The 288,358-nt window shown below is 42.7% G+C and overlaps 1 protein-coding gene and 1 non-coding gene across 2 annotated transcripts; both read left to right on the top strand.

The window, feature by feature from the left end:
• The first annotated feature begins 94,733 nt into the window (after window positions 1-94,733).
• On the top strand, window positions 94,734-215,350 carry LOC126263328 (cytochrome P450 4C1-like). The gene is made up of 8 exons (XM_049960418.1): window positions 94,734-94,799; window positions 101,730-102,313; window positions 147,675-147,848; window positions 155,444-155,723; window positions 166,568-166,743; window positions 182,991-183,141; window positions 192,422-192,660; window positions 214,129-215,350. The coding sequence occupies exons 1-8, from the start codon at window positions 94,734-94,736 to the stop codon at window positions 214,367-214,369; spliced, it is 1,911 nt and encodes a 636-aa protein (XP_049816375.1). The 3' UTR covers window positions 214,370-215,350.
• On the top strand, window positions 202,582-202,654 carry Trnaa-cgc (transfer RNA alanine (anticodon CGC)). The gene has a single exon. It is a non-coding gene; the product is annotated as a tRNA-Ala (tRNA).
• Window positions 215,351-288,358: the final 73,008 nt, after the last annotated feature.

Below are 288,358 nucleotides of genomic sequence, written 5' to 3'. Positions count from 1 at the left end.
TGTCTCCGCAATATCCTTTCTTTCAGGAGTGCTAGTTCTGCAAGGTTCGCAGGAGAGCTTCTGTAAAGTTTGGAAGGTAGGAGACGAGATACTGGCAGAAGTAAGGCTGTGAGACCGGGCGTGAGTCGTGCTTCGGTAGCTCAGTTGGTAGAGCACTTGCCCGCGAAAGGCAAAGGTCCCGAGTTCGAGTCTCAGTCGGGCACACAGTTTTAATCTGCCAGGAAGTTTCATATCAGCGCACACTCCGCTGCAGAGTGAAAATCTCATTCTGGAAACATCCCCCAGGCTGTGGCTAAGCCATGTCTCCGCAATATCCTTTCTTACAGGAGTGCTAGTTCTGCAAGGTTCGCAGGAGAGCTTCTGTAAAGTTTGGAAGGTAGGAGACGAGATACTGGCAGAAGTAAGGCTGTGAGACCGGGTGTGAGTCGTGCTTCGGTAGCTCAGTTGGTAGAGCACTTGCCCGCGAAAGGCAAAGGTCCCGAGTTCGAGTCTCGGTCGGGCACACAGTTTTAATCTGCCAGGAAGTTTCATATCAGCGCACACTCCGCTGCAGAGTGAAAATCTCATTCTGGAAACATCCCCCAGGCTGTGGCTAAGCTATGTCTCCGCAATATCCTTTCTTTCAGGAGTGCTAGTTCTGCAAGGTTCGCAGGAGAGCTTCTGTAAAGTTTGGAAGGTAGGAGACGAGATACTGGCAGAAGTAAGGCTGCAAGACCGGGCGTGAGTCGTGCTTCGGTAGCTCAGTTGGTAGAGCACTTGCCCGCGAAAGGCAAAGGTCCCGAGTTCGAGTCTCGGTCGGGCACACAGTTTTAATCTGCCAGGAAGTTTCATATCAGCGCACACTCCGCTGCAGAATGAAAATCTCATTCTGGAAACATCCCCCAGGCTGTGGCTAAGCCATGTCTCCGCAATATCCTTTCTTTCAGGAGAGCTAGTTCTGCAAGGTTCGCAGGAGAGCTTCTGTAAAGTTTGGAAGGTAGGAGACGAGATACTGGCAGAAGTAAGGCTGTGAGACCGGGCGTGAGTCGTGCTTCGGTAGCTCAGTTGGTAGAGCACTTGCCCGCGAAAGGCAAAGGTCCCGTGTTCGAGTCTCGGTCGGGCACACAGTTTTAATCTGCCACTAAGTTTCATATCAGCGCACACTCCGGTGCAGAGTGAAAATCTCATTCAGTTTTGTTATGATTCAAATGTATATCTTGCGTATTTCAGTTTAGTTAATACTCAGATCCCTGACAGTAAGTAATAAATTCCATTCGTGACCATAAATTAATCATTTTATTTTGCACTAAGACGAATTGCACATGATGGTGAACATACAGTATCCAATTCATTGGGCAATTAAATATAATATGAACAAATCGTGACTGAAGACGTTTTTATTTACACTTCCTGCGTGTTGAGTAGAGTCACTCTTCACTGCTGCAAAATCTGCCTAAAATTAAATTAAATTTGACCAGCCTGGCAGTGAAAGAAGTATATGCATACAAAAGCTACAAAATAAAACTTATGAAAGTCATTGATAATACCAAACTCACCAAATAATGCTTAGTCCGGGATTTTCGTCCTATTTATGTCAAAGAGAAGATCAAATCAAGTCTCCTGCAGTCCGCACGACCAACAAGATAAATGGGATACTGTGGAAGAATGGATGAGATCTGTAGTAAACTCTCAGTAGAAGAAAACAGAAGAAATTATTATGTGCTCTCATGGCACATATTTAGAATTAGCTAATACTCTACACCAATTAGAACTAAAATATGCTGAAGAATATGTTGAAAGCATTGTTGACCAAATACAAATTGAGATCACACACAGGCTGCAGAAGAAGTTAGAAGCCCTACAACTAAAACTTCATTAGCACGAAGAAAAGCAAGAATCTGATGCAGTACAGTTCTACGAAAGGAACTACATGTACTCAGGAAATAACTAAAACACAATTTAAAATACAGATTATGGAAAAGTAACGTAAAAAGAATCGTCAGACATATATCAACAGTAGGTGACTTAGCTGATTAGCTCTGAACACACTGTTTTAGCAAACAACACAAATGAAATCACTCAGAAAAAAGTCAAGTAACTGCCAAGAAACCCACAGAGCAGTTTTTGAGGAGGAAAAACTTGTAACAGTGTAAACATTAAACTCAATGATAATAATGCCATGATTAATCTTAAACAAGATCCATCAGTAGAATTCCAAACTAATATCAGAATATAGTTAATAAATACAATTTCATATCCACAAAACAAAAGGAAGGTCGTACGTTATAATAATACCACTGCTCTGTGTCTGAGAGGGGAACATAAAACCGATAAAGTTCACGTTCTAATGGTGCCTACTGTTAATACAAACCCATCAATGCTTCACAATTGCTAAATGGCTACAGAAATTGTATATATATCCTAAGATCGTCCTTCCCCAACTACTTGTCCATCTCCCCCTCCTCTGCTCTTTGTGTCCCTCACCTCCTTCCCCTCTCACACTACACGTATTACATCTCCGTCTGTCCTTCTGCTACTTCCCCCTCTCTGTGTCCATTTACCCCTCCACCTCTCCGTCTCTTCCCCTCTCTCTTTCACCTTGAGTTTTCTTAACTGTTATTGCTAAGAAAACCATGAGTGCAAACCTAAGTCGCTTAAAATGAATGGGTAAATCGTTTGGAATCGTCGATGTATGGCATGCGAGAAAACCTCCACAGTTGCTGGGTCTGTGAGGGTAGTAGCTTCAGTGACAGTACTTCACACAGTTTTAATCTGTCAACACGTAGGATTATAAAGTTTCGGACGATTCAGAGTCTGTACTCAAAAGCCGATATACCATAAATACAACTTTCCTGAATTCAGTTAAAATCGACTACGGAATAGACAACATCACAATGTTTTGTACACAGTTTTTGTTAAAGTTATATCTAAAGAAAAGGAATACATATAGAAAACAAGTTCCCTGATGACTTAAGTGCCCTGCTACCGCAGATAAAACAGACTGCGAAAAACAAAAGGAAACCGTGTATCCTCACAGTAGAGCACAGCATTTTCTTTCTTGCAGTCGGTTTTAACAGTAAACCTTCCAAATGTTTGGAATCTTTGGAATGTCGTGTTAAAATCTGGAGTATATCGGCGGAGAACTTTTCGACATTGGTAACTGTTAAACAACGTCTTGTCTTCATACAGCAATAGAGATAAATACTTTGTATCAAAGCTCACTGCAGCAGACGTGCAGTATACTGATGCACCACTAAAACTCCTTCCTGCAGAGAATGGTTTCAGAAGGAATTAATTTTCCTCTAGGTGCTGCAAAAACTCGTCTTTCCGCCATCCACAAACACGAAACGGAATCGCACGTTGCTTTGTTTCCTCCAACGTACATAGGAATATACCTATATGCACATCATGCAGCCAGGAAATGAGCCGTATAGTGAAAGAGTCCCATTTCGAAGATTCCGATCACCAAGCGCACATTGCACACACCAGTACTTTTAAAATGCGCAGTACCGTTCGAAAGAGCATACTTGTGCAAAAGTAAAGTATAGTTGCATCGTTACAGTACCAGGGTCTACAGATATGATAGAAGATGCCCATTGATAGACTTAAATGTTGCCTTACGAACGTTATATTTCATCACTTACACGAAAGCACCTCAAAGTACACGCTGAAGGTTCGTATACTGGCAGACAATCTGAAGAATATTGATTATTGTCTCTATGAACTTTCGAGCTTCACAGTAACGTTTTTCGCTAATATTGGCAACAGATTACGATGTATTTCACCTTAGCCAGTTACGTAACAACAGCGTGGAAGAGAGGATTGGGGGTAGAAACTATCAGGCAAGTAACTTTCTTACTCGATCCCAGAGACGATCACGCTCCACATTGCAACCAGTACTCTGCAATCCTGTCACGTGAGCTTGCGATGTAAGAAACGACTCGAGCCGTGAACCACCAACTTTCAAGCTTGAAGGTGAGGGTCTGTGGCTCCAATTGCATCGGGAGTGGGGAGAAGCGCGGGGCAGTTTCCATCACGGCCTCCCATTGGCTGCCGTAGAGGAAAACTGTACAGCGCCTCGCGGGCTGCGCCGGAACCTGTTCTCGGCGGAAACTAGGCCGCCGCCCAAGGCAATGCCGTAAAACGGCCTCGCCTCACGTTTCTCGGCTGCTTAAGGCTGTTGGTGCATGACTATCGCTCTGCAGTGCGCAGGTCAGGAACGGTGGGCGACTTTCTGGCCTGTTTATGATGAAAGGGAAAACACAGGCGTGGCATTTTCTGGCAGCAGCCAAGAATTTAGGACGCAGTAACCATTAGGAGCTATAAATATCTATGAACAGGTTTACTACTTGTTTAGCCCTCGGCCCCGCTAAGCTTTTATTTCGACGCTAGTCATCGATGTTTACTGCGCGTAACAAAATGAAAAGTGTTTTTCGGTTTTTGAAATTTATTTTTAGGTCTCCGTACTTCAGTCGGTTAAAACGGAACCCTTATAGTCACTTTGCTGTCCATCTGTTAAGATTTCTTTCTCTCAGGAGTGGGTAGAGGTATCAAATTGAAATTTATGATAAATTCTAATGCTACGGTCCCTTGGCGGTGTAATAAATTTAAGCTTATACCTCGTAAACTCACCCATCAAAACCTGTAGTCGAACTATCTACACAGTCCAGTCACATTAATGTGACCACCGCTTACATTCGATGTCAACGTCCAATAACCGTTCACAGAAGACAGATGGCAGCACTAGCAGTGAAGGGTATACTGGACGTTCGAAGAAAATACCGACGAGCTTTAGGGACAGGTTCCTTACTCTAAAATAAAAAAAATATCTAGTAAACATGGGCTCTAAAATGAGAACCCTAAAAGCTATAAGCACCTCTTCAACTTCATTTCCATGAAACACAAATCTTCTATTTCAAGCTCTTTGCTTTCCACATTTGAGGAGGAGCTACTATGGACCAAATCAATAAAATAACGTCAGGTACACATGGTCTCTAAAATGCACACCTTAAGAGCTATGAGCACTTTTTTCAGTAGAACAGATGTGTTTCACACTAGGAAAGATGAACAACTCTTCATAGCTCTAAGCTATGCATTTTAGAGTCCATGTTTACCAGACCCTTTTTCTTCTGGCGTAAGAAATCTGTCCCTAAAGTTTTTTGGTGTTTTTTGGGACACCGCGTATAAAGCGTGTTGGAGGGACGCGGAAAAATAGTGCGCTTGTCCTCCTAACGTGGAAACAAAGCGATTCTCTGACGTTCGAAAGGGCATGATATCTGGCTTTCGCCTGTGTAGAAGGTAACTGGTTGATGCAACCATGGTGACTGCAGTCCATCGGCGACGATGCTGAAGTTTGCACGTCAGTACCACAACTATACGTGCACTGAACAGCGAAAGGTGGTCTTTTCTGATGAATCACTTTTTATACTCCATCGGACAGATGGCTGTTGGCCTGAAACATCTGAAAACGACCACTCAGCATGTGTTACGGTCTCGGAAATGTTTTCGTGGATGATCTCGTCATTCTGGAAGGTACAATGAAGCAACAGAATTATGCATGTCCGCCGCTATTCCGGAGGTAAAATAGTCCCCCATTCGGATCTCCGGGCGGGGACTACTCAAGAGGATGTCGTTATCAGGAGAAAGAAAACTGGCGTTCTACGGATCGGAGCGTGGAATGTCAGGTCCCTTAATCGGGCAGGTAGGTTACAAAATTTGAAAAGGGAAATGGATAGGTTAAAGTTAGATATAGTGGGAATTAGTGAAGTTCGGTCGCAGGAGGAACAAGACTTCTGGTCAGGTGACTACAGGGTTATAAACACAAAGTCAAATAGGGGTAATGCAGGAGTAGGTTTAATAATGAATAGGAAAATAGGAACGCGGCTAAGCTACTACAAACAGCTTAGTGAAAGCATTATTGTGGCCAAGATAGATACGAAGCCCACACCTACTACAGTAGTACAAGTTTATATGCCAACTAGCTCTGCAGATGACGAAGAAATTGAAGAAATGTATGATGAAATAAAAGAAATTATTCAGATAGTGAAGGGAGACGAAAATTTAATAGTCATTGGTGACTGGAATTCGAGTGTAGGAAAAGGGAGAGAAGGAAACGTAGTAGGTGAATATGGATTGGGGCTAAGAAATGAAAGAGGAAGCCGCCTGGTAGAATTTTGCACAGAGCACAACTTAATCATAGCTAACACTTGGTTTAAGAATCATGATAGTAGGTTGTATACATGGAAGAACCCTGGAGATACTAAAAGGTATCAGATAGATTATATAATGGTAAGACAGAGATTTAGGAACCAGGTTTTAAATTGTAAGACATTTCCAGGGGCAGAAGTGGACTCTGACCACAATCTATTGGTTATGACTTGTAGATTAAAACTGAAGAAACTGCAAAAAGGTGGGAATTTAAGGAGATGGGACCTGGATAAACTGACTAAACCAGAGGTTGTACAGAGTTTCAGGGAGAGCATCAGGGAACAATTGACAGGAATGGGGGAAAGAAATACAGTAGAAGAAGAATGGGTGGTTTTGAGGGATGAAGTAGTGAAGGCAGCAGAGGATCAAGTAGGTAAAAAGACGAGGGCTAATAGAAATCCTTGGGTAACAGAAGAAATATTGAATTTAATTGATGAAAGGAGAAAATATAAAAATGCAGTAAATGAAGCAGGCAAAAAGGAATACAAACGTCTAAAAAATAATATCGACAGGAAGTGCAAAATGGCTAAACAGGGATGGCTAGAGGACAAATGTAAGGATGTTGAAGCTTATCTCACTAGGGGTAAGATAGATACGGCCTACAGGAAAATTAAAGAGACCTTTGGAGATAAGAGAACCACTTGTATGAACATCAAGAGCTCAGATGGAAACCCAGTTCTAAGCAAAGAAGGGAAAGCAGAAAGGTGGAAGGAGTATATAGAGGGTCTATACAAGGGCGATGTACTTGAGGACAATATTATGGAAATGGAAGAGGATGTAGATGAAGATGAAATGGGAGATACGATACTGCGTGAAGAGTCTGACAGAGCACTGAAAGACCTGAGTCGAAACAAGGCTCCCGGAGTAGACAACATTCCATTGGAACTACTGACAGCCTTGGGAGAGCCAGTCCTGACAAAACTCTACCATCTGGTGAGCAAGATGTCTGAAACAGGCGAAATACCCTCAGACTTCAAGAAGAATATAATAATTCCAATCCCAAAGAAAGCAAGTGTTGACAGATGTGAGAATTACCGAACAATCAGTTTAATAAGCCACAGCTGCAAAATACTAACGCGAATTCTTTATAGACGAATGGAAAAACTAGTAGAAGCCGACCTCGGGGAAGATCAGTTTGAATTCCGTAGAAATACTGGAACACGTGAGGCAATACTGACCTTAGACTTATGTTAGAAGAAAGATTAAGGAAAGGCAAACCTATGTTTCTAGCATTTGTAGACTTAGAGAAAGCTTTTGACAATGTTGACTGGAATACTCTCTTTCAAATTCTAAAGGTGGCAGGGGTAAAATACAGGGAGCGAAAGGCTATTTACAATTTGTACAGAAACCAGATGGCAGTTATAAGAGTCGAGGGACATGAAAGGGAAGCAGTGGTTGGGAAGGGAGTGAGACAGGGTTGTAGCCTCTCCCCGATGTTATTCAATCTGTATATTGAGCAAGCAGTAAAGGAAACAAAAGAAAAATTCGGAGTAGGTATTAAAATCCATGGAGAAGAAATAAAAACTTTGAGGTTCGCCGATGACATTGTAATTCTGCCAGAGACAGCAAAGGACTTGGAAGAGCAGTTGAACGGAATGGATGGTGTCTTGAAGGGAGGATATAAGATGAACATCAACAAAAGCAAAACGAGGATAATGGAATGTAGTCGAATTAAGTCGGGTGATGTTGAGGGTATTAGATTAGGAAATGAGACACTTAAAGTAGTAAAGGAGTTTTGCTATTTGGGGAGCAAAATAACTGATGATGGTCGAAGTAGAGAGGATATAAAATGTAGACTGGCAATGGCAAGGAAATCGTTTCTGAAGAAGAGAAATTTGTTGACATCGAGTATAGACTTAAGTGTCAGGAAGTCATTTCTGAAAGTATTTGTATGGAGTGTAGCCATGTATGGAAGTGAAACATGGACGGTAAATAGTTTGGACAAGAAGAGAATAGAAGCTTTCGAAATGTGGTGCTACAGAAGAATGCTGAAGATTAGATGGGTAGATCACATAACTAATGAGGAGGTACTGAATAGGATTGGGGAGAAGAGGAGTTTGTGGCACCACTTGACCGGAAGAAGGGATCGGTTGGTAGGACATGTTCTGAGGCATCAAGGAATCACCAATTTAGTATTGGAGGGCAGCGTGGAGGGTAAAAATCGTAGAGGGAGACCAAGAGAGGAATACACTAAGCAGATTCAGAAGGATGTAGGTTGCAGTAGGTACTGGGAGATGAAGAAGCTTGCACAGGATAGAGTAGCATGGAGAGCTGCATCAAACCTGTCTCAGAACTGAAGACCACAACAACAACAACAACACCGCTACTTGCAATTTGCTTTCCCTCGGCAGTGTACATCCATGGTTGGAAGAGAAACACGTTGAGGTTGCCACCAGACTTCCTGGATTTAAACCCAACCGAGAATCTTTGCGACCACATCTTTTGGGCTATTCGTTCTATGCCGAGAAACCTAGCGCAGTCGGCATCAGCATTGCAGTCGGCATGGCTCCACATCGTTGTCGGTATCTTTCAGAACTTCGGCTCTCTTCCTACACTTCTGGGCCGGCCAATGTGGCCGAGCGGTTCAGGCGCTTCAGTCTGGAACCGCGCGACCGCTTCGGTCGCAGTTTCGAATCCTGCCTCGGGCATGGATGTGTGTGATGTCCTTAGATTAGTTAGGTTTAAGTAGTTCTCAGTTCTAGGCGACTGATGACCTCAGATGTTAAGTCCCATAGTGCTCAGAGCCATTTGAACCATTTGATACACTTCTGGCAGCCGTACACACCGCAAAAGGCGATATTCAAACTTTTGGCTGCTAGTGACATTAATGGGACGTGACAGTACATATAGCTAATTAAATTTGTACGAAACCCTTTCCCCACGTACCACGAGGGTTGTAGACCAGTCCCAGATGATGTAAGTGTTTCTAAAATTGACCATGATTGAATTTCATTCGTACAGTTGTTCTATGACATCTTCTTGATTTTGTCTGCTGCTACAGTTCGTTCAACGCAAGAGATTACTGCGCCTCCTTCGAAAAATTAAGTATGAAACGTATAGGGGGTAGTACTAGTCTTTTACATATGCATCCTTTAATGTGACCCATTACCGAACAAAATGACTTGCTGGAGACCACGATTTTGGAAGTCCATATTTTGTCTGTTGAGAAAACGCTCGGACATGCGGATTCGAAGATCACTTTGTCGATATTCTTGAAATGCCTGCCACACAAATGTTTCTTAATCAGAGGAAAGAGGAGAATATTGAGTGGGGTGGAGGGGAGGAAAGCGAGCGAGAAGAAATTAGAGAGCCCAAAGAGGTAGGAAGCATGGCCACATCCTTTGCAGAATGCGTTGTGATGATATCGTGCAGCGAAAATGACCTTCTCCTAGAAACACTCAGTAACACTTTGCCCAATGCTGATTCGGTCTTCGCCTTTCTCATTGATGGTCAATACAAATCTGTCACCTAAGGTACTCTGATATGGGTATTTGAGCGATTACATGTACCTGCAAACAAACAACAAATATGTTCGCAACATTTATTTTAACTGATATAGCTTTACGACTACCCCTCGCATTAGATTCCCCGAGGACAGTGCTGCTGAGGAAGTATGACACAGTAGTGTCCAGAAACGTACCGATATGCCAATCATCTTGTTCGTATTCTGTAATAGTTTGCCACAACTTTTTTTACAAAAGTTTTACACTTGGAAACGGAACTACAGGATGGCTTTTTCAAAACCTCGTACTTGCCTCGAATTGTGACGCATAAGTTTGAAATTTGGCTCAAAAGTGTCCACAAATTTTCTTTGAAGTGGTGCAAAAGCGTGGCTCCCGGTGACGTCGACCTCTGGCTCGGTGGTGCTTCAGACAAAGTAACACAAGCGAAAGCCACGCCACAGCTCAGAAATTCGTGTGAGCTGTAAGGTGGGTTAATTACGTCATATTGACACAAAATTTCATTAAAATTCTGCCCAAACTCGCCTTGGACGTGTCGCACGAGATGGACGTCAAAATCTTACTTATCCACATTTCACCCCTTCATTTGACGTCACTGCGATAGAGATCAGATCCGCGAGACCCATCGTTGAAATCACGCGGTTTTCTTATGGATGGCCGAGGACTCGCCGCCGCTCGGGATCGACACGAAAACCTCACGGGCGGAGGCCTAAAGGTCGTCAACGAGAACACATCTTCGCCTTTTACGTTGATTTCCACACATTTCGTGGTTGAAAACGATAGTTGACACCCTAGGATGTTTCAATTTTTCTCAAAGGTCATTGTGAGGTAGCATCCCCATTGAACATGATCGCACCCCTTTGGAGTGCAGCGCGACAGCAACTTTTGCTCTCGCGTGCAGTTTGGAACCACTGGGGACCGTTCAAAACCGTTCGACGAAATCTGAACATGCTCCGAATCAGCAGTGGGAGCTTACGCTTTTTCAGCCCTTGTGTTTTCCGCCCCTGTGGCGTGATGACGCAGGAGTGCAGTATTAACATATACGCGAATAAAGCGGCAAAGGGTCCCTCGAAGACCGTCCAGTTCGGTAACATCCTCGGTTCAGTTGTGCTTCTTTCTTGAGCATGTTACAAACATATCTGTCTTAAACTTTGACACCAGTTCAGCCTGGTGGCTGCTCTAGCGTCTGAAAGAAGGCGAACTGCACAGAAGGGGCGTCAAAGGGGTCGCCTTACTCCTAGGCGCCAGATCCGCCGCAAGGCTGATATGGTGTCGAAATTTCTGAAGGTACATTTCTAACGCACTCAACAAAGGTGCATGGATCGAACCGAGAGTCTTGCCTAACTGGGAAATCTTAGTGGGACCCTTTACCGCGTTATTTACACAGATGTTCATTTTGCATCCCTGCATGATCACGCCACAGGAGTGTGGAGAACAGGAGGGTTGAAAAAGTACATGTACCTTTTGCTGCTTCGGATCATGTTAAAATTTCATCGAATGGTTTTGAATGGTACAACCTGTACACGAATGCAAAAATTGCTGTCACGCTGCACTCCAAGTGGATGCTATCATGTTCAACTGGGGTGCAGGCTCACAATGTCCTTCGAGAAAGGTTGAAACGTCTAAGGGTGTCAGCAGTGTCGAAGGTTGACAAGAACATCTTCCTGTTTCTCATCGCACTGCGAGGCCTCCAGGACCGATGAGATGTCAACACGATCGTTGATTACCACTGGATGTAGCACAGAGTGTGTGTGTGTCAGTCATTGCATAGAAATAAAAAAACACAACGGAGATTTCAGGGGCAAAGGAAAGGACATTAGGGCATCGTCTTTGTATTAGACCTGAAGAGCATAATACTTCGCTACAGTGTTAGAAGTGCCTTATTTTATCAACCTTTTTTTGATTCTTTTGTGTTGTATATTGTGAGGTAGCGTCCTAATGGGCTCACATTCAGTCCCGCAGTATTATTAATCACTTTGGAATTAATGCGATTTTGTTTCGATGTTAGCTTCAGTTTTGTTTCCAATTAATAAATGAGTGACTACGAGGTCCAGGGATAACATTTTTTCAGTAGTTTCTTTTCATAACTTTATCTTGCAGTTAAGATTCTAACAGTGCATGTGTTCGCATGGGTAGCTTTCTGGGGCAGCGTTTTGGTGCATCGACTGTGTTGTGCGGGACGAATTGGAAAGTGTTCCTTGTTCCTGCGACCGGCAGAAGGCCGGTCAGGTGACAACCCCCAGATAAGCACATGGGTAATGCGCAGTCGCTTTCAAATGCTGTGTGAGCAGCCCCCGAAAAGCCTCGCAGACAGAAGGGGTCTTTGTTCCGTATGGACGGTGCCGCACTGACACTCAGGCCATTCTCAGAAACGCAACAGTTGCAGTGCTCGAACGAATAGGAGCCAGCTGATGCTTCTTTTAGAGTCTGGCCCGCGACCGACAAATGCGAGCGACGGAGCTTTCAGCATCTTCACCGGACTCGGGCGACCACATAAGCAACGGAAAATAACGTGCTCGGTGTTCATCTAAATTTTAGGAGGACAGAAAGTTTCAAATCGGCATATCGCTGGAGGGGTGGTTTTGGACGCGCTTTCTGCCTTAGGTAGGAGCGAATAGGACTGGCTTTTCACTCCTTGACGTGCAGGAGGGATTTTAAATTTTATTGAAAACTAGCTGTACCCGGCCACGCGTTGCTGTGGTTGTCTGTGTAAATGGAAAAGAAAGAAAAGAGAAAGAACGCGTTTCTGATATGTACGGAAACTGGATATACGTCCTAATGTCCCCTCTACTGCCTCTGTCCTTGTTCCCCTCACCCTTTCTTTGTTCTTCTCCTCCTCCTAGCTCGTCTCTCTGCCCGTCACCTCCCCTCCCTCTCTCCGTCCATGTTCTCTTCCCTCCCCCCCTCTCTCTCTCTCTCTCTCTTCCTCCATCTCCTCCTGCCCTTGTAGCTCCCCCTCTCTCAGTCCATCAACTCCTCCCCCCATCCTCTGTCCATTTTTTTCTCCCTCGCTCTCTCTACATCTCCTCCCACCCCATCTCTCTCACCATCTTTTCCTTCCAGTTTTTCTATGTCCGCCTCCTAACACACTTCCGTCCATCGCCTCTTCCCTTTGTCTCTGACGCTGAGCGTTGTTTATTATTATTGAAAATTCAGATTATGTAGTAATATTCAGATCGCAAACCAAAAGCCACAAATTCTGCCCATGATAAGGAGATTGCAGCACTGCATTGATACCAGTGGTCAACACTTCAAACACCTTCTGTAAATGGACGTTGATGCCACCTTTTTGACCTTCGTTGACCTTAAAAGACATTACTGTTACACGTGATTGGATTCGTTTCGACACACGCTATCTGAAAATAAATACCAAACTATAGCATCCCATTAAAAAAAAAGTTGACCTTCATATCTCTGACTTGATCAAACCTAGCAACAAAAAACCAACGTCATCTTATGGCCCCCGTTGTCCGATGCAACATTTGTCCCATAAACGTTTCAGCTACTATCAGAATGCGGCGCTGCTACCGGCAACACCTATATAAGACAGTAGTCAGATCGGTTACAGCTGCTACAATGGCAGGTTATGAAGATTAAAATGGATCTGAACGTTGTGCTATAGTCAGCACACGAGCGATGGGACACAGCATCTCCGAGGTGGCGATGAAGTGAGGGTTTTCTCGTACAACCATTTCACGAGTGAACCTTGAAAGTCAGGAATCAGGTAAAACATCAAATCTCCGACATTGCAGTAGCCGGAAAAAGATCCTGCAAGAACGGGACCAACGACGACTGAAGAGAATCGTTCAACGTGTCAGAAGTACAACCCTTACGCAAATTGCTGTAGATTTCAATGCTGGGCTATCAAAAAGTGTCAGCGTGCGAACTATTTAACGAAACATCGTCGATATGGCCTTTCGGAGCCGAAGGCCCACTCGTATACTCTTGATGACTGCACGACACAAAGCTTTACGCCTCGCCTGGGCCCGTCAACACCGACATTGGACTGTTCATGACTGGAATCTTGTTGTCTGGTCGGACGAGTCTCGTTTCAAATTTTATTGAGCGGATGGACGTGTATGGGTATGGAGACATCCTCATGAATCCATGGAGCCTGCATGTCAGCAGGGGACTGTTCAAGCTGGTGGAGGCTCTTTAATGGTGTGAGGCGTCTGCAGTTGGAGTGATATGGGACGCCTGATACGTCTAGATACGACTGACAGGTCACACGTACGTAAGCATCCTGTCTGAGCACCTGCAGCCATTCATGTACATTGTGAATTCTGACGGACTTGTGCAGTTCCAGCAATACAATGCGACACCTCACACGTCCAAAAATGCTACAGACTGGTTTCAGGAACATGCTTTTATAAATCAGATCTGAAGACGGTCGTTATAGACCTAAACCGGTAGTTTGACGACAAAAAGTTTGTGACTATAGACGTAAAGTAAAAGCAATTTGTTCTATTTCGGATCACTGCTCAATTCGCGTCTATGTCGCAGCTTGTGGCACTCTTGTGAGTTTAGACACTTCCACTAGCCACTAAACTCCTCAGACATGAACATTATTGCGAATATCTGGGACTCCTTGCAACGTGCTGTTCAGAAGAGATGTCCACTCCCTTGTACTGTTACCAATCTATGGACAGCCCTGCAGGACTCATGGTGTCAGTTCGCTCCAGCACCACTTCAGACCTTAGTTGAGTCCATACCACGTCGTGTTGCGACATTTCTGCGTGCTCTCGGGGGCTCTATACGATATAGGGAAGATGTACCAGTTTCTTTGGCACTTCAGTGTATATCTTAAAAATATACATAGTTAGCATAGTTAGGTAGCGAAAAGCACGCCCGTATTAAAATTCAACGTTGTGTCAAAACTTCACAGCAGCGATCAAGAAGATTCGGAGATTAACTATTTTGAATAAACCAAAATTTACATTTTTATATGCATTCATAAATTATTCAGATTGGAAGGTGCGTATCGCGTGTGCCTAGCGATTAGTCAAGGACTGTGACGAGGCCTTGCACCTAGGCTCGGTGGAGAGTAGGTTGTATCCACTTGGTTCCAAGTTTTGGTAGAGATCGGCCGCAGTGTTCGACAATCGGCGCGACTTGGTGTGGAGATTGTTGCTGGGCGACACAAACAGACAACGGGCGCAGAGCTGTGGCTGTACCCCAACGCTGGCGGCTGCAGCCTGCGCGTAAACCACGGTGAGGTTTGCGTAATGCGTTGCAGTGAGCGAAAATCGGAGGGAACAGAGACTGAGCTCAGGTGAAGCAATGCCGGGCAACATTAAACTGTGAGGCCGAGCCTGGCGAAATTGTGTTCATTTTCTTCCTTTCGACTCTTAACCGGCCAGAGCTGCACCGTTACTCACTTCATGAAAGTTATTTGCTAGTTCGCGTGCTATGTTTGAAGCACTTTCTTAGTTCAGCCCTGATCTTCACTTAATACAAATAATGTCAACCTTTAACTGTTTCTCTCGCCTGTTAAATTTATTTGATACACTGCATCAGCCTTTGAAACTGACTACACTGAGGTGGCAAAGTAATGGGGTACCTCCTAACATGGTGTTGGACCTAATGTTGGCCAGCGTAGCGCAGCGGCCAGACGTGGCATGGACTGCACAAGTTTTTGGAAGTCCCCCACAGAAATACAGATCCTTGCTGTCTCTGTAGTCGTCCATAATTGCGAAACTGTTGCCTGGAGAGGATTTTGTGCACAAACTGACCTCTCCGTTATGTCCCATAAATGTTCGATGGGATTCATGTCGGGTGATCTGCGCGGAAAATCATTTGCTCAAATTGTCAGCGATGTTCTTCAAACAAATCGCGAGCAATAGTAGTCCGGTAAAATGGCGCATTGTCATCGCTAAAAGTTCCATCATTTTTTGGGAACATGTAATCCATGAATGGCTGCGGATGATCTACAAGTAGCCGAACATGATACGAGGGGTGTCCAGAAAGTAATTTCCTATCGGTCGCTAAATGGAAACGACAGTGAAAATCAAACATTTTATTTGCAAGAATTAGCTACACTTTCCAGATACTTCTCTACATAGTCGCCGCTGCGACTTTGACATTTAGCGCGTAGCCTGCGACCAGTGTTGTCTTCGTATACAGCGTTTCATGTGAACAGAGGTGATGCTCAGTCCGAGCCAATTAAGGCTGTGTTGTTGGTGATCGAACACATCGAAAAGGCTGCAGGAGCGTCTTCACTACCCGTGCAGAGTGCGGCTGAGAATTGCCATGAAGAAGTAAGCGCTTGGCAGTTGTGTTAGGTGGGCTGCATTCATTAAGGCGAAGACTCTCAACGGGCCCTCCTACTTGGCGGGTGACATCGTTGTTCTAGGCACCTTAACTCGCTCACAGTGCGCTCACAATTGAAAAGAGCGTCTTGATGCGATCGGCGGTCATACTAGAGACACTACCCAACACGTCTCTCCAAAGCTTCATTGGGTTTTCACTGTGGTTTCGGGACCGATCGGAACTTACTTTCTGGACAACGCTCGTAATATCCAGTCAATGATCGGTTCACTTGGACTTGAGGACCCATTCCATTCCAATCAACTACAGCCCACAACATTATGGAGCCACCATCAGTTTGCACAGTGTCTTGTTGATAACTTGGGCCCACTTCCTAGTGGGATCTGCGCCACAATCGAGCCTTATCATCAACTCTTACAAACTGAAACTGGGACTCATCTGACCACGCCACGGTTTTCAGTAGCCTAGGGTCCAAGCGATATCGTCACGAGCCCAGGAGAGTCTCTCCAGGCGATGTTGCGCTGTTAGCAAAGGAACCGCGTCGGTCTTCGGCTGCCATAGTCCATTAATTTCACATTTGGCCGCATCATCCTAACAAGCACGTTCGTCGTACGTCCCACATTGATTTCTGCGGTCATTTCACGCAGTGTTGCTTGTATGTTAGCACTGAAAACTCTACGCAAACGCAACTGCTAGCGGTCGTTGTGATAAGTCCGTCGGCCACTGCGTTCACATGGTAAGAGGTAACGCCTGAAATTTGGTATTCTTATCACACTCTTCACCCAGTGGATCTCATAATATTGAATTCTCCAACGATTTCCGAAATGAAATGTCCAACGTATGTAGTTGCAAACACCACTCCGCGTTCAAAGTCCGTTAATTCCCGTCGCGTGGCCTTAATCACCCCGGAAACCTTTTCACATGAGAGTCACCTGAGTACAGGAAGTGATAACTCCTACAATGCACTGGCATTTTATACCTTGTGACACGATTCTGCCAGCCTCTCTACATGCCGAGATCGCTATCGGATGATTTCCTCATCTCAGTGTATACCATATGACAAATTAAAAGGTAATGAACAAATGATGGAAATGCAACCACTTAGTGATTTCCTCGTTGAAGTGGATGCCAACACATGCGCCCATGACTTGTGTTCATCAGGCTAAGGTGCCCTGTAAGAGAAGATTCATAAACACGTTAGCAAAGTGTAATACCTGATCTGTCGTTCTGAAGTTCAACTGTTAAAATCCGTTGGCAGGTTTCTCCCTAGGGTCTTCTGTACACTGCCGACATTCCCAAGCAACCCCCACCTGTCCACCTTAAATATGCTGATGACACCACCTTCCTGGCTCTCTATCCTACCCTTCAACAGTCTCAATGCACCCTCCAAACCCAACTCGACCAGTTCACCACTTGGTGTAACCAGTGGCTCCTTCATCTCAACCCCTCCAAAACCCAGTCAATCATCACAGGCCACACCACCCACTCCTTCCGTCTCCATGATTTCTACATCACCATTTATGGTCATCCCATCCAGCTCACCCCAACCCTCAGATACCTTGGCCTCACCCTTGACCGTCATCTCATCTGGACCCCTCACCTCCTGACCATCGAGCAGAAAGCCCATTTCCACTTCTACCTCCTGAAACTCCTGTCTCGCCAGACATGGGGCTTGCATCCTTCCACCATCCTCCACACCTACAATTCCCTCATCCGTCCTATCCTCTGTTATGCCAGTGTTGCCTGGATCTCCGCCCTCCGCCCCCCCCCCACTTTTACAAGGCCTTCCAAATCCTCGAATGCCATGCACTCTGCCTTGCCTTCTGTATCCGCCTTCCTTCCCCCACACAACTCCTCTATGACCTCATCCTCTTCCCCCATCTCCTCCTTTTCCTCCAACATTTCCGAATCCTTTACACTGTCCGCAGGCTTGATCCCCCCCTCTCTGGTTTCATCCTTCCTATGCACCCCCCCCCCCCACCTGTGTCACACCTCTATGGCTATATCCCGCCCTGTCTCCTCCTCCACACCCTCCATCTCCTTCATCAGGACAAGTTTTAGCACCTCCCCCTTCCAGATGAACTTCACCATGACATCTACCCTTCATTCCAACTGTAACCTGGCCTTGTTCCCTCCCCCCACCCCCCACCCCTAGGGCCACCCTTTTTCCCTCATTCTCCCAGAGCAGATTTTCCTCCTTCCCTCCCTGAATCCCTGTGCAGCCTCCTTGGCTGTTTTCCTCTCCCGTCCCTACCCTCCCCAGCCCTCCTTTGGCGCGCCCCCCAACTTATCCCCCATTCTCTCCCCTCCTCCTCCCCTCCTTTCCGCTTCTTCCCATTTCCCTTTCCCCCCCCCCCCCCCCCCCTTGCAGATCCTCCCAGGTTTTTATTCGTTATCAGTGTGCTATGTTAGTGTTGTGTTTCGGCGCCGTTATACAGTAACCTCTAGTAATGTGGGTTTAATTGTGTGCTCGAACTGTTTTTCGTCCATGACAGTTCCTTATTACGCTGTCCGTCATGTGGCTGTTTTACTCGTTCTACGAACTTTTATACTCTCGCCGTACTTTGCCTGGTGCCTTTTAATGAAGTGTGTGGTGTTTTTGTGTAACATACTTTTTTAAATTTTTATCTCCGATTTACAGTCACCGCTTTGATGCCTTCTTTTCTTATGTTCCGACTTTTTTGTTCCAATATTCCGCCATGTTATCTCCTTAATATTGCTTTTAAATGTCTTTCTGTCTATTTATGTATCCTGGCTGAAGAGCAGCGCTTATGCTGCTGCCATTCTGCCCCTGATGGGGAATGGAAACGACAATAAAGGGAAGAAAATTCTCCCTAGGACCGAAGCTAGGGTTAATAATGAACTTGATATTCATAGAACGTCAGACGATACCGCTCTCAGTGCTGAATAAGTAATTCAATCACGTTATTAATAAACAGCGCTAAGCCATCCATAGTTCTCGCTATAAGGCGAAGTGAACCCCTTTAATAAAAGCATATACAAGGAGAGTAAATAAAGTCCATAGCAAGAAAAAAGATTCACAAAGCAAGAATAGTTGTTTCTTGATTACCGACAAGCCCAACCGCTTCACGTGTGCGTCCTCTGGTGACTCCACATGTTCTACATTCGTCATCCACTTTTGGGGTATATCTCGACATTTGTGGCCTCGAGTGTCTGATACTAGATTATTTGTCTCAGCGTCATCTACGTCGCTTTGGAGAATCAAACTGTATATGGGGACCACTTTCGACGCGTTTTTCATGTATTTTCTGCAACTTCATCATTACTTTGTGACAAAAAACGTGATGTGATGGAGAGATACCATTGGGATTTCAGAATACAGCATATTATAAGACATTAGAATCGACTGTAATGATTAAGAAAGATAATGGAGAGTATAAACTTGTAGGCCTGAGTTATTGTAGGCCAGAAACTCCGGCACTGCCGGCAAACAAGAGTATAGTTTGCTGTAATGCAGGTAGAGTAAAGTTCACTATTTTCCCGGGAACATTTTTGGCACGCTCTGAAGCTTTCATGGTATTTGTTCACTCTGTGCTATACAAGGTGAACAATGCAGGCACTTCTACGTGCTATATCAGTGGACAATATGAACATCAATTTACAACTGTTAAGCAGGTAACCGTCACTCCATCTCGTTGCACCTCATTTCCATAAGTAGGAAGTTAGCATTATCTTCAGCCTTGTCGCGGAACGGAACGAATAAATGAGACTGGCAGTTGAATGCCAGACGCTGTGACGGGAATCGGCCTGCGAGCTGAGACCGTGAGAAAGCGGTTCGCCAGGCTCCGCGAGGGCGACAGGAAGCCACAAGATCCATTTGCAGAAAGATGGAGGGATGTGCTACGGCGAAACTCCTCCGACAGGCTGGTGTCGTATCCGGGCCGTCCTTGTGCCACGCGCAGCTGTCTAATGAGCGTAGCACGCGGAGATAATGGGAACCGCCAGATAATGGGAACCGCCTCGCAGCCCTGCATGCGAATTGTGTATATCCTGTCAAATAACAAATAGAAAGCTTGGAAGGTGGAAGAAAAGGTACTGGCGGAAGTAAAGCTGTGAGGACAGGTTTGGATTAATGCTCGGCTTGCCCACAAAAGGAAAAGGTCCCTGGTTCGAGTCCCCGCCTGCAACATGGAGTTAATCTGCCACGAATTTTCGACAAATAAGATATTCAAGACATAGATCCAAAGAGGATCTGTCTCCCACTAGGTCATATGGGTAGATTACTTTAATTTTCAAACCTATAAATGTTATACAAATAATACAGTATTTAAACCTGAAGAAGCGTGGAGGGAGGCGCCAGCTCCTGATTGTCCGACGCAGACATTCTTTATGTGAGCCAGTTTGGAGACGATACCGCAGGAAAAAGAACAGTTGATCCTGGGCTCTGACGAGCGATGGACGCACAGAACTTCGTCATCGATAGGTCTGAGTAGTGATTTACAACACTGGTGAGATGTTGAATATCAATCACCTTGCTCGAGTGGCATTGTGCTTTCTAAAAACAAATAAACTTTGTCTTGTAAATAGCGCATGATTATCGTTATAAAATCCAGTTTTATCTTGATGTAGCTTCATTTATTCCTGTTCAGTAATCGCTGGCATTTTATTACTTCCTGCTGATGTTGTTGTCCCTGCTGTATAGAGAGTATTGAGTGTATGCTTTCTACGACACGGCAGAGAAGTGAAGAAGTACTGTAGGTTGGAAACAGCATTACAGAACTGATCTCTGTGCACTGAATTGCGCAGGAAATTGAAACTACATGTCCCACCCCATTATACAACTCCAATAATATCCACTTTCACAACATCCAGAGACACTGCGATCATCTTTTGTCTAATGCCTTATGTGAACAAAACACCTGCTGATCTTTTTATAGGGTGGTCAGAAACAGTCTGAAAAGCTTGTAATTGTGTTGCGGGGTAAGGTCTGCTGAGAAATAGTTGCTGAGACATAAACTCGATACCTTAAGCCATTTCTGAGTTAATTAGCATTAAAGTTCGTCAATCCGATCGTTGCCTGAGCAAATGCAAGTGACCTGCCAGGTACAATTAGTGTCAATTGTCCTCATACCGTTGATGACAGTGAATGAGACTGCTCAGTCTCTCGCTCGGATTCGACCCATACTGCCGTCCCACGTCCAATTTTTGTATCGCTCTCTTGTTCGGTTCCGGAAACCATGCGAAGAACACGTTTGGCGATACCATCTCTCGCGTGCCTCTTGTTTTTGCACACGCCACGGCATGACTGGCTGACGTCAATGCTAATTAACCCGGTAACGGCGCAACTTATCGATTTGTTTACTTAACAATTATTTCTCAGTACAGCCTACCGTGCAACAGGTTTTCAGACCATTTCCGACCACTCTGTACACAGCGTGATTCCTTCATGGTGTTGCAAACTTCCAGGAATAATGCAGAAGCGTGAATGTATTAATTTGAGGTAAGGAACCTTGGTCCGGAAACTACCGAGTCGGAAGTTATAACAGGAAAACGTTCTGACACCTTGGGCGGTGGAGTAAATATACCGGTGATTTTTTCGCCGAGGTTGTAGGGTAGGTACTATCATAGCTAATAGTACGGACCATAAAAAGAAGAAAATGTCTAGTAAATATTGACTGCAAAACATATGCCTTCAGAGGCACATTTGGTCATTGTCTACTCACTAAGGACCCACAACTTTTAAGGTAAATGCTTTAGACTGCTTCTTTAGAGAACGTTTCTTCTTTTTTTCGTTTTGCCCATAATATATCCTCACAAAATTATGGAAACAAAGGAGATAGAAATAGAAGAGCTGTATTTCACAGTATCGTAGAAGAACAAGTGCTCATAGCTCTTAATATATACATTTTAGAATCCTTGTTTACTAGACTTTCTTTTTCCTGTTTAATTCCGTACTAGGACTTCAAGTTGCCTACCCTACAATCTTACCAACAACTGCACGTATACGTGTATTCTACTGTCAGAGGTGTCAGAACGGTTTTCGCTTGTAACTTTCGACTCGATGGTTTCCATTACCTCAGACTGATACATTTACCATTCCCCAGCAGTTCTGAAAGTTTTTGTTTGTATCGTCGTCAGGGAATCGCCTTGTACGTGGCGAATCATGTCATTGTGAATATGAATACATCGTATACCGTACGAGAACGAGTAAGCTACAGCGAACTTGAAAACGAATGATGGAAATTTATGATGTCAAGAGAAAGTGAATAATGAACTGATTGAGATTGTTGTCTGTTGATTATTGCAAAATATGTAAATGAGTTGACTTCGAGCTTTTGTTGCAACGATAAATTGTAATTTATTTTGTAGGCACTGTTTCTTAGCTTTAATATACTTTGAGAGTGATATTTAAAAACCAACGAATCTTACATATTGATTATAATATTCACACCAGTATAGAAGCATCGATAATTTCAGAATGCCATTCTTTCAATGATATGCTTGGGGCCAAATCAAATTCCTCAGTTGCCCAAACACCAGACTGAACATTCGTTTTCGATCTGCTGCTGTGTGTGTGTGTGTGTGTGTGTGTGTGTGTGTGTGTGTGTTTGTGTGTGTGTGTGTGTGTGTGTGAGTATCTGTCTTGAGTTCCGTAACACAATGAAAACGATTGCAGAAAAATTTTGAGAGAACAAAGACAATGGAAATTTCTTAACACCAGTCTCCTAAGATATTTTCATAATTACGGGCATATGAATACCACAATTTTGGGGCATGTTGTTAATAAATCAACTGGACCTTTAAATCCCTGAAACGTCTGACGTACACCTTCTTGTTCATTTTCGTCTAAAAAATATTAGAAAAAAGTGGACGCACCAACCGTTTCAAACCCCATCTTTTCTTTGCAAACTAGCTCCTCGTGCAACAGGTGACTTTTTTTTATGAATAGGCACCATTCTCAAAGTGAGTGGTCCTAATATAAACGACACACAGTAAATTTTTTCCAATGCAGCCCTATTTATTGCGGAGCAGCAATCAAGGTTCATACTTCGAAATTATTGAACTTTCTCGAAGCTCTATCCGGCAGCTGGGCAAATTCATTGAAGACAGATGAAATTGCTGTTTATAGACCTAGATTATTTCTTTGTCGCCTAGTCTTTACGTGTAGATTCCAGGCAATGCCACATTCGAGGGAAATTAGTCCTTCAGCATAGCATATTCACTCTAAATAATAAGAAAAAAACTTTGACTGTTGTACTGAAGTGTTACGACAATACCAAACGTTGTATGTCATTCACTAAAAAAACTGTGTTCAGTGGGTGGCCCTGCAAATTTGGCGAATTTACGAGACGTTCCACTGCTGTATGTATCACTATATTCCCTTTTGAAACATACGTTTCAACAATTCTGTTATGGTTAAAGCACAACTAACTTTGTCTTCTTCATAGGACAGCATTTTCGTACTATGATAGGTGCATCCTCACCTTTCTGCAAGCATTTCTCGTTTTGATACTACAAAAGCTTTCCCATTTTATGTGTTCACGCAGAACGTTGAGGACTGCTGGTGCGGACAAATCCGTAAATTTGCCCGTCACGTGCTGTGATTCTCATCTTTTCTTTCTTCACTAGTTGTTTCGATGTCCGATGAATAATGTCGACCAGAGCTCAGAGAGTTGTAGAGGCTGAGGCAGCACCTTGAACCACCGTCAGCAATTAAATATTGTCGGCTACGTTACTATTCTATTACTAGTATTAAACCAAGTCACCGGAACATTGTCGTCACTGACAGCCCTCGACAGATATATTTAACAGATCTCTTATAATTACAAAAAATCAAGAGTTAGAATTCTTAACATGCCTTCAGAAAGGTTGGTTACTTGGAGCCTCACATGAGAGACGTCACCAGAAGCGGAAGTAGCGTTCCGTGTGCCACTGAAGTGTGAAAGAGTGGCAGTTATTTTAAACACATCCAAATGACACGGTAGTCTAACATAGTCAGCACAATATACAACAAAATCGGTGACATTGGAATAACACCATGTAAGACCGCCTCTGGTCTCGATAATGGCAAAGGAAATTAGATCACAAGTTTCTTCCACATCAGGTTGAAGCCATTCATTGCTGATTGGATGCTGAATACTCACCAAATCCGTGAATCGTCATTGCTACGTTTTACCCACTGTTACAAATAGTTCCTAACATTTCTAGGAGGCTAAGATTGGGTCACTGGTCGATCCTGTCGAGTGTGGATAGGGTTCCTACATTGCTGGCCATTAAAATTGCTACACCAAGAAGAAATGCAGATGGTAAACGGGTATTCACTGGACACATACATTATAGTAGAACTGACATGTGATTACATTTTCACGCAATTTGGGTGCATAGATCCTGAGAAATGAGTACCCAGAACAACCACCTCTGGCCGTAATAACGGCCTTGATACGCCTGCGCAAGAGTCAAACAGAGCTTGAATGGCGTGTACAGGTACAGCTGCCCATGCAGCTTCAACACGATACCACTGTTCATCTAGAGTAGTGACTGGCGTATTGTGATGAGTCAGTTGCTCGGCCACCATTGAATAGACGTTTTCAGTTGGTGAGAGATATGGAGAATGTGCTGCCCAGGGCAGCAGTCGAACATTTTCTTTATCCAGAAAGGCCCGTACAGGACCTGCAACATGCGGTCGTGCATTATCCTGCTGAAATGTAGGGCTTCGCAGGGATCGAATGAAGGGTAGAGCCACGGGTCGTAACACATCTGAAATGTAACGTCTACTGTTCAAAGTTCCGTCAATGCGAACAAGAGGTGACCGAGACATGTAACCAGTGGCATCCCATACCATCACGCCGGGTGATACGCCAGTATGGCGATGACGAATACACGCTTCCAATGTGCGTTCACCGCGATGTCGCCAAACACGGATGCGACCATCATGATGCTGTAAACAGAACCTGTATTCATCCGAAAACAATGACGTTTTGCCATTCTTGCACCCAGGTTCGTAGTTGAGTACACCATCGCAGGCGCTCCTGTCTGTGATGAAGCGTCAAGGGTAACCGCAGCCATGGTCTCCGAGCTGATAGTCCATGCTGCTGCAAACGTCATCGAACTGTTCGTGCAGATGGTTGTCTTGCAAACGTCCCCATCTGTTGACTCAGGGATCGAGACGTGGCTGCACGATCCGTTACAGCCATGCGGATAAGATGCCTGTCACTTCGACTGCTAGTGATACGAGGCCGTTGGGGTCCAGCACGGCGTTCCGTATTACCCTCCTGAACCCACCGATTCCTTATGCTGCTAACAGTCATTGGATCTCGACCAACGCGAGCAGCAATGTAGCGATACGACAAACCGCAATCGCGATAGGCTACAATCCGACTTTTATCAAAGTCGGAAACGTGATGGTACGCATTTCTCCTCCTTACACGAGGCATCACAACAACGTTTTACCAGGCAACGGCGGTCAACTGCTGTTTGTGTATGAGAAATCGGTTGTAAACTTTCCTCATGTCACTACGTTGTAGGTGTCGCCACCGGCGCCAACCTTGCGTGAATGCTCTGAAAAGCTAATCATTTGCATATCACAGCATCTTCTTCCTGTCGGTTAAATTTCGCGTCTGTAGCTCGTCATCTTCGTGGTGTAGCAGTTTTAACGGCCAGTAGTATAAGTGTTCGACAAATCAGTAACATACCTTTGTTTACGTTCGTGGTAACCCTAGTGAGTGGGGCCATATCTCAGTAGAGACACGCCCCCAAAGCACCTCCGGCCTGAACTACACCTTTCACACGTTATATGCCCATCGGTCCTTCGGTGCACTTGTTGTCATGCATCCTTCTAAAACAGACAATATGGCAACTCATTTGACCACAGTACACCCTATAACTATGCGACCTCACAGTTCCTGTGTTTTTTGGCCCATTGAGATCACACAGCTTAATGTGACACTATGAGCAATGACCTGCTGTCAAGTACCACACAGCAAATGATCACTGTGTGTAGTCCCCAACACAATGTTCTCTGGCCAACTGGTTCAGATGGACCCTGTGAGGTGTAGATTGAGCAGTTCAACATAGCCGTAATACACTAAAAGTCTGATCCCCGTTGACCTACAGGGAACGGAAGCTCTCCATATAGCGATGCAAATTTAACAGAAATTAATGTTTCACAATGTGTAACGTCCTATTAAAAGAAAATTACTAAGAGTGGTCGAATTATTCATGAATGTGTTATTACGACACCTTACATGAAAATATGAATGGGTGAAAATCATAATTGTGTAAGTAGCATAGAGTTTGTGAGAAAAACGACCTTTCACATTTCAGTGTTTATATAAAGTCACAGGTTATACAAAATGAAACAAAGGATTTGTACAAAGTTTTACACTTGAAGAACATATTTATATATAAGTATCTGAAGATCCTTGACGCAAGAAGACATAGTTTAAAATATCCATAAAGTTCACTTGCACCATTATGGTTTCAAAATGTCTTCATAAAATGACACTTCTATCACTATGCCTTTAAAGAATAAACTTTGTCCTCTTACTCGGTTTCATTCACTTCATCACTATCACAGTTGGTAGGGTAGGATTCTTCATCACCTGGCTGTGCAGTGTACTGTGGAAAGTGTGAAAGACGGTGCACCTCTGCCACGGCCACAAGGGCGACCACGGCGCTCTGGTTGGTTTTCTGGTAAGCTCTGAATCGGTGTTAGACTCTTATAGAAGTTGTGGTACAATAGAGGAAGAAACTGTAACAACGACGTAAAGACATTAATTTTTTCTTACTTTATACATACTGGTCCATGTCGAAGTAATGGAAGTTGTTCAGTTATTGTTCCACTTCTACTTGGACGTGCAAGATTTACTTTTCGAAATTTTATGTCTTCATTCAATGTCTCCTTGACGAAGAAAGCTTTCGGTTCTGCTTTTCTGTATTGCATCCATCTCAGTGTCAATCAGTTAACCTTTTGCTTCTCAGTGTCTATTTTTCTGTTGATGAGAAGTTTTGCATTTAGTTCTGCAGATAGGAAATTATCTTCCTGCATTTATTTCACATGAACCGTCATCCTGGCATTTGCTACAAGCTTCATTCAATCCTGTGGCACAAATATAAACTCGGTTAGCTTGTTCTTCCTCTCAATGTGAGAAAAATCAGCATCATTTTCAATGTAACTATGTCTAGGCAAGAGGAACTTAAGATCAACAATTTCAGTAGAAGTATGAGCAACAATATAGAACCAACATTGATTTCTGTTTTGCCCACCGCGACTGTCACTGTATTCAATATCATGTTTAATATCATATGGCAGTGATTTTGCATGCTTCAGTGAGCAATAGCATGATCTGTTCTACAGTCATGCGTTCCAAGATTAAAGTCCAGAGCTGTCTCTTGTAGTAAATAACATTGGTTGTTAGCACTGGAATTGGCAATGTTTTTTCAAGGTCGAAAGTAAGTACACGTTTGAGCCTTTTTTGACTTCTGTATATCTCCTTTCTGAGCGGCTCTTGCTCGCTCAACTTTCCTTAGGTGAAGCTCTTTCTCCAGCTTTAGATTGTTAATTTTACTGGTATCTATCTCTGCTTTAACTGTCTAATCGGTGACAAGTATTGCAGGGGTCACTCCTTAGCTTATAAAATGATGGATTAAATTCTGAATTGAACATTTAAATGTAAAAGCAGGCCTTCACTGGCAAAATGTTTTCTTCCTGACACTTCTTAGTACAAAGCATATACATTTCTGAGACAGATAACTCTGGCGACAGGTATTTCCTGTGAGGATTATGTGTTTAGTGACTTGTGTAATGAGGAGAGCTTTTTATGTGGTTCCTTACGGTAGTAAGGCGATCTTCTGGTACTTTATTTCCAGGAGCATGTTTACCACGTTGATCAACCGGAGATAGGCCTTCCACTCTCGGTTTGTATAATGCAGCCATGGTAAACCGGCGATTGCTTATAGTTAATGTCTTCAGGAAGAAACCCTTACATACTCGATTACCGTTCAGGATAATGACAGTACTTCTTGACTTCTTACAGTTTCGTTTAGGACGTCTTGGATTGGCAGTTGAAACACATTTTACTATGAAGGACGCTTGTTATTGCCAGGAACGAGTTATCCAAAACTCTTCATGGATAGTTCTTGGACTTTCCTTTGTGAAAATCCTGCATTCATATCGGCAGATTTGTTGAAATGGCTGGATGACACTTGCGTGTATAATTTTTCCTTGTCCCAGGTTTCTTAGGCGTTTTCTTCTATTCACTTTCCATGACCCCTACGTTCCTTTTTCTCTTTTTTGAGCAATGTATTCTTGAGTTTCTTCATGAGGGGCTTCTACGCCCAACTTTTCAACTATTATGAATTATTTTTATTGTTAGGGTTTTTCCTGGCTTGTTATGATCGGAGATCGGAAGATGGTGCATCTGGATAGAAAAGGAAATATACCATTGAAGCATCGATGTAAAGCAAATATTTATATAAAAATCAGTTTCATACATAAAATTCCCAAAAAAACTCTTCGTTACTGTGAATGTAATTGTGCCAAAGGTATGCTAATGTACCTCAAAGATGTTAAGCATTTCAGTGACATGCCAATAAAAGTAACAATATTTTTGCGACAGTATTTTTCACGTGGAACATAATTTTTATTGACAATAAGGAGAAGCTTTTACGCTAGTTATATGTGTGCTTATATACTAAAAAATGGTTTAAGACATTTCTAATGGCCAAAATAATTGAAAATTTCAAACAAAACCTTATGTACAAAATACTTGAACTTTAGTAACTTGAACAGGAACATAATCTTCGTCTGCGACTGAATCATCATCTGATAAATCTTCATCAGTCGTTTCTGAACGGCGCTGAATGCCTTGAAAGGTAGAACTACTCATTTCTGATCGAGATTTCATCAGTAATTGAGAGCCTAAATCGCGATTCGCCATGTTGTTGCTCCTACCTGTTTATTTACGTAGCACTATAATCTTCCCATCTGTTCTTAGTTTATATTTGTAGCTTGATCGTAATCACAGTGATCAAAATATATGTCTATGTTAATTGCATCAGCAAGTATGAGAGGAAACAGATGTGAGGCTCAGGGCAAAGACAGAACAGACAGAACTGCGAGGGGAACCATTACAACACCAAGTGTCAGTAGGTATGTTACATATTTCTCCCTTACTGCATTTAACACTACTAGGGATACAGTCTATTTGTTTTGCTGATCTCTAGTCGATAGCTATGGGAGAGGTTGGGGGGGGGGGGGTGGCTGCACTGTTCTCGTAGCAGGTGACTGATAGGAAATAGCCACCCCTTCTTGGCAGTATTTGCTTCGACTTGTCAAATGGCATCGAAGAATGTGACATCGGTAGCCACCTGCAACCGAAATAACAAAATAAGACCATCACCAGAACCCAGCAGTTAGTCGTCATGAAGAAGACAGCTGAAAAGACAGTCTAAACGTTGGTAGTTTTGTTGTTTTAGTATTTCAAATGATCTGGCTTAATAAGCAAAATGATTTTATTCGAACTAAAACTTACCGTTGAAGCCTACGAACTGATAAATGCACCTAATTTATTGCCACTTAGGACAAAACGGAGGCAGTTCAAATACAGCCACAAAAGGAAGTAATAATTTTCATCGGGAAGAAACCGGCTGTAGAGGAGGTAACGAGTTCCAGTCTCAGCGCCATTACAGGCCAGTTAGTAAAAAGCCAGCTACCTTACACTTGGTTTCCTTTATTTTCCTAGCATATTTTCCTATAATTTAATGTCAAGCAGTTGTTTCACACAAGCATTGAGAGTATCCAAAACATTTCTATTATCTTAACACTGGGTGTCATTACATTTGCATTATAGACAAATAAGGACATTAAAGTAAGTAGCCAATACATACATTACTGCAGTGTTTTGCTTCAATACTCACGCTGTAACGGTCCTTTCACACTACAAGTCTCTTACATACTTACATGCACTCACATCAGAGATAAATAAACGAGATAATATACTATGCTCACAGTATTGTCAGTCTCGAATAAGGAGCTGCTTTGTAATTTCAGCCAATAGCAAGACAAACAAAACAGTTAGTGGCCAGTGCTTCCTCACTACTTACGGGCAAGGACCATCCATTACTGCAGAGTGTAGTTGCAAAAAAACAGCATGCATTCAGTGGTAGGAATCACTAGTGAATTTCGAACACCTACCAGCTGTCCTACTAGCGCAATGACTGTGTGCAGGGAGTTAAAAAGAATAGGGTACAATGATCGGCCAGCTCCTCGTGAAGTCACTCATTTCTGTAGTCAAGGGGCCTTCAGGTATCGAAATTAGGGATGCCAGTGCACAGTGGATACCTGGTAACGAATTATTTGGAGTGATGGATCACACTATGCCCTATGGCAATCCAGCGGGAGGGTTTGGGCTTGGAAAACGACTGGAGAACGTTACCTCCATGAAGGGCAGTGCAAATAGTGACGTACTGAAGAGGTCGTATCATGGTATAGTGAAAGGGTTTTTCGTGGTTAGGGTGTAGCTCCCTTATTGTGCGTAAGAAAACACTGAGTGGAGAACAATATAAACTCATTTTATTGCGTTGTGTACTGCGTACCGTAGAAGAACAGTTTGGACACGATGATTGTCAGCATCACAGTGCACCCTGTCATAAAATAGTATATATAAGTCTATGGTCTCTGGACATTCCTGAAATGGATCCATCTGCACAGAGTCCCAATCTGAACCCAACGCAATTTGTAAAGGTAATATCCAGGGTACCACAGCGAAGTGTGATAGGACCGTTACTGTTTACAATATACAGGGTGAAAATTTTAAGTTGACAAAACAGAATAACTCGAAAAATAAGCTTCACACGACAAAATGTGTAGAATCGAAAGCTGACTTTCGAGGGGGACATCTTCTGATGCTAAAATTAGCACGCCACCCCAGCCGCCTGTTGGTGGGGCGGGTGGCAACCTTAAAATTTCAAATGGGAACCCCCTTTTTTATTGCAGAGTCAGATTCTACATAAAAAACTACGTACATTTTGTCTTAAATATTAGTTTTGATTCTTGGTAGTTGGCGCTGTAATTCAAGAAAATCCATGTTCTCATTTTTGCACGGAAAATGGTTACGGATAAATAAAAAATAATTATTTACTTCGTAAATTTTGATTGGCTGAAACTAAAACTCTCCCTCTCTCCCCATAGGATGGAGTTTGAGAGAGAGGAATCAGAGTTTTAGTTTAATCGAATCAAAATTTACGAAGTAAATAAGTATTTTTTTATTTATCCGTAACCATTTTCCACGAAAAAAGAGAACATGGATTTTCTTGAATTACAGCGCCAAGTACCAAGAATGAAAACAAATGTTTAAAACAAAATGTACGTATTTTTTTTAAATGTAGAATCTGATTCTGCAAAGAAAAGTGTGGATTCCCGTTTGAAATTTTAAAGTTGCCTCCCGCCCCACCCCCAGGGGGCTGAGGTGGCGGGCTAATTTTAGCACCAGCAGATGTCCCCCTCGGAAATAATCAACTTTGGATTCTACACATTTTTTCGTGTGAAGCTTATTTTTCGAGTTATTCTGGTTTGTCAACTTACAATTTACACCCTGTATATAAATAATCTAGTAGAAAGCGTCGGATGCTCTTTAAGGCTAGTCACAGATGATACAGTTGTACCAAAGTAGCAAGGCCAGATGGTAGTAAGAATTTGCAGAACGACCTGCAGAGAATGGATTATTGGTGCAGGGTCTGATTGTTGACCCTGAACGTAAATAAGTGTAACATATTGCGCATACATAGGAAAAGAAATCCAGTATTGTACAGCTACACTATTCATGACAAACAGTTGGCGACAGCGTCTACAGTAAAGTATCTAGGCGTAACTTCCTAGAACGACCTTAAGTGGAATGACGACATGAAACAGATCGCGGGAAAAGTAGACACCAGACTCAGATTCATCGGAAGGACCTTAAGGCAATGTAACTCATACACGAAAGAAGTGGCTTTTAAGGTGTTTTTTCGCCCGATTCTTGAGTATTGTTTGTCTGTCTGGGATCCCTATCAGGTGGGCCTGATAGAGGAGATAGAGAAGGTCCTACTAAGTGCAGGGCGTTTCGTCACGGGATCGTTTAGCTGGCGAGAGAGCTTTACGGAGGTGCTAAACAAACTCCACTGGCAGACATTGCAAGAGAGACGTAGTGCAACACGGAGAGACTTACTATTGAAATTTCTGGACAGCACTTTTCACGAGGAGTCGGACAACATATTACTTCCCCCACATACATCTCGCGTATTGACCACGAGAAAAATTCGAAAAATTAGAGACAATTCGGAGGCTTACCGACAACCATTCTTTTCGAACAAGGTTGGTGGGATCAGATAGCGACACAGAAAGTACCCTCCGCCACACACCATTAGGTGGCTTGCGGAGAATGATGTAGATGTAGATGAATGTCTTTCGGATGAGTTAGAACGCTCACACCCCAGCGTCCAACATCGCAACCTTCTGTGAGCAAAAATAGGCTGCGATTATCCGACAGGCATGCAGACATCTCATGGTCAGTGTTCGCAGCAGAGTTCCATCCGACATGAAGCCTAGTGGGGTACACTCACCAGACTAATGTCAACTAACATATTTCCAGTTACTTTTGATCAGATAGTGTAAAATGAACGGGAGGAAACAGATTTACAGGAGGAATTTTACAATTCTCTGACAAAGGAATAACAATCATTAACAGATATATTGTCCCTTGAGCTCTGATAAGGAGTCGTTAAATGTTTCTGGGCGATTTATAATTACTGTCGCAGATGCGCACACGCAGGAAGAACTTATAATTTAGCCGCGCAGGGTAACCGTGATGTCTGGGGCGCCCTTTCACTGTCCGCAAGCCCCCCCCCCCCCCCCCCCACCCGACGGAGGTTCGAGTCCTCCCTCGGACACGGGTGTGTGTGTTGGCCTTAGTGTAAGTTAGGTTAAGTAGTGTGTAAGTTTAGGGACCGATGACCTCAGCTGTTTGGGCCCATAAGATGTTACCACGAATTTCCAAAATTTCCAAAACTTATAATTTGGCACTGCTGGAAGTCTGTGCGATTCTGAGTGATGGTAGGGTCAACGGAAAGACACAGGTTTGCCAGAACGACTGCTGATAACACTTCTATAGATATAAAAGCACAAATGAGACTTCAAAGTCAGTGCAACACAGATGAACCAAAAGTTTAGCTTGGAATATTAGGTATGTTTACTACACTAATCAGGTTACTTTGTCTGATCCGTGTATGAATCACATGCAGCAAGGACAAAAAACTGTAACAAATATTGTCTCGTTTATGCTACATTCTGAGTTCAAGTAAGAGCGACTTAAAGCCGCAAATTATAACGCACCCTAGCGCTGTCGAAAAAAGACATAACACTGAAATTTAAGCCAAGTTATTGACTTACGTAATTGTTGACACCAGCCTAATTTCAAATATCCTTTTGTTTCCTCCTTTTTTCACCATTACTCAACAGAGGGACACAATAAATACTTCTTAACAGTAGATGAAGGCTCAGTACTGAAGCGAAATGGGATAATTTTGCATTTCTCTGCATGAACTTCACTGCTGGTATTTCTTACTATGGGTTCTTATTGGGTGTCTGTACAACGCATGGAACTGGAACACAGGTGTGTATGCGAAGTATCTGAAAGGGAGCAGAAATGGGCATTTCCATTAAACAGGACAGAAGGTTGGTCGGGCCATATCGGTAAAAAGAAGGTTGAACGAAATCTTGTTTAGCAGGTGCATGTATGCGTAATTCACAGCGAAAACCTTCTACTCGCCAAGACGAAATATGCGTTATATAAGATGTGAAACGGCTGTGCCTCGCCCTCAAATTCTGGCCTGGCCTGTAGTCCGTACATTCAGGACAGCAGCCCACAGTCTCCGAGCCGCAAATGCTCCCATCCAGTATATTAAGTGCGTTTAGAATTATTGCCATCCGTTGTAGGAGCACTTTTATGCAAGTGTACTGATGTTAAAAGTGCATTTTCAACGACCACATACATACACTATATCACCCCATTTTGCCCAGACCGTCAGTTACATAAGATCTGAAGGAAACGATTCCAGCGCAGTTACGATCACAGAAACACACACACACACACAAAGTGTGGTCTTATACTTGGCACTGATGAGTGATGAGATATGCAGTCGATATCGGATTACCGAATATAGCCCCAAGGAAAGTGAAATGTAATTTGTCCTCCAAATAATACCCTGCTACTGAGATATAATATTTATACTTGGTATCTAGTTGTGAATAAAACAACCAGCGCACTAAGCTTTAATAATAGTGCCTGTTCTTAAATCTGCAACACTCGGGAAATGTCACACTTAAATCAATTGCCTTTAACTAATATTGTCTTCTCGTCCTTAGCTATGTGTCATATAATGTTGATAATTTGCAGGCTAAGTCCACCTATGTGCGACTGAATCAAACCAGTTTTATAATGCCTAAACTTTTCGCCTTGTGTCATCATCACTGGCCTGAAATATGTGTATAACAAATTTCTATACATACTAGACACTAAGATTTTACGACATTGCCATGCCTGTTTTGTTCATAACTGTGACGCAACATTCCTTCAGGCATGCATGCATGCATGCATGCCCCAAGGAACACGCACTGCGACAACTACTACAGGCATTATGAAATATATGAAACGTTTCCACAGCTGCGAATATGGACAACCATCAGCTGTATAATGGATTGACAACAGTGAAATTTTGTGCGGGACCAGGACTCTAACCTGAATTTCCCTCTTATCGTGAGTGAACGCTTTAGCATTAGGCTACTAGAGCACACTTCAGGGCCAAACCGAAACTTCCGTATGTCGTCAACTATTTCACACAACCTGCGCTCGTACATTTCATGTACTGCATAATGATTGTAGTCGCCGGAGTAGCTGTTCCTTCGGACTTGCATGAATGCTCGAAGGAACATTGCATTGTACTTCCGGACAACAAAAAAATGGTTCAAATGGCTCTGAGCACTATGGGACTCAACTGCTGAGGTCATTAGTCCCCTAGAACTTAGAACTAGTTAAACCTAACTAACCTAAGGACATCACACACATCCATGCCCGAGGCAGGATTCGAACCTGCGACCGTAGCGGTCTCGCGGTTCCAGACTGCAGCGTCCGGACAACACAAGCACTGCAGTATTGTATTTAGCCACCGACACCGGACAAGCGACTTTCAGTTAAAATGTTTCTCCTATCTGGGAATATGCATAATGGATGTACGAGAGTAGACTGTAGAGACATAGCTGACGACATGTGGAAGTTCGGGTCTGGTCCTGAAGTACACTCCTGGAAATGGAAAAAAGAACACATTGACACCGGTGTGTCAGACCCACCATACTTGCTCCGGACACTGCGAGAGGGCTGTACAAGCAATGATCACACGCACGGCACAGCGGACACACCAGGAACCGCGGTGTTGGCCGTCGAATGGCGCTAGCTGCGCAGCATTTGTGCACCGCCGCCGTCAGTGTCAGCCAGTTTGCCGTGGCATACGGAGCTCCATCGCAGTCCTTAACACTGGTAGCATGCCGCGACAGCGTGGACGTGAACCGTATGTGCAGTTGACGGACTTTGAGCGAGGGCGTATAGTGGGCATGCGGGAGGCCGGGTGGACGTACCGCCGAATTGCTCAACACGTGGGGCGTGAGGTCTCCACAGTACATCGATGTTGTCGCCAGTGGTCGGCGGAAGGTGCACGTGCCCGTCGACCTGGGACCGGACCGCAGCGACGCACGGATGCACGCCAAGACCGTAGGATCCTACGCAGTGCCGTAGGGGACCGCAACGCCACTTCCCAGCAAATTAGGGACACTGTTGCTCCTGGGGTATCGGCGAGGACCATTCGCAACCGTCTCCATGAAGCTGGGCTACGGTCCCGCACACCGTTAGGCCGTCTTCCGCTCACGCCCCAACATCGTGCAGCCCGCCTCCAGTGGTGTCGCGACAGGCGTGAATGGAGGGACGAATGGAGACGTGTCGTCTTCAGCGATGAGAGTCGCTTCTGCCTTGGTGCCAATGATGGTCGTATGCGTGTTTGGCGCCGTGCAGGTGAGCGCCACAATCAGGACTGCATACGACCGAGGCACACAGGGCCAACACCCGGCATCATGGTGTGGGGAGCGATCACCTACACTGGCCGTACACCACTGGTGATCGTCGAGGGGACACTGAATAGTGCACGGTGCATCAAAACCGTCATCGAACCCATCGTTCTACCATTCCTAGACCGGCAAGGGAACTTGCTGTTCCAACAGGACAATGCACGTCCGCATGTATCCCGTGCCACCCAACGTGCTCTAGAAGGTGTAAGTCAACTACCCCGGCCAGCAAGATCTCCGGATGTGTCCCCCATTGAGCATGTTTGGGACTGGATGAAGCGTCGTCTCACGCGGTCTGCACGTCCAGCACGAACGCTGGTCCAACTGAGGCGCCAGGTGGAAATGGCATGGCAAGCCGTTTCACAGGACTACATCCACCATCTCTACGATCGTCTCCATGGGAGAATAGCAGCCTGCATTGCTGCGAAAGGTGGATATACACTGTACTAGTGCCGACATTGTCCATGCTCTGTTGCCTGTGTCTATGTGCCTGTGGCTGTGTCAGTGTGATCATGTGATGTATCTGACCCCAGGAATGTGTCAATAAAGTTTCCCCTTCCTGGGACAATGAATTCACGGTGTTCTTATTTCAATTTCCAGGAGTGTATGTTCGGATAGCCTAATGCTAAGGCGACCGCTCGTGGGAAGGAAGAAATCCAATTTTGAATGTCGGTGCGGCACAAATTTTCATTATCGTCATTCCATTATACACAGATGATGGTTCCACATATTCACAATAGCCAATACGTTTCATGTACTGTAATTTTAGAATATAAAGCGTTTGGAACTTTTTTACTTTTTGTAACGTAATATTAGTAAAAGGTTTGTGTACGGTGTCGTACATGAATGCGTGCTTTGCTGGTTTCAAAGCTAGTTTTCTGTTTCTGGTATTTGAAATTTTTGCTAGCACAGCACTGAGGACATGAACACACTGTAAGTAAAATTTTTTGATACCGTTTATGGGTGTAAGTATCATGTCGGAGTAGTTCTTACACAGTCAGCAACAAAAAGCAGCGTCAAAAAATGTATGTGAGCCTACAGTAATCGATTTAATACACCTCAAACAATAAAAGCATACGTAACGCCATAGAAACAGGGAATCAACGGTAGCATACGAGTACGACTTGTCAGGTTTTCATTAAGCTTCCTTTCATTTTTTGTCTACTGATACTGTTGTAGTGTGCACCAATAACTTACGCACCCAGCATAAAGGTAGCAGGAACGGAGCCTCGAGCTAGAACTCCGTGGCTATAGGAAAGTGGCCTGCTTGCACATTTACCACGGTCAGTCGCATGGGGACATGCGTCATCATCGCCTCCTTCCAAGGATTAGATGTTATAGTCAGCTGTTCCGGTCTTTATCATCCATCTTTATCATCCATCCATCTATCTATTCCACTCTTTCCAATCAGCAGATCATTCATCATCTTTTTTGGCAATCTATCTGCTAGTATTCTGTCAACATGATCCTTCCTTTTTGTTCTATTCACCTATCTTATCACTATCTGAATACATTTTTAAAACTGATCTTACTATTACATTCCTGATTTTATCCATTTTATTAAAGCCCCTCATATACCTCACGAGCTGTAGCTCTGTTGACTGTATACGTGATTTTTCATTTTTGTTAATATCCACGATTCACAACCATGTACAAGAGCAGGTACAGACATAACGTTATAGAATTTCATTTGGTATCCCTTCTTGTTCTCCTTCCCCCCTCCCCGAAGTTTTTCCAAGTGTTTCGCAAACAGCTTGATATTTGTTAGCTTCTTCTTAATACCTATGTCCTAGTGAAAACTAATATCACATCACATCCGAGATAACTGAACTGGGATACTTCTTCTAAAATTTTATAATTTATTGTTATTTTCCATGTGACTGGATTCTTCCCTTTGAAAACCTTTGTCTTGTCTAATTTGAAGATGTAGCTGTAGTATATTCCGTTTTGGCTTCATTTATGTAGTGCTCTTTGTAGATTATCTTCTATTTCCTCTATAATTATCCAGTCATCAGCATTTAACAGAGTATTTCATAGTATACTAGATCCTATTTTAGTTTCTAACCATGCTTCATCTTTCCACTTCGGTGCTAGGCCGTCAACATATAAATTAAATAAAGTGGGTGATAGAATACACCCTGTCGCCCACATTGATTTATAAAAATTTCAGCTGACTTTTCGAATCTGAACTTACAACCATTTACGTATTTACACGCGGATTCAGTACAGCAGTAATAAACCGTTTATAAAAACCTTTTATTTCAAATATTATCCACAAAAAATTAGTGACAACAAACAGGAAAGTCAGAAACAGGCTCGAAAGCTTGTGTGTGTGTTAAAGGGGAGGCTATGCAGAGACTCAATTGTTAGGAAAAAATTCGATACGCTGCGCCGTTTCAGAGTTAATTTGCATTGCAGTTAGCCATTTAGGTAGCTGCGTGGGTAAATTCAAGCAACCTGCCAGATACAATCAGTGCCAGTTGTCTCATGGCGCAGATGATAGAGCACATGACTACTCAGCCTTTGGCACGGGTTCGATACATACTGCCGTCCCATGTCCAACTTTTTTATCGCTCTCGTTTTAGGAAACTGTGCGAAGCCTACGTTTGGAGAGACCGTCTCCTGAGGGCCGCTTGAATTAGGGCGTGCAACGGCCTGATTGTCTACCTTCAATGCTAATTGTCTCGGGAAAAACGCAGCTTATCGAATTTGCTTATTAAAAATCATTTCTCAGCGTATCCTACACTACAACATTGTTAAAAGCTTTCCAGAATGTTTCTTGCGACCCAGTATCTAAAACAGAATAACTGTGGTAACACGTGAGAAACAAAAACTATTATTTATTAAAATATGGTACAACCAGATATACTCAGCTTTTGTTTGTGATCAGGCATGGCACTGATGTAAAATTCTGAACCTAATATGACTTAACACAGTAGATGATTGCTAACTCATCTAACTAAGGTTCAGTTTGGACTGTAGTCAGAGAATTTATATGTTCAGTCTCTTGAAAGATAAACACATACCCTATCATTTTGTCTCATGTTCGACACTCAATTTTAAATATCCGACAGCTGGCACTACTCAGAAACTGATGAGTGCAGGTGACAACTGTAGCCAGTTTCGGGCTTCATCGCTCTCTGAGACGGCAGACGTGAATGTTGACATGTGAAAGACATATTTGAATGTCTTCTTGAGGAAGGACTAAGTAGTTCTCGGTAGGTGGGCTACCTAGGGAGCGGCTGACGACACTGTGTGTATGGTGCCTCGCTGAAACTGCTTGCTGGGCGGCGTTCTCTGAAGACTGTCACAGTGCAAACCGTCTGAGGCAGCAGCAACATCCAACTCCTGGCGGCGGAGGGCTGGGCGAATCTCAAGAAGGTAGCTTCTTTAACTTCTTGCTTCCTCACTCGGTGTCGTGTGATTATGATAGGTGCACACATCTTGCTCCCCTTAGCGTTTTACCATGGAATCGCGGTAAACCATGCCCAAAATCATGGCGACGGGCGGTGAGTCAACCTTAGGGCACGCCCCGGTCCTTAGGCTCGTATTTCGGACCGGAAGCGACTTCGACTTCTACATCTACATCTACAACTACATTTATACCCCCCAAGCAACCCAACGGTGTGTGGCGGAGGGCACTTGACGTGCCACTGTCATTACCTCCCTTTTCTGTTCCAGTCGCGTATGGTTCGCGGGAAGAACGACTGCCGGAAAGCCTCCGTGCGCGCTCGAATCTCTCTAATATTACATTCGTGATCTCCTCGGGAGGTATAAGTAAGGGGAAGCAATATATTCGATACCTCATCCAGAAACGCACCCTCTCTAAACCTGGACAGCAAGCTACACCGCGATGCAGAGCGCCTCTCTTACAGAGTCTGCCACTTGAGTTTGCTAAGCATATCCGTAACGCTGTCACGCTTACCAAATAACTCTGTGATGAAACGCGCCGTTCTTCTTTGGATCTTCTCTATCTTCTCCGTCAACCCGATCTGGTATGCATCCCACACTGATGAGCAATACTCAAGTATAGGTCGAACGAGTATTTAAAAGCCACCTCCTTTGTTTATGGACTACATTTTCTAAGCACTCTCCCAATGAATCTCAACCTGGCACCCGCCTTACCAACATTTAATTTTATATGATCATTCCACTTCAAATCGTTCCGCACGCATACTCCAAGATATTTTACAGAAGTAACTGCTAGCAGTGTTTGTTCCGCTATCATATAATCATACAATAAAGAATCCTTCTTTCTATGTATTCGCAATACATTACATTTGTCTATGTTAAGGGTCAGTTGCCACTCCCTGCACCAAGTGCCTGTCCGCTGCAGATCTTCCTGCATTTCGCTACAATTTTCTAATGCTACAACTTCTCTGTATACTACAGCATCATCCGCGAAAAGCCTCATGGAACTTCCGACGCTATCTACTAGGTCATTTATATATATTGTGAAAAGCAATGGTCCCATAACACTCCCCTGTGTCACGCCAGAGGTGACTTTAACGTCTGTAGACGTCTCTCCATAGAGAAAAACATGCTGTGTTCTGTTTGCTAAAAACTCTTCAATCCAGCCACACAGCTGGTCTGATATTCCGTAGGCTCTTACTTTGTTTAACAGGCGACAGTGCGGAACTGTATCGAACGCTTTCCGGAAGTCAATATAAATAGCATCTACCGGGGTGTCGTCGGTTGGCTGCAGCTAGACGCCGTTGCTGGAGGCAAGGTGGTGGATGACTGCAGTTGCCTTTGTATCTCCCACAGACTACTAGTTGCACTGAAGTCTTATAAATCAGAAAAATAAAGCCGCCTATGCTATTTGCTTATAAATGCATTAGCGCGTTGCGGTCGTAGCTGATTTATAAGGTGCGTTGCGACACCATGAGGAATTTGGGTTTTATAAATGGTATGGCTAGCTACTATATGACTTTACCTTGCACCCAAACTTTTTTGTCATACTTACAGGTTGTACTGAGCACCTGATCATTTATGTTAAAAAATTCGTCTCGATTGTTATTGGAGACCGGGCTCAGGATCTTGAAATGGCTTTAAAATTGACTTTTAGGTACGAAATCTCCTCCCTTGTAGTCTTTCAGCTGGAAATTGCCTATTATGCGGAGTGGCTTTGTACTGTTTTACAGCGGAATGGTAGCTTAGCGCAGAAATAAAATTTTGCTAGAACCAGCTGGAACCCATTCGCCGGCTACGCAACGGTGTCGTAATTGATGTCAACTCTAGGAAGAAATGAAGTATAATCATAAAGGGCGCTGACTGCCCCGCACTGTGCAAAACAGGACGCCAGGAACACCTGATTCAGCACTTGGACAACAGCGCAGAGCAGACTCAAAATGCTCAAATGTGTGTGAAATCTTATGGGATTTAACTGCTAAGGTCATCAGTCCCTAAGCTTACACAGTACTTTAACCTAAATTATCCTAAGGACGAACACACACACCCATGCCCGAGGGAGGACTCGAGCCTCCGCCGGGACCAGCCGCACAGTCTATGACTGCAGTGCCTTAGACCGGAGAAGAGACTCAACGCTCTTTTGTAACACGACTACACGTAGCAACTCCACTCAAGGATAACACGAGAACGCCTTTCAGGCCGCAAATTTTTCATAAAGGAACGCTCTGAAACCCTGAAATTAAACTTAAGGTCAGTTAAGAACGCAGGCAGTCTCGGAAAACGGGAGCATATTCCCTCATCGGTATAGGGGATCACGTCATCGTCTGCTATAAAATCTTCACCTCCATTCCACTTATTGTCTTACGCCATTCCACCTGCATCACGGATGCTGATGAAAGGTCAGTTCCGCTAGTTGCAGGATACCCTGTTGAAAAAAATGGAGGGAGTAAGATTGGGTTTAACGTCACGTCGACATGCAGGTAATTAGAGACAGAGCACAAGCTCGGATTGTGGATAGCCGGACGTGGATTTGAACCGCCGCCATCCGGAAACCGAGTCCAGCCCTGTCTAATACAACGAAGTGTCGATATTCGCCGCGAATCTGGAGTTTACTACTACGGTTCTTAAGCAGTCTGGCTGTGGAGGGAACTACGACTATGAGCTACATTCCTGCTGGTCACAACAGGAACTGACTGAGCATGAGAGCCTCGCCGATCAGCCAAGACAAAACCTATCTGTCCGTTTGCGAGCTGTTCGACTTGGGAGCGAGACGCGTTATGTCGCCACTTCTCGACAGTACAAGTACCACCTTTCTGGCTGCCCTTCTTGTTGAAGTTGGGTCTTCTGCCTACACGTCATCTCGATATTCGACAATAGAGGCATGTAGATTCCTGGGGCTGAGCCTAAGCCCAGATTCAGCCAACGAGATCTCTGGGGCCCCGGCAGACTTCCACAGCCGCGCCGTTCTTATGCGACACGCCAACCGTCTGACCCTCTTACGACGGGGCCGCAATACTGACCTGCGACAACTTCAGAGTTTGCGACTGCGGTGTCCTCGCTGGGCACTGACGTTTTACTCAGCACCTTCCTGCAATGCGGGTCAGTACGGATGCTGTTGCTAGACAGCGCTGGGAAGAGGACTGTGAACTGAATGATGTCTCATTAGCGCTCAGGCACTCCGTAGGAGTCCACCACCGCACCTCCACTTTGGTATGCTACACTCATGTAGGAGGCCACGTCTGGTGGAGTCCTACAGTGCTGAGAAAGAAATTTTAGTTTGTCATTGTCCTTGCTATACTGCTGAGAGTGTTTTGTCACGTGTGACTTGAAGGTCCGTGCACCTAGTTCGAGAAATCCGTTCATTTCAGAATGAAATGGTGGGTTTTGAAATGCGAAATGCCATTTATTTCATAAAAAGTCTGAATTCTTCAGATGAAAATTGCCATTGTTAATAACTACAGCTTCTGGCAACCTCTCAGTGGACAAAATCTTTAAAAAAAAGTCTGAATTGTCACAGACATAGTCGATGATATTTGGATCACAAATGCGTTTGGCATCGTACTGAGACACAGTGTCATTCGTGTAGCATCAGAAGTACTTTGGATGCGATCGCTTCCGGAATGATGTCTCGTGTCTTTACTGATTCGGAATGTACCAGGATAACACGTCTGTAGACTCTAAAATGGTTCAAATGGCTCTGAGCACTATGGGACTCAACTGCTGTGGTCATAAGTCCCCTAGAACTTAGAACTACTTAAACCTAACTAACCTAAGGACAGCACACAACACCCAGCCATCACGAGGCAGAGAAAATCCCTGACCCCGCCGGAATCGAACCCGGGAACCCGGGCGTGGGAAGCGAGAACGCTACCGCACGACCACGAGATGCGGGCTCTGTAGACTCTGACAGCATGTATCATCGTCCAATGTGATTTAAGCGCAGGCTGACTACGCACTCCGTGTGAATATAGTGTACTGTTTAAGCTTAGATAAAACTGGATGTTTTTGGCACAAGCTTTGCAAGTATATTAGAATTCAACAAAAATTTTCAGTCACTGAGTAAATCTACTGAAAAAAAAATATATCTACTGAACTGAAAATCTTATTCTGCCGTATTGGCAGATGGGAATATACATCTGCGTTCGCATTTTGTGCTGCAGAACTGAAAGTTATTTCATACTCATAACTTGGCAAAAGTAACGACCGGCGATGCAACAGTTCAGCTGTCCTGGAAGGAACAGTATTATTTGGCCCAAAAATAGTAAAAAAATGGTTCAAATGGCTCTTAGCACTATGGGACTTAACATCTGTGGTCATCAGTCCCCTAGAACTTAGAATTACTTAAACCTAACTAACCTAAGGACATCACACACATCCATGCCCGAGGCAGGATTAAACCTGCGACCATAGCAGTCGCGCGGCTCCGGACTGAGCGCCTAGAACCGCGAGACCACCGCGGCCGGCAGTAAAAAAAGGCGCCATAAAATAAATGGATCTACAGTTGACAGTACTGTGTATTCGTGCGACTTCTTGGCAGCGAAAGTCTTTGCAAGTGCTTATTTCTCAGTTATAATTAAGCGTCAGAGAATCTGTTTACGGAATGTTAATTTTAATCATATGGCGTGCGCAAATGCCCTTGTTGATCGCATGGCTGCACCTTCTACCTGCGCAGCATAAACACGTAAATCGTCTGTACGCTGGAGCGCGTCAACAGACATTGTGTCGGCTCATATGTTCAAGCTTGTGATAACTGAGCGACAGCTGGCACTGTAGCTCGGCGTGTCGGTCAGAGGGTTAGTTTCACGCTGGAATAATAAAACTGAATGAACGATTGAACGGTGAAACTGAACAGGTGTCGTGGGAAGCCCGGTCATGAGAAATGCAACGAACATTAACAAAATGAGATCAGAGAAAAAGCGAGGTGGCGCAGTGGTTGGCACACTGGACTCGGTTTCTGGAGGACGTCGATTTGAACCCGCGTCCTGACATCCGCTTTTAGGTTTTCTGTGGTTTCCCTAACTCACTGCAGGCAAATGCTGGGATGGTCCCTTTGAAAGGGCGCAGACGCTTTCCTTCCCCATCCTTGACATATTCCGATTTTATGCTTAGTCTCTTGATATTTATTAACCTTCGTCTTAATATCTATGTCCTACTAAAAACTAATATAACATCCAATGTTACTGAAATGGGATACTTGCATATTTTCTCATTTATAACTATTTTAGATCTGAGTCAATTCATCCCTTTGAAAGCCTTTATCTTTGTCCAATTCGCGGATGCAGTTGTAGTATATTCCATTTTGGCTCAATTTGTGTAGTGTTCTTTGTAACATATCTTCTATTTCCCGTACAATTATCAGGTCGTCAGCATATAACAGAATATTTCTTGGTGTACTAGATCCTATTTTATATACAATCTGTATTTCATCTTTTCCCTTCGTAGCTATGTCATCAACATAAAAATTAAATAACGTGAATAATACACGACGAAGTTGTCGAATACAATGATTTATAAAAATTTCTGTCGTCTTTTCGATCCTGAAGGTATAACCATTATCGTATTTACATGTAGATTCTGTATGGCATTAATTAGGCGTATAGAAGAACATTTTATTTTTAATATTTTCAACAAAGATTATTTGTGGCAATAAATACGGTGGCAGGAACAGTCCGAAAAGCTCGTATGTCGCAGGGGAGGCTGTGTTGAGAAGCACGTGTTAGGAAATAAATTCGACATTTTGCGCCGTTTCCGAGTAATTAGCGTTAAAGGTAATCGGTTAGGTAGCTTATTGCGCTAATTGAAGCAGCCCGCCAGATACGATTAGTGTCGTTTCGTTACATAGCGTAGATCAGGGGCGGGCAGGAATCCTGCACATGTGCGGTGCACTTGCACGCGTGCAGTTAACAGGTGTTCCGCGTGCACAGAGGGGCAAGCTGGCCACCCGCTTATCTCCCATCCCCACCATACCTTCTGTCCGCTCCTTGCTCTGTAATGCGTTTTGTTTCCTAGCTTGCTTTATTGAGTGAATGAATAAGGTTAGTAGGAGTGCTTGAAAGAAATCATGGTTTGAAAGTGTACCTATTACCTACGATACGTTTTATTTAATTATCGCCCGCATCTCGTGGTCGTGCGGTAGCGTTCTCGCTTCCCGCGCCCGGGTTCCCGGGTTCGATTCCCGGCGGGGTCAGGGATTTTCTCTGCCTCGTGATGGCTGGGTGTTGTGTGCTGTCCTTAGGTTAGTTAGGTTTAAGTAGTTCTAAGTTCTAGGGGACTTATGACCACAGCAGTTGAGTCCCATAGTGCTCAGAGCCATTAGCCAGCCATTTAATTATCACAGGTGGAGTTTACAATACGTTTAGTATCTGGCACAAAATTTCTACATACAGACAAACACAAACAGTTACGTAAATTTTCATCACTGATGTTTGCTCTTAACCGAGACTTATTAATTCAGCAAATGGTTTTCCAGCTCTCACTATATTAAGCGCAGTCTTATAACTTGCACATACCGCTGGGCTATTATTGTTGTCGTCCTGAAAACTTGAAAACAGTGCTCCATAAAATGTTAAATCAGTTAGATGAGAGACATGCCGAGAGAAAGTCGCAGATCTCTCGTGACAACAGAAACTACGACAAATTCAAATGGCTCTGAGGACTATGGGACTTAACTGCTGTGGTCATCAGTCCCCTAGAACTTAGAACTACTTAAACCTAACTAACCTAAGGACATCACACACATCCATGCCCGAGGCAGGAATCGAACCTGCGACCATAGCGGTCGCGTGGTTCCAGACTGTAGTGCCTAGAACCTCTCGGCTACTCCGGCCGGCCAACTACGACAGATTCATCTGGTATCGTCAGATCGCTCTTCTTAAGCTCAGTCAATTCCCCATCCGCTCAGAATCCGACAATAAATTGTACTCGTCCTTGTGAAATTTGTTATAATGGCCTTCAATACTAAACTTCCGTTGACCAGCGAGAATACTGCCACATATTAAACATTTCGAATTTTCACGTTTTTGCACAAAGAAAAAATGATTCTCCCATTACTTTTTAAAAGATAGCAAATCTCCACTTCTCCGTTTCTTTAAATACAACGTTCACTAGATAGTGCTCGCTTCGCATCAACGTCCGCAGCTTAGCCTGGCACTACACTACCGCAACCTGCCGGCTGTCACACAGCCCCGGTCGACGCCTGCACGCGAGCAGCACACGTGCAGCACTGTGCGCTCATGAGCCGCGTGCAACGTTTGCCCGCCCCTGGCGTAGATGATAGGGCGCACGTCTGCTGAGCCTATGGCACGATTTGGATCCTTACTACAACCCCACGCCAATTTTTTGTATCTCGCTCTTCTTCGGCTTTAGGAAACTAAATGAAGAAATCGTGTTGTGAAACCGTCTCTTACGGACCGCTTCAATCTGGGCGCGCAGTGGCCTGATTGTTTGTCTTTAATGCTAATTAACTCCGGGACCAAGCACCGAATTGAGTCTGCTTATTAAAAATTATTTCCCAGCATAGCCTACCCTGCAACACCGCTAAAATCTTTTCAGAATGTTTCTTATGACCCTTCATCTAAAACAGAATAACTGTAGTAACACTCAAGAAAAAAGAACAATTATTTACTAAAGTAATGAACATCGAGATATATTCAGTTTTTGCTTTGTGAGAAGGCACGGCACAGATATAAGTTGTGAACCTAATCTGACTGAACACAGTAGATGACTAATAATTAATCTAACTGCAGTACAATTTGGGCTGCAGCTGTAGAATTAATACACTACTGGCCATTAAAATTTCTACACCACGAAGATGACGTGCTATTAACATGAAATGTAACCGACAGGATGAAGATGCTGCGTTATGCAAACGATTAGCTTTTCAGCCGGCCGCGGTAGTCTAGCGGTTCTAGGCGCGCAATCCGGAACCGCGCGACTGCTACGGTCGCAGGTTCGAAACCTGCCTCGGGCATGGATGTGTGTGATGTCCTTAGGTTAGTTAGTTTTAAGTAGTTCTAAATTCTAGGGGACTGATGACCACAGATGTTAAGTCCCACAGTGCTCCGAGCCATTTTTTTTATTAGCTTTTCAGAGCATTCACCCAAGGTTGGCGCCGATGGCGACACCTACAACGTGCTGACATGAGGAAAGTTTCCTACCGATTTCTCATACACAAACAGCAGTTGACCGCCGTTGCCCGATGAAACGTTGTTGGGATGCCTCGTGTAACGAGGAGAAATGCGTACCAGCACGTTTCCGACTTTGATAAAGGTCGGATTGTAGCCTATCGCGATTGCGGTTTATCGTATCGCTACATTGCTCCTCCAGTTGGTCGAGATCCAATGACTATTAACAGAATATGGAATCGGTGGGTTCAGGAGGGTAATACGGAACGCCGTGCTGGATCCCAGCGGCCTCGTATCACTAGCAGTCGAGATGACAGGCATATTATCCGCATGGCTGTAACGGATCGTGCAGCCACGTCTCAATCCCTGAGTCAACACATGGGGACATTTGCAAGGCAACACCAATCTGCACGAACAGTTCAACGACGTCTGCATGGACTATCAGCTCGGAGACCGTGGCTGCGGTTACCCTTGACGCTGCATCACAGACAGGAGCGCCTGCGATGGTGTACTCAACGACGAACCTTGGTGCACGAATGGCAAAACGTCATTCTTTCGAATGAATCCAGGTTCTGTTTACAGCATCATGATGGTCGCATCCGTGTTTGGCGACATCGCGGTGAACGCACATTGGAAGCGTGGATTCGTCATCGCCATAATGGCGTATCACCCGGCGTGATGGTATGGGGTGCCATTGGTTACACGTCTCGGTCACCTCTTGTTCGCATTAACAGCACTTTGAACAGTGGACGTTACATTTCACATGTGTTACGGCCCGTGGCTCTACCCTACATTCGATCCCTGCGAAACCCTACATTTCAGCAGGATAACGCACGACCGCGTGTTGCAGGTGCTGCACGGGCCTTTCTGGATAAAGAAAATATTCGACTGCTGCCCTGGGCAGCACATTCTCCAGATCTCTCACCAATTGAAAACGTCTGGTTAATTGTAGCCGAGCAACTGGCTCGTCACAATGTGCCAGTCACTACTCTTGATGAACTGTGGTATTGTGTTGAAGCTGCATGGGCAGCTGTACCTGTACACGGCATCCAAGCTCTGTTTGACTCAATGCCCAGGTGTATCAAGGCCGTTATCATGGACAGAGGTGTTTGTTCTGGGTACTGATTTCTCAGAACCTATGCACCCAAACTGCGTGAAAATGTAATCTCATGTCAGTTCTAGTATAATATATTTGTTCAATGACTACCCGTTTATTATCTGCATTACTTCTTGATGTAGCAGTTGTAATGGCCAATAGTGTAAGTTCAGTCTCTGAGCTTTATGCACTGTTATGCGGCATCGCGTGCGTTCATTACCTTGTCGGTGTTCGTCAGGGGGCGGCGGCCAGCACAGCTCCGCTCACCTCGCCGTCTCGGAAATAACTCCCCTCTAACTTCTCCTTACTACAATTTACCGAAGTTGGTTTAAAAAAAAACAATCTGGCTGTGTTTTCATCTGACAAATCAGCGTCTCAATGTTAACATTAAGCTCCGCCTACAAAAATTCTGTCTATCCAATGAGAAACGTTACACTTTTCGTGGTGGGGCAATGTTTTTAAAGTTTGCAAAGTGACAGAGACGCGAAAAAGTCTCACGCTAAAACTTGCAGCTGGTGTGGTCCGTTAGTGTTATCGTAACATCTATACTGTTCTTTTGGAGGGCTCTATCTTTTAACATGGGCTAGGGGGTGGTCCTAACGTAACAGAGACGAGGAAAAGTCTCACGCTAAAACTTGAGGGTGGTGTAGCCCTTTTTGTGTTGTCATAAGATCTATACTGTTTTTCTGGAGGGCTCTAGCTTTTAATATTGGCTGGGGGGTGGTCTTGACGTAACAGAGACTCGAAAAAGTCTCACGCTAAAACTTGCGGGTGGTGTGGTCCTAGCGGTTAGCTGGCGACGTGGGTGTCCGTCCGTCCCTTATCGTAGGGCCTTCCAGCTTAACACAGTTCTGCTCTCGGCTTCTGTTCTCGTTTCTCACCTCGGAACTGCGTGTGTCCCACGGTGGGAAGGTATGACATGCATTTAGGCATTCTTGTGTTAGTCTGTGGTATTCCATTTGCTCACTCGTTACTCGGATTACTTTGGTTAATTTAATGTCACGATTTATTCGGAGCTTTGCTTATCATGTCAGGGTTTTCATGGAAGGTGTTGGATTTGCCTGACACCTTACAACCTCCAAACCTAAGGACATCACACAACACGTAGTCATCACGAGGCAGAGATACCAGAAATATTCTGGTATATATATATACTTGAATATTTCTGGTATCTCAACTGCACATTTTTCAGCACTCTTTTAACTTTAGGACTCTGTACCTCTGAATGAACAAAATTGGACTTGTACCACTATTAAAATAAGCCCTTCAACTGTAAGAAGAAATGAAGTACAATCAAACAGGACGCTGCCTGCGTCATAGCGCGTAAGAGAGGGAGACAGGAGCACCTGATTCAGGACTTCGGAAACAGCGCGGAGAACACGCAACTCTCCTCTGTTGCGAGGCTACATGTAGTATCTACACCTGACCATGACACGAGAAAGTCTTTCAGGCTGCAAATTTTGCATAAAGGATCTCTCTGAGGCCCCGAAGTTATACTTCATTCAGACTAAAAACTCTGAGAGGCTCGGAAAACGGGAGCATATTCCCTCACCCGTATGGGAGATCATGTCATCGACTCCTATAAAGTCCACGCCCTCATTCCACTCACTGTCAACGTTAGGCCACTGCACCTGCATCACGGGTACTGATGGCAGGTCAGGTCAACTTGTTGCAGGATACCCTGTTCAAAACAAGGAAAGGAAGAATATAGGCATTAACGTCCCGACGACATCGAGCATCGAGATCATTAGAGACGGAGCACAAGCTCGAATAATGGCAAGGTTGGGGAAAGAAATCGGCAATGTTAAATCAATGGTACCATCCCGGAATTTGCTTGGAGCCATTTAGGGAAAACACAGAAAACCGAAATCAGCATGGCCGGATGCGGATTTGAACCGTCGTCCTCCCAAATGCGAATCCAGCCCTGTTGAATACAACGAAGAGTCTATATCCAGCGCGGTCTTGGAGCCCACTGCTACGAGTCTCCAGGAGTCTGGCTGTGGATGGAACTTGGTTACAAAAGGGACTGAGTAAACATGAGGGCTTGGCTGGTCACCCGTGAATGAAGTACCGTACTGTCGTCTACGAGCTGTACAACTTGGGAGCTTGACGTGATAACGTCACTCCTGGACAGTACAGGTATCACCTCGTACGCTGGGAAAATTTTTCTAGCTGTCCGTCTCGTTGCTGTTTGGTCTACCACTTACACAGGATCTCCACAACCGACAAGAGGGGCATGCAGATTCCTGGGACTGAACCTAATCACAGCTTTACTTAACGAGAGCCCTGTGCTTCCGACAGACATTCACAGCCATACCGGGCTGTGGCGACACACCAACCGTCTGACCCTCTTACGGCGGGGCCGCAGCACTGACCTCCGACAACTCTAGAACCTGCGCCTGCAGTGTCCTCGCCGCGCTGTGACGTGCTACTCTGCGCCTTCGTGCAACGCGGGTCAGCACGGCCGCTGCTAGACAGCGCTGACAAGAGGACAGAGCGGATGTAAAATTCTTGCTTATAAATGATTGGAAATTGAGTGATGTCACCTTAGCGCTCGGGCGCTCAATAGAACTCTACCAATGCACCTCCACTTGTCTCTCAGATGGTTCAAATGGCTCTGAGCACTATGGGACTTAACATCTGAGGTCATCAGTACCCTAGAACTTAGGATTACTTAAACTTAACTAACCTAAGGACATCACACACATCCATGCCCGAGACAGGATTCGAACCTGCGACCGTAGGAGTCGCGTGGATTCGGACTTAAGCTCCTAGAACCGCTTGGCTACAGCGAGCGGCCCACTGGCCTCTCTTACTCATGTAGGAGGCTGAAAATGGAGAGCTGCAACAGTATTGAAAAAGTAATATTAATTTTCATTTGTCCTTATTATACTGCTGAACGATTTTTGCCGGCCGGTGTGGCCGTGCGGTTCTAGGCGCTTCAGTCTGGAACCGCACGACCGCTACGGTCGCAGGTTCAAATCCTGCCTCGGGCATGGATGTGTGTGATGTCCTTAGGTTAGTTAGGTTTAAGTAGTTCTAAGTTCTAGGTTACTGATGACCACAGATATTAAGTCTCATAGTGCTCAGAGCCATTTTTCAGCGAGTTTTGACACGTGTGACATGAAACTCCATGCAAATAGTTTTGGAACGCCGTTGATTTCTGAATGAAATAAGAACCAGTTATTAATCCGGAAGAGCTTACATGCAGATTACTTCAAATGCTATAGGAATGTCACTTGGTCATGGCACGATGGAAAACGCATTGCCAGAGAGCATTGATACTGAAAAAATGTAGACAATGACGTAACAGAATGCTGAATAAGTGGCACTAGTGCCAAAAATAGCTGTCAGTATCTGCTCGGAAACATTTGCCGTGGTCCCAGGTAGCAGAACTCTGGTCACATCTGCACGTCGATCTTGGTCATCATTTTTTGGAGGCTACTGGCCTATCGTCATCGATGCATTTTCTAAATTTCCGTTTGTGATTAAGATACCATCGATTATGTCTATGATAAGAATTTAGGCTTTGTCAAAGTTTTTGTCCACTGAGAGATGTACTGGAAGCTATAGTTATTAGAAAAGACACTTAACTTTCATCTGAAGAATTCAGAAATTTTGTGGAACAAATAACATTTAAAATTTTAAAACCACACCATTTCATTCAGAAAACAACGGCGTTGCAAAACTATTTGCATGGAGTTTAATGTCACACGTGACAAAACTCGCTCAGCAGTAAAATAAGGACAAATGAAAATTAATATTTCTTCTTCAATATTGTGGCAGCTCTCCAGCTTTAGCCTCCTACATGAGTAAGAGAGACCAGTGGGCCGGCCGCTATGCCCAAGCGGTTCTAGGCGCTTCAATCCGAAACCGCCCGAATACTACGGTCGCAGGTTCGAACTCTGCCTCGGGCATGGATGTGTGTGATGTCCTTAGGTTGGTTAGGTTCAAGTAGTTCTAAGTTCTAGGGGACTGATGACCTCAGATGTCAAGTCCAATAGCGCTCAGGCCCATTTGAACCATTTGAGAGACGAGTGGAAGTGCATTGCTGGAGTTCTATTGAGCGCCCAAGCGCTAAGGTGACATCACTCAATTTCCAATCATTTATAAGCAAGAATTTTGCATCCACTCTGTCCTCTTGTCAGAGCTGTCTAGCAGCGGCAGTGCTGACCCGCGTTGCACGAAGGTGCAGAGTAGCACGTCAGAGCGCGGCGAGGACACTGCAGGCGCAGGTTCTGGAGTTGTCGGAGGTCAGTGCTGCGGCCCCGTCGTAACAAGGTCAGACGGTTGGTGTGTCGCCACAGCCCGGTATGGCTGTGGACGTCTGTCGGAGGCACAGAGCTCTCGTTAAGTGAAGCTGGGATTACGTTGAGTCCCAGGAATCTGCATGCCATTCTTGTCGGTTGTGGAGATCCTGTGTAGGTGGTAGACCAAACAGCAGCGAGACGGACAGCTAGAAAGATTTTCCCAGGATACAGCGGTGAAGGTGCTACTGGTACTGTCCAGGAGTGGCGACATCGCGCTACGCTCCCACGGCGTACAGCTCGCAGTCGGACGGTAAGGTCCTTCATTCACGGATGACCATCCAATCTCTCGTGTTAAATCGGTACCTATTGTGACCAAGTTCCCTCCACAGCCAGATCCATTAAGACTCGTAGCAGTGGGTTCCAAGACGGCGGTAGATATAGACTCTTCGTTGCATTCAACAGGGCGGGACCCGCATTCGGGAGGACAGCGATTCAAATACGCATCCGGCCATGCTGATTTAGGTTTTCTGTGTTTTACCTAAATGACTCCAGGCAAACTCCGGGATGGTACCATTGACTTTACATTGCCGATTTGCTTCGCCAACCTTGCCATTATCCGAGCTTCTACTCTGTCTCCAGTGATCACGATATCGACGGGACGTTAATCATTATAACCTTCCTTTTCTTCTTTTGAACAGGGTATCCTGCAAGTAGTAGACCTCATCTGCCATCAGTAACCGTGATGCAGCTGGACTGGTCTAACTCTGACAATGAATGGAATGATGGTGCGGATTTTATAGCAATTGATGACGTGACCCCCCATACGGTTGACAGAATATGTCCCCGTTACCCGAGCTTTTTAGCGAATTTATCTGGAATAAAGAATAACTTTAGGACTTCAGAGCGTTCCTTTGCGCAGAATTTGGAGCCTTAAAGCGTTCTCGTCTCATCCTTAGGCGGACAATCGAAGAGAACAGCGTCTGCTCTTCACTGTTTTTCAAATGATGAATCAGCTGTTTCTGGCGTCCTCTTTTACACACTATGAGACAGTCACTTCCCTGTGTGATTATACTTCCATTCTTCCTCGAGTCCGGCCGTTGTGCCAGAGCGGTTCTAGGCGCTTCAGTCTGGAACCGTGCAACCGATACGTTCGCAGGTTCGAATCCTGCCTCTAGCATGGATTTTGTGATCTCCTTAGGTTAGTTTGTTTAAGTAGTTCTAAGTTCTAGGGTAGTGATGATCTCAGATGTTAAGTTCCATAGTGCTCAGAGACCCTTGAACCATTTGAACCATCTTCCTCGTGTTGACAACGGTTGCTCCATCGTTGCGTACCCAGAGTATAGGTTCCACCTGGTTCTATCAAAATTTTATTCCTACACTTAATTACGATTCTGCTGTATCCAGGTGAAAGAGTACATGGGAGAAAACATCGTACCTTAGCGTCAACTTTAACTTCACTTGGACATTGTGAGCCCGATCATCAACAAAAATTGAGACGAAATTTTTTTAACGTAAATGATCAGATGCTCATTACGATGTGTAAGTATGGAAAGATAGCTTTGGTGCCAGGTAAAGTAATACAGTAGCTTAGCCATGCCATTTATAAAACCCTAATTCCCACGGTGTCTCAACGCGCCTTAGAAATCAGTTACGACCGCAACGCGCTAATGCATTTATAAGGAATAGCATAGGCGGTTTTCGTTTCCAGAATTACGATGCCTCAGTGCAATCAGTCGTCTGTTGGAGATACACTGAAACGTGCCCTTTTGAAAAATTGTACATGACTGTGCTTAAAGTGACACACAATATTTTTAGCGCAACACAATCTGACTTTCAAAAATCCCTACAAAAGAATGACCCTGACTAACATTAACCTATACCTTTCACAAATCACTTACCTCACCAAAAATCTTCGTTACTCGAACTACTGCAATACAGCGAGCGCCACTACTGCCAGCTAAATAAAAGATTCAAACTACTGAAGACACTAACTACTGATAGGCATAGTTAGCAAATGAAAGATTTTGATAGAGAACAAACAATGTATTTACCTTAATAGTGTTGAAAAATCATAATATACATAGCAGTTCATGATATCCAGTATTGCAAATTTCAAAACTCCGCCATTTCTCTCCCCACATCCACCATTGCTGGCGGCTCACCTCCAACTGCGCAACGCTATGCGCTGTTAACATCCAGCTGCCCAACACTACAATGGCAGACAACAATGCAAACTAGCCACAGACTGCACACAGCACAGCCAGTGATTTTTCATACAGAGCGCTACGTGGCGTTACCAATAAGAAAACCTAAACAGCCTACTTACAACACAAACAGCCGGCAGCTGTCCCCAGCTTCGCCTCTAGCAGTGACGTCCAGCTGCAGCCAACCGTCGATGACCAGACAGAAGTCGAAGTCCCTTCTCACCACAAAGACGAACCTATGGACCTGGACGTGCCCGACTGTTGACCCACCACCCCTCGCCATAATTTTGGCTGTGGTTTACCGCGGTTCCAGGGGGAAAAATAAGGGGGAGCAACATGTGTGCATCTATCATAACCTCAAGACGTCGAGCGAGGAAGCAAGAAATTAACGACGCCAGCTTCATCAGAATCGCCATGCCCGCCTTCCGCCAGCGGAGGGATGCTACGGTATCCGCCACACGCACTGCACAGTGACAATCTTCAGAGAACGCCGCCCAACGGGCAGTCTCAGCGTGGTGATACACACAGTGTCGTCACACGCTTTCCAGATGGCGCACATGTAATTATTTCGCCTACATCAGCTGCAGTTGATAACATTTTGTGTGGTCATATTTTGTGAGATATTTAGCATGGAACAAATTTTGTTTTCATCAGGTTGCCCTCCATGGGGTGGGTGCACGCAACGACTGTGGTTATATTAGGTTAGATAGAGCAGCAATCAGTCTTGGAATTAAGTTGTTTTCATATGACATTTATAGTCACAACGCAGATCAGATTTCGACCTATGTCAGGTCATTATCAATGCAGTGCGGAATTGTAGCAGTTGTTCGTGCTCAAGTGAATGCTTACACAGTTCAACCATTGATAATGACCTGACACAGGTCGACGTCTGATCTGCGTTGTGACTATAAATGTCATATTAAAACAACTTAATTCCACGACTGATTGCTGCTCTATCTAACCCAAATTTTGTTTTAATATGTGGAACACATGTTGGCATTCACAGTTCCAATACCAGTTTTTGCCTTTCCGTACCCATTTGCGAATCGGTTTGCTTAAGGTTGCACCATGTGGGATGAACTTCCTGTAGTAATTTTTTTGTCCTAATATGGTAAAATTTCTGGAGGTCTTTTGGACTCGAAATCTTTTTAATAGCTTCCGTATGCTGCAGCGTCGAATACCATGTGCAGGCAGAATGTGTCCTAAGCAATGCATTTTTCATGGGAGGAATGATTGCACTGAAGTCTCGTAAATCTGTAAAAGAAAACAGTCTACGGTATCTGCCTATAAGTTCATTAGCGCGTTGCCGTCGTAGCTGACTTCTAAGCAGCGCTGTGACACCATGAGAAATTTGAATTTTATAAACGGCGTTACTGAGCTACTCTATGGCTTCACCTTGCACTTACACATCGTAATGACCACCTGATCATTTAAGTTAAAAAAATTCATCTCGATTGTTGTTGATGATCGGTCTAAGAATCTCCAAGTGACGTTAAAGTTGACGTTAAGGTACGATGTTTTCTCCCATGTACTCTTTCACCTGGAGACAGCAGAATAGTAATTAAATGTAGGAATAAAATTTTGATAGAACCAAGGAGCAACCGTTGTCAATTCTAGGAAGAATTGAAGTATAATCATTCAGGAAGCTGACTGCCTCATAGTGTGTAAAAGAGGACGGCAGGAACAGCTGATTCGGCACTTGGAAAACAGTGAAGAGCAGACGCAACGCTCTTCGGTTATCCACCTAACGATGGCACGAGAACATTTTAAGGCTGCAAATTTTGCACAAAGGAACGCTCTGAAGTCCTGAAGTTACACTTTATTCCAGCTAAAACGCTGACAAGCTCGGGAAACGGGGGCATATTCTGTCATCCGTATGGGGAATCACGTCATTAATTGCTATAACATCCTCACGACCATTCCACTCATTATCAGAGTTAGACCACTCCACCTGCGTCATGGCCGTGCGGTTACGGGCGCTGCAGTCTGGAACCGCAAGACCGCTACGGTCGCAGGTTCGAATCCTGCCTCGGGCATGGATGTTTGTGATGTCCTTAGGTTAGTTAGGTTTAACTAGTTCTAAGTTCTAGGGGACTAATGACCTCAGCAGTTGGGTCCCATAGTGCTCAGAGCCATTTGAACCATTTTTGAACCTGCGTCATGGATACTGACGGAAGGACATCTCGTAGTTGCAGGATTCCCTCTTCAAAAGAAGGGAAGGAGAAAGATGGGGTTTACCGTTCCGTCGACATCGAGGTCATTAGAGACGAAGCACAAGCTCGGACTGTGGCAAGATGGGGAGGGAAATCGGTGGTGCACTTTCAGAGGATCCATCCCAGAATTTGCCTGGAGCGTCGTCCTTCCGAATGCCAGTCCAGCTATGTTGAATACAAGGACGTGTCTATATCCGCCGCAACCCTGGAGTCCACTACTACAATGATGATGGTGGTGATATGAATATTCAGACTTCATAGACGTAGAATTCGACACCTATATAACACCAGAACAAGATCTAGAATGTGTGGTTTTGCCGGGGGTGGGGGGAGGGGGGGGGGCGGGGTCATTAGCGCCTGTAAAAATTCCAAATCTGCACACAATAAAATCTAGCCACTTTCATGAATGATTATGAGGACAATACCCAGTCCCCAGGGAGACAAAATCCCCAATCCGGTCAGGAATCGAACCCGGGGCACCGTGATTCGGAAGCAGCAATGCTAGCCACAAGACCACGAGCTGCAGACCTACTGCTACAAATCTCCAGCTGTCAGACTGTGAAGGGAACTTGGCCTCTATGAGGTACACTCCTGTCGGTCACAACAGGACTGACTGAAGACGAGGGCTGGCTGATCCTCTGTGAATGAAGAACCGATTTGCCCATCTACGAGCATTTCTACTTGGAAGCAGGGCCCGTATACCGCCACTCCTGGGTAGTAGTAGTACCACGTTACCAGCTCTACGCTGGGACCGCCGTTCGGGCTGTTCTTCTCGTTGGTCTTGGGCCTTCTGCCTGCACGCCGTCTCGACAGCCGACAACAGGGGAACGCATATTCCTGGGGCTGAACATAATCCCAGCTTCACTTAACGAGAGCTTTGGGCGTCGCCAGACGTCCACAGCCATACTGGGCTGTGGTGACACACCAACCGCTTGACCCTCTTACGACGGGGCCGCAGCACTGACCTCCGACAACTCCAGAGCCTGCGCCTGCAGGGTCCTCGCTGGCCACTGACGTGCTACTCTGCGCCTTCGTGCAATGCGGGTCTGCACGGCCGTTGCTGCTAGACTGCGCTGGGAAGAAGACGGAATCGATGTAAAACTCTCGCTTATAAATGACTGTAAATTGAATGATGTCTCCTTAGCGATACGGTGCTCATCACGACTGCACCATCGCTGCTCCGCTTGTCTCTCCTACACTCATGTAGGAGGCCGCATCTGGTGGGCTGCTATAGTACTGAGTTTTGCATTGTCCTTACGATACTGCAGAGCCAGCCTAGTCACGTATGACTTGAACGTCCATGCAAATAGTGCGGGAAAGCCGTTGATTTCTGAATGAAATGGTGTGGTTTTAACGTGCGAAATGCAATTTTATCACAAGAAGCCTTAATTCTAGAGATATAATTAAGTATCATTGTCAGTAACCATAGCTTCCGAGGATTTTTCGGTGGACAAAACCTTTGACAAAGCCGGAATTGTTATCATAGACATAATGGATGATATTCGAATCACAAATGAAAATTTAGACAAGGCATCGATGACGATGAGTCAGTAGCTTACAAAAAATGTTGACAAAGATCGACGTGTAGATGTGACCAGGGCTCTGATACCTGTGGCCACCGTAAATGTATCCGAGGAGGAACTGACAAGTATTTTTGACATTAGTGGCATTCAACCAGGATCCTTGCTACGTCTTTACATTTTTTTTTTTTTTTTTTTGCATTTCCAATGCTTTCTGGCAATGCGTTTAGCATCGTACTAAGACACAGTGTCATTCTTGTAACATCAGAAGCACTCTGCATGCGATCGCTTCCGGAATGATGCCTCGTGTCTTTGCTAATTCGGAATGTACCAGAATAACACGTTTGCTAAACTCTGACAGCTGGTCCCATGTGCAGATCGAATAAGCAGTCAGTGGACACTCCGTGTGAATATACAGTGCTATTTTAGCTTAGATAAAACTAGATCTTTTGGCACAAGCTTTGCAATTAAATAAGAATTCAATGGAATATTTTCACAGTGTCGTCACTGGATAAATCTACTGTAAAATATACATCTACTGAATAGAAAATCTTATTTTGTCCTATTGACAGATGGGAATGTACATCTGGGATCGTATTTTGTGCTGCGACTCTGAAAATTATTTGACAGTCATAATTGGGAAAAAGTTGCACCCAGCGCTGCAATAGTTGAGGTGTCCTGGAAGGAACGGTACTTCATGGTTTCAAAAATGGTAATAAAAGGCTTGGTATCAATATAAAGAATGAATCTACATTTGACAACATCGTGTATTCGTGCAACTTAATGACAGCGAAGTGCTTTTTTCTCGGCGAGACTGCAACTCCTCTGAGCAACTGTTACTGTTTTCAACTCTACGTCATTCGCCATTCGAAACCACGTTGTTGATGCGACGAAACGGAGCTCAAGCCAAATTCTGACACATCGGTGCAATTTTCAACATTTGATGTGGTTCATATATTGTGAGACATTTAGATCGAAAAATACTTTGATTAAAACAAATGCGTGTTGCCATTCGCAGTTCCAATCCCAGTTTTTGCCTTTCCGTACTCATTTATGAAGCAGTTTGCTTATTGTTACAGCATGTGGGGTGAACTTCCTGTAGTAATTCTTTTGTTGTAATATGCTACACAGTCTCTGTATGTCTTTTGGAGCCGAAATGGTATTAATTGCTTCAGTATGTTGCAATGTCGAATACGATGTGCAGACAAAATGCGTCCTAGGTATTGCATTTTTTGTGGGATGAGTATGCAATTGTCTTTATTACATTTTAAACTTGCCGTCTGAAAAATTATGGGAACTCTTTCCAAACCTCGTGAAATTTCTTCCGGAGTTTTTCTTGAGATAAGGACGCCGTCCAGGTAGTTCACACCGTTTGGTGCTTTCCGAGATAATTGCTCTACGTATTGATGGAAAAAGCTCCGACCAATGGCAGCCTCAAACGGTAATCTCTTGCATTGGTATGGAGTGAAAGGCGTATTAATAACTACGAATCTGTGTGTCGTCATCCATAAGTATTTGTAAATAGGCATTCTTGGGATCAATGTTTCACCACAGTTGGTGTTTCCCACTGACTATTTTTAATGGAGTCTATAATACTATCATGTTCAAGGTGATTAATTTCCTGTTCGACTTCATCGTTTAACACAAAGGACACAGAATTCTGCTTGAATGTGATGTGTGGATAGTTATGAATTCTACTGCTTGTAGCTCCGGGAAAATATTATATTTTTGCAACAGTTTTTGCGACTTGCCCATGAGAATACCAGTATCAACCTTCGTGTGTGGTGAAGCCAAGAATATTGAAAAGATCAAGGCGCAACCAATTTGTTGCTTTCTAATAATTCGGCCATCTGCATCCAAAACGACGCCGGGCTGTGGCGACACACAAACCGCCTGACCCTCTTACGACGGGGCCGCAGCACTGACCTCCGACAACTCCAGAATCTGTGCCTCCTGTGTCCTCGGCGGGCACTGACGTGGCACCCTGCACTTTCGTACAGTGCGACTCAGCACGGCCGCTACTAGGCAGCGCTGGGAAGACAGAGTGGATACAAAACTCTTGCTTATAAATGACTGTAAATTGAATGATGTCACATTATCGCTCGGGCGCACCAGACGACTCTACCACTGCACGTCCACTTGTTTCTCCCACACTGATATGGTAGGCTAAATCTGGTGGGCTGCACAGTACTGAGAAAGAAATTTTAGTTTGCCGTTATCCTTACTATACTGTTGAGCGATCTATGTCACGTGTGACTCGAACGTCCTTGCAAATAGTCCTGGAAAGCCTCCGATTCCTGAATGAAATTGTGTGATTTTAAATTGTGAAATGCCATTTCTTTCAGAAAAGGTCTTAATTCTTCAGATGAAAATTAAGTGTCATTGTTAATAACTATAGATTCTGGAATTTTTTCAGTGGGCAAAACTTTTGACAAAGCCTGAATTCTTATCACAGACATAATCGATGATACTTGAATCACAAATGAGAATTTAGAAATCGTATCGATGACGATGACCCCGTAGCTTTAGAAAATGGTGACCAAGATCGACGTCTACGTCTACGTGATTCTCTGCTGTTCACAATAAAGTGCCTGGCAGAGGGTTCAATGAACCACCTTCAAGCTGTCTCTTTACCGTTCCACTCTCTTATTTTATCGTGATGATCATTTCTCCCTATGTAGGTGGGTGCCAAAAGACTGTTTTCGCAATCGAAGGAGAAAACTGGTGATTGAAATTTCATGAGAAAATACCGTCGCAACGAAAGCGCCTTTGTTTCAGTGATTGTCGCTCCAATTCACGTATCATGTTTGTGGCACTACCTCCCCTACTTCGCGATAATACGGAACGAGCTGCCCTTCTGTGTACTTTTTCAATGTCATCCGTCAGTCCCATCTGATGCGGATTCCACACCGCACAGCAATACTCCAGAATAGGGCAAACAAGCGTGATGTGAGCAGTCCCTTAAATAGACCTATTGCACCTTCTAAGTGTTCCGCCAACGAATCGCAGTCTATGGTTGGCTCTACCCACAACATTATCTATGTGATCGTTCCAATTTAGGATATTTGTAATTGTAATCTGTAAGTACTTAGTTGAATTTACAGCCTTCAGATTTGTGTGACTTATCGCGTAATCGAAATTTAGCGGATTTCTTTTAGTACTCAAGTGAATAACTTTACAATTTTCTTTATTCAGCGTCAATTGCCACTTTTCGCACCGTGCAGATATCTTATCTAAATCATTTTGCAATTCGTTTTGGTCATCTGATGGCTTTACAAGACGTCTAGATGTGACCGGGGTTACGCTACCTGTAGCCACAGGAAGAAATAACAGGTATCTTTGACATTAGTGTCATTTAACGAGCATCCTCGCAACGTCTTTACACTTTTTGATCATCACTGTTTTCTGGAAATGCGTTTGGCATTCCCAATACCGTTCGTGTAACGTTTCAAGAACTTAGGATGTGAACACTTTCGAAATGATGTCTCTGTGACTTCGCTGATCCTGAATGTTCTAGAATTGCACGTTTTTCAATTTTGATAGCATGTCTCATGTGCCAATGTGATTTCATTACAGGATGACTTAGCAACTTTTTATCAATCGGCACTCTTTCTGAATATATGATTTAACCTTAGATAAAACTAGATCCTTTGGCGCAAGCTTTGCAGTCAGATTAGAATTCGGTGGAAAATTTTCGTAATATTGTCTCTGAATAAGTCTATTGTAAAATATACACTGTTGTTTAAAATTAAAACAACAAACTCAAAATTGAAAGGTTGTGGTTATTTTACCACAAAACAGTATAAAAAGGTTATAGTAAAGTAGAAACAATGTAAAGGATACAGAACGTAAAGAACCGCAATATGCCTAACGGTAGATAAAAATGCTTTTCGTTCTTACCAAATTAACAGATTTGCATACACATTCTGACAATTGGTTAATGTACTCAGTATGGGGTCTGACCAGCTCTGCCAACAATACGGACCCAGCAATGACGGGGCATGCTGGGAATGGTATCTCATGTTAGGCAATAACGCCCATTCTTCCAGGAGAGCTGCTCGCTAGTCTTGGAGAGTGGTTGGTGGATGCTGACATGATACAACCTGTCCCCCTAGTGCACCCCAGACGTGCTCTATGGGATTAAAATCGAGAGAACGAGCAGGTCACGCCATGCGTGCAATATCTTCCGTTTACAAGGAACCGTCAACTGCTCTTGCTCTATAAGGTCGGTCATTATAGTCACTCATTATGAAGTCTGGGCCCGCACCACCTCGCAACAACCGCACATGAGGCCCCAAGATCTCGTCACGATACCTGACAGCAGTTGAACCTTGCCGATTCACCCACACAATTTCATGAAGAGGTGTTCATGAGTCATCACAATCCCTGTCCATAACATCAGGGATTCTCCTCGCCGTCGGTCTCTTTCCATAATGTTTGTGACCCGAAGTCGTGTTCCACGTTCCCTCCAGATGAGAATGCGGCGAGAACTCTCCAGACCACATCGGACTCATGTGTGAAAAGAACATTGACCCACTGTTCGACGGGTCAGGTGGTATGTTGACGACTCCACTCTAGACGTTCCTTTCTGTGAAGACGCATCAGAGGTAGACACGCAGCAGGTGTCCGACAATGAAGCCAAATCTGCCGAAGCCTTCTGTAAATAGTTTGTCTCGATACAACACCTCCAGTGGATGTTCCAATGTCAGATACCAGGTGGCATGCAGTTATAAGCCAGTACTGTCGTGCCTTTACATCCAAATAACAGTCCTCTCTTTGTGATATCACAAGTGATCGACCCTGCCCCGGTCTTTGCGGTATTGTTTCAGTCTCTATTAATAGTTACCATATCCGAGAAACAACAGAACGATTCACACTAAGCCATGGGGCCTCATCAATTTGCGACTGTCTGCTTCCAGTATTTTTGTGGTGCTCCACCCTAGAGAGTCTGGTAGACGTCTTCTTTGTGCCACACTGCACCGTCGGTGGGTGTACCTACAGCGATTGTGAATGTGGGACTACCCGGCAATAACCACCCTGTTTGGTAAGAGCCCTCACGTTATCACTGACGTTTTCCATTTTCCGTGCAGAACACGATTGCACGAACATCTGTTGACAGTTTGTATGATTGTACGGTGAATTAGACACACGATGGGAAAATAGGGGTCTGTTGCTTTCATTCTGGACACCAGTGTACATCTACTGAATTGAAAATTTTCTTCTTCCCTATTGGCAGTTGGGGATGTGCATCTGCATTCGCATTTTGTGCAGCGGACCTGAAAATTATTTCATAGTCAATAACCGGACAAAAGTAGCGTCCAGCGCTGGAATTGTTGGGCTGTTCTGGGAGGAACAATATTATTTGGCCAAAAAAAAAAAAAAAAAAAAAACAGTCACCAAAGGCTTGCAGTCCATGAAAAATGAAAAGTATGGATCTGCAGTTGTTGATATTGCATATGTGTCTTACTTCTTGACAGCAAAAGTCTTTGCAAGTGCTTCCGTCTCAGTCTGACCATAGATCCTCTAAGCAAAGCTTAATGTTTTCGATGCAGACTTTATTGGCCATTCAAAACCACGTTGTTGATGCGACGAAACTGCGCTGAAGCTCAATTCTGGTACATCAGCTACACTTGCTAACATTTTGTGTGATTCGTGTGTTGTGAGTCATGTAGCATCGAACAAAATTTTCTTTAACATGTGAAATGCCTGTTGGCATTCGCAGTTCCTATTTCAGTTTTTGCGTTTCCGTACTAACTTGTAAAGCTGTTTGCTTATGGTTGTAGTATGTGGAATGAACTTCCTGTAGCAATCATTTTGTGCTAATATGGTAAACAGTTTCTGGAGGTCTTTTGGAGCCGAAAGGTTTTTAATTGCTTTAGTATGTTGCAGCGTCGAATACCATGTGCAGACAGAATGTGTCCTAGGTATTGCATCTTTCGTGGAAAGAATATTTTATATTTGTCATCTGCAAAATTTTGAGGACTGGTTCCAAACATCGTGAAACTTCTGAAGGTTTTCTTGAGATAAGGATGTCGTCCAGGTAGTTCACACCGTTCGGAGCTTTCCGAGATAATTACGTTTTGCTGGAAAAAACTCGAAGCAATGGCAATTCCAAATGTTAACTTCTTGTATTGGTGTGGAGTGAACGGAGTATTAATAGCTACGAATCTGTGTGTCGTCGTCCATAAGTATTTGTAAATAGGCATTCTTGGATCAAGGTATGAAAAGTAGATACCACCTGCTGATTTAAACTGCAGCTCTTCCGGTTTGAATAAAAATCACTGATAGATTATGCACTTACTGTCGCTTTGAAATCTCCACAGATCTGTAATGAGCCATTTGGTTTCTACGCTACCACAGTTGGTGTTTCCCACTGGCTGTAATACTATTTTGTCCAAGACAATCGGTTTCCTGTTCGACTCAATCCTTTAACACATAGAGCACAGCATTCTGCTTCAATGTGATGTGTGCATAGTTGTTTTTAACGCTACTTCTTATAGCTTCGGAAAAATATTATTGTTTTGCAACAGTTTTTGCGACTTGCCAGTGAGAACGTCAGTATGAACCTTCGTGAACGGTGAAGCCAAGAATATTAAATAGATCAAGGCGTAACAAATTTGTTGCTTTCTGAGAAGTGGCAACTACTAATTCGGCCTGTCTCGTTAACTGCTTGTACGCAAAACCAGTAATAAATTTACCTTTGAGGCTTTGACTGGTATCATTTATTCGCTCAACTAAGTAGCCCACCCTGAAATTCATTTAATATCGGGAACCTAATTTCTTGTGCGACTGCAGACTAATTATAGAAACTGACAAGCCTGTATCAATTTGAAATTGTAATGACACTTTACTAACTCGGCGAGTGACAGATAGAACCTTGTCATCCACCGAAGAGATTGCATTCACAATAAATTTCGAAGGTGAAATCTAATTTAAGTGTACATGTTCGTTGCGGACGTCATCAGAATCTTTATTTTGAATCACTTTGTATGCCTGAGTGTCTTAGTTCGTTGCCTGAGTTGTTTAGTGTTACATATTTCCGATCTATGTCCTAACTTCTTACCGTAACTGCACTGAGCGCTTCAAAAGAAAGAATAATTTCCTCAATTTTGGTTACTCTACAGCGTGTACAAGACTTTAATTGAGCACTAGAGAGTCTGTTTACGGAATGTTAATTCTGACGTCGTACTTTTATGCCCTGTGACGTGCGCAAATGGCCGTACTGATTTCGTGGCCGCACCTTCTATCTTCCCAACGTAAACACGCAAATCGTCTTCACTTTGGAGTGCGTCAACAGCTACTTGACAGCTCATATACCCACACTGTTCGCATACGAGCGAGATAGCGCAGTGGTTAAGGCAGTGATTTTCCGTTTGAGAGGACGACCATCATATTTTAGGTTTTCCGTGACTTCCTTAACTCGTCGCAGGAAAATGTCGGGATGATTCTTTGAAAGGGCAAGGCCGATTTCCTTCCCCATCCTTCACATAATCCGAGCTTGTGATCCGCTTCTTATGAACTCGTTGTCAAAGGGACGTTAAACCCAATCCTCCTTCCTTCCAAATTAAAGACAGACAATTTTGTAAACATGAATTAGTTAGTCTAAATAGTTCTTCCTTTAGCTCATTATCTAGCGGGTGCATTGTCAGCATATATCTAGTAAAAGAATCTGCATACAAAGTTTCCACAGCCGGCCGGAGTGGCCGAGCGGTTCTAGGCGCTACAGTCTGGAACGGCGCGACCGCTACGGTCGCAGGTTCGAATCGTGTCTCGGGCATGGATGTGTGTGATGTCCTTAGGTTAGTTAGGTTTAAGTAGTTCTAAGTTCTAGGGGACTGACGACCTCAGAAGTTAAGTCCCATAGTGCTCAGAGCCATTTGAACCAAAGTTTCCTCATTGCCATTTCACACTGAAATTTACTCTCCCTAATGAAGCTCTGTAATTTTGCTAGCCATTCGTTGTAACCTTCAGTTGGTTTCTTAAAACGCCGAAATATTTTGTGTCTGGGGGTTGCACATGTGTTTGATCCCCAAAATATAATTCTAAATTATCTTCAATTAGCTGAGTACTCGTGGCCAGGAAAGTATTTACTCCAGTTCTATTTGTCCATCACCTTCACCTTTTGTCTGTCCATCTCTTCCACCCTCCTCCCTGTCCATCTTCTCCTCCCCCTCTTTCTGTCCGCCCCCTCCAACCCCAACTCTCTGTCCATCTCCTTCTGTCCCTCTCTTTGTCCGTCTGCTACTCCTCCCTCACTCTGTCCATCTGTTTCTCCCTCGTCTGTCCAGCTCCTCCTACCTCCTTTACATACCTAGTCCTCCTCCTCTGAGACATCTCTTCCTGTCCCCTTTATTTCCCTCTCACTCCATCTCCTCCTCCCTGCCCTCTCCGTCCATCTGCTTCTTTCCTTCTCTTCGTCTATCTCTTCCACCCCTCTCGCTTTCTACCCATCTCCTCTTTTCCGTTTCGCTCTCTGTCCATCTCTTCTTCACTTTCTCTGTCCATTTCTTCCGCCCCATCTCTCTGTCCATCTCCTCCTCTCTCAACCCGTGTAATCTACCCCAATCTCGCTGTCCATCTCCTCCTCTTTTTCCTCATTTCATCTTCTCCTCCCCCTCCCTCTGTCTATCTCCTCCTCTTCCTTTTCTCAATTCATTTAACAGTCTCCTCTCTCTGTCCATCCCCTCCTCCCCCACACACAGCTGTATGCACCTCCTCCTTCCCCCTCTCCGTCTGTCCATTTCTTTCTCCCCCAAGAACAAAAGGAGATTACTAGTTCCTACCCCACACTAATTCTTTCTAGACAGTAAGTAATACATGGACCAAATTTGGTTGAAATCGATCCAGGTGTTTATAAGGAGCTCTTTACCCGAAACTATGTTCGAGTAAGCATGTATTTCACACACATATAATATATTTGATACTTATTTGTAAACATGTTTCATCTGTATCTCTAGCGAATTTCATCCTCTGTTTCATTTTTATGCTGGTCTATGTTTACATAGTCGTATCTCCTGAACTATGTACCATAAAATGATATAATTTAGTAGGTATATTCATCGGGAAATGTACATACTGTCTGCGAAATCTGTTGTCAGTAGATTTAATAGCAAAAAAATGTCACGAATGATGCACAGTTTTCACACATCTCAGTGTTACGACTTCATATCTCGTGAAATGTGCGCCATATAACGATATAGTTTAGCACATAAATTTATTTGTATATGTGAATATTGCCTTCCAAATGTGTAGAGACTACGGTTAGTGGTAATGAATTAAAACGTCATGCCTGATGTCGCCGTTTCATACATGAACAGCGAAAATGTAGTAAACGATTAAGTATAGTCCTCTCATAATTTTATGGGGTTTTCCAACGAGGAAAGATCTGAAATTATGTCTAAAGTTTACTGCAAGTCATTAAGTACTCTTATTTTCAAACTGAATGCATATAATCTGGTTATTCACCCGCAGTGGGCTACACTTCTTTTCTCCCACACTCTGTCGACAGGTTGGTGATTCTTACCCCACAGCGAATTTTTCCATACAGTAAGTACATGTGTACTATCCTTAGTTGAAATCAGACCAGTCGTTTCGGAGAAGATGTAGAACAGACCTACATAAATATGTATATACAGGGTGTTTCAAAAATAACCGGTATATTTGAAACGGCAATAAAAACTAAACGAGCAGCGATAGAAATACACCGTCTGTTGCAATATGCTTGGGACAACAGTACATTTTCAGGCAGACAAACTTTCGAAATTACAGTAGTTACAATTTTCAACAACAGATGGCGCTGCGGTCTGGGGAACTCTATAGTACGATATTTTCCACATGTCCACCATGCGTAGCAATAATATGGCGTAGTCTCTGAATGAAATTACCCGAAACCTTTGACAACGTGTCTGGCGGAATGGCTTCACATGCAGATGAGATGTACTGCTTCAGCTGTTCAATTGTTTCTGGATTCTGGCGGTACACCTGGTCTTTCAAGTGTCCCCACAGAAAGAAGTCACAGGGGTTCATGTCTGGCGAATAGGGAGGCCAATCCACGCCGCCTCCTGTATGTTTTGGATAGCCCAAAGCAATCACTCGATCATCGAAATATTCATTCAGGAAATTAAAGACGTCGGCCGTGCGATGTGGCCGGGCACCATCTTGCATAAACCACGAGGTGTTCGCAGTGTCGTCTAAGGCAGTTTGTACCGCCACAAATTCACGAAGAATGTCCAGATAGCGTGATGCAGTAATCGTTTCGGATCTGAAAAATGGGCCAATGATTCCTTTGGAAGAAATGGCGGCCCAGACCAGTACTTTTTGAGGATGCAGGGACGATGGGACTGCAACATGGGGCTTTTCGGTTCCCCATATGCGCCAGTTCTGTTTATTGACGAAGCCGTCCAGGTAAAAATAAGCTTCGTCAGTAAACCAAATGCTGCCCACATGCATATCGCCGTCATCAATCCTGTGCACTATATCGTTAGCGAATGTCTCTCGTGCAGCAATGGTAGCGGCGCTGAGGGGTTGCCGCGTTTGAATTTTGTATGGATAGAGGTGTAAACTCTGGCGCATGAGACGATACGTGGACGTTGGCGTCATTTGGACCGCAGCTGCAACACGGCGAACGGAAACCCGAGGCCGCTGTTGGATCACCTGCTGCACTAACTGCGCGTTGCCCTCTGTGGTTGCCGTACGCGGTCGCCCTACCTTTCCAGCACGTTCATCCGTCACGTTCCCAGTCCGTTGAAATTTTTCAAACAGATCCTTTATTGTATCGCTTTTCGGTCCTTTGGCTACATTAAACCTCCGTTGAAAACTTCGTCTTGTTGCAACAACACTGTGTTCTAGGCGGTGGAATTCCAACACCAGAAAAATCCTCTGTTCTAAGGAATAAACCATGTTGTCTACAGCACACGTGCACGTTGTGAACAGCACACGCTTACAGCAGAAAGACGACGTACAGAATGGCGCACCCACAGACTGCGTTGTCTTCTATATCTTTCACATCACTTGCAGCGCCATCTGTTGTTGAAAATTGTAACTACTGTAATTTCGAAAGTTTGTCCGCCTGAAAATGTACTGTTGTCCCAAGCATATTGCAACAAACGGTGTATTTCTATCGCTGCTCGTTTAGGTTTTATTGCCGTTTCAAATATACCGGTCATTTTTGAAACACCCTGTACATACAAACAAACATACGAATATACATACATACATTTTTGTAATATGTACGGATTTTTGAGTAGGATAGAATCACTGATTTGACTTTTCGAGATAACAGTCTGAATAACTGAAATATATCAGGATCAGCATTAGCATTGAGAAAAGCCTTCCTATAATCGTCACCTGAAACATGATGTGTGATCACATGTTGTTCCCATAATTCGGACATTTCTGGCTGAACGCCTGAAATGGTGGCGGCGACATTCTCATAATGTTGGCTATGTTGCTTCTCAACCTCTAGTTTGGTGAGACATGTCACAAGCAGCTCTTACATATTAAAGAGATGCTGCAAAATCAGTATCATGCGCTGCAGCAGTTCTGATTGGGCAGCGTCTGAACAACACCATTCAGAACAGTATACAATATTCTCTTAAATTTCTTGGAATGAAAATGGAATTAGGTGCCCACACACAGATTCAAACAGAAAAAAACAATGTAAAGGCCAAGCTCTACACTGAGGTAACTAAAATTGAGTGATAGCGATACGCCCCTATATACACGGCGGTATTACCACGTACGTGAGGTATAAAATGGCAGTGCATTGAGGGAGCAATAATCTGCACTCACGTGGTTATTGTGAAAAGGTTTTTGGCGTGATTATGGCAGCATGAGAGGAATTAACAGACTTTGAACGCGGAATGGTAGCTGGAGCTACACACACGGGACATTCCATTTCGGAAATCTTTAGTGAATTCAATATTCCGTGATCTACAGTGTGAAGAGTGTGACGAGAATAGCAAACTTCAGGCATAACCTCTCACCACGGTCATCGCAAAGGCCGACGCCCTACACTTAACGACCGAGAGCAGCGTCGTTTGCATAAATGATTCAAATGGCTCTAAGGACTATGGGACTTAACATCTGAGGTCATGAGTCCCCTAGACTTAGAACTACTTAAACCAAACTAACCCAAGGAAATCACACACATCCATGCCCGAGGCAGGATTCGAACCTGCGACCGTAGCAACAGAGCGGCTCCTGACTCAATCACCTAGAACCGCTCGGCCACATCAGCCGGCCCATTTGCATAACTTGTCAGTGCTAATAGGCAAGCAACACTGAGTGATATAACCGCAGATATTAGTGTGTAGCGTACGACGGACGTATCCGCTAGGACAGTGCTCGAAATATGGCGTTGACGGGCTACGGCAACAGACGGCAGGCTTTGCTAACAGCACGACATCCCCTGCAGCGCCTGTCCTGGCCCCGTAACCATATCGGTTGGACCGTAGACAACTGAAAAAACCGTGGCCTTGTCAGGTAAGTCCCGGTTTCCGTTGGTAAGAGCTTATGGTAAGGCTCGAGTGTGGCTCAAACCCCGCGAAGCCGTGGACCTAAATTGTCTGTAAAGTACTGTGCAAACTGGTTTTGGCTCCATAATGGTGTTGGCTCCGTTTACAAGGAATGTATTGGGCCCTCTGGTCCAACTGAGGTGACAATGACTGGAACTTGAAGACCATTTGCGACCATTCATGGAATTCATGTTCCCAAACAATGATCGAATTTTTTACGGATGACAATGGGCCGTGTCACCGGGCCACAAATGCTCGCGATTGGTTTGAAGAACATTCTGAACAATTCGAGCGAATGATTTGGCCATCTGAATCATCGCCAGTCATAAATATCCTCGAACATTTATGAGACATAAGCGAAAGGTCATTTCGAGTACAAAAACCTGTACCGGAAAAACTTGCCCAATTACGGACGCTGCAGAGGCACCATTCCTCAGCATTTCTGCAGGAGACTTCCAGCGACTAGTTGATACCATGCGACGTCGGATTCGTGTGCTACACCGGGTAAAAGGAGACCAGACACGTTATTAAGAGGTATTCTATGTTTTTTGTCACTTCAGTGTAAATTAAAGTGTTGCCATAAAAAATATCAGCTGTACTAGACCATAAAATCTCTCTGCAAGTTGTACTGGCAGAAGTCTTATCTTAAATATTGTTGAAATTCAGCCTCCAGTTATGGCGAATTTTCTTTAACGTCAGTTTATGATACTGGCAGTACATCTTCTAGTCGCCAGTTTAATAAGCGGGAAAATTATTCTTTGAATCTGTACATCCTCATTACCGGCTTATGTTGTTCTTGTAGTACTGGGGCATACCTTTTCTCGTCGCCATTTTATGTTGTAACAGGAAGCGGACCCACAGCTATAGAGTTCCATGGGTATAGGAATGTGGCCTACTTTCTCGTTTAAGGTCATGCCACAGTACAATATTTCTAAAACGAAATAATTCTATCAACACATGAGAAACTAAAACATTCAGTTATTAAAATAATATATATCAAAGTATGCTCAGTTCTTCCTTAAAACTGAGCAGACGTGGCACTGATGTAAACCTCTGAACCGAATGTAACACAAAATGGTAGCTAATTACTAACTAATGCAATTGAAGTTCAGTTTCGACTGCCGTTACATAGCTTATAAGTTCAATTAAAAGCAAGGGTAGCAATATTAAGAGTACAATAGATATTCCAATCTTACAAGCAGTGGAGAGAGTGGATAGGTGAGAGCCGGCCGCGGTGGTCTCGCGGTTCTAGGCGCGCAGTCCGGAACCGCGCGACTGCTACGGTCGCAGGTTCGAATCCTGCCTCGGGCATGGATGTGTGTGATGTCCTTAGGTTAGTTAGGTTTAAGTAGTTCTAAGTTCTAGAGGACTGATGACCACAGCTGTTAAGTCCCACAGTGCTCAGAGCCATTTGAACCATCTTTTTGGATAGGTGAGAAGAGTACATTGAAGGTGTTTACGAGGGAGAGGAGTTATCTGATGACGTGATAAAAAAGAAATTGGAGTAGATATAGAAGAGGTAAGAGATTAAGTGTTAGTCAAATTTTAAAAAGCTCGGGAAGACTTGAGTTTAAATAAGACAGGAGGGACAGATAACTTCCCATCGCAATTTCAAAAATCTTTGGAAAATTGCCAACGAAACGACTATTCAAGTTGGTGTGTAGATAAGTGCGAGAACTATTGCACATGCAGCCTAACAGATCATTCATCCAAGCTGCTAACAAAGATAATATACAGAAGAATAGAAACTAAAATGAGGAACTGTTACAAGACTATCAGATTGGCTTTACCAAAGGTAAAGGCACCACACAGGCAGAAACAAGACTGAAAAAAATTAAGACACAATCACAGGACTTGCCGACCTGGAAAAAGTGTCCCACAATGTAAAATCGTACAGGATTTTCGAAATTCAGTACAATAACTTCTTAAACTCAGAGAGATGCCTCAGTTGCTACTTCATTCTTGTCTAACGGTTTTGGAACAGTTTATGGTTGAGCATAAATTTCGGATTTTATTTGCCTTGCTTTCCCTTTCCTTAGAGTAGAATCCAGTGGGAAACACTTTTCAAGCACCGAGCGAACTGTTATGAAGTGACGTTCGACGTTCCCTTTCTCCCAGCTGATACACTTGCATAGCGAAGTAAACACCCACAATGTCCTTCACCTGGGTAAAGAAATCGGTTTCCCATTCCGAATGGAAGTGAAGATTTTATTTTTTCCGCTTGAACACATCATTAGTTGAACGAACCTGATTTAATGGTTCAAATGGCTCTGAGCACTATGCGACTTAACTTCTGAGGTCATCAGTCGCCTAGAACTTAGAACTACTTAAACCTAACTAACCTAAGGACATCACACACATCCATGCCCGAGGCAGGATTCGAACCTGTGACCGTAACGGTCGCTCGGTTCCAGACTGCAGGGCCTAGAACCGCAAGGCCACTCCGGCCGGCCCTGAATTAATAACGTGGCGCAAATAAAACAATCCACGTTAGGAAATGCCAAATATATACACAAAAAACATAATATGTAAAACATTCCGCGCGTAGAGTCAACCATGAGGCCAACAGTGCAGTATTATTCACTGACGACGGCAGTTACATTGAAATGTTAGGCTTTTCTGGTGACATTTAAAAAGAGTGTAGCCTCGTACGAAAGTGAAACGAAACGTAGACGATAAGCAGTTCAGATATGAAGAAAATATAAGCTTTTGAAATGTGTTGCTACAGAAGAATGCTGGAGATTAGATTGATAGATAGTTTAACTAATGGGGCGGTATTCAACAAAAAAGACATTTGTGGCGTTACTTGATAAAAGGAAGGAGTCGGTTGATAGGACACCTTTTAAGATTTCAATGAGTCGTCCATATATTATTGGAAGGAACAGTGGGGGTTGAAACTTGCAAATGGAGACGAAGAAACGAGTACAGTAAGCAGGGTCAAATTGATTTCGGTTTCAGTAGTTACGGAGATGAAGAGGTTTGTACAGGATAGAGTAGGGTGAAGATTTACGTCAAATTAGTCTAAGGACTGAAGACCAGACGAACGACATTTCTTTATTTCACTGTTCCTGCAGAAGTTAGTTATCCAGTGAAATATCATTTATCCAGTACAATTATGTTGAAATATTATTTTTATTTCGTTTAACTGATGGCAACAGCCAACATTTGTTATAGGGTTAATAGATTCCCTGCAGAAGGTGTTCTTGTGCTGTTACGAATCCTTTATCGCCCATTTAGTTCTCGAATGTAGATATATTCATTCGAAAGTCGTGTAAGAACTTTTTGCTGTGTCGTGCGAACAAGACAGAGCCACGGCAAAATCACTACTGGCGCAAAGATGCGATGTGGTGCCAGTGCCATAGACACCCGCCACTTGCACGACTTCCACCAGCGCCATTGGCAGCGCTGAGGATGAAGATATCGACTTTGCTTCGGCCAACTGCGGGCCGAGTACAATCCGCCAATGACCCGACCACAAAGGAGGAGCCTACTCGAAAGACAGAAGAGCATCTCTCGCCCACTTGGTTCTAGATCAATATTCAGGCATGACTTGGACAGGGAACGTCGTTTGTGAACTCTTAGAAGTGAACAGACAATTGTCAATTCCAATGTCACAAATTCCCCGCCAACCGGTTGCAAATAGAATTTAAAATTCTTTAACTAGTTTTCAGTGCAAACTAGGGGCGCCTTCTTCAGAAGAAACTGTTACCTTACCTAACAATATCACAGGAAGGTACGTTAATAGCAGGTAGGCATTAGAACAAACACTTAATTTTTACAACTTAAATTGCATAAAAATACTCACATGTGGTTAAAAGCAAATTCAAGAGACATCATCCTAGTCAAAACATTAAAAGCACAATTAAAACATTTTCCACCTGAATACATAACAGGTAGAGTCAAAATTTTAAAACATTATATAAATATGCCACTAAGGGCACTACAGTGGTATAGGACACGAGTGAGTACACCGACTGCGCGAGCGGCCCGTAGCAAGAGACAACGTGAACATGATATAGCTCGCGGCATCTAGTAGCAGAATTTACAGAGGTTTAACAACATTTAAACAAAATTAATATAACAGTGATTGACAAATTAACAGGATTTAAATCATAAAAGCAACGGAGAGGAAAACAGTATTTAAGGGCCTAACAAGGAAGCGGATAGCCAACATTAGCTATCAGACACCTCTAAGTAACGGCTTTAAGCCATTAAAAAAAATTTTATTACACGACTGCAGTTGTTCATTTCATATAAGGGCATCATTCAGAGAAAGCTGTTTGAAGATCTGTAACTCTTCAAAATGTTTAGTCTAAAACCTTTTCTTTCACAGTGCAAAATTCCGAAGTCATGAATTTCCATTTTAAATGTGGTTTTAATGTTGTGACTAGAGCGATGTCGCTTGAATTTCCTTTTAACCACATGTGAATATTTCTATGCAATTTAATGTGTGAAAATTAGGTGTTTGTTTTAATGCCTACCTGCTATTAAGGTACCTTCCTGTGATATCGTTAGGTAAGGTAACAGTTTCTTCTGAAGAAGGCGGCCATAGTTGGCGTTGAAAACTAGTTAAAGAATTTTAAATTCTGTTTGCAACAGGTTGGCTGGAAATTTGTGACATTGTAATTAATTACGGTTGCTGATCACAGCCATGTTCAAAACATCAATTGTAAATTGTATTTGCTATGTGTCCCAAAGATAAGTAAACCTTTTTTAACTTATTTGTGTGACTTTATTACTAATTTGTTGGAGTGCTGTAGAACCTTCGTTCTCCTGCCCTGTTACCTAAACCTGGGTCACAGCAGTGCAACAGTGGCAGGGAGAAATTGTCTTAGTGGTGTACGGCAGCAAGCCGTTTCACGATCTCACAAACTCGGCCTACTGTAACAACAATGGCAACTCGGCCTTCACAGCAGTAGCGACGAGGTCTTTACAAAACTGGCGACGAGGGTTTGCAAAAATTTTCAGGATCGCTGCGAATCTCTTGAAGCAGAATTAACTGACTCAATCCTCTGTATCTTGTTGTCCTTCTTTTTGTTATTGTTATTGTTGTTGTTGTGGTCTTCAGTCCTGAGACTGGTTTGATGCAGCTCTCCATGCTACTGTATCCTGTGCAAGCTTCTTCATCTCCCAGTACCTACTGCAACCTACATCCTCCTGAATCTGCTTAGTGTATTCATCTCTTGGTCTCCCTCTACGATTTTTACCCTCCACGCTGCCCTCAAATACTAAATTGGTGATCCCTCGATGTCTTAGAACGTGTCCTACCAACTGATCCCTTTTTCTAGTCAAGTTGTGCCACAAACTTCTCTTCTCCCCAATCCTATTCAGTACTTCCCCATTAGTTATGTGATGCACCGATCTAATCTTCAGCATTCTTCTGTAGCACCACATTTCGAAAGCTTCTATTCTCTTCTTGTCCAAAGTATTTATCATCCACGTTTCACTTCCATACATGGCTACACTCCATACAAATACTTTCAGAAACGACTTCCTGACGCTTAAATCTATACTCGATGTTAACAAATTTCTCTTCTTCAGAAATGCTTTCCTTGCCATTGACAGTCTACATTTTATGTCCTCTGTACTTCGACCATCATCAGTTATTTTGCTCCCCAGATAGCAAAACTCCGTTATTACTTTGAGTGTCTCATTTCCTAATATAATTCCCTCAGCATCACCCGACTTAATTCGGCTACATTCCATTATCCTCGTTTTACTTTTGTTGATGTTCATCTTATATCCTCCTTTCAAGACACTATCCATTCCGTTCAACTGCTCTTCCAAGTCCTTTGCTGCCTCTGACAAAATTACAGTGTCATCAGCGAACCTCGAAGTTTTTATTTCTTCTCCATGGATTTTAATACCTACTCTGAATTTTTCTTTTGTTTCCTTTATTGCTTGCTCAATATACAGATTGAATAACATCGGGGAGAGGCTACAACCCTGTCTCACTCCCTTCCCAACCACTGCTTCCCTTTCATGTCCCTCGATTCTTGTAACTGCCATCTGGTTTCTGTTTCTTTTAAAGCGACGATAAAATAAAATCCATGCTAGCAGTTGTTTAGTGGGAAACAGTAAAAGACGAAAACAAGAGGAGTCACCGCACTGTGTCGTGGACAACAGCAGTCGGACACGATGGCATGCCGTGTACGCGGTGCCGTTTAGAGGGCTGCCAGACAAGTGTGAAATGGGCCGGAGACCGGGATCGATGCATACGACTAACAGCCGCTCGTGCTCGCAGAGACACCGCAGCGTCAGATACCATTCCACCGCACACACGGCAGCACTGCATGGTAATCACGTAGCAGTGCTGGGACTGGAAGCCAGCCAGTATACACGTAGGCAGAAGAAAGCAGGCAGCGTTTGCTTATTTCGTTTATGAATACTTTAAGAAACTAACAGACTTGTTAATTCACGGCTGGTGAAAGGAACGTTCGTAGTGCTGTTCATAGATTTAAGAGAGGATTACAGTTCTTTGACTATTTTCGAATGAGTGTACAGTAGTTTGATGAGTTAACAGTAAAACTGCAATCATGCATCAAAAGCAAAGACTAGGCGATGAGGTATTCAATATCGCATAATCTAATCTAATTTGGGTATGAGATCGCACACCAGTACCTTCCTCTCCTACAAGAAACGGGTCTTTAGTATAAGACATGACCAGAGATATTTGGAAAGCGCATTTGGAATTCTAACGAATAGATGGATAATATTTCACAGAGCTGCCAATGTTAAGCTGAAATTTACTGTTAGCATTATCAGACGTTACTGTGTTCTTCACAACTAGTGCCATTTCATAGATGATTTTAACTTAGAAGGCCTCGATGTACACATAGCCTGTGTAATCTGAAAATGAAATTCCATCAATCCAAGGAAGAACGTCACTTAATAGTAAAAGTAAAATTTTCACTGGTTATTTTAGACAATGCTGGCGAATTCCATGGCAAGACAAATGTATCTAATCTTGTCGGTAACAATCGTAGTCAACGTTGTATCAATTTAGTCCCGACCGTGAAATAAGGATTTATACAAATGTTGATATATATGTAATCATGTATTTTGTTTCTGCAGTAGAATAAAGCATCGATTATACTGTAGTCTTTGACGAAATTTATTTTAAAATGGTATTATTAAAAGATGATTTACTCGTTCAGGTGAAAGTTTTGAATTGCCACATTCGAGCGAAACAGCCATCTAGAATAAAAACACAAAATACTTTGTGATAGTGTTTCGCAGTGACACCTATACCATTTTTCTCATCATCTGGTTTCGCAGCAAAACCCTCACAAAACTTCTCATCCACACACCTCGGGACGTGAATCTAATCCAGGAGCGCCCAACCTTTCAGTTTACCTGGGCCAGATTGGCGCCGCGCGGGGTAGCCCTGCGGTCTGGGGCGCCTTGTCACGGTTCGCGCGTCTTCCCCCCGTCGGAGGTTCGAGTCCTTCCCCGGGCATGGGTGTGTGTGTTGTCCCTAGCGTAGTTTAAGTTAGGTTAAGTAGTGTGTAAGCCTAGGGACCGATGACCTCAGCAGTTTGGTCCCATAGGCATTACCACAAATTTCCAGTTTGCGAGACTGGCGGAAGACGAGTATTTTTGGGCCGTACGTAATGTACTTAACACTACTAACTATAACTGCTGAGCAAAAATAAAAGAGAGATAGAGAAAGAGAGAGAATAATATCGTGTGATTCGAGTTTCAGATCGAAAATATTCATTTCATCATGACTTTATATAAACGGAATTTTATGGAATTTTTTTCCTGTTTCTACATGCCGTGCGATAGATGCTCACTTGTTAGGCCGCAATGATATTTGTTACGAAGCGCACGCGGTCGCTGGTTGGATACCCCTGCTCTAATCCTATCATGGTACTCCTTGAGAGATACGTCCCATATTTCAGGGTAGTTCTTCACCTCTTCGATGAACCAATTGAATGTTCAAACCTGCTGCATCCCTGGTGGCTGACGGCAGCCGTTGCTGCCCCATTCGTTTATAACGACTGTTGCTTCGCGGCGATCGGCGGGCACAAGTTTACGCGAGTTTGGAGTGGGGACGCCGTAGTGTGCGGGGCTCCATTGCTTCACGTACACTGCTGAAATGCGCGAGAAAATGACACTGCAAGCTTGTGATGATAAATAGCTCGTGCGCATCGACCATTTCGTTTTCGCATTCAGGCTCTCCGAGTTAAACTTTGGAAATAACTCCAAGAATCTGTACTTATTTGAAATTGTTCATGATCCAGGTCTGGTGTATCTGAATATTATTCAGGATGTTCTGAAAACGTCTTAGTGTGAGAAAGTGCGAGATACAGTTACGAAACTGCCATTTTATTTAGTCTATTGATCTCTGCGATTATTTGAGAAGTCAGTTCTTTAATTCACTATTTGTGTCTAACGGGGAAGATTTGGAACAATTGACATTATGTCATGGGACCAGAGTCAGACATAAAAAAGAGTAATATTGCAAGCTATTCATCAATGCGAAATTTTCTTAAATGACTTGCTCGCCACTGTGAGGCATCAGCCAAACTAACACTCACTAGAATGAGATTTTCACTCTGCAGCGGAGTGTGAGCTGATGTGAAACTTCCTAGCAGATTAAAACTGTGTGTCTGAACGAGACTCGAACTCGGGAAAGTGCTCTACCACTGCTACTCAAGCACGACTCACGCCCCGTCCTCACAGCTTTACTTCTGCCAGTGCCTCATCTCCTACCTTCCAGACTTCACAGAAGCTCTCCTGTTAACCTTGTGAACTAGCACTCCTGAAAGAAAGGATATTGCGGAGACTCGGCTTAGCCACAGCGTGGGGGATGTTTCCAGAATGAGATTTTCACTCTGCAGTGGAGTGTGCGCAGATGTGAAACTTCCTGGCAGATTAAAACTGTGTGTCGGACCGAGACTCGAACTCGGTTAGCTCAGATGGTAAAGCACTTGCCCGCGAAAGGCAAAGGTCCCGAGTTCGAGTCTCGGTCCGGCACACAGTTTTAATCTGCCAGTAAGTTTAACACTCACTATTTTATTTGTCTTTAGCCTTGAACAATAATTTTTATACTTGTCTATTACGGAAAATAATTTGTGCTTCATTGTGTTGTCCCAGACCAACTACAACCGAACACAAATTATGTACATAAATAATTACTGAACTGTGACAATGAATATGAAACACCTACATCTTAGACTCAACGTTATCTATACGTTTTGGTAGGGTAAATGTGGTACCACATATCAATACCACTCCAAGAGCGTCGCTACGTTAGTATCGGAATTGCTATTCTCCGCTTGACGCCGACAGTGTTCGCTCGGGATTGAGTGGACTCAGTACTACTCGCCCAATATGCCACACCTTCACTGCCTCTGTACCAAGAGTGCTCTCTGCTGCTATGATCCAGGACAGCTGGCAGCAGCTGCTCCGTCCACTGGTGCTTGCAGCCACTTCTCCATAGGACTCTACACAGAAGCTGCCTAGTCATTGCTCTGGCTCCATGGTTGTTGCTACTGTATGAGCTGGATTCCATTTCGTGTTGCGTCATTTATAATGAGTCTTCATGCATTTGGAGAAATGAAAGTTAAGCGAATCCTCTATTTACTGTGTCAACTTGCTCGCTAATCATTTATCCTCCTGTCCAGCTTTCCTACAATGACAGCCGCCACGCCACTTTCAGAGCACCTCTTCGTATCATTGTATACGAAGTCGTACACAGCAGTAAAAATTACGCCTACCCAAGTACAGGGTCTATGATTTTTTCATGAACAGGGTTTTGTGTTAAGGGATTTTGGAACTTCCCTTTGTATCCCACACGTTTGAATGACACTCCTGTTGCTTTAATTGCTGTTTTATTTACTCCGTGATAGTATGCGAGTCCAATATTATTAACAAAAACCGCAAGCGTCAGTAGGAATCTTGCCTGAGGGTTCCATACAAAATAAATTATGTATATAAAAACTAAACACCTCGCGAACAGGCCATGAAGGCCCAACGGTACTGACGGCCGCCGTGTCATCCAACCTATAGGCGTCACTGGATGCGGATGTGGAGAGGCATGTGGTCAGCACACCGCTCTCCCGGCCCTACACCAGTTTCCGAGACCGAAGCCGCTACTTCTCAATCAAGTAGCTCCTCAGTTTTCCTCACAAGGGCTGAGTGCACCCCGCTTGCCAACAGCGCTCGGCAGACCGGATGGTCACTCATACAAGCGCTAGCCCAGCCCGACAGCGCTTAACTTCAGTGATTTGGCGGGAACCGATGTCGCCACTGCGGTAGGGCCGTTGGCACAAATTATGTATATAGAAATTAATAATAATTTCATGTGGCTCAATGGCCAAGTGCAAGTCTTTCTATTGGACTTCAGTGTCCCTAACCTATCTCAGTTATCCAAGTGGGAAAATGGGACCCACAGTATAATGTTGTATCCGAACCATGTGTTGATTCTGGTGATTTCTCACATCGTTGAGGTAAGAGCTAGGTTGAAACGAAGATTGAAAAAATCCGTGGTCCGACTGATATTGAATCCCATGACCTCTCGGTATCCAACAACGTGCTTTCCCGTTTCCAGTTACACTAAGACTCTCTGATATGACAAAAAAATGTATAAGGGAAAACATATAATAGATTCATACAAAATGTGTGATCATGGGTACAATAACAACGAATGAAGGTCAAATAGGAGGCCTCTCGAGGAAAAATAAAAATTAATCATCACAGAATCACCCGAGGATTTTTATTTATTTATTGTTTTAGCAAAAGTTTCTCAATCTGAGAAGAGTGATTGTCTACAAGAGTCACATCGATGTGCAATTAGCATCAATAACAAACAAACAGAAATGAAAGTAAGAACGGCCTACTACTCCAAGCTCTTTGGGTTCCATATTTTGGGTGGAGATTTTATGGACAAAAACAAGCAAAACAACGTCCAGTAAACGTTGACAATAAAGCGCATACCTTATGGGCTGTGACCAATTGTCCAGTAGAATAGATGTGTTTCACAACGACAAAGATGTACGAGTCTTCATAGCTCTTAAGGCATGCACTTCGGAGCCCATGTTCACTGGAAATTTTTTCTTGTTTTGGTCGATATTATTTACTTCTACAATATGGAAAGCAAAGAGCTTGCAGTAGAAATGGTTCACTATTGGGGGTATCAGAACGATTTTCGAAAAACTTTCGACATGGTCGTTTTTGGAACAGGGTCCCGTACCTGAATCTGATACATTTGACCTTCACAATAATCATGGAATTAACCTATGTGCGCTGAAAGAAATTCATATGGCATTATAAATCCTACAGCTGAAAGAGAGCAGATTCCGTTCTTGTGTATTTGTTAAATATTTATGGTTCTGGACGCAAAGGCACCTTCACAGAAAGTGAGGAATGTTTTGTAATACACCTTCTACAGCTGCTGTTACTGATGTCTGTCTGAAATAGATGTGGAAACCAAGCTGGTATTCTCGCTACCGGTTATGCAGACATACAATTTAAAAACTACATCCACCCGTTTCGAGTAGTGTACCAACCATTAGCAGTTTGGCGCACGATTACAGTTGTTCATTGGTACCTCTGCGTCACTTAATCATTGTGTTACATTATACAATCAAATTATTACATAGCTCAGTACAAGTAAATAAGAAAGATACGGAAAAATCCTCCATCTAGCTATGAAGTACCTACCTGAAAAGAAGCAGCAAAGGATTATGTGACGATAGGCGTGTTACACAATAAGGCTGTGTTCAGAATGGCTATTGCTCTGTTTTCTGTTTCTTGTGAAGGTGGCAAAGATAACATCTGGATGCAAGCCACTGGATTGCTCAATACGCGAAACAAGCGACACAAGTAACTGAGTGTATTTTTTTTAAATATTCCCACCAAATGCGCCTTTTGTATCACAAATCTCTTTGGAATACCCTTCTTGACGTTGCAAGTAGTTATCTAATGCCGGTATTAGATGACTTTGACCTTGAGTATCAGGCTACACTTCCAGTGACAGGCTACAGATTGTAGCAATTAGACTAGTTATCTTAGTATTAAGAAAACAGTTTTAATCGAGTTTTTTTATTTATTTAGTGCCGACCGGTTTCTGCCCATCCCAGGGGCCATCTTCAGGGCGAACATATGGTAGACGTGACGCCACCAGCAGTCGACCATATGTTCGCCCTGAAGATGGCCCCTGGGATGGGCAGAAACCGGTCGGCACTAAACAAATAAAAAAACTCGATTAAAACTGTTTTCTTAATACTAAGTTAATTTATATTAATCACTGTTAATCCATAACCATGTTGTCCAAACTTCTAGACTAGTTATATTCATGGTCACACCCAGTCCTCTCCGCCTTCCCACCAAGGCATCACGATTCTCCCCATGCACCTTCTTCCGCCCCCTTTGGGCCAATCGGATTGTAACCCTTCCTGCTCTTCATCTTTTATAACTACAACAAATGAGTGGGAAATGGGAGTCTTGTTCTGGACATGATGAGGAGAGGATCATGTTTGTTTGGTGTTACAATGTGGGCATTTCTTATAAACAATAAGAAGAAATAAAATTATTAATTAGGCCAATTACATGCATTTCGTCATTTATAGGTCTGGGCTCCACAGGGAGATGACCATTGTGTGGGTATATGTTACAAATAATAATAACAACAAATCAGTTTTATTATTATCAGAATTATATGAATGTCTTCACTGGATGTCTGTCTGATATATTGAGAGGATTAGAGAGCGGTTATTTGTTTTAAATAATAAATTAATGTTAATATTATTCCAGTTACTCAAGTTTCATCCTGCTGCACTTGAAGTCACATCATGTTATGTCAGTGTCATATCACGACCAATGAAGGTTGCATTACATCAATGTCATGACGCCCTCAGCCAATCAGAATGCAGCATTTGCTTTAAAGTATCTGAATTATTTATCAGTCATGTGCTGTTGCTCACTGTTTGAAGTATGTGTTCTGTTGTGAGAGGATTAGGCTGACAGCATTTGCGATAACTAACAAATTAACTTTATTATTACTTTAGCCATTTGAATTTCATCAGTCGAGGCGCCAGCAGAGACCAGCCACCACCCCCAGGCAGCAAAAAGAAGACAAGTAAGTAATCTCACAATTAACTGCTATTTTGAATTAATTTGCTGCAATTTTCACTGACTTATCCAGAATAACGACAGTTCTATCCTAAATACGGCGTTAACAAAATAACAAAGAGTATAACACAACAACAAAAACCCTCTTGCAACGACTTTAAATCTCAAAGAAAACTATAGCAGTATATACAGGTTGATTTTTCCAACGTGTACAAACTCTAAGAATTCACTGATGAGAGGATGTGGAACAAAAAAGGTCTAATGAAACTATGTCCAGAAACACATAGCGTCCATGCTGAAGACTATTTATTCAGTTATACACTGTTGCAGAGACTGCGATCCAATATGCGCTATACTATGAAGCCACAGTCACAGTATACAAGGTTTCCCCTTAGAGGCTCATAGGGTGATGTGGTTCCTCATACATCGTGCCCTAGCGCCCTCTCCTGTCATGGTAATGTTGTATTCAGTTCACTTCCCTTGCTGACTCACCTTGCAGTGGATGTGACACAGCTTTGTGCACAATGGTTCTGTATTCCAATCGAGAGCTTGCTGACATGGTGTTTACTTACAGAAAGACAAATGGAAATGGGTGGCAGGAAAAGTTGTATGAGGAGACCTATCCCTGCTGACAACAGCCATAGCATTCAATGTTTGCCATAGTGTTTCGCCGTTTGTCTGAGACAGTGTCGTTTCAGGAAGAAGGAAATCATGAAGGACGTACCCGAAATGTTCAGATGCCAGACTTGGAGGAAAATGTTACTTCTACTGTGGAAGGCGACCACCATTTCAGTACCACGCAGTTAGCCTGCCAGTACAGGGTAAGCTAGACGACCCTGTGGAACATTCCCCACAACAATTGTTACTACCCTTATCACTTACAGCGTATGCAGGGCTTACTAGCGACAAAGTGTCCACACTGGAACGAGTTTTGTCATTCGTTTCTTCATCAGGCAACCACAATTTGTGTCATCCATCCTATTCACAGATGAGGCCACCTTTACACGGAGTGGTATCTTCAGCTTCCATGATAGTCATCAGTGGGACAGTATGCAGAACCCACATGGTATGGTGACAGCGAATCGTCGGCACCGGTGAAGATGGAATTTGTGGGTCGCGATATTAGCGACCATATTTTGGGATCAGTGTTCCTTCCATGTCGCCTAACAGGCCGGAACTATCGGCGTTTTTATGGGTGAATGCCTCCCCTGCTGGAAGAAGTTCCTTTGATGATACGAAGGGTAATGAGGCTGCCACATGATGGTGCTCCAGCCCAGTTCGTCGTTAAGATCCGGACACATCTCAATCGTGTCTTTCCTGGTGAATGGAAAGGACGAGTGGTCCAGTCGCATGGCCTGCTCGTTCAACAGATCTCAACCCATGGGATTTCTGGTTATAGGGCTATCCCAGAAGTGTCGTTTATGCAGAGCCCATTCCAGACGTGGAGACACTGAATCAGCGTTTTCATGCTGCCTTTGACAGTGTTTCGATGCAGCCTGACGGATATGAACGTGTGAGACAGAACATGCTGTGGCACGTACATTCGTGCATTTAGGCACACGGTAACCATTTTCAACACATACTGTAACTATGGCTGAATGGTACAGCGCTTATTAGACCACAGTCTCTGTAACAATGTATGACTGAATAGATGGTCTCTGACATGGAAACCATGCATTTTCGGACATAAGTTCATTAGACTGTTTTTGTTCCAAATCCTCTCATCGATCAATCCCTGGAGTTTGTACACGGTGGAAAAAAATCACCCTGAAAAGAAAAAAGAAAAAACCCAATAAACTCTTGCTACGCCATCCCTACGTAACTAGTGTACGTATTAAGATGAGTGCATTATCCTATTGAGAGAAATAATTACATCATGGTGTAGTCCACAAAACGACAGTATAAATTAACAAAACGTCTGCTGTAAGATGCAGCAGTGTATGGTGTCATAGCAAAATTTCGTAAGTCCAGCAGTTTTAACGATTTCCAAAAGCGCGTTTGTGGCATATGTTGAGATAGTTTTGGCAGTTAGAATTGTGTGCCTTGACATTCTTTTGGAAGAAGTACAATTTGTAGTAATTCTAGTTGGGTGGGGAATCTGCATACCATCTATGTGGTAAAAACAAAGCATCTCTAACCATATAATATAGACAATAAGAATACTTTACATGCAGACTATAAAAAAATATGGAACAATACATTAAAAATATGGGAAAATATGGAAAAAATGCGTAAGAGAGATAAAAATTGGACAAAATTAAAAAATGTGGAAAACAGGGAAAAATCAGGATTTGAATTGGTAATATATGATATCTGTATTTATTTGTAGGGGATAGTAGAAATTTTCCAACTAAGCACTACATAAAATCGTATAGAAGAGGATGATGTGATGCATATACCAAAAAAGAATACCATTATGCAGAGTTTGTAATTGGCATACCTTTTGATGAGGGTTCGTAGTCTTTAATGTAACAGCTCTATATAGGAGAAGTGATGATGTTACACACATATGTTTAGCAGAGAAAGTCATAAAAGAGGATGATAAACATGAAAAGGAGTTACAAGCTCAAAATACAAATGATGATTTGGGTACAGAGACAAACTGAAGAATGAGTTAAAGCAACAATAAATGAGCTGTTGGAGGATTGCATGTTCTAATGGCTAATGTGTCTGGATTATGGTTCACAGATTCATCGATGTTAATATAGACTGTTTGCACATCTAGAATCACTTTTGCAGAATATGCTGTGATATTGTAATGACAAGCTACCTCATACTAATAATTACAACCATTTTGCTGAGGATATCATAATTTTGACGTAACATGAGGTATTTCCTCCAGGCTAACCTTACTGAGATGATTCTCTTGAGTTATTAGATATATTTGCAGAAATCGTGGATTGTGTTAGTCTATCATCACTTTCCACCATTTTTTAAAAAAATATCTAATAACGTACAAGAATCAGATTTATAAATAGTGTCATGCTTTGTAATGAATTAGTTTGAGTCTTCCACCTTACTGGAGTTTTTTCGAATTTTTTTCAGTTGTAAAGTTGCAGCATTTCTACCAGTAGGACAACATTCACTTGCTAGTAATGTAAGGATGATGTAGATTTTCTTTTAGATGATGCAGATTTTCTTTTAGAACCAAGACGTTGAAACATGTTTATTATTTGCGATTATGAACACACAACTGTGGCTGAAAACAGTTCAATCTTCCCAGAGGCTTTTGGTAGTGTTAAGAATGTGACTTATTATAGGGACAGTGAATCTCACATTAGAAAGAACGACTATAGATTTCCGTAAAAAAGAAGATGTCTACCTCTATTGCTGGCACAGGGAAAGACAGTAAAGGATTTAGTGTGGCGAGCAGAATTAAACCATTACCTATTAAAGTTTATAAGTTGGTCACAGGATCATAACGCCACTTCATGATGTTATTTCCTGTCATGACTCGCAACATAAGAATATGTGTTAATACTACTGTTAAAAATGCGCGTTATGTGATTGGTTGGCTGGTTCATGACTTAACATTTTTCTGTCCGTCGGAGCTCTTACTGCTCTAACTCTAAAAATACGAAAGGTCCACGTAGCCAGAGATTTTGGCTAGTGTTAACAATTTAGGTAAGTCTATTGACAGTAAATTCGAGAATGCAAAGAGTAACCGTACACCTCTGTGGCAAATGAGAGACCTGCCTGTCTTGATAATAAGGATATAGATATCTAAAGGGAGAAGTCAGTCAGTGTTGAACCATTTCCGTGTCAACACCTCTAGTCATAACTCCCAAAAGTAGAATATGTACTGACACTATCGATTAAAAAGAAAGAAGCGTTAAGTGATTACCTGTTTAGTTCTTAATGTTACATTTCACCCAAATGTCGGATCTCTTATTGCTCTAATGCTACACACATAAAACATGTAAATTTTGCTGTCCAGAACTTTAAACCTGATGATTTTATTGTTGCAGACAGAAAGCGAGTGGGGTGTGAATATTAGGATGATTATATAACAAGACAGTTCACTCATAAATACAAATCAACTGACTGATGCATCCATAACACAGACGCCACACAGCTGATAATAGCCCGCCACAGGCATTTGTTTACCCGTCAGGTCAATCTAATATATGATTACCTACTACGTGCATAGCACATTTCTGACTTTCAAGGTGTGTTACGTAAAATACACGTCAAACATCGCTCTCCCATGGAAGCCTGAGTTACTGCAGATGTGTGGAGCCAGATGGGGTTTTACATGTACATATGTGCAAACAGCTATCAAACTGAGCTGTGAAACAGATAGGAAGTCAGTAATTCTTCACGCCTTTCGTAGATTCTCCATGGTTTTTTAATGTCTTCGTTAATTTATGTAAGGCATGTAAGTTGATCACTTAATCATAACGGGTTATGACTCTTAACTGTTAAGAATGTGTATACTCCTTACATCAATATCTACAAATGCTACTTCTTCGAAATGTCATCCAACACAATTCTATCAAAACCAATTCAATGTACACTGAAAAACACAAGCACCGCTGTTGAAATGCAATTCTGACTTTAGCCATGTCTTAATTACGGCATTTGGCTACTAATTTTTACGCATTAATACTCTATTACCACATAACATATATTTTACCCTCTCTCTTATGTTAACAACACAGAATATAGTTCAACTATGGCTTGCAATCATTTGCATAAATACTCTAAAGATAAATTATGGAAATAATGTTCAAAACACTCTCATCAACTGCAGTTGTCAAAGCTTAGATCGAGGATATACATATGTAACAGATGGATAATAATAAAAATAATAATAATAACAGTAATAATAATAATAATAATAATAATAATAATAATAATAATAATAATAATACCCGTGGAGGCCCAGGAAAAGAATAGGCCTCCGGTATGTTCTGCCAGTCGTAAAAGGCGACGAAAAGAACAAACCACTAATAGGGCTAACCCCCCTTTAGTGTGATTAGTTGGTTCAGGACAGAACTAAAGAAGCCTCGGACAAGCGCCGTCATGGTCGGGGACGACGCTTGAACCCTATGCCCGCCCACAATGGTAACGACACTGCTAGCCAACTGGAAAATGATTTAAATCCAAATAGAGGTGTTTTGCAGGATATGCTTCCTGCAACCACCCTAGAAGGAAAACAAAGACAGAGGATGAGATGGTCAGATGAAGTTAATCGACACCTCATGTTCTGTTATTACCAAGCAACAAACCTAGGAACCAACACAACTGGATACAGATCACAAGTATACACAACATTTATTACCAGGTACCCAGAATTAAAATTTTTAACAGAACAACGACTAGCTGATCAGATCCGTGTAATAATCAAAAATAACAGGATACCCCAGTCAGAATTAGAAAACATCAAACAACAAGTACAACAAATACTGGAACAAAATAATGTGCAATCAGAAGAAGAAGAAAATACAGTAATGGACTCAAACATCCCAGAGCAAACAAACAAAGAACAACACGCACCAATTAAACAATCAGAGGAAAACGAAATCTTAAGACAGCCACCAGAACAAGCACAAATAGAACACGAAGTGACACACATGTTAGATATAGAAGAAAAATTTCAGCTGACATATATAGAATACAAAGACACAAATACGGACATAAGACCATTCTTGCATAGACCACCAAATAACCCACAAGTCGAAACAACAATAAAAACTATCAACACAATCATACACAACAAAATAAATGAAAACACAACTATGGAAGAGTTACAACTACTGGTTTATATAGGAGCACTCACTACACTAAATATACACACTAGACAGAGATCAGAACCAACCAACACACAGAAGAAACCCACAAAACCAGCATGGCAACACAGGCTACAGATCAGAATAGAAAAACTGAGAAAAGACATCGGACAGCTAACACAATTTATAAGAAATGAAATCTCGGAAAAAAAACGAAAAAGGTTAGGTAAAATCTCACAACAAGAAGCGACAGAGCAATTAGATGAAAAAAAAACAGAAATTACAAGCATTAGCCAAACGACTCAGAAGATACAAAAAAAGTGAAAATAGAAGGAAACAAAACCAAACATTCAACACAAACCAAAAGAAATTTTACCAGACAATAGATAACACACACATTAAAATAAACAATCCACCAAACATAACAGACATGGAACACTTCTGGAGCAACATATGGTCTAACCCGGTACAACATAACAGGCATGCACGGTGGATACAAGCAGAAACAGACACATACAAGATGATACCACAAATGCCTGAAGTGATAATTTTGCAACATGAAGTCACCCAAGCAATTAATTCTACTCACAATTGGAAAGCCGCTGGAAATGATAAAATAGCAAATTTCTGGTTAAAGAAGTTCACCTCAACACATTCACATCTAACTAAATTATTTAACAGTTACATTGCAGACCCATACACATTCCCTGATTCACTTACACATGGAATAACTTATCTGAAACCTAAAGATCAAGCAGACACAGCGAACCCAGCTAAATATCGCCCCATAACATGCCTACCAACAATATACAAAATATTAACTTCAGTCATTACACAGAAATTAATGACACATACAACACAGAACAAAATTACAAATGAAGAACAAAAAGGCTGTTGCAAAGGAGCACGAGGATGTAAAGAGCAACTGATAATAGATGCAGAGGTGACATATCAAGCTAAAACTAAACAAAGGTCGCTACACTACGCATACATTGATTACCAAAAAGCTTTTGATAGTGTACCCCACTCATGGTTACTACAAATATTGGAAATATACAAAGTAGATCCTAAATTGATACAGTTCCTAAACATACTAATGAAAAATTGGAAAACCACACTTAATATCCAAACAAATTCAAATAATATCACATCACAGCCAATACAGATTAAGCGTGGAATATACCAAGGAGATTCATTAAGTCCTTTCTGGTTCTGCCTTGCTCTGAACCCACTATCCAACATGCTAAATAATACAAATTATGGATACAATATCACTGGAACATACCCACACAAAATCACACATTTGCTATACATGGATGATCTAAAACTACTGGCAGCAACAAATCAACAACTCAACCAATTACTAAAGATAACAGAAGTATTCAGCAATGATATAAGTATGGCTTTTGGAACAGACAAATGTAAGAAAAATAGCATAGTCAAGGGAAAACACACTAAACAAGAAGATTACATATTGGATAACCACAGCGACTGCATAGAAGCGATGGAAAAAACGGATGCCTATAAATATCTAGGATACAGACAAAAAATAGGAATAGATAATACAAATATCAAAGAAGAACTAAAAGAAAAATATAGACAAAGACTAACAAAAATACTGAAAACAGAATTGACAGCAAGAAACAAGACAAAAGCTATAAATACTTACGCTATACCAGTATTGACCTACTCATTTGGAGTAGTGAAATGGAGTAACACAGACCTAGAAGCACTCAATACACTTACACGATCACAATGCCATAAATATAGAATACATCACATACATTCAGCAACAGAAAGATTCACATTAAGCAGAAAGGAAGGAGGAAGGGGATTTATCGATGTAAAAAACCTACATTATGGACAGGTAGACAATTTAAGAAAATTCTTTATAGAACGAGCAGAAACTAGCAAAATACACAAAGCAATCACTCATATAAATACATCGGCTACACCACTACAATTTCATAACCACCTCTACAACCCTTTAGACCACATAACATCAACAGATACGAAGAAAGTAAATTGGGAAAAGAAAACACTTCATGGCAAGCACCCGTATCATCTAACACAGCCACACATCGATCAAGACACATCCAACACATGGCTAAGAAAAGGCAATATATACAGTGAGACAGAAGGATTCATGATTGCAATACAGGATCAAACAATAAACACCAGGTATTACAGCAAGCATATTATTAAAGATCCCAATACCACAACAGATAAATGCAGACTTTGTAAACAACAAATAGAAACAGTAGATCACATCACAAGCGGATGTACAATACTAGCAAATACAGAATACCCCAGAAGACATGACAATGTCGCAAAAATAATACATCAACAGCTTGCCTTACAACATAAACTTTTAAAACAACAAGTTCCTACATACAAGTATGCACCACAAAATGTACTGGAGAATGATGAATACAAATTATACTGGAACAGAACCATTATAACAGATAAAACAACGCCACATAACAAACCTGACATCATACTCACCAATAAAAAGAAGAAATTAACACAACTAATCGAAATATCCATACCCAATACAACAAATATACAAAAGAAAACAGGAGAAAAAATTGAAAAATACATCCAACTGGCTGAGGAAGTCAAAGACATGTGGCATCAGGATAAAGGTGACATCATACCAATTATAGTATCAACTACAGGAGTCATACCACACAATATCCACCAGTACATCAATGCAATACAGCTACATCCAAACACATATATACAACTACAGAAATCCGTAATTATTGATACATGTTCAATTACCCGAAAGTTCCTAAATGCAATATAACACATACCGTACAGTTAATAGGAAGTGATGCTTGATCAAGGTCCACGTCACTTTCCATTCTCAACCAGACTTAACGTCTGAGAAAGTAAAGAAATAATAATAATAATAATAATAATAATTGGAAAAAGAAAACACTACATGGCAAGCACCCGTATCATCTAACACAGCCACACATCGATTAAGACGCATCCAACACATGGCTAAGAAAAGGCAATATATACAGTGAGACGGAAGGATTCATGATTGCAATACAGGATCAAACAATAAACACCAGATATTACAGCAAGCATATTATTAAAGATCCCAATACCACAACAGATAAATGCAGACTTTGCAAACAACAAATAGAAACAGTAGATCACATCACAAGTGGATGTACAATACTAGCAAATACAGAATACACCAGAAGACATGACAATGTAGCAAAAATAATACATCAACAGCTTGCCTTACAACATAAACTTATAAAACAACATGTTCCCACATACAAGTATGCACCACAAAATGTACTGGAGAATGATGAATACAAATTATACTGGAACAGAACCATTATAACAGATAAAACAACACCACATAACAAACCTGACATCATACTCACCAATAAAAAGAAGAAATTAACACAACTAATCGAAATATCCATACCCAATACAACAAATATACAAAAGAAAACAGGAGAAAAAATTGAAAAATACATACAACTGGCTGAGGAAGTCAAGGACATGTGGCATCAGGATAAAGTTGACATTATACCAATTGTACTATCAACTACAGGAGTCATACCACACAATATCCACCAGTACATCAATGCAATACAGCTACATCCAAGCTTATATATACAATTACAGAAATCTGTAATTATTGACACTTGTTCAATTACCCGAACGTTCCTAAATGCAATGTAAAATATACCGTACAGTTAAAAGGAAGTGACGCTTGATCAAGGTCCGCGTCACCTTCCATTTTTAACCAGACATAACGTCTGAGACAAGAAAGAAATAATAATAATAATGTTCAAGGAAACGAATATTTACTCTTATAAACACATATGCCAGTTTCGTGCAGGTAGTGATAGTAACAAAATTAGTTTAATTCGCGAAATTGAGAAGAAACAAATGGATACACAGGAAAATGCACATCATCAATACCTGCAGTTATGATGCAACCATGTCACACCATGTTAAAAACAAAGGCATAAGCAAGTACCATACCGAAAAAATAAACTAGGGCTATGATTAACACATCATCCTTTAGTAATGAGTGCTGTCAGTGTTTGAAAATAGAACAACGGCATTATCAATGTACAGCTCACTGCTATTTACAAGTTTGGCCAATTTTCTCTGACGAGACATACTTAAAAAAACTGAACAGTCGAAACTGAATCAGATTACATTGATAGCCACGTTAAATAACTAGCACAGTGTGATATTTCAACAAATGCACCTACATCCCAAATTTAACAACTAATTCCACATCGTGTTATTTAACAAGGAATACATTCTTGTTAATACCTTCTCTATGCACACACTGACGAAGATCACATCTCTCCAATACTACTAACCATTCTAAGGTTCTCCCTCTAGATGCCGCAACTCTGCACACGAAGTACAGGGACCTATCAGTAATCAGTATTAATGCACTGTCACTCCTCCATCAGCGTAAGTCCCCTGCACTGCCCAGGTACTCAAGCATATGAGTACTCTAGCTGGGCGGACTACAGCCAGCTATGCCGGTATCGTTTGCTCCAGGGTTGTGGTGAAAGATGGTCTGGGAATTCCAGCACCACCCACGTATACCACTATCACCCATCAGTGAAATTTTTGATACAGTGAGACCTCACGGGCCAAGACATATAACAGTTGGCAGCCTTAAAATGATCTGCATATCTGTGAACTGACGGATTCTGCCCAAGTTGTCATTCCTTTAAGTATTTGTTTAATCTTGTAGGAAGATTATTTTTCATGTGTTATTTGTCTCTAGGATTGCACGACGCCACTCCTGTTCCTTTTCAAACAAAACTGCTAGGCGTTCCCATCAGGCTAGCCTTACTGAAGTGATGGACTAACATTTTCCAGCACTTTGCGTAATACATCGTGATGTCACTATTTGGCCACACTTTGCATTGTCAAATGACGTAAAGAATTAACGCCACTTTGCATAATACATCGTGAAGGCATGGCATTAATTCAGTCACATAATGCATTGCCCTGGTGTATTACACCATAAATTACGTTGATATTCTTCCGAGATGTAGCGAATATGTGGGGGAACTTGCTTGTCATTGGTCGAGAGAAACAGAGGAAGGGGCGTACTTGGCGCGTAAACTGTTAGCAACGCTTGTCTGAAAAGGTATCTACAAACTTCCGCTGGCGAATGTGCAGTCTTTGGCGGGCTGTCAACAGTTTCCTGTTATTAACGTCGGCTGGATGTCACTCCCTGATTGCTTGATTTATTATCAGGGTCTATTTCGTCAGCAAACAGGTTGACGTCTTGGGGAACATTACACTTATATTGTTTAAGTAATACAAATATCTCTACTACTGTTGGGGGAACTTTGTTAATATTTAACGACGTTTTGCGGAATATGACGTGTGTTTTCTTCCAATATAACACGCTGGTTTTAAAAGATACAGTAGTAATGTATGGATGGCTTAGTAAAAGTTTATTTGTTCATATATTACGCTGTGATGTGCCTTTCACATTTTTCAAGCCTTTGCATGAGCGTATTTCTTGTTGAATTATATGCTTCACTGATTCGTTACAGTGATGTTTAGGATAAAGATGTTGGTATTTTGGAAAATAATCAGTAAAACTGCAGCAAATTAACTAAAAATAGCAGTTAATTATGAAAAGTTTTCTTAATCTGCTTGTAATGGCTGCTAGTCTCTGCTGTCATGTAGAATGACGAAATTTGTATGATTGAAATAATAATAAAACTTATCTGTCATTTATAACAAACACCCACACTCTGATCCTCTCAAGGCAGTCCACATACTTATAATGGTGAGCAACAGCACATGACATAAATAATTCATGTACTTGTGAGCAAATGCTGATTATGTTTGGCTGAAAGCATCATGACGTCGATGTATCACAACACTGACTGCATGTAACAAGACACTAATGCGATGTGATATGGCTTCAAGAACTATAGGACAAAACTCACATATCTCTAATACTAATGCTATTAATTTGTTAGCTATAACAAATAACCAAACACTAATCCTCTCACAAGAGTGTAGCGAACTTGAATTACAAAACTCATATAGTACAAAAAGTAATACGTTTTGTTTGTTATTACTATTATTTATAACAAATACCCACACTTCGTCCTCTCCCTATGGAGCCCGGCCCTAAAATGATGAAATACCAAAAATTTAATTTGTTGTTATTATTTTTAACAAGGACCTACACCCTGACCCTACACAAACCTGATCACCTCCGTATAATATGCAGAAAATTTTTCTATCATCCACTCCATTGCTCTTGTTATAGAGGATGAGAATTAGGAGGCGGAAGGGGGTTGAATCTTATTGGTGCAAAGTGGAAAGAAGGATAAGAGGAAAGAGGGGTTGCGTGGGCAGGATGCTGACTTCCAGGGGATGGAAATGGGGATGAGCTTAAATATAACTTGTACAATTGCCTCATGTACATGGGGAGAACAATGATTCCCTGGGAGAGGATAACTGTGGGTTGTCCTTGGGTATAACTAATCCAATTGCCTCAGTATGTAACCTGATACTCAAGTTCAAGGTCATCTCGTTGCATTGCTTAGGGAGCAATGTTATGGAGGCCAAATGACTGAATTATAATCATTCATTATTTCATGTGTTAACTGTCTGTGTAGTGTGTTACGGAGTAGATACGGAAATCAACCCAGTATTGGCCCAAGATATTATGGGAAAACCACCTACAAGGCTCTTCCTTGAGAGAGAAAACCTTCTTTCCACAAATAAAGACGAATTTAGAAAGGACAGATAATGCTAAACTCAGCTTGCCCTTTTCTTCCACGATGTCCTGCGAACTTTGGATGAAGAGCAACACGCAGATTCAACATTCCTACACTTACAGAAAGCGTTTGACCGCTCTGCGTACTGTTAACGTAACTCCGATCATAGGGATCAGTTTCGAAGTAACAAAACCCAATACGTTGTACCGGACAGCAAGTGCTCATCAGAGGCAAAGACATCGTCAGGACTGCTGCCGGAAAGTCTGATAGAGCAGCTCTTGTTCTTTGTGTAGAGAAATGATCTGACTGTTTAGGTGAGCAGCAACCTCTGACTGTTTGCTGATGACGCTGAAGTATATTCATCGTTGAGTGACTATAGGAGGATGCAAGATGACTTGGACAGAAGTTCACATTTGTTGTGATGAATGGCAGCTTACTCTAAATTTGGGAAAATTAAAGTACTGAAGATGAGTAGAAAAAAACAGTCCTGTAGTGTTCGAATATAGTGTTAGTGGTGCGCAACTTTGCAAATTCCCTTCGATAAAATATCTAGGCGTAGTGTTATAAAGGAATACGAAATGGAACAGGCACATAACGTCGGCCCCGGGGAAGACGAATGGTTGAGAGAATTCTAGAAAAGTGTACACAGAATTACAAAAAACGTTGAAGCACTCAGAGAATATGATCAGATATCAGTAGAACTTAGTGCATATAAAAGTGGCTGGTGTAAAAGTGATTAGAGATGCAATTATCTGAGACAGGTAGAACAGCCACCACAGTGCATTAGCATTGTTCGCGTTTAGCTTTGTTATCAGGCCTTATAGGGTATATAAGGGGCGGGAATAGTGTCACATGATGAGTGTCGACTGTGAAGGACACGGAAATGTCACGTACTCATGTGAGACAGCGCTATCAGCATTTCACCGACTTTGAAAAGTATCTGCCTGGCGGGTTGAGTCGTTTAACGTCCAGAATTTTGGGTCTTTCGAATATGACAGTGGTCCGACGTTGGACTACATGAGAATGTAGAAGCAGGCACACGTCGCCTAGGTTCTCGTCAACTACATTTTATTGTGCACTGAATACATCATAATCACATCAGAACTGCACCTGCCACCAGAGATCAAGTAATAGACTCTCTGCAACATTCTGTGTCATCTCACGCCGCTGGTAAGAGATTATCAGCAGTAAGAGTAGGGAATTACTGCCCATCCGTATGCAGCATTTAACACCAAAGCACAGCCGGCTGTGCATGGAGGGATGGCGTGACCGGGTGTGGCATCACGTCACGTCTGTTAATTGCTGAAGGAACACTGTCGGAACAACGATACGTCAGGAACATCCTGCGCTCTCTTGTGTCCCCTCTCAGGCCTGCGTATTGCGATGCGTTTTTCAACAGGACAAAGATCGTCCTCAGGCGGTACGTTCGCTGTGAACTGTCTGTGAGATGCTGAGTTACTCCCATGGCCAGCAAGATCCCCAGGTCTGTTCCCCACAGAACATGTGAGGAACCAGGTCGGCCGGCCGGAGTGGCCGAGCGGTTCTAGGCGCTTCAGTCTGGGACCGCGTGACAGCTATGGTCGCAGGTTCGAATCCTACCTCGGGCATGGATGTGTGTGATATCCTTAGGTTAGTTAGGTTTAATTAGTTCTAAGTTCTAAGGGACTGATGACCTCAGAAGTTAAGTCGCGTAGTGCTCAGAGCCAATTTTTTCTTCCTATGAATGGACGTGATAATATGATTTAAGAGCGAATATAAAAGTTGATATAAAAATGCAATATGAGAATTTAAAAAGATTGTAACCCATTAAACTGCCATACACATACAACTCGATGTATCTGATAATGGATTATTCTGAAACGCGTAATATCAAAGTAATTCACTCAATAGCTAACGACGTCTTACTAAGTGGCCTATTCAGCATCTGTGCAGTACTGTTCCACTTATACATTGTGTTCGGAAATTTCAGTTACAAACTTCTAGGACTTGGATAGGGAAGTGAGTACATAACATTTTAGATAGGAGTCCACGTGTGGACGGTTCGAGCTCAGATGTTTATCCCATCCACTTTCGCATGAGGAACTGAATTAGGAGAGACGCAGTACAGTTATTAGGCAACAATTCGAAAATAAACATAACGAAACACCCATATACCACTTAAGCACATTTGTTCGTATCAACACTTAAACATTACGTGTTTCAATTGTTCTAGAACGAAAAGGAACCTAGCATACTGAAAGTAGAGAATTGATGCATTGCAACATAGGCTTGATGTGGCGACCACCGACATTGTTGCCAGACATTGTAGCTATGAAGCGTTTCCTGGTACGCGCTGTCCGTACCACCTGGTGTGTCTTGAATTTCTAGTGCAGCGACCAGAACTCGTGCCAGCTCCCTTTGACTCTACAGGAGTCTCGTAAATTAAACCTTGAACACGACCCCGTAAGTAGTAGTACACGTCATCCCGTCTACCCTGTTACACACAAGGACAAGTAACTGTGAGACATATCTCTTTCCTTCACCAGACGTGGACGCGTTATACATCTGAACTGAAACCGTCGTAAAACGGACAGGGTACGCTTCCGGGTACGGATTTCTAATCATAATAATTTGTAGTCACTCGCCTCTGGAAGTCCTAGAAGTTCGTAACGGGAGTATGCGAACCTGTATAAGTGGAACAGTACTGCACAAATGCTGAATAGGTCACTTAGTAAAACATCGTCAGCTACTGAATGAATGACTTTTATATTGCGTGTGTCAGGATAAACCATAGTCAGATACATTGAGTTGTACAGCTGAACTGAGCTTACATGTTACAATCGTAACGACCTGTGACAGTTATGTACATAACGTATGTCTTCAGTCCATCACGTCGAATCTCCAACCTTTATGATCGCTCGAATGCGAGAAAACGGTCTTGCGTTACCTCCAGACGGGCGTGCATTGTGTATTGATGCTACAGTTTGAGCTCCGTTTACTGTGACTACCTGTCACCTCACTTGTCAATAAGATGATCATCTTCTCCACGACGTTACCTTTTTTTTATCAGTGTATATCCGAACTCAGTACAACAAAAAACTAGTCCAGATTTGCATTATGCTTACTACCTGAGCTGCCATTTTATTCTGTTGCTCGCTCCTGTGAACGGGAACGCGTTATGTAGATCTTGGTGTCACTCGGGTCCACTTGAAAAGGTAAGGCCTTATGATAAGGCTTCGGCAATATGACTGCATTTCTGAGTATCCGATCACTGGTGAATTTTTATCTGATTTTACTATTTTAAATTTCTAGTTTTTACTGTGTTTAACGAAGGCGATGTTGGCCGGATATATTCGACGACGCCCTTTGGCTACACTTAGAGGATTCCAATATAGTCCAGATTTGCAAAGTTCCCTTTTTGTATTCACTCGATGACTACTTCCGGACCGGGACCCATTTTCAAATCATCGTAACATGGTCAAAAATGGTACAATCTGCATGCGCTGTAATGTTCGTTTGCACAGTTTTGACATGGTTTTTGCACTTTCGGAAATACCATTTTTGACTACGTTACGATGATTTGAAACTGGGTCCCGGCCCGAAAGTAGTCATCAAGTGAATTAAAAAGTGAAATTTGCAACTGTGGACTATTGGATGTTGCTGACCCAAAGTTATTCCCGCATGCTGGAAGTACACCGTACAGTATTGGTTAAAAACAGTCTTGGTTGCAGTTTTAGGTATTTTATTTTCAACGACGCGTTTCGCCTTATTTAGGCATCTTCAGGTTATCTACATAGAAAACAGAGAACAAATACATCTATTTAACAATCGCGGTCGTGTTGTGCTGACTTGCATAACCTAAAGGCATGTATAAATAGATCAAATACTGAAAGAGCAAATAGCTTCATTTGGTATTTCTTAGAAGAATCCTCTAAGTGTAGCCAAAGGGCATCGTCGGATATATCGGGCCAACATCGCCTTCGTTAAACTCAGTAAAAGATAGAAATATAATATAGTAAAAACAGATAAAAATTCACCAGTGATCGGACACTCAGAAATGCAAAGATATTGCCGAAGCCTTATGTCACGGCCTTACCTTTTCAGGTGGACGCGAGTGATACCATGATCTGCATAACGCAAAATGGCTCTGAGCACTATGGGACTCAACTGCTGTGGTCATTAGTCCCCTAGAACTTAGAACTACTTAAACCTAACTAACCTAAGGACATCACACACATCCATGCCCGAGGCAGGATTCGAACCTGCGACCGTAGCAGTCGCACGGTTCCGGACTGCGCGCCTAGAACCGCGAGACCACCGCGGCCGGCACTGCATAACGCGTTCTCGTTCATCTTTAGTACTGGCACACGACGCTGTGGCGCATTATGTTTACTACCAGAGCCCTCATCTTACTGTTACTCGCTCCTGTGAACGGGAACGCGTTACGCAGATCTTGGTTCCTCTTGCGTCCATCTAGAAAAGATAACCTGAAGATGCCTAAATAAGGCGAAACACGTCATTGAAAAATAAAGAAAACCTATACTGTTAAGCATTGGTTTGCTGTTATGCCACATATGGACTGGAAGAATTTCTACAGCGTACAATTCTATCTATCGTAAATCCGGAGCACTGACATCAGATAGCACGTCTTAATGTCTCTTAAGGTACCCGCTACATCATACGAGGACGTTATCGGAAATATAGATGAAGGAAAAGGTAGATATTTCATCCTTGCGGTTACGAGAAACAGAGGAAAGAAGCGAGTTATATAACGGGGTTCCGTTTGCAATGCTCGTGTGTAATGTTTCACGTTTTCTGCTCCCTGTGCAGGTGACGAAGACGGCAAGTGGAAACAGACACTTAGGCTCCACAGTACGGGAAGTGCTCGGTGCAGAAATGTCAGATTCGATGTGGACACGCAACAGAACGGAACTGCGAGGGAAAAAAAGGACGAGATCAGCTGCGGAGAAATGCTCTGCAGACGGGTCGGGAACGAAGGACAGGAGATGCAGCGCGGCACAGGAAAACGTGACTGCCTTCGACGTGAGAGAGTGCGGGGCGTGCAGGCCTCGGCCGCTCGGTCACGTGCGCCTCGCCGGGGACTGGGCGGCCGGGGCGGCGCGCGCCCCTGCTCTGCCGCCACCGCGCCCGCCAGTGAACGGCGGGATGGCGCACTGGACGCTGCAGGCATCCGACGTGGCGAGCGCCCTGGCGCTGCTGCTCGCGCTGCTCTTGGCGCTGTCGGCGGCGGCGCGCGCGTCGGCGCTCTCGCGCTGGCTGCGCCTGCGCCGGCTGGCCAAGGCGCTGCCCGGGCCCACCGACACCCTGCCCATCTGCGGCGACACCATCAGCCTCCAGGGAGCGCCCATAACCGCACTGCAGCGCCTCTACCACAAGCACGGCACCCCGTGCAGGTACGACCTAACCGTCTCTTACTACCCGCTACTTGCAAGTATATCCCACAAACTTCTCTCAGTGGAAGAGGGGTCAAAATAAGCGAACACGTGTCTAGGCTTGTCCGTAGTTTCTCGATCAATTCTGAGAAAACGACGGTCAAAGTGTTCGAAGTAGTTTATGTCCCTTTTAGCCAGTAAACAGTACACACTTTTGCGCCCCATGTTCGAAACCCGGTTATTACTTTCATCAATGTTTTTCTTTGTCTAACCATGTCCGCAGGAGATTACTCAAATGGTTCAAATGGCTCTGAGCACTATGCGACTTAACTTCTGAGGTCATCAGTCGCCTTGAACTTAGAAATAATTAAACCTAACTAACCTAAGCACATCACACACATCCATGCCCGAGGCAGGATTCGAACCTGCGACCGTAGCGGTCGCTCGGCTCCAGATTGCAGCGCCTAGAACCGCACGGACACTCCGGCCGGCGCAGGAGATTACCACACGAACGTTCCCCAGTGCATATAGAAACAACGTTGTCCTTATTCATCCACTAATTTTATGTCTGGTGAACGGATTAAAAAATGTAATGAATGAGAAAATTCAAATTGTTTTCTGTGAAATTCTTGCAGTGTATCTTCATTCACAATCAGCTGCAAGCGTCCGTTTTCGGTAAAACGATCCATTACTCGTGGTCCGCCGCGAAATCATTGCCAACGCCTGAAATCTTCAGCAATGTTGGTTCAAAAATGGCTCTGAGCACTATGGGACTTAACTGCTGAGGTCATCAGTACACTAGAAGTAAGAACTACTGAAACCTAACTAAGCTAAGCATTTAACACACATCCACGCCCGAGGCAGGATTCGCGCGGTTTCAGACTTTATCACCTAGAACCGCTCGGCCACTCCGGCTTCAGCAATGTTAACGACGTTTCTTTCCAGAGGGAGATTCGTACGCCAAAATTTCACTACGGCAAAACTGCCTTCGCGCGATACTCGTTGTGTTTGGAATTCCTGTTTGGGAAGTTTCTACGATAGATATCATCGAAGGGAATGCACCAAATCTTCCTGAAGCCCGGCCGGAGTGGCCGTGCGTTTCTAGGCGCTACAGTCTGGAACCGAGCGACCGCTACGGTCGCAGGTTCGAATCCTGCCTCGGGCATGGATGTGTGTGATGTCCTTAGGTTAGTTAGGTTTAATTAGTTCTAAGTTCTAGGGGACTGATGACCTCAGAAGTTAAGTCGCGTAGTGCTCAGAGCCAATTTTTTCTTCCTAAAGAATGGACGTGATAATATGATTTAAGAGCGAATGTAAAAGTTGATATAAAAATGCAATATGAGAATTTAAAAAGATTGTAACCCATTAAACTGCCATACACATACATACAGTATATAAGAAATTTATGTTACTTACTGGGAAACCCAGTCGTAATTTTATAGTTAACATGATATCCTGATATTCCCTAACTTGATAAGAAGCATTCGTGTAGTAACCCTCAACGGACATAATAGGTAAGTGGAAAAGTAAACAGAAAAATAAATAAAGACAAGAATCATGTTTCGAGGATGAGAAACAAAAGTGGAGAGCGCGACGATAGCCACTGTGCCACTATTTTGGATGACAGTATCGCCCGCTAAAAGGCATCTAAATTCTGTCGCCGTCTTTGACCGTAGTCTTCTCAGAAACTGTCGAGTATCTACGGATAAGACATGACACATGTTTTCTTATTTTGACTCCTATTCCACTCAGCAAAGTTTCTAGGAAATCGCGTTATGGCACTTGCTGTGTTCTCTTGTGTTGCTAGATGTCGCGGGGTATCCCGATTTTTACGGGTGTCGTGACCTGACCTGCATAGGGATAGTATCGTACCAAGAGGATAGTCTACCTACGAATGCATGAATATCAGGACTGGAAAACGTTCTAAGTGCCATTTTTTTACAGAACGCGTTTTCAGTGCTGTTGTGTTCTCCGTATTTCTAGAGTTGATTCTGGAGCCAAAACGCAGAGAATCTCTTACAAACGTGTGTTAGTAGATGGGGCATGGTCTTTGTCCCAAGCTATCCTTTCCCCCTCTGGAGTTCCGAAAATTTAATGCTAGCAATACCAAGGCATTAACCTTAACGTGCGTTGTCAAACGGCTGTACATTATGGCTATCCTAAAAATAATTAAAAAATGAAATTCTTCAGTTGTTGTTGAATTTCAGTAATAGCACTGTTTTAAATGGTTACAGATATGTTAAGTAGGATCCAGAAACCGAAAATACCTTTTAGCATACCCTTAGTAACATCAACATACTTTCAGTAACATGTACTGCCAACTTTATGACCTAAAAAAAAACTAAACTCTTCCCAACAGACCATGAAGGCCCATCGGTACTGACCTGCTGCCGTGTCGTCCTCAGTTCATAGGCGTCACTGGATGCGGATATGGAGGGGCATTTGGTCAGCACACCTCTCTCCCGGCCGGATATCAGTTTCCGAGACCTGAGCCGCTACTTCTCAATCAAGTAGCCCCTCAGTTTGCCTCACAAGGGCTGAGTGCACCCCGCTTGCCAACAGCGCTCGGCAGACCGGATGGTCACCCAACCAAGTGCTAGCCCAGCCCGACCGCGCTTAACTTCAGTGATCTGACAGGAACCGGTGTTACCACTGCAGCAAGACCGTTGGCCAACTTGATGAACACAAGAGAAAATTTTAAAAACTTGGATGTCGTTAATTGTTATCGATTTTTACTCTCAACATAGCTTTTAAGAAACCTGGAAGCATTGAAGACATTCAGACAATTCACTGGGAAAGTTACATCTGCAGCTGAAAGTTAAATTTTTGGGTTTAGTTTAACCGAAAACGTTTGAAACGTATATGAAGTGTGGTAGGAGAATGGACTACAAAAAATAAATATTTTATTCCAAAATTCAAAAATTCATAATATAAAGTAACTAATTACATTACAATATTTTCAAAAGGTGGGATAGAGTAACCCCCCCCCCCTTCCCTCTTTTATTGTGAGGATTAAAAGAAATGACGTCTCTCCTTTGGTAGCTAGAGCTCTACTAGTTAAATGCCTAATGCTGTATTTCTGTACTTGTTCTGGGTGGTTATAATTAAAAGTGAAGCTACTCACTAGAGGTCCTGTGTGGACTGTAATTATCGTATGGCAGAGAAACTTGGTTGATAGACTAAAGCGAAAATATGGAACCGATTTAGGCTGGAAAAAATTAGTTCTAATTTTGGCTACCAGGTGCAAATGTGACACTGGACATAATCTTGTCGATCTCTGATGCTCATACTCAACAAACTGTGCAAGTAGCAGTTAACAGTACAATCAACATCACTCACTTGTTTGACATTTTCTGCCCACATCCCGTTTCTTATCCATTACTTACGAAAACATTTCTCTATGTCTTTCTTGCATTCACAGCGCCGGATTTGCACCTGGTGGCCAAAATTGGAACTAATTTTTTTCCGGATTAAATCGGTTCCATATTAACGCATTACATTATTTACTAAGTTTCGCTGGCATGCAATAATTACAGCCCACACTGGACGGCTGTCAGTAGCAACACTTCAGTTATGATCACCAAGTACTATCACAAATAATGGTGCCTCAGTATTAATAGCATTTAGCAAAGAAAAATTATATTTCTTGTTGTTCACAATGCTTGTTGAAAAAAAACAGCCAACAACTAATGTAAATAACACCAAACGTAAAATAAACGTTAACAGCCATCTGAAGACTATCCTGTCAGTTAGCAACAGGTCACGGCGCTTTTTGTGTAAATAAAATGGCATTATTGACAGCGGTTCGTTACTGTTTTGTCGTTTGCAACAATCAACAAGTAGAATCTTTCTTATTGGCAGCTAGAACCAGTCAGTAGCACATTCTGAATAAACTATTTGTTTTCTAATTCGTTTCATTATTTTTTTCCGTTGATGCAATGAGCACCTCCATTCTGTGCTATCATGATAGCCTCTTAATTTTATGTATACAAATCAGTTATGCACAAACGGCAATACATTTTTTTTCATTCTCTTGAAAAAAATAGATTTGGCACTTTGAACATTTTCCATTCCCATTCCTGGTTGGCGTTTCAGTTTGGTGACTGAGTTTAGAGTCACATAAGTCAATCCACACTAGTGACTGCCATAAGCAATTTTCTGAATTTTGTACTGTTTTCGTTGTTGTGAGACATGAAGTTGTGTTTCATGCATCATTTGTAAATATTTAGAGTTCTACACATTTTAGTGCTGAACAATAATTTAATCCTTTTCAGAAGATATTGTTATTTCTTAAGTTACAGAGTGTTAAGGTAAGTAAAATTGTCTATATGTTTAAAAGTAGATACGTAACATGACGACGGTTAAGCCACACGCCATCGTTCTTGAGCTATCTTGCACCTTGAAACGAAAGAAAGTCTTTTACCACGGAACAAGCGATATTTACAAATAAAGGGAAGTTCTTTAACGCCTTACCAACGTTACTTCGAAAGTAGAAATTTTTGTTGGTGTCAGTAGCTTCTACTTCAAAATGTATTTGACTTTTAACTGGTTTTTGATAATACTTCTGCTAATTCTATTACATTTACTGCTGTTGGTTTGTGGTGACGTACCGGTAATAATGTAATAGATATGTGTCCTCGGTGTCTTTCGCAGTGGGATCCTTCAGTAGAATCTTCTCTATTTACAAGCCACATCATTTCGAATAAAACACGCGAGCTTTCGACAGTTGTCTCCACCATCGTCACCAGGAGTTGAAATCAGTGATTTCAACTCCTGATTGCGATGGCGGAGACAGCTGTCGAAAGGACGAATATTTTATTCCAAAAGGCACGGCTTAGAAACTGGGAAGATTTTATTGAAGGTAACAGGTACGTTATTACATACAGTACTGGCAAGATTTTCTCCGTTGCAGCACTTAAATTTCAGTAAAATATTACTTTCTAGGTACGTGACTATGTAGTAATATGAAGCATTTTCTTACATTTGCAAAAACTTATTTTCGCGAGAAATTTCTCTAAGTTGGGAAAAAAGAGTGTAGTAAACAAAAGGCGAATCCTATCAGCTAAAAATGTAATTAAAATATATTAAGCTTCTATTACTGGGCTGGCCAGAGGAGAAAGTCTGAAATGTTCTATGGTGTAACACACTTTCCTCTGTATTATGCCTCGGCTTCTGTAAATAGCTAACAATTCTAAATAGAATGCGTATTGACTTAAGAAACGGTCTACAACATGAAAGTTCCGAAGCGGGAAATCCGAACGCGTCGATGGCAGTAACCAGGAAAGTACGCAGCGCACCACGAGGTCGCGATCAGCCAATGAAATAAAGGTATTCGTCAGCGCACGCCCGAGCTCTACGTTTCGAAAGCACTCACACGCGTATGATCCGGTGTTGTATTACTAATACAACTGCTACGACTGTATTTCAACTTGTCCCTCCTCTTGTTTACTGAAACGTTTCGACTTCTCTTAGGACTTTTATTCCATAGCGGGGACCGCATTACCGCCCTCCCACTTGTTCGTTTCTTGCTTTCGTTTGTTGTGAGGAACAAAACGCGAGAGACAGGTGCAATCAGACTGTGAGCCATTGTTGGTCTCACACCGCTGTTCGATCCCTGACGGGCACTGTGCCCTTTGATGTTCTTTTGTTTTATAAAGTACGCACTCGTACTCCGTGAAACGTAAATTCCCTCAGGGTTATCCTGACCTGATGGATGTGATGGTCGGCGATATAGCACCGGACCCCAAGCGTTATTTAAAGTGAAACCTTCATCCCTGTTTATAAGGTTTTCGGAAATATTTATTTCGATAGATATCTTAATTATGGTGCCTCAGAAACTTGGAGGTTGCACCATGATACACTGATCTCATCGTATTTCATTTCATGATTATATTCGAGGCAGTGCTCGGCGACAGCTGATTCGCATGGTTGTTTTAGTCGGATGTATTGCTGATGTGTGCGAAGACGCACATAACAATGAATTTCCTTGCTATATTAAAAATTAGAACGGTAAAAGGTCTTGGCGTTGCTGCTCTTGCCTTTTTTTGTAATGTATTATGTTTTCACAGACTTGGAAATAGCAAGAATTCTGATCAATATTCGCCGTTGAGCCGTGACATTGACGAGTTTCATCTTCTTCTGTGAGCAATTACAAGGCACAAGACATTCACACTCGGCTAACACGTGTAAACACAGTTGTCATGGGCTAAAAAGCTTTCTAAATTCGCGATGTTGTACACTGAAAGATTAATATAGTTTCAAGATATTTGAGTGTGTTACACTAACAATTTCCCGAAATGGAAACTAAGGAGTGCCTATATTTTGCTAGTTAGTGAAGATGCACCGGTTTGCCAACTTTGTTCACAACTTAGTAGTAACAAGAAATTCTTACGTAATGGTTGAAAATTTATCTGTTTTTTATGTTCAGACCTTTAGGTCTATGTCCTGCCGACTTTTAATCACCATTGCCTAAGTTCGGATTTTCCATCAACTGGATCTACGAACACTAGCTCTACTGGACCACGCCAAGTACTGTGAGAAAATATCGATGCGAAACACAGGGGATCGTAACAGGGCAATTCAAAATTAATAGAGAAAGGCCGGATAGTGTGAGTCACGTAACCTTTCCGAAGTTACAGATTTTCTTCAGGCTTTACTCGAACATTCTTCATACTAAACAATCCTATAATAGTCTATTTAATAGAATTATAAAACCAATGTCATAAGAATATGTTCGTTGTTTTTTTAATATTTTTTCCGCACTTTGCATTTTTGTCGTTTACATTTTCATAGGGTTTTATTGGAGCTGATACTGTAACGTGTAAAAAAGTTTGAACTGGATCGTAAATGGTTATAAATCTGAACTTGTTCTTCAAGTCACCTAATTTGTCAAAGAATCTGTCGACTTGCTCCTTCCTGAAACGTGGTGCTCATTGCAGCGCATCGAGTCTGTTATCCTGGACTTTGTAAACTAAAAGTCTCTATCTGCTTTCATTTTTTTGTGTTTATTTTTAGTTGTTCCGCATATTTGTATATTAGATTTCAGAACTCGTGATTACTCAAAGGCATGAACTGGCTATGTAAATTTCTGTCATGGTCGTACGATACTGTTCTCTGTCCATCACTGAATGTTCTCGGAAAAATACTTATTTCCTACAACAGGTTTGACGGTCACCTCTTTCTTTTCCTGTAAAGCTTTAATTCTCTCGTGTAATATTTCCCATTCGCTTTTCTGATTGACATTCCAATGTCTGGTTTCTTCTACGATTTCCTTCGCAGTATTTTCATCCCATTTATGTTCTGACTTCTCTCTCTTTGTCTGTTAATGAAAAGAAGGATTAGGTTTTTTTGCTATCTGTTTTGTCCGGTACAGTGCGACATTGCTTTGTCCGGCACAACTTGAACGTACCGCTTTGATATTTTACCATTCCCATTGTTAATAATTCGGTTGAAGATTGTCACAAACTCCAATTTACATAGTAATAGGAGTTGTGTCTATAGAGACAATAAAAGAATAATAGTGCTTACTTGCAATCAAAATACAACACTCTTAAGTTGATATACAGAAAACTAGAACATAACTTCTTACCACTCAGGAAGGCATTTACGTTCTGATTCAAAATGACGTTATGGTCTTGTTCCACCGCAGATCCACAATCAAATACATGCAGTCACGGCACTCTCTGGTGTAAAATTTGTCACCGTTTGACGGCTGGAGCGGCACTAGGGCTCCAAGAGATGAGAAAGCAGACACTCACATGCATCGGAAGGACAATGTTCCGTTTTTAGTTATTTTATAATTGAATAACGAAATCGTCATGTTTTTGCGTTCCATGCGTTAGTAAATTACCAAGAGACAAAAAATTATCGTGAAATACATTTAAAGACAGCTGAAACGCACTGATTCAATATCATAAGCTACAATTTATTCATGAAGAAATACTTGCAAATATGAGAATATTTAGAGCTTATTCTGCTGCAAATGAGAGAATGTAAACAGACCTTTCTTGCATGAGAAGCGTATTTTCTCTCTTGACGTCTGTTTTATTATCAAGGCAATTTCTTTGACACTTAAAACGTTTCGTACGTAGTCTAATGATTCGCCCATTCTTATACTTCACTCGACTTTCTAATACACTAATAATTTTGTAAATATAATTACTTGTACTTCAAAAGAGAATGTTTTGAAGATTCTTGTAGTTTATTGGGAGAAGTTTAGAAAAGAGTGGTTCACCTGTAAAGGAGACCGCATATAGGACGCTGGTGTGAACTGTTCTTGAGTACTCCTCTAGTGTTTGGGATCCGTACCAGGTCGGATTGAAGGAAGACATCGAAGCAATTCAGAGGCAGGCTGCTAGGTTTGTTGCCGGCAGGTTCGAACCACACGTAGGTGTTACGGAGATGCTTCGGGAGCTAAAATGGGAATCCGTCGAGGGAAGGCGACGTTCTTTTCAAGAAACACTATGGAGAAAATTTAGAGAATCGGGATTTGAAGCTGACTGTTCAAAATGGTTCAAATGGCTCTGAGCGCTATGGGACTTAACTTCTGAGGTCATCAGTCCCCTAGACTTAGAACTACTTAAACCTAACTAACCTAAGGACATCAGACACATCCATGCCTGAGGCAGGATTCGAACGTGCGACCGTAGCAGTCGCGCAGTTCCAGACTGAAGCGCCTAGAACCGCTCGACCACCGAGGCCGGCAAAGCTGACTGTTGAACGATTCTATTGCCGGCAACATACATTGCGCGTAAGGACCACGAAGATAAGATAGGATAAATTAGGGCTCATACAAAAGCACACAGACAATCGTTTTTCTCTCGCTCTATTTGCAACTGGAACAGGAAACGAAATAACAAGTGGTACAGGGTACCCACCGATGCGCACCGTACTGTGTCTTGCGGAGTATCTATGTAGATCTAGAAGTAGATGAATATGTTTTTAGCTCAGATTTAGCAACACTTGTGCAATTGGTTTCTCATGCATTGGGAAACAATTTTATTGCTTTTGATGATTATGACATCTGCGTTGTCTTCCCTTAGGATGGAGCTGTGGTGTCCTATTTGGCACGTTAAATAACGTAGGTATTACATTTCATATGTTCGACATTCACTGATTTGACTGAAACTTGAGCGAACAAAACTTCGCTTCGTTGGGTAGATATACGACGTCTTTCTGCAGAAGGTCCTGTCTTCTGGTGCTTATCTGCAACTTGTTGTTATTAAAAGAAACCGTTATTATTCAGTAAATGTCTGTAAATTTCAAGAGATTCGTAAATGAACTGACCTGTAATGTACCGTTTCGTACACTACTGGCCATTAAAATTTTAACACCACGAAGATGACGTGCTACAGACGCGAAATTTAACCGACCGGAAGAAGGTGCTGTGATATGCAAATGATTAGCTTTTCAGAGCATTCACACAAGGCTGGCGCCGATGGCGACACCTACAGCGTGCTCACATGACGAAAGTTTCCAACAGATTTCTCATACACAAACAACAGATGACCGGCGTTGCCTGGTGGAACGTTGTTGTGATGCCTCGTGTAAGGAGGAGAAATGCGTACCATCACTTTGATAAAGGTCGCATTGTAGTCTATAGCGATTGCGGTTTATCGTATCGGGATATTGCTGCTCACCTTGGTCGAGTTCCAATGACTGTTAGCAGAATATGGAATCGATGGGTTCAGGAGAGTAATATGGAACGCCGTGCTGGATCCCAACGGTCTCGTATCACTAGCAGTCGAGATGACAGGCTTCTTATCCGCATGACTGTAACGGATTGGGCAGCCACGTCTCGATCCCTGAGTCAACAGAAGGGGACGTTTGCAAGACAACAACCATCTTCACGAACAGTTTGACGACGTTTGCAGCAGCATGGACTATCAGCTCGGAGACCATGGCTGCGGTTACCCTTGACGCTGCATCACAGACAGGAGCGCCTGCGATGGTGTACTCAACGACGAATATGGGTGCACGAATGGCAGAACGTCATTTTTTCGGATGAATCCAGGTTCTGTTTACAGCATCATGATGGTCGCATCCGTGTTTGGCGACATCTCGGTGAACGCACATTGGAGGCGTGAATTCGTCATCACCATACTGGCGTATCACCCGGCGTAATGGTATGGGGTGCCGTTGGTTACACGTCTCGGTCACCTCTTGTTCGCATTGATGGCACCTTGAACAGTGACGTTACATTTCAAATGTGTTACGACCCGTGGCTCTACCCTACATTTCAGCTGGATAATGCACGACCGCATGTTGCAGGTCCTGTACGGGCCTTTCTGGATACAGAAAATGTTTGACTGCTGCCCTGGTCAACACATTCTCCAGATCTCTCACCAATTGAAAATGTCTGGTCAATGGTGTCCGAGCACCTGGCTCGTCACAATACGCCAGTCACTACTCTTGATGAACTGTGGTATCTTGTTGAAGCTGCATGGGCAGCTGTACCTGTACACGCCATCCAAGCTCTGTTTGGCTCAATGCCCAGGCGAATCAAGGCCGTTATTACGACCACGGTTGGTTGTTTTGGGTACTGATTTCTCAGGATCTATGCACCCAAATTGCGTGAATATGTAATCACATTTCAGTTCTAGTATAATATATTAGTCCAATGAATACCCGTTTATCATCTGCATTTCTTCTTGGTGTAGCAATTTTAATGGCCAGTAGTGTAACTGCCACAGTTCCTAAGAAACCAAATAACAACAAATGTGGTGTCATATTTTAGTTATCGTCGATTGTTATGTCACTACATACACTCCCTATCGTAGAAACTGCGTTGCGCCGGCCGGAGTGGCCAAGCGGTTCTAGGCGCTACAGTTCGGAACCGCGCGACCGCTACGGTCGCGGGTTCGAATCCTGCCTCGGGCATGGATGTGTGTGATGTCCTTAGGTTAGTTAGGTTTAAGTAGTTCTAAGTTCTAGGGGACTTATGACCTCAGCAGTTAAGTCCCATAGTGCTCAGAGCCATTTGAACCATTTTTGAAACTGCGTTGCAAATTATTATTGACGTTAGTACCCGCACTCATCCGATATTGTATTCAGAAGTGTCGCTTCGGGCGCTGCTATCGTTGTGGGTAAAAAAAAGAGACGCAGTGTCGCGACTGCTACGTCAGACTGTGGTAGTTCAGACTACCTTGGCGCAACACGTGCCTCAGTGGCGGAGGCGTTTACAAACAGCTCTTGCTCGTAACATTCCGCTGTCCGATACCACCCGACCTTACAAACGGCCGTAAATATTTAATGCATAGCGAGCATCGATAAGAATTACAGATAATCTGAATATTAATTAAAAGCTTCGATCATTGTGCTGCAAGCGCAGTGAATGGGTATGTCGGTTACCACACTTTTAAATAAAGGTTTTCCGAGCCATTGGAACGGTCATATTTGACATAACGACGCAGTGTTCTGCTTTTTCCCACCTAGATCTCCGGTCCTGACACCCAATGATTTGTTGTTTTTTACTGTTATTTTTATTTTTATGTGGAAGATTTTATGTACGTTCCTACTATGACGAAAACAGTCCCAGAATTCAAAATTCCCATTTCTAAAGCATTCAAGTCGGTGGTTCCACATATGCTTCAGAACATAAGGCATGAAATGGGTTATCGCTTCGATGTTGTCGGTGTGACCAAGGGGAGTAATATGGAACACCTATAAAGCATGTAAAAAGAATTAACTTCTTTATATTTAATTTCCTTTTATATTCTATGTGTTTCTGACAGACGTATCGCTATGCTTTAAACAGTTAGTTATTCCTATATTCATTTTGAATCGCCCTCTGTTTTTCCGTGTTAAAAGAATTTTACTGTAGGCCTTGACAATAAACGAATGGGAACACAAAGAAACTGCACCTCGGTCATGCAGTCAAACATCTTTAGTTGAAGGTTTGTGTGAGTAATCAAGGACTACCTTTAGTGTAAACAACATATCCTTAGGAGTACTGTAGTACATATGTATCCATTTTGAAAATGACAAAACATTACTGCAATTACTGTTCTGCTAACTTATATTCTCCATATATTAGTAGCATCTATACTTTCGCTTCGCTGCTGTACACTATGCTCACACAAACCTTCAAGTGAATGTTGTTGACTGAATTACAGGTGTGCATTTTTCTTGTTTTTCTATTTGTCTGCTGTCAGCTCCAACAAGCGGACGAGTTACGTGCTAGCACAGGAGAGCCGAAACCAGTTGTGTCTTACGTTTTTAATAATGCCATTTTATGTGAGTGATACATTGCAATACTTTCAGAACAGGTCTTGAGGAAAGGTACTGGATTACCATTCAAAAAGTGAAAGGTACTTTTTAAAAAAGATGTATTACTGCTGGTATCTTCGGAGCGAACGAAGTTACAAGAGAAGTAGTAACGCTGGTTAATGTCCTCCTGGTAGCAAAACATCATCTGTTTGATACATTTTTTATTGTAAATAAAAAGGTATTTAGTGTGGTCAAGATATATGGGACATCTTGTATCCCAACGTGCAACTAAATCTACTAAATGGAAACTGTAAGGCCGAATAAACGATAGGGTAGCATATGGGGCGCAGCTTGAAACAGCTAACCAAACTTCATATCCAATAACTTCTGAACTATACGCATAACAAAATGTCAAAAACTACTGCAAAAATGCAAGTTAACTGTAGAAACATCAAGTGGACGACAAATAACGATTTACAAAAAAATGGTTCAAATGGCTCTGAGCACTATGGGACTCAACTGCTGTGGTCATAAGTCCCCTAGAACTTAGAACTACTTAAACCTAACTAACCTAAGGACACCACACACATCCATGCCCGAGGCAGGATTCGAACCTGCAACCGTAGCAGTCGCACGGTTCCGGACTGCGCGCCTAGAACCGCGAGACCACCGCGGCCGGCAACGATTTACAAGCAACTGTATGTTTGAAATGTAACGGATGAGAACTGGACAAGGTATCTGTGGAAAATTGCAAATGGAAATGACGTCGCCATCCTCAAAGGCCGCTGAGAAGCTAATGCAGGTCGGCGGCTCGGTGAATGTGTTCCAAGGCGGCGCGGTGCAGCGCGCGCAGCCAAGTGCCCCCTGTGGAAAACCTTGGGGCCCTGCGCCCTCGCTGCTGGAGCCGTTTCCACCCAGGTACCACCCACTTGGCCCACTTCATTCCATTTCGGTTCTGCGTTTCGGCTACCGTATGTCCCTCGTCCTTGCCACCTCAGTTCATCTTCATGTTTTTAAAGGGACGTACTGCAAATGGAGTGCAATGCATCTTATGGAAATGAGCATATTCTATTCTAAATGGATCTGCTTTAAGTGTACACTGATGCAGTTGAGCCTCTGGCGCCTTAACATGCCAGTAGAGTTTAGTCCACGTGACATTTCACTCTACCGCGGCTACACGTAACCTCTCGGAAGGGGAGAAGGGGTTTCGTTTATTTAGTTGTCTCTGCGTGGTCCGCTTTATTCCCGCTCTTCCTTGTAAAAATGTGTGCGTGAGTGAGCGCGAACGTGAAAGTATTTTGGAGATGCCTCCAGTAGGGACAGAGTTTACAGAGATGTGAGTTTGTATTACCAACCCAACTTCGCAGGTGGAGCGAGCGTCAGGCTAGAACATCGCAGTAACACCTCTGGCATTCCTCTCCCACTACTGGTCATAGTGTGAACGGTCCAAACAAGGTCTCCTTCCAGCACTTCTGCACTGGGCTCCGTAGGTATAGGACACTTATAACAACCATCCACTTGTATATGAATGCAAGTACTGGTCTGTTTAAATTAACGGTTAATTTAATTTATTCCAGTCGCCGTGGTCACGCAAGTGTTTCGCGATCGTTTTTATTTTCACTTTCTCGCTCAATTTCGCATGTTTGTGTGGGCTTGAAATGGCATCCTTTGTTCTTGTGGTCGAACGACAGGATGTGTTATTCTCTTATAAAATATTAAAGGATCCTTTATTTATTGGAAATAATGAGAATCTGGAACTTGAGCCTACTACGTACGCATATCAAATGCCACCAGCGTGGATCTGTGTGCTCAGTCACATTATAAGGTAGGTCATCGTTCGTAAAATGACTACCCGTTTGCATGGAAAAGTCTTTCCAGTTGCTGATTTTCGTGTTTCCTTCCCCTTTTTCATAATGATTGCAGAGACACCTCCCCAAGCTGTCTGGCACTATTAATCGCTCTCTGGTCATTTGATTAATAGTAGATCAATGAGTAAACATTGCTGAGCTTCTAAATGTGTTCGTATGTGAGTGATCTCAGAGATCTACATTTCCCTTATTATGTAGTCGCTATAGTAGGGCTGTGGTAATTCGTGTGTCCTCATTTGCTGTATCCATTTACTGCACCCATGTACCTATTAAGATACCATTTACGGAAATTTTGACCTTAGAATTCAGACAATAATTAATCAAAGTGTAAGTTTTATTGTGTTCGTGTTTCCTTATCTGAGTGACAGTATGCGTGGTGTAACTTTATATACTATTTGGAATGATTAAGGAAGTGTCCTAAATTGTGGCCGAGCGGTTCTAGGCGCTTCAGTCCGGAACCGCGCTGCTGCTGCGGTCGCAGGTTCGAATCCTGCCTCGGGTATGGATGTGTGTGATGTCCTTAGGTTAGTTAGGTTTAAGTAGTTCTATGTCTAGGGGACTGATGACCTGAGATGTCCCACAGTGCTTAGAACCATTTTTTGTTCTAAATTCTGATTAGAGTGTCGCTAGTACGCCATCAGCTAGAAGTGCCTTAATTACACTTCTTTTGAATGTAAACATTACGTGTGTAAATTTCATCAAATATGTGAAATTTAATAACTGTACACTGAGTAAGAAACTATTTTACTGAGCAAGGTGGCACAGTCGCTAGCACACTCGGCTCGCATTCGGGAGGACGACGGTTCAGTCCGCGTCCGGCCATCCTGATTTAGGTTTTCCGTGATTTCCCTAAATAGCTCCAGATAAATGCCGGGATGCTTCCTTTGAAAGGGCACGGCCGACTACCTTCCCCATCCTTCCCCAATCCGATGACACCGATGACCTCGCTGTCTGGTCTCCTCCCGCAAACAACCCAGCCCCCTCTCCAAACTATTTAAATGATTAATAATCTAATGTAAAGATTAAGTATCTTTGATATAATGAATAAGCTCCTCATCAACAATCAAAAATTGCAATGGTCAACTGTCTCAGATCGATACGCTGTTAGGAAGTACTGTTTCTGGGTTATGTGAAAAATGTAGTAATGAATACAGTTTCCTATTTCTTTCCCTCAGTGTCTGTCTTGGCCCTATAGTTGATTCTTACCTACGCAATGGAGAACGTATCCTGACCCTGTAGCTGCGTGGTGAGCGCGACAGAATGTTAATCCTAAGGGCCCGGGTTCGATTCTCGGCAGGGTTGGAGATTTTCTCCGCTCAGGGACTGGGTGTTGTGTTGTCCTACTCATCATCATTTCATCCCCATCGACGCGCAAGTCGCCGAAGTGGCGTCAAATCGACAGACTTGCACCAGGCGAACGGTCCACCCGACGGGAAGCCCTAGTCACACGTCTTTCACATTTTAATGGAAAACGTTTCTCTCCTTTAATGAGTGATTTAAAACGTTCAGCTGCATGGGCCTCAAAGAAATCGCTGTGTGACTGAAAGCATTAAAATTTATTTTAAGTGCTTGCTGATAAGGACACGTACGTAGTCTAGAATGTAGCTAACTGAATATGCAGTAATGCAATTTGTGTCAGTAAAGTTATGTTAAATTATACTTTCAAAATATCGGAGGAAGTATAAAAGAACAGATGGTAAATAAACGAAAAAAATGTTCCAAATTCAAATTATATTGAGTGTGTTAACCACACTTATTTTGAATCACATTAAAGTGAAAACTACACATTAATGCGACCACAGCCTGTGTTCGACATCAGCGTCCAATAAACACTCAGAGACGTCAGGTAGCAGGACTAGAAGTGGAGCGTTATAGAGCGTTTCGGGATGGGGGGGGGGGGGGGACATGGAAAACAGTACCGTCGTTGCCTTAATGCGGAAACGGAGCGTTTTGTCTGACGACCAAAACGGCATGATATCATTGGCATCTGGGCCAACGGTGGAAGCATTTCCAAAACGGCTAAATTTGTAGTCAATTCGCATGCCACCGTGGTTAAAGAATACTGCGGATGGGAAAATGGCGTATTCAAAATTGGCGACGATGCAACTGTGGCGAATCACAGGCCATGGATTACTGAACGGGCGAAGAGACATGCAACAGGTGAGCAGCTGATCGCCCAGATGAATCGAAAGGCTACCAACAGTGTCTCCTCAACAAATGTTCAGCGAACGTCGTTGTGCATGGGCCTCAGAAGCAGCGCCTTGTTCATGTACACATGCTGAATGCAGTTCATCGGCGACAAAGGCTGGAATTTGCACGCCAATACCGCAAATGGACGTGGACTGTTTGGCTATAGATGGCCTTTTCCGAAGAATCACAGTTCATGCTCCATCGGACTGACGGCTCTTAGCGTGTAGGCGTGAAACACCTGAAAGCAAACTCCCTGCATGCGTTATGGTATGGGGAGTGTGTCTGTGGCATTCCTTGCGTGATGTCATTCTGGAATATCTTGTCAACGGGGATAGCGATATTCCAGCTGAGCTCCGAATGGAATGTAGCGTTCGCAAGAGTACGTCAACAGCGCTCTGATATGAAAGTGGTAAAGGCAGCGTATGGAATAGACAGACAGTACCAAGACGCGATGACAGGGTCCTCCAACACGCCAAGATTCCTCCCCACCACTATCTGCTACACCACTTCTGGGGGCCCGCGACTGATTCAGCCGTAGCAGACGAGCCGGATGAGGGTGCAGTCCAGCGGCTATAAAGATACGAACACAACATGAACGTGACACTTAATCTGAAGATGAAGAGGAGGAAACTAGTCGAAACTTGGCCGCAGGACGGCGCCTTGACTCGGTTGATCACCCAGAAGACTTCACCGTAAAAAAAGTAACTTTCAGTGGATATGTGATATAATCATAAGAACCCTGGAAAGGAAAGTGTGGAAAGGCAGAAAAATTTAATTTCGTGAAGTAATGGTAGTTTCCATCTTGTTAGACAAAGCTAAATGTTACAATTCATGAAAGAAATATCTGAGGCAGTTGGGAACATCAGACGTTTCTCAGATCTTTTAAACACTGTAGTGGAGACGGTGAAATCAGGAGCAACTATATGACGGCAGAATTAGGCCTGAAATCGGTAACAGATGAAGTTGTGCAGAGCAGAAAAGACTGAAGCGAAGATGTTGTGCTAAAGTCGCTGACCAGGAGCCCAAGGCAAGCATTTCCTGATAAATCTGTGCAGAGAAAATCAGTGTACAGACAAAGGGTAAGATCACTAAGGAGGAACATGCCTTTCGTAGCCTAAACTTGGAAGACGAGAAGTAAGACGATTAACAGTGACAGTAACAATAATAACAATCTGATCTACATATTTTATTGTTCATCAGGGTTTCTGCTGACCTGTGTAGGTTCTATCACGAAATCATTTTCAGATCTGTCCCCTACAATGTTAATGTGCCAATAAATAAAGCGTCAAGTAAAATCTGTAATCCTTACCCTTAACAAGTGTTATGCTTAGTTTTCTTACATGTTAATAGGTACGGCTGTAGAGGATAGATGGGAAGTTGATTTGGTAATGTAACTGAAACCAGTATACGACTACTAACGAACAGTACAACTTCATACGACTAGACAGTTATTCCACTGATCAGGTAATCTTGTAACAGTTTTCATATTGTAAGCCAATATGCGACCATCTGAAGATGAGTGTCTGATCAACCAAACTGGTCATACTTGCATAAACTTTCGGTAGAAATGAAAATTTGTATTGAACAATACAATTCTTTTGTTGGCCAAACGATCACGGTGCTCTCAAGAATAATTTCTGTTTTCATAAATATTGTAACGAGGGTATCATTTTCCTCTTCTACTTCAAAAATGTACCGTCGGCTCGAAAGGCGCAACAAAATATGCAGATGAGTCGAAATAATAGCGCACATTCTTGTTCAGCAAATGGCAAATTCTGCTTTGGTATCAGTGATCGTTGTTTGCGAGTGCGATGTCTACATAAATATGGTTGTCTGCCAGGCAGTGATATACAAAAGCCTTGCAGTAAGGAGGCATAGCCTATGATGAGTCCACACCTGTGGTCTTTATTGATAGAACACCAAAAAATGGTACTTACTGCTCACTAAGTTTCTGTTTCTCGAAGGTCAGCGAGGCATGCTCTTCCAGTAGGATTAAGCCAGTGCACCCACTCTTCGTCTCACCCGCGCACACTCTAAGACTTTAGGTGCCTTCCGTGAATAGCGCGAGCACGAAACCGTCCACAACTAGTAATGTGTAAAATATTATGGAAATGCATCTGATCTAGTCTGTATAGTCGGCAATGTTCATTAGCAACTGAGCTTACAGATGGTACTGGAGTCGTACATTATCTTCCAAGGTGACATCTGAGATCTCAATGGGGGTCAACATCATACTTGATTGCACGTGTGTTTCGTATTGTAGCTAGAGCAAGCTATGGAAGACACTGAACATATTGCAAGAATAGTCAGTCATCAGATGGGAGACACTCTTGTTAGTGATCTTACAGTCTCTACAAAAAATTTTATAATTTTTGAATAAAACTACAGATGTTGATATCTCCGTGAAGCGATTAGAAACAAGGACAGAAGTCGATAGTGATACCTGTCCCAGAACTCAGACACTCCTCACACTGTATGTCTCAAAATCAACCTTCAAAAGACCAAAGTCGTGAGCCCTGTCACTATTACGATTTTCATCGAAAAGCATGCTCTGAAATCAGCAAATTAATGCATTTATTTGAGACATAAAGTCCAACTAGGAAAAATAGCCACACAGCAGAGATCACTCGAGTGATTTGGGTACACTGGATAGCTTTCTGGAAACTTCGTTACAGTACCCGCAAAAAATTATCTCTATAAATTTAAAGACGAGTGTTTATGACACATGCGTCCTGCCAATAACAATACACGGGCTCGAAACAATGGCAGAAAAAACACTTCAAATCGGCCTATGATCTGTCAAAGGCAATAGCAAGAGCAATGCTTGGATAGAGTCTCAGAGACTTGATCAAGGACCAAGAGATAAGGAGAAGAACGAGGGGGCTATGACGTTATTGGGTGGGTACGGAGATGAAGCGTTGAGGAGGACACAGTGCTAGATTCACATTCAAATAGACCAAAATACTGATGCAGGGTCGTCTGAAGGACTCGAAGAGAAGTGTCGGAAGTCCTCTGGCGAGATGGGGAGATGACATACAATCTGAATCCAGACAGCCAAGCAAAGGTGGACATGGAAATGTCTGGAAGAGGCCTACGTCTGGAATGGATATCTAGAGGCTGAAGAAGAACAAGATAATACCTGTCAGTAAATCAGTGGTAGGAGTGCTATTTTCTTTCGCTCTCGTAGATGTTTTGCCTTATTTCAATTAGAAACTGGGAGAACATGTTACCAGTTATCAGAGGTATGAAATTAGATTTGAAAATTATTGAAATCGTGTGCAGTTCATATGTTCATATGACATGTTAGGAGCTTTATGGAGCTCTGGTTAAAATCTGAGAAGGTAGCTGGTAGGTTAAGCTCGAGTTCTTATACAATACCTGATTTATTTATTTCTTCGGCTCATCCGGTACCAGATTTATACCTACCTTCTGGGTCAAGACATACCTACATTTGTACTCTGCCGACAACTAATAAAAGCACCGATATTTTGTAAGTAAACAGTCGAAAATTAAATGCGAAGGTTGTATGGAAAGTTAACCTTCGGTGCTGTGTTGTACTTTTAGGAGTGCAGGTAGCGGAGTAATTGTAGCTTAGCTGTAACGCCCGCCTCGGTACGAATCTGGCTGTGCTGCGAAATGGCTGCAGAACTTCAGTTTTCACAGTAACTGCAAAGGCCCCTAGACACGCGCCAACCCACCAACAGGCCTATCAGTTTCGTATGCAGCCTATACACGTCCCGACCGACTTTACACAACGATTACGGCGCCTCAGAGACAAAAGACGAACTTTTGTCTTACAGGTGTCACGACAGCGCTTCACACAGCATAATTTGTTGTGTGAATTGGCGGAGTCGATCGGATCGCTTGAAGTGTGTGGGCTGTCGGGTGGTCTTACCAAACCGACCGCCGTACAAAAAAAGCTGCTCGGTCGGTTGATCAAAGCGCCTACACACGTTCAGTTTGTCTGTTGGTCGGTTGTTGCGTGTGTAGGGCCATTAAATCAAAATGGTCGTTATCGTCGAAAGTCCTGCTGCCTTGGAAATAAATACTGTAATTCGTTTTCTGTGAGCGAAAAACATCAAAGCTATAGATATTCATGGCAAAGTTTTTGCTATGTGTATATGAGCCGTAGCATTGTAAGAAAGTCATGACGTTCCATTCGGGAAGGTCCAAAGTACGTCCCTGTTCAAGAAGAAAATAGACGATCAACTGAAGTGACAAATGAACTTCTTGCAAAGGTTAATGACAGAATCAAAGAAAACGACGGTTCACGATTGCAGAATTACTAATCAGTTTCGCCTCAGATGTCATGGAAATGGTTTTACAGACGTATGACTAAGAAGCTTGGTTGGTTGGTTGGGTGATACTGCGGAGAAGACCAAACAGGGAGGTCACCGGTTCCACCTGGTTAGGGAAGGATGTGGAAGGAAGTCGGTCGCGCACTTTCAAAGGAACCTCCCGGCATGCGCCTGCAGCGATTTAGGGAAATCACGGAAAACCTGAATCTGGATCCCCGGAGATAAGCTTGGTTATCATAAATTTTGTGCACGATGGGCGCTAATGCTCCTGGCATGTCCACAACATGAAAAGGGTGGGAACTGCATTAACGTTTCTGATGAATTACGATGCAGACGGACAGGAATTATTCAATCACATATTGATAGGGAATGAAACCTGGACTGTGTAGATCACCGGGGAGAAAAAGCCTATCGACCGAGTGGGGCCGCACTAGCTCGCCACGTGAGCCTTTAAAGTGCCGCCAAACATCTTCGAACGCGAAAATTTGTGATAGAAAGAGAATACTCCTTGTTGGTTTCACTGAAAGAAGCACTACGACAAACACTGAAAGTCTCTGATGTATTGTCAACAGACTGAGAAGAACCATCCTGAACAATAGGCGTGGCATGTTTAGTTCTAGTAATGTTTTTAGGTACTCAAACAAACATTACGAAACAATTCCAGCTGGGCATTGTGTGATTATTCTTCGTACAGTCCTATTTTGTCACCCATTGATTTTCAGTTGTTTCTGAAGACGAAAAAATGGTCAGGGTCAAGGCTGTTTGAAGATGACGATTTAGAGGAGAGTGTCAGAGCAAAGTTTATCTCACCGACAGCAGAATTTTACGACGTGAGCATAGAAAATCCTTTGCTTCATATGACAAATGCGTTAATGTAGGAGGCAACTATGTAGAGAAATCTATGACAGGTGTAGCTTATAAGTTACATATTATAAAAGTAGCTTCTAATTACTGGTACTTTGTTATGAGTTAACATAACCTACTTTCCGAATAACGCAATAACTACTTGCCTTGAAATTTTTTCTACGGTGATAAGTGATGGTTCAAATTGTTGAAATGGCTCTGAGCACTATGGGACATAACTTCTGAGGTCATCAGTCCCCCAGAACTTAGAACTACTTAAACCTAACTAACCTAAGGACATCACACACATCCATGCCCGAGGCACGATCCGAACCTGCGACCGTAGTGGTCGCGCGGTTCCAGACTGTAGCGCCTAGAACCGCTCGGCCACTCCGGCCGGCGATAAGTGATGGTTATCACGACTACAGATGTTCTGATTGCAAGATTTCTTTGGAAATCACCTAGACGAAAACATTTCTTTTCACACCCCTTACTAGAAAGAACTAAGTAAGACTCTGTTGAGCTGTTATGGTCCCTGGAGAAAAATTTTAGGCGCTTCGTGTTCAGCAAATGTATTGATGCGTACTAGTATTTTTACATTCAGAATATCTGCAGAAAGGGTACAAAAGTACGTTGAACATAATTTTTTTAAAGGAATTACCAAATATAAATTAACACATGGTGAGAAGAACATAAATCAAAAGAAGTTAGGGAGCTTCATAGGCACATTGGTAACGAATATCAGAGTACGGTTGAATGAGAAAATATGACGTTACGTACAAAGTAACAAACGTGGCCACACGGTGGCATGAATAGTAGCTCAGGTTAGCGCTGAAAATGTTCGACAAAACAAACAGAGACGCAAAATTACGTAAAAACAGAGCGTACCAAATAGGACTTAATACAGTGAAGACCATAAAATTAAGTGTTACAATTTATGAAAAACGAGAAATTACAATAAGCACAAAAACAATAGGGGTGGAGGAGAAAAAAAATGATAGATGGGTGACACAGTAGTCACGTGTCATATTACATAAAAAAGGAAATACACATAAATTACATTTTACAAAATCGAAAATTTACTAAACTGACCTGCTGAAACAGAGTACGTATGGCTAAAATTAAGAATGGGAAGAGGAGGTGAATAGAGGTGCTAACTGACAAACTTTATTTATTACATATATTCACAACAGCGAACAACATAATACAGTGCATAATCAAAATAAATAAAATTTTAATAATAAATAAAGGGAATAAAAAGGAAAAAAACGCATAAAACTTTGAATTCCATAAAATGATGACATGCCTCTTACATGACTGTATGTCATACCTGAAATTTCCGTCATCTCTCTGTGTACTATAAAATAATACCAGTTGCGGGATGATTTCTTAAAAAAAATAAAACATTCGCTTACCTTCCAAATACCTGGCCTATCACAGCTTGTGCTCCGTGTGATGTTATGCACGAAGAAAAAAGAGAAAGAGATTTATCTTCCTTTCCTTTCCTTTCCTTATGTAGCGAAGCAGGACTAACGCCGTCCACCTCTTCCCCCCCCCCCCCCCCCTGTCTATCACCCCGCCCTCCACTCCTACTTGCGGATCTGCAACGGCAAAGTGCGACATTAGCGAATGAGGTCAAGGAACGTTACTGGGCTGCATTGGTATCACAAGCGAAACCAGCACAGGGAGGTACTTCGAAGACGAGGAACGTCTGTTGTAGAAGCACAACACTGAGACATACCAGAAGAAGTGTCTGCCTCTAGAGGTCGCTTTTTTATAAGGCATCCTTGACTCCTGTGTACTCGGTCTCCTGCAACAACTCCGCCGCGGGTGTCACGACAGCTGTGGAAACTTTGCGAAGGTCGTTGCGCAAACAAGCTTCCCGCACTCGGTGCTCACGACTGACCTTCAAGCAACACAAGGGATCTTGTTCGATACATACGAGAAACACTCAACACATACATGTACCTACAACAAACAGTATCTATTATCTCTTTCCTCCTTCGTTATTTCTTGAACATTTTCATTTCATACTTCATTTATCGGGTCATTGCAACTGGAACACTTATTTTGTTGGCCCGTGTTTGCCTAAAACAATATGGCAGCTAGAAGTTCGCCTTGATGCACTCACTTTATGTTTGGTTGGTTCAAATGGTTCTGAGCACTATGAGACTTAACTTCTTTGGTCATCAGTCCCCTAGAACTTAGAACTATTTAAACCTAACTAACCTAAGGACATCACACACATCCATGCCTGAGGCAGGATTCGAACCTGCGACCGTAGCGGTCGCGCGGTTCCAGACTGTAGCGTCTAGAACCGCATGACCTTTATGTTTGTTTAATTCACTTAAATATTGTTGGTGAAATACCGCAATCATCACTGGATCTGTTTCTCCTAAAACATGGAAAACTAGCAGTATTACTATACAATTTAAATTAAAACATTATAATATTTGTAATGTTTGCTTCAAGATATAAGTGTGAATAGTTCCACAGCACGTTTTTACGTTACACTGGAGTGACCCCAAGTCATGAGACGGCGATATGTACATTTACATACTGCGGTAGTTTCGCGTATACTACGTATAGAACGGCAGTATATTGGCGGAGCTGTCCATTGTAATCAGACGATTTACGAGATAAGGATTCCGATGTGATTATGGCCGCACGGGGGACGGGGATTAACAGACTTTGAACGCGAAATTGTAGTTGGATCTAGATACATGGAAAATTCCATTTTGGAAATCGTTAGGCCATTCAATATTTCGAGAGCCACAGTGTCAAGACAGTCCCGAGACTATCAAATTGCAGGCATTAGCTCTCACCATGGCCAACGCAGTGGCCGATGGCCTTCACTTAATGACCGAGAGCAGCAACGTTTGCGTGGAGTTGTCAGTGCTAACAAACAAGAAACACTACTTTGAATAAACGCAGATATCAATGTGGAACGTACGAACTTATCCGTTACGACAGTGTGGCGAAATTGGGCGTTATTGAGTTAAAGCTGCAGACGACCTACGGGAGTGCCTCTGTAAACACCACGACATCGCCTGCAGCGCCTTTCCTGCGCTTGTTATATCGGTTGGATGCTAGACTGCTGGGAAACCGTGGTCTTACTAGACGAATCCAGATTTCAGTTGGTAAGAGCAGGTGGTACGGTTCGAGTGTGATGCAGACTCCACGAAACCATAGAGCCAAGTTGTCAAAAAAGCGTTGTGGAAGCTTATGATGCCTCCATATTGGTTTAGGCTATGTTTACATGGATCATTGATTGGAAGTGGTGATGTTCGGCTAATTAGAGACCATAGGCGACGTGTTCTTAAAACACGGTGACATTTTTATAGATGATTGGTTTGAAGAACATTGTGGACAGTTCGAGAGAATTGTTTGGGCACCCATCGAACATTTATGGAACATAATGGGAAGGTCACTTGGTGCCCAAAATGCTGTACCGGCAGCACTTTCGGAATTATGGACGGTTATAGCCGCAGTATGGCTTCGTTTTTCTGCAGGGGCTTTTATAACAGACATTTTCAAATCGCGGAAGTTACCAAGCTGGATAAATGAGCCTCTGCGGTAGACAGTGTTTGACACAGCTAGAAGTTGCCAAGGCTTTGATTAACGCCAGTGCTATTAGATTATAATTCAGTAGCTAGAACTGATATAGCGCAAGCATCTAAAACGGTCTTACCTACCTATAGCAGTGATTACCAACGTGCAGGCAGCCATCCCATGAGGTGTAAAATTAAATTTTCTCACGGATGAAAACAAGAGGTTAGATTTTGTTTCAGTTAGGAAACCAAATTATTTTTAAAATATTATTACTGTTAATACTATTTCATAAGACTGTAATACTGTTTACACAAGTAACTACATGTTTCTCGATATTAACACTGAAGCACGTCACGATTTGTTGGAGTTTACAGTTTGTGAAACAGATGCATGAACAACATCTTCCTCACATAGTCCACATTACACTCATACTTTGTTCTTTGTACCATGCATCTGTGATATTGAAGCTGAGAAATATGTGTCACATACGCTTAAGTTTCTCATGAAAATTACTTTTCCGAGTTGCATGGCCATAAGTTGGTTCATTATTCACTTCGCAACAGATACACAAACTAACTGACAGCACAACACAACAGTAACAATGTAATGGCTACTACAGTGCTGTAGGGCCTACATATTATTATTATTATTAAATTATTATTATTAGTGGCAGTGATCCGACAAAAAGCATTTGCAGCCTGGTCTTCCAATTTTTATCAGTTCAAAAGTAAAGAGATAATTAATCAAGTGATTTACGAACAATATGTGGAGTCCATGCATTTCAACTTAGTTGATATTAAATGGATGTGCACAGGCTCAGTGAAGCGTGTGCCACTAGGGGCACGAGTAGTGAAACAAGTGTCTACCCCCAATGTGGGTAGTTAGCTTTCTTTTCTGTGAAGGAGTTCTCGGCAGCACTCACAATGCATTGAGAATTACTTCATCATTATATAAAAGAAGATTATTAGAGACAATGAATATTAATTGTCCCACTGATTCATTACTTCATGGTTAATTAAAACACCTGTAAACGCTACAACTCATTTTTCTTTCGTCATTTTAAAAATAAAAGTGTTCAAAGAAAATTCTTCATGTTAGCTCATCATAGAGGGTGCAGTTCTACAATCTGGAGAGTAGGTACGAGATACAGGTGGGGAGGAAGAAAATCAGATGTGGATCAGTACATTTGGAGTATCGTATAATTTGTGCTCAGCGATATTACTGTGAGTGAGTGTTATTGCTGTAGGCACCAGAAGCATCAAAACCTTTTGGAATGCTTGGAACAGACGTTCAATCGTAGGCACTTAGTAACCTGATTCGTATTAACAATAATAGATAACTTTTCTCAACGTGTGGAGAAGGTTGATATGCCCAATTAGCAGGCATTTCTAGTTACATAAGCAATGGTTAACAACTGGCTGTTGAAGTTTAATGTGCCAAGTATGAGTGTTACAAGGCACAAATTTCATGCTGGCCAGTGGCAGAAAGGAACAGGTACAAAGACCAGTTAAAAAAGTATTAAGTTGTGAACGCACGTCACTGTGAACAGGATATATACTTAATGGATTAAGAAATCGTTCATGAGGCAGAATCGTACCAACATACCATCGGTTGACCATAACGCAGATCATGGTAATATGCACTCTGAGCGTAGAGAAAGAACTGAAAGAGTTGAAAACGAATGAAGCACAAGATCCGTATAGAATCCCTATTCGGTGTTACAAAGAGTACGCTATTTGCATTGACCTTACTCAACTTGCATTTATCGCGAATTTCTTGTCCAGAGTAAAGTCCAAAGCGACTGGAAATAAGTGAAAATGACTCCTCTGTGTAATAAAGATAAAAGAACGGACCCGCAGATCAATTTATTTAACACTTGTATGCTGCAGAATTCTTAACATACTCTCATTTTGAATATAATGAATTTCCTTAAGACGGAAGACGTCTGTCTACAAGTCAGCATGGATTCAAAAGTATTACTTGGGCTAAGCTCAGCTTGCCCTTTTCTCACACGATATGCTGTGAACCATGTTATGAAGGGCAGTAGGCAGGTTCCATATTCCTAGATTTCCGAAAGCATTTGGCGCAGTTCAGACTGTTAACTAAGGTACGAGCGTACGGAATAGATTACCAGTTATATGAGCGGCTCGCAGACTTCTGAAGTAACAACCAGTACGTTGTCCTTGACGGCGAGTGTTCGTCAGAGATAAGGGTATCGTCAGGAGTGCCCCAGGGCAGTGTGGTAGAATAGCTGTTATTTTGCATGTACATAAGTGTTCTGGTGTACAAGGTGAGCAGCATTCTGTGGGTGTTTACTGATGAAGCTGTGTTATGCGGGAAGGTGTCGTCTTTGAGTGACTTGAGGAGGATACGAGATAAGTTACAGAAAATTTCTAGTTGGTGTGATTAATGGCATCCAGCTCTAAATGTTGAAAAATGTAAGTTAATGCTATGAGCTGGCCGCGGTGACCAAGCGGTTCTAGGCGCTTCAGTGCGGAACCGCGCGACTGTCACGGTTGCAGGTTCGAATCCTGCCTTGGGCATGGATGTTTGTGATGTCCTTAGGTTAGTTAGGTTTAGGTAGTTCTAAGTTCTAGGGGACTGATGACCTCAGATGTTAAGTCCCATAGTGCTCAGAGCCATTTTTAATGCGATGAGTAGCGTCTTGCATTAGCAGCGTCTTGCTTCTCAGAGTCATATTGGTTAAATACCTAGGCATAACCTTTCGAAGCCATATGAAGTGGGATGGGCATGTTAAGTTCGTTGTAGTAGGGAAGGCGAATGGTCAACTTTCGTTTATTGGAAGAATTTTAGGAAAGTGGAGTTCAGCGCGTATAGGACACTAGTATGACCCATTCTTGAACACTGCTCGAGGAAAGGTCGGAGTCAATGAAGATATGAAGTAATTCAGATCCGGGCTCCTAGACTTGTTACCTTTTCTTCCAATAACAAGCAACTATTAGCAGATGCTTCGAGAACTCAAATGGGGATCCCTGGAGGAAAGGGACAGTTTTTTGAAGCAAAGTTATTGAGAAAATTTAGAGAAAATGGGATTTGAAGCTAACTGCAGAACGATTCTACCGCCGCCAGTATACATTTAGCTTTAGGACCACGCTAAGATACGAGAAACTCGATCTCATACGGAACTTATAGACAGTCGTTTTTATCTCGCTCTATTTACGAGCAGTACAGGAAAGGGAACGATTAGTAGTGGTATGGAGTAGCCTCCGCCACGCACCGTACGGTGGCCTGAGTATATACGTAGACGTAGATATAGGTGTACGTGGTGTCAGCATATAATTCAAAAGTACACGCGAATACTGGGTTGTCCCAGTATGAGGTGGTGAACTGTCGGTAAATACCATCACCGTTCGATTTGATAAAAGCAAAGGAAAGTAAAGATGGAGAGTCGGTATGTGAGTTTGCCAAAAACACTGCAAGGAGTACGGAAACGAGTACAGAAGGTGAATACGAAGGTGGCAGAGAAGCAGAACGAATCAGCGAAACGTGCAGCACGTTTACCGCAGTACACAGCAGGGCAATGGTTAATGTTATCCAGTCCTTTCTTGCCAAAATGGAAGACTAAGTAGTTCGTAGCAAGATGTCAAGGACCTTATCAGATGTTGGAGATTACTTCTACAGTCAATGTGAAGCTTTAGCTGTCAATAACAACGACGATGGTTCATGTTGTGACTCTACAACATTTTTGGGGTGCTGCAGATTCGATTCCAGAAGTTTCAAGGATGGAACTGGAGAAAATTCGGGTAGGAAGAACCAGAGGAAAAGATAAGAAGATGCAGTTGAGCTCATCCACGAAGTACATTCATTGTAAAGCTCAAGAAGATGCGGGGTGTTCTTCAAGGATTTCTTTTATTCAAAAATGTTCAAATGTATGTGAAATCTTATGGGACTTAACTGCTAAAGTCATCATACCCTAAGCTTACACACTACTTAACCTAAATTATCCTAAGGACAAACACACACATCCATGCCGAAGGGAGGGCTCTAACCTCCGCCGGGACCAGCCGCACAGTCTATGACTGCAGCGCCTCAGACCGCTCGGCTGATTTCTTTTGTTTATACACTCCTGGAAATTGAAATAAGAACACCGTGAATTCATTGTCCCAGGAAGGGGAAACTTTATTGACACATTCCTGGGGTCAGATACATCACATGATCACACTGACAGAACCGCAGGCACATAGACACAGGCAACAGAGCATGCACAATGTCGGCACTAGTACAGTGTATATCCACCTTTCGCAGCAATGCAGGCTGCTATTCTCCCATGGAGACGATCGTAGAGATGCTGGATGTAGTCCTGTGGAACGGCTTGCCATGCCATTTCCACCTGGCGCCTCAGTTGGACCAGCGTTCGTGCTGGACGTGCAGACCGCGTGAGACGACGCTTCATCCAGTCCCAAACATGCTCAATGGGGGACAGATCCGGAGATCTTGCTGGCCAGGATAGTTGACTTACACCTTCTAGAGCACGTTGGGTGGCACGGGATACATGCGGACGTGCATTGTCCTGTTGGAACAGCAAGTTCCCTTGCCGGTCTAGGAATGGTAGAACGATGGGTTCGATGACGGTTTGGATGTACCGTGCACTATTCAGTGTCCCCTCGACGATCACCAGTGGTGTACGGCCAGTGTAGGAGATCGCTCCCCACACCATGATGCCGGGTGTTGGCCCTGTGTGCCTCGGTCGTATGCAGTCCTGATTGTGGCGCTCACCTGCACGGCGCCAAACACGCATACGACCATCATTGGCACCAAGGCAGAAGCGACTCTCATCGCTGAAGACGACACGTCTCCATTCGTCCCTCCATTCACGCCTGTCGCGACACCACTGGAGGCGGGCTGCACGATGTTGGGGCGTGAGCGGAAGACGGCCTAACGGTGTGCGGGACCGTAGCCCAGCTTCATGGAGACGGTTGCGAATGGTCCTCGCCGATACCCCAGGAGCAACAGTGTCCCTAATTTGCTGGGAAGTGGCGGTGCGGTCCCCTACGGCACTGCGTAGGATCCTACGGTCTTGGCGTGCATCCGTGCGTCGCTGCGGTCCGGTCCCAGGTCGACGGGCACGTGCACCTTCCGCCGACCACTGGCGACAACATCGATGTACTGTGGAGACCTCACGCCCCACGTGTTGAGCAATTCGGCGGAACGTCCACCCGGCCTCCCGCATGCCCACTATACGCCCTCGCTCAAAGTCCGTCAACTGCACATACGGTTCACGTCCACGCTGTCGCGGCATGCTACCAGTGTTAAAGACTGCGATGGAGCTCCGTATGCCACGGCAAACTGGCTGACACTGACGGCGGCGGTGCACAAATGCTGCGCAGCTAGCGCCATTCCGCGGCCAACACCGCGGTTCCTGGTGCGTCCGCTGTGCCGTGCATGTGATCATTGCTTGTACAGCCCTCTCGCAGTGTCCGGAGCAAGTATGGTGGGTCTGACACACCGGTGTCAATGTGTTCTTTTTTCCATTTCCAGGAGTGTATGTTTGCCTGTGTATAGGATTGTTGCGTATAAGTCACGTCGGTATAAAGATTTTTTCTTTTGTTATTGTTGTTTATGAACGGGCGTGCAAGTCTCCTGCGGAGGGAGGTAGGGTGATACGAGGGTTATTCAGAAAATAAGGAACGATCGGTCGCGAAATGGAAAATACTGTGAAAATCTGATGAAGCTTTGCACAGATGTGTTGGGCAATGTGTCTAGTACGCTCGTCGATCGCATTATGTCGCTCTTTTCAGTTGTGAACCCACAGTGAGAACGTAAAGATAGCTAAAAGTTAACTTCTCCCGCCAAGTGTTTTTATTTAATCGTATGGCTAGGGCGCCCCATCGGGCAAACAGTTTGCCGGGTGCCGGTCTTACAATTGACGCCACTGCGGTGGCCTGCAGTCAATGAGGATGGTAGGATGATGATGACAGCACAACACCCAGTCCGTGGGTGAAGAAACTTCCCTCACCCAGCCGGGAATCGAACCCGGGCCCATATGATTGACAATCCGTCACGATGACCATTCAGCTACCGGGAGCGAACCCCGCCAAGTATGAGGGCCTGGCAAAAGATTTCGCCTGAAGCTATGCAATCCACATAAAAAGCTGTCATTGCGGTTCGTTCTACATGACAATTCTCGGCCGCACTCTGCAGGGACAATGCAGATGCTCCTGCACCCACAATACAGCCCGTAACTGGCTACCCCTGAAGTTCATCTGTGCTCAAATGAACCGCTGTCTATGGAGACAATATTTTGACACAGACAACGAGCTGCAGTCCAAAGTAGAAAATTGCAGAAAATCACTGGCGGCTGTATCCTATGACGAGGGAATTGAAAAGTTGGTACAACGCTACGACGGTTGTCTGAGCGGCGACTGTCTAGAGAAGTAGCTCGAAGGTGTAGCTAACCATTGCAAATAAAACAGTTTGATTTTCACTGTGGTTTCCATTTCGCGACCTATCGTTCCTTACTTTCTGAGTATCCTTCGTATTTGGTCCTGTCCTTAGATTGCAATACGTGGAGGGTAAGCATGGAAAGAATACGCTTCATAGCAGTATTGCATTCCGTCACCTGATGAGCATTTGAAGGGGCTACAGAAAGCACATTGCGAGCTACCGCCTGATTTAAGCATAATCATGGAACCCAACAGACAAAACCTACTCTTGTGTTACCACATAGCATCATTAGAAGTGAAAACTTACCGAACACGATTGTATATTTTAAGTACTACGCTATTCACCCAACAGTGAAGAGGGGAGTTCTTGGAAAATTCGTGCAGGTGAGGTTCCACGGGATTTAGTTTCGGAAGATGGTAGCAAGCGTGCGGTCATGACAGAGGAGGAGTCACAACACATTCAAAGGGGAAGGTCACGGTGTGTCCGACCGGGGTAATACTAACCAGCCTGAGAACATGCACTGTACAGTTGCCCTTAGTCTGACAAAAAGGACTAGAGTGTCTAAGGGATATCGTGGATCACAGGTTGCATGTCCAGCAAGCAGATTTTCATTGGATCATGATGACTTGGTAAAAGTGACTTGTTGTTACGATCAGGGAAACCTTAAAAAAGGCCTCATGGTCTTATCGTAAGGGAAGTGGGATATTAAACAATAGGACCAAATGCGAACTAAAAAGGCCTACCTTACAGCTACCAGCCACGATTGTGTAAATCACGCAAGTGGTCATCTACAACGGCAATTGTGCTGAACAGATGAACCTTTGGAATTGTTGCCGGCCCCAAACATAGCATTTCTAAATCAATCTTTAGAACCTGACCTAATCCATTCTTTGGATCGATTCATTGCTGCACAGGAAGAGCGCATTTCATCCAAGCAGGTAATGCAGTACGTAGAGCAGTTGAGAGGAGGACAACGAGGCTTCACGGTGATTTTGAGTGCAGTAATACCAATTCCACGATGGCTCTAGCTCTCCTGTACGTAGCTTTCATTCTTTTGAGGCAAAGAGGTGACTGTCAGCATAAACCACTTATAGCCCAAATTCCATTAGACTGGATCCCTAGAGTATAAGAGAGAGTGTAACCATGTAGTCTGGAAGCAAAAAAATGTAGATGTAGTGTTAAGCAACGAGGCAATCCATGAAGGTTAAACATACAGAACTGCAAAACAAGTCTGCTAAATAAAGTCATAAGAAAAGCAGCAGGAAGCAGCATAGTAAGTAAGACTCGATGTAGTATCTAACACATATGGGCAAACCGCCAGTTGTTTTGGTTAAAATTTCTCTGTATTTTGTACGAACACATAGAGGTAATATAATACGAAACGGTTTTTAAGGTCGACCTGAGGGACTGGGTCTTCTCACAGAGCAGAGTAACGTAGCATAGAGATAATATTTGGGTATATTAATGGAGCCTCAACGACGTAGCAGTAATGCACGAGTGCTGATGGCAGGCGAGTACGGTATGTGGCCACTGTAATATTCAACAAGACCTACACAGCGTTGCGAGGCAGTTTACTTTGCTGAAACAGCGAACTTAGCGGTACTGCAGAGATTAGAGCAGTTGGTAGTTGAGGGGTAAAGCTTGTACCTGAAAACTTTGAGGATGTGGGATCCAAACCTGGTCGGACCACAATGTGAGGAATAGCCAGAAATAGCACGTGGTGTGAATTTAACTTAAAACTGTAGGGGTCCCCTTTCCCTGGATGGATAACTGGCAAGGGACACTCAGCTCGCTGGAGAGACGTCTAATAGAAAGACATGAACTAGGCTACTGAACTACATGAAATTATTATTATTTATACTACAGGAAGGGCAAAACAGATTTGCACACTGACAGTGGCGGAGGTCTTTTACCATAAGTGACTGGTAGTGGTGTATATGCACGACAAGTGTGCTACTGGTGACTATAAGAACTGGGCATCTTTGCAACGAAATTAATCTTAGCTTCTCATCTCTTCCAGGCCGATGTGGCTGTGACGGACGAGATCGCCACATGGACCCCAGTAGATGTCACCATTCGAGGCCATGACAGGCAACATCTCTTCGCATTAAGTCCCTCCTCAGATTCACTACCATGGTGCAGCTGGTCATCCCAGGTTAACTCCATTAGTACAGCCGACTCCTGTCCTGGGGGCAGCGACTTGCTGCCCTTGTACATCAGCATCGTTCGTCATCGCGGGGCACGAGTCCCATCGTGGTGGGTATCCATCACCGTGACGCAGCCGGGCATCTCGCAGCCCACAGTAGATACAGCAGCGTCGAGTATGCATGCCGCTGGCACGGAAACCGCATGACCACCTTAAGTAACGAGGCCGGTATTTGATGGAGACTCCACGTCAGAGTAACGAGATGTGCAGGCAGCCAGCACAACATAATTCAGGGACCAGCCGGTTACTGACCTAGTGTCCCACACAGCGCCGATGTTTCAATAAATAACATGTTACATTTGCATCTTCGTTTGTCTGGAGCCTCCTGGACTCTCACCTCAACTCCACCAGCTGCTCTCACCATTCAGGTTCATAGTTGCCCCTCCATGCATTGGGAGTATTATAATATCGTGCACTCAGTAGACAGGTGTAGTGGAGCTAGATTTTCCGCAGCTTTACGCAGATGAGAAACATTACACATCACTTCAGGGCAGGTTGTGCTTCTGAACAACTTATCAACGCAGGATGTAAGTTCCGTATTAGCAGGGTCTTACCGACGGACGAGAAAGTACATATGTGGGCGTAATATATTACATGAAATGCCCGCATTCAGTAGTCATGAGGCCTAAAGTCTATTAATGCATTACGTTTCTGGTTAATTTTGAGGATACAGGACTTGCGTTGTGTAGAAATGGAGTTCAAATTTCCATCGATCAACCCTGATTAGTCTCTTTTATGATTGACACTGGGTAGAGTGACTATGTGATTCAGACAGTGAACACATATTAGCGAAGAATGAGGTTCAATACCTGCCGGATTGTTCGCATCTACTTTCCCTTGCGTTTTCGTTAATCACTGTTGGCGAATGTTGGTATGGTTCCTTAAAGAAGACGATCGCTGATTTTTTCCCATGTTTGTTCTGCCTGAGGTGGTATTCGGTCTCTAATGGTTGAAAGCGGACAATATATCCTACTTTCATAAAGCTGTGTGCAACTTGTGCAACAAATTGTTGTCAGCACCTTGTTACTTCCGTTTTTCAATTTTTCTTTCACTTCGCTTCCTCCATATTCCCCCATCCTCTGGCAAAGAAAAATCCACTTGTGTATACTTCATCTGCATCTACATCTACATGATTATTCAGCACTTCACAATTAAGTACCTGGCAGAGCGTTCATCGAATCACCCTTAAGCTACTTCTCTACCGTTCCACTCTCGATCGGCGCGCGGGAGAAATGAACACTTAAATCTTTCCTACAAAGTCTGATTTCTCTTATTTTATGATAATGATCATTTCTCCCTAGGTATGTGGGCAACAAAAAAATATTTTCCCGTTCTGAAAAGAACTTTGGTCATTGAAATTTCATGAGAAGAAACTGTCGCAGCAAAAAACGGGCTGTTTTAATGACTGCCAATAATACAAAACGAGATGCCCTTCTTTGAACTTTTTGATGTCCCCCGTCAATCATATCTAATGCGGATCCACCACTGCACAGCAATGCTTCAGAAGAGGTCGGACAATGTTGTGTAAGCAGTCTCTTTAGCAGACATGTTACATTCGCAATTTGTTCTGCCAATAAACCACAGTCTATGGTTTGTTTAATTTTGTTTTCCCTGATGAAGTCCGTTTTCCATTCCACTCTTCCCTGTGCATGTATCTGTGTAGCTGGTGACACTTCAACTTTTCGAAGCAAACTCACTTATAATCACAAATTAGCGTAGTGCCACTGTCGGTAAGTGCCAACGTGACTTTTCAACAACCTGGGATAGGACTAGTAGACAGGTCAGTGACGGGAAGTGAACACTCCGCTCTCGAGTAATTTGCATGTATAGGTAACAAGTACCTCTTTTTCCCCCACCAGCCGCTCAGTATACAGGTGCGCTGAGAGACAATGCTTTTCGTTCACAGGTCGTTCTAGGTTGGTAAGATATGCATTTGGCGAGCTCTGCTCTCGTTGTGAACAAAGCTTTTTGTAAATTTTATCGATTAGGTTTTTTAATTAGTTCATCTCGGTTGTTCATTATGAAACTGCGTAGTATATGCAAATCTTTTTTCTACGGTATTTTGGAGTAAATTTACGTGACTGAAATAGCTTCGTATATATTAATGAGCTCCGGTAAATGACCATTATGTCTGACTCTCTGTGCTAGAATCTGCAGTATAAAGACGAGGGCGACTACTTGTGAAGACATTTTCCTTTTATCTGCAAATTGCACTTTGTTTATTCGTTTGGACTAAATTCTGACGGTGTTCCCATTGTACAACTGACTGATTTCGGCCGTCGGCCACCTCATATCCTCCAACTTAAATCTAGTTAATTTTAACTATGTTTGAGGTCTCTTCCTGAGTTCAGTGAATCCAGTTCTCTATCCATACAAAAAGACAGCCGGCAAAAATGACCAGTAATAAGCTCCAAAAGATATTAGTAATAATAAAGATGAGCTCTAAAAGTATTGACAAGGAAAAGAAAGACCAACGCCATATATCCTACCCACGACGGGCGCTCAGTCAACACTTTTTTCTAAAAGCTGGTTGGTTTCATTCAGGATCCAAGACACCGTATTATTTCCCACCTTTTCGCAACAAAACCCTGTTTTTCCAACGGAATCTCCGTTCAATGCGACGGCCTTACACCACCTTACGGGAAGTCCCTATATTCCCGCACTGTACCGCTCTACTGATCGAGGTCTTGCTATATCAATAACCTCCTCATCATCCATGTACTGCTTCCTGTGGACCAAACGGATGAAAGTCTGAAAGTGCGAGATCCCTGGTGTAGGGCGGATGAGGAATAACAGTCCAATGAAGTTTTGTGAGCTCCCCTCGGGAGTGCAGATTTGTGTGAGGCTTTACGTCGTCAAGGAGATGGAGAAGTTCGTTTGCATCCGTCGATCATATCGAATGAGAGTATCTGGACGTTCCTACACTGCAGGAATCACTGCCTTGTGCGCCGGCTGGTACGGTGGAGATCATGCAGGTTTGTCCGACCTTGTTGCGGTGATGACAGACTCCTTGCCCAACGACTCAACGCGCTTTTGTGCACTGCCAGGTCTCCATAGACATTCTGCAAGAACCTTTCAATATCTTTGAAGCTCTGGTTTCCCACCAAAAGAAATCAGTGACAGCTCTCTGCTTGGAACACACGTCCGTTACAGACGCCATTTTCAAGGCTACGAATAGCGCTGCCACCTGTCGGAACTTCATGAAACTATAGGGTCTGAAGCGGGATGTTTTCTACTATGTCTCACAACAAATTCCGCATTTAATCTACTGAAATTTATCGAGAAACGAAATGTGTTCGTTACTTACGAAACAACTTGTATTGCTCACGACGTTATCTTCTTCTTACTGCTGTATGCCTACCCAGTTGTTAAATTTTTATCTGCTGCGTTACAGAAATTCATGATCAGTTATTTCATTCACGTCATATATTGTGTACAAATCTTGCCGATTCGAATAAATACTAGCGAAGAGCGCGCGTGTGACCTAGACCTGAGTACAAAAGCACGGCATAGCAGGTACAGATATCGAGCAAGCATCCTTGAGGCCAATTTCACACCCAATGAGTGAGCTTACATCCGAGGGAAGTCTTTCAAGGTGTCGACGACAACGGGATCTTCGCGTTACGTTATTGCAAGGCCTCTTTGTCGAGACCTTCGCGCAGTAGTACTAGACTATCGATTATCTGCAACGCCATCCTGCCTGTAATTGAGAAGCACTGCGGTTCGCCTTTGCGGTTTACACTCGTATTCTTGAAACTCTCTACGTCACACAACTGCCTCCTGGTCGACTACGGTACAAGAAACTGTGACTGTCAACCAGTTATGTAATTGCTACGTAAATTCTGAAATACTATAACGCAAGAGTACAGACAGTTCGTGGTGACCGGTTTGTGTAAGAATGTCGGAGATTAACTCTCAGACTATAAGATTCTTATGGGTGTGAACATATAGCACTCTTCGTGATACTCTACGGACATCCAACCGTCGCACTATTCTGAGGGGAAAAAGCCACCCTGACTCCATGATTCGGGCATTCTCGTAGGCTTTCGATACCGTTCCTTATAAGCGGCATCTGATCAGATTGCGTGCCTATGAAGTATCGCCCCAGTTGTGAGACTGGATTCTTCATTTCCTGTCAGAAAGATCACATACAGTCCGTAATAATTCATGGTAAGCCATCGAGTAAAATGGGATTGATATCAGGCGTTACCCAAGGAAGTGTTGTAGGCCTTCTGCTGTTTCTGTCATACAATATGCGCAACCCTCTTAGATTGTGTGCCGACGATGCTGTCATTTACGTCCAGTAAAGTCATCAGCAAATCAGTGCCTATTGCAAAATGACTTACACAAGCTATTCGTATGCTGCAAAAAGTGGCAATTGACTCTAAATAATGAAGAGTGTGAGGTCATCCTCATGAGTACTAAAAGGATTCCATTAAATTTGGTTTGCACGATAAGTCGCACAAATGTAAAGGCCTTCAATTCAACTAAATACTTAGAGATCATAATTATGAACGATTTAAATTGGAATGATCACATATATAATGTGACGAAGACGAACCAGAGACTGCGTTTAATTTACAAAACATGTAGAACATGCAACAGATCTACTAAAGAGACTGCCTCCACTAAGCTTGCCCGTACCCGCTAGAGTACTGCTCTACGATATGCGCTCCTTGCCAGAGACATTTCACGGAGGACATCCAAAGCTTCAAACAAGGACACGTCGTTTTTTACCGTCTCGAAATAGGACAGAGAGAGAGAAAGAGGAAGAGAGACGGAGAGAGAATCACAGATACGTTACGCGAGTTCGGGTGGCAATCATTAAAATAAAGACGTAATTCGTTGAGGCATGATCTTTTCACAAAATTCCACTCTCCAACTTTGTCCTTCGAACGCGCAAATATATTGTTGACTCCTATATAAGTGGGGAGAAATGGATATCTTAATAAAATAAGGGAAATCAGAATCGGACGGAGAATTTAAAGCTTTTGTTTTTTCACGTGCTGTTATAGAGCGGATCGGTAGAGAAATTTTTCGAAGGCAGGCACTTAAGTCATTTAGATAATTTTTAATATGAAATACACCTTCATATTTTTCTTTTAATTTCTTTTTAAAACATTAATGAAATAACATTTTCTGTTTATTTTCCTTACGTTTAAAATTTCCCTCTTCATGTCAAAAGCTTTCAGCCAGTTTACTGAGTTTCGAACATCTCAGTTAGATCAACATCGCATGAACTTCCATTCATTTCAAAGATGTCAGCAGTTCAAACTCCTTGTTACGTACAGTAACTCGTATTCGCAATAGTAAATTTTTTGTGTATTTTGTTATCGTTTATCGAGATTACTGTCAGTATTAAAGAGAAATGGTGGTTTTTATTGCCGGTTTTATTTTAACTCAGAGAATAATCATTTCCCACCTTTGAATGCAGTATGTGCTAAAATTAACACGAAGACATTACTAGCTCGTTATTTTGTTTTCCATAAACTTTTACGACAAGTTTTTAGATATTTTAATCACTTCACTGAGTGTCCAGCATGTCACTTACATCGCTGCTGCATGCACCTGCATTCCTTCGAAAAATTTTAACTGTTCGTCGTTTCATAGCGCTGGATGGCGTGTAACTGATCGAATACAGTTCAGTAGAGCACGTAACGCCTTCAGTTGAGAACGGCAAATTGTAGCCTCCGTACGCTGTTCAACACGGCATTATGTCAGGCAATGCCCTTTCAGTCTCAGACTACGTGCGAATTATCTGTTTACGGCAAGAAGGGTTGTTAACATGGAAAGTTATCAACGAAATATTCTAGCCGCCATTCAGACATTGAGCTTTCTCTTGCGACACGAAACATTCAAGATCTGCATGGCTCCGGCCGGAGTGGCCGAGCGGTTCTAGTTCTAGGCTCTTCAGTCTGGAACCGCGCGACCGCTACGGTCGCAGGTTCGAGTCCTGCCTCGGGCATGGATGTGTGTGATGTCCTTAGGTTAGTTAGGTTTAAGTAGTTCTAAGTTCTAGGGGACTGATGACCTCAGAAGTTAAGTCCCATAGTGCTCAGAGCCATCTGAACCATCTGCATGGCAGAGGTCACCCGTCGTCAACGACACCACCTGCTGACCGGTACCTATAGATTACGGCTCGTAGTCGTCCGGGGAAGACTGCAGCAGAACTACGCTCTATCAGTGGGAGGGCTGCGTCGACTCACACACTACTCAAACGCGTTCACACGAGTGATGTGGCCTCCAGGCGTCCATTACGAACAACAAATCAATGGAAAGAAGAAAAAATAGAGCACTGTACGATACGAATAAAGTGAGCGACTATCACATCGAAAGGACCTCTGAACAATGGCGTCAGATTTTGTTCACCCACGATTGCAGAATTTATCACACGCCAGATGATTGTCGAAGAAGGATACACTATCTGATCAAAAGTACCTGGACACCGCTATATAATGCGGCCGTCACCTGTAACCCTCAGATGAAAAGGACCAGCCAGTATAAGAGGAGGCGGGCAGTACTGTGTCTTCAGTATAGGAGAGCAACAGCAGATTGAGTTGGTCAGGGGAATTCAGTGGCTCCTAACGTGGGCGAGTCGTTGGATATCACTTGAATAACAAATCCATTAGGAACATTTCAAAACTTCTAAGGTTGCTCACGTCGACTGTTGGCGATGTGAATGCGAAGTCGAAACGTGAAGGAACAACCACACCTAAGGCAAGGTAGACGTCATATAGTGACCGACAGATTCTGTTGACTGTTGCGGAGTGTGGTTGTGAAAACTTGACTGTAATCAGCAGAAGGAATCACTCGTGAAATACAAAGAGCTACCAGCAGTCCAGCTACCACAGAGATTGTGCGTATGGAGTAAAGAGAATAGAGTATAAATGTCGAGCAGCTCCACCTAAGCCACAAACTTCTGTAGTCAGCGCTAAGCGATGCTTGAGATGGTGTAAAGAGCGAGCGTGAGTGATAGTGAGAGCGTGGGAACAAGTGATTTGGAATGAAGAAGCACGCTATATCCTGTATCAGTCCGATGGAATGGTTCCACTTTGTCGAATACCTGGACAACGTTGCTTCCCTCATGTATAGTGCCATCAGTGAGGTACGGGGGAGGTACTGTTAGGTCATGGGATGTTTTCGGTGGTTAGGGTGTGGTCCCCTTATTGATCGTAAGAAAACACTGCATGTGGAATGATATGAATACATTTTACAGCACTGTATACTACGTACAGTAGAGGAGCAGTTCGGACACAATGGTTGATTGAATCAGCCTAAGTCAGCATCTATGAGACAATGGTCTGTGAACAACAACATTCCTTAAATGGGCTGGCCTGCCCATAGTCTCGACCTAAACCAAACAGAACCCCTTTGTGATGAGTTAAGTCGTCGACTTTGCTCTAGATCCCAGCGTTCAATATCACTTCTTTCTCTGGTTTCGGCTGCTGAGGAAGAGTGGGCTACCATTAATTTACAGACATTCAGCCACCTCATAAGAAGTGTCCCCAGCAGAGCTCAAGCCGTCATAAACGTGAATGGTGACATACCTCATATTTAAGTTCACTAATAAGTGTCTGTGTGTATGAAGGACAGCAGTGTAGTGTCGCAAATCGTTTGCGACATTCACTTTACCCTGCGTCCTACCAAATGTATGTCCAAAGAGTTGTTTCAGTATTTAATGTGTTTTGAAGTATACATAACATCCTTACCATTTTGTAACTACATAAGGATGGCGTTCCAATATAGTGAAAAGGGTAGTTGTTACCATATAGCGGAGATGTGAGTCGCAGAAAGGCACAACAGAAGACCTTCGGAAAGTTAACTTTCAGCCAACAAGGCCTTTGTCAAAAATTGAACAACATACACACACACACCCATAGTGCTCAGAGCCATTTGAACCATTCCGCATGCAGGGAAAGCGGAGAAACACCGTCCACTATGTTAAAGTGTGTGTTGAGTGGTAGTGACATAAGAGGATTGTGACGAAAAGAAATACAGCAGCAAAAGTCACTACAGCACTGAATCTCGCACTCGCAAACCCTGTGAGCACCAAAAGAACACGAATGGAGCTCTATAAGAAGTGCATTGCACTGCGGGCTGGAATACTAGAATCAGTCAGCAGTGATGTAAATGCCCGTAACAGGAAAATGTGGTGCCGAAGCCATAAAACCTGGAGTATGGAACAACAGAAAAAGTAATTCGTTCGAATGAGCCTTGTTTCACACTGGTTCCAACTTCTGGCCGAGTTTACGTCCAAAGACTGAAACATGGCGGCGGTTCGGCGATGTTTTGGGCAGTCATATCGCGGTATTCCTTGTGGCGCATTGTGATTCTGCAAGGCCGCATTACCTGCAAGCATTTTGTGACCATTTTGACTTATAAGGTCCAGCCCATGCTACAGCGTTTGTTCCTCAGAGGTGATGGAGAGTTACAAGACGACAGCGCCCTGTACACACAGATCGCATTGTCCAGGATATTCTGTGAACACGAGGAAAAATTTCACGTCTTTCCCTGGGCACCACAGTAAACACAATGTTATTGAGCCTTTGTGCTATGTTTTGAGGAGAATGGTGGGCAATAGCCACCCACCTTCATCGTTCATTGACTTCGCCATTGTTTTGCAGGAATAATGCAATAAGATTCCCTTTTAAACGATTCAGTACCTGTGTTTGTCCATTGTGTTTGTCCATTGTGTGAGGAGGATTCCCGCAACGACACATTGCAAATTTCAGTTTGTCCAAAGCATTCTTTATCAAATTCGTGTGAGTAGGTAGCAAAGGCCATTCCATTTGGTTTCTACCTACTTCGTGCAGGAAGCTGTTCACAAAATGGTAGCGGAGTGCTCCGCAATTAATCCTGTTCTAGGGCCAACACATCGCCGCAATGTTGACTACAGTGGTCGGAGGATTCTGCCCCCATACAGCACAGTGCACAAATTACCCTCGATAGCGTTGACAGGTGTCCGATATCCGTTCATAGCACTGGTTCAAAACATGACTGACTTGGCTCCCTGCTGAACCTCAGTCATTCTGTACCTGAGAGGTGCACTAGTGCCTGATGAAGCGTTGCAGTGACAGCACTGTCACGGCAATGTGCAACTAAGGTGTTACAGTCCGATCTTTTTTCTGAATTAATAGTTAATGGTGGCTGCAGGTTCGAAACTTTGCGGTGAGGGAGAGAAGAGTGTAGGAAATGAAATTAAATGAAATAGCCATGAGTCCCCAAAGGGGAATATCGGCTGTCGAAATGCAAGTCATTTCAGGTGACACCATATTAGGAGAATAGCGTGTCGATGACGATGACGTCAACACAGTACCCAAGCCCTGAGCGGAGTAAACCTCTGACCCGGCCCGCAATCGAACCCAGGCCCGCTGCATGGCAGTGGGAGGCTTTGATCACCCAGGTAAAGGGGCGGACAGTCGGAATCTGTTCTGAAGGCCAAAGGCTTTATTATACCGTATTAGGCAGTGTAATGTGTTCTATTTTTAATATTTCCACATTTTTGTCCAACCACTGTATGCACTGATCGCAAGTTAGCAATTCTCATTTCAGAGAAATTAAAGCATATCGTGGAATAATTAGCATTGGATTTCTCATTTATTTTTGCCTGCTTCTAAATCAGAAGAGTATTAGCGGAATATTTCGACTTGTATTGAAGAGTGACCTTTTGCTGATGTATCGTATCCTTTTTTATTTGAAGATGAATGTTAATATTCCTGAGAATGTGCAGAGCTTCCATGCATACTTTTTATGCCGATCAAAGTCTGAGTGTTTTAAGGTCATTGACGGCAGCATTGTGGACGAAGTCGATTATGGTCATCGCTGCACTGGTGCTGCATTCTGTCCTCACACGGAACGCGTTCCTCATCGTGAAGCACGCAAAATGTGGTGTCCTCCGTGGTTGCTGCAAGTTGTGCAACGCATTGCTACATTTCGGAACGTGCTGCCCATCGTGATTTGTGGTCACAGCGGTCTCCTGTGGCATCAGGCGCGTAAATCACACAGGTTCTTTATGATAAATTCACGCGCGTTAGCCCTGTTAGCGACTGTCCAATAAAAGCAGAGAAAACTGCAAAGAATTTTCTGGACTCTTCGGTGGCCTGAACAGCAAATAACGCTATACAGCGAGCTAACGTACATACTAGTAGAAGTTATTCATTAACTCACTTGAATCTCATCCCATTTTCCGTTTCAGACTGAATATAGTTAGTTTCTAATGTCACTCTGCTCATGCATAATTTCCGTATTCTCGATGTTGCATTGACTACCATCACTCTGAAGTAACGTACTTCATCGCATGGATTTCAACATTCGAGATTCGTTTCATAATCTCGTTTGAATGGAAGAGGAGATTTTTTTAAAGTTGCTTGTTATAACTGGAAAATATTTTTACCGACAACATATAAACTCGAGGCAGTCCATAAAACCAAGAGATATATATATATATATATATATATATATATATATATATATATATATATATATATATATATATATCTTACACGAAGTTTCATGAAAACAGAAATTTCAGTGTGTATGTTTACTTTCTGAAACACTCTGGCAATTAAGTTCAGATTTCCGATTGCTGGGGAAACATCCCAATCGTTAATATTTGCAGGAAATATTGCATAAAATACTTTACTCACAATAAATAACATCGACTCCTGACGGTAACATTTCCATTAAATTAATAAGAATGACCCAGAACGCGAAAAGAGTTCTGCTACCTTGCACTTACCATCTCACGACGCTATAGCTTAGTTACAACTCCCGCATGGCAAGCGAGGCCTGGTATATGATATTCACTGTCTAAAGACTGTATACACGAATGTCATTATTAGATATCTGACTATGAAAAAGTGTATCCAAACGACGCGCTTATAATAGATCATTGTGGCGTAGCAATGTAACGAAATACTTTCACGGAACACAAGTTGTAATAGTAAAAACATGGAAAACAGTAACCCTTTATCTGCCGATATGTGGTTTCACTTTATTATAACAAATCATAGCTAAAATGACGCGTTTTCGAGAGATCTTCATTTTGCTGATGCTTTGAAACAACTTATATTCATACAACGTACTCTGTGATAAAGGAAACCCACAAAATACTTAGTTTAACTCAATATAATATGGGGGCACGTAAGTACTTCTTGTGATGTAAAAGGATGTCGGATATTAATAGCCTTCCTCCACACGAGGCAAAAATCTGACATGTGAGATTCTTCATTTCATGCTCCGCAGCGTGGTAGAACCTGAAATTCCACGCCGTGATGCTACCAGCTTATCATCGACGTGCGTTTTGACGCCCCGTGAGACGACGGCAATATTTAGACTCATTAAAGAACGTAGCGAGATAGAGAACTATTCCGGATCCACCAGTGAACACTACGATTAAATCTATGTAATAAGAATCTGGCTTGAGGCAGTCTCACTCCTAAAAGCGTATGACTCCTGGACGTAGCCGCAAGTGAAGCTCCATGCGATGCTACGTAATTTCAGAAGTATAGGTGAAAGAAAAATGTCATTGTATGTACCATACAAGGTGCATTACTCGACAAGGACGAGCCGCGCTGGGTAGCCGTGGGGTCTTAGGTGCCTTGTCACGATTCGCGTGGCTCCCCCCCCCCCCCCCCCCCCCCGACGGAGGTTCGAGTCCTCCCTAGCGTAAGTTAGTTTCAGTTAGATTAAGCAGTGTGTAAACCTAGGGACCGATGATCTCAGCAGTTTGGACCCATAGGAACATCTAAAGTGCCCCAGAAAGAATGGTGTGGAACAGGCGGCGGACACTTGGACGGTCTGTTCTGTTGCAGGGTGTGGGTGGGCCCGCGGCTGTACGTGCTGCTGTCACACCCGGAGCATGCGCGCCTGGTGCTCAGCACGGGTGCGCACGTGGACCGCGACGACTACATCATGGAAGTGCTGCGACCACTGACGGGCAATGGACTACTCGCTTCCAGGGGGGACGTGTGGCGCAGCCGACGCAGGTCAGCCTTGCCGGGCACTCACCTGGCGTCCATTTCTGCGAAATTTCGCTTTCATTATACACCTGAAACTCCACTTGTCTGTCACACTACTCTACTGGATGAAGTTTGCCTTAGGCGTTTCGATATTACATAATTTTCAAGGGGTATACAGAAGCACGTACACACTATAATAAACCTGTAATGGGTACATCAATGTTACAATGAATCTTCTAACGTTTATGGGGAAAGCAAACCAAACTTAGGTAATATAAAAAAAAATTTGCTAAAATACTGTTTACAAACTGACTTACGGGTACATTGCCCCTCGTCATCTGAAGTGAACCACAGCCCAGTCCAAAGTGATCGTAATGATACGTGTTGTTAAGAAGATGGCGCTAGTGTAGCATGTTGTGGTTGTTGTGGTCTTCAGTCCGGAGACTGATTTGATGCAGCCCTCCGTGCTACTCTATCCAGTGCAAGCTTCTTCATCTCCCAGTACCTACTGAAACCTACATCCTTCTGAATCTGTTTAGTATATTCATCTCTTGGTCTCCCTCTACGATTTTTACCCTCCGCCCTGCCCTCCAGTACTAAATTGGTGATCCCTTGATGCCTCAGAATATCTCCTACCAACCGATCCCTTCTTCTAGTCAAGTTGTGCCACAAACTTCTCTTCTCTCCAACTCTATTCAGGACCTCCTCATTAGTTATGTGATCTACCCATCTAATCTTCAGCATTCTTCTGTAGCACCACATTTCGAAAGTTTCTATTCTCTTCTTGTCCCAACTATTTATCGTCAATGTTTCATATTCATACATGGATACACTCCATACTACTACTTTCAGAAACCACTTCCTGACACTTAAATATATACTCGATGTTAACAAATTTCTCTTCTTCAGAAACGCTTTCCTTGCCATAGCCAGTCTTCATTTTATATCCTCTCTACTTCGACCATCGTCTGTTATTTTGCTACCCAAATAGCAAAACTCATTTACTACTTTAAGTGTCTCATTTCTTAATCTAATTCCCTCAGCGTCACCCGATTTAATTCGACTACATTCCATTATCCTCGTTTTGCTTTTGTTGATGTTCATCTTACATCCTCCTTTCAAGACACTGTCCATTCCGTTGAGCTACCCTTCCAGGTCCTTTGCTGTCTCTGACAGAACACAATGTCATCGACGAACCTCAAAGTTTTTATTTCTTCTCCATGGATTTTAATTCCTACTCCAAATTTTTCTTTTGTTTCCTTTACTGCTTGCTCAACATACAGATTGAATAACATCGGGGATAGGCTACAACCCTGTCTCACTCCCTTCCCAACAACTGCTTCCCTTACATGCCCCACTACTCTTATAACTTCCATCTGGTTTCTGTACAAATTGTAAATACCCTTTCGCTCCGTGTATTTTACCCCTGCCACCTTCAGAATTTGAAATAGAGTATTCCAGTCAACATTGAAAGTTTTCTCTAAGTCCACAAATGCTGGAAACGTGGGTTTGCCTTCCCTTAAATTATCTCTTAAGGTAAGTCGTAGGGTCTGTATTGCCTAACGTGTTCCAAAATTTCTACGGAATCCAAACTGATCTTCCCCAAGGTCGGCTTCTACCAGTTTTTCCATTCGTCTGTAAAGAATTCGTGTTAGTACTTTGCAGCCGAGGCTTATTAAACTGATAGTGTAGCATATATGTCTCAAATTACATATAGACTTGTATACAAAAATTTTAAAAAAGCCAACAATGCAACCGTAAGACTAGTAAATTGTCTATTACATTTGTCCTACAAGTAACTGTACTGTTGGAGTACTGAGTGGAGTTATATCACAAACCGATAGGCATTACATGTGGAGGTTCACGTTAACGAACTGCCAAAATCTGCTATCAATCCGTTTTGAATATTTCATGTTTTGTGAGTCTCCTTCCACGTTCTACACAGTCAGTCACCCCTCCACCTTACCCTCCCCCTTCCCCTATCTTACTTTTGCAATATATTGACGGCACCATCTACTTACCTATCTACCCCTCAGTGCTTCCATCGTCCATATTTACATTTCTTCCTTTATAACCGGTCCATCCCTCTATCGCAATAAATTACACTACTGTGCAAAACTTAAGGACGAAAGTACAAGGGGTATTCGGAAAAGTAGGGTCCGATCGGGTGCGAAATGGAAACCACAGTGAAAATCTGACGAAGCTTTGCACAGATGTGCTGACCAGTGCCTCTAGTACGCCTGTCGATCGCGGAACGTCGCTCTTTTCAGTTCTGGGCTCACAGCGAGAACGTAAAAATGGCTAGAAAATAATGTCTACTATCAAGTATGAGGACCTGTCGAAAGACTTCACCTGAAGCTATGCAACCTACATAATATAACTGTCATGTATTTCGCTCTACATGACAATTCTCGGCCGCACTCTGCAGGGAAAATGAAGATGCTCCTGCAGCGTTTTCGATGGGACGTGTCTGATCACCCACAATACAGCCCATAATTAGTTCTCCCTGAGGTTCATGCCTGCTCACGTGAACCGCTGGCTATGAAGACAACCTTTTGGCACTGACAACGAATTGTAGACCATCGCAGAGAATTGGCGGGAAGCACGGGCCTTCTATGACGATGGTACTGGAAAGTTGGTACAACGCTACGACAGATGTCTAAGTCGGAACGCCGACTATGTAGACAAGTACCTGGAAGTTGTAGCAAACTCTTGCAAATAAAACATCTTTGATTTTTACAGTGGTTTCCATTTAGCGACCGATCGGTCCTTACTTTTAGAATAGCCCTCGTACATGATATACCAATGGCAAGTAACGTAACTCGACGAATCTTGCGCCATATATGTAAAGAACTGTTACAGTATGGTGCAAAAGGTAACTGAAACTAATTTGCAGTGAGACAAACAGAGATAATACTTTTGTTCAAAGACAGTAATTACAATGTAGTCAGCGTTATTTACCATTGTCCCCTGACCATTACAAAAGACAGGACGTTGTGCTTAACACAGTTTCTGATCACCACGAACGGCAGTGCCTGCTCTGCAACATGCTCTCTTGTTGGCCACAAGCTTGGTAAGCAGTTTTCGTAGTGAGAAGTTCCATTCCTTCACCAGCGCGGATAGTTGTTGGTGCGAGTGAACATGCCGCAGTATGTCTCCTCAACGCGTCCCATACGTGCTCCGTGGGATTTAAGTCGGGGGAACGATCAGCAAAGTCCGTACACCGGATAACCTATCATGCCAAGGTATGTGCCTTCTCCGCTGTTCCGTGCGGTCGTGCATTGCCGTCCATAAAAGTGAAGTCAGGGCGGAATGCACCTCTAAAAAGACTGACATTGGCAATGAATACAGCTTCAGAATAAGATTGACTGCTGAGTTTACCGTGTTCACAGATATGGAGGTCAGGACGTCCAAGCAACACTATACCTCCCGATATCCAACATTGTCGAAAATGGTGTTTTGGTTTTCCAGCCGGTGTGGTGTTGGAAGGCATCATGTTGCATGGGCATACTCACCTCCATTTCTTTGGACATGACATACTCAGTTGTCAATGTTATTGTGACGCTGTAGTCTTCTCCATGGAGTCTTATCAGGGATGAATTTGGTTTTCACTTCATTTTTATGGATGTCTATACGCTCCCGCTTCGATGAGCGCAGGTCGAGGAGCTTTTGGAACGAGACGATATTCGGCGTCTTCCGACTTAAATCTGATGGAGTATGTGTGGGGTGTGTTTAGGATGCGTATTGTAGTACATTCACATGCACCAACGACCATAGAGCAGTTGTCAGTCGCACTGACGGAGGAATGAAAGCCGGCCGTTGTGGCCGAGCGGTTCTAGGCGCTTCAGTGTGGAACAGCACGACCGCTACGGTCGCAGGTTCGAATCCTGCCTCGGGCATGGATGCGTCTGATGTCCTTAGGTTAGTTAGGTTTAAGTAGTTCTAAGTTCTAGGGGACTGATGACCTCAGATGTTAAGTCCCATAGTGCTCAGAGCTATTTGAACCATCTAGGAGACTGATTAACTCAGACGTTAAGCCCCATAGTGCTCAGAGCGAGAGGCGTAACACAAGGACTCTTTTGCAAACTAGCAGCGAGCTAGGAAACATGTGGCAGAGCATGCGTCGCTGTCCATGATGAACGGATGTCTTGTACAGAGAAACATCATGAATTGCCTGACTTCAGCATAATTATTGCCTTTGAATAAAAGTGTCGTTTGTCTTCGTCTCATTACGTTTTCCTTCTTTTTCATTTACCTTTTGAACTATATTGCAGCGGGTCTTTCAATGTATGGCGCAAATTTCATCATTGATCTGTATGTTTCTTGTCAGTGACACGTCATGCGAAAGTTATCTCCATCCTTAGGTATTGCATACCAGTGTGAATAGCACTACACTAAAATTACTTTTTTTGGCAAACTGTAGTATTATGACACTTAGTAATTATAATCAATGTTCCAAATAGCACTGAAAACATTAGAACAATTTAAAGAACAATGTAAGTTAGAAGTTTAAGTGAGATGCTGAAAACGAGATAATACTTTCTTCCTTTGCTTCTCTGTCAGTGTTCTGTTGGTAACATTGGTTTAGTGGCACACAATTAGCAGTTCTGCGACACTTATCTACAACATATGAACTCAGTTGTTCCATCCGAATCCAGCGTAGTGTGTATGGCAGCGTGACCAGGCAGCTGTCTGTGGCGACAGGCGAAGGGAGGATACCTGCCCGCCACACACGCCAGTCACCTTGTGGACTGAGCGTAACACCGACTCTTAATTATTGTACCCCTACTACATCACCATTGAAGTGACAGGAACAACTCGTCGTCATTGCGAAGGGAGCTTAGAATTTGGTTTTCCACATTCTTAACAACATTAATAGCTTCCATCGGCTCACTGCGGAAAAACATAACGATTTTCATTCCTTCACGGATGTACAACAAAGAAGAAGCGCAAAATCGCGGGATACACAGTATATTTCACAAAAATTAGCTTACACGGACGGCCACGTACTTAGTAATTCAAACTATCGCCCATGATTAAGGTATTGTACATTTAAAATACATAACAGGTAATAAATAACCTATTGTTGTGTTCTGTTGTTGTCTTCAGATCGAAGACTGATTCTATGCAGCTCTCCATCTTACACTATCCTGTACAAGCCTCTTCAACTCCAGATAACAACTGCAGCCCACACCTATTTGAAACTCTTCCCTACCACCCCCCTCCCCACACACACACACTTCCTTAAATTGATGATACCTACATGTCTCAAAATGCATCCCATCAGCGGACCCCTTCTTTTAGTCAAGCTGTGCCACAAATGTCTTTTCTCCCCAGTTCTGTTCAGTACCTACTCAGTAGTTACATGATCTACCCATCTAACCTTCAGCATTCTTATAAAGTGTCCCTTTTCAGAAACGTCTATTCTCTACTTGTCTGCTCTGTTTATCGTCCACGTTTCACTTCCACACAGGGCAACAAACCTGACAAATAACTTCAAGGAAGACTTATGAACTCTTCAAGCTATATTCGATGTTAAAAAATTTCTCTTCTGCAGGAACGCTTTTCTTAGCCTACATTTTATATGCTTTCTACTTCGGTCATTATCGGTTATTTCACTGCCCAAACAGTAAAACGATAGCTAAGGGCATCTATTAGTTTTCAAGTCTAATTTGGTAATCTAAGTCCCTCAGCATCGGCTGATTTAATTAGACTACATTCCATTACCGGTATTTTGCTTCCGTTGATGTTAATCTTATATCCTCTTCACAAGACACTGTTAATTCCGTTTAACTGCTCTTCCAAGTGCTTTGCTGTCTCTGACAGAATTACAGTGCCATCGGTGAAACTTACAGTTTCTACCTCTTCCCATGAACTGTAGTTCTTCCTCCAAATTTTCTTTGCTTTAGTTTACTGCTTGTCCAAGGTAAAGATTGACTAGCATTGAGGATAGGCTACAATGCTGTTTCATTCCCTTTTTAACCAATGCTTTCCTTTCGTGTCCCTAGAATCTTATAACTGCAATCTGGTTTCTGTAGAAGTCGTACATTTCGCTTCCTCCATTTTACTCTTGCTGAATGACCATATTATCAGTCACTCCTTAAAGGGGCACACTGGTCAGTTTGGAGCGCTATTGATGGAATAGAACTAGCGCAGAGCGGTCATATAAGACTCCACCGCTGCTTTAATAAATGTAAGTCAGGTTGTGTGTATGTACCAATCGGTTGTGTGGTATCAGTGTAAAGTAAGATGGGCTGATGTGGAGACAAAATGGCTGACGATGATGTTTGGTTTGTGGGGTGCTCAGCTGCTCGGTCATCAGCGCCCATAAGAAGTCCCAATTTTTACACACTCTGATGTTTTACACAGTCCAATCTAGCCACGTCACGAATGATGACGGTGATGATGATGATGACGAAAAAATGAGGACAACCCAAACATCCAGTCCCTGGGCAGAGAAAATCCCCAAAGTGGCCGGAAATTGAACCTGGGACCCCGTGATCCAGAGACAGCAATTCTAGCCACTAGACCACGAACTGCAGACAAAATGGCAGACAGAAGCCACAGTGTCAATAAACACAAACTTAATGACCATACCTCATCTGTCGCTGTCTCAATGGGGGCTGTCCACGCATGGTATACATTAACCACTTCTAAACTCTTCAAGATATATTTGATGTTAAAAAACTTCTCTTCTGCAGGAACGCTTTTCGTAGCCTATATTTTATATGCTCTGTACTTCTGCCATTATCGGTTATTTTACTGCCCAAAATAGCAAAACGATAGCTAAGCTCATCTACCAGTTTTAATGTCTAATTTGGTAATCTATGTCCCTCAGCATCGGCTGATTTAATTAGACTACATTCCATTACCGATATTTTGCTTCCGTATGTTTGGGTTGTGGGGTGCTCAATTGCTCAGTCATGAGCGCCCATACAAAGTCCCAATTTTTACACACTCCAATGTTTTACACAGTCCAATCTAACCACGTGACGAATGATGACGGTGACGATGATGAGGAAATAATGAGGACAACCCAAACACCCAGTCCCCAGGCAGAGAAAATCCCCATCTCGGCCGGGAATTGAACCGGGGACCCCTTGATCCAGAGGCAGCAACTCCAGCCAATAGAACACGAACTACAGACAAAATAGCTGACAGGAGCAACCGTGTCCATAAACATACAGTTAATGACCATACCTCATCTGTTACTGTCTCAATGAGGGCTGTCAATGCATGGTAGACTTTAACCACGGTGGCACGCGAATAGTTTACAAACTTTGCTGTTTCGGAAATGCTTCCATCCTTGGCCTGGAGGCCAATGATCACGCCCTTTTCGAATTCACACTAATCACTCTGTTTCCGCATTACTGCACTGTTTTCCACGTCCCTCGAGACGTTTTATATATCCTCCACTGCTAGTGAAGCCACCAGCCATCTTGAGTGGTTGTTGCATGTTGATGTGGAACACAGACAGTGATCACATTAATGGGACTGAACCGTGTGTTACCTGGTTAGGTGCTGGGACTGTGTAACCTGTTACCTGTAGTTAATAGTTTAGCTCATTACTAGTTGTTAGGGTAGCCGCAGCACCTGTTAACAGGGCCAGTTGATGGTTGCAGGCTGCTGAGCCGCGTGTACAAGACGCAGTGGCTGCAGGAGCAGTACGCGTGGCTGCAGAAGGCCGCCGAGACGCTGGTGTCGGCGATGCGACCACTGTGGAGCGACGAAGCCTCAGCAGCAGACGCTGGGGCCGAGCAGGAGACCCTTGGGCACTTGGCCGCCTGCACGCTCGACCAGGTGGCCGGTTCAGTGGTGGGCCGCAGCCTGCTGGCCGGCGGCGCCGACGGCGTCGGATTCGTCAAGGACTACATGAGGGCCGTCCAGACGCTGCACGCCAGGGTAAGTACCAGCAGGAGGCCGCCGTCTGCAGCGCAGGAACAGTTGTGACAAGCTAAAACTGTGAGCCGGACTGGGACTCGAACCCGATACCACGCCTATTCCAGGTAAATACTCTTACCTCTTTCCTACCTTTCACACTTTGCATATGTTGTGTTGCAACTTCCTCCACAGCCGAATGCGTTATCGAGGCAGGACTCACGATCCACTGTCATAGCTTCACTCCACCAGTACCTCTTGTCCTACATTTCATACTTCTCAGATGTTATGTTGCAATTACGTCCACAGTCGAATGGTTGGCAGCTCGGTAGTTCAGTATGTTCAGTCAGTTCTCTGGCAATACTCCGTAATAAAAAACTGAGTGAAGTTGAACTTGAAGATGTTTCATACAACAACCGCACTGACCTGATGGCCGGCCGTTGTGACCGAGCGGTTCTAGTCACTTCAGTCCGGAACCACGCGGCTGCTGCGGTCGTAGGTTCGAATCCTGCCTCGGGCGTGGATGTGTATGATGTCCTTAGTTAGGTTTATGTAGTTCTAAGTCTAGGGGAGTGATGACCATAGATGTCAAGTCCCATAGTGCTTAGAGCCATTTGAACCATTTTGAACAGATCTAATGACGGAAAATGACAAAAAACTAAAAGCAAAAAATGAAAAATTTTTGGCATCGCTGCCTTGTGTGTGGTAGGATTCGGGTTTGGCTCCCGGTACTTCTTCAGGAGTTTTCTGAGGTACGGTATGTCTGTAACGGTGTCTAGCCTTGTGAGACTAAGTGAGGTGCTGTTCGAATAAAGAAGCAGCGGAATTACCGGGATTCACCTACTAGCAGTTGGGGCTGACCGCATGTCGCACGATCATACATTACTCCGCGTACAGTCATGTAGTCAGCATCAGCCCCTCGGACAAGCCTAATACCTAATCCCCGAGTGGTGTTTATGTTGACGCTTGTGTTCCCCTGCATGATGGGGCATAGGCGAGGTTGCGATTTTGAGTCCCAGTCAGGTACAAATTTTTGATCTGCCAGTAAGTTTCAAAACAGTGCACAATTCGCAGCGCAGTAAACGATCCGTTCTAGAAGATGTATTCTATCTTTCATAGCAATTATTCATTCGGTGGTTGATACCAGGCTCGAGACGAAGTTGGTGTTTTAGTATCGTGAATAGCCTTTCAGTATCAACATCCATATTATAGTCTGTTTCCATATCCAATATAGTCTTGTGGGAAGCGCATTCAATAAGTGATGCAAAACAGTTTTTTTCTCAGCCAGTTTTGGTTGAAAAGATGCAGAACTTTTTGTGGGACATCTTGGAATATTCCTCGTTCAGCACCTATAGATTCATGAAGCTGCGTTAGTTCGCGCATTGAGTTTCTTTTGGCGGAAAACCAAAGCACCGAAGATATTTATAGGCGTTTGCAGAATCTCTAAGGAGACCAGGCAGTGAACAGGACACGGTGAGTCGTTGGGGGAGGCGCCCGTCACCACGGCAACGCGGTCGCGCAAACCTGTCTGATGTCAATTGCGCTGGTCAGCCGCACACAGCTGTGACTCCTGAAATGTTGGAACGTGCGGACACACTCTATCTAGGTGGTCGACGAATCACAGTCAAACACCTTGCTTCGCAACTGTACATTTCATTTGGTAGTGTTGACATACTCGACCACCAGTTGGGGTACTCAGAGGAGTTTGCCCGTTGGGTTCCTCGCCGCTTACAAAACACCACAAATAGCAACGAAGGACTATCTGTGCGGAATAACATGCACGTTACGAGGCTGATGGTGGGAGGTTATTGATGCAGTAAGTCGCAGGTTGTGACGTGGACCGGTAAAATGGTACCGGGACGACACAACCGTGTGGACATACAGGCCTTCTAAGTTAGGTGGCCTAAGGTTGTCGCGTTAAACGAAGATTGCGTCGAAAAATTGGATTTTTGTAACCAGAAGAGTGGGGAATAATATGGCTTATTGGAATCCTGAATAGAATCAATCCGCTTCCAGATAAAAATGTGTTGCATTACTTATTGGAATGCTCCTCAGATTAGAGTCTTGCTATATAACTGGTCATCCAGCATTTCTAGATTATTATTCGCATGATTGTAATACTACACATTGGATATGTAGTGATAAGAATCAGGAACATCACGATATAGCTGTCAAAATCGTGGAAGGTTCTCTGTCATGCTTCGCTACCCGCCTGGCTCCAGTCGGTAGATACTTAAAACAAAGTGAAGAACGATACACCGGACTATACGGCAGTTCTAGAGTTCTCATTCTTAGTATTTCTCGACATCATCTTATCTTTCAAAAACCTAATTGGTAGAATGGCTTTTGCAATTTATTTATAAATATTGATTCATTTAGAACTTTTGCGTCATTCATGTTGACTTGATGTTGCTCTTCCAGGTAAAACATTCATTAATCTGATATTAGGTACGTTACTTGCCGCGGCTGTTAATGACTCGTAAGACGTCAGTGCGGTAAGACATTTGCAAGCCAATTCAAGACTCCGCAAATGCTTATAGTGCTAGGGGGACGAATACAGCAGATTCTTTTTCACGGGAATCTACGGTGAACGTCACCCACGTCCATCTACACTCGTCCCAAAGCTTCGTAAAAGAGTTGGACTAGACCGTAAGTTGGATGGAAGTAGGAGCAGAAACAGAACGGATAGTAATCATGCGCCACACGTCACAGGAATTTCCTCACAGTGACTATTACTCCCCAGAGAGATCAGCACGCCGCCCTCTTACCTGCAGATATGACCCTGTCAGCTACAAGGGCTTCATGAGTGGATGAGAAAGCTATAGTATTCCGTCATCTCCAACATGGAGTGAATTGCGCGTTAAACAGCTTAAGGTCTTTAGAAACGACCAAGCGGGTTTTGATAGTCAGTAGGGCGAAAAAGAATCGAGCAGGAAGATCGAATACATTATCTGATCAAAAGTATCCTGATACGTGTTAGTGGACATTAGTTCGGGTGGAATTCTGCCTTCGCCTTCATGACGCCTTCAACTTTGCTAGGTACCATGAGTTGTCTGAATGTCTGTCCAGGAATGCTATTCTTCCATCAATAGCGGAAACAAGAAAAGGTGGTGATGTTGACGCTGCGGTCTGGAACTAAGTCCACGTTCTAATCAATATCAAAGGTGTTCCAATGAGTTCAGGTCTAGTCTCTTCGAAGGCGAGTTCATTTCATGCTGCTTTATGACATGGTGCCTTGCCATGCTTACACAATGATTATCTCCGAAATGCTTGTTCATACCCTTCCTCCTATACCATTACCTTAAGCGCCGCATGGACACTACAGTTCAAACAAGTAAAACGCTCCCGCACCGTAACACCACTTCCTCCGTAAACAGCACATGATGGCAGCTAACTTTCGCGAGACATTCGCCAAACCCAGTCCCTTCAATCGAATTGCTACATCTACATATCTACATCTACATATATACTCCGCTAGGCACCAAGCGGTGTGTGGCGGAGGGCACAATTCGTGCCAAAGTCATATTTCCTCCCATCTGTTCCACTCGCGGATTGCTAAAGGGCAAAACGACTGTGTGGACGCCTCCGTACGAGCTCTAATTTCCTTTATCTTTGAATGGTGATCATTGCGCGATTTGGAAGTTGTTGGTAATAATATGTGCTCTACATCCTCGGTTAAGATCGGATTTCGGAATTTAGTGAGCAGCCCCTTCCGTTTAGCGCGCCGTCAATCTGCAAGTGTGTCCCACTTCAAACTTTCTATGAGGTTTGTAACGCCCTCGCGATGGCTAAATATACCAGTCACGAATCTTGCCGCTCTTCTTTGGACCTTCACAATCTCTTGAATCAGACCCAACTCGTAAGGGTCCCATACAGACAAACAATACTCTAAGACTGGACGAACTAACGTATCTTAAGCTATTTTCTTTGTTGAAGGACTACGTCAGGATTCTACCAATAAACGGCAATCTAGAGTTTGCTTTAGCCGTTACTTGTGTAATCTGATAATTCCATTTGAGATCATTTCGAATAGTCACACCCAGATACTTGACGGATGTTACCGCTTCCAAAGATTGGGCATTTATTTTGTACTCGTACATTAATAGGGCTTTTGGCCTTTTTATATGCAGTTGGCTACATTCACTAATATTGAGAGATAACTGCCAGTCATTAGACCATGCTTTAATTTTCTGCAAATCGTCATTGATTTGTTCACATCTTTCGTGTAATACTACTTTCCTGTAGACTACAGCATCATCCGAAAACAGTCTAACGCCGCTGTCAATACCATCAACCAGATCGTTTACATATCGTAAAAAGCAGCGGACCTATTACGCTGCCCTGGGGCACACCTGAAGTTACGCTTCTTTCTGTTGAAGTCACCCCGTTCAGGACGACATACTGCTCCCTGTCTGTTAGAGAACTTTCTATCCAACCGCATATGTCATCGGGTAGACCGTAAGCGCGCACTTTTTGTTGCAAGCAACAGTGCGGAACTGAGGCGAACGCCTTTCGAAAATCGAGAAATATGGCATCAACCTGGGAGCCAGTATCTAGAGCCTGTTGTATCTCATGCACAAAGAGGGCCAGCTGTGTCTCTCATGATCGCTGTTTCCTAAAACCGTGCTGGTTTCTGCAGATGAGCTTCTCAGAGTCTAGAAAGGTCATTATGTCTGAACACAAAATATGTTCCATGATTCTACAACAAATCGATGTCAGTGAAACTGGCCGATAATTAAGTGCATCCGATTTTCTACCCTTTTTTAGAGCCGGCAGGCAGAGCGGTTCTAGGCGCTTCAGTCTGGAACCGCGCGACCGCTACGGTCGCAGGTTCAAATCCTGCCTCGGGCATGGATGTGTGTGATGTTCTTAGGTTAATTAGGTTTAAGTAGTATTAAGTTCTAGGGGACTGATGACCTCAGATGTTTAAGTCCCATAGTGCTCAGAGCCATTTTGAACCTTTTTAAGATTGCAATGACCTGGGCCTTCTTCCAGTCCCTTACGGGGATACTATCTGAGCCAGATGCCTTCCTAACGTCTAAGGATTTTAACTGTTTTAGAATCCCAGGTACGCTAAACACCATGTCAGCCATCCTTGCGTTTGTTTAATAATTGAAAGTAGGAATGGTGCTCCAGTCCTCTACCGTAAACGAGTTTTTGAAAGCTAGGTTTAGAATTTCGGCCTTGTGTTTATTATCATCAGTGACATTACCCGTACTGTCAGCAAGAGAAGGTACTGAATTATTTGTAGCGTTCACAGATTTTATGTACGACCAAAACACTGGTTCGCAGTCATCCACTGTCCAGTGCCATCGCCCTTTACACCACCTCAAACGTCGCTTAGCATTGACTAAGGAAATGTGAGGCTTATGAGGAGCTGCTCGACAATTGTGCCCCAAACTCCCTACGCACTGTCATTGGGCTAGCTGCACTGCTGCTGACACTCTGGAACTCACGAGTGATCCCTTGCGCTAATATCATTCGATTTTTTGCAGTTACTCTTCGCAATGCTCGACTGTCCCTTTCCGTCAGTAGGATGAGAACTGCCTGGTTTTGATTTAGATGTGGTTGTTCCTTCGCGTCTCTACTTCACAAGTACTTCACCGACAGCCGACATGGGCAGATTTAGCGGGACTACAATGTTCCTGATGGATTTGTTACTCAGTGAAGATCCAATGACCACTCTCTTGACCGACCCATTCCATTGTTACCGCCTCTCTACCAACTATACAATACGCCCAGCTTCCTTTTATATTGCCTATTGAACAATTGTTCAGTACATTGGGGTGTCCGGATACCTTTGGTCAGATAGTGTAGATTAGGAATGAGACAAGACTTTCAAACAGTTTTGACTACTGTCAGAAATTCGGTATGCGCTCGACCAGCAGTTACGGAACCGAATCTACTACCTCTAGGAATGGTGAACGAGATGGCAGTGAAACCATTTTAAACCCCTGGTATAGTACATACAATTGATTTTCTGCAGTTTCCCCTAAATGTTAAATAATCGTAAAGGAACAGAAACAAGGTATATATTGAATACAGAACTGGATGTTTGTGGTCTACAAAGCACAGTGTATAGATTAGATTAGATTAGATTAGTTTACGTTCCATAGATCCGTGCTGAGGAGATCCTCGTGGATGTGGAGCATGTCATTTTTTTTAGCTGAAATAACAATACTAATAGTATGAATATATACAATACATCATTTGTTTCTATTAAAAAATTCGTCAATGGAGTAGAAGGAGTTAGCCACTAGTAAGTCCTTCAGGCTCCTTTTAAACTGATCTTTATTTGTAAGTAAATTTTTTATGTTTACTGGCAAATTATTGAAGATGAGTGTTCCTGAATAGTGGACCCCTTTTTGAACTAAAGTGCCTTTAAGTCCTTGTGCAGATCACTTTTGTTCCTGGTATTGTATGTATGAACTGAGCTGTTTGTTGGAAAAAGAGATATATTATTTAGGACAAATTTCATTAATGAGTAAATATACTGAGAGACAGTAGTTAGTATACCCAGTTCTTTGAAGAGGTTTCTACAGGACGTCTGTGAATTTACTCCACAAATAATACGTATTACACGCTTTTCGACTCTGAAAACTTTTGTTTGACTTGAAGAGTTACCCCAAAATATTATACCATATGACATTATGGAATGAAAGTAGGCAAAGTATGCAAGCTTTTTCATTTTTATGTCGCCTATGTCTGCTAACACTCGAATTGCAAATACAGATTTGTTAAGGCGTTTATGCAGTTCTGTGGTGTGCTCTTCCCAACTGAATTTATTATCAAGTTGTAATCCCAGGAATTTAAGACTGTCAACCTCTTCTATCTGCTCTTCTTCGTATTTTATGTATATGCTGGGTGGAAACCTCTTACAGGTTCTAAATTGCATATAGTGAGTCTTTTCGAAGTTTAATGTCAGTGAGTTGGCTTTAAACCATTTATTAATATCTATGAAAATATCATTAGCAGATCATTCTAGAACTACACTTGACATACTATTTATTGCAATACTTGTGTCATCTGCAAACAAAACGAACTCTGCTTCTGGCAGTGTAACTGATGAGAGATCATTAATGTACACAAGAAAAAGCAATGGCCCTAAGATGGATCCTTGTGGGACACCACATGTAGTTTCTTCCCATTCTGATGATGACTGATGACTTAATTCACTAGTCCCTTGCACTGACACCCTTTGTCTCCTGTTAGTGAGGTGTGACTTGAACCATTTTGCAGCACTGCCCGTGACACCATAGAATTCTAATTTCCTTAAAAGGATGTTGTGGTTCACACAATCAAATGCCTTTGACAAATCACAGAAAATACCTGCTGCTTGTAATTTGTTATTTAATGAATTAAGTACATTTTCACTGTAAGTGTAAATAGCCTTCTCGATATCAGAACCCTTCAGAAATCCAAACTGTGTTCTTGATAATATGTTATTTGTGGTCAGATGGTTGAGCAGCTGCCTGTACATTACTTTTTCTAAAATTTTTGAGAATGCTGGCAAAAGTGAAATCGGTCTGTAGTTTGATGGTATCTCTTTATCCCCTTTCTTGAATAGAGGCTTAACATCTGCATATTTTAGCCAGTCAGGAAATGTTCTAGTTATAATTGACTTATTACACAAGTAACTTAGAATTGTACTAAACTCACAAGAACATGCCTTAATTAACTTTGTTGATATTTCATCGCACCCACTAGAATGCTTTGTTTTTAAAGATTTTATTATGGACATTATTTCTTTTGGTACTTGAAGCTATTTGTGAAGGCTAGTTTCAGATATTCAAGGGCATTATTTACTGATCCTGAAAGTCCCATTCTAACAGTAACGGATATAAAGTACTTGTTAAATAGATTTGCCACACTATGCCCATCAGTTACTAATGTGTCATCTACCCTTAGTGCTATTTGCTCCTGTTCCTTTCTGGTTCTACCAGTCTGCTCTTTCACTATATCCCAAATTGTTTTTATTTTGTTCCCTGATATTGCTATCTTCTTCTCGTAGTGCATTTGTTTAGACGTCTGAGTTACTTTTTAATGTTTTACAGTATTCCTTGTATTTAGCTAAATCATCAGCATTGGAGCTATTCTTGGTCCACAGATTCATTTTCCTTTTTGTCTCACAGGAAATCTTTATTCCTCAATAGAATGGTAATACATCGAAATAGCCGAATTGAACACCTAGCAGCTGTGAAAGTGATACATGAGTATCAACGACTTCAGTCATACTCCAAAGTATTAATTACAGGAGATTAAGTATTTTCAGACACAGGCTTGAAAGAAGAAACAACAGAAGTAAAAGTATTAATCACGGGAATGAAGACAAATTTGAAACAGTTAGGTACACAAAAGCTATAATAAGTCAATACTTAAATGGGGAAATGTTAGAATACAACCTGTTTACAGTTCTACAGAGATTCGATAGATTAATAAATGCCTGCAGAAGGAAAAAAATTACTGAATTTGAATGAAATATTGCTTGGTATTGTAAACATTTAAACAGAAAATCGGTCTTTTTAGTAGTTGTAGAAGGATTGGCATGTTACATATTGGCTACACAGTTTACTCAGAGTTTGAGGCAATGAACTTGGTAAGATAGCTGTGACCAAGATAAGAGAAGGAGTTGCACAGGCAACACGACATCACTGAAACAACTAAAAGAGACAACATTATGAATATAACGAAGAGACTTTAATTTGTATAGTACGTACAAGAATTTCAACAAGTCAAGACAAGAGAACTTTTCAACATGCTCTTCAACAAGATAACTGACAATGTAATCTTATGAAAGGTGTGAATTTTATCGCCAGTACAGCGACAAAAATAATTTTCAATGTGCTTCATTATTACCACATGATATAATAACAAGCTATATCTTAGAATTTTTTTATAAAGACAGAAGAGCAATGGCTTCTCGAGGAAGGGACTTCGAAATCTCTGATAAAAAGCTACAAAAAGAATTCGAAATATCGGGAACAAATGGGAAAATTAACATTCTTCGACTTAAGAAAATGTAATCGTGTTGAAGAACGGGGGATTACCAATGATTATACACCACAACAAAGAAGAAATATTGGACGACTAATGACAAGATGGAAAAGAAGAATTACTAAGAGCTTTGGGTGTATTTACGTACAGTGTAACGTTTCTTTCCGTGGAGGCATATAAAAGAGAGAGAAATATTTAATTTAATAAGAAATGCATAATGTATGAATATGACTTTGGCTCTGGAATGACACATTACAAATACGATGGTACGATTTGATTAACACTTTAAAACACACACACACACACACACACACACACGTTAAAATATTCAGTCTCTATTAATTTAGATTTCCGTACCATCGACTATTATATTCGTCCTATGTATCAGGCCCTGAAGGTTACTAATAATCACCATTGTGAGAAGGCTCGTTGACCGTAAAACACTTACTGTGATTGCCACGTAAAATGCGCTAAGGAATATATACCGGACTTCTTAAAAATAGATCTGTAGGCTCACTTCTAGGCAATAAAATACTTAAACATCTTGGCGAGTGAACTATCAGTCGCTTTGCCTTCAAACAACGTGAGCGAAATTTCCCGATACATCCATCTGTAACACACAATTTCATTGACCTACTCAGTATTGCGATATCAAAGGGTTATCTGTAATAAGTGGCTGGCACGTGATATTTAAGAATGGAAGTATTATTATTTCATAAAAGTTCAAATCATGGGTATCAGCAACATTAACTCTGACTGTACCGACGGCGAAAACAGAAGTAATTCACAGGAAGGAGAAATCACTGATTCCCTAAAAGGTCATTTCATTCTTTAAGAAAAATGAATACGGATTTTCCATTGACATTGATTTCACCTATAGTCTCTGAATTTCCTTTAACACTTGTTCATTAGGCTTTCACATTACATATTACGAGTAACATAACAGTTTTTAATAGGTTGAAAGTTCTTCGCATTTTTCAGATACATTTCAGTAGCAGTGACAGATAGTAGTCGATTACTTTCTCAAGATTGTCGCGCATGCTTATTTACGAAGAGTGGGCTACCGACTAGTCTAAGATGACTGATAGAGCTTGAGGTCTGCGTTGTTCGTGGCGATGATTACTATCAACGACTCCATGTAACAGTTGACGCAACGTGTGGAAATTCCACAGGACTCCATCCCTGATTAGTGTCGAATATAAGGAGCTGTGGCAGCAACGCTAGAGCCCGCAGCTGCATATGCATAATTACAGTTTAGCAGATGCAACATCAGCTGTCTCGACAGAGACAGCACGTCAGCGGAGCTTTTCCGTAGTGGAGATCTCCGCTACCTTCCCTAAGTCACCTGACAAACAATGATCCCTGCCGCCTGTATGACTATCTTCCGCCAGCCAGCCACCCAGGAGAAGCAGTTATTAAAATGTTACTTTTCACTTGTAAATAAAATTTGTGAATGTCTAAAGTTTACTATGTAATTTCGTAAAACTGCTATCCTTATTTTGCCCTTTCAGTATAAATTCACCACCGATAGTATTTTAGCTGTTTAGTAACCTGCATAAGCACTTATAATAATTAGGAGACAGACAGTCAGTCAGTACCCTGAAAAACTTCATTAATTATTCGATTTGTTTTTCACCCTTCAAGTTGGTTCAGAAGTTCACAGCTTTGGCTATAAGTTTCTTCTCTATTTTCGAAAAATTTTCTTGACCCGCTATATGTATAACTACTTTATTATGGAACAAGGCTGTTCTTGGTGTTGCCACTGTTGTTTTTTTAGGTGCACTTTGGGCTCGTCCTCGTTCCAAGTGCTGTAATGTAAGTAGCAAACACTATAATACGCAGATTCCTATTCTGTAAAGGGTTTTATGTTGCAGGTTATGAACCCATTTCTGCTCGTGACACCAATATTCAAGTTGTCAAGTCTTGGTAGGGAACAAGCGAAACTGGCCAATTCCATGCATCAGTTCATCGACGACTCTGTAGAGAAAATGAAGAAACTACCATCAGAGGAAAGTGAAATCTGCGACTCTGAAGCTAGCTCAGCAGGAAGGTAGGTACCTCAGTGTGCTGCTACTACATAAATTGTGGGTTCCATCTCAACCAAATAATATTCACGCATACTTAGCTACTAGTCTCTGCTTTGTCTGATAATCCCTGTGGCAGTGTAGTTGGCAGAGACGGTCAGTCGATGTAATTTGCTTCTCCACTGTAGACGAATTTGTCTTTCAAGAGCACTTACAAAAAATAGCAGGTAAAAGTCTCGAATAAGACAAGAATAGATTCTGTCGGTCATTTATATTCACCTTGCATAAGGCTTTATCTGTAGTGACAGCTTTTGAAGCCGTAAGACAAATTCTAAATTTTCTTCTAAATAATTTTTCTTGTTAATTATTTCAATAGACTATTAAATGTGTTAATTGGCCTAGTTTAGTACCTTAGTTTCTGTAATCATTGTTCTTCCAGCTTATTAAGTTTTTCTAGATCTTCCTCTAAAATTTGGTGACTCATCGGTAACTTCCAATACCGTACCAAATTAATTTAGCCTCTACAGATAGAGAATATGGTCTACTAACCTTCTTCCCATTCAAATGAGGGTATGCCGTAGAGTTTTATCCTTGCCTCTCCTATACAATACACTTTCGTTTCCAATTTCTTCTTGCTACTCATGGGCTAAGGTATGTCGTTAACAGTATATTTCAAATGGTTACATTACCAGCACTTTGCATTTCGATAGGATATATAGTGGCTGGTTCGCACTGACTTTTGCCTTTCAGTTAGTTTTCAAGTACTTTAGTATTATAAGGGCAATTTGAAGAGATTTTCCATAGAATGCAGTGTAGAGTTCCACCGCCATCCAAAGGTTTTTATGCGTTGGATCTTTACATAGAGAATCATTGACGTCTGCTGGCCACTCCATGATTTAGTACGGCTACGAGGGGGCAGTAGAAAAATCACTCTCATTAACATCAACTTTCTCATGTTACTTACGAATACCGAAAATGAGAAAGTATTGCTTTTTAGCCCTAAGAACGACCTTCATTCACTTCACTTAATTCTTATCTCATTAAGTTTACGTCGGCGTTAGTTCAAACAATAATGTAAATTCTCTAAACAGTTTAGTTCTAACTTACCAGCCTAAATTACCGAAACTTCCGTTCTGGGGTTTCCATTCGCTAAAGGTTGGATGGAACGGTTTTGTTTGCTCGTACTGATTGCTTGTCCTTTATCAACAATGAAAAAACTATTTTTGAACAACGAAATGCACATAACCCATGAATTTATGTGGGCATTAACATTATATTACAAAGTCTTAATTATAAAATTTATCTTTAAATGTGCATGGGAAAATTATTTAAGTTCATAAAACTCAGGTTTTCACACTTACAAAACGGCAAAATTTATGTGGGGCTTTATTAAATTGTATTGCCACTTTCAGTCACGTAATTTAAAAGTGCAGCCAAATTAAAGACAAATAAAGCTAGTGTTAAAGTTCAAACAAAAATATTCAAATAACAAACAAAATGCGAAAATGTAGTTTGACAAAGAAGTCGAGATGTGTCGAGTTACACACGAAATTGCACATACAGTCAGCTGACGGCGATTGCAGTTTCTCGGTCATCTATTCAGAATGGACTACAGCAGACCTATATAGATCATTTTGAACTTAATCTTATCAATGAAAATCCACAAATGCCTAACAGAAGTTCATGAAGCCATAAATGAAACTTCCATTTAACAAAATCAATGCAAATAGAATTAATCTGGAACCCTAATTCATAAACATAAATTTGCTGACAAGTCCAGCCAACACCACTCTGCATCTACAGATGATCGCAAACAGAAATAAGTTGATAATATGAACGCGTGCTGTCTGTTCTTTCGTATGTGTCCGAAAGAACAGGCTCAACACGGAATCTGCAGCGGTGATATACATGTAAACTGAAGGTCGAGGGGGGAGAAAGGAAAGTGAGGGTACTATTGATGTAAGTCGCATCGGGACTTTTTACGAAATCAGCAGCGATGAGGAAAAATCTGTGCTTGACTAGTATTCGAATCCGAGGTCTCCTGTTCTCTAGGCATTTGCGTTAATCACTGCGCCAGTTGAATACAGCGTTTATCGCTCTTGCATCTCCACGCGCATCCCGGCCGACCAACGTTCCCACATAGCGCCACCTATTCACGTGGCCTGTCCACATCCTCCATGTCGCTGCTTTGAGATTCCCACAGGAGGTCAAATGTAAAGGTCCATCCGCACTGAAGGTAACGGATACTTTTCCCATCGAGGCGAATTAGTTATATGAATGTCTGAAAGAACATGTTGTTGTTGTTGTGGTCTTCAGTCCTGAGACTGGTTTAATGCAGCTCTCCATGCTACTCTATCCCGTGCAAGCTTCTTCATCTCCCAGTACCTATTGCAGCCTACATCCTTCTGAATCTGCTTAGTGAATTCATCCCTTGGTCTCCCTCTACGATTTTTACCCTCCACGCTGCCCTCCAATACTAAACTGGTGATCCCTCGATGTCTCAGAACATGTCCTACCAACCGACCCCTTCTTCTATTCAAGTTGTGCCACAAGCTCCTCTTCTCCCCAATTCTATTCAATACCTCCTCATTAGTTATGTGATCTACCCATATAATCTTCAGCATTCTTCTGTAGCACCATATTTCGAAAGCCTCTATTCCCTTCTTGTCCAAACAATTTATCGTCCACGTTTCACTTCCATACATGGCTACACTCCATGCAAATACTTTCAGAAACGACTTCCTGACATTTAAATCTATCCTCGATGTTAACAAATCTTTCTTCTTCAGAAACGCATTCCTTGCCATTGCCAGTCTACATTTTATATCCTCTCTACTTCGACCATCATCAGTTATCTTGCTCCCCAAATAGCAAAACTCGTTTACTACATAAGTGTCTCATTTCCTAATCTAATTCCCTCAGCATCACCCGACTTAATTTGACTACATTCCATTATCCTCGTTTTACTTTTGTTTATGTTCATCTTATATCCTCCTTTCAAGACACTGTCCATTCCGTTCAACTGCTCTTCCAAGTCCTTTGCTGTCTCTGACAGAATTACAATGTCATCGGCGAACCTCAAAGTTTTTATTTCTTGTCCATGGATTTTAATTCCTTCTCCGAATTTTTCTTTTGTTTCCTTTATTGCTTGCTCAATATACAGATTGAATAACATCGGAGATAGGCTACAACCCTGTCTCACTCCCATCCCAACCACTGCTTCCCTGTCATACCCCTCGATTCCTATAAATGCCATCTGGTTTCTGTACAAATTGTAAACAGCCTGTCGCTCCCTGTATTTTAACCTTGCCACCTTCAGAATATGAAAGAGAGTATTCCAATCAACATTGGCGAAAGCTTTCTCTAAGTCTACAAATGCTAAAAACGTAGGTTTGCCATTCCTTAATCTTTCTTCTAAGATAAGTCGTAGGGTCAGTATTGCCTCACGTGTTCCAACATTTCTACGGAATCCAAACTGATCTTCCCCGAGGTCGGCTTCTATCACTTTTTCCATTCGTCTGTAAAGAATTCGGTTAATATTTTGCAGCTGTGACTTATTAAATTCATAGATCGATAATTTTTCACATCTGCTAACACCTGCTGCCTTTGGGATTGGATTTATTATATTCTTCTTGAAGTCTGAGGGTATTTCTCCTGTCTCATACATCTTGCTCACCAGATGGTAGACTTTTGTCAGGGCTGACTCTCCCAAGGTTATCAGTAGTTGTAATGGAATGTTGTCTACTCCAGGGACTTTGTTTCGACCCAGGTCTTTCAATGCTCTGTCAAACTCTTCACGCAGTATCATACCTCCCATTTCATCTCCATCTACATCCTCTTCCATTTCCATAATATTGTCCTCATGCACATCGCCCTTGTATAGACACTCTATATACTCCCACCTTTCTGCTCTCCCTTCTTTGCTTAGAACTGGGTTGCCATCTGAGCTCTTGATATTTATGCAAGTGGCTCTCTTTTCTCCAAAGGTATCTTTAATTTTCCTGTAGGCTGTATCTATCTTACCTCTAGTGAGATAAGCCTCTACATCCTCACATCTGTCCTCTAGCCATTCCTGCTTAGCCATTTTGCACTTCCTGTCTATCTCATTTTTGAGACGTTTGTATTCCTTTTTGCATGTTTCATTTACTGCATTTTTATATTTTCTCCTTTCATCAATTAAATTCAATTTTTCTTGTGTTACCGAAGGATTTCTACTAGCCCTCGTCTTTATACCTAATTCATCCTCTGCTGCCTTCACTACTTCATCCCTCAAAGCTACCCATTCTTCTTCTACTGTAATTCTTTCCCCCATTCAAATGGTTCAAATGGCTCTGAGCACTATGGGACTCAACTGCTGAGGTCATTAGTCCCCTAGAACTTAGAACTAGTTAAACCTAACTAACCTAAGGACATCACAAACATCCATGCCCGAGGCAGGATTCGAACCTGCGACCGTAGCGGTCTTGCGGTTCCAGACTGCAGCGCCCTTAACCGCACGGCCACTTCAGCCGGCCCTTTCCCCCATTCCTGTCAATTTTTTCCTTCTGTTCTCCCTGAAACAATGTACAACCTCTGCTTCTTTCAGTTTATCCAGGTCCCATCTCCTTAAATTCCCACCTTTTTGCAGTTTCTTCAGTTTTAATCTGCAGTTCATAACCAATTGATTGTGGTCAGAGTCCACATCTGCCCCTGGAAATGTCTTACAATTTAAAACCTGGTTCCTAAATCTCTGTCTTACCATTATATAATCTATCTGATACCTTGAGGTATCTCCAGGGTTCTTCCATGTATATAACCTTCTTTAATGATTCGTGAACCAAGTGTTAGCTATGATTAAGTTATGCTCTGTGCAAAATTCTACCAGGCGGCAACCTCTTTCATTTCTTAGCCCCAATCCATATTCACCTACTATGTTTCCTGCTCTCCCTTTTCCTACTCTCGAATTCCAGTCACCCATGACTATTAAATTTTCGTCTCCCTTCACTACCTGAATAATTTCTTTTATCTCCTCATACATTTCATCAATTTCTTCGTCATCTGCAGAGCTAGTTGGCATATAAACTTGTACTACTGTAGTAGACGTGGGCTTCGTGTCTATCTTGGCCACAATAATGCGTTAACTATGCGGTTTGTAGTAGCTTACCCGTACTCCTATTTTTTATTCTTTATTAAACCTACTCCTGCATTACCCTATGTGATTTTATATTTATAACCCTGTATTCACCTGACCAAAAGTCTTGTTCCTCCTGCCACCGAACTTCACTAATTCCCACTATATCTAATTTTAACCTATCCATTTCCCTTTCTGAATTTTCTAATCTACCTGCCCGATTAGGGGATCTGACATTCCACGCTCCGGTCCGTAGAGCGCCAGTATTCTTTCTCTTGATAACGACGTCCTCTTGAGTAGTCCCCGCCCGGAGATCCGAATGGGGGACTATTTTACCTCCGGAATATTTTACCCAAGAGGACGCCATCATCATTTAATCATACAGTAAAGCTGCATGCCCTCGGGAAGAATTACGGCTGTAGTTTCCCCCTGCTTTCATCCGTTCGCAGTACCAGAACAGCAAGGCCATTTTGGTTAGTGTTACAAGGCCAGATCAGTCAATCATCGAGACTGTTGCCCCTGCAACTACTGAAAAGGCTGCTGCCCCTCTTCAGGAACCACACGTTTGTCTGGCCTCTCAACAGATCCCCCTTCATTGTGGTTGCACGTACGGCACGGCTATCTGTATCGTTGAGGCACGCAAGCCTCCCCACCAACGGCATGGTCCATGGTTTAAGGGGGGGGGGGTGAAAGAACATACAACACGCATTCATATAACTCATGCGCCTCAATGCTCAATGAATCTACCACCTTCAGTGTGGATGCACAATTAAGTTCAACCTTCTGTGGGAATCTCAAAGCAGCGAGCATGGAGGACATGTACGGGGACCATGAATAGGTGACACTAGGTGGGAATGTGTGTCCGCCGGGAGGCGCGCGAAGATAGTCCGCGCAATTTGTATCAACTCTGTTTCCGGATGGCGCAGTTATCGCAACTGCCCAGTAAGCAGGAGATCATGGGTTCGAATCTGTGTCTCTAACATATTATCTGATTCAGCATTAAATCGCGATGCAACAGACATTTATAGCTCCTTCCCTTTTCTTTCCTTTCTCACCCTCTCCCCCCCCCCCCCCCCCCCATACCTCCACCAACAATTTACATAATATAAGAAATACATTTAAGGAGTGACGAGATACTGGTATACTGGTAGTCATAGCGCTAAGGAAATAAGAACTCACTGCTTGGTTGTGCACAATGAAAAAAGAATGTAGTATTAGAAGGCCACGCAACACTGGTGTCCAAAACTTAAGGTCGAAAGTGGGCCGGCCGCTATGGCCGAGAGGTTGTAGGCGCTTCAGTCCGGAACCGCGCTACTGCTACGGTCGCAGGTTAGAATCCTGCCTCGGGCATGTGTGTAATGTCCTTGGGTTAGTTAGTTTTACATAGTTCTAAGTCTAGGGGGCTGACGACCTCATATGTCAAGTCCTAGAGTTCTTAGATCCATTTGAACCATGTTTGAACGAAAGTGGCTTCCGCATAATGTGTCACCGCCAAATAATGTAGTCAGTGAAACTTGGAACATACAAAGTAAGAAATGCTCCTTCATCTCCAAGCATGCTGACCCGTAAGGTAATTTTACAACGCAATCTGACTTCAGGAATAATCTTAACGCATGCAAACATATATAGCACAACATTTAATTGTTTATTTCAAATTATTTATTTGTTAACAGTGCACAAATTCCCTATCACAGAAGCCAACAAGTGATCTAAGCATTGACAAAATAAATCTCTGGTGAACAGCCTGGTATGAGTGTACATAGGACACAATATTTCGGCAATCGACCACGTTGCTATCACCAGGTGCGCTGATGTACTGTACACCGCTTGGAGCCTAAGACTACAATACTATCGTTTTCTTCACATCTTCCCAGAACTTATTCAGGCGTTGTCTGATGGCCTGCCTCTGTTCGTCTGACATCTCCTTCTTGGGTCGTGGTTTTTGTTGTTGGATAGGAAATCTTACATTACTGATCAGTAGCCTGAAATTTTCCCTTCATGCTGTCTTCTGTAACTTTAAGTTTCCTCAAACACTTTCTTGTCTTTTCCAGTCATCGCTTAGTGTTTTATTTTATTTTAGAAATGAAAAAACAGATTTTTAGTTAGCACATTGTCATGTATACTTTAAGTACTTCCGTAAAACTTAAATCTTCTCTGGCCGGCCGGAGTGACCAAGCGGTTCAAGGCGCTACAGTCTGGAACCGCGCTACCACTACGGTCACAGGTTCGAATCCTGCCTCGGGCATGGATGTGTGTGATGTCCTTAGGTTAGTTAGGTTTAAGTAGTTCTAAGTTCTAGGGGACTGATGACCTCAGAAGTTAAGTCCCATAGTGCTCAGAGCCATTTAATCTTCTCTGCCTTATTGTATTTCTCACTGGTTCTATGTTCATGGATAAATCTGCAGTTCTCTTCTTCTTTGTTCTTTTGTGGTATAAATTTTTTCTGAGCATTCCCTTCCTTTCTTTTCCAGTTCTTCTCTCTCATCTGTTTTATTCAGTGTTAGATACTCAGATCAGTGTAGTTCTTCCTGTATAATTACTGTTGTGCTGTGTTTAGTGTTTGCGTGGAATGATACTGATTCTTTATTATATCAGTTTTGGAGGAGTTGTTATCCTAATTCCATTCATAGAACTTTCTTTACTTGTATTGTTATCTAACGCAATTGTTTGTATCCACTCTCTCATATACCTAAACTTGTTTCCATAATGCGTTTTTATGAATTTTTCTCCGTGTTTATGTTCAGTGTATTTCGTTTTCCCATACGATATTTGGGTTTTAACTGCAGTTTTGTGAAGTGTTTCTATCATTTTCTTTTCATCATTTTTATCCTTAGGAATTTTTCTAATGTGATCGGCAAAAGTGAGATTTTCACCTCAGACCTTCTTCTTCCTTTTTCTGGATGTATTCCTTCAATGTTTTTCTATTGTGGTTCTCTAACCAAATCTCTCATAACCTTGTCCAAGACCACGTTGAAGAGAATAGGTGACATCCCATAGTTCTACCAAACACTTTTGTTAGTTCTGAAGGTTTCAGAAAGTTCTCCTAGGAATTTAACTTTTGCCTTGGTGTCTGTGTGTGTCTGTTCGACTTATTTGTTTGGTGGTTTTCTCGATACCTGCTTCTTCCAGTGTTAGAAATACTGTCTGTCTGACTACAAATCGTAGACTTTTTTGAAATCAGTGAATGTAACGACAGTATTAAGGTCCTACGTTGTTCTGATCCTGAGGATTGTTTTCAGTTTAAAAATTTGCTCTGGGTCGATCTCTTTTTCTTAACCATGTTTGGTACTCGCCAATTGTGTGTTCTGATTGGTCTTCCATCTCATTCAGTAAAGCTTCGGATATAATTCTGTAGCTGACTGTAAGTACAGAAATGCCTCGGTAATCATTGGTAGCTGTCCTCTCTCCCTTCTCATATAGCGGATAGTGTGTGGCTTGTTTCTCGTCGTCCAGTAAACTTCCTTTATCCCAGCAATCTATAATACCCTCACAAATGGTTTCAGCTGCCCAGTTACCTCCCAGTCCAAACATCTCAGCTATTATCCCGTTTTCACATGGGGCTCTGTTGTTTTTCATCTGGTGATTGTACAGTTCAATTTGATGCAGTGAAGGTTGTCCTGAAGAGTGGTTTTATTTTTGGGCCACCTGAAAATTAGTCACTGTGTTGGTTCCTTGCAGGTTAGAATATTTTTAGGGCATGTTTCTAGTAACTCACAGTTTTATGTCTTGTTGGCCGGCCAGAGTGGCCGAGCGGTTCTAGGCGCTTCAGTCTGGAACTGCGCGACCGCTACGGTCGCAGGTTCGAATCCTGCCTCGGGCATGGATGTGTGTGATGTCCTTGGTTAGTTAGGTTGAAGTAGTTCTAAGTTCTAGGGGACTGCCATCTGCACCATTTTTCTTTCTTGTTGAAAATCAGTTTGCCTGTTGACTCTTTGAAGTGAAGGCTCACCGGTTTCTACTCCGTAACTACTTCTTCGAAAACTTTGTACAAGCCTCTAGCGTTGTTCAGTCTGAAATCTGTATCTATTTCCTCTAATCGTTTTTTGTCATACTTCTGCTTTTCTGTTCACAAAATGTTTGATTTCTGTTTTCTGATCTCCATAAATGTCTTCCAGTTTTTTCCCTTTTTGGAGAAGTTCCATTTTAACCAAGCTGTTAGTTTATGCTTTATTTTTTCGTCACGTACCTCGAACCACCATTTATATTTTCTTCTTCTTCGTGGTTGTTCTAGTTCTCTCCCCGTTTCCACCATTGTGTCTCTGATCTTATCCTAGTGCCAGTCGTCTCCTGTGTGAAGCTTTATAACGACTTCCTTTCTGCTGTCTGACAGAATTTTAGAATTTTGTATCATTTGTGTGGACTTTTTTAATTTTGGGGTTGATTTCTTAGATCGATATTTGGTTTTGGTTTCTCTTAAACAAATGACCCAAATCATTACTTACTCCTCTTCTGACTCGTACGTTCGTGATTACCCTTTTCTTTGGTTACTGCCACTTGATTCAGATGATATGATCCTAAATGTGTTTTAGGAGATCAAGTCTTCCTGCTTCTCAGTAATTTTCTGAAGAAGATTGACTTAGTCTTAAATCGAGTTGTATTCAGAAGTTGACAAGCCTTTCTCCATTCTTATTAGTGCGTTTGTGTGCAGGAAAATTTCCTGTTGTTGCTTTGTAATGCATTTTTGTCCTTAGAAATTTTTCTAATGTGATCGGCAAAAGCGAGATTTTCACCTCAGACCTTCTTCTTCCTTTTTCTGGATGTATTCCTTCAATGTTTTTCTATTGTGGTTCTCTAACCAAATCTCTCATAACCTTGTCTAAGACCACATTGAAGAGAATAGGTGACATCCCATAGTTCTACCAAACACTTTCGTTAGTTCTGAAGGTTTCAGAACTTTAAATTTTAAATATCCTCTCGTGGAGTGCAAGAATTCTGCTATTAAGCTGTAATCACACAAGAGGGACAAAATGATGATCCAAGATGGACACTGGCGAACGTAGCCTTCTTTGGGCAAAGAAACTACTGGTTTAAAACTGTAGACTACAGTACAGAAAGAAGTTGGCGTTGAAATAGACAACTATAGGACATGAACCACAGATAGGGGGACAAGTGAAACGAAAATAAATAAATAAAGGCCATAAGTGGTGCAGAACAGCTTTAAATATTAAGTGACCAGATGAAGTGTATAATCTTGTGTAGAATTAATGGCTCATTCTCATGAGAAAGTGAAAAGAGAAAGTTGTGCATGTGTTGAAATGTGAATAACTATTTAATACAAAGGTGTAAGATGACCAGAGGAGAAACATTACCAGGGACTGCAAAGATTGTAATAACGTAACAAAAATGATTAATAACATTAAAAAGGGCTGATTTATTGCCATAGCACAGAAAGTACAATATTACCCCATGTATGTAAAAGAACATGACTACCTGTTTAAATAAAGAGCAAGTGGGGTGATTTAAATAAAGTAAATGGTATTCGTTGATAACTTCATATACTGTAAAATTATTAGGAAGGTACTATCATTTACTGTGAATCGTTTGTCAAAAAACTGCCAATAATTCAGTTATTAAAAGAAAATATAGATCTAAAATTGAAGTACATATTACTAGAATCTGGAATAAATGCAGAAGTATAACATTTGAAGTACAAATTACTAGAAGCAAATAAAAGCAGAAGTATAACACATAAAACAGATGTAGATAAATCTAAAATGCTCACACTAGCGAAACTTGATTTTAAAACTGAAACACAGTATTGTTTGTATTTACTTACTTGTTCCAGAGCAGCACTTACAATATCTAAAGAACTAAAACTGAGTCTAATTCTCTGTCTCATTGCGCGATTACAATAAAAAGACGTTGAATGGGAGCATATTGAAGTAAAAATTATTACAGAGGGATAAATTACGTATGTCAGGTAAAGTAGAAAATATACTTTTAGTAACGACTGGAGAAGGTAACATCAACAGAGTATTTCCCCTAGCGAGAGGATATAAGTGACTAAATATGACAATATCAAGCAAATATTTTAAAAATAGAAATTTAATTGTTCCTTTACAAAGGAGAATCCAGGAGTACTGCCCCAGTTAAATCCTGGCACTACTGCAGAAATCTATGATATAGATAATAGTGTAAGTAAATAAAGCGTGAGACTGAACAGACTGTACTGAAATATATACATGTACACCGGTGCAACAAACGGAAATTTTGCAAGGTGCCGTTTATTTTGCCACAAAACAGTATAAACAGGTAATAGTAAAGTAGAAACAATGTAAAGAATACAGAAAGCAATCAACTGTAACATGCATAACGGTAGACAAAAATGTTTTTCGTTTTATTCCAACTTAACGGTTTTGCACTCGCATTCTGAGAACTAGTTGATGTGCTCAATATGGGGTGTGACCACCTCTGGCATCAATACAGGCCTGACAACGACGGGACATGCTGTGAATGATGTCATCAATCTCATGTTGATGTTTTTCTTGCAGAGCTGCTCAGAAGACTTGGAGAGTGGTTGGAGGATGCTGACGTGATGCCACCCGTCTCCCTAGTGCATCCCAGACATGCTCAATGCGATTCAAATAGAGAGAGAGAGCAGCCACCTGTGTTGCATAAGGTCGAGCATTATCTTTCATAAATACGAAGTCTGGGCCCGCAACACATAGCAACAACCGCGCATGAGACCCCAAGATCTTCCACCATTCATAATTTTCCCACTGTGTGTATACCACTTTCGTACTGGTCTGATTGTGCTCTACACGTACTGTTTCATAAAAGTCTACCTCTTTTACACGTCAACAATTAATACTGTTAGCTACTTTAGTAAAAGAATTTTTCTTACACTTGCATCAACCCTATTCTGTTGCCTTCCCTTATGTGAAATCTTACTTATTATTTAGCAGAATGCTCTCATTTCGCCTACAGTTTTGATGTTACGCTACTCAGCATCCTACACATCTGTATCAGTTCCATATCGGGAAGAAGAAAGATTCAAATCCCTGTATAATTTTCAAGATTTAGTTTTTTTGTGATTTCTCTGGATCACTTTAAAAAGATAAGCTGATATCAAGATTATTTCTTAAGGAACACATCTTTGTCAGTGGCTTTCAATTCACATTTGCAGAGTGTAAACGATAACTGTTTATAACGTACCACAGTGGTGTACCTGAAGTCGAGATGAATATCATGTGGGTATCTTGGGTTCCATCAAACCGGGAAAGAGTTTCAAATTGGCCCATAAATGTTACGTAAGCTATAGAGCTTGCGCATTGCGCGAGATTTTGGGTAACATCATTCCTTGATTCTCAAAGACTCATCGTCCTTGCAGTTACAAAAGTAAAACTGACATCTGTGTGGATTTTACTTAAAAATGTTCTGAATTCTAACAGCTTAAAATTAAAAATTAGATATTTTTGTTTGTCTCGCTTTCTCACTACGGAACTACTGTACTCGTATGGTTTGTTTTGATCTAATTGTAACTGTGAAATAATTTTCGCATAGCATGTACAAAACTCCCTTGTCTTTCATTACTCCCAGGGTTTTGATTAACAACGTTAATGAATTAGCTGACTAAGCCGGAGACGTCAGAGAGCGAGGGGACGTAGAAAATATCGTAGAAAGCGCATGCGCTGTAGCACAGGTGGATTTTGTATGCTGATTAGAAGTCGTGTCCCGGCTAGCGTCCTATATCAGACTGTTTGTCACAGCTTCTCCCACATCACTGTTGTACGTTGTAAACAGCTATCGTGTACATTCTGTATAAGTCATTACGTCAATTGTTTTCTGCTGAACAAAATTTTGTAACATGTATTATACTGTCTTCATTCAACAGAACTTCTAAGCGTTTCTTTATGCCAAAACGACTACGTTATCTGTGATTCTTATCATCTGCAAATTTTTCTTCTTGTTACGGAGTTTTCTTGTACTGCCTTCATCGTAGTAATAGTGGTTCAAATGGCTCTGAGCACTATGGGACTTAACATCTATGGTCATCAGTCCCCTAGAACTTACAACTACTTAAACCTAACTAACCTAAGGACATCACACAACACCCAGTCATCACGAGGCAGAGAAAATCCCTGACCCCGCCGGGAATCGAACCCGGGAACCCGGGCGCGGGAAGCGAGAACGCTACCGCACGAAGTAATAGTGGTGACGAGCTACAACCTTCCTGATACCTTTCTTCACAAGAACCTGCCTTTCTTGCTTTTCAACTTTTACTAGTGAAGCCGGTAATGCTTTGCAACTGGTAAATACACCGTAACGCCAAAGAACTGGTACAGATATGCGTATTCAAATACAGAGATATGTAAACAGGTAGAATATGGCACTGAGGAGGGTAACGCCCATAGAAGACAACGAGTATCTGGCGCAGTTATTAGATCGGTTACTGCTGCTAGAATGGCAGGTTTTTAAGATTTAAGTGACTCTGAACGTCATGTTATAGTCGGTGCATAAGCGATGGGATACAGCATCTCCGAGGCAGCGATGAAGTGGGGATTTTCCCGTACGAGCATTTCACGAGTGTACCGTCAATATCAGGAATCAGGTAAAACATCAGATCTCCGACGTAGTTGCATCCGAAAAAAGATACAGTAAGAATGGGACCAACGACGACTGAAGAGGATCTTTCAACGTGACAGAAGTGCAACCCTCCCACAAATTGTTGCAGATTTCAATGTTGGGCCATCAACAAGTATTAGCATGCGAAAAATTCAACGAAACATCATTGACATGGGCTTTCGGAGCCGAAGGCCCCTCGTGTATCCTTGATGACTGCACGACATAAAGTTTTACGCCTCACCTGGGCCCGCCAACAAGTACATTTGACTGTCGATGACTGGAAACATGTTGCCTGGTCTGACGAGTCTCGTTTCAAATTCTAACGAGCGGATGGACGTGTACGAGTAAGAAGACAAACTCATGACTCTATAGACCCTGCATGCCAGCAGCGGACTGTTCAAGCTGGTGGAGACTCTGTAATGGTGTGGGGCGTGTGCAGTTGGAATGACATGTGCACCTGGAGCCATATGGGACGCCTGATACGTCTAGACGGACTCTGACAGGTGACACGTACGTAAGCGTCCTGTCTGGTCACCTGCATCCATTCATGTCCATTGTGCATTCCGACGGATTTGACCAATTCCAGCAGGACAGTGCGATACCGCACAGATCCATAATTGCTACAGAGTGTCTCCTGGAACACTCTTCCGAATTTAAACACTTCCGGTGGCCACCAAACTCTCCAGACATGATCATTATTAAGCACAAGTGGGATCCCTTGCAGCGTGCTGTTCAGAAGAGATCACCACCCCTTCGTACTCTTACAGATTTATGGACAGCCCTGCAGGATTCATGGCGTCAGTTTCCTCCAGCATTACCTCAGACATTAACCAAGTCCATGCCACGTCGTGTTGCGGCACTTCTGCGTGCTCACGGGGGCCTTGCACGATATTAAGCAGGTGCACCGGTTTCTTTGGCTCTTCAGTATATGTACAGGAAATGGATACGCTTCCTGAACTCCTTTCTGATCCCTTTCCCTGGGCATCACCTCCTCCACCCTTTCTCTGTCCGTTTCCTCCCCTCCCCCCTAAGTCCATCTCCTCTTGTCCCCTCACTCTGACTTTGGACCTTGTGCGCTGGTATTGCAAATGAAGGGCGATTTGGAATTGATGTCAATGAAGATGGATGGGTAAATCAGCGGGGTTGATCGGTACACGGGGTATGAGAGAGGACGGCTGCTGGATCTTTGAGGACAGTGGTCCGCCCCTTAGCTGAGTTGTAACCGCGTCTCCCCGCTATGCTGAGGGACCAGGTTTGATTTCCAGCTGGGTCGGAGATTTTCTCCGCCTAGGATTCGGTGTAGCCTAGTCCTCATCAACGTATCATCAACATCGGGACATAAGTAGCCCAATGTGGCTTCAGCTCAAAAGACCGGCGGCCAAACGTGGAACTCCCGGCCCTCAGTGCCATAGGATCATTTTACTTCACTGTTTTGTGAGGACAGTAGCTTAAAAGACAGTATTTCACAATGTTTTAATCTGCCAGTGGGCACGATTACAAGGTTTCGAACGATTCAGATTCCTTACTTGTATTCTATTCATAAGCCGATAAATACAACTTTCCCGTTTTCTGTAGAACCGACAGCAAGGAAGAAAACAAAGCAGCTCACTGTTATTTACACAGTTTTTGCTTAAAACTGCCTAGAAAGAGAAGATTGAGTATGGGCGAAACAATTTGTCTAGTATTTTGCATGTCCAGCTATCACAGTTAAATCCAGTTGCAAGAAAGAAAACGAAACTGCACATTTTCACAGTACAGCATAACATTTCTTCCTCACGATGGATTTAAACAGAAAAATGTACAATGGCGTTAAAAAAATGTGTAGTCTATAGTCGCCTGAATGTTTCTTGCGTCTCGTCTAAATATTTGAAGCAAATCGCTTAGCAACCTTTCAGCATATTTGCTAACAACATATCCCTTTGATATATATTCTTGCGTTGTGTGTACTAAAATATGTAACCTATTTCCTTCTGAAAGTTTAGTAGATTACAGTGTAAAAATCTGATGTAAACTGGTGAAGAACATTCGAGACTTTCGGAAGGTGACTGTCAACACCCGTTCAATAATATATAAAATAAAAGCAGCTGATGGTCAAGTACGCATTTGAGGGATTTTGCTAATAACGCTTCTGTATTATATATGTAAAAAAAATATGACTTAAGTCCGTGCGAATGTTTATTAGTGCATCGTGCAAAAATTTCAAGTGAATCACTCATATACTTCTCGAGGTTTTTGGTATACAGGGTTAAACCACGATTTGTCTTTATATAGTAGTACGGATTACTTCCGCTTGAGCCGGCCGAAGTGGCCGTGCGGTTAAAGGCGCTGCAGTCTGGAACCGCAAGACCGCTACGGTCGCAGGTTCGAATCCTGCCTCGGGCATGGATGTTTGTGATGTCCTTAGGTTAGTTAGGTTTAAGTAGTTCTAAGTTCTAGGGAACTAATGACCTCAGCAGTTGAGTCCCATAGTGCTCAGAGCCATTTTTTTGAACTTCCGCTTGACTCATGACGATATTTCGAATTTCTGGCGTGTCACCGTATTGGAGCCGATTTGCTTCAGTGTTTTTGTAGCACGACGCTCGTTGGTGCGCTGCGCAGGTTGCCGGGCTCGGCGCTGGAGGCGCTGCTTGAGCTGACGCAAGACCGGCGCCTGCTGCGGGAGGAGATCGCCACGCTGCTGCTGGCCGGACAGGACACCACGGCCACCGCCATCTGCTTCGCGCTCCAGCTGCTCGCCCTCCACCCAGAGGTTAGCCAGGCAACAGCAATACAACGTTAAGGCAGTGTTCTTCACCGTACTAGTGCCAAATTATACGCTGTTTTCATTGTTACTGTGTGTCATTCAGTCTGCCAGTAACTTCTTTCTCGTTAATGGGTGACAGAAGTTTTTGTAAAATTTTATATAACATTAAAGGTCTACCAGTTTGGTGTACGTTAGTATTAAGTATTAGCAAGTGGTAGTTAAGAAACTGCAGAATCTGTTGAACGAAATGAACAGCCTAATGAGTACAGTAAATCGAAGACAGACAAAAATAATGAGAAGTGGTAGAAATGAGAAACTTAACATCAGGACTGGTGATCACCAAGTAGATGAAGTTAAGGTGTTGTGTTACACACGCAGTAAAATAATTCATGACAGACGGAGCAAGCAGGACATAAAAGTAGACTAACACTGGTAAAAATGACATTCCTGACCAAGAGAAATGAACTAGTATCAAGCATAGCCTTAATTTGAGCAAGAAAATTCTGAGAATATACGTTTGGAGCAAAGCATTGTAGTGAAACATGGGCTGTGGGAAAACCGGAATGGAAGAAGATCGAAGTGTCTAAGATGTAGTGATACGGAAGGATGTTGAAAATTAGATGGACTGGTAAGGCAAGGAAACACACTTGGCCTCTTAGCCACAAACAATCCAGAGCTAATAGAGAGCATCATGACTGATACAGGGATTAGTGATCACAAGGTCGTTGTAGCTAGGCTCAATACCGTTTCTTCCAAATCCACCAGAAACAAACGCAAAATAATTTTATTTAAAAAAGCGGATAAAGTGTCACTAGAAGCCTTCCTAAGAGACAATCTCTATTCCTTCCGAACTGACTATGCAAATGCAGACGAGATGTAGCTCAAATTCAAAGATATAGTAGTAACAGCAACTGAGAGATTCATACCTCATAAACTGGTAAGAGATGGAACTGATCCGCCATGGTACACAAAACAGGTCCGAACGCTGTTGCAGAGGCAACGGAAAAAGCATGCAAAGTTCAGAAGAACGCGAAATCCCGAAGATTGGCTAAAATTTACAGACGCGCGAAATTTGTCACGGACTTCAATGCGAGATGCCTTTAATAGGTTCCACAACGAAACATTGTCTCGAAATTTGGTAGAAAATCCGAAGAAATTCTGGTCGTATGTAAAGTACACAAGCGGCAAGACGCAGTCAATACCTTCAGTGCGCAGTGCCGGTGGTACTGTTACCGACGACTGTGCCGCTAAAGCGGAGTTATTGAACGCAGTTTTCCAAAATTCCTTCACCAGGGAAGACGAATAGAATATTCCAGAATTTGAAACACGAACAGCTGCTAGCATGAGTTTCTTAGAAGTAGATACCTTAGGGGTTGCGAAGCAACTCAAATCGCTTGATACGGGCAAGTCTTCAGGTCCAGATTGTATACCGATTAGGTTCCTTTCAGATTACGCTGATACAATAGCTCCCTACTTAGCAATCATATACAATTGCTCACTCACCGACAGATCTGTACCTACAGATTGGAAAATTGCGCAGGTCGCACCAGTGTTTGAGAAGGGTAGTAGGAGTAATCCGTCGAACTACAGACCTATCACTGACGTCGGTTTGCAGTAGAGTTTTGAAGCACATACTGTATTCAAACATTATGAATCACCTCGAAGGGAAGCCGGCCGGAGTGGCCGAGCGGTTCTCGACGCTACAGTCTGGAGCCGAGCGACCGCTGCGGTCGCAGGTTCGAATCCTGCCTCGGGTATGGATGCGTGTGATGTCCTTAGGTTAGTAGGTTTAAGTAATTCTAAGTTCTAGGGGACTGATGACCTCAGAAGTTAAGTCCCATAGTGCTCAGAGCCACCTCGAAGGGAACGATCTAGTGATACGTAATCTGTATGGTTTCAGAAAACATCGTTCTTGTGCAACGCAGCTAGCTCTTTATTCTCACGAAGTAATGGCCGCTATCGACAGTGGATCTAAAGTTGATTCCGTATTTCTAGATTTCCGGAAAGCTTTTGACACCGTTCCTTACAAGCGACTTCTAATCAAGCTGCGGGCCTATGGGGTATCGTCTCAGTTGTGCGACTGGATTCGTGATTTCCGGTCAGCAAGGTCGCAGTTCGTAGTAATAGACGGCAAATCATCGAGTAAAACTTATGTGATATCAGGTGTTCCCCAGAGAAGCGTCCTGGTACCTCTGCTGTTCCTGATCTTTATAAATGACCTGGGTGACAATCTGAGCAGTTCTCTTAGGTTTTTCGCAGATGATGCTGTAATTTACCGTCTAGTAAGTCATCCGAAGACCAGTATCAATTGCAAAGCGATTTAGAAAAGATTGCTGATGGTGTGGCAGGTGGTAGTTGACGCTAAATAACGAAAAGTGTGAGGTGATCCACATGAGTTCCAAAAGAAATCCGTTGGAATTCGATTACTCGATAAATAGTACAATTCTCAAGGCTGTCAATTCAACTAAGTACCTGGGTGTAAAAATTACGAACAACTTCAGTTGGAAAGACCACATAGATAATATTGTGGGGAAGGCGAGCCAAAGTTTGCGTTTCATTGGCAGAACACTTAGACGATGCAACAAGTCCACTAAAGAGACAGCTCACACTACACTCATTCTGGACACTTAATAAGTCTTCCGTAACTGTTTCATCTGCCTCCTAAACACAACGAACCTTATTTTCTATTTCTTGCAAAGAGCATACACCCTTTTCACATTTCACGAGTAGAACTGCTTGAGGATTATTCTCACTTCTAAGAAACTTTGGAACAGGTGACAACTCAGATATGCTGAGAAACTTTTGACAGCTGTTTGAATTCTTTCAACTCACTGCAGGTTGATAACATAACAATTTAATCACAGATTTTCTGTTCATCAAACTCAATTTCCTCTAACTCAAGTTCAACACTGTTCGGTGTACAGACACAAAGTCCAGTTTCAGGATTGCTTCCGTTGCCAGTTTTGGACAACAAAAGAATTCGCTGAAAACTTGTGTCCTTGACTTTTTATTCAACATTCCTTACGTTTACACCTCTACACTTTTTCCAATGATTTACCACTTATTTCATAGTTTCTTGTTACTCATTTGACAATACTTCCGTCACATCTTCAAAACTTAGCATATTTAACTGATCAGATTCATTATTTAACACTTCTGCAGCTATAGTATCATTATCATTCTTGTGACTACCATGACTGTGACAAAACTTCCTCTGGTTCCACTAACCTCTTTCTCTTCTAACATTATCGTTGTTGCCTCGATCAGAAAATTCCTGACTGCCTCCAACTACAATTTTCATACTTATTTATGTGAGGATCAATAGGCTCATGTTCATAATTATGATGCTGCTGCGGTTTGGGATCTGGATATTGAAATAGATTTGTTTCTCTCCCCCAGTTGGATAACTTCCTAATACAATTCTCAAGCTCTTGCACTAAATTCTTAAATGCCTTGAGATCATTATTGCGATGCCTTGCAAGAGCAATTAGCTGCAGTCATGAGAGAACTTCATTAATCAAATTTGAATCAACTGAGTGGTATTATATGCTTTATATAGAAATTGATTTTTTAAAATCATATTTTGAAATAAACATGTTGGTTTCATAAAATGAGAATGACTGAAGTTTTGCATCATGAGTACTCCGTGTTTGACATGGCCTTGATTTCCTTCAGACCAATACACACACAAGAATAAATATCAAATTCTACACACAAATCTCAATTTCTAGCCAATGTTCATGGACATAGCAGGATCACTCTTTAAATATCCACAAAAAAGTTAAATTTAGTGACCAATAGGCCAAATGGGAGGAAGAACAAAATAAAACTATTCTAACCATGCATGTCGACAAATTTTATCTGATGTATTATGAAAGACTTCGGTTGGTGTACTGATAGAATATGGTTGTAATGAAACCTGGGCATTTCTTCTCCATTCTTCATTTCCTGACTAAGTTGTTTCCTAGTATGACGAGTCCGTTTCCTCTCATAATTATATTCTGATTTTGGCTCATCTTCTTGGCCTGTCATAGTCTTCATTGGACACTTGTTTTCTGACATAGCAGTTATTCCTTGAGACTGTCAAAAAGTTGTTTTTAAGTCTTAGAAACTGTCTGTTCTCTATCAAGGCCTAATTGCTGTCTCCTCCTATTACTTTCATTCTGTATATCTTTAATGCATAGAAGTGATCTAACTGGTTCAGAATCACCAGCACCAGCTAGCACGGAACTCCACTCAACATTAACAGACCTCTGCACTACAGCAGCCCATGTTCATTAATCTTGGTCAAATCCTTCGGCACCCCTTCCCTATTCCCCGAAATTTCCGTTTTGTCATTCAGTTTTAAGGCTTCGTCAAGGCTGAGTGAAATAGTTTCATGACTAGCTACCTGTTCCTTAATTTGAACCAACCTTTCTTAGTTTTGACAGCGTGTGACCTATTTGAAATTTCTGCCATGCCTTTCGCCTGTTACTCTCATAAACCATTCAAATCCCTGTGCAATGGCTTATTCTGATCCTCCGTTGCTTCCCTTAACTTAAACTGCTTTTACCCTACAAAATCAAGTTTGTTCTTAACAGTAATGGTTATCCCATCGTATTCAAATTGTAGCTCTCCCCTCATTTTATTTGTGAGCTCGTTTAACTTACCCAAAATATATTTCCCAACAGATTGAAATTTATCTTACAACTTCTGGATTTGTTCTTTTAATTCTGATGTACTTGCCTCCTGCACGCCACTTATTCACTTAAGCTATCTGTGATAGCCTTTTGTTCTTTGTACTAGTCCCTCCTCGTTTGTTCATCTGAACTGAGAGTGGAAATAAAATCATATTTATGTCCTGATCAGAAATAACTTGTAGAACTTGAATAACATTCTAATGTTCACCTTGAATACAACTGGTAACAGAGGGAACAGAGTTTCAGTGGGAACTTCAGGTTGACAAGTGCTAGTGGAGTAAACAATACAGAGCAACTTGCTTCTGTTCCAACACCAGCATTACTGGTCCCGTGACATATAACATCACTTCTGATGTCAACAGTATCCACCTGACTTCCTCATTTTCTAATAGAATCACTACATATTATACATTCACTCTCTTGATCTGCTGAAGAAAACAAGCTATCACTAGTACTTGATTGTCACACAGACCTGGGTTTTTCATTTTTGTCAGCACTTCCAGCCATCCTCCTACTTCCAGTCTCTCTGTGAATTGTAACATTTCTTTGCATCTTATAGCAAATCATGAGAACAATGAATAATGAAATGGCTTCTTTCTTGATACCTTACTACAACACACAAATGAATCGGTGAGTTGGAAAAGGGATCACATTCAAGAAAGTAAATTTTTCAGAAGACACAAAAAAAACTGTTTTAGTACACAATGGACTGAAGCATGGCGTCTGGCAGTTGCCGTCTAGCAGTTGGCCCCAGATTGAAACACTACCATTATAACATTTTTCAGCCATAGGTCATCGTCAGTAATAGAGTCTGAATGAACTAGAGATGACCTCTTTTTGAACCTGATGATGTTGATGAGGCAACTTGCGTTCTGTATGTGATATCTGTTTTTTTTTTTCGGACATACTCGAAAGAACAGATACCATATATATAATCAAGGCGATGACGACCAATTGATGACTTCTGTGCAGATGCGAATCACGCGCGAACTCTTACGGGAATTGGCGAAATGCCGTGAGTAATGGAGATAATGGGCAAGGGACACTAACCAGTAGTGTGTGGATACGTTGAGAATCTGTGTCTGACAGGAGGCGTGCTAGGGTAGTCCGTGTAGTTGCAAATACTATTGTATCCAGATGGTGCAGTGGTGTGCCTAGTAAACAGGAGATCGGGTTTTGAATCCCAGTCTAGCACAAATTGTGAACTTTCCCCATTGATTTAAAGCAACTCCCTCCGGCAGCTAATGTCATTCATTCACCTGTATCTTGAACTAGCGTTCTGTCTGCTGTGGAAGGTTTGCGTTGTACTAGTTCGCGCAATTCATATTCATTAAAGCAATAAATAGTTTGTTATGAGCATACTGGTTAATTCATAATGTACCCAAAATATAACCATAGACAAAATACAGGAAAGCAGACAATGGTGGGTATGCTTTATCTATAAATCGTCCATCCTTCCCCTGCCACTGGCAGGTACTGTTATAAAATACTGTATGTAGGAGTAGTGGTATCTTCATTCATGCGTAAATCACTTTTACAACGATATTGGACAACAAAAGTAATATAATTCCTATACATAGGTATTTATATATTTACATATCTAGCTTGACCAGTTTGTGGCAGGTAGTCGACCGTGGCCTTAGAGTGGGAACCATCAAGGCCTTTTTATGAAAAAATTTAGGTAAACCGCGGTTAACCTAAATCAGAAAGACTGGATGAAGGTTGGTGCTACACCCATCCGATTATAAGGCCAATCTGTTCAGAACAGTGCTACATTGTTAGGTTCATCCCTAGGCTACAATAATGTTTTACAAAGACGTTATTTGGTAATTTAAAAGGCTGGTGCTACATTGATCATTCTTTTCTCACTCCCAGTCACTGCACGCTTACTATACACACTATAAACGCATTGTTTCATAATGTAACACTACACACAGTATCAAATGGGTCTGAGCACTATGGGACTTAACTTCCGCGTCCGGCCATCCTGATTTAGGTTTTCTGTGATTTCCCTAAATCGCTCCAGGCAAATGCCGGGATGGTTCCTTTCAAAGGGCACGGCCGACTTCCTTTCCCATCCTTCCCTAATCCGATGAGACCGATGACCTCGCTGTCTGGTCTCCTTTCCCAAAACAACCCCCCCCCCCAACTTAACATCTGAGGTCATCGGTCCCCTAGAACCGTAGCGGTCGCGCGGCTCCAGACTGAAGTGTCTAGAACCGCTCGGCCACATCGGCCGGCGCACGCAGTAGCAGCTGACGTCAGTAACATAGAGACAATGTTGATTTCCTTTTTATCTGCCCCAACTTCCCATCTGAGTCAGCGACCATCTATTATGTTTGAGATGTCAACCTCAGAAAGAGGATAAGGTATTACTATTCATTGCAAAGTTCTTGAAATACGTTATTCCAGAAAAAAATAAAGAAGGAAATAATAGTGTGGAAGTTTCCTGCTACATAACAAATGTTTCATTATTATAAATTTCCTTTACTTTACGTCTGTGGTAATTTTTTGTCATCAGACTACCGGTTTCGGTCTATAATGATCATCTTCAGATCTGTTTTATGAAAACATGTCCTAATATACTGGAGCCATAGTGGCTCATGACAAAACATTTGTGACAATAGACGTGAAGTAAAGGAAATTTATTCTATATTCGGACCACTGTTCAATTCACTACTACGTCGCAACTTGTGTCTAATTATTATTATTTATTTGTGTTATATTTTTTTTACCAAACCTCTGCCCAATATTGTCTAGGTAATCCTTCACTTCATAGAATGTATTGCTTAACAGGTGCATTTTAATATCATTTTTAAACACGTTTCGTTTACTAATCTCATTAATCTCCTTACGCAATTTACCGAACAGTGTTATGTCTTCGTAGAAAGTACTGTTTTGAGTTTTATGTTTATTCTATTTTGGTAAATGTGAATTCAGTCTAAATCTTGTAGTAGGGACATAGACACAGCTGTTTGTACAGTAATTATTAATGTTATTTTTTATGTTTATTTGGTAAATATACTCGCATGGTGTAGTTGAAATTTTCTGCATTTTTATACAACTTTACAGTGAGTTCGATTGTATTTTTGGTTATTATTGTTACGGCCCTTTCCTCCACTCTGAAAACTGTATTCCAGTTTATGTATTTGTTCTCCAGAAAAGAATTCCGCAGCTAATAACTGAGTGTACATACGAATAGTATGTAGCTAATGATGCTGGTTGTTACACGCTGTTGATAGGACTTTGAGAGAGTAACATGTTGATGATATTGTTTGCAAGTATCTTCGTGTATCCAAACAACTTCAACTAAGAATCTACAGTCAACTCGAGAAATTTTCCATTTGTTATGCAATCTGTAGAGATGAAATATACATTTCATTTAACAGTGTCATTTTCTCTCTTCAAACTGAAAATTTTGGAACTTTTCTTTTAGTGTCCTTTTATTGTTTATTGACCGACTATAAACGTGAAGGTTTCATTAGCTTCTTCCACAAGGAATTCACTTGTTCACTCAGTGACTATAATACTGCTGTGATTTGCAAAGAGATTTTTTCCCATTATTAACACTATTGGGAAAGTGATTGATGTACAGGAGTTGCACAAAAATAGGGAAACAGCGCGAGAAATGTATGCTTCAACATAAATGCATATTCTAGCGAAGCCTGAAGGTTGTGCTGTTGCATTTGACGATGAACAACTCGTACGAGTGTCCTCAGTACTGTTGTAAGGGTCAGTCGTGCTCAGAACGTTGTTCTGTATAGTTGTGAGTGCATTGTGTCGGAGCTAAGTGATTTGAGCGTGAGCAAATCGTTGGCACTCGTATTGTGGTTGCTTCCATAACGAAGATAGCAGATGTGTTTAATGTTTCAAGGGCACTATATCGAAGCTTTGTGGCATATATTGGTAAAGCGGAAAAACATCATCCACTAAGTCACAAGTACAGAAGTCTTAAAACCTGGAGTAAGGAGCAATGGAAGAAAGTCATTTACTCGGATTAGTCTTGTTTCACATTTGTTTCCAATTTCTGGCCAAGTTTACGTCTCCCAAGAGTGAAACATGGCGGCGGTTGGGTGATGACTTGGACAGCCATATCGTAGTATTCCACGGGCCCCACCGTTACCCATCAAGGTCCCGTTTCTGCTAAGGATGCTGTGACCGTTTTGGTTCATCAGGCCCATCCCACGATACGCTGTTTGTTTGCCAATGGTGGTGATGTGTTCCCAGGCGACAGAATCCCTGCCGACGCATGTCGATCCTCCATGAGAGCTTTGTGAACTCGTAGCTAAATTTTCGCATCTTGTCTGGGAGCAGATCTCAATCGTTTGTGGTCAACTTTAGAGAGAAGGGTGCACGGTCGTTGTGCATCACCTCTGTCATCGTTACCTGAACTTGCTGCTATTTCGTAGGAAGACTGGCATAAGATTCATTTGAAAACCATACAGGACCTACACGTATAGAATCTGAGGCACCTGGATGCTGATTTAATATGTTTTTGGTGAATCCATACATCATATTTTTGTACACACTCTGTATGTCAGGAACAGTATTGGTCCTACTATGCTGCCCTGAGGGACCCCTGTATTAATGCTGTGCGCTGCCACCAGATCCAGGAGGAGGCGGCGTGGGATGAGGCGCTGCAGGAGCGCGTGGTGCGCGAGACGCTGCGGCTGTTCCCGCCCAGCCCGCTGCTGTCGCGCGAGCTGACAGCGGATGTGCAGCTGCCGGCCACCGACGACCACGGCCCGCTGGTGCTGCCCGCGGGCAGCTCCGCCGTCGTCTGCGCGCTCTTCCTGCACAGGGACCCCGCCGTCTGGGACGACCCGCACGCCTTCCGGCCCGACAGGTGACCTTTCTTTCATCCAATAATACCACGATAGTTAAAAGACCCGCTTCACGTACACTGTTGAGCCGAAACGCTATGATTAGAACACGAATTTTCATGTAGCATCAAACCTTTAAACGTGCATTCATTCATGTAGTGTCATATTGTTAACCTCGTTCTATGAAGTAGTAAAACAACAAAAATATGCGATATTAAAATTCAGTTCTACATAGTTGGAAAAAAAGTCGTACGACAAAAAAACAATCATCTACATCTACATTTATACTCCGCAAGCCACCCAACGGTGTGTGGCGGAGGGCACTTAACGTGCCACTGTCATTACCTCCCTTTCCTGTTCCAGTCCCGTATGGTTCGCGGGAAGAACGACTGCTGGAAAGCCTCTGTGCGCGCTCGAATTTCTCTAATTTTACACCCGTGATCTCATCGGGAGGTGTATGTAGGGGGGAGCAATATATTCGATACCTCATCCAGAGCCGGCCGCGGTGGTCTAGCGGTTCTGGCGCTGAAGTCCGGAACCGCGGGACTGTTACGGTCGCAGGTTCGAATCCTGCCTCGGGCATGGATGTGTGTGATGTCCTTAGGTTAGTTAGGTTTAAGTAGTTCTAAGTTCTAGGGGACTTATGACCTAAGATGTTGAGTCCCATAGTGCTCAGAGCCATTTGAACCATTTGAACCTCATCCAGAAACGCTCCCTCACGGAACTTGGACAGCAAGCTACACCGCGATGCAGAGCGCCTCTCTTGCAGAGTCTGCCACTTGAGTTTGCTAAACATCTCCGTAACGCTATCACGCTTACCAAATAACCCTGTGACGAAACGCGCCGCTCTTCTTTGGATCTTCTCCATATCCTCCGTCAACCCGACCTGGCACGGATCTCACACTGATGAGCAATACTCAAGCATAGGTCGAACGAGTGTTTTGTAAGCCACCTCCTTTGCTGATGGACTACATTTTCTAAGGATTCTCCCAATGAATCTCAACCTGGTACCCGCCTTACCAACAATTAATTTTATATGATCATTCCACTTCAAATCGTTCCGCACGCATACTCCCACATATTTTACTGAAGTAACTGCTATCAGTGTTTGTCTCGCTATCATACAATCATACAATAAAGGATCCTTCTTTCTATGTATTCGCAATACGTTACATTTGTCTATGTTAAGGGTCAGTTGCTAGTGCCTGCACCAAGTCCCTATCCGCTGGAGATCTTCCTGCATATCGCTACAGTTTTCTAGTGCTGCAACTTCTCTGTATACTACAGCATCATCCGCGAAAAGCCGCATGGAACTTCCGACACTATCTACTAGGTCATTTATATTGCCGAAAGCAATGGCCCCATAACACTCCCCTGTGGCACGCCAGAGGTTACTTTAACGTCTGTAGACGTCTCTCCATTGAGAACAACATCCTGTGTTCTGTTTGCTAAAAACTCTTCAATCCAGCCACACAGCTGGTCTGATATTCCGTAGGCTCTTACTTTGTTTATCAGGCGACAGTGCGGAACTGTATCGAACGCCTTCCGGAAGTCAAGGAAAATGGCATCCACCTGGGAGCCTGTATCTAATATTTTCTGGGTCTCGTGAACAAATAAAGCGAGTTGGGTCTCACACGATCGCTGTTTCCGAAATACATGTTGATTCCTACAGATCAGATTCTGGCTTTCCAGAAACGACATGATACGCGAGCAAAAAACATGTACTAAAATTCTACAACAGATCGACGTCAGAGATATAGGTCTATAGTTTTTCGCATCGGCTCGGCGACCCTTCTTGAAGATTGGGACTACCTGTGCTCTTTTCCAATCATTTGGAACCTTCCGTTCCTCTAGAGACTTGCGTTACACGGCTGTTAGAAGGGGTCCAAGTTTATTCGCGTACTCTGTGTAGAATCGAATTGGTATCCCGTGAAGTCCAGTGGACTTTCCTTAATGTAAAGAAACAAAATTTCGGGAATACATTTGTTTAAGTAATATATTTAAGTGATCAACATTGCAAGATCACTGATTTACATAAGTACGAGATAAGTCATTGCAAATGTTGGAAGCAAGCACGCAAACGTGCATGCGTTGTGTTGTACATATGCCGCAAGTCAGTTTGTGGGATGGAGCTTCATGCCTATTGCACTTGGTCGGTCAATACAGGAACGGTTAATGCTATTTGTGCATGACGTTGAAGTCGTCGTCCGATGATGTCCCATGTGCTCCATTGGAGGCAGATATGATGACGGGCGGTCGCGGTGGCCAAGCGGTTCTAGGCGCTTCAGTCCGGAACCGCGCGACTGCTACGGTCGCAGGTTCGAATCCTGCCTCGGGCATGGATGCGTGTGTTGTCCGTAGCTTAGTTAGGTTTAAGTAGTTCTAAGTTCTAGGGGACCTATGACCTCAGAATTTACGTCTCATAGTGCTCAGAGCCATTTGAACCATTTTTGAACCTTCTTTCGTTTCATGGCACAACACAGTGCACCACTGACGAAGTATGTCTCAAACGTCTACACGTTGTGTAACTAGCTTTAAAAATGTACCGAATTTCACTCACCATTTGAACCATTTGATGACCGAGCAGTCCAAGGCAACATCTCGACACGCTGTAGAGCATCTTGGGTTGTAACAGTGGTATGTGGGCGAGTGTTATCCTGTTGGAATGCACCACCTGGAATTCTGTTCGTGAATGTCAGCAGAACAGGTCGAATCACAAACCTGACGTACAAATCTGCAGTGGGGGTGCGTGGGATAACCACAACAGTGCTCCTGCTGCCACACGAAATCGCAGCCCGGACCTTAACTCCAGGTACAGGTCCAGAGAGTCTAGCAGGCAGACAGGTTGATACAGGTCCTCAACTGGGCTTCTTCTAACCAACACAGGGCCCCATTTAGACACACACTACAACAGTTTGTCGAATCACGTTGTAATTTATGTCACATACTAAAGCCTACGGTCCCCTAGCGGTGTAAAAATGTTAAGCTTCTAAGACAATGCAGTCAAAAGATAAGGCCGTGTATTCCAAATATTTTCATACTATAAAACTCACCTATTAGAATCTGTAATGTGCTTCCCGATCACCTATAATAATGAAATTTGGCAAGAAACAACGTTTCACGGTACAGGTAAAGAAAAATCCCAAAATTGTGAATTTGTAATTATATAATAAAAAAATACTTTTTGTAATTTTTATCCGTCTTTTTAAGACTCATCTTTCTGGAATAGGTTCGCGTATCAAGTTCAAATTTATGTCATACACTAAAGTCTATGGTCTCTTATTGGTGTAACAACTTTAAGCATCTAAGTCAATACAATCAAAAGATTCGGTCATATATGTCACATACTTCTGGTACTTGCAAACTCACACATAAAAACCTATAGGGTTCTTACCACTGACCTAGAATCACTAAACTTGGTAAGAAACAAGGCTTCACAGCACAAGTAAAGTAAAAATCTAAAACTCCTTAAAATTGTAACGATATCACAAAAACAGGTTAAAATGGCTCTGAGCACTATGAGACTTAAGATCTGAGGTCATCAGTCCCCTAGAACTTAGAACTATTTAAACCTAACTAACCTAAGGACATCACAAACATCCATGCCCGAGGCAGGATTCGAACCTGCGACCTTAGCGGTCGCGCGGTACCAGACTGAAGCGCTTACAACCGCTCGGTCACTCCGACCGGCTAACGAAATCCCATAAAAAGATCTTTTGCTATTTGAACATACACTGTAAATCCGTCAAAAGCATACTAGAGGAACATTGCTACATGCAAACGTGAAATGTAAGTTGTAGTAAGTAAACAAAAAATGTTTTATTAAATCTTCTATCTCTACGTATAAACTGAAGTGCCTTTCCTTTTGTATGTCCAGGACAGAGTGAGGAATTACTGTAAACATTTTAATAGGGTTTGCGAATTCCTGGGACCTATATCTTGCCAGTATCTATATCGGTAACAGGCAAAATTCTTTGAGATTCTCGATTCCCAGGATGGATGAACTATATACTTACATACACACATCAAAAAGAGTCTTACATCACCTCGATTCCGAAAAATCTGGAACCTGTACAGAAAATTGAATTAGATATCAACATAACCATCGTTTGTGCCCTTTTTATTGCTCCTGAAAACTGCACATTACATGTTGTAACACAATACAGCGAGACCTTCAGAGGTAGTGGTCCAGATTGCTGTACACACCGGCACCTCTAACACCCAGTGCACGTCCTCTTGCATATATGGATGCCTGTATTCGTCGTGGCATACTAACCTAAAGTTCATCAAGGTATTTTTGGTCCAGACTGTCCCACTCCTCAACGGCGATTCGGCGTAGATCCCTCAGAGTGACTGGTGGGTTACGTCGTCCATAAACAGCCCTTTTCAATCTATCCCAGGCATTTCGATAGGGTTCATGTCTGGATAACATGCTGGCCACTCAAGTCGAGCGACGTCGTTATCCTGAAGGAAGTCATTCACAAGATGTGCACGATGGGGTCGCGAATTGTCGTCCACGAAGACGAATGCCTCGCCAGTATGCTGCCGATATGGTTGCACTATCAGTCGGAGGATGGCTTTCACGTATCGTACAGCCGTTAAGGCGCCTTCCATGACCACCAGCGGCGTACGTCGGCCCTACATAATGCCACCCCAAAACAGCAGGGAACCTCCACCGTGCTTCACTCGCTGGAAAGTGTTTCTAAGGCGTTCAGCCTGACCGGGTTGCCTCCAGACACGTCTCCGAAGATTATCTGGTCGAAAGCATATGCGACACTCATTGGTGAAGAGAACGTGATGCCAATCCTGAGCGGTCCATTCGGCATTTTGTTGGGCCCATCTGTATCGCGCTGCGTGGTGTCGTGGTTGCAAAGATGGACCTCGCCATGGACGTCGGGAGTAAAGTTGCACATCATGCAGCCTATTGCGCACAGTTTGAGTAGTAGCACGACGCCCTGTGGCTGCACGAAAAGCATAATTCAACATGGTGGCGTTGCTGTCAGGGTTCGTCCAACCATAATCCGTAGGTAGCGGTCATCCACTGCAGTAGTAGCCCTTGGGCGGCCGGAGAGAGGCATGTCATCGACAGTTCCTGTCTCTCTGTATCTCCTCCATGTCAGAACAACGCTTTGGTTCACTCCGAGAGTCCTTCCTGGTACGAAGTAACAAAGCGGACGTGATCAAACCAAGGAATTGCCGGCCGTAGTGGCCGAGCGGTTCTGAGCGCTACAGTCTGGAACCGCGCGACCGCTATGGTCGCAGGTTCGAATCCTGCCTCGGGCATGGTCGTGTGTGGTGTCCTTAGGTTAGTTAGGTTTAAGTAGTTCTAAGTTCTAGGGGACTTATGACCTCAGAAGTTAAGCCCCATAGTGCTCAGAGCCATTTGAACCATTTGAAACCAAGGTATTGACCGTCTAGGCGTGGTTGAACTGCAGACAACACGAGCCGTGTACCTCCTTCCTGTTGGAATGAGTGGAACTGAACGGCTGTCGGACCCCCTCCGTTTAATAGGCGCTGTTCATGCATGGTTGTTTACATCTCTGAGCAGTCAAAGGGACTGTGTCAGCGATAGAGTATACACGGTCAACGCCTATTTTCAGGAGTTGTGGGAACCGGCTTGATGCAAAACTTTTTTTGATGTGTGTAATTTATTTTGTACGGAACCCTCAGTGCGAGAGTGTTACTCGCACTCGGCCAATTTTGTTTCATTTAAATTTTCTGGCTCGAAGTACACTCTACCGACATCTACCGAGCCGATCTAGGGCCCTTAAGCTCATTATAATGTTTACAGACTGTAGAAAATTCGCAAAATTACTGATGCTCTGCACTTATGGCGTAATTAATATTTAAAAAAATCAATAGAAAGTGCTGTTATGAAAGTTAATGCAATGTATGCACTGAAACCAGAAAAATGATACACCACGCGTGATAACCGTCTAAATTTTGCATTTACAATAATGATATCTTCGAAACATGTGTTTATCCCGCAATAGCCAAAACATGCAAACGTGCATGCAACATGCATCTGCGTGGTAATCCGGACCCTAGTTACGACCATTGCCCACAGCCCGACGGAATGTAGTCTCGTGTCGTTGCTGGCACGTGACTCGGTAAGAAGAGAATACAACCTGAACAGAGACGAATGGGGAGCATATTCTACCGACGATATGTCCCACAAATGGAAAATTCACTGGCATCGGTGAAAGAAAATACCGCGCGTATCTCGGGAACGGCGGCGAAGTTGGTGATTGTTCGCGGGCTTCTGTCATGAACATCTATGGAAAGTGGTTGACAAATGGTGAAATCACGAATGGTCGGCTAAGGGTTGAATATCCACTCTTCATCACAAAACTCCGAGGTCGAAGGTTTGGCCGCTGTGTAAAGCAGAATAAAAGGCGATCTCTTGCAGATCTGACGACAAAGTACGGTTCTGGAGAAGACGCAGGTATTTCGGAGCACACCATTCACCCACATTGCTCAACAATGGACTCTGCAGCCGATTATCCCTGCGCCAAAGACGTTGCCAATCGTTACTGCAGTGAACTCAGAATCATCGACGTTGGACCACCCATGTCATGTGATCGGATGAATCACATTTCTTGCTACACTAGGTCGTAGGTGAGTTCAGGCATAGAATGGCCTAACACCTTTGTACCTGGTAATTTTGCGTAACTGAAGTAAATTAAACTGAGGCAGAAAAGAAACATTTGTTTCCAGCATTTCTGTAGATCAGCAGTTGTGAGATTCGGAAACTGGAATTCGTGCTGCAAAACAGCAGTTCCTAAGGTGTCCAAAGAGTGATTCAACAAACAACAGCCTACGTTTGACCGTTGATATAAACATACATTTGTTCAGTGTTGAACACCGACTTCATAACTGGTAACTAACAGTCGATGAAAAAAGGTTTTGCTTGATAAGTTTTTGGGTGACAATCAAATGTGTTACAGTGTAATGTGCGTTTTATGAACGGAATGTGTGAAATTAAAAAAAGAAGCACTGTAATAATGGAAAAATATTATTATAGAAATGAGGGCTAGAGCTTAAAAAAACAATAGTAGGAGTGTGATAGAATATTCTGAATTATTCAAAACGTTTCACCGAGGTCTTCAAAGGATGTAAGAAACTACAATGAAAGTTTCGTAAGACAATCTGTTTCAAGCAATAAATGTTTGAAGAAACCAAAACAGAAAAATACGTCGGGTAGACATCACATTTCATAAACAGTGTGATTCCGTGACGATGATGCAAGATTTCAGCGATGATGGAGGAGGGGAAATGTATCAATTTAGGGTAAGCTTCCTTGGACCAGAAATCATCGATTCGAAAGATATCAGCAAAAGTCGTTCTGATACCTCTTACAGTGGAATACGTGTGCGAGTACTGTAGTTGCTAAGTGGGTAGGATAGACAACTTTCAAACGTAGTAGTATGAAACAATCCAAGAAAACGTCTCTTGTAAACACGGGCTGTCATCTTCGATACTGCGAAACACATGTCTTCTACTGAACAACTGATCATCGCTCTTGAGGCATGCGTTTTAGTACCCGTGTTTACTGAACATTTTTTTCTTATTTTGGTCCATAGTGTAACCTCTGAAAGTTAGCTAACCTGCAGTCTAAGCAACAACAGTACCGTTATTTGTATTCCATGCCGGAGAACGATTTTCGCTTGTAACTTTCGAGTAGGTCATTTCCGAACCAGAAACACTTATATCGGATAGATAAATTTACCTTTCTCCATCACACCTGAAGACGTGTAACATCGTCACGGGATCCCCCAGTATAAATAACGACCTATGTTCAAATGATTCAAATGGCTCAGAGCACTATGGGACTTAACTGCTGAGGTCATCAAATGGTTCAAATGGCTCTGAGTACTATGCGACTTAACTTCTGAGGTCATCAGTCGCCTAGAACTTAGAACTAGTTAAACCTAACTAACCTAAGGACATCACACCCATCCATGCCCAAGGCAGGATTCGAAACTGCGACCGTAGTGGTCGCGCGGTTTCGGACTGTAACGCCTAGAACCGCTCGGCCACTCCGGCCGGCAACGACCTGTGTGTGATGGTTTTCTTTGAACGACATGCACTAGCATCGAATTTTAATTTCTTATTACTTGCACAGGAAGGCAGACAGACTGCATGATGAATTGCTTCATTCTTTGTTAGTCTTCTCTATGGCACCAATATTTTGATGTTGTTTCAATGAGGAGGTACAAAGTGCACACTTTAAGGACTGTCTACCTCTGAGCCGGCCGCTGTGGCCGAGCGGTTCTAGGTGGTTCAGTCCGGAACCACGCTGCTGCTACGGTCGTAGGTTCGAAACCTGCCTCGAGCATCGATGTGTGTGATGTCCTTAGGTTAGTTACGTTTAAGTAGTTCTAAGTCTAGGGGACTGATGACCTCAGATGTTAAGTCCCATAGTGCTTAGAGCCATTTGAACCATTTGTCTACCACTGAGGCCACGCGATATGACTGGCCCGTCAAGCGGGCAGGTATCCAAGGCAGCGCCTGTGAGCGGTAGCGCCTGCACTACGGAGGGCTCTGTCAAAATACAGTCTGTGTACATTTTAAATGGCTGGTTGGATGCGCCCCGCCACAGTATCCTCCCCTGCGACAACGTCTACACAGTACAACTTGCGCCCAACGTCTTCATTTACTTGTTCTGTGCTTTCAGATCTATGTCTTCCTCTACAATTTTTCCTCTACAGATGCCTCTAGTCTCGTGGTAGTTATTCGCTGATGTCCCATCATCTGAAACAATACGAGCCTAGGGAGGTGGAATCTACAACATGATGCGGGCCACTTACAGCAATACTCCGACACAGCGTTGCCGTTCAATGTTCGGCCGCTTGTCATGACCAGGGATACTGCCATGCGACATACGTGACTTATGCCCCACATTTTGGAGGAAATACCGGGTGATCAAAAAGTCAGTATAAATTTGAAAACTGAGTAAATAACGGAATAATGTAGATAGAGAGGTACAAATTGATACACGTGCCTGGAATGACATGGGCTTTTATTAGAACCCAAAAAACACAAAAGTTCAAAACATGTCCGACAGATGGCGCTTCATCTGATCAGAATAGCAATAATTAGCATAAAAAAGTAAGACAAAGCAAAGATGATGTTCTATGCAGGAAATGTTCAGTATGTCCACCATCATTCCTGAACAATAGCTGTAGTCGAGGAATAATGTTGTAAACAGCACTGTAAGGCATGTCCGGAGTTATGGTGAGGCATTGGCGTCGGATGTTGTCTTTCAGCATCCCTAGAGATGTCAGTCGATCACGATACACTTGCGACTTCAGGTAACCCCAAAGCCAATAATCGCACGGACTGAGGTCTGGGGACCTGGGAGGCCAAGCGGCTGAGCACATGATCATCACCAAACGACGCGCGCAAGAGCTCTTTCACGTGTCTAACATTACTTCGTTTTTTTGTTCTAATAAAACCCCGTGTCATTCCAAGCATGTGTGTCAATTTTTACCTTTCTATCTACATTACTCAGTGGTTTATTAAGGTTTCAAATTTATACTGACTTTTGATCACCCGATACATGCCGGCGTCCGGTCAGGCTGGGAGTGAATAGAAGCAGTGAGTTATCGACTAGTCAGTCACCATTGTTGGTCTCCAAAGGGAGGTCGCCGCCGCTCTGCCGTCGTCCTGACAATACTGCGTGCGAAGGCAGTCGACCTGTAACCAGATACACCGAGGGTCGAAGGCTGGGAGTGAATCGAAGCAGTGAGTTATCGACTACTCAGCCACCATTGTTGGTCTCCAAAGGGAGGTCGCCGCCGCTCTGCCGTCGTCTTGACAATACTGCGTGCGAAGGGAGTCGACCCGTAGCCTGATACACTGAGGGTCGAAGGCTGGGAGTGAATCGAAGCAGTGAGTTATCGACTACTCAGTCACCATTGTTGGTCTCCAAAGGGAGACCGAGCGAGGTGGCGCAGTGGTTAGCGCACTGGACTCGCATTCGGGAGGACGACGGTTCAATCCCGTCTCCAGCCATCCTGATTTAGGTTTTCCGTGATTTCCCTAAATTGCTTCAGGCAAATGCCGGGATGGTTCCTTTGAAAGGGCACGGCCGATTTCCTTCCCAATCCTTCCCTAACCCGAGCATGAGCTCCGTCTCTAATGACCTCGTTGTCGACGGGACGTTAAACACTAACCACCACCACCACCACCACCAAAGGGAGGTCGCCGCCGCTCTGCCGTCGTCCTGACAATACTGCGTGCGAAGGGAGTCGACCCGTAGCCTGATAGACCGAGGGTCGAAGCGAGGCCCTCTTACTCACTGAGCCACTGGGACGCTTGCCAGCACCAGTCGTAGCCGGCCAGCAACCGGCCAGCCGCCAGTCCTGGGTTGGCTCCCTGGACGTCTGCGCATGTCACACGACACGGCTGGGCGGGACCATAGGTGTACAAATTCTCCTTTCAGCCTACCTGTTCCAGTCTCCGCCACAACCATTACAGCAGCGTAACCTGCCGCTACGGAGACAAGAGTAAATGTGTGCTGAAACGCAGAGGTTAAAGCAGGCAAACAGGGTTTCCGTAAGCCTGACAAGAATCACGGGACTGGTTCAACCTGCTGCGCCTGCTAACAGGTTGCACTATCAGTTCAATGTGAGTACAGAACAGTCACGTATACGTTTTCGTAGGTAGTTACACTGCAGCTCATTTCTCATAACATTGGGAAAAATGAACAAACCAAACGTAAATGCGACTGAGGAGAAATTAGCCGACCGGAGTGGCCGAGCGGCTCTAGGCACTACAGTCTGGAACCGCGCGACCGCCACGGTCACAGGTTAGAATCCTGCCTCGGGCATGGATGTGTGTGACGTCATTAGGTTAGTTAGGTTTAAGTAGTTCTAAGTTCTAGGGGACTGATGACCTCAGAAGTTAAGTCCCATAGTGCTCAGAGCCATTTTGAGGAGAAATTAAGAATTGGGTAATCTTAAACAGCCGCGAAACACATCTCAAGTCCAGCAAGGGAAAACATTTGGTGTGTTTATGGTGCAGCTTCAAAAAGTCTACAAGTGTCGGCCAATGCAAATTGTGTAAAAAGTTGCTAAACACTCTTTCGGGAACCTTGAGTACGTTGTGACAGTCTGTAAATTTGACCAACGGTTTCCTCACCCCACAAATGTTTTGAAAGAAGACAAAGATTTAGGCGGCTGACGACTGTGTGGAAACATGTGCTAAGAACTTGAGGCCATTTATAAGTATATACGCTTTCTAAATTTAGGGCAAACGTTAATTGAACTAGGAAAAAAAGCTCAGTGGATTTTAAAACCAACATTCCCGTGGTATGCAACGTATTGCGAAGGAAGTTTAGTATGAAAGAAAAGTTTCTTCCTCTAGACAAGTACATTCTAGATTAACGTCATATGAAAAATGGATTTCGTGTTTGGTAAAATGTATTTGGGGAATTTTGGATAAACTATTCTAACCACTTACGTTAAAATGAATTCATCGAACCCGCTATATACATTCTAGAAAAAGTAATTTAAATTAGTATAGCTGGGGTCATATTTGCCTGAAAAACACTAAGGTTACAGAAACTAGACTTTCAGAACCTCACTATAATAAGCATTATACCACAATAGACATCTTCAGGCTCTAAGTGCTAAAAATATCGACTTTCAGAGATGGTTCTGCTTACCACAGAGAACATGCAATATAGGCGACCTGACGGTGATTCTCATTGAGAGTAGCCAGAACTATTTGAAAGACGTTGAAGCTGCAGAGAAAACCGTTCATATTGAAATAAATCAATAAGCCCGAAACACGCTGAAAAGGAAAAAAAGGGCAAATAAAACCACCATTTTTGGGTCAAAAATGATCCTAAATTAACAAATGTTTCATTGAGCCTCGTCTTGTGATACTCGGTTAAAAATACATACTTTTCATAAACTTGCGAACCCTACTCATACCACTACAATGAAAGCATACAGAATAAATTGCTACGCATCGCAGCACAGCGCAAAGACGGGCAGGCAGGCAAGCAAGCAAGATTCCTTTAGCCTGCTTGGGTGTGGCAAAGCTTGGCTTGTATGGGAATAAAGCAGCCTGCCCGTTCTGCTGACAACATGCGGCAGCTTGCCTAACTGGCTAACAGGCAAACATGGGCAGGTTAAAAACGAAAGTGGACACCTCTGGGCGGGATTCCACTGTCTCTCACTCAGCGATCCATGTAAACCTTTTGCGTCATCCCTGACGTTGCTTGACCGTGACCGGGACCGATGACTATGCAAGGTTGAGCATTCCTGGCTGCACTCACAAGGGTACCATACGAACTTCCCGTCACCGATTGGATTCATGTTGACAGAATGTGTAAATCACGACTAGGACTTAATCGAACATGCATAGATAGGAAAACGCAACTTTAAACCTATTTCGAGAAAGCATTCCTTGAAAATTTTAGGCTTGCTTATATACATACTTGGTATTCAAAGAGTGCACAGCTGATGTTACACAAGAAAATTCAGTTAAATCAGTACAGTCATTTTATTCATATTCTTTTGACAACATTTGTGGCAAAAACGAGGGCTATTGGGAAAGTAAGTTCCGATCGGCTGCGAAATGAAAACCACTGCGAGTATCCTATAAGACTTTGCACAGATATGTTGCGAAGTCTCCAGTACGCCCGTCGACAGCGTCACGTCCCTCTTTTCACTCCTGAGTGCACAGTAAGCACGTAAAGACGCCTAGGAAATAGCTTATCCCACCAAGTATGGTCAGAATTTCGCCTGATGACATGCAGCCCACATAACCCAACTGTCATGCGGTTCCTTCTTCATAACAATTCTCGGCCGCACTTTGCAGGGGCACGAAAATGCTCCTACAGCGTTTTCGATGGCAAGTGTTTGATCACCCACAATACAACCAGTAACTGGCTGCCCCAGAGTTTCAGCTCTGCCCACATGAACCGCTGGCTTCTAAGACATTTTGCCACAGTCAACCAACTGTAGACAAGCGTAGCTTATTGGCGGAAAGTGCAGACGGCTGCCCTCTATGATGAGAGTATACGAAATTGGCACATTGCATGATATATTTCTAAGTCGGAGCGGCGACTGTGTAGAGAAGTAGCTGCAAGGTGTAGCTAACTGTTGCAAACAAAACATTTTTGATTTTCACAGTGGTTTCCATTTCGCGACCGATCAGAACTTACTTTCCGAACATTCCTCGTATAATGAGTAACCTAATGAGCACCGCACGAATGATAATGACAATGATCATAAAAATATGGAAAACAATAATGACTACGACATACTGCACATATAATAAAGATGAATTTTGGCATTGTGTGGTTTCAGTGTGTCTGCTGAAAAAAAAAAGAAACATTGGCTTGCATTCTTGAAAATGGTCTTGGTCCACACACAGTTTCGTGGCGTATGACGCATATGTGTTGTTAGAATTACGTGGGATTAGGAAAGAAGAAAGACAAGGAAGGACGTACTGATAGCGAGTCCGATCCAGAGACCTCGCACTTATGAAATCAAGTGCTTACTCGCTTTTTTCTTCTAAAAAAAAGCACATTTTCTAAGTATATAATAACCTTGATCTTGTCCACCAAACGGTCATGTATCTCCGAAGAACCGAGGTGTATATGCTGCGTGGATTTGTCAAAACTGAAGCCGACAATACCTGCACATAGAACAGACATGGGAAGGATGTCAGAAATCACAGCATGAGACAACGTCACGTGAGCTAGAGTTGCTCAGACACCAGACACCAGATAACAAACAGAGATGCGACAAGCAAGAGGGCTCACACGCCTCTGAACGGTGACTATGAAGACACGCGGCGCTGTGGTAAGAGGCTGAACTAGCACAACTTACTACTCCGGGGCGCGAAGTGAGAACAATAGCCAAATTTTTGCATGTGCGTGTTTCCAATGTGCCCATTGCAAAAACACATTTAGTTTACATTCATAAATGGTTCTCGGTAATCTCACAATTTCATGGCGTACCACACATATCTGTTGTTAGAATTACATAGGAACGCAAAAGACGAAAGAAAAGGAACGACCGGCAGCGAGATTCGATCCAGATACCACACGCTTATGAAACTAAGGGCTTACTCGCTTAGCTGCAGACTCCTTGGGCAGTGACGCCCAAACAAAGTATATACGCACGCCTAAAATTTTCGAACACGATTTTCTCGAAAACGGTTGAGAGTTGCGTTTTAGTATATACATTTGCTGAAGCCGTGTTCGTCCCCAACACACCTTGTCAGTAAGAAGTTTTTCTATGTCATTCTTGTGATTGATGGTCTGTGGGACTTCGTCCGTTCACTTAAGTAATAGATGGTTTTCTACATTTGGACTTTTGCCACGTTTTGGACATTCATTTTATGCATATGACGCAAGTATGCCCCTCTACAATCTGTACATTAGCGTTTTGTAACTTTGACATGACACATTTAGTCATGTGGTCATTTTGATGGCTTTATCTACACTTAGGTTTTTTTATGCTGTCCTTTGCAAGCGCTGCTTGCATGTAGATGCATATATATATATATATAGTTTATCCGGAACATTATCTTAGGTTTTGTATATTTTGTGTTTGGCAAGACATCGGTGGTCTTCTGCCACGTTGATGGTTTTTCTATGTTTTGTCTTCTGACACGTTCTTAGACATTCATTTTGTGCATATGACATAAATATGCAAATATACGGTTTTCACCTCGGCTTTTTACAACTTCGACGTAATATATACATTCATTTATTTATACCGTCATTTTGTAGCTTTACCTATATCGACACTAAGACGTTGTTGATGCTGGTTTCTTTGGTTGCTTATTTTTGATGTTGTTGTATTTTTCCGGCCGAAGTGGCCGAGCGGTTCTAGGCGCTACAGCCTGGAACCGCGCGACCGCTACGGTCGCAGGTTCGAATCCTGCCTCGGGCATGCGTCTGTGTGATGTCCTTAGGTTAGTTAGGTTTAAGTAGTTCTAAGTTCTAGCGGACTGATGACCTCAGCTGGTGAGTCCCATAGTGCTCAGAGCCATTTCAACCATTTTGTTGTGGTTTCTTTCAAAACATATGTCATTTTATAGTAATTTTTGGAGACTGGTAGTTTACTGTACTGTACTGTACTGTAGTTTGGTGTATCATCTAGCTTACCATCTTATAATCGTGGAGTATTCAATTAATGATTTTATTAATGAATAGTATATTTTAGTCTATAGGGTGGAAATTCGTCTTTGCCATATTAAGGCCTGTGTTTGATATTAGAGGACTTCATTTTGCTAGGAATTCCCCCTTTGCTTGTACCGACTATTTCTTAAGTCCTCCTTGCTTCATGTGGCACGCGTTATGTTGGCACAGACGTAGCAAAATACCTTTACGTCAGCTACTAAGTGGTCACCAGTATTGATGTTAAGTTTTGTCACTGATCTCATTCTTGCTACTTCCAAATACTTTCGTCTTTCACTCGTTTACGTTTAGCAGATATTCTGTGTTATAGTGATCGTTTCATAGCTTTGATTACTGATGATAACTTGACACCAGTGCCTATGAGTTATAATTTGTACACTACAGCACTGAAGATGATCATTATGTGATTGAAAATCGATTTTGCTGTCAATAAACCATCAAAATTACGGCCAACGATGACCTTCCTTCTAAAATTCTGTGCTGATCAGACTGTTCTTTCGATTTAAAAATACTGTAATTTTTCTTCGTTTCACTGAAGATAACTACTTAGTTAGAGAATCTTGCATACTGAATTTTTTGTCCCACTTCTGAACTTTTATTTTCTTCACTACATCTTCGATATAGTAACTAAACAGTAGAGAATAATGATCGTATCGCCACCTTATGCTCTTTGACAACAGAGCATTTCCCTTCTGATCTTTAATTGTTTCATTTTGTTTCGTGTAAACTGTTTCATTACACTTATCTTAGTCTTTAGCATGTACTTATCCTCTTAAAAATTTCAAAACCACTCGCTGAACTTCACGTTATTGAACATCTTCTGTAGCTCGAAAAACTTATGATAGCGTCTTCATTCCATTATACAGTATGGTGTCAGCATTGTATCCCTGCTCCTTTCACCTTTCCAATATTGATCGTCATCTAACCGATCCTCAGCTATTCTTCTCCATTGTTCTGTATAATATTCTGATCAACAATTTGGATGCATGGGCTTCTAAGCCGATTGTATGATAGTATTAACGATAGTGTGACCTAGTTTTTCTGTTGGGTTATGTGTGTGATATTCTCCGAAAGTTGGATGGTTTATCTTCCGTCTCGTAGATTCTACGCACTAACTTGAATATTGGCTTGTTTGCTTTTTTCTGCAAGGATTGTAGAAATTTCGTGGGAATGTCATCCATCCTTCTGCCTTGTTCCACCACAAGTCTCAGGAATCTGGCAGTTTCCAAGTACAACTCCTTCTCTTGTGATTCTTGCTGAAATTTATTGCAGAACTCAATTGTTCTTTCTCCTCTCTCATTTCTAATACCAAGCACATATTGACCTGTAACCATTTCTTCTACTCCTTTCTCTACCGCATTATAATCCCACGTGGCTATAATATTTTCATCTCCTTTTACGTACTGAAATACCCGTTCAGTGTCCTCATATACTTTCTCTAACTCTTCATCTTCTGCTTGCGACGCCAGCACGTATATCGTAACTGTTGCTGGTAGGCTGATTGATTTTGGGGTAGGGACCAGAAAGCGAGGTCGCCGGTCACATCGGATTAGGGAAGAATGGGGAAGGAAGTCGGCCGTGCCCTTTCAAAGAAACTATCCCGGCATTTTCCTAATGCGATTTAAGGAAATCACCGAAAACCTAAATCAGGACCGCCAACGCGGGTTTGAACCGTCGTCCTCCCAAATGCGAGTCCAGTGTGGTAACCACTACGCCACAAAGCTCGGTCTGAACTATTGTTGTTGGGGGTGGAATGCTGTCAGTTCTGATGAGAACACTGATCTGTTCACAGTATCTCACTCTCTGCCCTATCTTCCTATTCATTACTAGTCCTACTCCCTTTGTACTATGTTCCGCTGCTGTTCAGATTATCCTACACTCCTCTGACCAGAAATCCTCGTCTTCTTTCCATTTCACTTCACTGACGTCCACTACATCTAGATTCAGTCTTTGCATTTCACTTTTCAGATTCTGTAGATTCCACGTTGAACTTATTCTAAGCCCCGACTCGTAAAACATTATCTTTCTGTTGGTCATTTAACCTTTTTCTCATGGCCACCTCCCCTCGGCAGTCTCTTCCGGAGATTCGAATGGCGGAGTAGTCCGTAATCTTTCTCCAATGGACAGATCATCACGACACTTTTTCAATTACAGGTCACATCCCCTATGGACACACATTATGTTCTTTAATGCAGTTGTTTCTATTGTCTTCTGCATTCTCAGACCATTGATCATTGGCGATTCTTACGCTTTTTAGGGGCAGTTTCCTACCGCAAGAGCAAGAGAGCGCCCTGAAAGTCTCACCGCTCTTCGCCCTCTTGGACAAGGCCGTTGGCAGACCGAGGGTATTTTTACTCAAAATTTAAGCAGTGGCTAGGTGCGAACCGGGGATCCAGGACGTTTGGAACATTAGTCAAAGCCGTTAACACTAGACTATATGGAACAATCATTTCATACTATGTAATATTAATGCAATGGTTTCCATTGCCTTCTACATTGTCATGCCCTTGATTATAGCTCATCCTTACCCCTTTGGGTATAGTCTCCCGCCCCACCTCCCTCCGGACCCAACCCGCTCACGGGATAAAAGCCGCACTGAACCTGCAATCGACCTTCCACCTTCTTCTATCAATACCGACGCCGAAGTCCTCGGCCTCCATTGGCGATGTTTTTTCATTAAAAGACTGACTAGACAGTGGCTTATGCCTTCCTTTAATAATTAAAGACGCTACCGCTGGATTACAGTGACACCGTATGAATGTCGTAATACTGTAAGCTGTACACAACCGAGACAGAGTCACTAGTTGAAACGCGGCATGCCGCTTGGTTGCGTTGGGTATGGAAGGACTGTGCAAACAGGGCTTGAACGTCATTCGTGACACAAATAATTTAAAATCACGTCATCATAATCACCAAGTTCCTTGGCAATGTAGAAATTAACAGTGCAATAAAAAAGTCAGCTGAAGTTCCTAAAAGAATAAGTTTCAACTCCGACACCGCTGGTTAAGAGGGATGCTTCACATCCTAGAAAGGTCAAGTAACACAAACACCATTTCTTTCTGAAATACACGACATAAAACAACCTTGAAATGCATACAGTAACGATATACCAAATTGAAACTTTATAGTTTCTAGTTGATCACAAGAGTGTTTCTTTTTAAAATAAATTAATTTTGTTTGATTATAATTAATCACAAAGTATTCTTTTACTACTCACAAGAGCTCAAACAGTGAGCAAGCTAAACACCTTCATCATTCATTAGTCAGTTCAGAAGGCAGCTTAAATTTGCACAAAGATTAATAGTAACTATGTCAAAAATGTGGAGTACGTACGTGCGATCAACAATAGTTAAAACGCTTACTCCAAATGACTTAACACGTTTTACATGCATAAAATTCATAGTAAAAACTGATTTCAAACCCCAACAATTTTGGTGAATACAGGTGCGCTAGCACTTCAGATAGAAGCCTCGATCTGAGTTAACTTAAAACAAAACTATACAGATGCAAGATGAATAACAGATGCACCGGCGCCCAGGCAACCGTTAGAATTAATGCATTTCATACCCAAGTAATTTCAATGAACACACTTGAAATAAAGGCTTCGGCCTGAATTACTTTAATTCAATACTATAGAGACATAAGCTAAATAACAAACGCACAGTCTCTCAGCCAAACATGAGAACGAATGTTTTGAATTAAATAAGGAGTCATAAAAGAATAAAAGAAAATTGTATACATGGAAGAATCCTGGAGATACTAGATAGAATATATAATGGTAAGACAGAGATTTAGGAAACAGGTTTTAAATTGTAAGACATTTCCAGGGGCAGATGTGGACTCTGACCACAATCTATTGGTTATGAACTGTAGATTAAAACTGAAGAAACTGCACAAAGGTGGCAATTTAAAGAGATGGGACCTGGATAAACTGACTAAACCAGAGGTTGTACAGAGTGTCAGGGAGAGCATAAGGGAACAGTTGACACGAATGGGGGAAAGAAATACAGTAGAAGAAGAATGGATAGCTCTGAGGGATGAAGTAGTGAAGGCAGCAGAGAATCAAGTAGGTAAAAAGACGAGGGCTAGTAGAAATCCTTGGGTAACAGAAGAAATATTGAATTTATTTGATGAAAGGAGAAAATATAAAAACGCAGTAAATGAAGCAGGCAAAAAGGAATACCAAACGTCTCAAAAATGAGATTGACAGGAAGTGCAAAATGGCTAAGCAGGGATGGCTAGAGGACAAATGTAAGGATGTAGAGGCTTATCTCACTAGGGATAAGATAGATACTGCCTACAGGAAAATTTAAGAGACCTTTGGAGAAAGGAGAACCGCTTGCATGAATATCAATAGCTCAGATGGAAACCCAGTTCTAAGCAAAGAAGGGAAAGCAGAAAGGTGGAAGGAGTATATAGAGGGTCTATACAATGGCGATGTACTTGAGGACAATATTATGGAAATGGAAGAGAATGTAGATGAAGCTGAAATGGGAGATACGATACTGCGTGAAGAGTTTGACAGAGCACTGAAAGACCTGAGTCGAAACAAGGCCCCGGGAGTAGACAACATTCCATTGGAACTACTGACAGCCTTGGGAGAGCCAGTCCTGACAAAACTCTACCATCTGGTGAGCAAGATGTATGAGACAGGCGAAATACTCTCAGTCTTCAAGAAGAATATAATAATTCCAATCCCAAAGAAAGCAGTTGTTGACAGATGTGAAAATTACCGAATGATCAGTTTAATAAGCCACAGCTGCAAAATACTAACATGAATTCTTTACAGATGAATGGAAAAGCTAGTAGAAGCCGACCTCAGGGTTGATCAGTTTAGATTCCGTAGAAATATTGGAACACATGAGGCAATACTGACCCTACGACTTATCTTAGAAGCTAGATTAAGGAAAGGCAAACCTACATTTCTAGCATTTGTAGACTTAGAGAAAGCTTTTGACAATGTTGACTGGAATACTCTCTTTCAAATTCTGAAGGTGGCAGGGGTAGAATACAGAGAGCGAAAGGCTATTTATAATTTGTACAGAAATCAGATGGCAGTTATAAGAGTCGAGGGGCATGAAAGGGAAGCAGCGGTTGGGAAGGGAGTGAGACAGGGTTGTAGCCTGTTATTTAATCTGTATATTGAGCAAGCAGTTATGGAAACAAAAGAAAAATTCGGAGTAGGTATTAAAGTCCATGGAGAAGAAATAAAAACATTGAGGTTCGCCGATGACATTGTAATTCTGTCAGAGACAGCAAAGGACTTGGAAGAGCAGTTGAACGGAATGGACAGTGTCTTGAAAGGAGGATATAAGATGAACATCAACAAAAGCAAAACGAGGATAATGGAATGCAGTCGAATTAAGTCGGGTGATGCTGAGGGAATTAGATTAGAAAATGAGACACTTAAAGTAGTAAACGAGTTTTGCTATTTGGAGAGCAAAATAACTGATGATGGTCGAAGTAGAAAGGATATAAAATGTAGACTGGCAATGGCAACGAAAGCGTTTCTGTAGAAGAGAAATTTGTTAACATCGAGTATAGATTTAAGTGTCAGGAAGTCGTTTCTGAAAGTATTTGTATGAAGTGTAGCCATGTATGGAAGTGAAACATGGACGATAAATAGTTTGGACAAGAAGAGAATAGAAACTTTCGAAATGTGGTGATACAGAAGAATGCTGAAGAGTAGATGGGTAGATCACATAACTAATGAGGAGGTATTGAACAGAATTTGGGAGAAGAGGAGTTTGTGGCACAACTTGACAAGAAGATGGGACCGGTGGGTAGGACATGTTCTTAGGCATAAGGGGATCACAAATTTAGCATTGGAGGGCAGCGTGGAGGGTAAAAATCGTAGAGGGAGACCAGGAGAAGAACACACTAAGCAGATTCAGAAGGATGTAGGTTGCAGTAAGTACTGGGAGATGAAGAAGCTTGCACATGATACGGTAGCATCAAACCAGTCTCAGGACTGAAGAGAACAACAACAACAACAACAAGGTGTGAAGTTCCTTAAGAAGGTCATTAAACCCAAACAACTTGCGTGACAAGGCAGTAACAAAAAGCGGGATGTACCCACCCGCTTCATAGTATTAAGAAAACACTGCGCCTACGGTAGTTTAAGTTACTGCGGAGGCGGATTTTTGACATATTAATTTATCACAGTTGCTGAAAGGGCTGCAACATGTTAAAAATTCTTATATATTGCTCAAACTGACACATTATTTCTCTTATGTCTTTCGCTGTCATTGATAAAAGCGTGCATCTCTTGTAATGCTAAATTAGTGGAACCTATATGCTGGAGTCACTTTATTGCCTACAGGTTTCTTCCGGAGGCGTGCAAGGAGCGTCACCCTTTCGCATACCTGCCGTTTGGCGGTGGACCCCGTTCCTGCATCGGCAGCAAGTATGCGCAGATGCAGATGCGAGCTGTGCTGTCAAAGGTGCTGCCTGCCTTCAGAGTCACCACGACTGCTACCCGCGAAGACCTTGAGGATCTCAAGATGGGCATGGTCATCACGCCCAGGAAGGGCTTCAACCTCCGCTACGAGCCCAGGGGCTGAACACGCTGCGATAGGAGGACGTAAACCAGTTAATAGTGTTCGGCGAAAACCGTTACCAGGAACAGGCTGAATTCCTCTTGGTGACTAACGTTTCGTATAATCGTGGTGTCGCCAAAATTTCGGTTAACAGTATTAATGCAACTCGTATTCCAGACGATATCAATGGAGGAGTCACATATACATAACCTGCTTAGACATAAATCGAGCTGACGTCCGGAATAGTTTTCACCACAGTACCCTTCATTCGCTATAAGGTGCTGCAGTGCTAAGGGTGAAGTGAACACACTTACGATCTCAGACTAACGTTGTAAAATGCGAAATCCTGATACAGAAGCCATTGACGTACAACGTAACTGTAATGCAGGTTTCCAGAAATAAATGTAACCAGTCTCTTTTTGCCATGCTTCAGTTTTTTATTTACCATGAGCAATTTCACATCGCCTTCCAATGAAAAAATGTGTACCATCTGATGATGAGTCGTTAGGTGCTACGACACCATTTGTGATAAATAGGACTTGGAGCATCACAAAAGGCGATTGACTGCAGTTATTTCAGGAGACCTTCATCCATCAAAATGACAGTATTCCACAACCATAGTGGATAAAAGTTTAAATTGTAACGTTGTTTCGTACATTACCGTAACGCGAGTGGCACCATGAGGGTGCGAAACAGGAGCTACTATAGTCGCAAAGTGTAGTACGTATATCATAGAATATAGCACTTGTAAATAATTTAATAAGTGTTAAGGATTACATTGTTTTCATTTTTATATTCACAGCCTTTCTCTACTCTTGTATTTCTGACACTTAGGCCACTTTATTTTTAACTTCTTCATCCAGTCTGATGTACATTGTTACCAAGCGAATCAAACTAATTGTTTGTTGGTTAGGTATGTAAAAAAGTTATATTATTTATTTATGTATATAGATAGGATATTTTGACCAATGCATTTGTGTCTGTAGCAAAGTAAAACATTATATTTTGAATATTTCATGTAAAAATATAAACGCATTTTACCTTTATTTTTCCATGTTTATCTTACTACATCGGATGGTCTGAATTTCTTTTGTTTCAGTCTCCTTATTGTATTATACAACTGTTGCGAAATCGAACACGACCACCTCAACAGATCAACTCTGAGAACATGAAGAAATTGGGCACTGTTATTTTAGCACACATTTGATGACATGGCCGCGTAGACAAGGAGCCCCCCCCCCCCCCATTTGAGAAGCTGCTGTTGATGTAATCACGTCATTGTGGCCATTTAGTATTCGAATAGGCCTTTTCTAATGATCAATTAACAGTTTTGTATAATAGCACAACATGTTTGAGGTGTATATTTCTATCTTTACATTCAGTTGCTGCTAGATTCATTCAGCGAGCAAAGAGACCTCGTCGGCATAAGGTATAGCCTGCAGTGAAACCTTTTACGTCTGTAGTAGTCTCCGCTTTATGCCTCTATCAGTAGTTAGTAAGTAAGGAACGACCCGCAGTAAAATCTAAGGAAGGTATAAGAAAGCACCGTCTGAAAAGAGCAGAGCTCTAAAACACCCCGGACAGCTCTCACGATTAGAGAACCAAAACAAAATAAACGTCATTTCATCTAAGCATTTGCCAACGGAAGACTTGCAAGTAGTAGCCGCCAGGTTGATGGAGTATCCATCGATTTTTGTTTTCGGAAGCCGGACCCTCTCTCACTGATGTCGCACATAACTCGTTCTAACAAAACATCATGTGGCTAGCGGCTGGACTCAGTGAAAAATAACGCTGAAGTGTTGCCATTCTCTCTTCCCTCATATTGGCGGCTGCCATACAAACTATTTTCCTTGGAAGTAACAACTATTAGCCTGTTTTTGCTAACACAGAGAAACCGTGTGATGTTCCTTATAGCCAGTGCAGCCTTGGGTAGTTCCTTATTAGGTCCTTGGGCATTGTTCTATTTTCATCAAGTACCTTACGTCTGTCTATATGTTTCACCGAACTACTGTTTAGATGCATCCTGTCTGAATATATACAGCGGCAAAGTTCTGTCTCTCAACTGTCAGTTGCATCTCTCTCACACAACTAAGGCCAGGTGTTATCTTCTCCGACAGTCCAAATGTCATTCCTTTGAAGAGATCGTTGCAGTATTTCGAGTCACAAGGGCAAGACCACGAAGAATTCCAAGAGAGAGCAAGAACGGACCAAAACTCTTGTTCCTAGTTTCGATAAATCACTCGACATTCACAGACGTGTTAGATGGCATCAGAAATATTCCTGGTACAACTGTTGGTAGTTAATATCTGCAGGGCTGAAGCCTGTAATGTTGCCCACTATTAGTTTATAATGACGATAGTAACCTATCATCCATAGTCAAGGGTCCTTTACGAGTGTTAATAGTTCGTTGATCTTTTTCACTAGCATGCATCGACGGGATTCCAGTTGCAATTCAGGGTCGGAGGGCGTACCATTGTGGTTGCAAGTTCTCCTGTGACAAACTGGTATTGATTGATTTTATTCGTACTTATTAGTCTGATAAACTTCATGAACTGTGAAGAGGGATACTGTTCTAAGGTTTAGTTATTGTCTCAGTCCATCAGCATCATTTTAGTCACAAACCAAAACCGTTTTCCATACCTAAGGGATCTGAAGTCAAGTTTCTAAGCCGCCATAGATACACGCCCACAACAGCTCTACAAGGTTCCGTGCCAATCCAGATCGTCTATATGTGCATACCTTACTGTTCAAAATGTAGACTCTGTTCACAATGAGAGCATTATGTTAATTACAAGCTCTTTATAACCCCTAAACTCGCCTACGTGAAATTTTAAGCTGTCAGTTGACACAAGCACTTTCTCGGTGGGCATCATGTACACAGGCTGTCCCATTTATCTTAAAGACCCCAAATAACTTTTTGCCTAGAAACGAAATGAAAAATGTATCATTCTGATGTTGTTTAATTGCCATGGAAGTTTAGCCAGAGTGGTTGCGTTTTTTGTAATTTTGCTTGTTACGAAAATATGAGCAGCAGTATATCTTTTTTAAATATCGCCCTGCATCTTTTATTCAATAATACACTTTCGCTCCGTAGAGCTCCTCAGAAACGTGTCACAGAGTACCATTCACGTAAACACTGCGTTATTAAATACATAACACGTAACTGGCTTTGACTCTCCTGTATTAGCACACAGTGAGGGTACCTGGTGAATCGTAAACTTTTGTTCTTACTGGAACTGACAGTAAATAAATGGAAAAACAAGGAAAACGCACGTTTCTCGTAGAATCAGACGTCTTCAATAGAATGTTTTTGTCAGTATAATTCACTCCAAAGAAAAGAAGTTAGGAACGCAACCTACCTGTGAAGAGTTTAAACTAGCAGAATAGTAAACGCAGTTAACATTTTCTTCCTTACAATTCAGGTACATGTGTATTTATTCATAATGCTGTTGTACTTAGTGACTGTTCCTTTATATGCTGCAGAATAGTAACTGCTACCAGTCACAACAGAAGATGATTTTATTCAACACACTCCCGATTTTCATTCACTTATATGTTTTCATATTCAGTGATGGAGACACTGTCTAAATAAAAAAACAGATAATGTGATGATGACTTAATAGACACAACCGAAGTAATTGAAAGTGGCAAATTTACATGTCCTGAAGAAATTAGAGTACTTACTTGTTGATGAAGTATCCATATCGTGGATGCATACTCCAGCAACAGGTAATTACTACAATATTTTTCAACACATGTCAATTAGCCACTTCCAATTGTTTCGGTTATGTCGGTTTAGTTATAATTACATTACCTGTTCTTTTTTTTTAAATTAAAGAGTGATCTCCAACGTAAGTCATAATTACATTGTTTGTTTATTTTTTTCAATTAAAGACTGATCTCCAACGTGTAAATTAATATCAACTACCTAAAGATGGACACAAGCCCGAAACTGGTCGTGTGTTATATAAATTCACATTCTGTTGTGTCTCACTGCGGTTATTATTCTACACGCTATACGGGTGCATGTAGTACAGCACAGTAGTGCCTTTAAACGATACGTTGTATACAGTAAAGACAGTCGTTGATTTTAAAAAACTGCTTCATAAATACTTTTCTATTAATGTCTTTGAAAATATAGGTAATGCTACTGAGGCAGACGAACACTAAATACAGTTCTGAAGTCACCGCGATTTATGGTGATAACCTGGACGTTACAAAAGGCGGGACCTGGTCTTAATATGGCGCGTGATGGCAGCGCATGCTCTGTACGATGCTCCCATGCTGAGTAAGGAGTTTTTGCTTTAGGGCGTTCGATTCCCTGATGCTTGTGGAATTGCTGCAATACGTCTTCCCAACGAATCTCGCTCGTGCTCGACGGGATTTGAGTCGGGGGAACAGATAAGGCCACGCCATTCGCTGAATATACTCTCGTTCCGAGAGCTCCTCCACACTTCAACCATAATTTCCTTTCCAGAACCACTCGCAAAAAGTGAGGGGAAAACGACTGGCTGTGTAACTCCTTACGAGCCCTAATTTTTCTTATATTCCAGAATGAAATTTTCACCCTGCAGCGGAGTTTGTGCTGATATGAAACATCCTGGTTGATTAAAACTTTGTACCGGACCGAGACTCGAACTCGGGAGCTTTGCCTTTCGCGAGAAAGTGCTCTACCAACTGAGCTACCCAAGCACGACTCACGCCCCGTCCTCAGAGCTTTACTTCCGCCAGTACCTCGTCTCCTACCTTCCAAACTTCACAGAAGCTGTACTGCATACCTAGCAGAACTAGCACTTCAGGAAGAAAGGATATTGCGGAGACATGACTTAGCCACAGCCTAGGGGATGTTTCCAGAATGAAATTTTCACTCTGCAGCCGAGTGTGCGCTGATATGAAACTTCATGGCAGATTAAAACTGTGTGCCGGACCGAGATTCGAACTCGCAACCTTTGCCTTTCGTGGGCAAGCGCTCTACCAACGGGTATGTAGGAGAGCTTCTGCGAAGTTTGGGAGGTACGAGACGAGGTACAGGCGGAATTAAAGCTTTGAAGACGGGGGCGTGAGCTTCCCGGCCGATGCATCATTTGCCGGCACGGTAGCTCAGCGTGTTCGCTCAGAGGGCTAGCTGCCCTCTGTAATAAAAGTAACTGAGTTAATGGATCAACAACGAACTGAGACGGGCGTCTTTCGACGTCCACCCAGAGCAAATACAACGAACGAAAACGAACAAAATTAGATTAAAAAAAAATTGTAGAGCACTTGCCCGCGAAAGGCAAAGGTCGCGAGTTCGTGTCTCGGTCCGGCACACAGTTTTAATTTGCCAGGAAGTTTTTTCTTGTCTTATCTTAATGGCCGTACTACAAATGTACGTTGGTGGCAGTAGAATCGTTCTGCAGTCAGTTTCAAATGCCGGTTCTCTCATTTTCTCAGTAGTGTTGCTCGAAGAAAGTATCGCCTTCCTTCCATGGATTCCATTTGAGTTTAAAAAGCATATCCGTGACAATTGCGTGTTGATCGAACCTGCCGGTAACAAGTCTAATATCCCGGATCTAAACAGTTTCAACGTCTTTCTCTGGTCCAACTTGATGGGGACCCCAAGCATTCGAGCAGTACTCAAGAATGGGTCGCACTGGTGTTATACACGCGGTCTCCTTCACATATGATCAGCACTGTCCCAAAACTCTCCCAATAAACCGAAGTCGATCATTCGCCTTTCCTACTACAATCCTTATATCCTCGTTACATTCCATAAGACTTCCCGTGATTTTTCCGGTCCGTTCTGTTTCCCTTATTATATACAGAAGTCACCTGCGTTTTTTTCCAGTCGCTTGGGACATTGTGCTGGGCGAGAGATTCACGATAAATGAAAGCTAAGGAATGGGCTAATGCCGTAGAGCACTCTTTGTAAAACCGAAGTGTAATTCCATGTAGACCCGGCAACTTATTTGTTTTAAACTCTTTCAGTTGCTTCTCTACGCCGGGCTCACCCATCACTACGTCCTCCATACGCGAATCCTTGCAATTGTCAAAGGATGGTATGTTTGTACGATGCTCCTACGTTAACCATTTCTTAAATGCGATATGTAATTCTTGAGCTTTCATTTTGCTATCTTCTTCTGCTGCGCCTGACTGGTCAACGAGTGACTGGTAATAAACCTTCGACGCGCTTAACGATCTTACCTAGGACTTGAATTTTCTCGGGTTCCGGGCCGGATCTTTTGCTAAGGTATGACGTTGGTAGTTATTGTACCCTTTTCGCATCGATCTTTATACTGATGCACGAATATTACTAACTTCTGACCATCGTCATTTGCGTGTTGTCTTTTCAACGGAGAACGAAAAAGTCTTCACGTTGTCAGCATTTTCCGAATTTTTTGTTAAATCTTGGTGGACCTTTTCCGTTCTTAATCCACGTATTTGGCACATACCTCTCCAGGTGCGACTTATAGTCCGTTTAGACTTCCCCATAATTTCTACATGTCCTACATACTGCAACTAAGCTATGTCCATTCATTGTCTAAGTGGGATGCTAAGCCGGCCAGTGTTACCGAGCGGTTCTAGGCGCTTCAGTCTGGAACCGCGTGACCGCTACGGTCGCAGGTTCGAATCCTGCCTCGGCCATGGATGTGTGTGATGTCCTTAGGTTAGTTAGGTTTAAGTAGTTCTAAGTTCTAGGGGACTGATGACCTCAGATGTTAAGTCCCATAGTGCTCAGAGCCATTTGAACCATTTTGGGATGCTAAAAAGTGCTTATCTGCTCTTTCTGGCAAAAACACTCTCCTAGTTTCTTGATCCGTTTGTACACTTACGTAAGCATCGTCGCTGTGATGATGTCGTGATCACTATTCCCTGTCTCTATACTGGCACCGTCTATAAGCTCGAGCCTGTTTGTAGCAAAAATATCTAAAAGGTATTTCCGTTGCGTGCGGGTTGTATAACTATCTGTTCAACATGCAAGGTGTACAACTTCGCCTCCGCCGTTTTTTCTCCAACATTTGAGGCATTAATGAAACAAATTGGTTACACATGCATCATGAATCCTGCGTCGAAAAAGTTGTTCATCTTTTGAAGCGATTCACGAATCGATCCAATTTGTGACTTCTTCATGAGATCGGAAGTGTTGGTCAGCCAGGCCATGCGCCATTAATGTAAACAGGTGATAGTCAGAGGGAGCAATGTCTCGAGAATACGGCCAGTGGGGTAGGACTTCGCATTTTAACGATTCCAAGTACGTTTTTACCTCTTTTGCAACGTGGGGTCGAGTGTTGTCGTGCTGCAAAATCACTTTATCGTGCCTCTCGCTGTATTGCGGCCGTTTGTCTTTTAACGCTCTGCTCAAACGCATTAACTGCGTTCGATAACGAGCACCTGTGATTGTTTCACTTGGTTTTAACACCTCACAGTACACGACGCCGAGATGGTCCCAACAAATGCACAGCATGATCTTGGAGCTGTGAATATTCAGTTGGTCCATCGACGTGGAAGGATGGCCGGGATATACCCATGATTTTTTGCGTTTAGGGTTATCATAATGAATCCATTTTTTGTCCCCCGTCACAATGCGATGCAGAAATCCCTTCCGTTTTTATCTCTGGAGCAACTGTTCACAAACACACAAACGCCGTTCAACGTCTCTTGGTTTCAGCTCACACGGGACCCAAGTTCCTTCTTTCTGAATCCTGCCCATAGCCTGGAGACGATTTGAAATGGCTTGCTGTGTCACTCCCACTAATCGTGCCAATTCTTCTTGAGTTCGACGCGAGTCTTCACTCAGTAATGTCTCAAATTCTGCACCTTCGAAAACATTCTCTCCTCCACCACTGTGCCAGTCTACGACGTTAAAATCACTGTTCTTGAAGCGTTGAAACCACTCACGACACGTCCTTTCACTAATAGCGTCCTTAACATACGTACTTGAGAGCATTCGATGAGACTCAGCCGCTGTTTTCTTCATATAGAAACAAAACAGTAACACCTACCAGAATTAGGCTCATAAACTGGCATTTTCAATCAAGAACAACTTTATGATGCAGACACAAATCCACTAATGTTTGAATGGGGTTATGTCGACCGAGGTCCAAGCTATCTGCCTGACGTCTGCGATCTGTTTCTTTCGACTGCTACACTGCTGGCCACCGTAAATGCAACACCAAGAAAGACAAGAGGTAGCACAACAAGATTTATTTTGTAGATAACATGTTGACCAAGTATCAAATGATTACGTTTACAAACGTCTGTGACATGTGGTTCCAGCCAGAATCAGTAGCCAGAGTAGCCGCCATTGTTGGAGATCACCGCTGCCACACGTCTCGGCATTGAGTCAAAGAGACGTTGGATGTGTTCCTGGGGTACAGCAGCCCAAGCAGCTTCCACACGTTGCCAAAGATCATCTGGTGTGGCAGCTGGGGATGTAATCTGGGTCACTCGTTGAGCAACCATGGACCACATGTTTTCTATCGGCGAAAGATCCGGAGATCGAGCCGGCCAGGGAGGCAATTCAGTCTGGTTATTGACGAAGAACCCTTGGACAATGCGTGCCACGTGTGGTCGCGCATTATCCTGTTGAAATATGGCTGTGGCCGAGCCCTGAAGGTAAGGAAGGACAACTGGCTCCAGCACCTCGGATATGTAGCGCCGGCTATTTAAAGTACCGGCAATGCGTACTAGAGGCGTGCGAGAGTAATATCCAATACCGCCCCATACCATAATACCCGGTGCAAGACCAGTGTGGCGGTGCATAATGCAACTGTCCAGCATCCTCTCTCCACGGTGTCTCCACACTCGAATCCGACCATCGTGGTGCTGCAGACAGAAGCGTGCCTCGTCAGTAAAGAAAACATCATTCCATTCTGCCGTCCACATCCGTCTGTCATCACACCATTGGCGACGGAGACTTCTGTGGTTCTGCGTCAATGGTAGACGAAGCAATGGACGTCTTGCGGACAGACCACTCTACTGTAAACGGCGTCGAATGGTACCCGCAGACACTGGATGATGCGTTACAGACGCAATGTGCTGTGCTATGGTTCAGGATGTCACTGAGCGATCCGTCACTGCCATGCGCACAATTTGCCTATCAGCACGTGCAGTGGTGCACCGAGGTGAATGCGATCCACCACGTCGGTCCGTCGTACCCTCCTGCATCGAACGGTCACATATCCGCATTACAGTTGTTTGGTTTCGTCCAACACGACTAGCGATTTCTCTGTATGATAATCCACAATCTCGGTAAGCCACTATCCTTCCTCTGTCGAACTCGGATACTTGATCAAACGATGTTCGCTGTTGTCTACGAGGCATAACTGATCGTCTTGTGAAACAACCATAAGGTAAACACACGTGCCGAATGTACACTCGTCGAAATCGCCCAGTCTTAAATGGCGCTATGAGGTGGCGCCACAGGCGGGCGTGATGTGCGTCTGCGCTGAAATTCTAATCAGTTGCATATCTCATCGCTGCAAACCCATGGTGTAAATTTCACTTGATTCGGATGCTTCCTTCAGGGTGTTGCATTTACGGTGGCCAGCAGTGTACTTACCGTTGTCACCACCTATCGGCAAACGGCGGAAACAAAGTTGTACTCCTTGTAGTTTTCGGGAAATGTGTTCAAAAGTATTTCACATGACTGACTGCCCGCATCCCCCACAAATATTTGATGCAGTCGCGCATTGTCATTCATAAAAATGATGTTGCAGGCGAGTGCACCCCTGAAAAGAAGCACATGGGGAAGGGGCACAGTGTCACAATAACGTTTACCGGTAGATTCACCATGTTCAAAGATTTGTAGGTCAGTGCGTCCACATAATACTACGCCTCCCGCACCATAGCACCTGGACCCCCAAAACAATCACCTTATACGCTGTTCCTCGGTGCACTACGTACCCCCACATGCCGAGAGGTGGGAACAAGAGCAGGAGCTCTTGTGCCGGGAGGGTATTGGTGAATGGACTGGCTTACCCGTCCCCCTTAAATCCCGTCGAGCACCAACGACCGTCAGGCAACCGCGCTGGTGTAAGAATGGAGGTCCTGGTACAGGAACTCCCCACCAACTGCGTGGCTAGAGTGGGAGCACATTGCGTAGCATGCATTTCTGTCCGTAGTGATCACACCACTCATAGAGAACCATGTCCCGCCTTTTGTGATGTCCAGGATACCATCATAAATCGCGGTGACTTAAGTGTCCTTATTGCCTTTCAATGAAAGTCATTTCTGTTCGTCTGACTGCGTATTTCTTTCAGTTACCATCTACAGTATTCTGTAGCATTTATGTATGGTCCACGTTTCATCGAGCTTTGCTACTCGGCAGTGAGACGTCATGCGAAAGTTACTTTCGTCCTTTAATTTTTACACAGCTGAGGACTTACCTGTTCTAATCATACCTTCTTATGACTTAACAAAGCAGACCTGTAATCTGTCCCAACTATTTGACAGCAGCGTGTACAGTCGCTACTCACTATCCCTTCTTTCATTCACTTCCCAATTCATTGTGTGTGACAGATTTATCTAACTTAGATACGCTCTCATAATTTTGTAGTAAAATTTGTGCAACAGAAGACTAGCATACATATTCGTATTTGTAAACTTGTGCTTTGAAATCTTGCTTTTTATCAAATTTCATGACTCTAGTCCAGCTGGAAATACCGTATTGGCTTTGCTGAGTAGTATTAAAATATCTGACATAAATTGTCATATCATTTGGTTACATTGACTTAGAAGCTCAACATTTTTCACCGCCAAGGAACCTCAGACTCTACTACGAGACATAAATTTCAGCTTAATCCATCTACCCGTTCCTGAGAAAAATGGTTTTTCACAGTACGAAAGACAAAGTTATGTACAGAGCCCTAAAAAAACGAATAAACAAATTATGGAACAGCAGATACAACAAATTAATAATGACGTCTCAGATCCAGATGGATTTTTGCATTTGAGACCGTTGCAGACAACAACTGAAACGAAAAATAAGTAAACAGTAGACTAACTAAGATCTGAATTGCTATGGTAAATTGTATAGTGTCCTCAGATGATAAGGTAACTTAACAGCCAGTGTTTGTTTCCAGCGAACTGTTATGGGGAATGCCGATAACATTAGAAAACTGAGGGCAGATCGGCAAGCCTGGAATGGCTCATTTCTAGAATTAACAAAAAATTCAATGGACCATTAAATCTAATGGAGTGGCAGACGTAGTTACGGCTGTAATGAAAGTGAAATGGAAGTGGAATTGATCTGCAACCAAGCGACTGGGTGGTGACAGACCAAGAAAGTTATTTTCTGGATTCAAATAGATATGAGAAGGTCGAGACGACGACTGAAAGGTAGGTTGTGGGTAACATTACAAAATATGCTGGAGAAACATATTTGCTTGTATCTGAAAAACAAGGCCTTTTCCAGCAGTGCATGTGGAATAGCTCATGCCGCTGATAGTAAGAGTGGTGGCTATTAAGTAGCTCTACTTAGTCCTATTTCGACGCCCTTTCACAAACGTCTGCCAACGGCCTTGCCGCAGAGATAATACTATTTCCCGTCAGATCACCGAAGTTAAGCGCTGTCGGGCTTGGTTGGCACTTGCATGGATCACCGTGCAGGTCCGCCGAGTGCTGTTGGCAAGCGGGGTGAACTCAGCCCTTGAGAGGTCAGTTCAGGAGCTACTTGATTCAATAGTAGCAGCACTGGTCATGAAAACCGACAACGGTCGAGAGAGCGGTGTAATGACCACGTGCCCCTACGTATCCGCATCTAGTCACGCCTAAGGGCTGAGGATAAAACGGCGGCCGTTCGATAGCGTTGGGTCTTCGAGGCCTGTTCGGACGGTGGTTGTTTGTATATAAACGCCTATTCTTCCTATTTACTGCGTTAATTTTTAGTGTCCGAACCAAAACATGTTAGTGGTGGACTAATTGTTGAATACTGCTTCTGATGTCCGATGGGTTTCGTTGCCCTGCAACAGACAGCAGCAACAGAGGAGCGTCCTAAATTAGCGTGTGTCATCGAGGTCCCTCGTAATAAACAGTGTCTCGCTCACCTCATCCGCGATTATCGACGGATTAGGATCTAGAAATTGTGTGCCCAGTTCAATGTCAGCTGTGAGCTGTAGACAAGATGCTACGTAAACCTGATTATCGCAAAGTGTGTACGAGATGGGTTCTACGGAAGCTTACATGAGGATGGGAAAAAAGAGGCTGCAAGTGATAATTTTCTGAGCACTGTGGTCACCGGATGAGGCGTGGTGTCACCATTACGAGCTGGAATGTACAAGACAGTTGGTGTAGTGGGAACTGTGAACCCAACAACGAAGAAGTGGAAGACACACATATCTTTAGGCAGAATAATTTGCACATTTTTCTGTAGTATGCAGAGTGTGGTTACTTTAGATGTCTTTGGAGCCTAAAACATCTGTCCAATCGGAACGCTACAAGATGACAATAAGTTGAAATCTCGAACTTCCAGCCAGGCCAGAGAATAACCAAAATATATTTTTGCAGTATGATAACACCGAGCCCCACTATAGTTTTCCACCATTTAACTCGTTCCCATACTTGGCTGCACTGTACTACGACATCCACTGTACGGTCTGGATTTAGCATCAATGGAAGATGGATTACACGGACAATATTATCACAGATGATGTGAAAGACAGCTACTAGCGTCTGCTGGTTCAGGTTTTTGCGAGCGTGGTTTTCAGTCACTTGTTCATTATTGGGTAAAAGTGTATAAGAAATGGTGGTGCCTGAATGGTAGAATGACAGTACGCAGATGAATTCTTGCTGTATTAAACTGTATTATTGCGCTATAGGTTACACGGAAATAAAGTCCAGTATTTCAGTCAAGAACAGCTGCAAACATGGTGAACTTAGAAAACGATATCGTCAGTGTAGCGAAGCAACTTAAATCACTTAAAATAGGCAAGTCTTCAGGTCCACACTGCCTACGAACTGGTTTCCTTTCAGACTATGCTGATTCAACAGCGCCATACTTAGCCGTCATATACAAGCGCTCGCTCGACGTGAGATCCATCCCTAAGGACTGGAAAGCTACGTAGGTCACATGACTACTCTGAAATAGAAATAATACGATGAATTACAGACCCACATCACTGACGTCGTTTTGCCGCAGGATTCTGGAACGTACAGTATGCTGTGTTCGCTCGAAGGAAACGATCTATTAGTTAGGAAAATAACGCTCTTGTGAAACACAGTTGGCTCTTTATTCAGACGAAATAATGAGTACTGTCAACGAAGAATATCTAAATGAGTTAATATTCCTAAATTTCTAGATTCCCAAACGACTTTTGACACCATTTTTCGCAAGCGGCTTCCAATCAAGATGACTACCAGTGGAGTATCGTCGCAGTTGTGCTACGGATTCGCGATTTCCTGTCAGAAAGCCCTCAATATCCATGACTGACGGAAGTCGTCGAGAAAACAGAAGTGATATCTGGCGTTCCCCGGGGAAGAGTTAGAGGCCCTTTGCCGTTCTTAATCTTTATAAACGACTTAGGAGACAACCTGAGCAGCCCTCTTACGTTGTTTGCAGAAGATGCTGTCGTTTGGTTCAAATGGCTCTGAGCACTATGGGACTTAACATCTGAGGTCATCAGTCCCATAGAACTTAGAACTACTTAAACCTAAGTAACCTAAGGACATCACACACATCCATTCCCGAGGCAGGATTCGAACTTGCGACCATAACAGTCGCGAGGTTACTGACTGAAACACCTAGAATCGCTCGGCCACCGCGGCCGGCTGCTGTCGTTTATCGTCTATTAAAGCCATCAGTAGATTAAAACCAATTGTATCATAATGTAGACATGATGGTGTGGAAAGTGACAATTTACTATAATGAAAACTGTGAAGTCATTCGCACGAGTACTAAAAGGGATCCGTTAAATTTCGGTTGCTCGATAAATCACACAGATCTAAAGTCTGTCAATTCACCTAAATACTTAGAGATTACAATTATGAGCAACTTAAAATAGATTAATCACACAGAAACTGTTGTGGGAAAGGCTTTTGCGGGGAGGTGAACCAAAGAGTGCGTTTTCCTGGTAGAATACTTAGAAGATGGAATAGATCACTAAAGACACTGTTTGTACTACGCTTGCTCGTCCTCTTCTGGAAAACTGCTGCGTTATGTATCATTACGAGATAGGAGGGCATCGGAAAAGTTCAAAGAAGGGCAGGTCGTTTTGTCTTATAACGAAATATGAGCAGGACGTCAAGGTTATGATACGCGATCTGGTGCGGCGATTATTAAAACAAGGTCTTTTTCGTTGCCGCTGGACCTTTTCAAGAAATTTTAATTATCAACTTTCTCCTACAAATGCAGAAATGTTTTGTTAACGCCCGTCTACGTAGAACGAAATGATTACCGTAATAAAAGAATATAAATCAGAGCTAGTATGTATTGATTTAACCCTTAACTGCTTCTCCCTATTTAGAATGACGTTAGTAACTTTATGGGGTAGTTTTCTATCCCATACACGAACACCGTCTGAAACTTCTTTACTTCTATGTTCCTCTAAACTATTTTAAAGAACCAGTGAAAGAAAGGCTTCTATTTATGTAAAGTCAAACTTTATTAAAAAAGGAAACATGATGTTACAAACAGTTAAGTCTCCAACATTAACATTGTCCTCTTAAACAGATATTCCCGGATTAACTTAAAAAACGAAGAAAATGTTCAGGGACATGTTTTGAGGTCAAATAATGGTCAAAGAATAAACTATGAAATAAAAACCAAACAATAACTTAAATTTAAAAATTGGCAGTAGCTACATGAATGAATCATCATCATTTATAGCAGAATACTTTCATTTGTTTTAGCTGTAAAGACATAGTATTTTGTCAATGACTGTAACTTACAAATATTTTTGACAATTAGTATACGTTTTGGTGGTTTTTGTGTCTTTAAGGCGTGCCACCTTCGACTTCATTGGCTGACTCGGTCTTCCTTGGAATTGCACTGCATATTCGTCGACCCCATCTTCATTTTCGAAATTTTTTATAACATTTTGTCCATTACATTTACAAACCAACTAGAAAATTTTTTGGAATTGTTTTCCTCTGCTTGGTATTTGCTTCATCAACGGTATGCCGAGATGTTTTACAACATCTCCACCATTCTACTTATAACTTTTTTTCGTGAAAATGGCTAGATCGACTTACTACATTTTGGTTTTCTTCGCGGACAGCGTCTTCTTCTGCCTCCTCATCATCCTTTATTTCACTGTCGGTTCCATGATCAGATACTTCTGTTTCACTGTCGCTAAACTCGACTATCTTGGAAAGAATTTGGCATATCCGATGAGTGGGAGTCTTCATTACCTAACAATAACTCCAGATTTGATCACTGTTCACACTTCACTCTATTTTGTCTAAAACAAAACAAGAAAATATAATGACATACAAGAAATGTGACGTTTATAGCCACATGGGGTAGATTTTGATTATTGCAGGTATGTACCCATAGAAATAATGGTCGCTGGTTAGCACGCACCTGCACAATGCAAAAGCACAACCGGTACTACTATTATTCAGCAGCCGAGTGGCAAGGTAGCAATAGGAATGGAATTGTAAACAAAGGAGTGACGCGTGAGATAATAAATGAACCCCTGATGGTGCTTAAGGGTTAAGTGTTAGTTTTCTTCACACGCTGATCGGGAATTCTACGGTAGAGAAATAGTCTGAAGGTGGTTCGATGAACCCCCTGCCAGGCACTTAAGTGTGAAGTGCAGTTTAGTTAGGTACACTACTGGCCATTAAAATTGCACCTCCAAGAAGAAATGCAGATGATAAACGGGTATTCATCGGGCAAATATATTATACTAGAACTGACATGTGATTACATTTTCACGCAATTTGGGTGCATAGATCCAGAGAAATGAGTACCCAGAACAACCACTTCTGGCCGTAATAACGGCCTTGATACGCATGGGCATTGAGTCAAACAGAGCATGGATGGCATGTTCAGGAACAGCTGCCCAAGCAGCTTCAACACGACTGCACAGTTCATCAAGAGTAGTGACTGGCGTATTATGAGCCAGTTGCTCGGCCACCATTGACCAGACGTATTCATTTGGTGAGAGATCTGAAGAATGTGCTGTCCAGGGCAGCAGTCGAATGTTTTCTGTATCCAGAAAGGACCGTACAGGACCTGCAACATGCGGTCGTGCATTATCCTGCTGAAATGTAGGGTTACGCAGGGATCGAATGAAGGGTAGAGTCACGGGTCGTAACACATCTGAAATGTATAGTCCACTGTTCAAGGTGCCGTCAATGCGAACAAGAGGTGACCGAGACGTGTAACCAATGACACCCCATACCATCACGCCGGGTGATACGCCAGTATGGCGATGACGAATACACGCTTCAAATGTGCGTTCACCGCGATGCCGCCAAACACGGATGCGACCATCATGATGCTATAAACAGAACCTGGATTCATCCGAAAAAATGACGTTTTGCCATTCGTGCATCCAGGTTCGTCGTTAAGTACACCATCGCAGGCGCTCCTGTCTGTGATGCAGCTTCAAGGGTAACCGCAGCCATGGTCTCCAAGCTGATAGTCCATGCTGGTGCAAACGTCGTCGAACTGTTCGTGCAGATGGTTGTTGTCTTGCAAACGTCCCCATCCGTTGACTCAGGGATCGAGACGTGGCTGCACGATCCGTTACAGTCATGCGGACAAGATGTGGCTGTTGTCTTGCAAACGTCCCCATCTGCTGACTCAGGGATCGAGACGTGGCTGCACGATCCGTTACAGTCATGCGGACAAGATGTCTGTCATATCGACTGCTAGTGATACGAGGCCGTTGGGATCCAGCACGGCGTTCCGTATTACCCTCCTGAACCCACCGATTCCATATTGTGCTAACAGTCATTGGATCTTGAGCAACGCGGGCCGCAATGTCGCGATACGATAAACCGCAATCGCGATAGGCTACAATCCGACCTTTATCAAAGTCGGAAACGTGATGGTACGCATTTCTCCTCCTTACACGCGGCATCACAACAACGTTTCACCAGGCAACGCCGGTCAACTGCTGTTTGTGTATGAGAAATCGGTTGGAAACTTTCCTCGTGTCAGCACGTTGTAGGTGTCGCCATCAGCGCCAACCTTGTGTGAATGCTCTGAAAAGCTAATCATTTGCATATCACAGCATCTTCTTCCTGTCGGTTAAATTTCGCGTCTGTAGCACATCATCCTCGTGGTGTGGCAATTTTGATGGCCAATAGTGTATTATTCAGAAGTGGAGTGGCAAGGTTGCAATAGCAATGGAATTGTAAACAAAGGAGTGACACCTGGGATAATAAATGGTGCTTAAGGGTTAAGTGTTGGTTTTCTTCTCACGCTGTTCGGGAATGCAACGGTAAAGAAATTGTCTGAAGGTGGTTCTATGAACCATCTGCCAGGCACTTAAGTGTGAACTACAGTTTAGTTAGGTATGTCTAGAAACAGGACGCATTTGTTTCGGAATGACATTCAAACATAGTAGGCTCTAAAATAGAATTTTCGATGTCAAGAAAGTTAGTATTCTTCTTAGAAGCAGAATAAAGTAATGTTCTCTCGATATGCACATGTAAAACGGCAAAGCTCCTTAGTAACATACCTGTGGAAAGACAGCAACTTCGCTAAAAGCGTCTTGTTGGTGCCAACGCTGCTCGCCTCCCGACATTCGGCATGTGGTCTGGCTGCATCAGTTCTGAGGGCTCTTGCAGTACTGTAGCTGCCCCTTCCTCCTCGAGTGACGCTGCCCGCCAGCCAACCACGAGGTCCAGCCGCCACGGGTGGGGGAAGCTGCTACTCCAGTGTACAGCGACGGAGCTGGCCAGTAGAGGTCTGTGCCTTGTGCACAGCAGTTCGGAACTTGCTTCGCATGAACTTCAGCAACAGTTCCAGCCATTCTCTAACGGTCCTGGGCAAGATTTTTGTGCGCCTCTAAGCTCCACCTATCTGCTATTGATGCGGACGTGTGATTTCCTAGTGTTCGGCAAAGCTCCGACGTCGTTCAAAATTTATTTCTCCGTCTTCTCCTCTAAAAGTGTGCCCTCCCAGAGTTTCCAGGAATTACGATGTGTCCTCTTCCGTGGATCAGTGCTCCGCCACTACGGCACAGTTGTCACTGAGGTGATTGCTGTGCCGGTTGAAGAGATCGGAATGCACGACTGTGGCATCCAACACACTACGAGACCAGAAATCACCAGTAAATATAGTGTGTGTCATTCAGCAAAACGAGTTCGCTGCAGCATCGGATGACCCCAAAACAAGTAAGACTGTGTCAGTTGTTTTATATCATATAGGCAAAGACATTCATAAAATGTGGCAGTGTTCCTCAATTTGTGACGGCTACACAGTATATGAAATATAACACTCTGAGACGTAGAAATACTGCATTATACAAATTTGTAATTCACCGTCGTAAAAGAAAAAGAAGAAAAAAAATATTTCTGTATGTTTTTTTTTCAGAAAATTGGCAACAAGATTGTGAGTATGGATAAAAATAACCATATGACGGAAAGCTCACAACTTTGTTACAGAAAAAATACCGAATGATGATCGACAACAGTGAATCAGTCATTTGGAAGTAACGCTATATTAGTACAAAGAAAGAAACGCGAAGTGAACTCTTAGACAACAGTCTCAAGAAATAAAACAAAAATTACTCCGATGTAGACTTATGAACATCGCATAACGATCCAACAACAATCGAGAGATAAAAAGAAAAACATTATAATAAGTAAAACATTCGAATTCTGGAAGATAACGGATAAATGAGGTATCAGATTGTATCAATCATCTAAAAACTCCTCACAAAGTAAATGAATTCACTTTCAGGAGAAGGTGTTGTCCAGCCACGTTAAAGACGTGCAGCAAAAGCGAAATAGGAGCAAGACATGATATGAAACTAATGCTTATAATAAGACAAGTGTAATGAAATCACAGGAAAATAAATTTTCATACTTTTCAGCTCACTTGCTGCCACAAAGCCATCACTAACATCACGTGCAGTGATAGTCAAACACAAGGACTGACAGGGATAGCACCTCCTAGAAAAGAAAGAAACTACATCCGTAAAATTATTTCGACAACACAGTTAACGAAACATACGATTAAGAAGAATTGCTGTATTTTCATACATTTTCTTTACAGTATCAAATATAAAGAAATATAAGCTAAGTGAGAAATTGTGAAATAAGACTAATGATGCGAACGAGAGTGTTATTGGATTTTACTCTGGGGAACATTTGAATACTTTGTTGAATTGACCGAGAGACACACTTATTCCTAAATCTGGCATAAATATAAAGAAAACAGACTATCTATCTTGTTAAGAAAAGCAGTATTTTTAAAATAAAATTATGAAAAAGGAAAGGAGAAACAGAAAGCACATGGATTTAGAAATAAAAATCAGAAACACAGCTAAATGTTGAATAAAATCCGAAGTTGAGAATCAGCTGTGAGATAATTTATCTTTACAAGACGATATTACTATCATAGGATTGATAAGATGCTGTGACTCCGTTTCATCGATCGTAAAAAGTCAGTTCGAGCACAACAAAATATGGCATTGTTGGGATATTCTTGAGAATATAAAGACACTGCACATTATTAGAAGACTTGATTGGCATCTATGACATACATCTGCAAATATAAGGCGAAAGAACAGCCAAGAAGTGAAGGTAGGTGACTACTATAGGAAATGGTCTTCTCTTCATTGTATGGAGGCTGAAAGTACACGTTCTTACTTTCATATTATCATTTGTAGTATGAATCCACATACATCTTGAACTTGGCTCCAGATAAGCCGCTATTGATATCTTATATTATTATTCTTTTGCATTCTGTCCTGTGCTGAGATTACTGTATGATCTTCACCAGGTTCTCGAAGTATAGCATTTCTATTCAAAAAGGCGTGAATCTCTGATGAAATAAGAAAACTGCTTCGGGATAAAAATTAGAGATTTTAAAACAGTTATTTTTTTATTTGTCAACCATTGACTAGCCATACATAACACAAATTTTCTCGTACAGTGTACTCAGCAAAGACCAGAAGCGTTGAGTTGCCGATAGGCACACACAAAAGTAGGAAGCTTTCTAGCTTTGGGAGTTATCCTTTGGTACTTTCACAGACAAACATACACACGCCTATACCCTTACGTGGTGCCAGCACTTACGATAAAAATAATTATTTTAAAGTCATTACGTTGCAAGATTTAGATAAGATAATGCGAGCTTAGTAAATGAATGTTGTAAAACGATCCTTTCATATAGCGTTCATTAAAAAAAAAAGGACGATCATTCCCCTTGGAACCTGTGGAGGGTACATTAGCTTATTTGTTTCAGTTGTAAATATTTGTCATGTATTATTGTTTTTCTGACATTTCTAAATCCTGGAGCACCTCCTCACTACAGATCAATGTGAATGAAAGTAAATCTAATCTAAGAATAGTACCTTAAATGGAATTCACAAACAAACAGCGCTATTTTGATGTCCACGCTCCAGACACTGAGGAAAATACGACGATGAAAAACAGTAGAACTGCATGTATTTCGCAACACAGGCCTTGTTCTTCTTGCCTTTTCTTTTAGGTCTTTCTTGGGAACTTTTTTGTGTCACAGTTCTGAAAATATCATTGCATTAATTACGTTTGTAGTTAAAATGCTTGAAAAATTTAGTGATCTAATTCCTAATAACTGCTTCCATTAAGATCCAAGAGAAAAACACAACAACTTAAAAAGAAGATTACGTGTTACTGGAGGAAACAAATGTATTTGCTAACGCTCATTATTATAAACAACAACATTATATTTCGTAATGACTTCGAAATACTAAAGATACTGGTCAGATCATAAAACAACATCCTTTCATTAACAGCTGGAAACATAGTTTGAAGTGTGTATTTTTTAAACGAAACAAATAAATACAGTACTGTGGTAACTGATTTCCCTTCAAGATTGGAGATGTATGCAAAGTTGGTTTTATAGTTTTGTAAAAAAAAAATATAACGGATAGTTTGAAGTGTGTATTTTTTAAACGAAACAAATAAATACAGTACTGTGGTAACTGATTTCCCTTCAAGATTGGAGATGTATGCAAAGTTGGTTTTATAGTTTTGTAAAAAAAAATTATAACGGACACCAAAAGTATATCTGTGGGATTTGATGGTTAAGAATATGAGTACAAAATATCACTGAATGAGAAGAATGATTTTTAAAGAAGTTTCCTTGCATGTAATATATCTAATAATCCATGACGTGTAAGCGTATAAAAAGTAGATTTACAAAATGATAGCTTTTGGCTTCAAGGACGGCAGTACATTGACGTTCAATGTCGGAAGGGACGTACAATCACATATTGTGCTTTTGTTGAACCCTGACAAAGAAGGCGGTATTAAATCTAACGGAGTATACATATAAAGGATGGTAATATTGTGATTAGAATAATAAAACTAAATTATAGGTTAAAATTTAACTATAACTTAATTCGAATTTGTACCTAATGAATTGTTTGTCGTTGTTAGTAAATAATGAGCAAAGTTTGTTTGAAGAGTTAAGGAGAAGAAAACATAACTACAGTGGAGATGCAGATATTCTAAAATAACATGTCATTTGGAAATTTGAAATACGCTGAAAATCAAAATAAAGTTCCTACCATAAGACAGATAGAGCGGGAAGTTGACAACGTGTAGTTTAGAACAATGAGTTAATTTTAAAGTAAGAGAAATACAGAGGTTACTTCAAGCATTTAAAATCAAGTTGAGACTGTATGCTTGATGTTTGTTGATCGCGGCTCTTTTAACAGGTTCTGTTACTTTTATTGTTTTTCCTGAAACTGTGTCAAGATGAAGGGCTGCTTCTGGTAACTACAACGTTCAGTCAGCACAAGTTTGGAAGATGTAGACTAAGTACTCGCTTACTCTGAAACAAGAAAGAATCAGAACACAAACAAACAAAAACTGTTTAATGAAACTGTTTCCGATACACTTCTTGTAACTCCCATTAGTTTCATTCTTTTATACCGAAAAAATGTGGGGGGAAAATGGTCACCTGGAGGAAATTAGAAACTCACGTTTGAGCATCTGATGATGGCATCAGGCTGCCTAAGAGAGTAGCGTTACACTACATATTTCAATTAAACGCAACTGTAGCAGCCAATAGTCTTGTTTATAAAATTCAGAAACCAGTCACAAACCTGACTGATATTCTAAAACTAGGGAAGCATTTCAGGTAAGCTATTTGAAGTTGCAACCTTGTGTTTCACATCTATCACAGAATGTAACGCGGGAAGCTACCAATTTCCCAGATTTTAGTGATTCAAACCGCCTGTATGGCACGTTTAGTCATTTCCTCCCGTCGCACAGTTTTCTCATTGCTACGGCCCTACACATTCAAGAAGCCTTGTCGACACAGCTGATAACCGACAGTTACCAGGATAATCGTTCGTCAGCTGTTAGTATAGCCGAATCGTCAGTGTCGGGCAGTGCACTGCAGATCACGCGCCGGTGCAGTATCTGCGGTACAGCAAGTGTCATTTGGTGATGTGTGCAGGTGCCAATGACCGTGTCTCTGGCCCAACTTTCATGCTTTCCAGTGGTGGTGCTCCGTGAGGAGGGATAAGAGGATAAGCGTTGTACCATTACGTTGGTAACCTGATGTCAGTATTAGGCGGAAGTGATACAAGCTAATCTCTGTCACATTAGTGCCTTATTTTATTAATTATCTCCCTCTTTTTTTCCTCTCCCCAGCCTACTCCCTCTCTCTCTAAGACCGTATGTTAAAGTTTATTCCATAAAAACAATGTATCGTTCTTAAACCGGGATGTTGTACAAAAAGATGGAGTTGTTGAGTTGTTCATGGGAAAAATGGCGTAGCAAGTATTCTTCATAAAATTGATTTTGTATAAAACGTTTCATTGCAAACATGAACGACATAAAATGAGAAACACGTGAGGACTGAATTACAGAATCTCGATTTTCCTTCCGTTTTTGTTCCACTTTCCGGAATGCGTAAGAAGGTGAGTCCATAAGTAAGTGCAAACGCGACAGAACGCCGCATATGACTTTAAATTTTGCGCCTTTACTCATCTAGACGGTGGCAGAATATGTCACGTGGAAGATAGTCGATACACAATATTCCACGGCCGATGATTAATGACCTGCATCCAGATCAAGGTGACAGATGTGCTATGAGTGTGCACTCGACTAGAAAAATGCGATTTTTGGGAGCCGAGGAACGGGCCTCAGAGCACGTACATGGGGAAATTCGTTTAGTATATGGTTACAACTGCAGTTCACGGAAATTTTTGGTCAACACGTAACAGGAACTGAGCAGACAAGAAAAAGTCACAAGCAAGGATCGTCCTGGCGGTCCTGGTTATTCAGTGAAGGCAAATTGTTTCCCCGTCTAGTGATATTCTCTACACCGAAGTCAGACGGCCTTTTGGGTTGAAGTAAGTGAAAGAAACAAAAAACTTGTTATGACCAGAGAGGTCACCCGTTAGATGTGAACGCTGCCACAATAATTCTATACTGCAGGCTTTTAATGCTTTGTCGAGCGGGGGATAAGTGTTTTAGTTTATAAGGAGAGTATGTTGAAATGGTTGGTTGGTTGGATGATTTGGGGGGAGGGAAACAAACAGCGAGGCCATAGATCCCATCGGATTGTGGAAAGATTGAGAAGGAAGTCGTCCGTGCTGCTTCAAAGGAACCATCCTGGCACCTGCCTGAAGCTATTTAGGGAAATCACGGAAAACCTAAATCAGGATGTTTAAAATGGAAAATAGATTAGGGCTGGTACACGCATCTCTGTTGTATGTATCCCAGCTTGCGATTTATTTATTGACTCGTCCTCGTATATTGCTCTGAAGTTCGTTAAAACAGCAATAGCCCAAAAGAGTGGTCCAGTTGCTGCTAATTCGAAGTCTGCGTTGAACAGTGTGCCAACAAAAAGCAATTAAGATACCTCACGCAAAGGACAGCACAGATCTCTCGTGCGTGACTGGGTAGGTGACTGTCATGTCAAGATAGTGAAGAGTCCGATCGTAGATTAAGCGAGCGTCGTATCCCTGTGTGAGTGAGTTCGGTTTGGACAGACATCGGAATATAGCTCTTTTACAAAACAGCATTTTGGATGGTACGTGGCATACTGCCATCATAGTGCTGCGTGTATATAACTAGCGCGTGGAACAGGGTCGTACACAGGAAATAGACCACACTGGTACAATACTGCTCATTAAGCACCGTCTTCGAATAATGACCGTAAAATATTGCACCGATTAAAGCACAGATTTAGTTCGACGCTGCAGCGGTTCAATGTGTATGGATCCACGTGAATCGAGACAATTTCGTTAGCTATGTCTGCGGCAGACTGAACTGGTGGCACATTTGCCATTGTCTCACCAAGTCAGGTAGCGCAGTAGTTATCACTTTGTTTATCAGGAGGAACGCTTCCAAATCTCATTTACATTTCTGGATTTTTCCTAAACTACTCCAGGCAGGTACCATGAAGATTCGCTCGAAAAGGACAGGGCCAACATCCTCTCCCGTCATCGTTCAATCTCAGTCTGAACTCTGACGCTAACGGCTTCGTCGTCGACGGGACACTGAACACAAATTCTCCCCTCGTTCTTTCCATTCCTGCGTTGAACTTCCAGATTCCAGAAGTCAAAAACGCCTATAACTGCAATGTGCAGGCGAAATCTGCAGCTGATGTACTGCTTCGCTTAATGAATCGGTTCTTTTTAGTAATAAAAATTTTGACGAGAAGTACAGCAACACCAAGCCCGTACTTGCTTGATGAGAGTTACAAAATGTTATATTGTTTGCTCTAAGAAAGATCAGTAATTCCACCGAGCAGTCAAGGGATGCGGGACTAGGATGTTTTCCGTACGTCTAGGTGCGATAGCCCAATAATACGATTCTATTTAGGAGATATTAAACAGAAAGCGATTGAAGAGTAGCGGTTGTAGTGCAAAATCTGAAAGTGCCGTGGGAAGAAAGAACCTCTGCGACAGTCTGGACGGGTAGTGGATCTACTGACGGGTATATGCAGCCAGTAGCGGCAGTCAGGCATGGATGTGAGGAAATGCTAATATAGGCTAGGCTACAATTGTATTTGGGCACCGACTATGTCTCCTGCACCAGTTTCAACATCAACGTACCTGTAACGTTCCCAAGCTGTCATCAGCGTGGTCAATTTGATCATGAAAGCGGCCTGTCAGAGCAGAAAATTATGTAGGTTTTGTTTGCCTTTAGGTGTGCTCGGCTTCCCTGTTACCGCCGGTTTGTGCGCTGTATGAGTGAAACTGGAGTCCCACACATATTTTCTCTGGTACAGAGAGCACAAATACACCCCTGGAAATGGAAAAAAGAACACATTGACACCGGTGTGTCAGACCCACCATACTTGCTCCGGACACTGCGAGAGGGCTGTACAAGCAATGATCACACGCACGGCACAGCGGACACACCAGCAACCGCGGTGTTGGCCGTCGAATGGCGCTAGCTGCGCAGCATTTGTGCACCGCCGCCGTCAGTGTCAGCCAGTTTGCCGTGGCATACGGAGCTCCATCGCGGTCTTTAACACTGGTAGCATGCCGCGACAGCGTGGACGTGAACCGTATGTGCAGTTGACGGACTTTGAGCGAGTGCGTATAGTGGGCATGCGGGAGGCCGGGTGGACGTACCGCCGAATTGCTCAACACGTGGGGCGTGTCGTCTTCAGCGATGAGAGTCGCTTCTGCCTTGGTGCCAATGATGGTCGTATGCGTGTTTGGCGCCGTGCAGGTGAGCGCCACAATCAGGACTGCATACGACCGAGGCACACAGGGCAACACCCGGCATCATGGTGTGGGGAGCGTTCTCCTACACTGGCCGTACATCACTGGTGATCGTCGAGGGGACACTGAATAGTGCACGGTACATCCAAACCGTCATCGAACCCATCGTTCTACCATTCCTAGACCGGCAAGGGAACTTGCTGTTCCAACAGGACAATGCACGTCCGCATGTATCCCGTGCCACCCAACGTGCTCTAGAAGGTGTAAGTCAACTACCCTGGCCAGCAAGATCTCCGGATCTGTCCCCCATTGAGCATGTTTGGGACTGGATGAAGCGTCGTCTCACGCGGTCTGCACGTCCAGCACGAACGCTGGTCCAACTGAGGCGCCAGGTGGAAATGGCATGGCAAGCCGTTCCACAGGACTACATCCAGCATCTCTACGATCGTCTCCATGGGAGAATAGCAGCCTGCATTGCTGCGAAAGGTGGATATACACTGTACTAGTGCCGACATTGTGCATGCTCTGTTGCCTGTGTCTATGTGCCTGTGGTTCTGTCAGTGTGATCATGTGATGTATCTGACCCCAGGAATGTGTCAATAAAGTTTCCCCTTCCTGGGACAATGAATTCACGGTGTTCTTATTTCAATTTCCAGGAGTGTATTATGCTGTCGGCGCGTCTAGCTTAAGTAGGTCGTAGGTAGTTCATTGCCCCTGAGGAAAAGTGGTTTGTTTTTGGGTGGGGGAGGGGGGATTATGCTTTCATCTGCAGTTGTCGTCGTATTTCCGAGATTTAGGATGAAGAGGTTATTAGATTTTTTCGATTTCTTGTAGAACCGTGTGGGGAGTTTCTTGAATATCTGTACGAGGGTCTAGACGCGGATTTCATTGTGTAAGTATGCGGTGCGTGTGTATCGTAGAGCGTAGAATTTGTTCTGTGTGACTAGTTCCAGCCGAGTCTCGGTTCACACTTTCCTTCTGCATTGTGGTCCTCGCAATCTGATAACCCGTATTCTTGAGCAGCATGGCAGATAAAGCCACCTATGATGATTTAGAACACCTTCTGCTAATTGAGCAGTAGCCCAGCTACAGGGAGATTTTAGTCTCAGAAACTGGTTCTTTATCGCGTAATTCTACGTTAAACATATGTAGTGGTGATGAATGTGGAACAATTCCTCAGATGGGTATGGCTACCACTAATTTCTTGTCCTACTTATTCACTTGATACGTAGGAAATCCGATTCTAAACTTTTGGTTTTATAAAAACCTGCTGTCATTTAGCCATCTTAAGACAGCAATAGTCTAGCAGAGGTATCCCCAAATTATCACACAGCCTCTACCGAGTGTAACTGTTTACATAAGACATAAAAATAAGTTATACCTGAGATTCCACCCAGGATCACCGGTTGTTAAATCATACAGTACACTGTAGACTTCAGCGGTCCTTCTAAACAATTTTCTCAGGCCTACCAGAGCGATACGCTTCCTTGAAGTTTGCGTGTCACTATCATGCTAATAATGGATTTAGGCGCGTGTGACAAACATGTAAACTCTGACTGGTGGCTCAACTTGAGGTCCACTACCATCATAGTCTTTCCAAGAAGTTCATTCTGTTTGTTGACTGATTCCGACACAAAACATCTATGGCATTGATGCTTTTTGCTTGCAAAATGGTTCAAATGGCTCTGAGCACTATGGGACTTAACATCTGAGGTCATCAGTTCCCTAGAATTTAGAACTACTTAAACCCAACTAACCTAATGACATCACACACATCCATGCCCGAGGCAGGATTCGAACCTGCGACCGTAGCGGTCCCGCGGTTCCAGGCTGAAGGGCATAGTACCGCTCGGCCACACCGACCGGCTTTTGCTTGCAATTTTATAGAGTACCTTCTGAGAACCACTATCGTCAGCTTAATTGTAGAGCTGCAGTCTCAGAATTGAATACAAATCATATTTTTGTATGAACGATTTAGTTAGGGATGACTTTTTTTAAGTAAAAGGTTGTATTAAAATTGTTGATGGCATGAAACGGTTGTAACTTATATCTTGTGATTGCGTTAAACAGTCCTGCTAATTGACATTACACGCTGTTGCATCATCTGCCTCAGGCAGCCCGTTGTAACCCGCCAACAGACGTGATCACCAACCACCTACATAGCCTACATCTAAATACAGACTCCACAAAGTACCGCACGGTGCGTGGCAAAGGGTTCCCTGTACCACTAGTAGTCGTTTTCTTTGCTGTTCCACTCTCAAATAGAGCGATGGATAAACGACTGTCTGTATGCTTCCGCATGAGCTTTAATTTATCGTATCTTATCATATCGTATCTTCGTGGTCCTTACCCGAAACTTACACTACTGGCCACTAAAATTGCTACAACAAGAAGAAATGAAGATGATAAACGGGTATTTGTTGTTGTTGTGGTCTTCAGTCCTAAGACTGGTTTGATGCAGCTCTCCATGCCACTATATCCTGTGCAAGCTTCTTCATCTCCCAGTACCTACTGCAGCCTACATCCTTTTGAATCTGCTTAGTGTATTCATATCTTGGTCTCCCCCTACGATTTTTACCCTCCACGCTTCCCTCCAATACTAAATTGGTGATCCCTCGATGTCTCAGAACACGTCCTACCAACCGATCCCTTCTTCTAGTCAAGTTGTGCCACAAGCTCCTCTTCTCCCCAATTCTATTTAATACCTCCTCATTAGTTATGTGATCTACCCATCTAATCTTCAGCATTCTTCTGTAGCACCACATTTCGAAAGCTTCTTTTCTCTTCTTGTCTAAACTATTTATCGTCCACGTTTCACTTCCATACATGGCTACACTCCGTACAAATACTTTCAGAAACGACTTCCTGACATTTAAATCTATACTCGATGTTAACAAATTTTTCTTCTTCAGAAACGCTTTCCTTCCCAATGCCAGTCGACATTTTATATCCGCTCTACTTCGACCATCATCAGTTATTTTGCTCTCCAAATAGCAAAACTCCTTTACTACATTAAGTGTCTCATTTTCTAATCTAATTCCATCAGCATCACCCGACTTAATTCGACTACATTTCATTATCCTCGTTTTGCTTTTGTTGATGTTCATCTTATATCCTCCTTTCAAGACACTGTCCATTCCGTTCAACTGCTCTTCCAAGTCCTTTACTGTCTCTGACAGAATTACAATGTCATCGGCGAACCTCGAAGTTTTTATTTCTTCTCCATGGATTTTAATACCTACTCTGAACTTTTCTTTTGTTTCCTTTATTGGTTGCTCAATATACAGATTGAATAACATCGGGGATAGGCTACAACACTGTCTCACTCCCTTCCCAACCACTGCTTCCCTTTCATACGCCTCGACTCTTATAACTGCCATCTGCTTTTTGTACAAATTGTAAATACCCTTTCGCTCCTTGTATTTTACCCCTGCCACCTTCAGAATTTGAAAGAGAGTATTCCAATCAACATTGTCAAAAGCTTTCTCTAAGTCTACAAATGCTAGAAACGTAGGTTTGTCTTTCCTTAAACTTTCTTCTAAGATAAGTCGTAGGGTCAGTATTGCCTCACGTGTTCCAATATTTCTGCGGAATCCAAACTGATCTTCGCCGAGGTCGGCTTCTATCACTTTTTCCATTCGTCTGAAAAGAATTCGCGTTAGTATTTTGCAGCTATGACTTATTAAATTGATAGTTCGGTAATTTTCACATCTGTCAACACCTGCTTTCTTTGGGATTGGAATTATTATATTCTTCTTGAAGTCTGAGGGTATTTCGCCTGTCTCATACATCTTGCTCACCAGATGGTAGAGTTTTGTCAGGACTAGCTCTCCCAAGGATGTCAGTAGTTCTAATGGAATGTTGTCTACTCCGGGGGCCTTGTTTCGACTCAGTTCTTTCAGTGCTCAGTCTCAGTCAAACTCTTCACGCAGTATCTTATCTCCCATTTCTTCTTCATCTACATCCTCTTCCATTTCCATAATATTGTCCTCAAGTACATCGCCCTTGTATAGACCCTCTATATACTCCTTCCACCTTTCTGCTTTCCCTTCTTAGCTTAGAACTGGGTTTCCATCAAAGCTCTTGATATTCATGCAAGTGGTTCTCCTTTCTCCAAAGGTCTCTTTAATTTTCCTGTAGGCAGTATGTATCTTACCTCTAGTAAGATAAGCCTCTACATCCGTACATTTGTCCTCTAGCCATGGCTGCTTAGGCATTTTGCACTTCCTGTCGATATCATTTTTTAGACGTTTGTATTCCTTTTTGCCTGCTTCATTTACTGCATTTTTATATTTTCTCCTTTCATCAATTAAATTCAATATTTCTTCTGTTACCCAAGGGTTTCTACCAGCCCTCGTCATTTTACCTATTTGATCCTCTGCTGCCTTCACTATTTCATCCCTCAAAGCTACCCATTCCTCTTCTACTGTATTTCTTTCCCCATTCCTGTCAATTGTTCCCTTATGCTCTCCCTGAAACTCTGTACAACCTCTGGATCTTTCAGTTTATCCAGGTCCCATCTCCTTAAATTCCCACCTTTTTGTAGTTTCTTCAGTTTTAATCTACAGTTCATAACCAATAGATTGTGGTCAGAGTCCACATCTGCCCCTGGAAATGTCTTACAATTTAAAACCTAGTTCCTAAATCTCTGACGTACCATTATATAATCTATCTGATACCTTTTAGTATCTCCAGGGTTCTTCCACGTATACAACCTTCTTTCATGATTCTTGAACCAAGTACGGGTATTTATTGGAGTATATATTATTCTAGAACTGACGTGTGATTACATTTTCACGCAATTTGAGAGCATAGACCCTGAGAAATCAGTACCCAAAACAACCACCTCTGGCCATAATAACGGCCTTGATACGCCTGGGCATTGAGTCAAACAGAGCTTGGATGGCGTGTACAGGTTCAGCTGCCCATGCAGCTTCAACACGATACCACAGTTCATCAAGAGTAGTGACTGGCGTATTGTGACGAGCCAGTTGCTCGGCCACCATTGACCAGACGTTTTCAGTTGGTGAGAGATCTGGAGAATGTGCTGGCCATGGCAGCAGTCGAACATATTCTGTATCCAGAAAGGCCCGTACAGGACCTGCAACATGCGGTCGTGAATTATCCTGCTGAAATGTAGGGTTTCGCAGGAATCGAATGAAGGTTAGAGCAACAGGTCGTAACACATCTGAAATGTTACGTCCGCTGTTCAAAGTGCCGTCAATGCGAACAAGAGGTGACCGAGACGTGTAACCACTGGCACCCCATACCATCACGCCGGGTGATGCGCCAGTATGGCAATGACGAATACGCGCTTCCAATGCGCGTTCACCGCGATGTCGCCAAAAACGGATCCGACCGTCATGATGCTGTAAACAGAACCTGGATTCATCCGAATAATTCGTGCATCCAGGTTCGTCGTTGAGTACACCATCGCAGGCGCTCCTGTCTGTGATGCAGCGTCAAGGGTAACCGCAGCCATGGTCTCCGAGCTGATATTCCACGCTGCTGCAAACGTCGTCGAACTGTTCTTGCAGATGGTTGTTGTCTTGCAAACGTCCTCATCTGTTGACTCAGGGATCGAGACGTGGCTGCACGATCCATTACAGCCATGCAGATAAGATGCCTGTCATCTCGACTGCTAGTGATACGAGGCCGTTGGGATCCAGCACGGCGTTCCGTATTACCCTCCTGAGCCCACCGATTCCATATTCTGCTAACAGTCATTGGATCTAGACCAACGCGAGCAGCAATGTCGTGATACGATGAACCGCAATCACGATAGGTTACAATCCGACCTTTATTAAAGTCGGAAACGTGATGGTACGCATTTCTCCTCCTTACACGAGGCATCACAACAATGTTTAACCAGGCAAAGCAGGTCAATTGCTGTCTGTGCATGAGAAATGGGTTGGAAACTTTCCTCATATCAGCACGTTGTAGGTGTCGCCACCGGCGCCAACCTTGGTGAATGCTCTGAAAAGCTAATCATTTGCATATCACAGCATCTTCTTCCTGTCGGTTAAATTTCGCGTCTGTATCACGTCATCTTCATGGTGTAGCAATTTTAATGGCCAGTAGTGTATGTTGGCTGCAGTACGACCGTTCTGCTATCAGCTTCAGAGGCCGTTTCTCTAAATTTTCCTCTAAAAGAACGTCGCCTTTCTTCTATGGATTCGTATTTGAGTTCCCGAAACATCTCTGTAACGCTTGCATGTTGTTCGAACCTACTAGCAGTGTGACTGCGAATCGCTCGATGTCCTCCTTTAATTCGACCTGGTGCGGATCCCTAACACTCTATCTGCACTCAAGAATAGGACGCACTAGCGTCCTCTAAGCGGTCTTCTTTATACACGTAGCACACTTTTCTAAAATTCTCCCAATAAACCGAAGTCTACCTTTCGCCTTCTTACCACAGTCATTATATTCTCGTTCCATTTCCTTTCGCTTTGTTACGTTATGCCCACATATTTAACTGGCATGGGTGTGTCACGCAGCGCACTACTAACGCTGTATCCGAACATTAAGGCCTTGTTTTTCCTACTCATCCGCATTAACTTACATTTTTCTACGTTTAGAGCCAGTTGTCATTCATCACACCAATATTTGCAGCTGGACGCTTACGTAAGTCTGGTGTAGCCTTCTGCAGTGCAGTGAACTAGACTGCTGCACGCTGTAGCACAACCCTGTGCCTCTGCAAGCGTCTATGTGATGGGACGCCACTTCTTGCCATAATATATCCAGCCGGAACGCGTCCAAATGTTCCCCACTCCCCCAGTGGCTCTCACCAGCATCCTGCACTCGTCCAGTGCAGTCTCTGCGGTCATCAACCGGATATGTGACCATATAGCCACAGCCTCATCAAGCAGCATCAACTACTAGGTGAAGCCGCAGGTCTACAGCCGACATCTAGCTCTGATGGTTTCCGGCTTCGAGCCAGTACTACCTAGGGGTCGCCACCCACTGGCTGCCTCCGCCTGACACGTCAGCCAGTCTCCGAAAGTCCTGAGCTAGATCCGAAACGAATACGCGTCCCCGTCATCTTACATAGGCCACGTCCAGTATTCGCCACAAATCCATCCAACCGTGCCTGCTTCGAAGACGACAGCCATTTTGTCTCGGCAAGGCCGCACCCTTCCATATGATGGTAGGCCCTGCTGCCTCAACGGACTCGCTAACTGCCACTAGCAACGGTCAGCGCCAGGTTGCAACCGTCGACCTACTGCATGAAAGCATTTTGTAATGAATACTGTTTTGTTGAGCAAGAATTTTGACTCCACGCTTGCTACGGTACTGGGAGATCCCATCCCACAGCTTCCCGCACACGGTTTATTTCGAGGGCAGATGTTGCCACCCTGTAATACTGCTGCTAGTACAGCGATCAACGCAGATGCAACGTCATTGAAGGTGGTGTCACAGTACATCACGGCAGACCGCTACAATGCAGGGGAGCAAATAAATGATTCCCCATCATTATGTGGCTCACCAAAGATTATTGCACACGGTGATTAAATATGAGTTTAGAAATAAACTTATACTCTGAAGCATCCTGACAGATTAAAATTGTGCACTAAACCAGGACTCGAATGTAGAATGCTCCTACTGACTGGTATGTCTAGGTTCGACGTAGTTTTAATTATTTATGTGGGACCATGGATATGTGGCGCTACGTGTCAATGTGTCTCAGCTGGGGAGAATGCCTAGACAGGCCGCACATGTGCTATGACCGCTGTGCATGGATGGCGCTGTAGTTAACACACCTGTCTAGTGAGCGGAGATGCCGGGTTCGAGTCTCGATATGGGACACATTTTCATTCATTGCCGGTGATTCCCCATAAAGTCCGGATACAACTGATATCATTAGTTCCTTTCCTTGCCTTTCCTTTCTCACTCCTCCACCTTCAATCTACACAATAAGTTTCAAATATGTCAGTACATCATTCATACTTTCAACACTTGACTAAGTCATTTGTCCACGATATTCTGGCTTCTGGGAGTGCTAGTCAAGAAGAGTATGCAGGAGAAGTTCGAGAACTGGGAAAAAGCAGTGACGAAAGAGAAGCTGCCTGGGGAGCTAAGACGGTAAGAGTATAGCCCATAAAAGGCAATGTCCCGGATTGGAGTCCGTGGCTGGCACACAGATTTAAAAGTGAGTAAATATGTTTAAGCTTCTTGGAGCAAAACATAACTTTCTAGGACTGTTAGATATCTTATTATTGTGAAACTTGAATAATTATTGTACAGTTGAACCGTGAATTTATTTTCAAAACCTTTTCTTAAGAATTTACTTTATTTACTAGCGATTCATCTAGAACATTAACACATTTAATCACACTATGTGAGCGTGGAAGTAGTTGCCAGTGGGTAACTGATGAAAACAAATCAAATTTCTTTCAACAAATAGAAATTTTATTCCTAAAAGCCACTTTTTTTAAACAGATCTAAAATATAATCAGAAAGCACCCTCTAAATATCAAGTTACAATTTATTCAGAGGCAGAAAGAACAAATTTTTCACGGTATGAGCTTTCGGGCTGAGAACCTTGCCGCTCTCTTTTGACATGGCCGTAGTCACGACCGCTCACAACAACCTCTGAAAGACTACACCGGTACAAATCTGCAACACACCATATTACTTTAAACTAAAAATTTTTACAGCTCACACAAGCACATAAACTATGCACCCCGTAGGAGGGATGGAAATGGTGCAAAACACTAACATTAAAAGATTAACTGGCCACCGAAGGTGCAAGTTGATTAAAAAAAAAATCTCTTACGGTGGAAGGGTGGCAACCTGATATACTAAAATGACCATTTAAATAAAAACCCATGAAATGCAGTCTTACATAAAATATACAAGATTGGCCTAAACATGTTCTGCATTACACATATACCGCCTCTCAAGATAAAAACATATTTCAGGAATTCGGCCGTTACACTTCAAGCAATAAATTCGTTAACACCGAATCCGACAAACATGACAGAGGCAGCTATTAACATGCGGCAGACCGACAGACAGACAGACAAACACTAACTGCCTAACAAATGCGGATGGGAGGCAGCCGAGCAAGCTGGGGGCGAGACTGACCAAGAAAACAAGTAAAATTTAACAAGTAAATGAAACAACGTATCACGAATCACTTAACTTCTAATGAACTTCGATGTCTGGCGAAGACCTGGCGCAGCACCCCCAAAACGCTCTCCCGAACCGTCCGCTGCCAGCCGCTTCAACGGATGCAGGAAGGCGCGCCGATCTCCCGTCTCACGGCGTCGCAGCTCGCACCGGCCAGACCAATGTCTTGGGTTGACTCCTGTAGTTCTCGTGTCGGCCTAGAAGCCACTACCCCTCGCTATACGGCGCGGCCCACTGGATTGCCGTGACGACCTCACATGCGCCGACGCTGAAAACGGACAAGTCATCTTGTGTCCCAGTGCGCGACCGACCAACCGATCGATCCAACCGCCAATGACCACTGCCTGAACAAACTCGAGCAGACTGGCGGCCTAACACATACTAGCACTCCGCACGACAGACAGACACTGACTGCCCCACACTGACCCGGTTGACCAACTGATCGACTGGCGAGCTTACAGCGCCCCTTAAATGCACGTGAACAGGCAACCTTTCCCCTTTTCCAGCAGAGGGAGACACCAAAGCTGCGATTGCCACAGCAGCGCCACCGCTTGAAACGGAGGGCGACTGCTTCACACTACGCGCTGCGGTGCGCTCTTCAAAACAGCAATTTTTACCACTTCTCAACAGTTTAAGAAACATGTACGTACTGATTAGGTTCATCCTGCGAAGCGACAGAAGGACAACGTAACTACCGTGACCGAGTCACAGCTTATATTCATCATTTAAGATGTAAAATGGCACAGTAAGCAACAGTAGCGAGAAAACTGTAGAGGAAAGTGTTGTAGCTTGGAAAACTTTTCAGACTTTTGCCGCTGTAACATAAATATGTTTTCATATTTCACTTCACGTGTGTGGCAGGTTTTTCTGAGATTACGAAAACGTACTTTTTTTTTTTTTAATGTGAAAAACTGTTCGAAGGTACAACAGACTATGTACCAGGGAACAAATATTCTACTTAAGCTTGAAAGTGTTGCAATCGAGACGATACTACATTTAACGGTCTACGATTACACTATTGCTCTTCCAGACACCAATAATCAGTCAGTGGAATCAAATTAAGAAGAAGTGTTATAAAAAGAACAGTTAAAAGATAAAAAGATTCTGAATTACAAGCTACTGGCCACTGACTGAAATTTCCATTTTCAAAACAGGGGAAATTATTAACATACTTAAGAGACAGTTATTTTGCAGATATCTCGTGTTCCGTAGCATAAGACCTTCTTCCGTTTTTCCCGGCGGGGCCAGGGATTATCTCTGCCTCGTGATGACTGGGTGTTGTGTGATGTCCTTAGGTTAGTTAGGTTTACGTAGTTCTAAGTTCTAGGGGACTGATGACCATAGATGTTAAGTCCCATAGTGCTCAGAGCCATTTGAACCATTTTTGAACCTTCTTTCGTTTCATGGCACAACACAGTGCACCACTGACGAAGTATGTCTCAAACGTCTACACGTTGTGTAACTAGCTTTAAAAATATACCGAATTTCACTCACCATAAAACTCTCTAACTGAAATATGAATAATATCTTCGAAATACCATTAAAATTTTATACAGCAGTTAAATATAGCATAAACACTAAAAAAAAACACCAACTTTGTCTCATAACAACAAAAACAGTAGAAAATGTCATAAACCGCTTACATTTGCTTCTACTGTGCATTCCTTCATGTACTTCGTAAATAAGTCATTATACTGAACCAACGACCAGGAAACATCATGCGTTCATAGGTACACTACCCTCCGAGTAGAACACTCTTCCCTACAACCACACCTATAATTCTTGTAATTTTTTATAATTCACGTGATGAATTAGAATGATTGCTACTTAACATCGTAATAATAAAAGTCCGAAAATCATTCCATACAATGTGCACAAGACTGTTCAAGGTACAAAGTAAAGGAAGTCGCCAGCGGATGCTGATGGCGTTTCGACACAGGTGGAAGGAAAAGTAATACAGATATAATTTGCCAATTTTTCACAGACTTTCTGCTAAAGAAAACAGTTCCACCAAAATTGGAACAATGCTTTGACAGCTATAATTCATTTGTAGGGCAACAAACAAAATATCAAAACGGTCTATCAGGCCACTCTCCGAAATGTACGAGATATTCACTGAAATCACCGCCAATCACACTGAAAAAGCATTGTGTTTTAATTAAGAAAGGAACAAACTAGCTTTAAAGGTATAGGTAGCGCAGTGGGCCATTTCCATTTCATGAATAAAATCATACAACAGAGCAATGAGAATAAATTAGCATTTTGCCTGGAATTAATAGATTTCAGGAGCCTTTTGATTCACTTTCAACAAAGACTATGCATATAGGCTTACGAACAAGGCACTAATTCAACGTACCTTAGTATACTGGGTAATATATACATAAAAGCTAACGTTTCCAGAAGACTCCATCAAGGTAATGAGAAAGTAATGAACGAAACAGGAGTCACAAAAGGAAATACCATATATCAAAACTATCCTCAGAAGGCTGGATGGCGGTTTTAAATAGCTCAACCATATTAGAAAATGGGACACAGTTTTGCTATTTGAGCAGTAAAATAATTTATGATGGCCAAAATGGAGAGGATATTAAATGCATATTAGCAGTAGCGAGGAAAACATTTCTGAAAAGTAGAAATTTCCTAATATCGAAAATAAATTTACCTATAAAGAAATCTTTTCTGAAGGCATTTGTCAGTAGTGTAGCCTTTTATGGAAGTGAAACGTGGACGATAAGGAGGTTAGATAAGAAAAAAATAGTAGCTTAGCAAATATCGTGATAAGACAAAAGTCAGAAATTAGATGGGTAACTCTGTTAACACTGAATCAAAACGGGAAAAGAAGAACATTGTTTGTGCAACCTGACTAGGAGAAGGGATTGGTCGATAAGACAAATCGTGAGGCATCAACGAATCGTCAATTTGTTAAAAAGGGGAAGTTCGAGGGACAAAAATTATAAAGAGAGCTAAGAGATGAATACAATAAGCAGATTCAAATGCATGTACGTTGCAGTAATTGTGCAAAGATGAAGAAGCTTGCACATGATAGACTAGAGTGGTAAGTTGGACCAAACCAATCTTCGGACTAAAGATCGCAACAACAATAATAAAAACAATAGGAATGTAGGAAAACAGGAATGAGATAAATTAATGGAAAATACTTCAAATATCTGTGTATTACTGACGATATTATAATATTTTGCCTCTGTTGGTAAATAAGTAGGAGCACGTTGGCATGTAGACCTGACAATCAATTAAAATGGGACTAAAACTATGATCAAAAAGTATGTTACAAAGAAGAAGTGCAAAGAGTAACAGAAATAGTTGGGAAGTTTTTGGTATTTAGAGTAATTGAATTTAACGACTGTACAACTAGAAGAAACATTACATGAAGTGTTTTCTGTATGCTAAGTCACGCTTTCAAAATAAAGCTTATGTGTATGAAACAGAAACTTTAGAACGAGTGAGTATTATCAGTTTTGACTGTGACAATGAATCATGGACTTTTAAATCAATAACCTTTCTAAAGTGGGAGTTCCTCAGCGACGAATGGTGATATGCGTGGTTTTATAGGGAAGACAGGAAACAAATAAATGTGTCATGGGAGAATCTGAATCACATAGAGCTCCAACAATAAAACCGTTTCAGCCATCGTATTTTAAGATTCATGTGTCTGTGCTTCAAAATATGGGCCATTAGAACATGTAGTCCAGTTTTCGTTAATGATGACAAATCTGCATTTAATTCACCGGCCGTTATTCGATCTGTCTTTGTTCTTGTGAGTTCGTGAGTGGGAGCAGGGAGGGAATGAAATACACGATTATGATAATGAATTAAAGGGTCAGTTAATGGTATCCATCCTTTATCAAATGTCTCCTTATTTGATATGCTGTGGCTACCATGAATAACTCTTTTTTTTTTAAAACAAAAAAAATTATAAAATTTAAATATACAGGCACGTATAGACTGCTCCAACCATCCGCTCTCTTTTCTTCCCCACCAAAACGTCTACTCCGCTCTCAGCCTATATATCACCCACGATCCCTCCGTCAACGCCACAGCAAATGAATAAGGTCGTGTGTAGTGTGTTAGAGGAAGGGTTATGTGTGACGTTGCTATGTATTATGAATTTGAAACCTGAACTGCTTACGGAAGAATCAAGGGACTCATGAAAAGAATAGGAAAATGAAAGTAAGTGACAAATCACTACCCTCTAATTACAGTAGTTATATAATTTAAATGTGCTGTTGGGAAACACTGAAAATCTCTCAAGCAAATATATATGCTTAAATAATTTTCCTTATATTCCAGACCACTGATGACAGATCGTATGAATAGATGAAACGTGTTTGATTACAAACAAAGTAAACGTTACTTCAAAAAGAAGGATTTATTATCAACTGCATGATAAACATAACTGAATTAGCAACTGCGGAAGAATGGCGGCAGATATTACAATAACACCATGTTTTTTGACATTGAAATATGCAGCCTAGTTTTGACTTTGTATTTCCTTTGTTACTTTTCTTCCTGCTACGGTTGACATCACAATGCGACCTGTAATTATATCCGCTGAGTATTCCGGAACTATCACTCAGAAAGGCTCTTCAAGAAGCGGCATGGTAATGCTGCTGAAACCGAAATACGAGTCAGAGCAACTATATTTTTGGTTAGAGCCCGTTCACGAGGTTATTGTTGATTTAAATGTAGTAATCGGAGAAAGATCAGTCACGTTACTCTAGGAGGAAAACTGTCATCGTTGCTGATTATAATGAGTAAATATTGACGTAGTATTCCCGTTTTTAAGAAGGATCGTCAGACAGACGCATATAATTATATGCGTATATCGCTGACCTCGATCCGTTGTAGAAATTTGGAATGCTTATTTCTATATTCTGATTTTTTTAGAAGCAAAATTTGCTCTATTCTCCTGCGAGTCATCACTCTTCTGACTCGTGGGATACGGTCCGTCACGAATTTCTCTCGTGTGCCATCCTCTTCATCTCAGAGTAGCACTTGGCAACCCACGTCCTCAATTATTTGATGGATGTCTCCCAATCCCTGTCTTCCTCTACAGTTTTTACCCTCTACAGCTCTCTCTAGTACCATGGAAATCATCCCGTGATGTCTTAACGGATGTCCTACCATTCTGTCCCTTCTTCTTGTCAATGTGTTCCATATGTTCCTTTCCTCACCGATTCTGCAGAGAAACTTATCATTCCCTTCAGTTATCTTCTGCTCCGGTTTTCGCAAAGTCCATGTTTCACTACCTTACAACGCTGTGTACCAAACGTAGATTCTCTTAAATTTCTTCCCGAAATTCAGGCCTTTGTTTGATACTAGTAGACTTCTCACCAAGAACGCCCTTTTTGCCAGTGCTAGTCTGCTGCTGGTGTCCTCCTTGCTCCGTCCGTTCTGGGTTATTTTGCTGCCTAGGGGGCAGGATTTCCTAACTTCATCTACTTCATGACCAACAACCTGATGTTTTCTCTCTGTTCTCATTACTTTCGTCTTTCTTCGATTTACAGTCAATCCATATTCAATATTCATTAAACTGTTCATTCTATTCAGCAGATCCTGTAATTTTCCTAACTTCATCTACTTCGTGATCAGAAATCCTGAGAACTCTCTGTTCTCATTACCTTCGTTTTTCTTCGATTTACTCTCAATCCATACTGTGTATACACTAAACCGTTCATTCTAATCTGCATATACTGTTGTTTTACTCACTTTCACTGAGGATAGCAATGCCATCAGTGTGTCATCATTGATATCCTTTGACCTTCAATTTTAATTCCACTCTTGAATCTTTCTTTTTATTTCCATTACTGTGTTTTCGATGTACAGGTTAACAGTATGGGCGAAACACTACATCCCTTTCTTACACCGTTTTTAATCCGAGCACTTCGTACCTGATCTTCAACTCTTATTGTTCGCTCTAGTATATTATCCGTCTTTCCCTATAGCTTACCCTTATTTTTCTCAGACCTTCGAACATCTTGCACCGCTTGGCACTGTTGAACGCTTTTCAGGTAAAAAAATCCTATGAACGAGTCATTATTTTTCTTCAGTCTGGCATCCATTATCAACCGCAACGTCAGAACTCCCTCTCTGGTATCTTTACCTTTCCTAAAACCAAACTGATGGTCGTGTAACACATCCTCAGTTTTCTTTTCCATTTTTCTGTGCATTATTCTTGTCAGCAACTTGGGTGAATGAGCTGTTAGGGTAGCTACGCGGTAACTCACACTTGTCGGCTCTTGCAGTGTTGGGAACAGTGTAGAACACATTTTTCCGAAAGTATGATGACATATCGTCAGTCTCATACATTCTGCTCTACAATAAAACAAAACTGATTCTGCGAACAGAGAGCTAGCGGAACTCATTCGCTCAGTTCATCGATGAGAGACAGATAACTGTAGACAACGCACCCAGGTTAATGCTGTGCCCCTTGGCCCTTGAAAGACATTCGATACAGTGGCACACTGTCGTTTAGTGCACCAAATACGAGCTTACCGAGCATCAGGCCGTGTTTGTAACTTGGCTGAGGTATCCGTAACAGACGGAAGTCAGACAGAAGTCGAAAAGTAATTGTTGATGAGGCGACACGTGTGATGGTGATTTGTGAAGCATGTCTCTGGAGTGTGACACAGCAGTCACTGTTCACAACATATATAAATGATGTAGTGGCTGTCTGAAGGAGACATTAACCTTAGCTACAGGAATGTTGTGACGCGCTATAATCCTGTAGAAAAACGTAGGAAAGCTTGGAAAGAATCGACGATTAGTGCAGGGATTTGCGAATATAATGTATTGGGTATAAATAGACGAAGAGATCGATTACTGTCGGTTTCACTATTGGCGATAAATCGGAGAAAACGGAGTGACCTAAATTGGAATATAGGCAAAAAAAAATCAAAAGCAAATGTCAGGTTCAGATTTACTGGAAGAAACTTAGGAAATGTAATTCAGCCACGAAATTAATTGACGAGTTAGAGAAGGCCTAAAGAAGAGCGGCATATTTCGTCACTGGATTACTTTTTTTTTTTTTTTAGTGCGAGAGCGCTGTCTACAAGAGAGGCGTTGTGCATCACGGAGAGGTTTTCTGTTGAAATTCCGAGAGCATGTGTTACAAGAAGTAACTTATTACTTCCTCTCATACACGTTTCACGAAATAGCCACGACTAGAAAATCGGAGAAATTAGAGCTCATATGAAGATTTGCCCACAGTGTGTCGTGCCATGTAGCATTTGTGGATGGAATAGAGAAGTGAGGGAAAGTAATCTGTCTCGGGCATGGATGTGTGTGATGTCCTTAGGTTAGTTAGGTTTAAGTAGTTCTAAGTTCTAGGGGACTGATGACCTGAGCAGTTAAGTCCCATAGTGCTCAGAGCCATTTATTTATTTATTTATTTATTTATTTTTTTTTATTAAAACTGCTGAAGAAGAAGACCTAGACAGAAAAGGGCAATAGTGAGTGGAATCTTGACTGAAAAGAGGCAAGGAGGGCGATTTTTTTACCGTAGCGAATGGAACACAGCACATATCGACTTCATTTCCATTGTTGTCCCGTATTTTCAGTGCAATACAGATACGAAGTAAATTTGGGCGAGAAACCTAACGAAACGCTGTAACTACACTACTGGAGATTAAAATTGCTACACCAAGAAGAAATGCAGATGATAAACGGGTATTCATTGGACAAATATATTATACTAGAACTGACATGTGATTACATTTTCACACGATTTGGGTGCATAGATCATAAGAAATCAGTACCCACAACAACCACCTCTGGCCGTAATAACGGCCTTGATACGCGTGGGCATTGAGTCAAACAGAGCTTGGATGGCGGGTACAGGTACAGCTACTCATGCAGCTTCAACACGATACCACAGTTCATCAAGAGTAGTGACTGGCGTATTGTGACGAGCCAGTTGCTCGGCCACCATTGACCAGACGTTTTCAATTGGTGAGAGATCTGGAGAATGTGCTGGCCAGGGAAGTAGTCGAACATTTTCTGTATCCAGAAAGGCCCGTACAGGACCAACAACATGCGGTCGTACATTATCCTGCTGAAATGTAGGGCTTCGCAGGGATCGAATGAAGGGTAGAGCCACGGGTCGTAACACATCTTAAATGTAACGTCCAGTGTTCAAAGTGCCGTCAATGCGAACAAGAGGTGACCGAGACGTGTAACCAATGGCACCCCATACCATCACGCCGGGTGATACGCCAGTATGGCGATGACGAATACACGCTTCCACCGCGATGTCGCCAAACACTGATGCGACTATCATGATGCTGTAAACAGAACCTGGATTCATCCGAAAAAATGACGTTTCGCCATTCGTGCACCCAGGTTCGTCGTTGAGTACACCATTGCATTCGCTCCTGTCTGTGATGCAGCGTCAAGGGTAACCGCAGCCATGGTCTCCGAGCTGATAGTCCATGCTGCTGCAAACGTCGTCGAACTGTTCGTGCAGATGGTTGTTGTCTTGCAAACGTCCCCACCTGTTGACTCAGGGATCCAGACGTGGCTGCACGATCCGTTAAAGCCATGCGCATAAGATGCCTGTCATCTCGACTGCTAGTGGTACGAGGCCGTTGGGATCCAGCACGGCGTTCCGTATTACCCTCCTGAATCCACCGATTACATATTCTGCTAACAGTCATTGGCTCTCGACCAACGCGAGCAGCAGTGTCGCGATACGATAAACAGCAATCGCGATAGGCTACAATCTGACCTTTATCAAAGTGTGAAACGTGATGGTACGAATTTCTCCTCCTTACACCAGGCATCACAACAACGTTTCACCAGGCAACGCCGGTCAACTGCTGTTTGTGTATGAGAAATCGGTAGGAAACTTTACTCATGTGAGCACGTTGTAGGTGTCGCCACCGGCGCTAACCTTGTGTGAATGCACTGAAAAGCTAATCATTTGCATATCACAGCATCTTCTTCCTGTCGGTTAAATTTCGCGTCTGTAGCACGTCATCTTCGTGGTGTAGCAATTTTAATGGCCAGCAGTGTATTTGAAATGTCAAAAATACGTATCGAAACCCGCGCCCATGTATTCGACTTGTGCCTTTCCTACATACAAAACAAACACATTAGACCATCAAATATTGAACACATCTTCTGATATGGATTTCTATAGTATTATACATAACATTCGATACAATATTAATTCAAATCTACAGTAAAAGGAGATATTTGATCCTGGAGAGTTTTGCTAACTACCTGTGTTTGGAATTAATGAGCGTTTATTGTTATTAGAAAATACTATAAGCATTTTACACGGTCGCGTCACTTTAATGTGAGCACCAAACCGCAATAACGACTCACAGACGGCAGGTGAAAGCGCTAGCCGCGGAGAGCATATAAAGCGTGTCGGGGACACGTGGAAACACTGCAGTTGTTGTCGTAACGCGGAAACTAGGGGATTTACCTGTCATCTAAAACATTATGGTTCAAATGGCTCTAAGCACTATGGGACATAACATCTGAGGTCGTCAGTCCCCTAGACTTAGAACTAATTAAACCTAAGTAACCTAAGGACATTACACACATCCATGCCCGAGGCAGAATTCGAAACTGCGACCGTAGCAGCTGAACATTTATAATATTTTTGGTAAAACTGCTTGAGTTGCTCTTTCATTTGACATATCATTTATAACTGTAAGTTTAATACAATAAATATTATAAAGCGTTTAAACCACGATATTCATTTGTAAACATCCTGTAAGCCGAACTTGGATAAATGGCGCTTTCCAAAACCGGCGCCGAGACAATGGTAGCGCACCACGCTCCACAATGACAGGAGTGAACTACTGCTCTGAATATGTGTACGAGCAAATAGGAGCGCAACTGTTGGCAGCTGTCTGACAAGATAAACCAAGGGTCTACCAACAATGTCTCTTCAACGACTGTTCAGTAAACGAAGTTGCGTATGAGCAGCCGCAGCGGGTGCCACGTTCACGCATGCACCCACGCAGACTGACGTTCATCGGCGACGAAGGCCGGAGTTTGCACGCCAGTACCGGAACTGGACGTCCACTGCAAGGCGACAGGTGGCCTTCTCAGATGAATAACGTTTTATGCTCCTTCAGACAGATGGCTGTTGGTGTGTACGAATTCGCACGTCTGAAAGCAAACATACTTCGGTAGCCGTCAGGAGGGTCAAGGCTAGATGAGGGATCGTTGTGGTCTGTGGAATGTTTTCGTGGCGTTCCCTGAGTGATCTCATCATTCTGGAAGACACGATGAATCAACGCGAGTGTGCTTCTACCTTGCGGATCATGTTCACCCCTACATTTAGTTTGTTGTTCCTCGGCACGATGGCATCTACCAGCAGGGCAATGCAACGTACCACACAGCTCGCAGAGTACGTGCATGGCTGGAAGAGCAGCAGGATGAGTTTACCGTACACCCCTGGCCAACAAACTCACCCGATTGAAACCCAATCTAGAAACTGTGGGACCACCTAGATCGGGTGGTACGCGGCAAGGGTCCTCAGCCGAGAAACCTAACGCAGTTGGCGACGCCATTGGAGTCCGTAAGACTCCACATCCCTGTCGGAACCTTCCAGAACCTCACTGACTCTTCCAGAACGTCTAGCAGCGGCCCTCACTGCAAAAGTTGGTTATTCAGCCTTCTGACAGTTTGTCACATTAATGTGACTGGACAGTGTGGGAGCTATCGTTGAGTGAAAGTATGGTTAAACTATTCAGTTGCCTCAGATATATTTGACGGATACAGCCTGCCGATTTCCCGTATGCAGTTTTCCACTGATTTTTCCGGTTGTCACTGTACAATTACGAGCAACTTAAATTGGAAATACCACATAGATAATATTGTGGGCAAGGCGAAACAAAGACTGCGCTTTGTTGGCAGAACTCTTGGAAGATGCGACAAACGCACTCAAGAGACAGCCTACACTACACTTGTCCGTCCTCTGCTTTCAGTGGACGTCCAGTTCCGGTACTGGCGTGCAAACTCCAGTCTTCGTCGCCGATGAACGTCAGTCTGCGTGGGTGCATGCGTGAACGTGGCGGAGGACATCGAAAAAGTCTAAAGAATGGCAGCTCGTTTCGTATTATCGAGCAATAGGGGTGAGGGTGTCACTGATATGATACGCGAGTTGGGGTGGCAGTCACTGAAAAAAAGGAGGTTTTCTTTGCGGCGAGATCTATTTACGAAATTTCTATCACCAACTTTGTCTTCCGAATGCCAAAATATATTGTTGACACCCACCTACGTAGGGAGAAATGATCATCATACACTACTGGCCATTAAAATTGCCACACCACGAAGATGACGTGCTACAGACGCGAAATTTAACCGACAGGAGGAAGATGCTGTGATATGCAAATGATTAGCTTTTCAGAGCATTCACACAAGGTTGGTGCCAGTGGCGACACCTACAACGTGCTGACATGAGGAAAGTTTCCAACCGATTTCTCATACACAAACAGCAGTTGACCGGCGTTGCCTGGTGAAACGTTGTTGTGATGCCTCGTGTAAGGAGGAGAAATGCGTACCATCACGTTTCCGACTTGAATAAAGCTCGGATTGTAGCCTATCGCGATTGCGGTTTATAGTATCGCAACATTGCTGCTCGCGTTCGTCGAGATCCAATGGCTGCTAGCAGAATATGTAATCGGTGGATTCAGGAGGGTAATACGGAACGTCGTGCTGGATCCCAACGGCCTCGTATCACTAGCAGTTTAGATGACAGGCATCTTATCCTCGTGCAGCCACGTCTCGATCCCTGAGTCAACAGATAGGGACGTTTGCAAGACAACAACCATCTGCACGAACAGTTCGACGACGTTTTCAGCTGCATGGACTATCAGCTCGGAGACCATGGCTGCGGTTACCCTTGACGCTGCATCACAGACAGGAGCGCCTGCGATGGTGTTCACAACGACGAACCTGGGTGCACGAATAGCAAAACGTCATTTTTTCGGATGAATCCAGGTTCTGTTCACAGCATCATGATAGTCGCATCCATGTTTGGCGACATCGCGGTGAACGCACATTGGAAGCGTGTATTCCTTGAAACGTCCCCTTTCGAACAATTATACAGGACTGTCCTTAAACTGACACACAATGTTTTTAGCGCAACGCAATCTGACTTTCAAAAATTCCTACAAAAGAATGGCCCTGAGTAACATTAACCTATACCTTTCACAAATCACTTACCTCACCAAAAATCTTCGTTACTCGAACTACTGCAATACAGCGAGCGCCACTACTGCCAGCTAAATAAAAGATTCAAACTACGGAAGGCACTAACTACTGATAGGCATAGTTAGCAAATGAAAGATTTTAATAGAGAACAAACAATGTATTTACCTTAATAGTGTTGAAAACTCATAATATACATAGCAGTTCATGACATCCAGTCTTACAAATTTCAAAACTCCGCCATTTCTCTCCCCACATCCACCACTGCTGGCGGCTCACCTCCAACTGCGCAACGCTACGCGCTGTTCACAGCCAGCTGCCTAACACTACAATGGCGAGTATTACAACAATGCAAAGCAGCCACAGACTGCGCACAGCACAGCCAGTGATTTTCATACAGAGGTGGCGTTACCAATAAAAAAACCTAAACAGCCTATTTACATCCTCATCGCCATAATGGCGTATCACCCGGCGTAATGGTATGGGGTGCCATTGGTTACACGTCTCGGACACCTCTTGTTCGCATTGACAACACTTTGAACAGTGGACGTTACATTTCAGATGTATTTACGACCCGTGGCTCTACCCTTCATTCGATCCCTGCGAAACCCTACATATCAGCAAGATAATGTACTACCGCATGTTGCAGGTCCTGTACGGGATACAGAAAATGTTCGACTGCTGCCCTGGCCAGCACATTCACCAGATCTCTCACCAACTGAAAACGTCTGGTCAATGGTGGCCTAGCAACTGGCTCGTCACAATACGCCAGTCGCTACTCTTGATGAACTGTGGTATCGAGTTCAAGCTGCATGGGCAGCTGAACCTGTACACGCCATCCAAGCTCTGTTTGACTCAATGCTCAGGCGTATCAAGGCCGTTATTACGGCCAGAGGTGGTTGTTCTGGGCACTGATTTCTCAGGATCTATGCACCCAAATTGAGTGAAAATGTAATCACATGTCAGTTCTAGTATTATATATTTGTCCAATGAATATCCGTTTATCATCTGCATTTCTTCTTGGTGTAGCAATTTTAATGGCCAGTAGTGTAATAAAATAAGAGAAATCAGACTCGAACGTACAGATTTAGGTGTTCCTTTTTCCCACGCCTCGTTCGAGAGTGGAATGGTAGAGAAGTAGTATGAAAATGTTTCGATGAACCCTCTGCCAGGCACTTATGTGTGAATTAAGACTAACGATGTAGATGTAGATGTAGATGTCGGATCTAGTTTCTCATATAAGCCAAAAATGCACGGAGGACGGGTCGTTTCGTGTCTGATATAAACCAGTGGATTTTCGTACTTCATATACGGACCCAGGACTGCGGTGCATGCTCGATAGGCCAGAGGCCACAGCCGACGATTTCAGGAGTTGCGACTGTGCCTCGCCAATGTACATTGCACAGTGCTATGTTTTTTATCAATTATTTTACTGTAGCAATTTTTTTGATTTTGGAAGACGTTTATATTCCCGACAGGAAGTTGCTATGGGCGATCGTAGTAGAAAAAATGTGTCATCAGAAGGCGATTTATACGCTATGTATTCATAGATTTCTCGACGGAATCATCGCACAAAATGGCACAAAAAACGAATTAGGTGAAAGGAAACATTCCAGACATATGTATGTGAGCAGAATGGTGGGCAGTCCACTGAGAGTCGTGAAGGTCTGACACGCTAAGGAAGGGGGCGTTCTTCATCCTTTATAAACTACAGATCCCACATAGATCCCACTGACTGACTGACTAGTTTCGAGCTGTCTTATTTATGGCGCCATCTGTCATCACTGAATCAGTTCTGTTCTTTACGATTTGTCAGCGGTCTTCCATTCTGCTACTTCGCTTTGTTTCAGTGTCGTAAATGCTTTGTCAAATGACTGATGGATGTTATTACGTCCTCCTTAGCGCTTCTTACATAATGTTATAAGAGTAATGGAGGCAAATTGTTCTACACTCGTCTATACCTTTTCCACTGAGCTTACTGGCACTCACAGACAGATATGTTGATCTTACACTCTTGGTGATGTAGTGCGTCGTAATGTTTACGTCTAGCAGCTGGCTTTTGTTAGTACTTCCATGTGCTTGAGCAATGCCATTCTGTTCAGACCTAAAAAGTTTCAGTCACCTGTTCACGTACTTCCTCAACCTGTTACAACGCTAACGAAAAGAAGTAAAATTAACAATATGAGTTGAATATAGCCATGGGAGCGAACTTACGTACTTTATCACGTATGCATCAGGGAACGGATGGAGATTTCCGCTGTTTGAGCTATTTGATGCCATATTTAACTTTGTTACAGAGTTACATAGCGAATTTCTGCACTAACAGTAATGGAAAGTGTCTCACCAAGAAGCACTAATCAGATATTTATCAAATTTTGTAGAGATGTTTCCCAGAAGCAGCTATTAAATGATGAAACATTATATTCCTAACTGATATTCGTCCTTAGTACCAGTACTAAGTGTGCCCCTACCGGCACGAATACACTTTTTGTTCGTTGTACCATGAAGCAAACAGCCCCACGTCATCCTATGACATCTGGAAAACATGCTTAGGCTGTTCTTGAAGTTTACTGGCTGGAATATGGTATGAAAGTATATGTCTTGTTATCACATCCCAGACATGCTAGCCGTCCACTGTGGCCGAGCGGTTCTAGGCGCTTCAGTCCGGAACCGCGTGACTGCTACAGTCGCAGGTTCGAATCCTGCCTCGGGCATGGATGTGTGTGTTGCCCTTAGGTTAGGTTTGAGTAGTTCTAAGTTCTAGGGGACTGATGACCTCAGATGTTAAGTCCCATAGTGCTCAGAGCTTTTTGACGCAGACATGCTCTGCGGATGACAAATCACGGAACCAGACAAGCCACAAGAGGATCTGTACATTACTCAGGGCGTTTGTGGTTTGAACTGCAATGTGGGGTTTTGCATTATCCTGCTGGATACGCTGTTTGGTACTCTGCTCATGAAGAGTAAGACAATAGGGTTTATCATTCTTATCGATTGCTAGTGTGCATTCAGCCTCCATCCACCAATGACAAAATCAGTCCTGTTATCAAATCCAGTAGCTCCAGACACGATGATTCTAGAAGTTGGATAGGTACACACCTCTGAAGTAGCTTCTACCATTGAACTTTCACCGTGTCGTCTGCAGACACGTTGTCGTCGATCTGACCGCCATAGACAGAAGCGAGACTCGTCGCTGAACACTGGAATGCGACCCACTGTCCCTGTCGACTCGGTCTCTGTTCTGTGCAAGTCTCCGTTGTCTCTAGTATGGTGTCAGCAGAAAACGATGCATAGAAATCCATCTCAGTCTAGTTTCCATTAATGTGTTCCCCATTATTTCTGATGACATTCTGCCTGTAAACTTTTCTCGGATTTCAGTGACTGTCATCCGCCAGAGCCCATCCCACAATCTTGTGATTTTCTCGTTGTGTAGCCCTTATGGCAGAGCCCGTAGCTAGCTCTCTCGCAACATTGTTGAGCTGCATCCATTCGTCACTATTCATTCTGCCGTCTTTTCACTACAGTCAGCTGTCACTCACGTCAATGATACGAACTTCCTCGAAGCCCGAATGATGACAATGAACTGCACCGCTCGTTCTGTGGACATGCTACACGGCAATCCCTACCTCATAAGTTCCAGTTACATTAATTACATGTCGCAGCCGTCATGTATTCACACTATTCATTATTTGCAAAAAAATGGTTCAAATGGCTCTGAGCACTATGGGACTTAAGTTCTAAGGTCATCAGTCCCCTAGAACTTAGAACTACTGGAACCTAACTAACCTAAGGACATCACACATATCCATGCCAAGGCAGGATTCGAACCTGCGACCGTAGTGGCCGCGCGGTTCCAGACTGTAGCGCCTAGAACCGCTTGACCACACCGGCCGGCCATTATTTGCAGAAACGGCGCTCACATGAGGATAAAATTTTAATCAACATATCTTCCAGATATGGAAATACTGCAGTATCAGTTTGGTTGCTTTCCGTACAGGTATTCATGGTGTAACAAGTTCTGTTTACGTCGGTGTGCTAAAATGTCGTGTGACTAGGGCCTCCCGCGGGGTAGACCGTTCGCCGGGTGCAAGTCTTCCGATTTGACGCCATTTCGGCGACTTGCACGTCGAGGGGGATGAAGGACAACACGACACCCAGTCCCTGAGCCGATAAAATCTCCACCCCAGCGGGGTATCGAACCCGGGCCCTGGGCCCTTAGGATAGACATCCTGTCGCGCTGACCATTTTTTTATTTTTATTTTTTTAGTTTTTGTCCGTTACTGTTTGTTGTATTTGGTCGTAGCGGAAGTCACACGACACCATTGAAGTTCGTTCGTTGGTCCATTGACTCAGGTTTTTTTATTTTTTTTTATTTTTTTTTATTTTATTTATTTATTTATTTTTTTTATTACAGAGACCAACCAGCTCTCTGACCGAACACGCTGAGCTACCGTGCCGGCTACCATTCAGCTACCGGGGACAGGCACGTCGGTATGCTATCGAGACACTACTGACTCCCATCATCTTAAGGACTTTCGAAAGACTTTGAAAAGGTAATGAGTCTCCTTTGAAGTACATGGTCCAGTCATATTAACATGGCGACCGACTGTGTTCGACGTCAACGTGCAATAATCATTCATAAAAAGTTGTTCAAATAGCTCTGAGCACTATGGGACTTAACTGCTGAGGTCATCAGTCCCCTAGAACTTAGAACTACTTAAACCTAACTAACCTAAGGACATCACACACATCCATTCCCGACGCAGGATTCGAACCTGGGTCCGTAGCGGTCGCGCGGTTCCAGACTATAGCGCCTAGAACCGCTCGGCCACTCCGGCCGGCAATCATTCATAGGCCGCAGGTGGCCGCGCCAGCACTGAAAGGTATATAAGTCGAGTCGGTGGGACATGAAAAACAGTGCAGTCGTTCATGTAATGCCGAAGCGGAGCGATTTATCTGACGTCCAAAAGGGCGCGTTCACTAGGTTTCAGGCCAAAGGTGGAGGCATTACCGAAATAGCTTAGTTTGTAAACTGTTCTCGTACCGCCTTGGTCACACTGTATCGTGCATGGCAGATTGGCACTATCTATCCCGGCGCCGAGGCAACAAAAGGCTGCCAACTGCTCTTCTCAATGACCGTTCATTGAATGTTGATGCGTATGGACCTCCGCAGTAGGTGCCTGATTCGGGTACCCATGCTGAATGCCGTTCATCGGCGACGAAGATCGGAACTTTTACGCCAATACCACAACTAGGCGTTCACCGAGTGGCGACATGCAGCGTTTTCAGATGAATCACGTGCTAAGCTCCATAGGACAGTTGACCATTGGCATGTACGGCGTGAATCGTCTGAAAGCAAACACCCTGCAACGATCGTCGGAAGGGTCCACCAAGAGGAGGGAGAATGTTTTATGGCATTCCTTGGGTAATCTCGTCATTCTGTAAGGCACAATGGATCAACACAAGTATGCAGCTACCCATGAGAACGATGTCCATTACTACATGAAGTTTGTTTTTCGTCGCCACGATGGCATCTACCAGTAGGCCAATGCAACGTGTCACACTGTTCGCAGTGTACGCGCGTGTGTCGAAGAGTACCAGGCTGATTTTCCCATACTCCCCTGGCCACCTAATTCCCCGAATTGAAACCCAATCTAGAATTTGTGGGACGACTTCGATCGGGTTGTTCGCACCACAGATCCTCAACCGAAAAACCTGGTGCACTGGCCACGGCGCTGGAGTCGTCATTGCTTCATATCAATGTCGGTGCCTTCCAGAACCTCAGTGGCCCTGAAAATGTTGCAAAAGGTGGTTATTAAGGCTTATGGCAGGTGGTTACATAAATGTGACTGGGCTGAGCATAACTGTTAAGTAATACCCTAGCATTGCTGATATGGCAGAACACATGTCAATTTGCATATTATCATTGGTCGAAAAACTTTATGGTTTCCAAAAATCGCTTAAGGAAAATACCGATACGTTGCCTCTGAAAAAAAAGAAACATGGCCAATTTCCTTCCAGATTTTTCTTCAATACTTCGTCCATCTCTAATGGTCTCATTATCGACGTGCTGTAATATCTTAATCTTCCTTCCTTCCTTTATCTATGTCTTGTTTCAATATTCAGAAATCTTTGCGAAATATTGATTGACTCTCTTTTATATCATTCACCTTACACAATCCAAGTTACACTCGCTGGAATTACTATACAGAAGTGTCTTTCGAAGGACACAAGTGTGACTACATATGTTTTGGAAGGAAACATAGGTTTTACATTTTACAACATCATTATGCAGAACACGCAAGGAAAATACTGGATTTAGTGTTGCCTTATTAGTCCTCGTACTCGTACAAAATAACCCCTGCGACGACTGCAGATACTTACGCTGCCACTTGTTCCACGAGTCTCAGTTCAAGGCCTGTCTACCAGGAAAACGGCAGCTCCTTCTAGTGCCAGCCAATCAGAGTCGACATCCGATGCGCTCCGGCATAATACCGCGCGGAACAGGTTTCTGTAAGCCGTTTTTCCACTCTGGTACAGGCATCACATAACCAAGCACCAGGATGGAAATACCGCTTCATCACAACTGTCAGATGAGCGATTTCCATAATTTATTGCGATACAATCAGAGACTACAAAAGGAGGATAATTTAATTTTACCAAACTAAATCAGAAGACAGATTTCGTCAACGAAACTTAGAAACATATAGTGTGATTCCTCGTTAAAATCAACAACCTACATGCTTCATTATTCCATCATTCTGAATTATAAGCTGCCAAATGAGAAAAAGCTTTAGAGTTGAGGATAATGTACGTATGAATTATCTGGTGGGTGCTTCCTGAGGTTACTTCCCGACCTACTAACCTTCCTCAGTAAGAACGCCTGAAATTCGTGACTTCCAAATTTTTATTTTGAAACCAACGTATTGCTTATACATTGTAACCGATTCTTCTTTGGATCAACTTTTTACTCTGTAACACTATGTTACAAAGTAAGTCAAGTACTTGAGCAGTAGACGTACGTCATTGTCTGCTTAAAATGCCCCATCACAAACACTAAAAATACCTATTCTGGATGATAATGAATCTTCATTTAGATTTCTCTTCCTACTCTTCTATGAACAAAGCGACAGTCAGGTTGCCGGCCGCGGTGGCCGAGCAGTTCTAGGCGCTTCAGTCCGGAACCGCGCGACTGCTACGGTCGCAGGTTCGAATCTTGCCTCGGGCATGGATGTGTGTGATGTCCTTAGGTTAGTTTGGTTTAAGTAGTTCTAAGTTCTACGGGGCTGATGACCTCAGATGTTAAGTCCCATAGTGCTCAGAGCCATTTGAACCATTTGGACAGTCATATTATTCCCACATCATTCTCTTCAGGATCTGTCAAAAAATTAATAAGGCTCCCTGTATGTAAAAAGTAAAACAGTGCCACATCGATAGCAGAATACTTACAGTCATTACTATAATCTTACCCAAGTTATAAGTGAAGCAGTAAAATACATCTGTTCTCCTGGATTCCCGTCGATAAACACTATGTCAAAGTCTAGGCCCTTTCTCTTATAGCCTATTAATGGGTAATCATAATACTGCTATGTTGTTATATCTAAATTGTATAATACTGCTGTCTATGAAACATATTAATATAGAACAGGGATGAGTGTGCCACATATATACGAGGCCTGTTCAGAAAGTAAGCTCCGATTGATTGCCAAATTGAAACCACAGTGAACAACAGAAATGTTTTACTTGTAACAATTAGCTACACCTTTCAGCTACTTCTCTACGTAGTCGCCGTTCTGACTTAGACTTTTGTCATAGCGTTGTACCAACTTTTCAATAGCCTCATCATAGAAGGCAGCCGCCAGTGCTTTCCGCCAATTCTCCACGCTGGCCTACACCTCGTTGTCTGTGTCAAAATGTTGTCTTCAAAGACAGCGGTTCATGTGACCAGAGATGAAACTCAGGGGGAGACAATTGCGGACTGTATTGTGGGTAATCTCACATTTCCATTTGAAAACGATGCAGGAGCATCTTCATTGCCCCTGCAGAATGCGGCTGAGAATTGTCTTGAAGACGAAACAGCACGACAGTTATGTAATGTTAGCTGCATAGCTTCAGGCGAAATTTCTCACCAGGCCCTCGTACTTGGCGGCAGACACTATTTTCTAGACATCTTTACGCACTCACTGCGAGCTCAGAAATGAGAAGAGCGACGGGATGCTAACTGGGGTTATACTAGAGACACTACCCAACACATCTGTGCAAAACTTTATCGGATTTTCATAGTCGTTTCCATTTCGCGACCGATCGGAGCTTACTTTCTGAACGCCCCTCGTATTTTTAGATCTTTCTTACGCTCTGCATACTGTTTTGCTTTCTATTCTGCTAAAAAGCTGGAAGCATTTGGAATACAGGGGTTAGCTAATGACTAGGTCCGATCGTACCTAGCAAATAGGATATGAAGGACATATACATCAAATAAATCTACATCTACATCAAACTCCGGAAGCCACCTAATGGTGTAATGCGAAGGGTACTTTCGGTACCACTATCTGATCCCTCCAACCATGTTCCACTGGCTAACAGTGCATGGGAAGAATGATTGTCGGTAAGCCTCTGTATTGGCTCTAATTTCTCGAATTTTCTCCTCGTGGTCAATACGCGAGATGTATCTGGGTGGAATTATTATGTTGCCTGACTCCTCTTGAAAAGTGCTGCCCCGAAGTTTCAATAGTAAGTCTCTCCGTGATGTACAACGCCTCTCTTGTAACGTCTGCCAGTGGAGTTTATTTAGCACCTCCGTAACGCTCTCTCGCCAGATAAACGATCCTGTTACGAAACGCGCTGCTCTTTGTTGGATCTTCTCTATCTCCTCTATCAGTCCTACCTGATAGAGATCCCATATCGATGAACAATACTCAAGAATCGGGGGAACAAGCGCCTTATAAGGCACTTCTTTCGTGGATGAGTTACATTTCCTTAAGATTCTTCCGATGAATCTGAGTCGTGTCTGCTTTTCCCACTATCTCTTTTATATGGTCATTCCACTTAGGGTCGCTCTGTATAGTTATTCCTAGATATTTTACAGCAGACGCTGTCTCCAGCTCTTTCTCATAAATAGTGTAGCTGTACAGTAGTGGATTTCTTTTCCTATGTATGCACAATATGTTACATTTATTTACGTTCAGGTTCAACTGCCAGAGTGTGCACCATTTATTAATTCTCTGCAGGTCGTTCTGCAAATTCTTACTACCTTCTGGCGTTGCTACTTTGGTATAAACAATTGCATCATCTGCGAATGTCCGCCCTGGTAGCTGAGTGGTCAGCACGACGGAATGTCATACGTAACGGCCCGGGTTCGATTGCCGGCTGGGTCGGAGATTTTCTCCGCTCAGAGACTGGGTGTTGTGTTGTCCTTATCACCATCATTTCATCCCCATCGGCGCGAAAGTCGCCGAAGTGGCGTGAACTAGAAAGACTTGCACCAGGCGAACGGTCTACCCGACGGGAAGCCCCAGTCACATGGCATTTCTATCTGTGAATAGCCTAAAAGAGCATCCGAGGCTTTCTACTAGATCGTTTATATACATTGTGAACAGCAACGATCCTACCACACTTCCCTGCGGTACTCCGGATATTGCCTTTACCTCTGTCGATTTAGTTCCGTTAAGAGCGACGTGTTGAGTTCTATCTGCAAGGAAGTCTTGAATCCGATACTCCGTAAGCTCGTATTTTTTTTCATTAAACGTCAATGCGGGACGGTGTCAAATGCTCTACTGAAATCAAGGAACATGGCATCAACCTGAGCGCCGTTTTCCACTACTCTGTGGCTCTCAGAGAGGAAGAGAGCGAGCTGAGTTTCGCAGGATCTCTGTTTGCGGAATCCATGTTGATTTTTATAGAGGAACAACTCATTTTCCAAAAACGTCATACTTCTTGAACATAAAACATGTTCCATAATTCTACAACAGACTGACGTCAACGATATACATCTATAATTGTGTGGATCTGTCTTACAGCATTTCTTAAAAACGGGAATGACCTGCGCCTTTTCCAGTCGTTAGGCTCCTTTCGTTGCTCAAGCGATCTACGGTAAATTAGTGCTAGAAAGGGAGCAAGTTCTTTCGCGTAATCTTTATAGAATCTTATAGGTATCTCATCTGGTCCTGAGGCCTTTCCACTACTAAGCGATTTTCAATTCCGCGATCGGTTATCTCAATATCTGCCATTTCGACGTCTAAACTTTTAATAAAACACTTATCAGAGTCAACATTCAATAATACAGAAGGATAGAGGGTAGCACATTAGAGCCAGTACTGTTCCTGACGTACACCAATAACAATCCCAGAAGCGGTAGACCTAGGGATAAGTTCCTCTTTGCTGATGAGAGCAATATTACAGTCACTATGGAAAACATGGAAACTCCTCGTTCAGGAAGCAAATGAAACCCTCAAGGAAGTTTACGATTGGCCAATAAGCAATAAAATTACGTTGAAAAGAAAGAAAACTAATTCCATGAATTTCAATTTGGAGAGGCGAAAGTCACACTGTTAAATTAAATGTACATGGCCCTTCTATAGATGGTGTAAAAAATGCAAAATTACTAGGAATAAACATTGATTCTCAGATGAAGTGTTGTGAACATACAATGATACAAATGGAATGTCAACACCTTGTGCCCTTAGAGTCTTGCCATTAGTATTTAAAAGCCAGTGTGTTTCAGTTACTTGCTGCTCAAACGTAGACACAATACTTAGCTATGGCCTTCTTTTCTGAAGAACAAATGGGCAAAATCCTGAAAATGGCCACAAGAATAATTACCAAAAATAGTACTCGAGCTCATTTAACGATATATTCAAAACACTAGGAATTTTAACTGCACCATGTGAGTACATTTAGTAATCAGTTGTCCACTTCAAAAATAACACTCATAATTACTGTTCTGTCCATGACCATGGAAACAGACCTAAACTGAACTTATATTTACCAGGAAAGAATAAGCATAAAACATGACACAGTAGCCGGTCGGAGTGGCCGAGCGGTTCTAGGCGCTACAGTCTGGAACCGCGCGACCGCTACGGTCGCATGTTCAAATCCTCCCTCGGGCATCGATGTGTGTGATGTCCTTAGGTTAGTTAGGTTTAATTAATTCTATGTTCTAAGGGACTGATGACCTCAGCAGTTAAGTCCCGTAGTGCTCAGAGCCAACCATGACACAGTATTTTTTGCCAAGGAATAAAACCATTTGATAAACTGCTAAAAAAGATTAAAGAAATTGCTAAAACAAACTTGTTTGAAAGATAGTTCAATAGTACTTGTTAAGCAAGACGTTCTGTACGTTGAAGGGTTACTTACGTAACACAGATCAGGAGTTTCGCAAAAAATAACACAAATAAATAATAATAAAAACGATAACAAAATATCTATAATTCCACAAAAACTATTATGGCACTATGTTTTTACCTTCTTTTCTTTTCTGCGAAAACTCACTCATAAAAACTATGCAAGCTACAACAGTAAAACGTTATCCTCTTTCTGTTGAAATCGAAGGAGGACCGTCTGCTGCACATCTGAAATTACGCCCCTGTTCCGTGTTGGTGCAAACCTGCGCAAGGGTGCCTCCGTCTCGTTTCACTGATTCCCAGCATCCTGTTCCCGAGGCAGGCGTGCCAGCCCCATCTGACAATAGTTACGGTACACAACCCAAAAAAAGAAAGTCCAAGTTTTGTATTTTTATACCACTTTTTTGATTGTTTGTCGAATGCACCGTGTACTCGATCTTCGATTTTTATAACTAAACCTTTTATTATGAGCAGTCGGCCTTCTTCCTATAGACATTGTATCTAAAATTGTATAAGTGCTTCCTTTAAAGTTACAAGCTAGCGATGAACACCACGCGCATAAAAAATGAAAACTGAACTGAAGTGAGTTGTATGTAACTGATAATATGGCATACTTTGCAAGGCTTTCACTTATTCGACACGCCTCACGTGACTGCAACAGTATTCCACACTGCTGGCTCCCAGCAAGTGTGGCGGCCTTACGTAACTGCGGCAGTAAACAAAGCGCATGAACTCACGTGGCCTGCTGACTACTGACTCCCACAAACGTAAAATCTGGTTCCGGTTCCAGTTCCAGCGCCAGGTACCAGGCTGGAGACACGCACGAACAAGGAAAACTGTCTCCTCCAATCACGGCGCCTGAACCGCCCGCCTAGTCACTTGGCAATGCAGACAGCATTAGGCTTGGCTTTAGCACGGCGTCCTTCAGTTCTGCCTTGAGGTCTCTCCTAGTAACTCGAGGCCGCCTGCTCTGCCCAGGCCGATATCCAAGAATCGAGCCGGCCGTGGTGGCCGTGCGGTTCTAGCGCTGCAGTCCGGAACCGCGGGGCTGCTACGGTCGCAGGTTCGAATCCTGCCTCGGGCATGGATGTGTGTGATGTCCTTAGGTTAGTTAGGTTTACGTAGTTCTAAGTTCTAGGGGACTGATGACCTAAGATGTTAAGTCCCATAGTGCTCAGAGCCATTTGAACCATTTGAACCCAAGAATCGTAACAGGAGACACAGTCCACAAGCAGTTGCCCTATTAGGGAAAATGAAGTGTAGAATATTTGCACTTGTCTCTTTCTACTATATTGCACACAGCAGCCGGCCGGAATGGCCAAGCGGTTCTAGGCGCTACAGTCTGGAACCGGGAGAATGCTACGGTCGCAAGTTCGAATCCTGCCTCGGGCATGGATGTGTGTGATGTTCTTAGGTTAGTTAGGTTTAAGTTGTTCTAGGTTCTAGGGGACTGCTCAGAGCGATTTGAACCCCACCCCCACACCTCTTTTTTTTTTTTTTCACACACAGCGCGTCGGACGGAGATGAAGAACTGAAATTGTAGAACGCATTTCAAATTCTGTTTTTTTTTTTTTGTATATAGTCATACACACCATTCACTTCGAGCAATTATTGTGTTACAGAGTGGGTGACTCAACCACTTGCAGTTTCGCGACCAGCCAGTCACATGTATCCGGTACTGTATTTCAGTTTCTCTTTTGCCATTTTGTGACGTTTTAATAATAAACTTATTGTGTACGACATCGTACACAGCGGTAAGGAGAGCTGGGTGAAATCGGGTTCGCAGGATAGAGCGGATCAGGTTACGGTTGTGGAAGGGGCTGTAATCAGTTGCTGTCAGTTGCACAAAACACATAAACTTTTATTTTCCTAAGAACCACTTAATTACACATTGCCTTAAAAGGATCAAAATAAAACAATATGGCTGAAGACCTAGTTAAAAAAACTTGAGATACATCAGGGGGTGAACGGCCAAAACCACACCAGAAACAAGAATGGCTGAAGGCCTGAACACAAATTATAAAAAAATTTCTTTACAGAATACATGCGGCTGAAGGCCTTACTTAAAAAATATTTCACGTAAATACTCGGCTAAAGGCCACATACAAGACAATGAACAACTCAAGGCTTAGGGCCAGGATAACAAAAAATTCTGATAGAGCCAATTTAAAAAAAATCGTTTCAAACAAATGAATCTTCAAATTTTAATTTAAGGTGGCTGAAGGCCTTATCTTAAAAATATTTCACGTAAAAGCTCCGCTGAGGGCCACACACTGGACATTGAACAACTCAGGGCTTAAGGCCCTGATAACAAGAATTTCAGATAGAACAAACTTTCAAAATTTAGTTTTTAAACAAATCAATTTTCAAATTTTGATTTATGTCAGCTGAAGGCCTTATTTTAAAATTAAAACAAACTAAATTAACAGAGGGTTGAAGGCCTCGCACAGTGTTTCACACTAAAATGAAAATCACAATCTAAAACCAACAGAACAGTGCTGCCCAGAAGTGTTCCAACGGCTGGCCTGAGAAGGTAGCTCTAACGTAAGGTGAGGTGAGACATGCAGCCAAGAGTAAGGTTAAATAATCGGATGGAAATCCAATCCAGGGACGGCTGAAAGAGCGACCAACAACCTAATCAATTCCCTTCCGCCCGACCAACGTCACGACAATGTGAAGTATGAGTCGAGGATGAAGATACCAGCAGCACTATGTCTTCATAATTGGTGTCTAAAAGCAGCCAAGACACAATAACCACTGTAAGAAAAAAATATGAACAAACAACTAAACGCTGTAGAACTATAAGCCATGACGGACAGCATCAACACAGCGAGGAAAAGTACACTGTCGGAAAACTACGCCAACGACCAGGGCAGGTAACTGGGGCGTTAACGGCCACAAGGCAGAAAATACCGCTGGTGCACTTCACTGATAAGTAACAACCAATTTAATAGTTAAAGACCATACAGGAAGACGGCTGCAAAATTTCGCCATACATTGCTGCAAGCCGGAACTGCCCAGGAAGCAGAAACTCGCAATGAAGGAAGAGATGTCACAGCAGTTGAGGTTTCATAACAGGTTAACTGATCACTCAAATTCAGTGGCCAGCTTCAGTGGGCAACGTACTTTGTAGCTCTCGCCGGTAGCTCCTCACAATCTGACCGTGCATGCACGCTGACAGTGGTCCCGGCCTGACCTAGCGCCACGGAGACTTCCTCGCTGCTCTGTCCCAACCGACTGACTGCCACACACACCACCACATGGAAATATAGCGGTCACACCAAAGATGGTACAGCAGTACTAGTATACTAGTATCGATAAGCTCTGCTGCTGCTGCTGCCACTGACGGAGGCAAGTCAGCAACCCGTTATGGTTGTAACTCAGGGAGAAATAAGACGCCACTCGATTGCGACAAAGTGCCAAAGAACAAACGTCATCAAGGCGAGCTGGCCACGGCTCAATGGGCTGCAAACTGGTGTGGCAACTGTCATCATAGGAAAGATGGACAAGAGCAGAAATGATTAGGCAACAAGTTCACCACAGTTAACAGAAGATTTGCTTAACTTACACTCCTGGAAATGGAAAAAAGAACACATTGACACTGGTGTGTCAGACCCACCATACTTGCTCCGGACACTGCGAGAGGGCTGTACAAGCAATGATCACACGCACGGCACAGCGGACACACCAGGAACCGCGGTGTTGGCCGTCGAATGGCGCTAGCTGCGCAGCATTTGTGCACCGCCGCCGTCAGTGTCAGCCAGTTTGCCGTGGCATACGGAGCTCCATCGCAGTCTTTAACACTGGTAGCATGCCGCGACAGCGTGGACGTGAACCGTATGTGCAGTTGACGGACTTTGAGCGAGGGCGTATAGTGGGCATGCGGGAGGCCGGGTGGACGTACCGCCGAATTGCTCAACGCGTGGGGCGTGAGGTCTCCACAGTACATCGATGTTGTCGCCAGTGGTCGGCGGAAGGTGCACGTGCCCGTCGACCTGGGACCGGACCGCAGCGACGCACGGATGCACGCCAAGACCGTAGGATCCTACGCAGTGCCGTAGGGGACCGCACCGCCACTTCCCAGCAAATTAGGGACACTGTTGCTCCTGGGGTATCGGCGAGGACCATTCGCAACCGTCTCCATGAAGCTGGGCTACGGTCCCGCACACCGTTAGGCCGTCTTCCGCTCACGCCCCAACATCGTGCAGCCCGCCTCCAGTGGTGTCGCGACAGGCGTGAATGGAGGGACGAATGGAGACGTGTCGTCTTCAGCGATGAGAGTCGCTTCTGCCTTGGTGCCAATGATGGTCGTATGCGTGTTTGGCGCCGTGCAGGTGAGCGCCACAATCAGGACTACATACGACCGAGGCACACAGGGCCAACACCCGGCATCATGGTGTGGGGAGCGATCTCCTACACTGGCCGTACACCACTGGTGATCGTCGAGGGGACACTGAATAGTGCACGGTACATCTAAACCGTCATCGAACCCATCGTTCTACCATTCCTAGACCGGCAAGGGAACTTGCTGTTCCAACAGGACAATGCACGTCCGCATGTATCCCGTGCCACCCAACGTGCTCTAGAAGGTGTAAGTCAACTACCCTGGCCAGCAAGATCTCCGGATCTGTCCCCCATTGAGCATGTTTGGGACTGGATGAAGCGTCGTCTCACGCGGTCTGCACGTCCAGCACGAACGCTGGTCCAACTGAGGCGCCAGGTGGAAATGGCATGGCAAGCCGTTCCACAGGACTACATCCAGCATCTCTACGATCGTCTCCATGGGAGAATAGCAGCCTGCATTGCTGCGAAAGGTGGATATACACTGTACTAGTGCCGACATTGTGCATGCTCTGTTGCCTGTGCCTATGTGCCTGTGGTTCTGTCAGTGTGATCATGTGATGTATCTGACCCCAGGAATGTGTCAATAAAGTTTCCCCTTCTTGGGACAATGAATTCACGGGGTTCTTATTTCAATTTCCAGGAGTGTATATTCCTCCAAGGGAATGAAGGTTCAATACAGACAATGCAGCCAGCTACAGAGTCCAGCTATCACAATGTCAGCCCGGATGAACCTCCCGGTTCTGAGCACAAATGAAGAGGGCTGAGGGCGAGGGGGAAGACCGGTGGTAAGAAGGGTTGCTGGCAGATGGATGTAACTGCTCTACCGTCGAACCAGTTTTTCTTTTCTTTTTTTAATTCGGTGTTGTTGGAAACGAACATTAAACGGCGTCGAATTACATATATTGGTAAAACAGATTATCTCACTGTGGCTCTCAATTTGTTCAAGGTTAATTTACGGCAGGTGAATAGAAATGGGATTGTTACATCAAGAGGAGAATAGAGGAAGTGGGATATAACTAGAGTGCCGATGTTTGGAGAATGGCATATGTAATGGTTTTATTCGAGTGAGATGCTAAAACAAGAAGATCCGGATGCGGAACTTCGTGCCATTAGCACTCTGGTGAAAAACAAAAAAAAGAGCCACTGTTATTCCTTAGATGATGATGATGATGATGATTGGTTTGTGGGGCGCTCAACTGTGTGGTCATCAGCACCCACACAAAGTCCAAATTTTTACGCAGTCCACTTTTTCACAGCCCAATCTAGCGACCGTCACGAATGATGATGAAGATGAAATCATGAGGACAACACAAGCACCGAGTCCCCGAGCAGAGAGAATCCCCAACCCGGCTGGGAATCGAGCCTGGGACCGCGTGATCCAGAGGGAGCAATTAATAAAGGATGGCAACATTTTGAACCATGTATGAGAGATATCACCAGCAATTAATGTTGTTTTAGACACACACAGGACAGCAACAACAACGAAACACCAAAAAGAGGTATTAGATTTGTTAGGTCACTGTTCAGCGGAACCACCAGTGGCATTATGGAGACATAACGCACCAGTTGTCTAAATGGGCGACTTACGTAAAAACACAACATTGTTCAAGAAGACGTTGCCCCATTATCAAGTTTTTAAAGGTCTTACACCATTAGGCAAAGTCAAAAATCAGCAAGCAGGAAACATGGATTGTCAAATATTTAAGACTCTCCATTACGCGCTTCCCTGTAAGAAATTCGTGTTTACTGATGGCGCTTAACATTCTCACAAGGCTCTGGACAAATCTTCCCATTATGCCAAAAATCTTAATTGATGGTAGCATTTAACACAAGCTCTGTCAGTAAACAGAGCTCTTGTTAAACGACACCAGTAATTACGAACGTAATACCGTGTGTGTACCTGGTGCTAATAATTCAAGTGCAGTGACCAAAGATGTACAGTGTGGGCTGTAATTATCCTATGGCAGCGAAATTTAGTAGATATTGTAACACGTTAATGCGGAATCGATTTACTCTGGAAAAGAAATAGTTCCAACTTTAACCACCAGACGTAAATCTGACGCTGTGAATGCAAAAAAAAAGACATAGAAATGTTTCCATATGCAATGTGTTAGGGATGCGACGTGGGCAGGAAAGGTCCAACAAATGAAATGGCATAATGTTGATTATATTATCAACCGCCAATGACACAATTTGGTCAATATGAACACAGGAAACGTCGATGAGGTGCTGTACAGCGCCAGATTTGCACTTGATGGCCAAAACTGAAACTAATTTTTTTCCTTCGTATATGGGTTCTGTATTAACGCATTAGCGTATCTACCAAGTTTCGCTGCCATACGATAATTACAGCCCACAGCGGAGCTTAGTGAGTAGCTGCACTTTAATTATAACCTTCCGGTATAATAGTATTACATGTTTGGCAATGTACGTCTGTTGTTTACATATTTCTCACTGTGCCTAATAGCATAGTTCTTTTAAGAAATTTATAATGAGATCATGTCTTCCAAAAATATGTTGCATTTTTAAATTAAATCAATCACGCATTAGAACAACTGGTGCGGCATGATCACCGTACAGGTATCATATACAATTGTACAAGGGCTTCACATCCTAAAAATCATTAGTTCTGTTTAATATGATGTCTGAGAAGTGCACCAAGAACAGCAACGTGTTTCGAGGAATTTCACTTGATGAGCAGCGATCACTTTTCCTATTATGGTTGCCTCCTAGCACATTGAGTCGGTCACGAAAACTAATTGCTTTGTTCAAGTCACTTCGTTTCCCTTTTAGCATATACATGGGTTTTTTTATGAAGGTAATATGAGAAGCATGCACATACTGGCCGCTCACCTTGAGTTAACACAACCGTATAATTTGCAGATGCTATCGCACAGCGTCCATGTCACTGATCTTAAAGGCCTCAGTCTGCGTCTAGACGGGCGGCAGTCGTACGGAACTCCTTGATTTTGGAACATTCGGCGGCACTTAAGCTAGCAAAAACCTCCTTGAAGGAACTCTTCGCTGCAACTCAAGTTTTTAATGGCGTGCAGGTTGTCGGACGTCGTCTGAAACCGCCGCTCTTCACAATGAGTGACAACAGTCGATACCATCTACCTGGCTGGCAAGTATTTCGAGCTCCCACGACTGCAAATACGTGCACTGCCCGACAAAAAATTAACCACCTAGAAGACATGAGCGGATGGCAATGTACAGGGTGATTCAAAAAGAATACCACAACTTTAAAAATGTGTATTTAATGAAAGAAACGTAATATAACCTTCTGTTATACATCATTACAAAGAGTATTTAAAAGGGTTTTTTTTCACTCAAAAACAAGTTCAGAGATGTTCAATATGGCCCCCTCCAGACACACGAGCAATATCAACCCGATACTCCAACTCGTTCCACACTCTCTGTAGCATATCAGGCGTAACAGTTTGGATAGCTGCTGTTATTTCTCGTTTCAAATCATCAGTGGTGGCTGGGAGAGGTGGCCGAAACACGATATCCTTAACATACCCCCATAAGAAAAAATCGCAGGGGGTAAGATCAGGGCTTCTTGGAGGCCAGTGATGAAGTGCTCTGTCACGGGCTGCCTGGCGGCCGATCCATCGCCTCGGGTGGTTGATGTTCAGGTTTCATAACTAACCTTTTTCGTAGGACTCTCCATACAGTTGATTGTGGAATTTGCAGCTCTCTGCTAGCTCTGCGAGTCGATTTTCCTGGGCTGCGAACAAATGCTTGCTGGATGCGTGCTACATTTTCATCACTCGTTCTCGGCCGCCCAGAACTTTTCCCTTTGCACAAACACCCATTCTCTGTAAACTGTTTATACCAACGTTTAATACACCACCTATCAGGAGGTTTAACACCATACTTCGTTCGAAATGCACGCTGAACAACTGTCGTCGATTCACTTCTGCCGTACTCAATAACACAAAAAGCTTTCTGTTGAGCGGTCGCCATCTCAGCATCAACTGACGCTGACGCCTAGTCAACAGCGCCTCAAGCGAACAAATGTACAACTAAATGAAACTTTATAGCTCCCTTAATTCGCCGACAGTTAGTGCTTAGCTCTGCCTTTTGTCGTTGCAGAGTTTTAAATTCCTAAAGTTGTGGTATTCTTTTTGAATCACTCTGTATCTTTGTACACGTACACATCATCGGCAGGTGTGTAAATTTAAATTAGAGTTGCAATTCTCTCTGACAGGTACGGTGGCTATCAGAGGGTATGAGCACTGTTCGCGTTTAGAGTTGTCATTAGGCCTGGTAGGATATAGAAAGGTTGTGGACAGCATCATATGAGTGATCACTGCGAGACAGCGTTCTTAGTACTTGACAGTGTTTGAAAGGGGCCTCATTGTGGACAGCCAGCTGAACTAATTGTATAGAATTGGAACGAAAATCAGCATTGGCCGTATTTGGTTGTTTTATTGTCAGCAAAATCGATTTTCGGTCACTTAGTGACCATCCTCAGTGCTAGAAGTTAAAATTTTTTCACTTAACGATCAGAAAGTTTAAACCGAAAATCACAACTACACCTGCGTATAAACATAACAGTTGGTACGAACATACCTGTAATATACAATTAAAATTGGTAGGCACTGGTATCAAGCTATAACCACAAGCTTAGAGCGATCACATAAACTGAGGCCACTGTTTACGTGCATCTGTACAGCAGACCTCGGTGTGACAGGGCTTGGAACGCCCTCTATGTGACATGTGTCACGTGAAGACTTAATATTACTGGTTTTGCAAGATATTAACACAAAATACCTCTTGTGCATTTGTGACTCATAAAGTAATTCAAACTTTAAATGTACGTAAAAAACATAGCAGACGAAGGGGGAGGAAAACATCTAAAATACATTGGCGTATTATTTTGGTAAAATTTTTTAGAAAGCAGTGATCAATTAATTGTTATATTTTGACTAAAGTTCAGTCTTGATCACGTCATGTATGTTTTAATGATACAGGTAACCGGTTTCAGTTCTTTCTATAAAACCATCATCAGACCTGTGGATAAATTTTAAGAAATACTAGATACCAATGTTTAAATAAGATGAAAGTGTCTAATAATGTCAAAATTTAACAAGATAAAATAAAATTAATTATACCTATGGCTCCTTAGGATGGTAGGCGGAGCTCTCCTCGCTGCTACGCAGTCAACTGATGGTTATGAGTGCTGAGCATGAGCTTAAATATGCAGAGGCTCCGCCTACTTCCTGTCACACTACTTCACAACTGCCAATCAGCGTTCATAATATGACGCCATCGTCAAAGTATAAAAGTAGTAAATACACTAATAACATAAAATTGATTCATTTAAATGTCTGATTAACAGATAGTTAGTATGTCTACAGTTTATTTATATTTTGGATAAAAACAGTGAACTACGATTTGTAACAGTTGTGCCCTCTATGGGCAACCTTAATACTATTACAGTGCCAGTTACATCAAAGATGTGAAAGTCCTTGTGGTATATATCGATTATACCGAGTCGCCTACATCACAATTGCATCTTTGTTGGATGCTGCAGAATCGTCTTATTTGAACTGTAGTTTTTATAGCAATATTCTTTATAGCAGTAGGGTAGCAGCCAAGAGTACGTTCCACATTATGTATATCTGAATAACTGATGAGACTACTGATTAAATTTTTTGTTGTGCAGCATATTTTACATACATTGCTTTTGCCATGGGTATAACTAGTCTTATATTTTTTAATTTTTTAAAAAACAAAAGAGTAGATGCTTTTATTATAAAATTTCGTCAAAAAGGTCGTAATAATATTTTTCGCGAAAATCTAATTGTTCATTTAGCAGCATTGATGATTTGGTTTTCAAATGAGCATATATCTCGATTTCTTCTAGGATATTCATAAGTAAGCCTTTATTTGCATAATGAAGAACTTGTAAATTCTGTTGTACTGTCCCCTCAGCGTGATTATTGAATGCTATATGATGACCAAATACGGACTTTGTTCGTGAGGTGCCCGATGTATGTTCTTCGTACCTTACTGCAAAATTTCGACCTGTTTGGCCGATATATATTTTCTCACAGTCTCTACATTGGATCTTCTACACTCCTGATCTGGTAGATTTTCCACTATCTTTACTTACGGTATGTCTTAATTTTTGTTGTAAAGTATTGTCAGTTGTAAATGCTATTGTTATTCCAGAATTTTTGAATAAATTAGCAATTCTATCTGATATGTTTCCCATATATGTCATCTTCATATATTTTGGATTACCTATTAGTGGAGTACTTTGTGATTGTTGTACTTTGTTAAAAATGATGTCTACCTGTCGTGTGTCGAAAGAGTTGGTTTTTGCAATTTGTTTTAAGATGGCCATTTCCTTTTTGATCTCATTAGCTTCTAGCGGTAATTTTAGTATTCGGTGTATCATAGACTTAAAAAATGTCAGGATGACATGATGTGGCATTAATAATAACATCAGTGGTTGTAGGTTTCCTGTATATGGTGAATAAATGTTTCCCATTGTTGTTAGTTATAGTAAGATCTAGGTAGTTAATAGATTTTCGATTTTCATGCTCAACTGTAAATTGTAACTTCGGATGCATAGAGTTTAATTTTATAGCAAGTTTCTCAATTTCATCTTTTGAACCATTATAAAGCAATAATGTATCGTCTACATATCGCTTGTAATATATGATTTTATTTGCGATATCAGGGTTATTTTTCAGGAATTGCGTCTCAATGTGGTTCACGAAAATGTCTGCAACTGTCCCAGCTAAAGAATTTCCCATTGCTAAGCCATCTTTCTGACAATATGTTTTAGTATTAAAAGAGAAATAATTGTAATCTAAAGTGCATTCAAGCAGTTCTATTAGTTCGATTATTTCGTCATTAGTCATATTTTTGTATTGTAGTCAAGTAGTGACATTTCGGACTTTGTGAACTGAATATCTGTACGATTCATTGTCCTTGGATAAAATTGATGTATATTGTTGACCTTTTCTAAATGCTTATTTTGTTGTTTAGCTACGAGTAAATCAATTTTTCTCTTATGTCTTTGGGTAATCGCTTTACGTAAAAAGTCTATTTTCTCATCAATGCTGCTTAGTAAAATAGAAAAAATCAAAGGTGAGAGTTCATTACTTAGTAATAAATGCAGACTATACATTTCGACATTTAAAAGATCTTTTATCTTAAAAGCTTCTCTAATTTGAGATTTAATCCATAAAATACTACTCTTTTGTTGTACATACGTTACATTACTAGATTTGGATTGGATATTGATTCTAGCATATTTTGGTGTGATATGTTCCATAAGGCAAGTTTTATTAAATTTAATTTTCATACCAAGTTTCATAATTTTGGTTCTAATATTTCTAAACCTTTTGTAATTTCCAATTGCCTGACTAGACAAATTTTGTACAATTTTGGTAAACATTTTTGGAAAGCAGTGATCAATTAATTGTTATATTTTGACTAAAGTTCAGTCTTGATCACGTCATGTATGTTTTAATGATACAGGTAACCGGTTTCGGTTGTTTCTATAAAACCATCATCAGACCTGTGGATAAATTTTAAGAAAGTATTTCTAATGCAAATTTCGCCTCATTAGATATTAAAAATTTATATACAAATATACCCATCAATGAGACGATTAATATAATTAGGGATAACTTAATACAATACAAAAATATGACTAAAGACGAAATAATCGAATTAATAGAACTGCTTGAATGTACTTTAGATTACAATTATTTCTCTTTTAATACTAAAATATATTGTCAGAAAGATGGCTTAGCAATGGGAAATTCTTTAGCTGGGACAGTTGCAGACATTTTCGTGAACCACATTGAGACGCAATTCCTGAAAAATAACCATGATATCGCAAATAAAATCATATATTACAAGCGATATGTAGACGATACATTATTGCTTTATAATGGCTCAAAAGATGAAATTGAGAAACTTGCTATAAAATTAAACTCTATGCATCCGAAGTTACAATTTACAGTTGAGCATGAAAATCGAAAATCTATTAACTACCTAGATCTTACTATAACTAATAACAATGGGAAACATTTATTCACCATATACAGGAAACCTACAACCACTGATGTTATTATTAATGCCACATCATGTCATCCTGACAAGTATAAAAAAGCATTTTTTAAGTCTATGATACACCGAATACTAAAATTACCGCTAGAAGCTAATGAGATCAAAAAGGAAATGGCCATCTTAAAACAAATTGCAAAAACCAACTCTTTCGAGACACGACAGGTAGACATCATTTTTAACAAAGTACGACAATCACAAAGTACTCCACTAATAGGTAATCCAAAATATATGAAGATGACATATATGGGAAACATATCAGATAGAATTGCTAATTTATTCAAAAATTCTGGAATAACAATAGCATTTACAACTGACAATACTTTACAACAAAAATTAAGACATACCGTAAGTAAAGATAGTGGAAAATCTACCAGATCAGGAGTGTAGAAGATCCAATGTAGAGACTGTGAGAAAATATACATCGGCCAAACAGGTCGAAATTTTGCAGTAAGGTACGAAGAACATACATCGGGCACCTCACGAACAAAGTCCGTATTTGGTCATCATATAGCATTCAATAATCACGCTGAGGGGACAGTACAACAGAATTTACAAGTTCTTCATTATGCAAATAAAGGCTTACTTATGAATATCCTAGAAGAAATCGAGATATATGCTCATTTGAAAACCAAATCATCAATGCTGCTAAATGAACAATTAGATTTTCGCGAAAAATATTATTACGACCTTTTTGACGAAATTTTATAATAAAAGCATCTACTCTTTTGTTTTTTAAAAAATTAAAAAATATAAGACTAGTTATACCCATGGCAAAAGCAATGTATGTAAAATATGCTGCACAACAAAAAATTTAATCAGTAGTCTCATCAGTTATTCAGATATACATAATGTGGAACGTACTCTTGGCTGCTACCCTACTGCTATAAAGAATATTGCTATAAAAACTACAGTTCAAATAAGACGATTCTGCAGCATCCAACAAAGATGCAATTGTGATGTAGGCGACTCGGTATAATCGATATATACCACAAGGACTTTCACATCTTTGATGTAACTGGCACTGTAATAGTATTAAGGTTGCCCATAGAGGGCACAACTGTTACAAATCGTAGTTCACTGTTTTTATCCAAAATATAAATAAACTGTAGACATACTAACTATCTGTTAATCAGACATTTAAATGAATCAATTTTATGTTATTAGTGTATTTCCTACTTTTATACTTTGACGATGGCGTCATATTATGAACGCTGATTGGCAGTTGTGAAGTAGTGTGACAGGAAGTAGGCGGAGCCTCTGCATATTTAAGCTCATGCTCAGCACTCATAACCATCAGTTGACTGCGTAGCAGCGAGGAGAGCTCCGCCTACCATCCTAAGGAGCCATAGGTATAATTAATTTTATTTTATCTTGTTAAATTTTGACATTATTAGACACTTTCATCTTATTTAAACATTGGTATCTAGTATTTCTTAAAATTTATCCACAGGTCTGATGATGGTTTTATAGAAAGAACTGAAACCGGTTACCTGTATCATTAAAACATACATGACGTGATCAAGACTGAACTTTAGTCAAAATATAACATTGGCGTATTGTTCTTAAAAAACCAACTTACAAAACATAAGACAGATCGATAATAAGTTATCAGAGTGCAGGACAAGTAAAAGAGAAAAAGAAAAGGAAAAAGAATATTATATGAATAACATGAAATGAGGTATAACAGTTTTTTTTAAAAAACATAGTACCCACCATCTGGCGTGGGCAGTTAGAAGTACAACGTTCGTGTTTTACGTAAACTGTTACGTTAAGACTAAGGAGTCAAATATATGAAAATAGTAATAGTACGAAAATGCCATTATGTAATAATTAAAATGCCGTGAAACAATATTCATTATAAAAAAGTTTTGAAGGCGTAGACAAACCATTTTTTTATCATATTTAACCGACGTGATGATGTACATCTCGTTTGTCACTTTGGACAAGCTAACATTATTATAACAATGGTTATACGCTTCCGCATACGCGCTGGGTCAGAACCCATACAAACGTGACATCAAACATACACGGTTGCTTAATGTAAAACATAGCACCCACAATTTGGCGTGGGAAGTTAGAAGTCTATCGTTCTTGATTTACGTAAAATATTACGTTAAAACTGAGGAGTCAAATATACAAGAAAAAGTAATAGTACAAAAAATGCCACTAAGTAACAATTCAAATGCCATGAAACAATATTCATTACAACAACAACAAAAGTTTTGAGGGTGTAGACTAACAATTTTGTTATCATATTAAACGTTGCGATGATGTACGTATCATTCGTCCCATTTGGACAAGCTACCATTTTTTATAACACTGGTTGTACGTTGCCACATCAGCACTGGGTCAGAACACATATATACATTCCCAGGTTGATAAAACAGTAATAAAATTGCCAAGCAACCGGTTTTGAATACTAATAAAAATAATTTGACTTTACATAACTTATAGTAGCAGTGGGATCCATATGAAATAAAATCAGACTTAAAAATACCTATAATTCTAATAGTGTTATTGAAATAAGTTTAAAATACAATGTGTGAACAAGTAGTATACATCATACATCGAGAAACCATAGTTAGGAAGGACAGGTAATAGTGCCACTAATTGTGCTGTATCCAGGTTTGGTGAGCACTTGGATGTGACAGTGTCCGATAATGGACTGCATGGAAACGTCAGTGTGGACATACTAGTCAGGGTTTCGGTCGAACACGTACGACCGCCACTTGGTAAGATAGCCGAATTATGCACCAACCATGTTTTAATTACTCACATCTGCGCCTGCCACCCGAAACAAGTAATGGAACCCTGAAACATTGTGTGTCAGCTCGCATCATTGGTCGGGGACTAGCAGCAGCTCGATTAGGAAATTATCGCCCCATGCACTCTGTGCCGTTAACACTACAAACAGCTCCATTTGGAGTGGTCCGATAATCAAGAAGCATGGACTGCTGACGAATGGCCTCCCATTGTATCCAGCTATGAAACGTGGTTCTGCACTCCCCCAGATGATCACCTTAGGAGAGTACGGTCGTGACCTGGACAGAGGTACTAATTTTCGAATGTTTTGGAGAGACACCGCCGTTTTACTCCCGGCGTCGTGGCATGGGGAGCCACTGCGTATGACT

This window comes from Schistocerca nitens, chromosome 6, assembly GCF_023898315.1.
Source record: "Schistocerca nitens isolate TAMUIC-IGC-003100 chromosome 6, iqSchNite1.1, whole genome shotgun sequence".
NCBI classification, from domain to species: Eukaryota; Metazoa; Arthropoda; class Insecta; order Orthoptera; family Acrididae; genus Schistocerca; species Schistocerca nitens.
This window is presented reverse-complemented; position numbering and strand designations above follow the sequence as displayed.

Bases quoted from the DNA above. Each gene is read 5' to 3' on its own strand.
- LOC126263328 (XM_049960418.1), top strand. From the start codon at position 94,734: ATGGTCTGGGAATTCCAGCACCACCCACGTATACCACTATCACCCATC. The intron at 155,724-166,567 runs GTAAGTACCAGC...TTTATGTTGCAG, and splicing joins TCCAGACGCTGCACGCCAGG to GTTATGAACCCATTTCTGCT. The intron at 183,142-192,421 runs GTTAGCCAGGCA...CGCTGCCACCAG, and splicing joins TGCTCGCCCTCCACCCAGAG to ATCCAGGAGGAGGCGGCGTG.